We start from the raw sequence: 254,862 nt of genomic DNA, 5'->3' as shown, positions 1-254,862 counted from the left end.
GTTTTGCGTGCGCAAAAGGCACTTGACAGCTCCGTGTGTCATCAGTGTATGATGCGCGGCTGCGTGATTTTCGCGCAGCCACCATCATAGAGATGAGGCTAGGTGATGTCAGGAAATAGTCACTGTCCAGGGTGCTGAAAGAGTTAACTGATCGGCAGTAACTTTCAGCACCCTCGACAGTGAATTCCGATCACAATATACAGCAACCTGTGAATAAAAAAAAGACGTTCATACTTACAAAGAACTTCCTGCTTCCTCCAGTCCGGTCTCCCGGCCGTTGCCTTGGTGACGCGTCTCTCTCGACATCCGGCCCCACCTCCCTGGATGATGCGGCAGTCCATGTGACCGCTGCAGCCTGTGCTTGGCCTGTGATTGGCTGCAGCTGTCCCTTGGACTGAATTGTCATCCCGGGAGGTCAGACTGGAGGAAGAAGCAGGGAGTTCTTGGTAAGTAGGAACTTCTTTTTTTTTTTTTTTTTTTTTTAAACGCATTCATGTATATTGTGATCGGAAGTCACTGTCCAGGGTGCTGAACCAGTTTAACTCTTTCAGCACCCTGGACAGTGACTATCTCCTGACGTCGCGTACCGGAATTTTTTTTGCCGGGTTCGGTCAAAACGAGTTCGGCCGAACCCGGTGAAGTTCGGTTCGGTTGTCTGGGTTCACTCATCTCTAAGACACTCCGTTTGGATGTTTGTAAACAGAAAAGCACGTGGTGCTTTTCTGTTTAAATTCAGAGTTTGACAGCTCTTGCGCGAATCACGCAGTTCGCACGGAAGTGCTTCCGTGCAACCTGCGTGGTTGTCACGCACCCATTGACTTCAATGGGTGCGTGATTCGTGAAAAACGCAGAAATTTAGAACATGTTGTGAGTTTTTTTCCAGCGCACTCACGCTGAGCAAAAGTCACGGACTGTCTGCATGCCCCCATAGACTTGTATAGGTCCGTGCGACCCGCGTGAAAAGCACGTGCGTCGCACAGACGTATATCACGTTCGTGTAAATGAGGCCTAACTTGAACTAAGGCACCATTGTCTTAAGGCCAGGATCAGGTTTGTTTTTTTAGCCAGACATATATATATATATATATATATATATGTATATGTATATGTGTGTGTGTGTGTTGTATCACACTCACTACCCTCCTCTTGGATTTGCTTCTGCCTTTGGCTACAAAAACTGCCCAAATAACTGCATTAAAACTGTGTGTCATCCGCCACTAAAGCCTGCTCTCTGCTGAATGTCTTGGCTCTGATTTTGGCACTTCAGTAAGATACTGTTCAAGCTGGACCTGATACCCATATAATCTTCCTCTGCGCAGGGGTGTACATAGGTGTCCCATTATGGTGCCTATTTTTTCCACTTTGGACAGAAGGGTATTTATTCCTAAGCCCATTTTCATTGCTCTTGGGACAATTTCTCACCACCCTGTTTGTGTACAATTCAGTTCCCTCTGTAGAAGGGTCCTGCACAAGTCTCTCCACCCAATAGCAAAGGGTACTGGATCAGCCAGATTTGAGCGCCTCTCTTTTCAAGGATGCCATAGTAGCTGCATTGTCTGCATCCGGGTTAAGTATTGTTTTATTAATAAAGCTTTTGGCTGTCAGTGCCTGCTGGGCGTTGTAGTTTCACAACAGCTGGCGTGCTGAAGGCTGCTGACCCTTGGTACTCCAGTAACTAACATGAGAGCTATGAAACATGATTTTATTGAAGAGTTTTAAAGTCTGTAGTGACTAATATTTCATTTACTATTTGGGAAGAAGGCAGTGTCTTATAAATAGGATACGTTTCGGTCTTAAAATGTTGCTCTTCCAAAAGGTGTTGTCTCAAGCACTACATACATACATACATACATACCAAAGAGACAGCAGCACTCAGCAAAGTAGTCCAATAATAAAGGGTGCCACCTGATAGTCTTGATCCAAAGACCATGCAGATATCCCAGAAATAAATCTAGCAGCACTACGGTAATCAAGGTGAAAAAAAAATGTGGTTTATTGTGCCAACATGGCAAGTGCAACATTTCCGTCCCACATTGGGACCTTTTTTCACACACACCATATCACTATTTTTATATAAAAAATAAAGATCTTTTTTTGTATGTGTTTTTTTTTTAAATAAAGACTCAGACAACTTTTCTCCTCCATCCATCTCAGATGCAGCTATTTTGTGGTTCCTAGTTTGTTGATGCTCATAGGTGATTACTGAGCACAGGACCACATGTGGTTTAAACCACGCCCCTTTCTAGAAACTTTTTAAGTGTCTAGAGATGCACAAACATCATCTGTTCCTTTTGGCACATTTTCTTTATAAATAGGCCTAGAACTAGACGCAACATTATTCGCCAGAAATGCCACACTGCCTAGGCACAATCACATTTAGTACATTTTGTCCCACTGTCTAAGGGTGCAAAGGGTTGTGACTTGTTTACTAGCTTTCCTGGACTTCTGCATGGAAAACTTGCTTAGTGATGCCATAACTATGAAATAGAAAATGTGTATCCCTGCATAACTAGGGGTAGATTTGCCTTTCAGGAGCATAGGAAAGTTAGACTACAACCCCTGTGAAAACTATATGGTGGCTATATTTGTCAGACGGTTTTTAAATTCCCAAAGCAAATTCTAATCCCTTGTGAAACCAGAGCTAATACATTACACTCTGACATAAATGACTACTAGGAAGTCCATGTACAAAATGCTTCTATCAACTATACATAAAGGGGGTGACTCCTCATAATAGGGACTTATCAACCCATCAGATTACATCTTTTATTTCTCAGAATCCCTTTAAAAGTTAATGTAGCATTCAAACGTTTCCAGTTTTGAAACCAATCTCCCCCAATTCTTCTGGAGGTTCTCAGAACTGAATATATGTGAGATAAAGTAGTGATTATTTGGGGGGGGGGGGGCATTTACTAGAATCATGGTCACTATTCCAATTGAATGCTACAGTCCGCCTCACCCTAGCCTGATAACAGAGAAGAATAGATCGCATCCGACTGCGCAGCAAAGATAATGGACTTTAGGTATAGTGCGTACTGAATAGAAGTGTTTGTACGTTTTGGGTTTAACAGACTTTCTTTCCAGGGGTCAGCAGCCCACAGCACAGCTGCTATGACAGCTTTTGGCTGTCAGTGCCTGCTGGGCGTTGTAGTTTCACAACAGCTGGCGTGCTGAAGGCTGCTGACCCCTGGTATACACTCAGTGGAGTAATATTTGGAATTGGCCATGGAAACAGATTTGGTATAGTTTAGTTTGAGGGTCAGGCGAGTTCTTACTGGATTATTTATGGGCCATACTCCTATTTTTGACATTTGCTACAGATCCCATATTGGGTAAACACTTATTTTAACCTCCCCTATTGCACTGTGGTCCTGTTTGTTTTTATAGATTTTTTTGCTTCCGTTTGTAAGGGTATGTTCACACGGCAGCATCCGTAACGGCTGAAATTACGGGGCTGTTTTCAGGAGAAAACAGCTCCGTAATTTCAGCCGTAATGGCATGTTGTAGCGCTTTTTGCTGCGTCCATTACGGACGTTAAATGGAGCTGATTTTCCATGAAGTCCATGGAAAACGGCTCCATTTACGTCTCAAGAAGTGACAGGCACTTCTTTGACGCGGGTGTCTTTTTTACGCCCCACCTTTTGACAGCGGGGCGTAAAAAAAATGACCGTGTGCACAGAACATGGTAAGACCCATTGTAATGAATGGGCAGATGTTTGCCAACGCTATCGAGGTGCATTTTTGGATGTAAATCGAGGCGTAAAAAGCCTGAATTACGTCCGTAAATAGGCCGTGTGAACATACCCTAACTGGTAAGTCCATAACTGGTTGGCTGCTTTACAATGAATATATTATATTATTTGGATCTCTGAAAAGGGTTTTTCCCTTCTTTAGCAGTGATGGGGTATAGCTAATATATGCCATCACTCTCGCAAATTGGACCCCCACCAGTCAGGACTTGATAGCGTAGCAATTTTTCAGAATGAAGGGGACACAGCGCCAGTTAAGTGTTGCAGCACCTTCATCCCCTGCACACAGGATGGAAATGCTGTGGATTCTTCATGCAGAAAATCTAAAGAGAATTACAGTCCCAGCCAGGTGGAAGAGATTTGAACAAATGTCATCCACATGTCGCAACACCTTTTCAAATCCACAAGAGGCTCATTCTGTTGAGTACGGTAACAGCGGACCGTTTTTTGTGGAGGAAAAGTCTATTAAAAATGTGCCACGTGTGTGAGTACCCTCCGTTTTTCCTGCACTACTGCATACCCATTCACCAGCTGTACAGGGAACTGTAATACATTGAATGGAGCTGTACTGCCAGTTCCCGTATGCTGGGGGACAGAATAATAGCGGATAAGGAAAAAACTGAAGGAACCTTAGTACCTTTTATACTCAAACGATAGGGGGTCCATAGGCTGGACCACCACCAAATCTTAAAGATGTCGATATTACCATAACAATAACCAATAAACAACCATTTATTTTGTGTCAATGAATTTAAATATGCTTAAAGGAGATGTCCACGAATGGACAACTAATGACCTATCCACAAAATAGGTCCTCAGTATAACATCGGTGTGGGTTTGACACCCACACCCTTCACCGATCAGCTGCTCCGGCCACCTTAGGCACCGGATGTTGTGAAGGGTATTCAGTAGTCGGAACCCGGAGAAGATGGCTCCGACCACTGCATAGCGGCTGTGCTGCAGAACTGCAGCTTTGCATCTATTCGGTTGAATGGGAGCGGAGCCTCCGTACTGCAGCTCGGCCGCTATTCCGTGACGAGCCATCTGCTTCCGGCGTGGACATCCAGTGCCCGGAGGCAGCCGCAGCATCTGATCGGAGCGGGATCCAGGTGTTGCACACCCATGATCGTATACTGTGCATAGGTCATCAGTTGTCCATTCGTGGACAACCCCTTTAACACAGAATCAGTGATTACCATGTTCAGTGAACCTCAATAACATATTGAGACATACTTACACGGCAATTCAAAACTTTTATTGATAACTACTACAATAAGACCTTCATATCTGTAACGGTTTGATCGAGCTTTCAGTTATCACATGCCTGTTTCTGATTCTTTTTTTTTTTAATACACTGAATTTTCCTGCTGTTCATGACACAAATCCATAAAATACTGTGCACTAAGTGGAATGTACAGTGGCGCACACACGGAAAGGGCCCCCCAAGGGGTCCCTTCCACCGACCCATCCAAATATTTGAAAGAGTTTTTTTTATTATTACTATTATTATCTAGGCACCATGCAAACCAAATCCATGAGATTATGTGGGCATATCTGCGCCTTCGTTATGCTGTCTAATCAGAGTGCCGCCGCGCTGGTCCTGGTGCTCAAGCGTCAAGACCAGTGCGGCAGCACGATGAGAAAACCGGATCGCGGAGCGAGGTGTCCTGGGGATGTCTGCATTATACAATGGATTTGATTTGCACAATGCCTTGTTAAAAATATTAATAATAAAAAATCTTCAGGACTTCAAGACGGAGATGAAGAGTCTAAAGTAGTAGGTAAATGCCGCAGTCTGGTCTGGGGGTCTGACTTATTATTTTTTTTTGCTCTAGGGTCATTATTTTGTTTACGGATCCGGCCTGAGGTCTGAATACATTTTGGGGTCTAGTCTGATTTGAAGGAGTTGTTCCAGCAGTGAGGCCAGTGGTACAGCACATGAGCTCTGATGCCACTGATTGACTGCAGCGGTGACGTGCTGGTATGACACCTCATCGCTAGCAGCCTGTAAACAAAGAACGGTGGGAGACTGCCGGAGCATCTACACTGCAGGGGATTGAAGGGATGAGAACTGTGGTTTTTGTTATTTTATACACATTTGCACCTCCCTTTCTTTTTTTTATTTTTATTTTTTGAATTTTTTATTTTTTAAATCAAGCTACAGGACAACTTCTTTAACCCCTTAAGGACGCAGCCTAGTTTTGGCCTTAAGGCTCAGAGCCCATTTTTCAAATCTGACATATTTCACTATATATGGTAATAACGTCGGAATGCTTAAACCTACCCAAGCGGTTCTGAGATTGTTTTCTCGTGACACATTGGGCTTCATGTTCGTGGTAAAATTTTGTCGATATATTCAGTGTTTATTGGTGAAAAATTTTCAGAATTTAAATGCAACTGCTTGTAAAACAGACGGTTATACCACCCAAAATAGTTACTAGTTCACATTTCCCATATGTCTACTTTTAGATTGGCATCGTTTTTTGAACATTCTTTTATTTTTCTTGGACGTTACAAGGCTTAGAACATAAACAGCAATTTCTCATATTTTTAAGAAAATTTCAAAAGGCTATTTTTTAAGGTACCTCTTGAGTTCTGAAGTGGCTTTGTGGGGCCTATATATTAGAAACCCTGATGAAACACCCCATTTTAAAAACTAGACCCCTCAAAGTATTCAAAACAGCATTTAGAAAGTTTTTTAACCCTTCAGGCATTTCACAGGATTTAAAGCAAAGTGGAGGTGAAATTTGCAAATTTCATTTTTCTTGCTGAATTTCAATTTTATTAATTTTTTTTTATGTAACACAGAAGGTTTTACCAGAGAAACACTACTAAATATGTATTGTCCAGATTCTGCAGTTTTTAGAAATGTCCCACATGTGGCCCTACTGCGCTCGTGGACTAAAACACAAGCCCTAGAAGCAAAGAAGCACCTAGTGCATTTTGAGTCCTCTTTTATTATTAGAATATATTTTAGGCAGCATGCCAGGTTTGAAGAGGTGTTGAGGTGCCAGAACAGTAGGAATCTCCCAATAGTGACCCCATTTTGGAAACTACACCCCTCAAGGAATTCATTTATGGTTGTTGTTAGGATTTTGACCACACAGTTTTTTCACAGCACCTATTTCAATTGGGCTGTGACATTAAAAAAATTACATTTTTTCCAATAAGATGTAATTTTTTATCAAAATTTCTTATTTTCACAGGGAACAAAATACTAAATTTTGTTGCCCAATTTCTCCTGAGTGCAGCAATACCCCATTTGTGGCAATAAACTGCCGTTTGGGCCCATGGGAGGCCTCAGAAGGGAAGGAGCGCTGTGTGTTCTTTGGAGTACAGATTTTGCTGGTTTGGTTTTCGGGTGCCATGTCGCATTTGCAGAGCCCCAGAGGTATCAAAGCAATGGGGTCATTTCTGGTGGGTTTCCATTTTGGAAACTACACCCCTCAAGGAATTAATTTATGGGTAATGTGCCCATTTAGACCCCATAGTTTCTTCACAGAACTTAGTTGAATTGGACTGGGAATTTAAAAAATATATATTTTTTCCAATAATATGTCATTTTAGCTCAAAAATTCTTATTTTCACAAGAAATAATATACTCCATTTTGTTGCCCAATTTGTCCAGAGTGCGGCAATACCCCATTTGTGGTGATAAACTGCCGTTTGGGCCCATGGGAGGGCTCAGAAGGAAAGGAGCGCTGTTTGTTCTTTGGAGTCCAGATTTTGCTGGATTGGTTTTCGGGTGCCATGTCGCATTTTCAGAGCCCCAGAGGTATCAAAGCAATAGAAACCAGCCACAAATGACCCCATTTTGGAAACTACACCCCTCAAGGAATTCATTTATGGGTGTTGTGACCATTTTGACCCCATAGTTTTTTCACATAACTTATTTGAATTGGGCTGTGAATGAAAACAAAATTATTTTTTTCAAATAATATGTCGTTTTGGCTGAAAATTTCTTATTTTCACAAGAAATAAAATACCCCATTCTGTTGCGCAATTTGTTCTGAGTGCCGCAATACCCCATTTGTTGTGATAAACTGCCGTTTGGGCCCATGGGAGGGCTCAGAAGGAAAGGACCACCATTTGGCCTACTGGGGATTTTCTAGTGCGAAGTCATGTATGCAGAAGCACCTGAGGTACCAGTACAGTTGAAACCCGCAAGAAGTGACCCCGTTTTAAAAACTACACCCTTAAGGCATTCACCTAGAGGTGTAGTGAGCATTTTGACCGGAGACCTACACCCCATAAACTGTAATGTGGGTTCTCCCGGGTATGGCAATACCCTACATGTGGCTGTTATCAGCTGCCTGGGCACACAGCAGGGCTCAGAGGGGAAAGACGAGGGGGGATAAGCTGTGCGGAGTGCATCAGGGTAAGTAAAATTGGGGTAAATTATAAACCAAGGGATGTATGATAAATTTTAAAACACTCCTTCATACAGAGCTCTGGTTATTCGGGACACGTGTCACATTGATATATTGTGTCATCCCTTATCGCCCTCTTATAGCAGACTTTGCACCTCTTTTGACTTTTTCCCTTCTTGCCAGTTTGGAGAACTTCTCCTGGAAAGTGTTGCCCTGGTACGATGCGTGTGGCCCCGCTTCCAGAAGTACTGGGTGCCCCCCCTTCTTGGTCCCTAAAGATTAGGTTCTTGATAATCACCTCTTGAAATTCCAGGAAAGTTCCCGTCTGGCCTGCACATCGACGTAGCACGTACGCATTGTACAAAGCCATCTGTATGATGTGCACGGCCAGCTTCTTATACCACACCGCATGGCGCTGTAGGGCTTCAGGATTTGATCTTACAAGTCCATCCCTCCCATGTACCTATTGTAGTCCAGGATGCAGTCTGGTTTGGGGGTGGCCTTTCCTTCATATATCCTAAACCTGTAGGTATACCCTGATGCACTCTCGCAGCTTATACATCTTCACGCCATACCTTGCCCTCTTACCCGGCAGGTACTCGCGGAATCCATTGTAGTTTTCTTGGGGTGCATGCTGCTTTTTGATCAGTTTTTATTCTATTTTTAGGTGGCGTAGTGACTAAAAAACAGCAATTCTATTGTTTTTTTATTCTTTTTTTTTTTTTACTGCGTGCACCGTGCGCTATAAATGACATATTCACTTTATTCTGCGGGGCGATACGATTACGGCGATACCAGATGTTTGTAGTTTTTTTATGTCTTATGGCGTTTGCACAATAAAATAAGTTTTGTAAAAAATCATTCACTTTTTGTGTTACCTTATTCTAAGAGCCGTAACGTTTTTATTTTTCAATCAATAAAGCCGTGCGAGGACTTATTTTTTGCGTAACGAACTGTAGTTTCGATCAGTACCATTTTTAGGTACATGCAACTTTTTGATCTCTTTTTATTCCATTTTTTGGGAGGTGAAGTGACCAAAGAATTGTGATTGTGGTACGGTTTATTATTATTTTCTTTTACGGCGTTCACCGTGCGGGATAAATAACGAAATAATTTTGTAGTTCAGGCCGTTACGGACGCGGCGATACCAATTATGTATAGTTTATTTGTTTATATATTTTTATTAATAATAAATGAAAAAAGGGAAAAAGGGGGATTTTTACTTTTATTACTTTTAAAACTTTTATTTTCTTATTTTTACACATCTTTTTTTAACTTTTTTTTTACTTTATTACTTTGTCCCACTAGGGGACTTGAGGGCAGGAGGCCCTGATCGCAATTCTAATACACTGCACTACATGCGTAGTGCAGTGTATCAGAGCTGTCAGCTACTCACTGACAGCAAGCATAGTGGGTCCTGACGTTGTCAGGACCCACTAGGCTTCCGTCTATGACATAGCCGGACGCCATTGTTTGGTGTCCGGTTGCCATAGTCACCATCGCCGGCCGCTATCGCGTAGCAGGCCGGCGATGGCAGCTTAACCCCTAAAAAGCCGCGATCTCTATAGAACGCGGCTTTTAAGGGGTTAATCAGCGGGGACACAGCGATCAGTCCCCGCTGTAGGAGCTGTGACAGCTGCTGTACGAGACAGCAGCTGTCACAGCTCCTGTATGTGTCGGGAGGACAGCCGAAACGGCCGTTACTCCCGAGACATACTATTAGGTCATGGAGCGCGAACGATACAGCTGCCATGACCTAATAGTACGTCCAGGAGCGGGAAGGGGTTAATTTTGAGGTCTGGTCTTTGTGTTCGGCTGGATTCACATGAACGTGTGGGTTTGCGAGTGCAAAAAATGCAGCGTTTTGCGCGCATTGCATTTCCGTGTGTCATCAGTGAATGGTGCGTGGCTGTGTGATCTCTCACGCATATGCCATCCTTATGACACGCGGTTTTGATGTTTAGAAAAAGAAAGGAAGGAAGTGCTTTTATTTTTTCCTTCATTTCATTATCTACAGTTGCGCGAATCACGCGCGACACACAGAAGTGCTTCCGTGTGCTGCGCGTGATTTTCACGCACCCATTGACTTGGGTGCGTGATGCGTGAAAAACGGCCAAGTATAGGACACGTCGTGAGTTTTACGCAGCGGACACGCTGCGTGAAAATCACAGAAGGTCTTAACGGCCCCATTGACTAACATAGGTCCGTGCGACGCGTGTGATTTTCACGCGCTTATCACGGACGTTAAACACGTTCGTGTGAATAAGGCCTTCGTTTAAGGGTTTGGACTGAGGTCTGAATTTATTAAGGAGCATAGTTGGAGATCTGAATTAATTTTGGGGTCTGATCTAGGGTTTGATGCTTTCGTTGCCCCATCCTACATTTTCTACATGTGTGTGTATGTGTGCGGTACCATTGTTTTTATTTATTGCACCCCCTCCCAGATTTTATACCCGGGAACAGCACGTTACAGCAGGGAGCTAGCCAGTTAACACCGTTCAAAAAGTAGAACACTGTGGCGCAAACCACAGCAGAGCGAGAGAGAGATTCTGATAATGGTGAGTGGCCAGTTTTGGTGCTGTGCCCCTGCATTTTCCTATTCTGCCTCCGCTTATTCTTAGATAAGAGGAGGACGGACCATGGGCAACGGTGCTGGCCTCCAAGTTGGACAAAGAGGGACTGGAAATTTGCTGGGCATTAGATGCTTAAGCAGGCAGCTCAGAGACCCCTCATGGTTGTCCAGGATTAGAAAAACATGGCTGCTTTCTTCCAAAAACAGCGTGTGGTATTGCAGCTCAGTCCCATTCACTTTTAATGGAGCTGAGCTGCAATACCAGATACAACCCGTGGACCGGTGTGGCGCTATTTCTGGAAGACGACAGACATGTTTTTCTAATGCTGATCACCCCCTTTTAATTTTTGGGAAACTACCTCTGAAGCCAGATCTCCTGCAGCAGAAAGAATTTCTTCATACACATCTGCCCAAACTTTAGTTGACGGCTTGGAGACGTGGGGGTATACATTCTGTTTGCCTCCAGTGAACAATTCACAGATAAGATCTATAGCAGAGTTTGGTCTACTTTGTTTCATTTGTGCTCTGAAAAACAGATTCAAGATCCAGACCTAGCAGAGGTACTTTCCTTCCTACTGGAAGCGTTCCAGAAGATTTTAAGATGCAGCTCAATCGAGGTTAATTTCTTAGGGATCAATGCCTCCTTTAACGTTTTAACTTTGCAGTGGTAGCCTGTTCTTTCTTAGGCTTTAAGAAGACTTTGACAATCTGTAAAGGATCCCTGTCCAGCCAAGAATTTGCTTTTCGTATTGAAAAAATTTATGGAGGTTCTGTTTGAGTCTTTCCTGGTTGCCATTGCTTCAACAAGTAGAATCGGAGAGCTCCAGGTGTTGTCCTGCAAGGAAGCTTCACAGATGGCATAGGTATTAGTAGCAGGTCTACGTTTCTACCTAATGTTTCGAGATTGGAATATGTCTATAAGAAGATTCACATTTGTGTTTTTTTCAGATCCTATTGATGCTCAACAGGAACAATAACGCACCTTCGAGTCTTGCTATTGCTTTGTCCTGGGCAACCCTTTTCTCAGGGCTCAAGAGAACCCTGGTTGGGAAACACTTCATTAGACATTAACGGGGCAGTATCTGTTAATTTGGAGAGAACTTTGGAAAGTTGCCTGTAAGAATTTTTTTTTCTTCAATTTCAAGATCTTCGGAAAGGACAAAAGGTCAGCAAGGCCGCATTAACCTGCTGTAATTATTCACTCATTGTGTATTGTTAAATCCTGGAAGATCTATTACATCCCTTGTCTCTCAGGACATACTCTACTAGGTCAGTGCCTACTTCTTGAAGAGAGGCAGCTTGGTTTCCTCCAGAAGATCTAAAAAAGCAGCATCTTGGGCATCTCCCACAACTTTCATTAATGGGGTTGTTCCACAAAGGACATTTAGCATCTATCCACTGGATAGGTGCTAAATGTCTGATCGCTGTGGACCCTACTACTGGGATCTCCACTGATTAGTAGAACAACCGTGGCCTGTACTATGCGGTTTCCGTCAGTCCCATTGACCTTAATTGGAGCAGCAGGGCGTATGTGTGACACTGCTTCATTCAAACTCCTCCTCACTGTGGTCGTGGGAGGCTCGGAAACCCAATCTAATGATTGGTGGGGATCCCAGGGTTGAGGCCCCCCAGCAATAAGACATTTATCATCAGTGAATAAGTGATGAATATCTAATGTGCCACAACACCTCTGAATAGGTGATAATTGTCCTTTTGTGAGACAACCCCTTTAAACATTACAGATTATATACATCAAAGCAATTGGCTATTTATTTCACAAAGTAGGTTTCTTCTTTTGCTTCGTTATATACAATACCCTTAACATACAATGGTCATCCCAGAACCAATTAATATTGTAAGTTGAAACCATTGTATTTTGAAACTATAACCCCATGGAAAACTGGTAATTGGTTCCGAAGCCCTAACAATGTCTCCCTGAAACGATAAAACCGGTGAATTGAAGACAAATAAGCACAAGAATACAATTAAAGCATGTATTGAAAGTACAGTGGTCCTTCAAGTTACAATATTATTGGTTCCGGGGCGACGATTGTAAGTTGAAAACATTGCAACTTGAGACCATAACTCTATGGAATACTAGGAATTGGTTCCAATGTCAACCACAGATAGGACAAAAAAAAAAAAAGATGATTCAGCAGATAACTAATACAGAAAAGAAAAGTTCTCACATATAAAAGTAAGAAATATTGTAGCTGCTGGAGGTAAATCACTTTCTACAATGAGGACATGAGCTTCTTCAGAAGCCGGTACAGTACACAGTGTACCAGAAATATAACATGGAGCTGTTCTCACCTGGAGTCCTAAGGAGCAACTCATTCTGGCGCAAGTAAAGAGAAGTACAGGACATTTAGTATTGTATAGTAGAGAGGCGCTACTAGACAGCCAATCAGGGCATGCACTGCATTATAACAGGTGTTTTACCAGCAAAATGTGCATGCTGATTGGCTGGATCTTCCAGCCAATTACACGCGCCCGAGATCCAGACCTTTTGTGGCATTGTATGTTGAATGTGGTTTCAAGTTACAATGGCCCAGGAAAGACCATTGTATGTTGAAAATATTGTAACCTGAGGCCATTGCAACTTGAGGGACCACTGTATATGGAGCTGTTACCTCATTGGTTTCTAACTAATCTGTTATCTTTTTTTTATTGACTAGTAATAGTCCTGGGCATGGAAGAAACCTCATTTGTTTTGTGCTGCCTTCGAAAGTAAGAAAAACAAATTTACAGGTAAGATTTTTTTTTTTATACATTTCCTGACTATTATCTAGCGCCAACATGCTCCACAACACTGTACAGAGATTGCCATTCACATCAGTCCCTGTCCCTTTTGGGGCTCCCGATCTAATTTCCCTATTTCATTCACACACACAATTTCATAGGAAATTAATTTATTTATGAGTGTTTTTTGAGTGAAATTTGTGTTCATATTTATTGGCACCTTGACACAACGGTTTAACATAGGTAACTGTAAACATAAATACGCATCTGAACATTTTGTCCAGGCCAAGTCGAAAGTGTACGACTATAGCTAATTATACTGAGCCACAAACCTAAATAACACAGTACTGTTTACTGTATACTATTTGTTTTGAGCCATTTAAAGGCTTATCTTTATTAGTGTAAGCTTATTCATACTTGCAATATAATGAATTTGAACAGGTAGTAAAATTATGTGTAAAAAATAAAAAGAAAACTTTTTCTGACGTTCATTAAAAACCACACTACAGCTAGCCATAGACATTAAATAATGCCCCTCGATTATGATACACTTTTAGACAAAAATATCTGCTGCCAAAAAGTATCAATAATAGCCAATCTAATTTGCTGGAGAGTGGATGCCCAACAATGTCTGTCATCTCCTGTACACATTAAGGCCTCATTTACACGAGCGTGTGCGTTTTGCGCGCGCAAAAAACGCTGCGTTTTGCGCGCGTTTGTATGGCGTATGCACTGCGTATACGCAGCCTTGTTGCGTTTTAAACGCGCAAAAGGCATTTGACAGCTCCGTGTGTCATGATGCGCGGCTGCGTGATTTTCACGCAGCCGCCATCATAGAGATGAGGTAGTCGAGGCCCGTCACTGTCCAAGGTGCTGAAAGAGCTAACTGATCGGCAGTAACTCTTTCAGCACCCTCGACAGTGAATGCCGATCACAATATACACCAACCTGTGAATAAAAAAAGACTTTCATACTTACCAAGAACTTCCTGCTTCCCCCAGTCCGGGCTCCCGGCCGTTGCCTTGGTGACGCGTCCCTCTCTTGCCATCCGGCCCCACCTCCCAGGATGACGCCGCAGTCCATGAGACCGCTGCAGCCTGTGATTGGCTGCAGCCTGTGCTTGGCCTGTGATTGGCTGCAGCCTGTGCTTGGCCTGTGATTGGCTGCAGCCTGTGCTTGGCCTGTGATTGGCTGCAGCTGTCACTTGGACTTAACTGTCATCCCGGGAGGTCGGACCGGAGTTATCGGTAAGTCAGAACGTCTTTTTTTTTTTACAGGTTCATGGATTTTCGGAGCGGAAGGCACTGTCCATGGTGCTGAACCAGTTTAACGCTTTCAGCACCGTGGACAGTGACTGTCTCCTGACGTCGCGTACCCGAACATTTTTTACCGGTTTCGGTCAAAACGAGTTTGGCCGAACCCGGTGAAGTTCGGTGCGCTCATCTCGAATTTGACACTCCGTTTGGATGTTTGTAACCAGAAAAGCACGTGGTGCTTTTCTGTTTACATTCAGGAGTTTGACAGCTCTTGCGTGATTTTCGCGCATGCAACGCAGGACCGTCAGTGTGGCATGCGTTGTTTTCACGCACCCATTGAAGTCAATGGGTGCGTGTTGCGTGAAAAACTCAAGAATATAGAACATGTCGTGAGTTTTACGCAACGCACTCACGCAGCGCAAAAATCACGCATCGTCTAAACAGCCCCATAGACTATTATAGGTGCGTACGACACGCGTGAAAAGCACGCGCGTCGCACGCGCGTATAATACGCTCGTGTAAATGAGGCCTAAATCATATGTGCGTCATGCCAAAACCATCAGGAACCATCAATGGAAATCTAAGGTGTATGCAACTAGAAATGAATGAGGAAACAAAACAAAAAAACAGCACAAAATTGTCAGCATGGAGAACTTCCTACAAACTCATGGAACATTTGCTCTAAAACATACAGGCTACCTGGTCCCCTCAATCCGGAATTGGAGAGTAACCGGGGGACTTGCCTGGTCTCCTGTGCAGACAGAACTGTAGACCAAAGCTTTGCCCCATTTCCCAAGTATTTTGTGTCCCAAAACTATCATGGAAGTGAGGGGAGGGGACATTATGGATTTGCTGTAGATTCCTTCTGTGTCTTTTCTTACCTTCTGGGGGACACTTTGAGGAAAAAAGTGAGAAATATCAACATAAAACCATACATTAAGCCTAACATCGCACTGACTAATAGAGGTTCCTGAACACTGGTTCCCTTGGGCCCACCGTCTTTATTACCTCAACATGCCCTAATAGATTTAATGAGGGGCCCCCCTATGTTCTGAACATAAACATCGCTGTAATTTTGAATAGAAAAATAAAAAGGTCCACCCCCCAACCAAAAATATGTGTCTGGGGTGCCTGCCACAAATTTGCCCGAGAACTCAGCCCGCACTTACCTCCTGTGCAGTCTTTTTCAATGCATCTGACATGGGTCGAACGGTTGAGCTTCCTTGCATATACCGGACAGCCTCTTTAATATAGTATACTGGAAAGTTTGGCTCCTCCAATGTCATTCTCTCCTCCCCTCCCAACCTGGGAAGACCAATTTCCCCTATATACTCCTCCAACTGTTGAGGTGTGTGATCTGCTCTAGAGGCATATAAATCGGAATAAAACTGCTGAAAGACTTTCAATATCCATCCTGTATCGGTCTCTGGCTTACCCCCTCCCCCTAATGGTATGTATATAATTATTCTCCCTCTGAGCCTGTGCCATTCTGGCCAACAACCGTCTTGTGGTCTCCCCCTCCTCATAATATTAGCGTTTTAAAAACATCCGTTTGTTATCCGCCCTCTCTAACTGGTGCTGCTTTAACAACCTCTGTGCCTCTACCCAATGCTTCAAAGTGTCTGGTGTATTATCCGCAATATGTAACCGTTCTGTCTCCATCACCCTTTCCAACAGCGCTTCCCCTAACTGTCTAGACCTGGTTTTTACTGCCGAAATGTGCTGGATGAACACCCCTCTCAACCAAGCCTTCATCGCGTCCCACAGTATCTCTTGCGGTACTGTACCCGAGTTGAACTGAAAATATTCCTTTATGAGGTCTAAAATCTGTTTATTATCTATCAACTTTAGCCAAAAGGCTTTGAGCTTCCAGCACCCTTGACCCCGCCCTGTCCTCCCCTCCATCACTACCTTCATTAACAAAGGAGAATGATCCGATAAAGCTCTCTGTAGGTACTCTATCTGGGCTACAAAGTGCACCGCTGTAGGCGAGCACAAGACTAAGTCAATCCTGGAGAGAGAATGATACGTGGAAGACGCACAAGAGTACTGAAACCTACTTGGATGCTTATCCCTCCATATATCCCGCCAATCCATTTCAGCAATAAGATGACCAAACACTGTTATCCCTCCCCCTATCGTGCCAAATTTATCCATATCAGTATTCGTTACAGCATTAAAATCCCTCATCAAAAGTGAAGGCACCTCCGGGAGTCTAGCCAGTTCTTCCACTACTTTCTTAATACACCCACTTGAAAAGGGAGGAGGAACATACAGCACCACCAACACACATTCCCAATGATAGAGAGTACAGTGTACCCCAACATACCGCCCCTCCCCATCCTGGAAGGAGTCATGACATATAAATGGTACAGCCCTATGTATGAGAAGACTCACCCCCCTGGAATACAGTGAAGGAAATAAGTATTTGATCCCTTGCTGATTTTGTAAGTTTGCCCACTGTCAAAGACATGAACAGTCTCGAATTTTTAGGCTAGGTTAATTTTACCAGTGAGAGACAGATTAAACACATAGTCAAAATTATATATATTTATTTGCATTGTGCACAGAGAAATAAGTATTTGATCCCTTTGGCAAACAAGACTTAATACTTGGTGGCAAAACCCTTGTTGGCAAGCACAGCAGTCAGACGTTTTTTGTAGTTGATGATGAGGTTTGCACACATGTTAGATGGAATTTTGGCCCACTCCTCTTTGCAGATCATCTGTAAATCATTAAGATTTCGAGGCTGTCGCTTGGCAACTCGGATCTTCAGCTCCCTCCATAAGTTTTCGATGGGATTAAGGTCTGGAGACTGGCTAGGCCACTCCATGACCTTAATGTGCTTCTTTTTGAGCCACTCCTTTGTTGCCTTGGCTGTATGTTTCGGGTCATTGTCGTGCTGGAAGACCCAGCCACGAGCCATTTTTAATGTCCTGGTGGAGGGAAGGAGGTTGTCACTCAGGATTTGACGGTACATGGCTCCATCCATTCTCCCATTGATGCGGTGAAGTAGTCCTGTGCCCTTAGCAGAGAAACACCCCCAAATCATAATGTTTCCACCTCCATGATTGACAGTGGGGACGGTGTTCTTTGGGTCATAGGCAGCATTTTTCTTCCTCCAAACACGGCGAGTTGAGTTAATGCTAAAGAGCTCAATTTTAGTCTCATCTGACCATAGCACCTTCTCTCAATCACTCTCAGAATCATCCAGATGTTCATTTGCAAACTTCAGACGGGCCTGTACATGTGCCTTCTTGAGCAGGGGGACCTTGCGGGCACTGCAGGATTTTAATCCATTACGGCGTAATGTGTTACCAATGGTTTTCTTGGTGACTGTGGTCCCAGCTGCCTTGAGATCATTAACAAGTTCCCCCCGTGTAGTTTTCGGCTGAGCTCTCACCTTCCTCAGGATAAAGGATACCCCACGAGGTGAGATTTTGCATGGAGCCCCAGATCGATGTCGATTGACAGTCATTTTGTATGTCTTCCATTTTCTTACAATTGCACCAACAGTTGTCTCCTTCTCACCCAGCGTCTTACTTATGGTTTTGTAGCCCATTCCGGCCTTGTGCAGGTCTATGATCTTGTCCCTGACATCCTTAGAAAGCTCTTTGGTCTTGCCCATGTTGTAGAGGTTAGAGTCAGACTGATTAATTGAGTCTGTGGACAGGAGTCTTTTTGTACAAGTGACCATTTAAGACAGCTGTCTTTAATGCAGGCACCAAGTTGATTTGGAGCGTGTAACTGGTCTGGAGGAGGCTGAACTCTTAATGGTTGGTAGGGGATCAAATACTTATTTCTCTGTGCACAATTCAAATAAATATATATAATTTTGACTATGTGATTTTCTGTTTTTTTTTTAAATATAACCTATCTCTCACTGGTAAAATTAACCTAGCCTTAAAATTCTAGACTGTTCATGTCTTTGACAGTGGGCAAACTTACAAAATCAGCAAGGGATCAAATACTTATTTCCTTCACTGTAAGTAGTGTGGTAGGAATGAAAACTATGACCTATCCAAGCCCTATGTATCATGGAAACCGAATCCCTAGTCATATGCGTCTCCTGTAGTCCAACCACCCGTGCCTCCTGCTGCTTGATAAACTCAAATACTGCCTGCCTTTTTCTGGAGTCACGCAAGCCCCGAACATTCCAGGACAGACAATTAAGTGATTCCCATCATCCCTCAACATAACCCAATACATCCTTCCCTGTATCCATAGTTTAGAATATCCGACCGGCTGGGTCGACCACCCCCCCATCCTTTCCCCCCCCCCCCTGTAACAACCCCAGTAAACCTACCCCCGTGAAAGGGTCGGGGCAACAGATAGTATCTGTCATAACCCATAATGACAAGCATCGGTAGGTCAACACCGCCCACCGTACAATTCGCAATACCATAACTTGCAATTCACCCATCACGCTCAACTGACCATTACTCCCGCTGCCCTTTGCAAATAAACAACCATCCCTTCAACATATCAGTACCCCTCAATGTCCATAGACAAACCCCTCCACTCCCCGTCCTCAGTGTGCACCGCAGCCAGGCCCGCAAATGTCACCAGGAGTCCAATCAGGAAACCAAACAGAGCCAGGAGCCATCAGTGCCAGTTCTTGCAATGGTCTACGACACCTGGTTTAGTCCCGCATACCCGGCCTCCTCTTCCCAGCCGGTCCACTCCAGATCAGCGCCGTCTCTCTGCATCCTCCGGTCTCAGTTGACTTTCATGGCTGTCCAACCATCTAACCGCTTCTCTAGGTGTCTCGAAAAAGGAGGTCGTGCCCAGGGCCACCACTCTCAGGCGGGCAGGATACATCATAGAATATTGCACTTGTAACGCTCTTAGGCGCCTCTTTATATCCATAAACTGCGATCTTTTCCGTTGCACTTCCATAGAGAAATCCGGGAAGGACACCTTCACCCCATTGAAGGAGATATCTTGACGTTCTCTAGCTTTCCTCAGGATCTTATCTCTATCTTTGTAGTGTAGAATCTTTATGAGAACAGGTCTCGGCGGTCTCCACGGAGGACCGGGTCTGGTCGGCACTCTGTGCGCTCTCTCCACTGCGAATAGACGGGGCAAATCCTCTCTGCCAAATGTGTCTATCAGCCATTTTTCAAAGACATCATCCGGATTCGTGCCCTCCACTCTTTCCGGAACCCCCACGAGGCGAACGTTGTTCCGTCTCAGCCGGTTCTCCATATCATCCGTCTTTGCCAACAATGCAGCCACAGCCTGAGAGTGTGCTTGTACATACAGCCTTATGTTAGGAATAGCATCCTCCATTTCTGATACTTTCCCTTCCACAGCAGTGGTGCGTTCCGCTACTTTTTGCAAATAATTTCTGAGCAACAAAATGTCCTCCTTCAATCCACCCATCTGGCATGATAAGGCAGTAAGGACCATGGAATTCTGCTTCACTGCAGCAAAAATGTCCTTTAATAAGGTTTTCCCCTTCCTTGCTCTACTTTTCCCTCCAGCACCTGGCTGATCCCGCATGGCACCGCTCATCTCCTCCTCCTCCTCATCCTCACTTCTCATGTCCCCTGCCAAAGGAGAGTACCTGGATCCATAAGAGGAGCCTCCAGCTGTCTGGTCGCCAACCGACGTTCTCTGCGGTGCAGCTGCACCCCCTGCTCTTGGCGTGCGGGCGAACCTATCCAGCTTCTCTGCTGCTTCCTGCCTGAGGCCTCTAGTCCGGCCCTCCGTTTCACCAGCGCCATCTTGAGAGCGGGACCCGGGACTCACTGGCGGCGATTTTTGCTTCTTCGAGCGCGTCATTATGGCCGGGCACTCGTGCACCGCCACCTCCAAACTTAGGTAAGTCACAGGGGATACCGTTTCCCCCGAATTCTGCGGTATATATTGGGCTGACAGGATGAATACAGCAGGAGCTCCGGTCACACGCGTCCTCTCACATTCACCGCTAGGCCACGCCCCCCATACAGTTCTTTTCTAGCTCGTCCTTGTGCCTTTGAGTAATTCACTGACAAGTAATAGCAATGGCATTTATTAACAGTCTTTTACATGCAATCTAATAGATAATAGGAAGAATTGTTATTTTCTTTTTTAAATGTTGGTGGGCCCTTTTGCTTATATCCTGTTAGCACAAGCTGCACATATGGTATATGTGGCCAACCAACCAGCACCCTATACCTTTCTGTATAATCTACTTAATGGGGTGACCAACTACGAAATTTCCTTTTAATGTACCAATGGGAATCGGACTTGATTATCGAACGCTCTGTAGACCGCTCGCATAGGATAAGCATGGCTATTAGTAAAGGAGGTTGACAGATTATGCTTATGGAGACAAGCCTTAAAAATTCTTCACAGGGCCATCATAAGAACCGAAAGAAGTCTTAATTTGCAATTGGAAATCCTCGGTGCTTTATCTCCCAACAAAATCATGAAAGGGAAAAGTGCTATGAAGTATCAAAATGGGATCCAGACAGTATAATAACTTGGCAGAATCGTCAAACCTTGCAGCACTTCCACCTTATGCACAGATGGAAACCCCTATCCCGGCAATTCCTAAACCAGGAATCTTGTACGTCTGGCGTGTAGCCTAGTGGGAGCCACATTAATTCTTTGAAGAACTGTCACGAATGTCTACATAAGATTTTCCAATTGCAATGTCAGACTTCTAAAATTTCTTATGATGGCTGCCCACATTCACATCATCCTGGGGCAACTCTCCCTCTTAGTTGATTCGGCAAAGGCACGTATGAATAGGATTATCCTATACGAGACACTTAATGCTATACGAGCCAATACGGTATCGTTATTTAACAAGATCTGGCCTTCCCTGGCAACTGTTAATATGTCCATTAGAGGTCTACTAAGAGTTCCTGTCCTCTGGACTGCATGGGACTACTGTCTCGTTGATAATTTGTGCCTATACCTATTTAATAATAATATTCAGTAATTATGGTTTTGTGGGGATAACAATATATTTTCTATTAATATAATTATAATTTTTTTAGTTACATTTTTTTTTCTTTGATTTTTTTGGGTCTACATTATACGTTACTTTATTTATATGCAGTAAATGTACCAAGTATTCGCACCCTGTGTGGTGACTAAATACTCCATTCTATCTATGTTATGCCTATGCTACGATTCAATAGTTAAAACGAAATTACGTGCATGGTAATATTACAGTTTTTTTATTCTCTAGCTATTGAACTATTTCTCTCGCAGCTCTCTTTGAATTTCCTGCTATGTTTGGCTTGTGTCAACCTTTGCACTGTGGGCGAATCCTGAATTTCCTTACTGCATGTGTTAGTTGGAATATTCATTAATGCAATTTAAACGTTAACCGCTCAAACCAAATTGAATTTGCCGTGTGGAGATGAGCAGGTCTATGAGGGTAATGAAACGCCTCTCACAAAGCCGATTGCATTTGGTTCTAATGAATTGCCCCACTAGCTGCCTGCAGTCCCTGGCTGTCCTCCTTCAAACTCTGAAGGAACCCTGAGCCCTGCGGGCACACAGCTTTAATAATATTACACAAGATGACACAGACAGGAGCTCGGCAGCCAGATATACACAGGCCACAGAGTCGCACAGTTAAAACAAGCATCGCCATAAGGGATAAAATCGTATTGTTTGTTTTGACATCATGTAGGAAGCCAGCAGTATAAATATGATAAGGTTACCCATAGGGAGTTACAATATATAACCAAAAGGACTTCCGATCTATATATGCGTTATGTGAAATGGGCTTAGGGACCAAAACAGAGTTGGGGGAGCCCAAGAGGTCCAGCAGAATACAACCCTATATAAAACTCAAAAGGGAACTGGAAAACATGCTGATGGGGCTTAGGACTTTTTTTGGGTTCATTTACAAGTTATTAATAGTTCTTATTGCTGGCGTGACCTGTTTGTGCAATGATAACAGCATGATGCAAATAGAAATACACACGTTGTACAGATATACAATCTGCCGAGGTAACCGATTCCGACCACTGAAGCTGTAGACATTGTATTCTGTCAACGAAAGTATTCGATTTAACCACCTAAACCCTCCAAGTAATTTTTCGTGTCTTAGTTTTTCACTCCCTGCCTTCCAAAAGCCATAACTTTTTTTTTTTTTATATCAATGGAGCGGTATTAGGTTTCATTTTTTGCGGGACGAGCTGTAGTTATTATTGGGTACCATTTTTTTCGGGAAAAACTACTTTTTGATCACCTTTTTTATTACATTTTTTTTTTTGTGTGCACAGTGCGTGTTAAATGTTATATCGTAATAGACTTTTACAGACAGTGATACCAATTTTGTTCATTTTTTTAACATTACATTAAAGCAAAAATAGGAAAAGGTCTTTAGCTTTTAATATATAATTTTTTTTCTTTCACTACTGAAAACGTAATTTAACTTTTTTTTTTTTTTACACATTTTATTAGTCCTCCCCCAGGGAATTGGAACCAGCAGTCAGATCGCTGGTACAATACACTGGATGGAAGCACGGCTTAAAAGGAGAAGAAGAAAGGTAGACCATGTGATGGACTGCTGGAGGGGGCCACCCCTTCTTTCTAACGGCTTAGATCCCGCGGTTGCTATTGACCGCAGCATCTAAGTGGTTAAATGGCCAGGAACAGCGCGATCACTGTTCTTGGCAGTTGGAGCGAAGTGTCAGCGTGTAAGCCTGTTCCATACTTAAGCCCCGCAGCATGACTTGAAGTTACATCATGGTGCGTTAAGGGGTTAAAGAGGTTGTCTCATCATAAACGAACACTTTCATTCATCTGATTTTTTTCCCAGGGAAGCCACAGCCAGCTATGGCTGCAGGGGAATTTTAAAGTAGTATTAGTGCACCTTCACACGACACATGTTTGAAGCAAAAAAATACGAGGCTGATTTCAAGAGGAAACTGCCTCTGAATGCAGGCACTTCGGTGCTAATTTTCAAAGCGTTTTTGATTTTTGCAATGGAGAAGTCAATGGGAAAAATCCGTTTGTAAACTGCTTCTTTTTGATGAAGCATATTTTTGAGGCATTTTTTTAATTCTGCAGTGTAAAAATATGCCTTATTTGAACTAAACGTGTATCTACCATTGAAATCAATCGGAAGCAGTTTGCATACATCTTTCAAGTGTATTCCAAGCATAATACAAGTGTTTTATGCTCCGAAATACACCTGAATATAGGCTGTGTGAACATGGCCTAACCTAGCAGGCCATTTAGATGTATGGCTGTCCATGTAATACACAATTGCTGAAGTCCACCTGGGCAAGAACCACCGCAAATTAGCACCTCCCCATTCTGGCTCTTGAGCTGGTTGACCCCCCCCCCCCCCTATAATGTTAATATGCCCCAATAGGGCATATGGACCCTAATAGCACTGATAGGACAACCCCTTTAATAGAAAATAGTGGTGGACACTTAGGAGCTCCACTCATGCCTCTAATGAAGCAGGGCTGGGAATCCTTGGGCTCTGGACCTGTAACTTTAGTAAATTAGTAAAGCTCTCCTCCAGTCAGCATTTGTTCCTCATAGAAGGCCATACATACCCTCTACTACTGTGCACAGGGAGAAAAGTGTCAATCAGCGGCTGGAGGGTGGTGGGGGCAGCATAAATATATGAATGTACTGGGACTCAAGCTTGCATCGCTAGCCGCGCAAGTATAAGGCCCCATGCACACAACCGTAGATTTTGTCTGTAATTACGGACCCATTCATTTTTATGCCCCATGGACACCTTTCCGTATATTTACAGGAAGGTGTCCGTGCCGTTGAAACCTTCCGTAAAAAATAGGACATGTTCTATTTTTTTATTTTACGGACCATGCTCCCATACTTTATAATGGGAGCACAGCCTGCAAATGCAGACGGCTGTCCGTGGCCATCCCTGTAATCACCGGCCTAACTTCTAAATTCTCAGAGGCGTACCGCATATTACCTAATAAGTGACACGCTGATTTCAGCAGTGTCACTTCTTTATGCTTCAGAGAAGGCAGCATAAATATATGACCGATCAAATTTAAAATTTGGATTATGCTGAACATACACTAGATATTTTGGATGGCCAAAAATACTGATTTAGACCATCCTCTACTGACTATAGGCCCCGTAGCGCGACAGATGCCCACCTGAGACAGATATAAGATCACCAGTGTATGGCTAGATTAAAGTCCCTTTTACATGGGCCAATGATCAGGCAACGAGCCTTCATATGAACGCTCGTTCCCAATTATTGCCCTGTGTATCATTTCTATTGCACAAAATATTATCGCTGTTGGCAGCACATCTCCCTGTTTAAACACGGCGTTATGCTGCCGTCTTGAAAATGGAAATGCATGGGGATGAGCGATCTAAGGGGCGTGAAAGGAGTAAATTAGCGCTGATCAACAAGCTGTGCCGTTGATCGGCGCTTGTTTTTGCGACCCATATTGGCCGGTTTCAAAGGACCCTTAGGGCTTATTTAGACGAACGTGTAATACGTCCGTGCAACGCGCGTGATTTTCACGCGCCTCGCACGGACCTATGTTAGTCAATGGGGCCGTTCAGACAGTCCGTGATTTTCACGCAGCGTATGTCCGCTGTGTGAAACGCACGACATGTCCTATATTTGTGCGTTGTTCACGCATCACGCACCCATTGAAGTGAATGGGTGTGTGAAAATCACGCGCAGCACACGGAAGAACTTCCGTGTGGCACGCGTAATTCGCGCAACAGCAGTAAAAAGTATGATTAAAAACAAAAGCACCACAAGCTTTTCTGTTTACAAACATATAAACAGAGTGTCATAATGATGGCGGCTGCACGAAAATCACACAGCCACGCATCATATGGTGATGACACACGGAGCTGTTAAGTACCTTTTGCGCGCACAAACTCTGCGTTTTTTTGCGCGCGCAAAACGCACACGGTCGTGTGAATCCAGCCTTAGTAGCATCATTGGACAAGGGGGTCTAGGCAACTTGAGGAATGTGACAAGTTAATCAGTAATGCTGGGAAGAAGTAACAAAATTAAGATCTGTCTGGAATAGTACTGTGATGACATGACAATGTATCACACTATGTACATTTTGTGCCGTGGACGACTCTCTACAAGCACATATACAAACACATCCCTGCTGCCCCCTGACCTCCGAGTCCCAGCAGAGCTTTGGGAGAGAGGGGGCCACTCCAGTGCTTGGGGGGATAGGGCGTGTGAAATTAAACAGATGCCATACTGGTGGGGGAAAGGGACATCCTGTCCTGCTAGCCTTGTGCACCGTGTGAACAGGCAAAGAACAAAATCTATATCACTGCAGAATTCAGGGCCACTGACTTTTTATACAGTACTCAACAAATAAAATAAGTATAATTCACCTATTCTTCCAACATAATGCCTGTTTAGCATAAAAGTAGGAACATAGTATTCGAGCATTTCATCTGTTTATTTGTCTGACTAATTATGGCTTCACAATTACAATACAGACAAAGGACAGAGAGAACAATGTGCTGTGCAATAGGCACCGCCATAGAGACTGACAAACAGTCTGAATGGAAGCATAAAGCTCTACGAGTCTGCGGCGCCTACTGTCCGTCAGAGACCTGCTTCTCACCTGTCAATGTATTACACAGTCTAGGAGAGTGGGGAGCAGCCATACCAATTACCATGCTAAAAAGGGCACTAAACCTTCCGTCTATCTCATCTCTATTTGCTGTGTAGTTGAATAGTATCTATTGGTGCCTGGAATTTTCCCCAGAAATAGTGTTACTCTTGTCCATGGAAAGTGTCTGCTATTGCAGCTCGGAACCATTTACTTGAATAGGAGTGAGTTGCAATACCAAACACAGCCCATGGACAAGAGCAGAGTTTCTGGAAAAGAAGCAAAAACTTGTTTTTTTCCTAATCATGGACAACTGCTTTCAGAGAGGGTAATTCTAGTGTTGCTCAATACATAGTGTTCCATTTTTCCATTTTGGACATTTATAGCATAGCTACAGGATATACCATAAATGTCCGGTAGACCAGGTCGCACCTCTGGGACTCACACCTATCTCTTGAACAGGGCCTACATATGGTGACTGAGTTTTTACGGAGCGCATTTTGCTATGCTGTTTCCAGAACTCTCATAGAAGTGAATAGAAGTTACAAATGCAGCTGTTTCCAGAACTCAGGATCTCCTCTATTTGAGTTTCTGAAACCGCATAGCAAATTACGCTCGGCTGTTGCTGTAAAACTCGGCAACCTTGTAACTCAGTGGCTGGAGCCAAGCAAAAAAATGTAGAATGGGGGTCATGGGGTTCTGTACTAAAGAAAAATGCTGGTCTTATCCATCTTCATTTTTGAGATCCTCATATATACATATGAGTGCATGATCGCAACTAATACTGCCTCCATTACAGCTCCTAGATGGGTAGATACCCATCTTTCCCAAAGTTCTGTGGCGGTAAAGGCAAAAATATTGTGTGGGACACGGCACTCTTCTTTTTTTTGTTATACACAAGAGCCGGTATTAAATATTAACTATTGTATTTTCCATACTATTCATTTATAAAGGCTTACTCATGTTGTCACAGATCATCTTCAACATGTCATGAGCCTGTGCAAACTTGTTTCCATCAATTCTCTTCATTGATCCAATGTTCAAGCACTTTAATGCCTTGTTGACACCCAGACGATATGAGAACGTTGTTTATCCAGATGTGGTGTTTTTTTTTTATTCCTTTGGATAATAGATTAGCAGAAATTCAGTACAATCCAATGCCAGGATTCCAAGTAGATTTTTAAGTAAAAGGCCAGAGACGTAGCTATAAGGGGTGTAGTCGGTAGCTGTTGACCCGAGCCCTCATGCCTGAGGGAGCCTATAGTCCCCTTTGCCCCATAAGGAGACACCAGTATTATAAAATCCACATAGGGGGAATTTATCAAGACTGGCATCTCTTATGCCAGTTTTTTTATAGACTGAAAAGTTGGAGTAAAGTGACACATTTATTAACAGGCAAAAGCATCTTAATAAATGTTTTGCATCTCTGTCGGGCTGTGCGCCACAACGACCGTGGCCATGCTCCATACATTCCCCCTTTCCAGACATAAAAAAAACCTCAAAACTACATACTCACCTCAGCGCTCCTCTTCTCCCCTCCGGCTCCTTAATCATTCAAGTGTCGCTCATACAAGGACCTGACGTCGAGCAGCGTCAGGACCTGATATGCGAAGCAGCACTCAACGTCATCAGTGCTGCGTCGCATATTACGCTCTGACGCTGCCCGGTGTCATTAGGTTGTATGAGTTGCGCTGGAGTGATGAGGGAGCCTGAGGGGACAAGAGAAGCAGTGAGTATAATTTTTTTTTTTTATTTCGTTATTTATTTTACTGTCCACTTGAGGGGGAGGCGGGGAGTGGTAGTCTGGTCCGGGGGTGGCAAGGTAGGGGCCCAGCGCAGGCCTCTAACTTGCTAGGCACTGGCGTAGAGTTCTACTATGATTTACGCCAGTTTTCTGGTGTAAATTATAATAAATTTGTCAGTGGCTATACCTCCTTTTCCCGAGGTGATGCCCCCTTTCCACAAAAGTGGTGAGGGTGGCGCAAAAAGGCCAAAAGTTACAATTTGCACCGGATATTGTGACTTTTTGGCACTTTTGTGACTTTTCTACACCAGAAAACTGCCGTAGAAAGGTTGATAAATTACCCCCTTGGTCGTATAAGGTCTTATTAAAATGGGTATATAGCATCCATATTTACGCGTATTCTGGATATAACACCCTGACTACCCCTGTTCTACTGAAATAAAATGACCGCACCATAAGTATTCAATAGAACCAGGTGTGAGGGTGTCCAGGTGTTAAAACCAGAATACAGACTGTTAAATATGGATACAATTCGCCAGTATGAATGAGGCCTTAATTATATTAACATTAAACATAATGTCCAAAATAAGGATGAATATTTCTTACAGGACTGCACAATACAGCTACAGTTTATAAATGGGGTGCAGCAAAAAAAAAAAAAAAACATGTAGTCTCAACAAGTTGATGCCAGCACAGAGTGTTTCAGGAAATGAATGAATTGATTGTGTAGTAGATAGAAATCTACCTTACAGAAAAGGGGAAATGTGGAAGAAAAAGTGGGCTGGTAAAATATAACTTTTATTAATATTCAATAAAATGTACTAGGAATAGTGTGTGTACATTCATTACAGTCAGCTCCTCTGTCCTCGACAGTCTCACATTGAGGTTGCGCAGTATTTTTTTTTACCAGGCTAGAAGTGCTGCCATAAGAATGATCAACGTACACAAATTGTCTGTGTCTGTTCTCTTTATACTACAGCCGCCACAACCTTTTAATATCAGATTCTCCTATTGCAGGACATCTGGCTGTCTTGTTTCAACAAATCTATTGAAGGTTGATAGTGTTATAATAGCAGCAACAAAACTGTTACTATTTTTTTATACTGTTGCAGCGTCATTTGCAAATACAGTACAAACAGTAGTGTTCAAAAAAATAGCAGGGAGTTAAAAAAGCCAATAAAGCGCAAAATCATTATAGCATTTATTTGCCTATATATACTGGAAATACTGGAAATATTACACATTCAATTCCAAATCAAAACAATAACAACATTTATCCCGTTTGTGTTATTCCTTTACAGAAAGTAAAGATAAAGGAATATTAGGCTGTTCAAAAAAATAGCAGCCTTAGCATGTTTCAGATTTCACTTTACTAACTAGTTGTTACGTCCATGGCCGGGGATCGCCGTTCTAACTCTCCCCCTGACGATCCCGGCCATGGACACCTCTCTGCTCGGCGTCCTCCTCCCTCTGGCAGGCGCCGGCACTGTCTTCCGGGTCCTCACGCAGTTCCCCGAAGGGCGCGCGCCCGCGCGTGCACGGCCTTAAATGGCCAGTACGCGTCCAGCTGCCAGTAATCAGTTATTGGCCCAAATGGCTGCGGGACTATAAAAATGAGCTCTGACCACTGGTTCCTTGCCTGAGCGTTGTTGTATACCCTAGTCTGTCTTGCTAAAGGTCTCCCAGTGTTTTCCAGTTCCCAGTGTTGCCCGTTCCTGCTGCCTGTACCCTGTATCCCGTACTATCGTTACCTACTGTAAAAGCCAAGTCGTGTCTTCCGCCGCATCCGCGGCGTCACCTGCTGTGAAAGCCAAGTCGTGTCTTCCGCCGCATCCGCGGCGTCACCTGCTGTGAAAGCCAAGTCGTGTCTTCCGCCGCATCCGCGGCGTCACCTGCTGTGAAAGCCAAGTTGTGTCTTCCGCCGCATCCGCGGCGTCACCTGCTGTGAAAGCCAAGTCGTGTCTTCCGCCGCATCCGCGGCGTCACCTGCTGTGAAAGCCAAGTCGTGCCTTCCCGCTGAATCCGCGGCGTCACCTGCTGTGAAAGCCAAGTCGTGATCCTGCCACTGTCTACTATTGCGTCAGGTACCCGTTTTGAACTATAGACATTCTTTTGTACCTAGTTGGCCAGCTGCTACCCCGCTACGCGGTACGGCCCAGTGGGTCCACACCCCGCGCCGTGACACTAGTATTTAGTGTCATAACCGTTGTTTCTGAGAATTGCTTGACATCTGTGTTGCATGGAGTCGACCAACTTCTGGCCCCTCTGAACAGGTATTCCAGTCCAGGAGGATTGGACGACATTACACAGTTAGACTGCATGTATACCATAACCCTTAGATAACATAGCTAGGGATAGCCTAATAGTAAATTGACACAGGACAACATGAACATTCCTTTAACGTGGGTTGACTCGGGGTCGGCCACAACTTTTATTATAAATATAACAAATATAATTTAACATTTTTTAAGGTAAACACCGGTATGCCGGCCTACCGACATAGGTGGGCATGTAGGTAATTCACCTTACCAAACCGCCAGCTGCGACAAAACAAAATTTCACCCATGAACAGAACATAAATGAATAAACACAAGACAAGTGCAAAATACCACTCAATACAATTGTAGAAAACCCCCCGCTCTGAAGGCAGTGCCATCTGCCACTTTGAAGTATTGCTAACCGCAAGGCAAACCAGCTATCCTACACCTAGGAATGCCTGTGCTGGTACAAATTATTTATTTTTTTAAAATTAATTATTATTATTTTTTTTTTATATAACACAGAACATTAATTTTCAAAAAGGGCGGGAGGGAGGGAGATTGCAATGTAACGGCCAAAAGAGGCAGAGACCCGGAAGACAGCTCCTTAAATCCACTAGGAAGGAAAGAGAAGGACCATAACCCCTCCCCAAGAGCAGCAGCCAGAGGTAAGAAACTTCTTAACCCCTACACTTGCTGGGCATACAACAAATAGCTGAATCCCTAGCTGGTGCCCTATTAGTTTTTCACCCACGTTACCTGCAGTCAAAGACCCAGCGGTTAGACACCTATGGGTCTACTATTCTCAGGGCCAGACTTAGGGGTGTGCGACCGCACAGGGCGCTGCCCCCTCCAGGCACCACTGGGTTCTGCCTCTACTCTGTGCTCTGTTCAAAGTTACAGACATGGAGTAAATAACAGCCGAGGAGCAGAGGAGGACGCTCCGCCCACAGCCCGTCCTGCACGAAGTCTGTCAGCATGGTGTGTGTGTGTGTGCGTGTGTGCGTGCGTGCGAGAGAGGGGCTCACAGCACAGTGAATGCTGGAGTAAAGCTCCAGCATTCAACACCACTGAATCTGCGTCCTGCGGGCGCAGGCCCAGTTGGAAGCGGGACCAGCGCGGTCAGTTCTGTGTGGCAATGGGCTTAGGGGCCCGGTCGCAGTTGCTAGCTGACATCACTATCCACATATGGACAGCGATGTCAGGGGCTCTCCCAGAGACGGAGTCCCGGAGCAGAGCCGCTAGCGCTCTGCCTGGGACTCCTCTCCTTCTTACACTACCTTTCAAAAGTTTAGGGTCACTTAGAAATTTCCTTATTTTTGAAAGAAAAGCACAGTTTTTTTCAATGAAGATAACATAAAATTTTTCAGAAATACACTCTATACATTGTTAATGTGCTAAATGACTATTCTAGCTGCAAACGTCTGGTTTTTAATGCAATATCTACATAGGTGTATAGAGGCCCATTTCCAGCAACCATCACTCCAGTGTTCTAATGGTACATTGTGTTTGCTAACTGTGTTAGAAGGCTAATGGATGATTAGAAAACACTTGAAAACCCTTGTGCAATTATGTTAGCACCGCTGTAAACAGTTTTGCTGTTTAGAGGAGCTAAAAAACTGACCTTCCTTTGAGCCAGTTGAGAATCTGGAGCATTACATTTGTGGGTTCGATTAAACTCTCAAAATAGCTAGAAAAAGAGAGCTTTCATGTGAAACTCGACAGTCTATTCTTGTTCTTAGAAATGAAGGCTATTCCATGCGAGAAATTGCCAAGAAACTGAAGATTTCCTACAACGGTGTGTACTACTCCCTTCAGAGGACAGCACACACAGGCCCTAACCAGAGTAGAAAGAGAAGTGGGAGGCCCCGCCGCACAACTGAGCAACAAGACAAGTACATTAGAGTCTCTAGTTTGAGAAATAGACGCCTCACAGGTCCTCAACTGGCAGCTTCATTAAATAGTACCCGCAAAACGCCAGTGTCAACGTCTACAGTGAAGAGGCGACTCCGGGATGCTGGCCTTCAGGGCAGAGTGACAAAGAAAAAAGCCATATCTGAGACTGGCTAATAAAAGGAAAAGATTAATATGGGCAAAAGCACGCAGACATTGGACAGAGGAAGATTGGAAAAAAGTGTTATGGACAGACGAATCGAAGTTTGAGGTGTTTGGATCACACGGAAGAACATTGGTGAGACGCAGAACAACTGAAAAGATGCTGGAAGAGTGCCTGATGCCATCTGTCAAGCATGGTGGAGGTAATGTGATGGTCTGGGGTTGCTTTGGTGCTGGTAAAGTGGGAGATTTGTACAAGGTAAAAGGGATTTTGAATAAGGAAGGCTATCACTCTATTTTGGGACGCCATGCCATACCCTGTGGACAGCGCTCGATTGGAGCCAATTTCATCCTACAACAGGACAATGACCCAAAGCACACCTCCAAATTATGCAAGAACTATTTAGGGAAGAAGCAGGCAGCTGGTATTCTATCTGTAATGGAGTGGCCAGCGCAGTCACCAGATCTCAACCCCATAGAGCTGTTGTCGGAGCAGCTTGACCGTATGGTACGCAAGAAGTGCCCATCAAGCCAATCCAACTTGTGGGAGGGCCTTCTGGAAGCATGGGGTGACATTTCTCCCGATTACCTCAGCAAATTAACAGCTAGAATGCCAAAGGTCTGCAATGCTGTAATTGCTGCAAATGGAGCATTCTTTGACGAAAGCAAAGTTTGAAGGAGAAAATTATTATTTCAAATAAAAATCATTATTTCTAACCTTGTCAATGTCTTGACTATATTTTTTAGTCATTTTGCAACTCATTTGATAAATATAAGTGAGTTTTCATGGAAAACTCAAAATTGTCTGGGTGACCCCAAACATTTGAACGGTAGTGTACATCACTGTCCATATATGGACAGTGATACCTTAACGACGGCAACATCAGCACCCGGCGGCCGAGTGGGCCCCCGGCACTTGCTCGGGTTTGCGGGGTGCTGACGCTGGCCCTGTCCCTGACAACCCCTTTGACTTTTCCGAACGAATTCCTAATTATGACAAACCAAGGGATGAGATCAATATGTAATCAGAAGATGAGCCAGGTGTTAAAGCCAGGAGGTAGGGACTACAAGTACCAGATGACAAATCCAAAAGAGCAAGATTAAGGCAGAATTCAGAGGTAAGACTAAGGGAAAGATACAACAACAACAACAACAAGTAGTTCAATTAATTCAAAGTTGGGATGATGACCCAAAACCTCTTTAGCTACTTTTATCAGCAAAAGGTTCAGCAAAGCCTCGTTCACATCTGCATTGGAGGCTCCGTTAGGGGCCTCCGTCGCAGATCCGGCCGAGATTACTGGAGACAATAGAGCCGATCGCTGCACTATTGTCTCCGGTAAAATCACGGACACCCCAACGGAAAGCAGACCAAACCTATTAAAGTCAATGGGTTCCGAAGGACGGCTGCTGTGTCCATTGTGCATTCCGTTACTCCTTTGTTTTGCTCCTCTGACGGAGAAGAACAACGCCTGTGGGGTCAAAATGCTCACTACACCCCTAGATGAATTTCTCATGGGGTGTAGTTTCCTAAATGAAGTTACTTGTGGGGGTTTCCAATGTTTTGTCCCCTCAGGGGCTTTGCAAATGCTTCTGAGCCCTGCTGTGTGTCCAAACAGACAGCCATTTAGGACCACATGTGGGGTATTGTTTTACTCTGGAGAAATTGCTTTACAAATGTTGCAGTGCTTTTTCTCCTTTAGTCCATGTGGAAATGAGAAAAAACTTAGCTAAACCTACATTTTCTTTTGAAAGAATGTAGATTTTAATTTTCATGGCCTATTCCAATAGCTTCTGCAATAAACCTGTGGGGTCAAAATGCTCACTATACCCCTATATAATTTCCTTGAGGGGTGTAGTTTCCCAAATTGGGGGTGGATTTCCACTGTTTTGGCACCGCAAGAGCCCTTCAAACTTGACATGGTGCATAAAGTATTTTCTAATAAAAAGGAGGCCCAAAATTCACTACGCGCTCCTTTGCTTCTGAGGCCTGTGCTTTAGTCCATAAACACACTAGGGCCACATGTGGGATATTTCTAAAAACTGCAGAATCTGGGCAATAAATATTGAGGTGCGTTTCTCTGGTAAAACTTTCTGTGTTAGAAAAAAAATGGATTAAATATGAATTTCTGCAAAAAATATGAAATTTGTACATTTCACCTCTACTTTGCTTTAATTTCTGTGAAACGTCTAAAGGGTTAAGAAACGTTCTAAATTCTGTTTTGAATACTTTGGAGGGGTGAAGTTTTTAAAATGGGGTGACTTATTTGGGGTTTCTGATATATAAGGCCCTCAAAGCCACTTCACAACTGACCTGGCCCCTGTAAAAATAGCATTTGAAAATGTGAGAAATTGCTGCTAAAGTTCTAAGCCTTGTAACGTCCTAGAAAGATAAAAGGATGTTCAAAAAGCGATGCAAATATAAAGTAGACGTATGGGGATGTTAATTAGAAACAATTTTGAGTGGTATATCTGCCTAACTTACAAACAGATACATTTTAAATTGAGAAAAATGCTAATTTTGGTGTTCACTACTAAATTGTGAATGTATCGATCAAATTTTGCCAGTACCATAAAGTCCAATGTGTCACGAGAAAACTATTTCAGAATCGCTTGGATAGGTAAAAGCATTCCGAAGTTGTTACCACATTAAGTGCGGATTTACACGAGCGTGTGCGCTTTGCACGCGGAAACAACGCGGCATTTTGCGCGCGCAAAAGTCACTTAACAGCTCCGTATGTCATTACCATATGATGTGCGGCTGCATGATTTTCACGCAGCCGCCATCATTATGACACTCTGTATGTTTGTAAACAGAAAAGCACGTGGTGCTTTTCTGTTTTCAATCATACTTTTTACTGCTGTTGCGCGAATCACGCGCGTCCCACGGAAGTGCTTCCATGTGGGGCACGTGATTTTCACGCACCCATTGACTTCAATGGGTGCGTGATGCGCGAGAAACACAGAAATATAGGACATGTCGTGAGTTTTACGCAGCGGAAGCCCGCTGCGTAAAAATCACGGACTGTCTGCATGGCCCCATAGACTAATATAGGTCCGTGCGAGGCGCATTAAAAATCACGCGCGTTGCACGGACGTATATCACGTTCGTGTAAATCCGCCCTAAGTGAAACATGTAAGATTTGAAAAATTAGGCTCTGTCAGGAAGGTCAAAAGTGGCCAAAGAGGGAAGGACATGGATTGTTTTTATGCTCTCTCATGTGAGTGGAAACAATAATTTAGTAACATCACCTTGCTCCATGTGATGGAGACCTGATGTAAACCCGTTATGAGACTTTTTTTTTTTTGTTATATAAAGCCATGTGGCAGATTTATGGTCACCCAGGTTACAAAGGGTGATGAATGTGAAAATGACAAGATCAGAAATTGTTAGAATATCAAGATGGAAAGCCACAGACAGAGAGATAGACAGAGTAAGGCACAGGGTCCTCAAACATCTTGAAGCCTACCTACTCTGCAGTGACTGCATCCACCTAGTATTACACACCATGGCAGAATCTGTACTAAGTTTGCTCTTGTGGCTCCCTATTCTGCTTATGTATTACTTTTCTTCCTGACTAGATGACCACTATTTCATTTCATGCAGGCACATGTATTCAAGCAGTTTATCTGCTATATACTACACTGCCCTACCATGCTTCAATCTGTTCGTTCTGACTACATGAAGCACAAGAAACCACAAAGCTTCAGGATAAAATGAGCAAATCAAGGAGGAGAGGGGGGGGGGGGAGGTGACGGTGATACTGCAGCAGATTTATTAATGCTATCTAACATTTAGAGAGCGTAAATTAAGACCAGGCAGTCAGAAGATCCGGCAAATATCTCAAGGTGGCGCACACTGCATGATAAATTTGGCACATCTTGAGACATTTTAGACGTTTTGTTTTTTTTCCTTATTTCACCTCTTGGTTGGCTAAGTTTATGCCGTTTTGGCACAAACATCTGTTTTGCTCTTTTTGGCGCAAATCAAGAATAGATTTGTTTAAATTGATTTGCACCAACTTAGGACAGAATTCTGGTGGAACACCATTAGTAAATCTGCTCCATTGTGTAGAAAATGGGAATGGTGCATGTTCGGGTAAATACTAATTACAGCATTAGACCTCATGCGCACGACCATAAGGGTTTTTACTGTCTGCAAATACGGTTGCATATCCGTAGCCATCCGCAATAGGAATAGGGCATGTCCTATATTTTGTGGATCATTTCTATGGCCTGGACACACGTCCGTCTATATAAACGGAAAGGTGTCCGTGGCCTATAGAAATGAATGGGTCAGCAACGTGACCCGGAATTATGGATGAAAACTACGGTGGTAGTTAGGAGCTTTATTTTTTTATATTGTTAGATATGATTTTCTATGATTGCTGTCAGTAAATGGAAAAATTTATTGTTTACATTCAGGGGCTCTGTGCTGCTCACACAAGTGCACTGTTCATTATAGTGTTTCCAGCTTCTGAATATTAACAATTAAAGTTTTCCATCATCAAGCAGAGATAATGGCTTTGGTGACAGCGGGTCCTGTGTGTCTCTGTTCATAACTAAGATGTGATCGATAACCGGGGGATCCTGCGTGTCAGAGACACACAGGACCAGCTGTCACCGAAGCCGTCAGTCCCACTGACCTGACGGTTTCGGCTCTGAGCACAAGATACAACTTCTATGTATCCAGGATCTCCCTTAGAGGATGAGCGTGCGTGAGCCGCCTTCTCTCCTTGGTGGGCTTCCCAGTGGTCAGTTCCCCATTGATTAATTATTAATGGGAAATCGTATAACCCCTTCAACATTATTAATAACAACAACAACAACAACCATATTGTTTTCTATCTCTGATTCTATGTGAATCTTTAGGCTTCATAAAGAATATTTCCTGTCTTTTTAAGATAAAGTAAAGTTGTATGACTGATTTCTTTGATGTTTTATTGTTTATTCATGTGAAATAAAAGACTCATAGATAGAACATGTAAATTTCCCAGTCTGTGCTTTTGTAAATGGGAGAATGGGTGCAATTCCCTTTTAAAGTGTCACCAAAGCCTTTTTAGTAATTAGTAAAGAAGCTTAAAAAAACGGAATAAATAAGGTTTGGCGTTGGCACTGTCACGTTTACCGAGAGAACAATGTGTGTGCAAATGAGACAGCCACTCAGGAACATTTACTGACATAATGGCTTTCAAAAAGTGTTATTATATATTTTTTTTAGCTATAATAGAGAATTAGCTGGAAATGGTGATAATGGTACCACACCCCCACTACCTCCTGTATTGTCTCTCTTCTTCCTCCTCTGTCTTTATTTTCTCTTTAACAGCAGCATTTGCAATTTCTATATAACTTTCTATACTTACTCCGTGCATGTCTGGCTAATCTTCTGTTCCTGTCACATTTCTTTATAATAATTAAGGTTTTCCATTGGAAAAGAGTTTTCCACTAACTGATTCCTTCAGACTAAGGCTGGCCATACACATTAGAAGTTTGTCGGTCAAAACGCCCGATTTCGTCAGAACCATCCTGCCATCTAATGTGTATGGCGGCATCCCGACTCTCCCCCCGACGGCAGATGTCGGGGGAGAGGCGGGTTAGGCATGTTGAATTTCAACATACCCCTAAGAGCACTGTAAGGCCTTATTCACACGTTGCATATATGATGCAGTCTTTGAATGCATTTTTTAAGCCAAAACCAGAATTGGATCAAGAAGAGGAGACACTTTAAAGCACACGTCAAACATAAGCCCCATGGGCCGAATCCGATACGCCACCTCATTTTATGTGGCCTGCGAGGTCCGCTGCATGTAAAAACCTGAATCAGGTTTTTACATGCAGCGCCACAACAGTAGGACCTCTAAGTTTGGCTTCTAAGTCTGAGTAAGGTCGGTGCCGGGAGTGGACCACTCCAGTCACCTGACCTCACATCATTGACGTGAGGTCAGGTGACTGACTCTGGTCAGTGACTGGACTGGTTCATTCCCGGGCCGGCACCCACCTCACTCAGACTGCCGCCATGTGACCTGCTGCTAAATGTGAGTCACGTCAGGCAGAACGGAGAGTGGTAGCGGTAAGCTACTGCTCTCCACTCTGGGGCCTATGTGCGGGACTATCTACAAAGGGCGGACTTTGTGGCACTCTGTATAAAGGGGGGCTGTGTGGCACTATCTACAAGAGGGGATGTGTTGGGTTATCTACAGGGGGCTCTGTTTGTAGTGCTATCTACAGGGGCTCAACTGGGGCATTATTACTGCGTAGGGGCACTTTTATTGTGTCGAGCACTAGGGGATCATTATTACCATCTGGGGCACTGTGATTTTCTAGTTTGTTTAGACTGGGATCGGGTATAGGTGGGGAGGATGCTGGAATAGTGAGAAACCAACATGTCTGTGTGTCAAATTCTGCAGGGACGAGTCGTGGCTGGAATAAGTCGTCACAGTGGTCTGGGCCGGATGGAGAAAAAATGGGAAAGTGAACAACTCTAATTAGAGAAAACATCACCTAAGTTAGTGCGGGAAAGCTACAAGCGGGGCTGTGATCGGTGAGTGACTCTTAGCACACTGCACAGTGCAAAGGCAATGATTTTGTAATGTGTCCGTAAAAATTTGGGTCTGTCTGTGATTTTTAGCTCAGTCGTCCAGAAATTACTGAAGTGGAGGCTGGCAACCCTTGCATAAATCCTTAACAGTTAAGCGAGCTGTTACATTTATACAGTCTTACAATTACAATCGGCCCTTTGAAGCTCGACACCCCTTCTTTAAGGCCTTTCTTTATATATTTCTTCTATTTAGGTGCTGTTCCTGGTTTGGCTTAAAAAATGCATGCAAAATCTGCGCTGTGTGAAATGCTGCAGAATTGTTGTGTAAAAATTCTGAGGTGTATAAGGGCGGGTTCACACATGGCGGATTTTCACTTAAATTCCGCTGCGGACACTCCGCAGCGTTAATCCGCAGCGGAGCCGTTTCTCCATTGACTTTCACTTTAATTTAGCAGTGTTCGTTTACACGATGCGTACAATTCCGCTGCGGAGCATAGGCTGCGGAGCGGAATGTGGTGTCCGCAGCATGCTCTGTCTGTTGCGGAGCAGTGGCGGACTGGTTGCGGACTCATGGCGGAATTTCTCCATTGACTTCAATGGAGATTCTAAGTTCCGCAATGAAGTCCGCAGCTGTCATGCACATGTTATGTGTGGTGCGGAGCGTATTGGTTTTTTAACATGACATTTCTTCATTCTGGCTGGACCTATGTATTTCTAGGTCTACAGCCAGACTGAGGAAGTCAATGGGGCTCCCGTAATGACGGGAGCGTTGCTAGGAGACGTCAGTAAATAGTCACTGTCCAGGGTGCTGAAAGAGTTAAGCGATCGGCAGTAACTGTTTCTGCACCCGGGACAGTGACTACCGATCCCAATATACATGTATCTGTAAAAAAACATATAAGTTCATACTTACCGAGAACTCCCTGTTTCTGTCTCCAGTCCGGCCTCCCAGGATGACGTTTCAGTGTAAGTGACGGCTGCAGCCAATCACAGGCCAAGCACAGGCTGCAGCGGTCACATGGACTGGCGCGTCATCCAGGGAGGTCGGGCTGGATGCCGAAGGAGGGACGCGTCATCAAGACAACGGGCGGTAAGTATGAATTTCTTTTACTTTCACTAGGGAAAGTGCTGTCCCTTCTCTCTATCCTGCACTGATAGGGAGAAGGGAAGCACTTTTCCCGCAGTCCGCAGCAGCTAGTCCGCATCAATTTTCTGCACATTTTGTGCAGATCCGCAGCCGTAATCCGCAACCCGGATTAGGTGCGGCATTGATGCGGACAGTTGCGGAGGAATTCCGCCATGTGTGGTCATGCCCTTACAGTAGCAGCAAAGTGAGTGAAATCTTATCCACATGCTGATGAAAAAAATCTGCAGAAAACAAATGCGGAAATTGACCTGCGGTCTCAGTCTGCGGCATTTAAATTTATCCCGCATCAACGCTATGGAATTTACGCATGGAAATTTCGGATGAAATTTTGCAGCGTTTCCATCCCGTGTGCAGGAGGCCTTAACAAAACGATCACTGTCCCCGTATCGGTGAAGGGGTCCAAGATAGCTCAGAAACAGTCGATTGAAATATTTAAGAGTACTCAGGAACTTGTTTTTTCCAGTTTTTTTTTTTTATAAGTTTAGGCAGACATGGTTTTTAGAAGTAGGTGTGATCTACTGTATCAAATATAGCAGGTAACTCCATAACTGCACACTACAACGTATGACCTAGAATGGTTGTTAAAGTTTCATAGAGGCATTTAAGAATGTTTAAAAGAGATAAAATAATTTTTGTAACTTTATTATTATTATTTTTTTAGTCTTCGTTTTAAGAGTTTACAAACATTTTTTGAACTGACTTTTCTTAATTTTTAATATTTTTTTAATGGTACAGCTTTTATAGGGTACGTGCTGCCGACGAATATTTTCTGCTGCAAAAATGATACGATCAGCCGATGAACAAGTGTTTGCTCGTTCATCGGCTGATCGTTGCCCTGTTTACACAGGGCAATGATCGGGAACGAGCATATTGTGAACGCTCGTTTGCCTGATAATTGGCCGGTGTAAAAGGGCCTTCAGATGTGATCAATATTATTGTGATCATGTGTGTTAGAGATGCACAGGACAAGCTCTTAGCCGAGCCGCCAGTTCGGCTGAACCGAGGAAATCGACTGATCACAAATAAAACATCATATATGTATAGAGAATACATAGTTGTATCGTAATAATTATATATATATATATATATATATATATATATATATATATATACATACACACTACCGTTCAAAAGTTTGGGGTCACCCAGACAATTTTGTGTTTTCCATGAAAACTCACACTTATATTTATCAAATGAGTTGCAAAATGACTAGAAAATATAGTCAAGACATTGACAAGGTTAGAAATATTGATTTTTATTTTAAATAATAATTTTCTCCTTCAAATTTTGCTTTCGTCAAAGAATGCTCCATTTGCAGCAATTACAGCATTGCCGACCTTTGGCATTCTAGCTGTTAATTTGCTGAGGTAATCGTGAGAAATTTCACCCCATGCTTCCAGAAGCCCCTCCCACAAGTTGGATTGGCTTGATGGGCACTTCTTGCGTACCATATGGTCAAGCTGCTCCCACAACAGCTCTATGGGGTTGAGATCTGGTGACTGCGCTGGCCACTCCATTACAGATAGAATACCAGCTGCCTGCTTCTTCCCTAAATAGTTCTTGCATAATTTGGAGGTGTGCTTTGGGTCATTGTCCTGTTGTAGGATGAAATTGGCTCCAATCAAGGCTGTCCACAGGGTATGGCATGGCGTTGCAAAATGGAGTGATAGCCTTCCCTATTCAAAATCCCTTTTACCTTGTACAAATCTCCCACTTTACCAGCACCAAAGCAACACCAGACCATTATATTACCTCCACCATGCTTGACAGATGGCGTCAGGCACTCTTCCAGCATCTTTTCAGTTGTTCTGCGTCTCACAAATGTTCTTCTGTGTGATCCAAACACCTCAAACTTCGATTCGTCTGTCCATAACACTTTTTTCCAATCTTCCTCTGTCCAATGTCTGTGTGCTTTTGCCCATATTAATCTTTTCCTTTTATTAGCCAGTCTCAGATATGGCTTTTTCTTTGCCACTCTGCCCTGAAGGCCAGCATCCCGGAGTCGCCTCTTCACTGTAGACGTTGACACTGACGTTTTGCGGGTACTATTTAAGGAAGCTGCCAGTTGAGGACCTGTGAGGCGTCTATTTCTCAAACTAGAGACTCTAATGTACTTGTCTTGTTGCTCAGTTGTGCAGCGGGGCCTCCCACTTCTCTTTCTACTCAGGTTAGAGCCTGTTTGTGCTGTCCTCTGAAGGGAGTAGTACACACCGCTGTAGGAAATCTTCAGTTTCTTGGCAATTTCTCGCATGGAACAGCCTTCATTTCTAAGAACAAGAATAGACTGTCGAGTTTCACATGAAAGCTCTCTTTTTCTAGCCATTTTGAGAGTTTAATCGAACCCACAAATGTAATGCTCCAGATTCTCAACTAGCTCAAAGGAAATTCAGTCTTATAGCTCCTCTAAACAGCAAAACTGTTTACAGCGGTGCTAACATAATTGCACAAAGTTTTTCAAGTGTTTTCTAATCATCCATTAGCCTTCTAACACAGTTCGCAAACAGAATGTACCATTAGAACACTGGAGTGATGGTTGCTGGAAATGGGCCTCTATACACCCATGTAGATATTGCATTAAAAACCGGAAGTTTGCAGCTAGAATAGTCATTTAGCACATTAAAGGGGTTTTCCGGTAGTAAAAAATTACATTCATTTAAATTAAACAATGAAAAATATACAACTTTACAATGTACTTACGTTTCATCAGATGGCTGTAGCGTCGTATATCCTCTTCCGTCACCGCCCCCTGTGCAGACCCGCCCATTTGGTCTGCTACCTTACTTCCGGTTTCCGGCTTTCACACTGTACGGTTACGTCACAAATGACGTAACCGTACCACGTGCTTCTTTATCTGATTAGAGCATGCGTGGTTAACACACTCCACCGCGCATGCTCTGTGAAATTAGCAATGGAATATGAAGTTGCGGGAATAACGGCCGTTTCGGCCGTCTTCCCGACAGATGCAGGAGCTGTGACAGCTGCTGTCTCGTACAGCAGCTGCCGCAGCTCCTACAGCGGGGACCGATCGCTGTGTCCCCGCTGTTTAACCCCTTAAAAGCCGCGTTCAATAGAGATCGCGGCTTTTTAGGGGTTAAGTTACCATCGCCGGCCTGCTAGATAGCGGCCGGCGATGGTTACTATGGCAACCGGACACCAAACAATGGCGTCCGGCTATGCCATAGACGGACCCACTATGCTTGCTGTCAGTGAGTAGCTGACAGTTCTAATACACTGCACTACGCATGTAGTGCAGTGTATTAAAATAGCGATCAGGGCCTCCTGCCCTCAAGTCCCCTAGTGGGACAAAGTAATAAAGTAAAAAAAAAAGGTGTAAAAATAAGAAAATAAAAGTTTTAAAAGTGAAAAAATCCCCTTTTTTTTCCCTTATCAGTCATTTATTATTAATAAAAATATATAAATAAATAAACTATACATAATTGGTATCGCCGCGTCCGTAACGGCCTGAACTACAAAATTGTTTAGTTATTTATCCCGCGCGGTGAACGCCGTAAAAGAAAATAATAATAAACCGTACCAAAATCACAATTGTTTGGTCACTTCACCTCCCCAAAAATTTATTAAAAATAGATCAAAAAGTCGCATGTACCTAAAAATGGTAATGATGGAAACTACAGTTCGTTACGCAAAAAAGAAGTCCTCGCACGGCTTTATTGATGGAAAAATAATAATGTTCTGGCTCTTAGAATAAGGTAACACAAAAAGTAAATTATTTTTTCAAAACGTATTTTATTGTGCAAACGCCATAAGACATAAAAAAAACCTATAAACATCTGGTGTCACCGTAAGGCCGGGTTTACACGAGCGTGTGCGTTTTGCGCAAGCAAAAAACGCGGCGTTTTGCGTGCGCAAAAGGCACTTAACAGCTCCGTGTGTCAGCCCTTTATGATGCGCGGCTGCGTGGTTTTTGCGCAGCCGCCATCATTATGACACTCCGTTTGGATGTTTGTAAACAGAAAAGCACGTGGTGCTTTTCTGTTTTCATTCATCCTTTATAGTGCTGTTGCGCGAACCACGCTTGTCCCACGGAATTGCTTCCGTGCGACATGCGTGGTTTTCACACACCCATTGACTTCAAAGGGTGCGTGATGCGCGAACAGCGCACAAATATAGGACGTCGTGCGTTTCACGGAGCGGACATACGCTGAGTGAAAATCACGCACCTGTCTGCACGGCCCCATAGACTAACATAGGTCCCTGCGACGCGCGTTGCACGGACGTATAACACGCTCGTGTAAATGAGCCCTAATCGTATCGCCCCATATAATAAAGTGAATATGTCATTTATAGCGCACGGTGAATGCTGTAACAAAAATAGAATAAGAAAACAATAGTAGAATTGCTGTTTTTTAGTCACCACGCCACCTAAAAATAGAATAAAAACTGATCACAAAGCCGCATGCACCCCATGAAAACTACAATGAATTCCTCAAGGGGTCTAGTTTCCAAAATGGGGTCACATTTTGGGGGTTTCCACTGTTTTGGTACCACAAGACCTCTTCAAACCGATTAACCCCTTAATGACCGGGCCATTTTGCGCGTTAATGACCTTTGGATTATGTTTTGTTTTTTCACGGTCGCATTCCAAGAGTCGTAACTTTTTTTTCGTTCCGTCGACATAGCCGTATAAGGGCTTGTTTTTTGCGGGACGAGTTGTATTTTGTAATTGCACCATTTTTAGATGCTTATAACATATTGATTAACTTTTATTAACTTTATTTTAGGAGAGAATTGAAAATAAGCAGCTATTCCAGCATTGATTTTCACGTTATAAATTTACGTCGTTTACTATGCAGCGTAAATAACATGTTAACTTTATTCTATGGGTCAGCACGATTACGGGGATACCAAATATGTAAAGGTTTTATGTTTTCCTGTTTGCACAATAAAAAGCCTTTTAGAAAAAAATTACTTGTTTTTGCATCGCCGCATTCCAAGAGCCGTAACGTTTTTATTTTTTCGTCAATGTGGCCGTATGTGGGCTTGATTTTTGCGGGACAATGTGTAGTTGTCATTAGTACTATTTTGGGGTACATCGGACTTATAGATTAATTTTTATTTAATTTTTTATGGGGGGAATTTGAGAAAAGAGCGAATTTTGCCGTTGTTTTTTTTGCGTTTTCTTTGGACGCCGTTCATTCGGCGGTTTAATTAATGTGTTAATTTTATTGTTCAAGTTGTTACGATCGCGGAGATACCATGTATGTGTGATTTGTTTTGACACTTTTACTAAATAAAACCACTTTTTGGGCAAAAAAAGTAGTTTTATTTGATTTTCATTGTAATTTTTTTTAACGGATTGACATTTTTTTTTTTAGTCCCACCAGGGGACTTCACTATGCGATGTGCTGATCGCATATATAATGCTTTGGTATACTTAGTATACCGAAGCATTATTGCCTGTCAGTGTAAAACTGACAGGCAATCTGTTAGGTCATGCCGGAGGCATCGCCTAACAGGCAGATGCTGAAGACAGACCTGGGGGTCTTTGTTAGACCCCCGCTGCCATGGAAACCCGACGGTGACCCGCGATTTCTTTGCGGGGGCGCCGATGGGGTGACAGAGGGAGCTCCCTCCCTCTGTCAAACACATTAGATGCCGCTGTCACTATTGACAGCGGCATTTAATGGGTTAAACTGCCGGAATCGGAGCGCGCTTCGATTCCGGCAGTTGCAGCAGGAGCCAGGCTGTGTATAACAGCCGTGCTCCTGCCGCTGATCGCGTGGGTACAGTGACCGTACCCGCACGATTACAGGACGGATATATCCGTCCTCCTGCGCGAACTAGCAGCTGCAGAGGACGGATATATCCGCCCTTCGGCGTTAAGAGGTTAGAAACGCAGATATCCAGTGATTTCAGCTTGTGCTATCAGTAATAGAATGAGAGCACCAAAATGAAGACTGAGATTGCAGAAATTAGTAGAGCTGGGTGTAGTAGGCGGAGCAAGTGCAGGGAGGAGAAACACAGGAAGAGAAGAGGAATGAATTTACTGAGCAAAACAAACCTCTAAAGGTAAACAATAGGGATTAATGTTACTAAAACCATTTATTATCAAGAAAAAGATAGTCAGAGTGCACTAATATATTAATAGAGGAACATTGCATTGATTTAAAAAAAAAAGGATTGGAAAACCCCTTTAACAATGTATAGTGTATTTTTGATTAATTTAATGTTATCTTCATTGAAAAAAACTGTGCTTTTCTTTCAAAAATAAGGAAATTTCTAAGTGACCCTAAACTTTTGAATGGTAGTGTATATATATATTTATTATAATTGTTTTAATTTTTTTATAAAAGTCTTTGTAAGCACCTAAAACATACATTTAATTAAAAAAAATATATTCAAAGGTGTAAATAGCTTTTAAGGGCTAGATTGTAGACCTCAGAAAGATTTAGGAATATAAAAAGTGTCATAAAAAAATAGAGGGTGCTAAGCATTGCCATTATACAGCCCCAAAACTGCAAAAAGCTTTCCCATTCACTAACCTAGTGCAGAACAGTGCATCAGGACAGAATCGCTGTCTGTATTCCTGCTTTTGGCTAGACCGCAATATCAGAACCCCTAATTGGTCAACAACAGCTGAACAAGTCTAAGGTTATGCGGAAAAGTGTGCAATCCTTGAAAGGGCTGTATAGTGGGCATACTTAGCACCCACTACTTTAAAAGGTATCTTGAAAATATCCCTACTTTTAAGTTCATCTATAAAATGACGGACCAACTTTATGGAAAGTATTATTACACGCAGAAGTAAATACTTTGGTTGACTGGATAAAACACTACATTTATCACTATTGAGCTTGTAATGATCTGGTTCCTGTGATACCCATAGAAAGAACCAATCCAGGTGGCACAATCTTATAGGAACCCCCTTTTCCACGACTGCCGTTTGGATTTGAGGTACTCAGCTGGTGCCAGAACGTCAGTGCCCTAAACTAGTTTGGTGTTTTGTTTCCCTGGATAATGTCTAGAGTTGCACTATGGCCAGGTCCAGCGCCAGCAGTATACAAACATGGGCATATGCAAGGCACGCTAGACTTTGGAAGCCCATTACGATATTGGCAAGCATGCTTAAGGGTATGTGCACACAATAGCAGGCTTTTACGTCTGAAATGACAGACTGTTTTCAGGAGAAAACAGCTGCCTCGTTTCAGACGTAAATGCTCCTCCTCGCATTTTGCGAGCCTTCTCTGACAGCCGTAAATTTTGAGCTGTGCTTCATTGAGTTCAATGAAGAACGGCTCAAATTACGTCTGAAAGAAGTGTCCTGCACTTCTTTTGACGAGGCTGTATTTTTACGCGTCGTCGTTTGACAGCTGTCAAACGACGACGCGTAATTGACAGGTTGTCTGCACAGTACGTCGGCAAACGCATTCAAATGCATGGGCAGATGTTTGCCGACGTATTGTAGCCTTATTTTCAGACGTAAAACGAGGCATAATACGCCTCGTTTACGTCTGAAAATAGGTCGTGTGAACCCAGCCTTACACTTGTCAAGCTGAAGGTGGGTTAGACAGGGGACCCACTGTGAATCTGTTGCCCCATATTCATCTGGAGCTGGCCCTGGTCCAATTCATTGCCCTTTCCGGGAATTAGTAAGAATCTGAGCTCATAAATTCTGACCAATATAATGTCCTGACATGTCAAGCCTCCTGTAGCAATGCAACGTTACCACTGGTGGAAGCTTGAACTGTTGCTGCAGCAAGGGCATATGTAAAATGCACTTCTAGGTGATGTCATTAGGAGGTATTGGCAGCCATGGCACTGAGGCAGCAGGCCACCATCATGTAAAAATATTTATTTGCTTGGTCGTTGATTAGTATGATTGCACATGTCCTAATAATTTATTTACATAATTTAAGGTATTACACTTGGCAGCAACTGATGAGTAGAATAACATTTATAAACCTACCAAAAATTTTAATATTTATCTTTTTTTTTGTAAAGTTATTATATACTTTGCTTTATGGATATCGGCCTGGTTAGTGTGTTTTTGAGCAGTATTCAGAGCCACTGACCCGGAGATACAAACATCCTCCTGAATCGAGGCCGCGTACATAGAATTATAGATTATGTGATTTACGGAAGCCTCTGAGGTCTGCACAACTTAATGCTCCACTTATTAAACGTTTGCGCCTTCAAATTACTCTAATTAGCAGCTGCTCGTTTTCTGCCGTCAAAGCAGTAGAGCAGATTTACGACTGTTTGCCAGTGTCTGACTATGTTCATGATTAGGTGATAAAATCCAAGTTTAAAGAGGACCTGTCAGAAAGAGGGAATCTGTAATATTTCACAGCAACTTGAATGCTATGTAGAAAAAAAAATATCATCAAATATATTAGGATAAATTGTAGCTTTTGGGATTTTCTCATATAAGGGTTTGCTGTTTTCCCACATTGAAGTAAGGCCCAGTTCACACAGCGTTTCTTGGTGCGGATTTTGAAGCGGAAACTGCATCGGAAACAGCGCCAAAAAAACGGTCAATCGCCCCCCTCTGATTCCAATGGGAGGCAGAGGCGTCTTTTTATCTCACTCGCAGGAAAAAAAAAGCAACATGTCGACCTCTGATCTCCCATTGAAATCAAAGGGAGTCAGAAAAAAACAGAGGCACTCGTTTTCGAGCATTTTTCACTGCGTTTTTTCCCCCTCAGTATTTGCATTGGCTTCAATGGCCGTGCGCAAAAAACACAGTGAAAACCACGGCAAAAAAGTGCAGGCAAATTAAAATCTGCCTCAAAATTCCTGAAGGAATTTTGAGCCAGATTTTTTCTGCCTGAAAAAAAACTGTCTGAACAACGTCTAAGTTTTTTATAAATTCTTTTAAATACCTTTTCTGCTACATAAACAAACTTCCGTGACAAAAATTCTATTTAGCAGCAATGTGTAAATATGGTTCTAAATGACTCACAGAGTGCCGCAAATCAACAGATTTATTAAATGCAGTGTGACTTTACAATGCGGGCACTTTACGTAACTTTTTTCTCTTCAGTGCAGTCCTTCCAGGGGATTTAGCAAGGGTATGTTCACAGCAAGGGTATGTTCACACAGAGTTTTTTGGCGCGGTTTCCACGTAAAAAAACAGCGCAAAAAAATTCCTCTTATTGATTTCAATGGGAGGCAGACGTGTTTTTTTCACGTGAGTGGAAAAAAATATTCGGGGGAAAAAGATGCGTCATGCCCTTTCTTCAGGCGTTTCCATCTCTGACCTCCCATTGACATCAATGGGAGGCAGAGAAAGAGGTTTTCGCAGGATTTTTTACCCGCAGCGCTCAATGGCCATGTCTGAAAAACGCGGCAAGTGTTCTGCCGGCAGATCAAAATCTGCCTCAAAATTCCTGAAGGACCTAAGCCTGATGTCCCATCAAGTCGTGTTGCACCAAAATGGCTCTTAGCCCGTCCTGCCATACTGCTGTAGTGAGAGGTGACCCTTTTTCCTGTGCCTTCGTTACGCCACTACCTTTCACAGGATTCCGACTACCCACATTTCCTTGTGAAATACAGGAGAACGGTGGCGATCGCAGTCCAAGTCCTCACAGATTTTGGCACAGTCACTTTAAGTAACCGTTCTTGTCACAAACTCTGCTCCCATCCTAGCCTTATTACTCTGACTGCAGTACAGTTGCCAATGTGTCTCCTCCACTTCCCCCACTAAAGTCTAAGCATGGCCAAGATGATGTTTAAGCAGAGGTAGGTGACCGCCTATGGTGCTACCTCTGCTCAAACGAAGGGAGCGAGAAATCCGCGTCAGACAGGCCCACCTGAGAAATGAAGGATACTCTAGTGGGCCCAAGCGCTGAGCTGCAACTGTCCTGCTGCAGAGCAGAGAGCCGTTGGCTCCCTGCCCCGCTGCTTACTCTTGTAGGTCACAGGCTGTTTAAGGCCTGTGACTTACTAGAGGTCAGAAGGACATCAATGTCACGGCGCAGACAACACAATGACGTCACTGCACTGGTGACGCAATGACGTCACTGCTCCAGGCTACATACAGCAGGAGGCAGAGGACCTATCCGCTCATCGTTGGAGCGGGTTTAGGCAAGTTTTTATGTTGCCGAACATTAAGAACCTTAACTACTATATGGAGGGCACAAGGGGGCCTAACTACTATATGGAATGCACAACGGAGCCTAACTACTATATTGAGGGCATAACGGGGCCTAACTACTATATTGAGGGCATAAGGGGGCCTAACTACTTATATGGAGGGCACAAGGGGGCCTAACTACTATATTGAGGACATAAGGGGGCCTAACTACTTATATGGAGGGCACAAGGGGGCCTAACTACTATATTGAGGACATAAGGGGGCCTAACTACTTAGATTGAGGGCATAAGGGGGCCTAACTACTTATATGGGTGCCTAACTGCTATATGGATGGCAAAAGTGTAAGGCCTAACTACTGTATAGTGGCACAAGTTGGCATAACTACTACATATGTGCACAAAGAGGCCTTACTACTATATAGGGGCACAAAGTAGGCCCAACTACTACAGTATATAGGGGCACAGGGGGTGCCTAATTACTATATATGTACACAAAGACAGCCTAACTACTATATAAGGGCACAAGGGGTGCCTAACTACTATATATATGGGCACAAATGGGACCTAGCTACTATATGGGAGCCCAAAGTTGGACTTAACCACTATATGGGGACCCAACTACTATAGGGGGGGGGGCACAAAAGGGCCCTAAATACTATGAAGGAATTCCTGTGTTGGGAGGACACTATTACTGGGCGGGGGTACTATTGCAGTGTGGGGCACCAAGAGGGAGCATTATTTCCATGAGGCGAGTTTTTGTAGAGGGTGGGGAATAGGTGGGGAGGTACTGAAAAAGCAAGGAGCCAAATATGTTTGTGTTGCCAATACTACAGTGGCTGGATGAAGTAGAAAAGGGAACCTGAATGATTCCAATCTGGGAAAAACTTCAGCTGTGAGTCACTAAATTTCACTGTACTGTATTAAGTTATATGGTCTGAAGCGTATGTGTAGGACTAGTATCTACCTCTATATAGTCACCACACGGTGGTAATATTGGTCTTTGTTTTGCTACACACATTTTACTGCCAAATTAAGAGTGGTGGCATTATTTCTATATAGCTGAATGTCAGCCCCCAATAATTATTTCCTCTGGTCAGAGATGTGGGGAAAGGCCACCAGTTGCCTCGTCTGCCTAGGGCACCAAAATACATGGGCTGGCTCTGTTCCTAAGCACCTCCTTTTGTTGTCCTCTTAGAGTCACGCTACCCTATGATGTCTTGGCGCCCTTTGCAGCAGCGGGAGCCTTCAGATTCTGACTCGGTGCCTCCCCTTTTCCCTACTTTCTTAAACTCAGGAGAACAGACTAGGCGTCTCTCTGGAGTAGGCCCTCTTGACTGCAGGGGACACAGAAACACACACACAGGGACTGGCACGTAAGGAAGACACAAAAATGGACACACAGTGAGACACAAACAATGGGGGGGAAAATACAATTTAAAGGGGCAGCAGTACCACCCACTTTCAGTCTAAATATGATTTGAACTCCAATGATTACTTGAAAGAGATGCAAAATAGCTCTTTCTACTGCCACCCATAGGTGGCTAAACTGATAAACCAAAGGTCTAGAAAATTGACTTATAGAGTAGCCACCTATAGGTGACAATTTAAGAGAATTTCCCAAGGATAAATTTGCCGGATTTTCTGCTCAGGACAACACCTTTCCATGTGACATCATGCAGGGTGGTCCTCTATTCAGAACCTCTTCATCAGACAGAGGAGAAAGCCTCCGCAAAGAACATCTCTCCCATTGCCGGACTCACCCCGACCAGGTGTCACGACTGTGGGGTATGTGGAACCACTGGGCCGCTCCGCCGTAGCTGAGTAGCTGCTGGCCAAACAAAAGATAGTGTCTAGGACAAGAGTACCTGGATAGAAGACTTGGCAGACGCTTGACTTGACTGACTCTTGACACAGAAATAGTGTAGATGTCTGGGCCCACGGGCGGGCACGTTCACCGGGCACAGATGGTGAACTCTACTCTGACACTATACTTTGGACTGGAACTTAAACACAATTACTGGATACAAGATACAGGGTACAGGAAACGGAAAACAGGTTACAGCTAAGAAACCATTTGCAGAGCAAACATGGGAAGACACAACAATGCTCAGGCAAGGAAGAAGAGGGCAGAGACGTTTTTATAATCCAGGGTTCATTTGGGATTGGGTAGGGACAGTTTTACTGGGGTGCGCACTGACCCTTTAAGGCTGGGAACGAGCGTGTGCGCACCCTAGAGGAAGGAGTCGAGAGCTGCAGCCATATGTGTCGGCGTCTCTGGGGAGAAAGACACTGGCATACTCAGTGTCCTGCAGTTGCGGTTGAGTAGAAGATGCTGGCGGTCTGCGACCGCAGGCATAACAGTACCCTCCCCTTACGCCCCCTCTTCTTAGATCCAGAACGTAGAAGGAACTTCTTGATGAGAGTAGGGGAATTAACGTTTTCTTCAGGCTTCCAAGACTTCTCCTCAGGACCAAACCATTTCCAGTACACCAGATAGAAAGTCTTCCCTCCTACCCTCTTGATCCCCTTTACCTCAAAGACATCAGAGGAACCGCTGAGAACAATTGCAGAACCAGAAGACTTGGTGTAGTGTTTCAGGACCACATGCTTTAGGAGAGACACATTGAACGAGTTGGGAATTTTGAGGGTAGGAGGCAGCCAAAGCTTATTGTAACATCTGTGGTTGCTGACCACGAACTCCTTCCATCCAGTCGACGCCCTTCTCTCCAGAGATGTCTGCAGGAACGGCCATCCTGTTCCACTGTGACAACCGGGGTGCGCTCGCGAGCTCAGTCCAGACTTAAGAAGCCAAAGCACACGCAGGTGGGAGATTGAGATTAATGCTCCCAGAGCACCCTGGGCTATAAGAAGGGCCCGGTCCCTTCCTCTCATGCCTGAACGTCGTTGTCGTACACAAAGTTTGTCTATGCAAATGGTCTTCTAGTGTCTTCCATTTCCCAGTGTTTCCCGTACCTGTATCCCATGCTATCCTGGTCAAGTGCCGTGCTGTAGTCGGGCTGTGCTGCATACCACGCATGTCCTACTACACCATGCCTGATGTCTGCCTGCTGCCTAGTCCCAGCCGAGCCTGCCTTGCTACTGTCCGAGCTGCCAGAGGTACGCTATATGAACTATAGACTGTTACCTGCGCCCTGTGGGCCAGCTGCCATACAGCCAAGGCGGTACGGCCAAGAGGGTCCACGAACCCGTGACACTTATAGGACATGGGGTTCATTTTCTGTAAAACCTTGAAGGGATCGAGGAACCTGGGGGCGAATTTGTGGCAAAGGATCTTTAGACTAATGTTTTTAGAAGACACCCAGACCTTGACCCCAGGGGAAGACTGAGAGGAACTTTTCTTATCTGAATATCTTTTAATGCAAAAATCTGGCTTGATGGGGATTCAGTCGCTGTGCAGACTGCAAATATGTACGATTTTTGTGATCTGTGAAGAGGATTATGAAATGAGCAGCCCCCTCCAGCAAATGTCTCTACTCTTCCCAGGCCAACTTACAGCCAGTAATTCTTGGTTCCGCAATAGAATAGTTGAACTTAGCAGGATAGAAGAGTTTGGAGAAAAATCCACATGATATTGCCTTAGCCTTGGAATTTTTTTGAAACAGGAACGCTCCAGCACCAATGGAAGAGGCATCAACCTCCTAGGAAAACTGTAGTCATATCAGGATGATGCAGAACAGAGGCGGAAGCGAAGGCGCTCTTGAGGCTGGAGAATGCTGACTCTGCCTCAGGGGTCCAGTCCTTAGCATTCACTCCCTTCTTGGTAAGAGCAGAGATGGGAGCAATAATGGATGAGAAATTTGGAATGAACTGACGATAGAAATTAGGTAATCCAACAAATCTCTGTATAGATTGGAGACCTAGAAGACGTGGCCACTCTAAGACGAACTTCACTTTTTCCAGATCCATTTGAAAACCAATCCGAGATAATATAGCCCAGGAAGGTCAAGGATTTATTTTTAAATACGCACTTCTCAAGTTTAGCGTATAAGTTGATCCCCCTTAACCACAACAAGACTTGGTGTACATGCTTCCGATGCGTCGTCAGATGAGGCGAGTAGATTAAGATGTCAGCCAGATAAACCACCACACAGAAATATAGAAGATCATGGAAGATTTCATTCACAAATTCTTGAAACACTGCAGGAGCATTACACAGTCTAAAGGGCATCACGAGATAGTGACCGTCTCGGGTGTTAAATGCGGTTTTCCATACGTCACTCTTGCGGATACGGATCAGGTTATAGCCCCGCGAAGATCCAGCTTAGTGAAAACCTTGGCTCCACGAATCCTTTCGAAGTGCTCAGAGATAAGTGGCAAGGGGTACTTGTTTTTGACCGTGATTTGGTTTAACCCATGGTAATCAATGCAAGGTCAGTGTGATCCATCCTTTTTCTCCATGTAGAAGAATCCGGCTCCGGCTGGTGAAGTAAACTTCCTAATGAAGCCCCTAAAGGTTTTCCTTGACATACTCCGACATGGCCTTTGAAATTTGGGTGCCCGTCGATAAGACCTATTCTCCAGAGTGCGCTCTTGGATCCTCATATCGATCCGGATTGCCAGGGTATTAAGGCATCCAAGGTAGATGGAAGCTCTCGAGCTGCCAGTTCATCTTTTATATGAGAGGCGAGTCCCTGCCAGAAAGTTGCCAATAAGGCCTCGTTATTCCAAGCCAGCTCCTCTGCCGACATATGGAAGTGGATGGCGTAATCTCCTACAATTAATTCGCCTTGATTGAGAGTCAGCAGTGAGGAAGCTGCAGAACATGTTCAGCCCGGTTCTTCAAAACATAGTACGGAAACTCTCCAGAAATAGTGGCAAATGAGAGCATTTCGGATCCTCTCATTCCAAGATAAGGTTCACCCATGCCAGGGCTTTGCCAGAGGGGAGGCAGATAATAAAAGCGACCATGTCCTAATCAGAGGGGAAGAGATGAGCACGTAACTTGGAAGTGGATCGTACACTTATTGATGAAGCCTCTACAGGTCTTAGAATCCCCTTAGTGAGGAGATAGAGGCAATGAAATTACAGACCCAGGACAAGCAGAAGGAATACCAGGTGGTGGAGTAGCGGAAGCAGCCAGAGGAGGCACAGAAGGAAGATCCAGACGGGTAATAATTGAGTTTACGGACTGTAGGAGCTGATCCTGACGTGCCCGGAGGTCACAGGTCCGCTTGCATCAACTGGACCACTGTTTTGTGTTGACCAGCAGGATCCATGGCCTGAGCGTACTGTCACGACGGTGGGGTATGTGGACCCACTGGGCCACTTCGCCGTAGCTGGCCAAACAAAAGTCAAGATAGTCTTCAGGACAGGATACCTGGATTCTTCCGCCATATAGTAGAAATGTCTCCTACCTGTATAGAAGACTTGGCAGACGCTTGACTTGGCAGACGTTTCACACAGAAATAGCGTAGAAGTCTGGGCTCACTGGCTAGCATGTGCAGCAAGCACAGATGGTGAACTCGACTCCGACACTATACTTTGCACTGGAACTTATTAGTGGAACAATTACTGGATACAAGATACAGTAAAAGGAAAACAGGATACAGCTAAGGAACCATTTGGAGAACAAACATGGGAGGACACAACACTATGGCAAGAAGGAAGAGGGCAGAGAACTTTTTATAGTCAAGGGAGCGTTTGGGATTAGATAGGGACAGTTTTATGCACCCTAGAGGAAGGAGTGGGGAGGGAGACGCCGGCAAGCTCTGAGTGTCCTGCAGTAACGGCTGAGTAGGAGATGCTGGCAGTCGGCGACCACAGGCGTAACACCAGGCATCGGACAGTCACCCATTCTCTTGACTGGGTGTCAGTTAATACCACAGCTGCAGCTGATGGAGTTTGGCAGGTAGAGTGGCAATAGGGCTGCTCAATTTTAAAAAGGTGTTGTCATGCGCAGCAATGTAGTAAAAATGTAGTATTTGCACCCATTCCTGGTCTCATTGAGTCCACCACTCTGGCTCATAGAGGGACAGGTTGTTAATTTTGAGAAAACCCTGTTAAGGTCAATTAGAGCTTAATAAAGATTGGTCGCCTAGTTGAAGCAGGTGAGCTTTCTATAAGTATGTGTCTAGAAAAAAGGAGAACATGGGAAAATCTGACTCTGGCTATCAGGCAATGTAGCAAACAGTCAACGAGCTACTTGCTGGATGGCGCTACCCAAAGGAATGAGAGTTTGCTGCTAGTTTCTATACCAAAAACACTGAGTTAGGCCTCATTTACACAAGCGTGTGTGTTTTGCGCATGCAAAAAAACGCAGCGTTTTGCGTGCGCAAAAGGCACTTGACAGCTCCGTGTGTCATCCGTGTATGATGCGCGGCTGCGTGGTTTTCGCGCAGCCCCCATCATAGAGATGAGGCTAGTCGACGTCAGTCACTGTCCAGGGTGCTGAAAGAGTTAACTGATCGGCAGTAACTGTTTCAGCACCCTCGACAGTGAATTCCGATCACCATATCGAGTAACCTGTTTAAAAAAAAAGAGGTTCGTACTTACCGAGAACTTCCCGGCCATTGCCTTGGTGACGCGTCCTTGGTGACGCGCCTCTCTTGACATCTGGCCCCACCTCCCTGGATGACGCGGCAGTCCATGTGACCTCTGCAGCCTGTGCTTGGCTTGTGATTGGCTGCAGCTGTCACTTGGACTGAATTGTCATCCCGGGAGGTCAGACTGGAGGAAGAAGCCGGGAGTTATCGGTAAGTCAGAACTTTTTTTTTTTTTTTTTACACGTTCACGTATATTGGGATCGGAAGTCACTGTCTAGGGTGCTGAAACAGTTTAACTCTTTCAGCACCCTGGACAGTGACTGTCTCCTGCCGGGTTCGGTCAAAACGAGTTCAGCCGAACCCGGTGAAGTTCGGTTCGGTCATCTCTAAGACAATCCGTTCGGATGTTTGTAAACAGAAAAGCACGTGGTGCTTTTCTGTTTACATTCAGTTTGACAGCTCTTGTGCGAATCACGCAGTTCGCACGGAAGTGCTTCCGTGCGACCTTCGTGGTTTTCACGCACCCATTGACTTCAATGGGTGCGTGATGTGCGAAAAACGCCGATTTTTAGAACATGTCGTGAGTTTTTTTCAGCTCACTCACGCTGAGCAAAACTCACGGACTGTCTGCATGCCCCCATAGACTTGTATAGGTCCGTGCGACCCGCGTGAAAAGCACGCGAGTCTCACGGACGTATATCACGTTCGTGTAAATGAGGCCTTAGGTTAATTTGTTTGTCTGAGATAGGGAAATGAGACTGTGAACCACACAGGGCAGGGGCAGTCAGAAGTACAATCTCTGTACAGTGCCGCAGATCATACTGCACAATATAAATAATGAGTAATAATAATAATAAATTGCCTAATCTTTCCATGATCACCTTATCCTTATTGGTGTTGTATCGTGTCATAGACAGCATGTGTCACTGTTGCTGCTTTTTCATACAAAGCATTTGATTGATCTTAAGATCTGCCTGTTTGCAAAAACTGTTTCTGTAGATTAGACTATGGACTGGAGGTCATTTGCCAATACCATTGTATCTTCATCGCTTCAGCTGGCGCCAGGGGCGGACATACCGCATGTGCAGCCGGTGCAGCTGCACAAGGGCCCCGCGTGGGAAGGGGGCCCGTTCCTCTGCTGGCCGACTCAGTTCTCAGCTGCGCGATGCTGAGGACTGAGACAGAGGCCCGTGGACAGTAGCTGCGAGCCAGTGGCGTAACTACCACAGTAGCAGGGCCCGGGGCATGGGGGGGCCCGTGTCGCCCTGACAGTCAGGCACATTACATTATATGCCACTGCCAGGCCTGGAGGCACGGGCCCCCTCATGCCTAGTAGTAGCATCACGAGTCACGAGTCACTAACATTACACTAGGCATCCGGGGGGGGGGCCCGGTGACAGCCACGGGGGGGGGGGGGGGGGGGGTGTCCGGGGGCACGGTGATATTCACTGCACACTGTGCACTCCACTGATAGTCCTCCCACACACAGTGGAAGAGGACATGGTAGGAGGAGCGCTCAGGCAGGGGAGAGGACAGGGGGCGGAGCTAAACGACCGACGCGAGACTTAGGGCGGAGGACAGTACAGTCAGGAGCCAAGGACTGCCGGAGTAAAGTCAGGACTGCCGGAGTACTAGCATCCCATAGGACGGGCGGAGGACGTGCAGACTGCAGAGGACAGGTACATGATGTACATCAAATAAAAAAGTTCATTTGAGAAGGGAAAAGTTTTTAGGTAGAAAAATCTGCCTCATAATTCCTTCCGGAATTTTGAGGCATATTTTGAACACTTCCCGCGTTTTTGTTGCGTTTTTTGGTGACGTTTTTCGGCCTTCGGGCCGTGGGCAGAAAAACGCAGCAAAAAATGCATTTTCTGCCTGCCATTGTTGTCAATGGGAAGTTGGAGACAGAAACGTCCGAAGAAAGGGCATTAGGCTATGTTTACACTGAGTATTTTGACGAGTTTTTTGACGCGGAAACCGCGTCGCAAAACTCGTCAAAAACTGACAGAAAATGCCTCCCATTGATTTCAATGGGAGGCGTCGGCGTCTTTTTCCCGCGAGCAGTAAAACTGCCTCGCGGGAAAAAGAAGTGACATGCCCTATCTTCGGGTGTTTACACCTCTGACCTCCCATTGACTTCAATGGGAGGCAGAGAAAGCGTATTTCGCGGTGTTTTATGCCCGCAGCGGTCAATGGCCGCGGGCCAAAAACGCCGCAAGAATCGGCGTGCAGGCAGAGGAAAATCTGCCTCAAACTTCCAAACGGAACTTTGAGGCAGATATTCCTCCTGCAAAATACTCTGTGTGAACATAGCCTAACGCTTCTTTTTCCCGCAGGCGTTTTTTATGGTTTTCAATAGGAGGCACTTTCTGACGTTTTTTGCCATGGTTTTCGCGTAAAAAAACTCAGTGTGAACTCCCCCTAACATAGTGGCGTAACTACCGCTATAGCAGCCGTAGCGGCTGCTACGGGGCCCGCGGCATGAGGGGGCCCGTGTCGCCCGCCGGCACGGGCCCCCACCATGGCCGGAGGCTCCGCTAGCTGCCGCTATGGCTGCTACAGCGCAACACCACTGAACACTACGGCAGAGCAGGGAGGTATCTCCCCGCTCTGCCATTAAACATAAGACATGTATCCCCTCTCCACAGGATATACACAGGACAGGGGATACATGTGTGATCGCTGGCATTGATAGGGAGAACGGGGGACTGAAAGTCCCCTGAAGTTCTCCATCACAAACCTCGGACTTCCGGGGTCTGTGTCGGCAGCTCCGTAGAAATTAATGGAGCGCCGGTCGCGCTTGTGCGCATGCGTGACCAGCGCTCCTTTCATTTTTCTTGAGCTGCGCAGACCCCGGAAGTCAGAGGTTAGTCATGGAGAACTTCAGGGGACTTTCAGTCCCCCGTTCTCCCTATCGCTGCCAGCGATCACACATGTATCCCCTATCCTGTGGAGATCCTGTGGAGAGGGGATACATGTCTTTTGTCTTTTCACACTGTAGGTCGCATTTTTTGGGGGGGTTGGGGCTGTATGGCGTTCCCTACAGGGGGGGCTGTATAGCGTTCCCTACAGGGGGGCTGTATGGTGGTCCCTACAGGGGGGGCTGTATGGCGTTCCCTACAGGGGGGCTGTATGGCGGTCCCTACAGGGGGGGGGCTGTATGGAGTTCCCTACAGGGGGGCTGTATGGCGTTCCCTACAGACCCCCCCTGTAGGGAACCCCATACAGACCCCCTGTAGATAACGCCATACAGACCCCCCTGTAGGGAAAGCTATACAGACCCCCCCCCCTGTAGATAACACCATACAGTCCCCCCTGTAGATAACGCCATACAGCCCCCCTGTAGATAACGTCATACAGCCCCCCTGTAGATAACGCCATACAGCCCCCCTGTAGATAACGCCATACAACCCCCCCTGTAGATAACGCCATACAGTCCCCCCTGTAGATAACGCCATACAGTCCCCCCTGTAGATAACGCCATACAGTCCCCCCTGTAGATAACGCCATACAGTCCCCCCTGTAGATAACGCCATACAGACCCCCCTGTAGATAACGCCATACAGTCCCCCCTGTAGATAACGCCATACAGTCCCCCCTGTAGATAACGCCATACAGTCCCCCCTGTAGATAACGCCATACAGTCCCCCCTGTAGATAACGCCATACAGTCCCCCCTGTAGATAACGCCATACAGTCCCCCCCTGTGGATAACATCATACAGCCCCCCTGTAGATAACGCCATACAGTCCCCCCTGTAGATAACGCCATACAGTCCCCCCTGTAGATAACGCCATACAGACCCCCCTGTAGATAACGCCATACAGTCCCCCCTGTAGATAACGCCATACAGTCCCCCCTGTAGATAACGCCATACAGTCCCCCCCTGTGGATAACATCATGCAGCCCCCCTGTAGATAACGCCACACAGTCCCCCTGTAGATAACGCCATACAGTCCCCCCTGTAGATAACACCATACAGCCCCCCTGTAGATAACGCCATACAGCCCTCCCCCTGTAGATAACGCCATACAGTCCCCCCTGTAGATAACGCCATACAGCCCCCTCTGTAGATAACGCCATACAGCCCCCTCTGTAGATAACGCCATACAGCCCCCTCTGTAGATAACGCCATACAGTCCCCCCTGTAGATAACGCCATACAGCCCCCCCTGTAGATAACGCCATACAGCCCCCCCTGTAGATAACGCCATACAGCCCCCCCTGTAGATAACGCCATACAGCCCCCCCTGTAGATAGCGCCATACAGCCCCCCCTGTAGATAGCGCCATACAGTCCCCCCTGTAGATAACGCCATACAGCCCCCTTTGTAGATAGCGCCATACAGCCCCCTCTGTAGATATCCTCATTGGTGTGCTGCTGAGGACAGTAGTTCCACAGCAAATCGCTGTTGAGGGCATTGATTGGCTGCAGCGGTCATGTGCCATCGACCGCGCGTCACCACAGCAGCTTTGTAAACACAGAAAGGGATAGGGGCTGCGGAGGGGGAACGGAGGCGCCGGAGGAGGTGAGTATAGGTTTTTCATTTTCTTTGCCCACATTTAGGGACTTAGTTTAGATAAGAATTTAACCCGGAAAAAAATGTGTTACTTGTGTTCTAAACTGGTAATAAAATGTACAATATAAATCTTCCTTCATAATTTTTATTAGTAAGGTTTATTTTTATATGCATATATATGTTTAGGTAACTTTGTCGGTATTGGGGGGGGGGGCGGGGGGGCCCTGGCACATTATCTGCACAGGGGCCTTTTGCAGTCTGTGTCCGCCACTGGCTGGCGCCATATGGTAGAAATGTCTCCCAATGTGGTTGCTGAGGTCAATAATTTTCACCCGACCTACTGAACCCAAAGAGAAGTATTGATGGCTATATTGTGGTCACTCTTTCTACATGGGTCAATATTATTCTATGAATATGCATATTTTAACCACTATGGGCTATAGATTTCTGTGTCTATGTTGCTTCAAATATCTTTTATCTAAAAAAATAAAATAATCTTAAAGGCCACTAACCATAAGATATATTTGCACAGGGGAGTGTATGAGATAAAAGTTTCAGGTGTATGGGTCTACTGACTCTCTTTTTTGACATTATCAAGATTGTGACCCTCTGTTATCAGGTCTCCCATTGCTTTTCTCAGAACACCACATTTGCAGCTACTGTATTAAAGCGAGACACAAAAATAGTACATATGATAGCAGAGAGTTAGCACAGGGTAAGGCCCCATGCACACGAACGTGTTTTTGCGTCCGCAATTCCCCCGCAAATCCACGGGAGAATTGCGGACCCATTCATTTCTATGGGCCCATACACATTATCCGTGTTTTCACGGGTCTCCGCATGTCCGCAAATCCGTGCCGCAGAAACTCAGGACATGTCTTATTACGGCCCGCAAATTCGATGCGGACATGCCCATAGAAGTCAATGGGCCCGTGGAAAATGCGGGTACACCTCCGTGTGTCAACCGCAGTTTGCGGATTTGCGGAAGTGTTGCTAGGCGACGACCGGGAATGAGTTCTGTCGTCATTCTGTTTTACCTAGGCTTTTTTTTTTTTTTTTGCATTTTGCGGATTACATACGGATGAACTGCGGATTACATACGGATGAACTGCGGAGGACATTTCACGGAACACGGTCCTGGAATTTGCGGACCAGAAAAACACTACGGTCGTGTGCATGAGGCCTAAAGGGAATAGGAAAGAGAGCAGGGAAATTTCTGTGTATAAGTGTACATGATTGGGTGACTGGGTGACCAAAGACAGATTTCCCATAAGCTCCAAAACAATTTATCCTTGGATGAGCACCTCAGGGCAGAAACTGCTGCTCCAAAAAGTAAAAGGATGCACAACGAACAGAAACATTTATGGGCACAATTAAAGGGGTTTTCTGTTTTTTATAAGGTACTTGCGTAATTCCGCATGGCACATATGTCTGGATATGTGCGAAATCTCATACAGCCGCTAAACCCTCCGAGATGTGACCATGCGATTCAATTTTGACTGCTTGTACCATGCCTGTGTTTATAAATGACCGTGTGGGTATTCTGGAGTATAGGGTAAGGATTCATATTAGTAATTGCCTTAAATTGATCTACTAATGGGTTTATTGAAAGCCTCCCTTAATGGAGTTTTCCACAGGATATCCCATAAAAGTTCTAAAAGGTGGGGGCTCTAGCTCAGCTCCTCCCGTAACAGCCATAGACTTGAATCAGCGAGCCCCCCGACTGCCTCTCCTGGTGGACCAGTGGTCAGCAGACCCCAGCTCTCCCAACATCCCTAGAGGCAGGCCCTATAATATGTCTATAGGATATATATACAGTAACAATAAAATATAACAGCCTTTGAAATACACTGTGATCAATTGCTGTAATTTTAGTGAAACTGTGCATGACTGCTGAATCCTGATTTAAGATATGGGACATTTCATACTAGAAGTGTGTGTACGTGTGGTCTGGTCACAGTGTATGTTCTCTTGGAGGGAATGTTTATCTGGTTCTTAACCCAGCGGAATGAACCTTTACATTGATACCACAGCACAGCAATATGTAATACCATAAATAAAGTATATTTAGATTACACTGCGGTCTGTGTCCCATAACTAGAGAAATGACCTCTTTAAAGTCATGATCCTTATTATGTGTTAACACTTACAGTATCGTGCAGCTTTTGGCTAACTCTTTGGATGGATTTCCTTCCAGGAAAAATGTTCTGCAATGAAGAAATTCATAATCATATTGAACAAAAAGGTATTATCCTGGATGTGACAGACAATGCTGCAGTTTGACATTATAAAAAAGACATGTGACGTGAATAAGAATCCCGGTAGAAAAGCGGAAAAGGCTTATGTAACATGCATCTGTCATTTCCAAATGAAACTTTGTCTGAACTTATTCATTGACTGGCTTAATTGTTTGATGTAACTAGGGTTTAAAAAAAACCAAAAACAAACCTCAAGCCTAGGGAAGTTCCTGGACAGTAATGTGCTGGGATCCCTGGCCATCGTATTGGAGGCGCTGTGGCCATGGACTTTAGATCTCACCCGCACGGCCAGTAACATCCAGTGACGTAAGCTTTCCTGGGGATAGTGCCATCATGTGGAGAGGCAGCCTCTGCTGCATCGGGGAGCTCCAGCAACAACTGTCCATTTATGGGCAGTTAAATCACTGCAGCTTCCCAATGCACAAGTTTAACGGAGGCTTTTGACTGATGCCATACAGTGACATTCATCTCCCTCATGTTAAAAAAAACACATTGTGATGAAAAAGTCTAGTCTACTGCGAGATTTCATTCCACCAAAAAAAGTTATACTGACGTATACCAGTCAGGGGCCAAAAGACTCTTTTGGTCCCCATCTGGCTTATGGAGCCCTATAGATGCGCATAGTGGGTATGTCGGGAGCTCTCACCGCATACACGCAAAATGTTGGGCCAAATGCGATATGAACTAAATCTTACATCCATTAGTTATTGCATATTGAATTGAAAACAATGTAAAGAAGTAATATACTATGCTGTAGTATGAGGGTCTACAATCGAATGAACAATCTTTTCACTCTAGTTGAGCTTCGAGTTAAGTTCTGGAAAGTTCACAGCCATGCAAACTACACCCTCAAGCAATTTATCAAGGGGTATAGTGAGCATTTTGACCCCACAGGTATTTTGCTGAATTTAGTGTAATTAGGCTGTGAAAATGAAAATCTACGTTTTTTCTAATAAAATGTTGTTTTAGCTCAGATTTTTCCATTTTCACAATAGATAAAGGAGAAAAAGAACCCCAACATTTGTAAAGCAAACTCTTCTGAGTACGGCAATACCCCAAATGTGGTAATAAACTGCAGTTTGGACCCACGGTAGGGCTCAGAAGGGAAGGAGCGCCAATTGGCTTTTGGAGCTCAAATTTTGCTTGATTTGTTTTTCAGGTGCCATGTTTCATTTGCAAAGCCTCACCCCTCAAGGAATCTATCTAGGGGTATAGTGAACATTTAGACCCCATAGGTCTTTTGCAGAATTTATTGGAATTAGGCCGAGAAAATGAAAATCTACATTTTGTTCCACTAAATTGTAGAATGTCTTCATTTTCACAAGGGATACTGGAGAAAAAGCACCGCAACATTTGTAAAGCAATTTCTCCCGATTATGGCAATACCCCACATGTGGTCATAAACCGCTATTTGGACACACGGCAGGGCTCAGAATGGCAGCTATTTGGCATGCAGATTTTGCTGTATTGTTTTTTGGCCACCTTGTCGCATATGCAAAACCCCTGAGGTACCAGAGTACAGTGGAAGACCGAAGAAGTGACCCCATTTTAAAAACGGCACCCCTCAAGGCATTTATCATTTGCCTGGACAAGACAGAGCTCAGAAGTGAAGAGCACCATGCACATTTGAGGCCTATTTTGGTGATTTTCACAGCATTGGCCCACAATTGCAGGGCTCTGAGGTCAAATAGTAAAACAAATAGTGACCCCTATATTGGAAACTACACCCCTTAGAGCATTTTAAGGGGTGTAGTAAGCATTTTGACCCCACAGGTGATTCTATATTAGAAATTCGTGCCCAGTGGATGGTGCAAAGTGAAAATTGCAATTTTCCACTGATATGCCAATTTAGTGCACAATATGTTGTGCCCAGTTTGTGCCACTGAAGACAAATCTCTCAAACTGTTAAGCCAGTTCTCCCGCGTATGACAATGCTATATATGTGGATGTAAACTGGTGTTTGGGCAGGCTGTAGGGTTCAGAAAGGAGGAAGCGACATTTGGCTTTCGGAGTACAGCTTTTGCTTGGCGATTTTTCTGTTTGGGGTTTTACTGGTATTTTAGTTTATAATGTGGGGGCATATGTAATCTGTGCTGAGTATATCAGGGCATAATAGGAGAGTATAATAATGGGGTAAATAAATAATTCATAGATGTGTGGCCGGTGTCGCACTAATAAATGGTGTCCATCTTATCCGCTTTTGGAACGCTGCACATTTTTCGTCGCCATATTCTTTTTTTTATTTTTTCTCCACCGGAGCTGTGTGAGGGCTTATTTGTTGCGGGACAATCTGTAGTTTTCATTAGGACCATTTTGGAGTATATGCGATTTTTTTGATCACTTTTTATTCCATTTTTTTTTTGGGCAAGCAAGGTGAACAAAAACCAGCAATTCTGACCGTTTTTTTGGTGTCTTTTACAGTGTTCACCCTGGGGTAAAAAAATTAATTTTCCTTTATTCTGTGGGTCGATATGATTACGGCGATACCATATGTATATAGTTTTTATGTTGTGCAGCATTTGCAAACAAAAAAAAAAATCCCTTTTTTGAAAAATAATAAATTCTTTGTGTCACCATATTGAGAGCCATAACTTTTTATTTTTGCATGGACAAGGCTGTGTAATGGCTTGTTTATTGCAGGACGGGTTGTAATTTTTATTGGGACTATTTTGGGGTACGTGCTACTTTTTGATCACTTTTTATTCTATACTTTAGAATAAAAAAAATAGCGATTCTGGCATTGTTTATTTTATTTTTTTGGCGGTGTTCACCGTGCGGGAAAAATAACATTATAGTTTTATAGTTTTGGGTTGTTGCGGACGCAGTGATGCCAAACGTGTACTTTTTTAACGGTTTCATTTTTTTTCCTATAATAAAATACTTATTATAGGAAAAAAGGCAGTTTTACATTTTTTTACTTCGAACTTAAATTTTTACACTTTAGCTGAACTTTTTTATAACTTTTTTTTGTCCCACTAAGACCTACACCTCTCATCTTTATTCTAATACATTGCACTACCCACGTAATGCGATGCATTAGAGCTGTCAGCTATTCACTGACAGCAAGCCTATTAGGCTCAGCCTCTGGGCGTGGCCTAATAGGCTTCCGTACATGGCAGACCAAGAAGCCACTGTTGGCCTCCGGTTCCCATAGCAACGACCGGCATCCGTGCGACCACATCGCAGCATTGCTGGTCTCCTGGAAACCACCAAGATTCCGCGATCGCTTTTGATCCGTTCCCTGCCGTTACAGCAGAATGTCAGCTGTAACATACAGCTGACACCCTTCAGCTGATTTGGCAGGCTCAGCTTCTGCGCCCGTCGCCGTCTTTCATCTGCGGCCGGAAGCCTTTTAAGCCCTGCCTCTGGGCCGCCGTACTTAGCAGACAGGGGGCGATTGTTAGGCCTCCAGTTGCCAACAGCCGATCGGCTACCTCGCTCTTTTAGCCCGGTAACCGTGCTACAATACTGTGATTTGTCACCCCGCCGCGATTGTTCCCCCGACGAGTAACAGTGACTATCTGTTTTCTGTGACAGCCGATGTCACTGTTTTGTCACGTCTTTTGACACGGTGACAGAAAAGCACCATGACTTAACTGTACTTCATTGTGCCTTAATGCAGGGCAAAACCATGACGTACAGTTGCGTTAAGGGGTTAATAATGCGTCCGATTCGGCGATATCTCACACGCGCAACTCTGTGTTACTGGTCTGGAAATGACTGAACAACGTGTGTCAACGTGTGCCTATTCCTCAATATTTCGATGACATTTTAATTATACAGCGACGGGGCACCAACCATCATTTTAGACCATCGAGCGATTGCATTTACACATAGAGGTTACGGGTTGTTACTATCTACATTTTTAGCATACATTAAGATCTGCCGATAGCTGGTCATCTAAGCGTATTTACACGTTGAGACAGTTGGAGGCGACAACTGATATCAGTTGAATCTTATACTTTATCGAAACGTGTAAAGTATCGAACGTGTGCGTTTTCCGCGCGTTGCAGTTCCGTGTGTCATAAGTGTTTGACACGCGCTTTTGATGCTTAGAAACTGCAATGAATGTGTTGCTTTTTCCCCCCCCTTCATTTATTTAACAACTGTAGCGCAAATCACGCACGGCACACGGAAGTGCGTCCGTGTGCCGTGCGCGGTTTTCACACACCCATTGACTTTAATGGGTTCGTGATGCGAAAAACGCTCAAGTATAGGACATGTCGTGAAAATCACGGACTGTCTGAACGGCCCCATTGAGTTACATAGGTCCGTGTGATACGCGTGATTTGCACGCGCGTATCACGGACATGAAACACGTTCGTGTAAATAAGGCCTTAGGCTGGGTTCCCACATAGCGTAAACGCTGCAGAGTTTTCGCAATGGAATTATGTGTGTAAACTCCGCAGCATAATACAGTGGCAGCAAAGTGGATGAGATTTGAACAAATCTCATGCCGACGCTGCAGAAAAAATGTTTATAAATTCACCTGCGATGCGGAATTGAAATCCGCAGCATGTCAATTTATGCTGCAGATTCATTGCTCCTCTGTTGCGGGTTTTTCCCATTGAATTCAATGGCGAGGTAAAAACTGCAACAAATAGCAAGTGTTGCGACTTTTGTGGCAGAAACACTGCGATTCTGCCGCAAAAAATCGCACATGACAAAAAAAACTGCTTTTTTTAATGAATTTTAAAACAACAAAAAAAATGAATACCCCCGGCCGTTGTCATAGTGACGGCTTCTACTGCTCTGGGTGCAGCCCAGCCTCCTGAAATTAAGTTTAATCCCATATGACTGCTGTTGCCAATCACAGGCTGAGCGGCAGATGGGCTGCAACGTTATTCTTGGAGGCTGGGTTGCACTCAGAACAGAGGAACATGTCTTTATGACAACGCCCCGAGGGGAAATATGAGTTTTTTTGGTTTTTTTTTAACTTAAAGCACTAATTTCCGCAGTGGACATTCCACCCAAAAATCTGCACCACAATTTGTTGCGTTTTTTCATGTGGAATTTCCTGTAGGTTCTAGGTTGGATACGCTGCGTACCTTTTAAGCAGCGTATCAGACCAGTGGGAACCTAGTCTAAGGGCCCCCATACACGGCTATGCCCGTAATCACAGGCACGGCCGGCCGCAGACAGTCACCCGCAATTGCGGGCCATGTTGCCATTATAAAGTATGGGAACACAGTCCGTAAAATAAATAAGATAGGAAATATCCTATTTTTTGCGGGTCATTTTTACGGCCCAGACACCTTCCCGTAAATATACGGAAAGGTGTCCATGGGCAATAAAAATTAATGTGTCCGTACTTTGATCTGCAATTACGGTCCGTAATTGTGGATCAAAATTATGATTGTGTGCATTGGGCCTAAGAGGTGCTTTATTGCAGTGGTGTGGGTTGCCTGCACTGACTCCTGGAGACTCTGTGGATGAAGGGCCTCACCCCTGACCCATGTGATAGGTAGTGTCCCATGTTTACCAGCCTGGCCCATTTGTAAAATTACAGACCAATATTATATGTCAAGAAGAGGAGTGATGCGATCATATATCCATAACTCGGCCCAAGATGCTGTTTTATTGGATTTTACCATGCTGCTTTCTGCAAATCTCCCCACTTCTGTACATACAACATGAGAATCTGTGGGTGCTATTCCTTATTGTTAGTTGCTGCTGTCTGTTGCACCCTCTTCTGCTCTCGCAATGTCGAGGGGTCTACAGGACACAAGCCCACGATTGCTATTCCAGAGTGCCAACTGTTGCTTTCTGAAATAGTCTGCCCAGTTATCTCCATTCTTCTTCAGCTACAACATGCCAGTCTAGAATCGTCAATTCCATTTTTTACAGCCAGATCAAATGCCGAGTAGACCTTCTACCACTGCATGTGGGGGCCGGGGTCTAGTTTGAGAGGGGGATTCCCATTCGCCTCCAAAGCTTCGTATATCCCCATAAATATTGTAAATAAAGTTGAAATCTGCAAAACAGTCACATATACAGCCAGGCTAACTCTAGTGCAAAAATACCACATGTTTAGGACGTCTTTAACCATTCTCTTCATTAACTTGGCTAATTGGAACTAAATGACATAGTCATATAGAAGCAAAGTGTTGCTATGGATTACTACTCATAATATGGGCGAGGATGAGTCAGTGAATTACTGTAGGGGAATGAGCGCATGATTCATACAGTCAGTAGTACTGTAGAACAGTTGATTTTAGAAAAGGATTAGCAGTTAAGCCCAATGCCTCCCCATTGATATAATGTACGGCCAAACTATAGCCTCATATTTACAAAGATAAAGACGTGATTATTTACTGATCCAGAACTACATGTACAATATTTAAATGTCTCTATAGCACCGAGAACTCATATAATTTCTTATACCCCAGGAAACAAGCTAACAACCTACGCAGATACAGATGAAATGTTCAAGTGCTCAAAAATTCGCACTTCACTAAATGGCAACCCTCCTACCTCCAAAAGTGTGCCTTGAGTGTAACTCTTACCTTGCCAGCAAGCTGGTAGAATAATAGCAACTCAGTCTGATTAAATGATAAACAAGTTGCTCCTTTTTATGCTTTTATTTTTGAAGACCTATGTGGAATGGATTAATAAAAGTTTAGGCATGGTAGTAACAGAAACCACCTCTGATCTTACCTAGTGATATGCCACAACTTACTAGGGCGGGAAAACCCAATTAGACCAAGATCCCACATGCAGTAGATGCATCAGTCTTTACTTTATAAGGCCCCCTTTACATTGTGTTTGTGCCCTACGTTTATTGTGTACTTTGGGAAAAGCTGTTTATAGGACTCCATTAGCTAAATGGAGGACAAAAGAGTGTCATTATATTCTCCGTCGGGCTGGTATATGTTAGTATACATTTTCTTGGAAGGATGAAATAACATAGTAGACTACGCTATTCCATCCTAAGGGATCCCGCAAAAAAAACATAATACCGCGTGGTATACGTTTTTTTTTTAACATGGGAGCCAATGGGTGATGGTTGCCACTGAATGGCCTCCGTCACAGGTATAGTTTAAACGTATACATCGGGAAGCTCCCGACATTACGGTCTATCTATAAACAGTAAAGTCAGGCGCTTCTCAATGCCAGAGTCCTCGGATAGAGCATCGGAAGCGCTCAGACTTTGGCCCTGTGGAAGCTCCTGAAATCACTGTCTATATAGACAGTCTATATGTCAAGGGCTTCCCCAGGCACTGAATCCGCAGCCATAGCGTTGTTGACGCTCTGGAAAGGGACTCCAGCATCGCAAAGCTCCTGAGGTCACTGTCCTTAAATGGGCAGTAACTTCTAGGGCTTCTCCATTGACTGAATCCCCTGCCAGAGCATTGCCGATGCCATATATGGACAGTGACGTTAAGGACTTCCCCAGGGCCGGAGTCCCCAACCAGATCGTTTGAAATACTCTGGGTGGCAACTGCGGCATAGCAAATGTCTTGACATCACTGTCCATATAAGGACTGTGACATCAGGAGATTCCCCAGGCACATCACATCAGGTAGTATTCGGGTGAAGTATTCCACTATATGTTTAAAAAGTGTGCTAAGTTGTAGCCTTCCTGATATATACCTCCGACGAAAGGCAAAATGTGATGTAAACTTTTCCTCCTATTGGATCCAAATCTGGCTTTAGCTAAAACAAATTTAGCCAAAAACAGCATCAAAACTGCATGTGTGATCCTGGCCTGGCTGGAATCACACATGCAGTTATTTGAGCCATTGCGAGGAGTGTATTCAAAAGGAATGAAAAATATAAAGGAAGGACTTCTACTTCTCCTTCCTGCAAAATCCCCTCCTGGCTTTGGTTTAAAAAAACTGCACGTGTGATTCCAGCCTTGAAGGGGTTATTTGAAATAAAGGTCTGCTTATCTTTCCAGAAACAGCCCCACTCTTCTCCATGGGCTGTGCCAGGTATTGCAGCTCAAAGGGGACCTGTCAGGTCCTCTATAAATGGGACTGCATTAACAGACACAGCCCACGTACAGAAGCGGTGAATATTCGGGGGAAAAAAACTGACTCCCCCCCCCCCCCATTCTCAAACAACCACTATGGCACATAAGATTTAGTTTTTCTCACCCCCCACCTTGGAATTCCAGTGGTTATAATTTTTCTTAAGGTAATATAACTCTAGGAGTCTGTTTTTAAGGACAAGTTGGTGTTTTTAGGCACTATTTTATCGTACATACAGTATATGTTAGAATGTTATTAAAGGGGAAACACTGGAATTTGCCAGAAATAACAATTCCGCTATTTATATTGTTCACTGATTATCATAAATGACTTTAGATATTGTGCTGGTTGTTCTGGCTATATGAAATGTGTTTTCTACTTTCTGGTAGCTTTAACATTAACCTTCACTGGAAATAAGGTCAAGCTCAAACCCTAAATAACTATGCCAGACCATTATCCCTCCTCCACTAAACTTTACAATAGGCACTATACATTCTGGTAGGTAGCGTTCTCCTGGCATCCGCCGAACCCAGATTGGTCCATTAGACTGCCAGATAGTGAGACTACCCATCAACCAACCTTACCTGCCCAGGACCTTACACCATCACTTAATTTATAATAAAACGCAGACACCTTCTTTGTGGAAATGTGGAAGTGGCCAAAGCTTTAATAATTCTATACAAATCAGCATGAAGACATCATCATCTTTTTTCTCCTCTTCCTGTAATGCCGATGCTTGCTGTACTCCATCAGGCATGTAGGGTTCTAAATCCTCCTTCATAGCCGTAATTTCTGCCAAGGAGGGGAACTGAGAAACCTACTCAGTCTCCCGACCACCCCCACAAAGCAAAGCCAGTCCTCTCTTGGCCCCATCCAATAAGTCCAAAAGGAATATATCGAGCCCGATATCGTTCAAATGTACCTCATCCGGCGCAAGCAAATCTGCATTATCCCCTTCCAAGGACTGATGCCACAGTCCCACTCCACCTATGGAGCGAACATAGAGAGACACCCGCACATTCAGCAGCCTGCGCACTCTGTTCAATGCCGACAAGTTCCTGGCACCACACCAAACTGTACGTGCCACGATCTCGGACCATACCACTACACAACGTGAAAACAGCTGCAGGAAACGCGCTCAATCAGTCCGAATCAATGATAATAATTCAGCCATCTTAACCTGACATATGTGATTTCACCCCGCATGTATAATCAGGACAACAGGTCCATCAGTGTGCCTTGTAACCGCCACTACTTCTGGCAACAACTGCACCCACCGTAGTCCCCAGACACCTTTCCAGTGGACGTCGGCCAGGGAAAGGCCTAAATTCAGGCCAAGAGGCCTCCGTACAGCACGGACAGCCGCCCAATGCACGTAGGAGTGCCCCAAGATCCATATCTGAGGGCAGCAAGACCCTGATAAAAATGAAAATCGAACTCAATATATGAACAGACAGAAAGAAAGTGACACAGTTGGAGATAGAAATAAGCTGAAACAAAGCAAGAAGGGGGGGGGGTTAGAGAATGGAGGGGAAGATTGAAAAGGAATATACAAACCACCACTGAAATGTATCAATCGCAAACCAAATCTGGCCTAACATAAGACTTATAGCTGTTGGCGCTCCATCTACCCAACCGCATAATAGCCTCTGAATCTAAACCTAAGGCATCTGCTTCAGTAGCAGCACCAATCCGGAAGGAATGAGTACCAAATTCGCTAGGCAGCAGCCCCAGGTATCTTAAACTAGCCTTAAAAACTGCTTAAAATTGAAAACGCGACAAAGAAGAACCGTTTTGGTGTATCACAAACTGTGATCCGGCCGCCCGAACCAACAAACATTTTTTAACCATCGTCACAGGACAATATGGGCCCCCAACATTCCCTACAGATAACCAGGTACCCTTCCCAGATTGATCGGTCTTAGATCGCCTGACACAAACCCTAAGGGAATCACCCAAAACCACTACATCAGGCCCATAAAGCCCACCCCGTTTGTTTACGCTAGACGGAACTAACTCACTAACTCGCAACGCTGCAAAGAAAGCCAACGAGAACGTCGTGCCAAACAAAGAACACTTATACTCATCCCGGCAAATGTAACACAAATAAGATCAAATCCGGCCCAGCAGTGCAAAAGATACCGGCCAGCTCGTATCCTGCTCTGGTGGGCTTGCTAAACAAGTGGTTTGTATATCAAGTGGAGTTACAAAACCGGATTGACTTGCTGTGCTCGTATGTGACAAAGTGTGGGCTATTCTTACTTCCTGCTGAGCAGCTGACTAGGGGGAGGGGTTAATTGGTCCCAAGTGGTATAAATTAGCCCTCAGGACTCTGGAGAGCCTGCTCTGGTGGGCTTGCATAGCAAGTGGAGTTACAAAACCGGAGTTACAAAGAGGAGTTACAGCCCCTGTAAGTACTCTTCTTTTCTTTTACTTTAACAATTGTTCGCTGTTTTTTGTAACTGGGATAATGGACAGCAGGATTGGAGGTTGTCTTCAGTGCACAGTTTGCCATATGTATGCAGAACTGGAGCCTGAGTTCCAGGGTGAATACCTCTGTGGCAGATGTGAGCATGTTGGTCACCTGGAAGCTCGCATTAGAGATCTGGAGGAGCAGAATACAACACTGAGGGCGATAGACAATCTTGAGCGGAGCATGCTGCTGACGGAAAATGGAGTTGTTGGGGTAGAATTGGAGGGTGAAAACATGGGTCAGCAGGATCAGGCAGGTAGCGGGGTTAATGTAGTTAGGGGCAGTAGAAAGGGGTCCAAGAAAAGGAAGGCCAATCCTGTTTCTGATATTCCAAGCAAAATTGCCAAATTGGGTGATGATGCGAGGGTGTCTGTCTCAGAAATGGCAGCCCTAGTGGATACTGATCTCCCTAACAGCCGGAAGAACAGCCCAGCTTTTAAACGGCGGAATGGTGATGGAGGTAAGGCAAGACAATTGATAGTTGTAGGGGATTCTATAATCAGGAAGACGGATAGAATAATTTGTTGCCAAGACCGCCTCAACCGAATGGTTTGCTGTCTCCCTGGTGCCAGGGTTCGGCATGTGGTGGAATGGGTGGACAAATTGCTGAGAGGGTGATGATCCAGGTGCATGTAGGTACCAACGACAGAATAAATGGTAGGTTGAGGAGCCTTAAGAATAATTTTAAAGAACTAGGCTACAAGCTGAAGGAAAGGACCTCCAAGGTTGTATTTTCAGGAATACTGCCTGTGCCATGCGCATCACAGGAAAGACAGCGGGAGCTCAGGGAGTTAAATGCATGGCTTAAGTCTTGGTGTAGAGGAGAAGGCTTTGGGTTCCTAGAGCACTGGGCTGACTTTTCATTGGGGGTACAAACTGTATTCTGCAGATGATTTGCACCTAAATGGAAGGGGGTCCGCTGTGCTGGGGGAGAGAATTCTAGCTGGGGTGGTGGAGTATTTAAAATAGGGCTGAGGAGAGAGGTCAATGTAGAAAATAAAGGGGTAGTCAGGTTAGAGAGGGTTCAGACTATATTGGTGGGGGGAGAAACAGACTCTGGGGAGAGGACTAGACAACAGGATAAGGAGATCCTTTTGTTACAAAACAGCAGTGAAAATAAAAATGCCCAAATAATGTCAAATCACATTTCTGATAATAAAAGTGAAAAACTGAAAGGCAAGTTAAAGTGTATGTTCGCAAATGCCAGAAGTCTAGCAAGAAAAATGGGGGTGCTGGAGGCCTTGATACTGGAAGAAAATATAGATATAGTTGGTGTTGCTGAAACATGGCTAGGCTCCTCGCACGACTGGGCTGTAAATCTAAATCTACAGGGTTTTACACTTTTTCGGAAAGACAGAACAAATAGGAAAGGTGCTGGTGTATGTCTGTATGTGAGAAGTGATATGAAGGCGAATGTGAAAGAGACATTAGAGGGTGAAGATTGTGAGGAGATTGAAACCTTGTGGGTGGAGCTAGAAAGGGAGGTAAACACTGAAAAAATTACGTGTAATCTATAGACCTCCCCCCAATATATCTAAGGAGATGAAAGGTCAGCTATATAAACAGATGGAGCGGGCTGCACAGGCGGGTACATTCGTAATAATGGGAGATTTTAATTACTGGGATATTAATTGGTGTCATGGTTGGGCTTCAACTGCAAAGGGGAGACATTTCCTCAACCTGTTGCAGGAAAATTTTATGGGCCAGTTTGTGGAAGATCCAACTAGAGGTGAAGCTCTGTTGGATCTGGTCATTTCTAATAATGCAGAGTTTGTTGGGAATGTCAATGTTTGTGAAAACCTGGGTAACAGTGATCACAATATAGTTACATTTTACCTATACCGTAAAAAAACAAACACCGGCTGGGAGGGCAAAAACACTTAATTTTAAGAAAACCAATTTCCCCAGGATGAGGGCTGCAATTCAAGATATAGACTGGGAAGAACTAATGTTAAATAATGGGACAAATGATAAATGGGAGATTTTCAAATCTACTTTGGGTAATTATAGTGCAAAGTTTATTCCTATAGGTAACAAGCATAAATGACAAATTAAATCCCACATGGCTTACACCTTCTGTAAAAAGGACAATACATGACAAAAAAAGGGCATTTAAAAAATACAAATCTGAGGGTACAGCTGTAGCCTTTTTAAATTATAAAGAGCGTAATACAATATGTAAAAATGTAATAAAATTAGCAAAAATACAAAATGAAAGGCAGGTGGCCAAGGATAGTAAAACAAACCCCAAAAAATTCTTCAAGTATATAAATGCAAAAAAGCCAAGGTCTGAACATGTGGGACCCCTGGATGGTGGTGGTGGGGAGTTGGTCACAGGGGATCAAGAGAAGGCAGAGTTACTAAATGGGTTCTTTAGCTCTGTATATACAACAGAAGAAAGAGCAGCTGATGTAGCCGGTGCCAGTGCTGTTAATATATCAGTTGATCTACTGAATTGGATAAATGTAGATCTGGTCCAAGCTAAATGAAATAAAATAAATGTGCACAAGGCCCCGGGACCAGATGGGTTACACCCTAGAGTTCTTAAAGAGCTTAGTTAAGTAATTTCTGTCACCCTTTTCATAATATTCAGAGATTCTCTAGTGACTGATTTTGTAATGATGGGGGTAAGGAAACAGACAAGTGAGCCCTATTCTACCCGCCACTCAGTCCCTGCCTACTTGCAACGACCCGCCCTAGGCGACGGGGTACAACTGGGCGACGGTCCCTACGCTCAATAAGTGCCCGACAGACAAACAGACAAGGGTACACAGAAGCAAGGGAAAAGGGGCAGTTGCCCACGGCAACACCGTGAGCAACAAGAGTGGTAAACGAGCCGAGTCAAACCAGGAGTGTACGAGGTACCAAACGCAGAGCAAGAGAGTAGTCAGTAAGCCAGGGTCAATATGAAGCAGGGTCAAATGGTTCAAGAAGCTGCAGCAGGGCCAGGAAACAAAACAAGAATCACAAGCAAGGAGGAACAGGAAAGGCAGGTATAAATAGACAGAGGGCGGGAGCTAGCTCCGTCTGGCCAGGCTGTGATAGGTTCTCCCACTCCTAAGCCTGCCATCCTGAGTGGTGGAAGATGGAGTCAGTCTCACAGACATAGAAGCAGGTGCAGACTGATTACCTATGGGCATGGATACAGAAGCTGTGCCTGGCAGATCCTTAACAGGTATAGTGCCAAGGGACTGGCGCAGGGCAAATGTGGTGCCTATTTTCAAGGCTCTAGGTCTTCCCCGGGTAATTATAGACCAGTAAGCTTAACATCCATCGTGGGGAAAATGTTTGAGGGACTATATACAGGATTATGTGACAAAAAATAGCATTATAAGTGACAGCCAGCACGTTTTTACTAAGGACAGAAGCTGTCAAACTAACCTGATCTGTTTTTATGAAGAGGTGAGCAGAAGCCTAGAGAGAGGGGCCGCTGTGGGTGTAGTGTTTTTGGACTTTGCAAAGGCATTTGACACTGTCCCTCATAGACGTCTAATGGGTAAATTAAGGACTATAGGTTTAGAAAGTATAGTTTGTAATTGGATTGAGAATTGGCTCAAGGACCGTATCCAGAGAGTTGTGGTCAATGATTCCTACTCTGAATTGTCCCCGGTTATAAGTGGTGTACCCCAGGGTTCAGTGCTGGGACCACTATTATTCAACTTATTTATTAATGATCTAGAGCAGGGGTCTCAAACTCGGCAGGGTAAGTGGGCCGCATATAGAAAAAATGGGAAGTTGACGGGCCGCATTACTTTCAAATTTGATACAACACAAAATTATTGTTAATAAATTACTTATTTGAACTACTATAACACTATATTACTATAATAATAATAATACTACATTACTATAAAATGAATACTACATTACTATAATAATACCGCTAGGTTTAAAATTTGAGATATTTCTCCACGTGCTTATTTCAACAATCCAGTTTTCCAGTTTAAGTGTCGCTAAATGCAGTTCGGCGGCTCAGTTGGCAGCGTTTGGCAGACACACATGTCAAGATTGGGCAGCCCCTTTTTGGATAGTGCCACTGTGCCCTCCGTGGATGCTGCCGCAGTGCCCTCCGTGGATGCTGCCGCAGTGCCCTCTGCGGATGCTGCCACAGTGCCCTCCGCGGATGCTGCCACAGTGATGTCAGGGGCTTGCCCAGAGCTGGAGTCCCGGAGCAGAGCTCCTTCTAGCACTCTGCCTGGGATTCCAGCTCTGCTCCTGACATCACTGTCCATATATGGACAGAGATGTCAGGGGCAACTCCAGAGCTGGAGTCCCAGGCAGAGCGCTAGTAGGCTCTTCCTGGGACTCCAGCTGTGGTCCTGATATCACTGGGACTCCTGCTCTGGGGAATTCCACAGAGTCCCGGAGCAAAGCCTGTACTAGCGCACTGCTCGGGACTCCTCTCTGGGGAAGACCCTGACACACTTTCCATATATGGACAGCTATGTCAGGGAATTCCACAGTGTCCCGGAGCAGAGCCTGTACTAGCGCTCTGCCCGAGACTCCGCTCTGGGGAAGACCCTGACACACTGTCCATATATGGACAGCTATGTCAGGGAATTCCACAGTGTCCCGGAGCAAAGCCTGTACTAGCGCTCTTCCCGAGACTCCGCTCTGGGGAAGACCCTGACACACTGTCCATATATGGACAGCGATGTCAGGGAATTCCACAGAGTCCCGGAGCAGAGCCTGTACTAGTGCTCTGCTCGGGACTCCGCTCTGGGGAAGACCCTGACACACTGTCCATATATGGACAGCGATGTCAGGGAATTCCACAGAGTCCCGGAGCAGAGCCTGTACTAGTGCTCTGCTCGGGACTCCGCTCTGGGGAAGACCCTGACACACTGGCCATATATGGACAGCGATGTCAGGGAATTCCACAGAGTCCCGGAGCAGAGCCGATACTAGCGCTCCGCATGGGACTCCGCTCTGGGGAAGACCCTGACACACTTTCCATATATGGACAGCGATGTCAGGGAATTCCACAGAGTCCCGGAGCAGAGCCTGTACTAGCGCTCTCCTCAGGACTCCGCTCTGGGGAAGACCCTGACACACTGTCCATATATGGACAGCGATGTCAGGGAATTCCAGAGTCCCGGAGCAGAGCCGATACGAGCGCTCTGCACGGGACTCCGGCTGTGTCCCGCGGGCAGCAGATGACAGCCCCAGGGGCCACATGCGGCCCGCGTGCTTGAGACCCCTGATCTAGAGGATGGGATTAATAGCACTATTTCTATTTTGCAGATGACACCAAGCTATGTAATATAGTTGTCTATGGAAGATGGTCGTGAATTGCAAGCGGATTTAAACAAACTAAGTGTTTGGGCATCCAGTTGGCAAATGAAGTTTAATGTAGATAAATGTAAAGTTATGCATCTGGGTACCAACAACCTGCATGCATCATATGTCCTAGGGGGTGCTACACTGGGGGATTCACTTGTTGAGAAGGATCTGGGTGTGCTTGTAAATCATAAACTAAATAACAGCATGCAATGTCAATCAGCTGCTTCAAAGGCAAGCAAGATATTGTCGTGTATTAAAAGAGGCATGGACTCGCGGGACAGGGATGTAATATTACCACTTTACAAAGCATTAGTAAGGCCTCATCTAGAATATGTATTTCAGTTCTGGGCTCCAATTCATAGATCGCGCTCTGCAGAGTGATGCGCCTCCGGACGTCGTCTCCGTCTCTGCCTCCGTGACGATTGTCCCAAAGAACCCCAGTGCGACTCTGATGAGGAGGCTGATGATGAGTCGGAGAGCACATCTCTGGACGAAGAAGACCGCCGACCATGCCTCCTCTCTCTACTGGACCTGAGACGTCTGCACTGGCCATGGCGACGATGCTTTCTGGAACGTTTCCTCCCCCGTCAGGAACGCTCCCTAACCGGACCTGAGGAAGAAAAATGAGACACGGCAGGAGAAGGGCAAACAGTACGAGTACTCTCCCTGACACTACCATCCCTAGAACTGGCCCTACTTCGCGTCAACCCGTGTGAAGGAGCTGTTAAGACCTACCTGCAAAGTAGGATAAGCGACCGATGCAGCAGAAGCCCTGGCACCAAGGATGGGCTGAATACTCACCGCTCGCTTCTTTTTGTCAGAATCCTTCTGTCTTCTATGGGCGCCGCTATTTTGCTTCTTGGCTGACCTGCGCTGCACCGGAAGTCCGCCTCTGCCCTCTCTCCAACCACTTCCGGTTGAACAGAGGACAGAGCAGGGAACGATGACTTAATCGCCGGCTGCTCTCACGAGCAGGAAGCAAGTCCCAGCTCCCGCGCACATGCCACTTGGTAGACAACCATGGCGGACTAATTACCTGCACCTACCATACTCACCCCACTATCAGGAAAGCTGAGCGTCGCGTCCCGCAGCTGCCGATTGTGGTGGGTTGTACCAGGCAGAAGCCGTTTTAACAGCAGCCCTCCTAGAACTGTGGGGAGGGACGCCAGCGCGACGCAGGGGAGGGTGGCACTATATCCGCCGACGAACCGCCGGATGAAACAAACTTAGGGCCTGCGCTGATCCCAGCATGCGGAGGCGCAGCACCCGCTGTACTACCATGAGCCTCTACAGGACTTGGGCTCAAACGGGCAGGGGGGCGATTTACGCGCTGCTACCTACCTCGGGTAGCCGCTGCAGGCTGCTCCACGACCGGATTCACCATGTCCCTTCTTCCACTCGCCAGCAGGGATTCCAGCCAGGCACTCCCTTCCGATGCCACCCACTGTGCAACCTGACGCAAGAGATCCTCAGCCATTTGAATAAAAAGAACGTCCACTGAATCCAAGGAAAAAAGGAAAAGCTCAAGATCTTCCAGCTCCAACTGAAGGGTGTTCCTCACGCTGCAGCTTGAAGGTAAGAGGGCGTTCTGCCCCAAGACCCACACTTATATCACCTTTACCACGCCCCACTTACCCCTTGTACACCAATCCTGATCCTGGGCATTTTTTGAATACGTTCACTCCTATATTTAACCCTTGCAGTCCCTGACTAAGGGAAACTAAGCGGTTCAGTGTCTACAAAACGTGATTTACATAGGAATTCAATGGAATAGGTAACTACAGGTTCAGAATGTTAATATATATATAATATATAAGATTGATCCAGCACCTGCATTCAGGATAAAATGCAAGCCCTGCAGAAGGGAGAACTTGCTAAAAAAGAAAAAAAATGGAAGATACAAGTCATATAATGGTCAGAAATAGTGTTATTCCTCATGTAAACATACGACAGAAAAGTACCTGAAAAGTTAGGTACGTTTTTAGTGTATTATCCTGCACACGTGCAGAATCCAGCCCTCAACTCCTTACAGAGTGACAGAGCATTCGCCGGCTTGCGTGATTGGAGGTGACGGCATGTTACATTGTCACGCAAGCCTGACGCATGCGCTGTCACACAGTGAAGCCAGAGGGGTGAAAAGGGCTCGATGCTGGGGAATACGCTGAATGCGCAGGTGGGCGTATTTCGTCTGTATGTAGGCAGGTGGATCGGCTGTTAATCAAGCGAGAAGAGGTGCGGTTTACTGTGACAATCATGAGAAAGCTGGATGCGTCTCAAGCGAAAAACACCCTGCAGACTCATCTCTGCTGATTAATATATACGTACGAGAAAAGTTTAAGGACAGATTGCAACGGTACAAGGGCTCTTTTACACACTATTTGGTATCGAAGATACGTGATTTTTATTTTTACACTAGATTACATCAGGGGCGTAGCTAAAGGCTCATGGGCCCCGATGCAAGAATTCTTACTGGGCCCCGCCCCCCAGCAGACAGTATCACACATGATAGGATTAGATACAGTGGCTGAGCAGACAGTATCACACATGATAGGATTAGATACACAGCTCAGCAGACAGTATCACACATGATAGGATTAGATACAGTGGCTCAGCAGACAGTACCACACATGATAGGATTAGATACAGTGGCTCAGAAGGCAGTATCACACATGATAGGATTAGATACAGTGGCTCAGCAGACAGTATCACACATGATTGGATTAGATGCACAGCTCAGCAGACAGTATCACACAAGATACGATTAGATACAGGGCCCAGCAGACAGTATCACACATGATTGGATTAGATGCACAGGTCAGCAGACAGTATCACACATGATTGGATTAGATACACAGCTCAGCAGACAGTATCACACATGATTGGATTAGATACAGGGCCCAGCTCGCTGACATTGCGTCTCCAGCGCTGGACCCAGGAAAGGTAAGAATAATAATTTTGCTTCTTTATGTGTTACTGATTATTTTTGTGTGTTTGTGTTTTTTTACAGGTTCGGTTGTTGGACTTCGGATTCGAGGACTTCAATGACGGCGTTTTTTTTATTCTCAATAAAATGGTTAATGAGGGTTGTTTTTTTATTTCAATAAAATATTTTTTCTATGTGCTTGTATCTTTTTAAACTTTATTATCACCGCCTTAGTAATGGCCGCTGGCTGATTGACAACCTCCATTACTAAGGCGGGGCTTAGTGTTAGCCGGTGCAGAGGCTACACTAACCCCCATTATTACCCCGGTACCCACCGCCACCAGGAGTACTGGGAAGAGCCGGGTACGAACCAGTACCCGACCATCTGTAGTGACGGGCAGGCATCGGGGTGGCCGCAGGCTGGTATTAGGCTGGGGAAGGCCAAAAACAGTGGCCCTTCCCACCCTGGTAATGCTGCCTGCTGCTGCTGTGCTGCATCTGGCTGGTTATGAAAATTGGGCGGACCCCACATCGTTCTTTCCAATTATTATTATTTTTTTTTAAATGACGTGGGGTCCCCCCCATTTTTCATAACCAGCCAGATACAATAAAGCAGCAGCAGCCTAGCATCACCAGGGTAGGAAGGGCCACTGTCTTTGGCCTTTCCCCTCCTGATAATACCAGCCTGCGGCCACCCCAGTGGCCGACCATCACTACAGATGGTCAGGTACTGGATCGTACCCAGCTCTTCCCAGCACCCCTGGTGGTGGTGGGTACCGGGGTAATAAAGGGGGTTAGTGTTCGCCTCTGCACCGGCTAACACTAAGCCCCGCCTTAGCAATGGACGTCGTCAATCAGCCGGCTGCCATTACTAAGGTGGTAGTAATATAGTTTAAAAAAACAAAACACAAAGACATAGAAAAAATATTTTATTGAAATAAAAAAAAAAAACACACAGCCCTCATTAACCATTTTATTGATAATAAAAAAAAAGCTGTCATCGAAGTAGTCCTGGAATCCGACGTAGTCCAACGACCGAACCTGTAAGAAAACACACAAAAAATTATTAGTAACACATGTGTTAGGCTTAGATACAGGGCCCATGTGTGATACTGTCTGTGGGACCCTGTATCTAAGCCTACCACAACGTAGGCTTAGATACAGGGTCCAGCAGACAGTAATCTTATACAGTATAAGATTACTGTGTGCTGGGGCCCTGTATCTAAACCTACAGTGTGGTAGGCTTAGATACAGGGCCCAGCAGACAGGATCACACATGGGCCATGTATCTATGCCTATCATGTGATTGGCTTAGATACAGGGCCCAGCAGACAGGATCACGCATGGGCCATGTATCTAAGCCTACAGTGTGGTAGGCTTATATACAGGGCCCACCAGACAGGATCACACATGGGCCATGTATCTAAGCCTACCATGTGATTGGCTTAGATACAGGGCCCAGCAGACAGGATCACACATGGGCCATGTATCTAAGCCTACCATGTGATTGGCTTTGATACAGGGCCCAGCAGACAGGATCACACAATCTGTGATCCTGTCTCATGGGCCCCCTAAGCCTGATACATCGTAGGCTTAGGGGTTGTGCAGTCCCTAAACATTGATGGCCTATCCACAGGATAGGCCATCAATAGCTGATGTGTCGCCCGGGACCCGCAAATCAGCTGTTTTGAAGGGGCCGCAGCACTCGTACGAGAGCTGCTTCCCCTTCATTTCACTACTTGCTCACACTGTGAATCGCCGACACGGATTCACAGTGTGACCGGAATGAAGTGACAGGAATGAAGGGGAGCAGCTCTCGTACGAGTGCTGCGGCCCCTTCAAAACAGCTGATTGGCGGGTCCCGGGAGTCGGACCCCGCCAGTCAGGGCTAACCTTACCTTCCTCTTCGGCCGTGGCTGGAGTTCTGTCGTCTCGATGCTGTGCGCGGCGCATAGCGCTGTGACGTCATGCGCTGCGCACAGCGCCTGACGTCAGGACCTCCGCTGCCATCCGGAACCAGGAAGGTAAGTACTGTCTGTTACTATAGTAACAGGGGCCCGCGGCCCGAGTTACTATAGTAACTTTTTATTGATGTGGTGCGGGGGGCCGTGGGCCCCCCTGGCTTCGGGGGCCCGGTCGCAATTGCGACCGCTGCGACCCCTATAGCTACGCCAGTGGATTACATACTTTGCTTGGGGGGGTTACATGTTGGTGACAGGTTCTCTTTAAAATAGCATGTTAAAAATGGATTGTGTAAAGATGTTTATATTATAGACAATGTCAACCTGTATTTTACCTAATTAGTAATATAAAGAAGAAATGAACGCTTTGGTTTAACCCTGCGAATGACGTGGACACAGACCTCACAGAGGCTAATGAGTAATTAGGGAGCAGATCGATGCTTTGATGTGACAGCAGACCGAATAAACACATTACTGCTGCCAGGAAAGGGAACAGACACCGCTGGTTACATCATTGCGCTGCAGACCTGTCACCATTTTTAGGTTTTAAGGCAGTTCCACCAATTCTTAGTAACATTTACACTTTAGTACACTTCAGCTTGTCAACAAACGGATTGCAGGTTTATCCCATCCATATGTTGCATTCTCTAATGAAAACTTTCCTGCAAGATCTTTATCTGCGGCTGCAATGTTTACATGCGGGAGCGGGCAGAATTGAAGGAAGGTCCCACCAACAAACAGGTCAGAATTTATAATAACATTATATTGGTAAATTCTATTAAAAAAATATTTAATTACGGGACAACCCCTTGTCATAGACTTTATCCATTCTAGGGCCTATTTAGAAGACCGATGCTCACGTCACTGTGCTGTCTAAGTGTAGACTGGAAAGTACATGGACTAAACATTGATCCATTAACCCCTTCCCGCTTTGGCCACTTTTGACCTTCCTAACAGAGCCTCATTTTTAAAATCTGACGTTTCAGTTTATGTAGTAATAACTTCGGAATGCTTTTACCTATCCAAGCGATTCTGAGGTTGTTTTCTCGTGACACATTGAACTTTATGGTACTGGCAAAATTTTCTCAATACATTCAGTATTTCATTGTGAAAAACATAGCACTTTTCTAAATTTAAATGTATCTGCTTGTAAGACAGGCAGTTATAACACACAAAATAGTCACTAATTAACATCCCCTATATGTCTACTTTAGATTGGCATCATTTTTTGAACATCCCTTTATTTTTGTAGGGCGTTACAAGGCTTAGAACTTCAGCAGGAATTTCTCACATTTTCAAGAAAATTTCAAAAGGCTATTTTTACAGGGGCCAGTTCAGTTGTGAAGCGGCTTTGAGGGCCTTATATATTAGAAACCGCCAATAAGTCACACCATTTTAAAAACGTCACCCCTCAAAGTATTCAAAACAGCATTTAGAAAGTTTCTTAACCCTTTAGGCTTTTCACAAGAATTAAAGCAATGTAGAAGTATAATTTACAAATTTCATTTTTATTTTTTTTGCAGAAATTCATTATTAATCCATTTTTTTTGTAACACAAAGTTTTACCAGAGAAACGCAACTCCATATTTATTGCGCAGATTCTTCCGTTTTCAGAAATATCCCACATTTGGCCCTAGTGTGCTACTGGACTGAAGCACAGGCCTCAGAAGCAAAGGAGCACCAAGTGGATTTTAGACACCATGTCAGGTTTGAAGGGCTCTTGCAGTGCCAAAACAGTGGAAATCCGCCAAAAGTGATCCCATTTGGAGAACTAGACCCCTCAAGGAAATTACCTAGGGGGAATAGTGAGCATTTTTACCCCACCGGTTTATTGCAGAAATTATTGGAATTAGGCCGTGAAAATGAAAATCTACATTCTTTCAAAGGATATGTAGGTTTAGCTAATTTTCCCATTTCCGCAATGACTAAAGGAGAAAAAGTACCACAACATTTGTAAAGCAATTTCTCCCGAGTAAAACAATACCCCACATGAGGTCATAAACGGCTGTTTGGACACACGGCAGGGCTTAGAAGAAAAAAAACATTTCGCTTTTTGAGCTCAAATTTAGCAGGAATGGTATGCGGAGGTCATGTCGCATTTGCAAAACCCCTGAAGGGACAAAACAGTGGAAACCCTCCACAAGTAACCCAATTTTGGAAACGACACCCCTTGAGGAAATTATCTAGGGGTATATATAGTGAGCATTTTGACCCCACAGATTTTTTGCAGAAATTATTGGAAATGGGCCCTGAAAATGAAAATCTACATTCTTTCAAAGAAAATGTAGGTTTAGCTAATTTTCACAAAGACTAAAGGAGAAAAAGCACTGCAACATTTGTAAAGCAATTTCTTCGGAGTAAAACAATACCCCACATGTGGTCATAAACGGCTGTTTGGACATACAGCAGGGCTTAGAAGGGAAAGAGCGCCAGTTGGGTTTTGGAGCTAAAATTTAGCAGGAATGGTTTTGCGGAGGCCATGTCGCATTTGCAAAGCACCTGAGGGACCAAAACAGTAAAAATGCCCAAAAAGTGACTCCATTTAGGAAATTACACCCCTTGAGGAATTAATCTACGGGTGTAGTGACCATTTTGACCCCACAGGGGTTTCATAGATTTTATTGGAATTGGGCAGTGAAAATAAAAAAAATCCTTTTTTTTCAAGAAGACGTAGCTTTAGCTCAAAATTTTTCATTTTCTCAACATTTGTGTAAAGCAACTTCTCTGGAGTACGCCAATACCGCATATGTGGTCATAAACTACTGTTTGATCAGAAGAGAAGCGCCATTAGGCTTTTGATTAGATTTTGATGGATTGATTTCTTGGCACCATCTCGCGTTTGCAAGGCCCCTAAGGTACCAGTAGAGTGGAAACTCCCCAAAAGTGACTCCAGTCACAAAACTACACCCCTTGAAGAATTAATCTAGGGGTGTAGTGAGCATTTTGACCCCACAGGGGTTTCATAGATTTTATTAGAATTGGGAAGTGAAAATAAAAAAAAATCCTTTTGCTTCAATAAGACGTAGCTTTAGCTCGAAATTTTTCATTTTCTCAACAAATAAAGGAAAAAAAGAACCCCAACATTTGTAAAGCAATTTCTCCCGAATACGGCAATACCCCATATGTTGTCATAAACTGCTGTTTGGGCACACAGTAGGGCTCAGAAGGGAAGGAGTGGCATTTGGAGTGCACATTTTGGTGGATTGGTTTCTGGTTGCTATGTCGCATTTGCAAAGCCCCTGTGGGACCAAAACAGTAGAAACCCCCAGAAGTGAACAAATTTTGGAAACTATACCCCTCAAGGTATCCACCTAGGAGTGTAGTGAGAATGTTAACCCCGCAGGTGTTTTGCAGAAATTAGTGTGCACTTGATGTTGCAGAGTGAAAATGGGACTTTTTCCATAGATATGCCAATATGTGGTGCCCAGCTTGTGCCATCGTAACAAGACAGCTCTCTAATTATTATTCTGTGTTTCCCGGTTTTAGAAACACCCTACATGTGACCCTAATCTCTTGCCTGGACATCAGGAGTGAAAGAGTGAAAGAGTACCAATGCGAAGTTGAGGCCTAATTTGGCAACTTACTGTAAAGGATCTGCCAGACACAGCTTCTGTGTCGACGCCCGTGGTTAATCAGTCTGCACCTGCTCCTAGGTCTGATAGAGTGACTCGATCTGCTACCACTCAGGCTGGTAGGCTCAGGAGTGGGAGAACCTATCACAGCCTGGCCAGACGGTTCTAGCTCCCGCCCTCGGCCTATTTATACCTTCATTTCCTGCTTGTCTTTGCCTGTGATTCTTTCCTGTTTCCTGGCTCTGCTGCTCCTGCTATTATTATTGACCTTGCTTCATTTTGACCCTGGCTTTACTGACTACGCTCCTGCTCTGCGTTTGGTACCTCGTACACTCCTGGTTTGACTCGGCTCGTTCACTACTCCTGTTGCTCACGGTGTTGCTGTGGGCAACTGCCCCATTTCCCTTAGCTTCTGTGTACCCTTGTCTGTTGTACACATATTGAGCGTAGGGACCGTCGCCCAGTTGTACGCCGTCGCCTAGGACTGGCCATGCAAGTAGGCAGGGACTGAGTGGCGGGTAGATTAGGGCTCACCTGTCTGTCTCCCTGCCCCGTCATTGCACTTACACAATATTGGTTCACAATTGCAGAGGCTCTGATGTGAAAAAATAAAAGAAACCCCTGAGAAGTGACCCATTTTAGAAACTGCACCCCTCAAGGCATTTATTAAGGGGTGCAGTGAGGATTTTCACCCCACAGGTCTTTTGCATAAATGATTGCATGTATCATTTTTGGATACATGCGACTTTTTGATCACTTTTTTATTTACATTTTTGAAAGACAAAGTGACCAAAAAAACAGCAATTCTGGCAGTATTTTGTAGGTTTTTTTTACGGCGTTAACTGCGCGGGACAAATAACATAATATTTTTATAGTTCAAGTAGTTACGGATGCAGCGATACCAGATATGGTATGGTTTTATTTTTCAATAAATAACTTGGAGCCCACTAGGGGACTGGAAGGTCCAACTGTTTGATTAATGTTCTAATACATTGCACTACCTATGTAGTGCAATATTTTAGAACTGTCAGTTGTTCACTGACAGCAAGCCAGTCAGGCTCCGCCTCCAGTCAGAGCCCAATCGGCTTCCGTAATGGCAGACAGGAGGCTATTGTTAGGCCTCCTGTTGCCATAGTAGCAATCGGTAGCCTTGCCATTGCATGGCAGGGCTGCCGATTTGCTACAAACCACTAAGATGCAGCGATCACTGCATCTAAGGGGTTAATAGCAGGGATCGGAGCTATCTCCGGTTCCTGCCGTGACAGCAGGTTGTCCGCTATAGCCTACAGTGTACACCGACTGCTGATGATGCCGTCTCAGCTTCTGAGCCTGGCGCCATCTTACCAATGGTACCGGAAGCATTTTAGGCCCCACCTCCGAGCGGGGCATACGAGGTTTCCGTTGCTGGCAGACCGGGAGGCCAGTATTAGGCCTCCGGTTGCCATTGCAGCCACCGGAAACCCAGCAATCACGTTGCAGGGGTGCCGGTAGCTAAAAAACGCTCACATGCTGCGGTCTCTATTGAACGCAGTATCTAAGGGGTTAATCGGCTGGATCGAAGGCTAGCTCCGGTCCTGGCCGTTACATCAGGATGTAACATACCGCTGGCACCCGGCGGTGATGGTGCGGGCTCAACTCCTGGGCCTGCACTATAACCGCGACGTAATAGTACTGCGCTTTGTGGGAAGCCCTGCACGACAGTGGCGTATATATACGGCGGATGTCGGGAAGGGGTTAAAGGGGTTTTCCGGAACAAAAAAAACCATGTCTTTTAACTAAACAATGCAAAATAAATTATTTTGTAATATACTTACGTTGGATCCGATGTTTGTAGCGGCGTATCCCATCCTGTCACATGACCTCTTGCTGACTCGAAATTGCCACTTCCTACCCAGATCTGTCCATTATCTCCAAGTTCCTGTTTCCTGTCCTCCGAGTGTACGGTCACATCACAAGTGACGTGAATGTACCACGTGTTTATGTGTTGTACAATTTCCTCATCCGATTTAGAACATGGGTGGTTGATACACACTCAGCGCCCACCACGCATGCTCTGATATGGCTGCGGGTAGTACGGCGCATTGCATGCTGGGACAAACACGGTGCAGGCAGGGAGGACAAACACAGGAAGAGAAGGGGAAAGAATATAGTGAGGTAAACCACCTCCAAAAGGTAAACAATAGGGTGTAATCAAAGAGGAAAGCTTTTTAACCCCTTAAGGACACAGCCTGTTTTCACCTAATGGACCAGGCCATTTTTTTCAAATCCTACATGTCACTTTATATAACTTTGGAATGTTTTTGTTTTTTCAAGCGATTATGAGACTGTTTTCTCGTGACACATTGTACTTTAAAGAGGCTCTGTCACCAGATTTTGCAACCCCTATCTGCTATTGCAGCAGATAGGCGCTGCAATGTAGATTACAGTAACGTTTTTATTTTTAAAAAACGAGCATTTTTGGCCAAGTTATGACCATTTTTGTAATTATGCAAATGAGGCTTGCAAAAGTCCAAGTGGGTGTGTTTAAAAGTAAAAGTCCAAGTGGGCGTGTATTAGGTGCGTACATCGGGGCGTTTTTAATACTTTTACTAGCTGGGCGCTGTGAAGAGAAGTAACATCCTCTTCTCTTCAGAACGCCCAGCTTCTGACAGTGCAGACCTGTGACGTCACTCACAGGTCCTGCATCGTGACGGCCACATCGGCAGCAGAGGCTACAGTTGATTCTGCAGCAGCATCAGCGTTTGCAGGTAAGATCGACTTACCTGCAAACGCTGATGCTGCTGCAGAATCAGCTGTAGCCTCTGGTGCCGATGTGGCCGTCACGATGCAGGACCTGTGAGTGACGTCACAGATCTGCACTGTCACAAGCTGGGCGTTCTGAAGAGAAGAGGATGATACTTCTCATCAGAGCGCCCAGCTAGTGAAAGTATTAAAAACGCCCCGATGTACGCACATAATACACACCCACTTGGACTTGTACTTTTAAACACACCCACTTGGACTTTTGCAAGCCTCATTTGCATAACTACAAAAATGGTCATAACTTGGCCAAAAATGCTCGTTTTTTTAAAATAAAAACGTTACTGTAATCTACATTGCAGCGCCTATCTGCTGCAATAGCAGATAGGGGTTGCAAAATCTGGTGACAGAGCCTCTTTAAGTTAGTGGTAAAATTTGGTCGATACATTCAGTGATTATTTGTGAAAAATACCAAAAATTTAGAGAAAATTAGCAAAAATTAGCATTTTTCTAAATTTACATTTATCTCTTTTTGCAGGAGGAAAATTCTGCCTCAAAATTCCGTTTGGGATTTTGAGGCAGATTTTGACCTTCCTGCACGCAGTTTGCCGCGATTTTCGCTCGCACCCATTGAGTGCTACGGGCAATAAACTCTGCGAAATACGCTTTCTCTGCCTCCCATTGATGTCAATGGGAGGTCAGAGGCGTAGCCGCGCGAAGATAGGGAATGTCCCTACTTTCTCCCGCGAGGCGGTTTTACAGCTCGCAGGAGAAAACCCCCTCCGCCTCCCTTTGAAATCAATGGGAGGCATTTTCGGGCCGGTTTTTTATGAGTTTTGAGGGGCGCCAAAAAACTCATCAAAATACTCAGTGTGAACAGGGCCTTAGTAATAGCACACAAAATAGTTACTAGTTAACATTTCCCATATGTCTACTTTATGTTTGCATCGTTTTTTGAACGTGCTTTTATTTTTCCAGGACGTTATAAGGCTTAGAACTTTAGCTGCAATTTCTCACGTTTTCAAGAAAATTTCAAAAGGCTATTTTTTCAGGGACCAGTTCAGTTCTGAAGTGGCTTTGAGGGCCTTATATATTAGAAACCCCCTATAAAAAAAAAAACAGTTTTAAAAACTGCACCCCTCAAAGTGTTCGGAACAGCATTTAGAAAGTTTGTTAACCTTACTAATTTATTTATTTTTTTGCAGAAAATCTGTTTTAATTAATTTTTTTTTGTAACACAGAAAGTTTTTCCAGAGAAACGCAACTCCATATTTATTGCCCAGATTCTGCAGTTTTTAGAAATATCCCACATTTGGCCCTAGTGTGCAACTGGACTGAAGCACCGTCCTCAGAAGCAAAGGAGCACCTAGTGGATTTTGGGGCCTCCATTTTATTAGAATATATTTTAGGCACCATGTCAGGTTTGAAGAGGTCTTGTGGGCCCAAAACAGTGGAAAGCTCCCCAAAAGACACAATTTGGCAAGCTACACAACTCAAGGAATTTATCAAGGGGTATTATGAGCATTTTAACCCGGCAGGTGTTTTTGCTGAATTTAGTGTAATTCAGATGTAAAAATGAAAATCTAAATTTTTTCCAATAAAATGTAGAAATCTTCAATATTTTTAAGGCATAAAGGAGAAAAAGCACCCCAATATTTGAAAAGCAATTTCTCCCGATCACGGCAATACTCCATGTGTGGTTATAAACTGCTGTTTGGACCCACAGCAGGGCATAGAAGGGAAGGAGCAGCATTTGGCTTTTGGAGCTGAAATTTAGCAGGAATGGTTTTCGGGTGCCATGTCGCATTTGCAAAGCCCCTGAGGGGACAAAACAGTGGAAACCACCCCAAAGTGACCGCATTTGGGAAACTACATCCCTGAAGGAATTTATCGAGCGGTATAGTGAGCATTTTGACCCCACAGTTTTGTTGCCGAATTTAGTGGAATTACGCTGTGAAATGAAAAATTACTTTTCTTCTGATAAAACGTGGGAATTTTACATTTTTACAAGGAATAAAGGAGAAAAAGCACCCCAACATTTCAAAAGCAATTTCTCCCGATTACGGCAATACTCAATATGGGGTCATAAACTGCTGTTTGGACACATGGCAGGGCTCAGAAAGGCAGTAGCGCTATTTGGCATGCAGATTTTGGAGGCTTGGTTTTTGGGCGCCATGTTGCATTTTCAAAACCCTAAGGTACCAGAGAACAGTGGTAGACCCCAATAAGTGATCCAATTTTAGAAACTACACCCCTCAAGGCATTTATCATTTGACTGGACATACAACATGGCTTAGAATTGAAGAGCACCATGCGCATTTAAGGTCTATTTTGGTGATTTTCAGACCATTGACTCACAATTGCAGGGCTCTGAGGTCAAATAGTAAAACAAACCCCAAGTAGTGACCCCTATTTTGGAAACTACACCCCTTAAGGCATTTTAAGGGTATGTTCACACGGAGTGTTTTAAGGCATATTACGGGGCGTTTACACCTCGAAAAACGCCTGAAAAATCGGAAGCAGAACGCCTCCAAACATCTGCGCATTTATTTCATTGGGAAAAAGACACTGTCCCGACGGGGCATTTTTTACGCGGCCGCGTAAAAAAACGTCTGCGAAAAAGTACATGGTACTTCTTCAGCTGGTTTTGTAGCGTTTTTCATAGACGCTATAGAAAAACAGCTCCAAAAACGGCTGTTAAAAACGCTACGAAAAAAGCGACCTAGAATAAAAAACTTCTGAAAATCAGAAGCTGTTTTCCCTTGAAAACCGCTCCGTATTTTCAGACGTTTTTGATTTTGTGTGTGCACATACCCTAAGGGGTGTAGTGAGCATTTTGACCCCACAGGTGTTTTTTCATGAGAAATTAATGTGCAGCAGATCGTGCAAAGTGAAAATTGCAATTTTCCGCTATTATGCCATTTTAGTGCACAATATGTTGTGCCCAGTTTGTGCCACCGAAGACAAAATACATCATAAAATTTTAAGCGGGTTGTCCCGGGTATGGTGATATATATCTGGACGTAAACTGCTGTTTGGGGACGCTGTAGGGTTCAGAAGGGAGGGAGCGTCATTTAGCTTTCGGCGTGCAGATTTTGCTTTGTAGTTCTGTTTGGGGTATTGCTGATATTTCAGTTTATAATGTAGGGGCATATGTAAACTGTGAGGAGTACAATATATGAGGGTAAATAAATAATTCATAGATATGTGGCCGATGTCGCACTGATAAATGGTGCCCAATCTTATCCGTTTTTAGAACACTCTGCACCTTTTGTATCGCTATATTCGGAGAGCCAGAACTTTTTTATTTTTTCTCCACCGGAACCGTGTAAGGGCTTATTTGTTGCGGGACAAATCGGCAGATTTCATTGGTACGATTTTGGGGTACACGCGATTTTTTGATCACTTTTTATTCAATTTTTTGGCAAGCAAGGTGACCAAGAACCAGCAATTCTGACAATGTTTTTTATTTATTTTTTTACGGCATTCACCGTGGGCTATAAATGACAATTTTACTTTATTCTGCGGGTCGATACAATTACGGCAATACCAAATATATATAGTTTTTTTATGTTTTGCAGCGTTTGCGCAATAAAGTAAAAAAAGCTGTGGAAGGGCTTGTTTTTGCGGGACTGGTTGTAGTTTTTATTGGTACCGTTTTGGGGTACATGCGACTTTTTGATCAGTTTTTATTCCATGTTCTGGGAGGAGTGGTGATAAAAAAAAATTAGCGATTCCGGCATTGTTTCTTTTTTTTTTGCGGTGTTCACCGTGCGGGAAAAATAACATTACAGTTTTATAGTTTGGGTCGTTACGGACGCGGCGATACCAAATTTGTATACCTTTTTTAACGTGTTAATTTTTTTCCTATAATAAAAGTCATATTATAGGAAAAAAATGCGGTGTTTGGTTTTATTAACTTGAAACTTTTATTTCTACACTTTTATTCAACTTTTTTTTTTTGTCCCACTAGGGGACTTGAGGGCCTGCACCTCTGATCTGTACTCTACTAGCCACGTAGTGCAATGCATTAGAGCTGTCAATCATTCACTGACAGAAAGCCTATTAGGTCCCTTCTCTGGGCTAATATGCTATCCTACGTGGCAGAAAAGGAAGCCATTGTTAGGCCTCCGGTTCCCATAGTAACGATCGGCAGCTTGACGATCACATCGTGTCGATCGCTACAAACCACTAAGATGCCGCGATCGCTTTTGACCGCGGCATGTAAGGCTGGATTCACAGGAGCATGTTCGGTCCGTAAAGGACGGAACATATTTCGGCCGCAAGTCCAGGACCGAACACACTGCAGGGAGCCGGGCTCCTAGCATCATAGTTATGTACGACGCTAGGAGTCCCTGCCTCTCCGTAGAACTACTGTCCCGTACTGAAAACATGATTACAGTACGGGACAGTAGTTCCACGGAGAGGCAGGGACTCCTAGCGTCGTACATAACTATGATGCTCGGAGCCCGTCTCCTTGCACTGTGTTCGGTCCGGGACTTGCGGCCGAAATACTTTCCGTCCATTACGGACGTAACATGCTCCTGTAAATCCAGCCTAAGGAGTTAATGGCAAGGATCAGAGTTAATGGCAAGGATCGGAGCTAGCTCCGTTCCCTGCCGTTACAGCACGGTGTCAGCTGTAACATACAGCTGACACCGGCGGCTGATGTCGCAGGCTCAGCTTCTGAACCATCTTTCTTTAGCGACCGGAAGCCTTTTAGGCCCCGCCTCTGGGCGGGACCAGCAGGCTTCCGTACTTGGCAGACAGGAGGCCATTGTTAAGCCTCTGGTCTGCCAGAACAGCGATCGGAACCCCCGCGATTTGCATTGCAGGGTTCCTGCAACCCAGCGATTTGGATTGCAGGGTTCCGATCTGCAATGAAACAACGACGTACCCAGACGTTGGATGACGTTAAGGGGTTAAACAAGAAAATTTTATACACAGTGCAATAATATATTAATATAGAAGTATTGCAATGATTTAAAAAAAGAAAATACAATAAAATTAATTTTTTGGGCAAACCCCTTTAAAATCAAAGGGCCAATTCACATGACTGATTTTCTTCGTGGAGCAAAACGGCAGCATGCACAAATTTGGTCGGATTCTCGACACAACCATTCAAGTTAATGGTTCTATAAAAAAAACGGACAGCACACATGGACGGATTGCCAGGAGTCGCTGAAAAGGAAGCAGGAAGGTTACTTTTGTTGGACATGAAAAACTGATGACTGGCCACTGAAGCTGCACGGACGTGAAGAACGGCCGAACTGAATTCAACTCGGATGTAAAATCTTACGTTTTTCCCTGATGAAACCCAGACGCTCGTCTGAATGCAGTCGAATAAAACGTATTTATTGCATAATGAGACGTTCTGCAACTTTCTAATATATTTTATGGGGGGAGTTTATTAATACTGGCGTTTCATACACCAGTCTTAAAGTAAAGTACGTTGTTGTGAAATGCCCAAAATGTATTAAGCGGCGCACGGCACTTAACAAGTTTGCCACATTTCTGCCTGCCAGAGCGCTAGAAATTGAGCAGGCGTAGATTTGCACTTTAATTTACGCCAATTTCCGGTATAAATGATTGTAATTGTGTTGGACTGGCGAGGAGTCCACCCTTCCCACCTGTCGTGGTAGGTTTCAAAAGAAGTGAAAAGTCACAAATTTTAGCACAAATAAGGTGAGCCAAATTTGTGACTTCTACGTGTAACTAATTTAGTAAATTCCTGCTTTAAATTTCTCACTGCTTTTAAGATCTCTGCTTCCATTCAGTGAATAAAAATAGACTGGCCCACCAATTAATCCCCTGGTGGACCCAGGTTTTCAGACTGTAATGGGCCTCATCCGAGACAACCCCTTTCAGGAAGTAGCTACTGTCACGATCAGCTGGTCCTGCTCCCCACACACACCATGCAAAAAGCCGACCATGCCAGTGGATGTTGCGGCCAACCAGACATTTCCCCTGCAGTCGTCCGCTGAAGGAAAAAATTTACTATTATTAAATGGCAGCCATAATATCAGGGCCGGCCTTAGGGGTGTGCGACCTGTGCCATTGCACAGGCCGCATTACTCCAGAAGGCAGAAGGGGGCGCTGCGCTGGCTCCCTTGCCCTGCCTGTTTCAGAAGCGCCCGGCGACTCACCAGTCGCCTTTCCGCCCGGGCACTTCTTCCCTCAGTGGCATTGCTACAGCTGTAGCAGCCATAGCGGCTGCCAGCGGCGACACCGGGCATGAGGGCCCCCGCGCCGGGCCCCCCCATGGGCGGCTCCTACAGCGGTAGCGGCGCCACTATAGCAGAGCAGGGAGGTAGTGCCATTGTAGCTCCCTGAAGGAGCGGAATCCCTGCGTGGTCGGGGATTCCGCTCCTGGAGTGCTCCTCTTGATGTCTCTGTCCATATATGGACAGTGACATCCGGGGCAACTCCTGAAGCGTAATCCCCGTCCACAGCGATTCCACTCCAGGATAAGCCAGTGACGTCACTGTCCATAAACTGACACAGACAACAGGGGCTTTTCCTGGAGTGGAATCCCCGCTCACAGCGTCGGCAACGCTGTGGACGGGGATTCCACTTCAGGAGTTGCCCTGATGTCCTTGTCCATATATGGACAGAGACAACAAGTGGAGCGCTCCAGCAGCAGAATCACCAGCCACAGGGGGATTCCACTCCTTCAGGGAGCTACAGTGACGCTATCTACAGGAAGGAGGGTGTGCTATCCACCAGGGGGCTGTGTGGCACTACCTACCAGGGGGCTGTGTGGCACTACCTACCCGGGGGCTGTGTGGCACTACCTGCAGGGGGAATCTGTGAGTGGGGGGCTGATGGTCATCAAGTGGTTTCCACCTCTGACCTCCATTTGAAATTAATAGGTTGCAGAAAATACCTGCGGCGCTCGTTTGGTGCTTTTTTGCCTGCGTCTTTTGGATTAGCTTCAACGGCTTAAGAAAAAGAAAAAAAAAAAAAAAAGGTCACGCAACGCTGTCAATTCCTGAAGGAATTTTGAGGCAGAATTCTTTTGCTTTACAAAAAACGCTGTGTGAACATACCCTAAGAGTGTAGTGCTAGTTTTTAGCAATTTTCTGTCTTTCTCTAAACAATTTTTGGTAGGGTGCCCTAAGGAAATTGTATTTTTCCAGTGCTGCCTTGAGTCCGAAAAGGTTGGGAAACTCTGTACTAGGCTACAGGACCACGCCGGCCTACGCAAAGATCCCGTTGTGGAGCAACTCAGTTCGTCGTGGGAACGGGGCCTTGAGGAGTACAATTTTTTTTCTGGGGGGGCACTGTCTACAAGGGGGAGGTGGGGGCGGGTCTGTACAGCACGATCTACAAGGAGAAGGTGGGGGATTATGGCGCTGTCTCCAGCGAGGGTGTATGACACAACCTACAGGAGGGCACTATCTTCAAGGGGGGGCTTTGTGTGGTAGCCAGGGGAGCGCGGCATTATACGTTGTTGTGGCCACTAAGCGGACATTATACTGTGTAGGAGTACTACAGGGGGCATAATACTGTGGGCACAATTATAGGACAAAATACTCTGTCTTTGAAGGGGTTATAATATATTAAATATTATTATTATACTGTGTGGGGGCATTATACTGTGGGAGGCATTATACTTTAATGTCGGGCAATTTTTTTTATGATGGGGTTGGGCGCTGAAAGATAATTTTGAACGGGGCGCCATCTATCTGAAAACCGGCCCTGACGTGGACGGCTCGAGCTGTCATTTCTTGCACAAAGTGTAATGGGGGACCCCCAACTATGAGGTCTAAATGCCCTAACGAGGCATATTAACAGGGTTGTCATCATGAGGCAAACCCTTTCAAGCAGATTTGGATTCCATTTTAAACCTATGACCCGTACGCCACAATGGGGGCATATTTTAGGATGAGCCAGTTATGTATAGAGATTGCTATTATATACACAAAATTATTAGTTATTCTATCCTCTAAGGGCCAGTTCACACAGAAACCGCACCAAAAAACGGCCGAAAATGCCTCTCATTGACTTCAATGGGAGGCGGAGGAGTCTTTTTCCTGCGAGCGGAAAAACCTTCTCGCGGGAAAAGAAACGACATGCCCTATCTTTGGGCGTTTACGTCTCTGAGGCAAGGGAAGCGTATTTTGTGGCGCTTTTTGCCCGCGGCACTCAGTGGCCACTGGCAAAAACCGTGGCAAACAGTGTGCAGGCAGATCAAAATCTGCCTCAAAATTCCAGATGGAATTTTGAGGCAGAATTTTCTGCCTGCAAAAAACTCTGTTTGAACATACCCTTATCATTTGTGTTTTTAGGCGGTGACCCTATACTTGGAGTCTTGGGACTACTTGGGAAACGATTGGTTTTAGGCCCTGTTCACACTGAGGTTTTTTTGATGCGGGAAAACGAGCCAAAAAACGTCCGAAAACGCCTCCCATTGATTTTAATAGGAGGCGGAGGCGTTTTATTCCCACGAGCGCAAAAACCGTCTCGCTGTAAAAAGAAACGACATGCCCTATCTTCGGGCGTTTACGTCTCTGACCTCCCATTGACGTTGATGGGAGGAAGAGAAAGCGTTTTTTTGCTGTATTTTTGCCCGTGGCGCTCAATATCCACGGGGGAAAAAACACGGCAAACAGGCAGATCAAAATCTACCTCAAAATTGCAGACGGTATTTTGAGGCAGAAGTTTCTGCCTGCAAAAAAACTCATTGTAAACAGGGCCTAAGGCTTTATTCAGACGAACGGGAATTTCGTCCGTGCAACGCGCGTGATTTGCACGCGTGTTGCACGGACCTATATTAGTCTATGGGGCCGTGCAGACATGTCCGTGATTTTTACTCAGCGTGAGTCCGCTGAAAAAAAGTCACGACATGTCCGTTCTTTGGGCGAATCACGCACCCATTGAAGTCAATGGGTGCGTGAAAACCACGCATGTCGCACGGAAGCACTTCCGTGCGAACAGCGTGATTCGCGCAACAGCTGTCAAGAGGATGAATGAAAACAGAAAAGCACCACGTGCTTTTCTGTTTACAAACATCCGAATGGAGTGTCATAATGATGGCGGCTGCGCGAAAATCACGCAGCCGCACATCCTATGTGATGACACATGGAGCTGTTAAGTGGCTTTTGCGCACGCAAAACGCCTCGTTTTTGCGTGCGCACAAACTACGCTCGTGTGAATCCAGCCTAAGTGTGAGATACTATAGAGTGAACGTGGAGCAAACCTAGAACCCTGACAGGGATTCAACCGCCAACTACTATGAAACTACAAGTACCAACGTGCACTGACAGTACACACTTAGGCCTTATTCACATGGACGCACGCGCAAAAGCTCCGTGTGTCGTCAGCTTATGGTGCGGGGCTGTGTGATTTTCGCGCAGCCGGCATCATAATGACACACTGTTTTTATGTTTACAAACAGAAAAGCACGTGCTGCTTTTCTGTTTTCATTCATTGTTTTTACTACAGAAGTACTTCCGTGTGCCGTGCGCGATTTGCACACACCTATTGATTCAATGGGTGCGTGTTGCGCGAAACACGGGCAAGTATAGGACATGTCGTGATTTTCACACAGCGCACATACGCTGCGTGAAATTCACTGACAGTCTGAATGGCACCATTCACTAAGGGCGGATTTATACGAACGTGATTTGCGTCCGTGCATCCCGCGTGAATTTCACGCAGGTCGCACGGACTTATGCAAGTCTATGGGGCAGTGAAGACTGTCTGTGATTTTTGCGCAGCGTGAGTCCGCTGCGTAAAACTCACGACAGGTTCTATATTTTGGCTTTTTCGCGCATCACGCACCCATTGAAGTCAATGGGTGCGTGAAAATCACGCGCACCACACAGAAGCACTTCCGTGGGACACGCGTGATTTGCGCAACAGCTGTCAAACTATGAATGTAAACAGAAAAGCACCACGTGCTTTTCTGTTTACAAACATCGAAACGGAGGGTCATAATGATGGCGGCTGCGCGAAAATCACGCAGCCGAGCATCATACGGGGCTGACACACGGAGCTGTTAAGTGCCTTTTGCGCACGCAAAACGCCGCATTTTTTGCGTGTGCAAAATGCACACGCTCGTGTAAATCCGCCCTAACATAGGTCCGTGTGACGCGCGTAGCACGGACGTATAATACGTTTGTGTGAATAAGGCCTTAGGCACAACATTGTGCCACACCAGTAGTCTACTTACTGTGGCTCTCCAAGGCATGCTGGGAGATGTAGTTTCAACACAGGTGGAGAGCCACAAGTTGCAGACCACTGGACCTCTACACAACGGAATTCACGGTACAGACCACAATTATTAGCGGAAGATTGCAGACAGACACTCGGCAGCAGCCATCAACAATATATACAGCTAAAATACCAGCAAGTTTTGCGGGGACGCCATTAAGCTCCTCCTGGGAGCGGCCCAGTAGTCAGTGCGCATGCGCCCTTTATCTCACCGCCGAACGTCGGGACAAGTTCCGGTTTGCTGTGTGAGCGGTATGTACTGATTGGGACTTGGTTGTATGGCATGCTGAAACTTTTAGTTCATTCCGATATAAGGGGGGTTTGTCATTGCTGGTTGCGTGTGTTTGCGTCATTTGGTTAATAAACAAGCACGTTCACTGCTGTTTTTTTTTTGGGTGGTTCACACAGGACGTTTTTTTATGCCACAGTTGGGCACTTTTACCTCAGTGACCAGACATGCCGTGTTTATAATGAGGGAATTCAGATGTGGTGTTTTTGTTCTCCCATTCACTTCAATGTAAATACAAAGCACACAAGACTTTCTCACGCTGCCCTCCCTGTGTGGATTAGACCTAATTCACATCTGCGTTGAGGGGCCTCCGTCTCCGATTCTGCCGAAAATTACGGAAACAATAGCACGCTGCGCTATTCCGGTAAAACCACGGCGTACCTGACCGAAGACAGACAAATCCCTATCGAGTAAATGGGTTTCGTTGGGCGACAATTGTCTCCGTTTTTCAACGGGACCTGCACTACCGGCATTTTCGTTCTGCTCCTCTGATGGGGCAAACCAACGGAATGCCGAACGCAGATGTGAACAGAGCCTAAGACAAATATTTCTAGATTCACACGAGCGTTGCAAACCTCGGACGTGATAAACTGTATATTGTACAATGTAAACCTTTTAAGCACAGTTTTATTTTTCATAAAACAGCGTGTTTGTAACTCTTTGAGATCCAGCTTCTATTCATCCTGGACACATAGAAGCTGTATCTGGCGCGCAAACCCGAAACCATCAGGTCAGCGGGACTGACGGCTTCGGTGATAGCGGGTCCTGCATTATATGGTAACATTATATAGTACTTCAAGTAGTGGCAATAGAAACGACAACTTCTCCCGCAAAAACATCCTACACCACAACATTGACTGAGGAATAAAAAAAAGTTCTGGCTCTTGAAAGGCGGCGAGTGAAAAACGGGAAAAAATAAAATGGCTTCGTCCTGACCGGGTTTATACAAAAACATTTAAAGTAAAAAACCATTTTCCCCCACACTTTTGATGTTAAAGAGACATATCAAAAGTTTGGATCGGCAGGGGTCTGGGTGCTGAGACCAATGCTCCTCGTCTGCCTGAACACGACTCTCATAGAACGTCTGCCATCTTCAGCATGACAGGGAGCGCTGAACGCAGCCGAAGGCGCAAAGTGCTTAGCGCTTCTGCACCTTGGTTTTAGCAGCGGTGGGGGTCTCCGCACCCAGATCCCCACCCATCCAAACTTTTGATATGTCTCTATGACATATTAAAAGTTTGATAGAAGTGTAGTTAGTCTTTAAAGAGGCTCTGTCACCAGATTTTGCAACCCCTATCTGCTATTGCAGCAGATCGGCGCTGCAATGTAGATTACAGTAACGTTTTTATTTTTAAAAAACGAGCATTTTTGGCCAAGTTATGACCATTTTTGTATTTATGCAAATGAGGCTTGCAAAAGTCCAAGTGGGCGTGTTTAAAAGTAAAAGTAAAAGTCCAAGTGGGCGTGTATTATGTGCGTACATCGGGGCGTTTTTAATACTTTTACTAGCTGGGCGCTGTGAAGAGAAGTATCATCCACTTCTCTTCAGAACGCCCAGCTTCTGGCAGTGCAGACACAGCCGTGTTCTCGAGAGATCACGCTGTGACGTCACTCACTTCCTGCCCCAGGTCCTGCATCGTGTCAGACGAGCGAGGACACATCGGCACCAGAGGCTACAGTTGATTCTGCAGCAGCATCAGCGTTAGCAGGTAAGTCGATGTAGCTACTTACCTGCAAATGCTGATGCTGCTGCAGAATCATCTGTAGCCTCTGGTGCCGATGTGTCCTCGCTCGTCTGACACGATGCAGGACCTGTGAGTGACGACACAGCGTGATCTCTCGAGAACACGGCTGTGTCTGCACTGCCAGAAGCTGGGCGTTCTGAAGAGAAGTGGATGATACTTCTCATCAGAACGCCCAGCTAGTAAAAGTAGTAAAAACGCCCCGATGTACGCACATAATACACGCCCACTTTGACTTTTACTTTTAAACACACCCACTTGGACTTTTGCAAGCCTCATTTGCATAAATACAAAAATGGTCATAACTTGGCCAAAAATGCTCATTTTTTTAAAATAAAAACGTTACTGTAATCTACATTGCAGCGCCGATCTGCTGCAATAGCAGATAGGGGTTGCAAAATCTGGTGACAGAGCCTCTTTAAACAGAAAAAATATAAATTTGGTGCCGCCGTAATCGTATTGACCGACAGAATAAAGTTAACATGTAGTTTTTACTGCATGTGAACGCTGTAAAAACTGAACCTAAAAAAAATTATGGAATCGCTGTTTTTTTTCTCCATCCCACTCCATAGACTTTCGTTTTACATTTTTCCAGTACAATAAATGCTGCTCTGAAAAACTCGTCCCGCAATAAACAAGCCCTCATATGGCTATATCGACAAAAAAATATAGAAGTTATGGCTTTTAAAACGTGGGGAGGAAAAGACTAAAAATGGCTGTGGTGGCAAGGGGTTAAAATCTATTGCATGTTGATTATTGCGGCGGTTTTTGCGCTGATAAACCGCAGATCTGCTTTATTGAATTACAAACGGTGTTCGGTACCGCTGACAAATCTGCGGCAGACATCCGAGTTTCAGCAGCTGATTCGTACCGCAGATTTTCTAAAAACAATCCGTGTCGTGTGAACATGGCCTAAGGAAGGGGAAGCAGCAAGTGACAGCAGGAAGAAAAATGACAGCCCATTACTGTCATCTGTCCCCCCGTCCCCCCTGTACAACCTCCAGTGACCCCAGGAACTTTTCTTAATGTTATTACCCCCCCCCCCCCTTACCAATGAGAGAGTATATAGACTGTCTGTCACATCTAGAATGATTTTTTTTCTGCTAAAGGGCTGAGAAGTTGAGCACTTGCACATGTAATTACCCTTTACGCCTAATAACACTGGAAGTCGACCCCATGACATTAAATTCAATGGGTAAAACCCACAACGGAAAAACACAACATAAATTGACATGCAGTTCAAGTTATTAACTTTTATGCTGCGTTTTTTTTCCATAATGTGGGCTTGGGATTTACTGAATCTCATCCACTTTGCTGCTACTGAAAACACTGTGGAATGTCCGCACACTATTCCGTTGCGGAAATTCCGCAGGGTTTACGCTACGTGGGAACTCGGCCTGAATTTTCAAGCAGTTTTTGCAGGTTAAACTGCTTTCAACCTACAACAATGCTATTCACACGACAGGGTCCGGGTGTCGTCAGATAAAAACGGCTGTTTTGATCAATTTTTCTTGGCTGTTTTGCATACGTTCCGTTCCGGGCCGTGTTTCCATTTCTAACGACCGATTCTCGCCTGTTTTGCATCCGTTTTTCACTGTCCGTTTAAAAAAACGGATGTATTTCATTTGTCTTTTTTTCGTGTCCCAACCCACTAGAAACAACCACAGGAAGGTCACGTGAACGCCCAGTCGCCATTTTCTTTTGCTTTCAGAGTATAGAGAGCTTTGTCTGATCCCTCAGCTTCTTTGCATTGGTTTTTGGCTTTTTCTCTTCTGTTTTTTACTTGCTAGCATGTCCTTGCAAACACTGAACCGTGTACTGGAGCTTTGGCTGATTCCTCGGCAATTCGAACAGCAATTGCAGATGTTGATGCCCCCTTGTAGGCAGTGCCACACGGCGCCCACTTGTAGGTAGTGCCACACCCCCCCTGCCTGAACATAGCGCCATTGGTACTCCCTCTAGGAGGGAAATCCCCAGCCAATGTGTTGCCGATGCTCTGGCCGGGGATAGCTCTCCGGGTCTCCAGGAGGAGCCCCTGATGTCACTGTCCTTATATAGGGGCTTCTCCAGGAGTGGAATCCCAGGCCAGAGTGTCGGCAACGCTCTGGTCGGCGGTTCCGCTCCAGGAGGAGTCATTGTCGGTATATGGATAGTAACGTCAGAAACTTCTCATGGAGCAGAATCCCCAGCCAGAGCGTCGGCACCGCTCTAGGAGGATACCTGTGAGGAGGAGGAGAGAGTGACTTCAGAAAACACGATCGTCACTTGGATCACACAAGTGACGGCCATGGTTTACACGGCCCCATAGAGTTCTATGGGACCCGAGTGGCCGTGAGAATAGGGGGATGTTCCATTTTTTTTGGTCAAAAAATCAGCCGTGTCAAAGGCCTCATTGGGGTGAACCGTTTTTAATGCAGCCGTGTGACGGCCGTTAACTCCTTAACGCCGAAGGACGGATATATCCGTCCTCAGCAGCTGCTAGTTCGCGCAGGAGGACGGATATATCCGTCCTGTGATGGCGCGGGTATTGCCAGTGTACCCACGCGATCAGCGGCAGGAGCACGGCTGTTATACACAGCTTGGCTCCTGCTGCAACTGCCGGAATCGAAGCGCGCTCCGATTCCGGCAGTTTAACCCATTAAATGCCGCTGTCAATAGTGACAGCGGCATTTAATGTGTTTGACAGAGGGAGGGAGCTCCCTCTGTCACCCGATCGGCGCCCCCGCAAACAAATTGCGGGTCGCCGTCGGGTTTCCATGACAGCCGGGGGTCTAACAAAGACCCCCAGGTCTGCCTTCAGCATCTGCCTCTTAGGCGATGTCGGAGGCATGACCTAATAGGTTGCCTGTCAGTTTTACACTGACAGGCAATAATGCTTCGGTATACTAAGTATACCAAAGCATTATATATGCGATCAGGAGATCGCATGGTGAAGTGTCCTGATGGGACTTTAACCCCTTAAGAACGCAGCCTAGTTTGGGCCTTAAGGCTCAGAGCCCATTTTTCAAATCTGACATATTTCACTTTATGTGGTAATAACGTCGGAATGCTTAAACCTATCCAAGCGATTCTGAGATTGTTTTCTCGTGACACTTTGGGCTTCATGTTCGTGGTAAAATTTGGTCGATATATTCAGTCTTTATTTGTGAAAAATTGCAAAATTTAGAGAAAATTTACAAAAAATAGCATTTTTCAGAATTTAAATGCATCTGCTTGAAAAACAGACGGTTATACCACCCAAAATAGTTACTAGTTCACATTTCCCATATGTCTACTTAAGATTGGCATCGTTTTTTGAACATTATTTTATTTTTCTTGGACGTTGCAAGGCTTAGAACATAAACAGCAATTTCTCATATTCTTAAGAAAATTTCAAAAGCCTTTTTTTGAAGGTACCGGTTCAGTTCTGAAGTGGATTTGAGGGGCCTATGTATTAGAAACCCCCATAAAACACCCCATTTTAAAAACTAGACCCCTCAAAGTATTCAAAACAGCATATAGAAAGTTTTTTAACCCTTCAGGCATTTCACAGGAATTAAAGCAAAGTGGAAATGAAATTTGCAAATTTCATTTTTTCTGCTGAATTTCAAATTTATTAAATTTTTTTCTGTAACACAGAAGGTTTTACCAGAGAAATACTACTAAATATGTATTGTCCAAATTCTGCAGTTTTTATAAATGTCCCACATGTGGCCCTACTGCGCTCGTGGACTAAAACACAAGCCCTAGAAGCAAAGAAGCACCTAGTGCATTTTAAGGCCTCTTTTTTATTAGAATATATTTTAGGCAGCATGCCAGGTTTGAAGAGGTGTTGAGGTATCAAAACAATGGAAACCCACCAGAAGTGACCCCATTTTGGAAATTACACCCCTCAAGGAATTCATTTATGGTTTTTGTTATCATTTTGACCGCACAGTTGTTTCACAGCACCTATTTGAATTGGGCTGTGAAATGAAAAAAATGATATTTTTTCCAATAAGATGTAATTTTTGATCAAAATTTCTTATTTTCACAGGGAACAACATACCCCATTTTGTTGCCCAATTTGTCCTTAGTGCGGCAATACCCCATTTGTGGTGATAAACTGCCGTTTGGGCCCATGGGAGGGCTCAGAAGGAAAGGAGCGCTATGTGTTTGTTGGAGTCCAGATTTTGCTGGATTGGTTTTCGGGTGCCATGTCGCATTTACAGAGCCCCAGAGGTATCAAAGCAATGGAAACCCACCAGAAGTGACCCCATTTTGGAAACTACACCCCTCAAGGAATTCATTTATGGTTTTTGTTATCATTTTGACCGCACAGTTTTTTTACAGCACCTATTTGAATTGGGCTGTGAAATGAAAAAAATGATATTTTTTCCAATAAGATGTCATTTTTGATCAAAATTTCTTATTTTCACAAGGAACAACATACCCCATTTTGTTGCCCAATTTGTCCTTAGTGCGGCAATACCCCATTTGTGGTGATAAACTGCCGTTTGGGCCCATGGGAGGGCTCAGAAGGAAAGGACCACCATTTGGCCTACTGGAGCTTTTCTGGTGCTAAGTCATGTATGCAGAAGCCCCTGACGTACCAGTAGAGTTGAAACCCCCGAGAAGTGACCCCATTTTAAAAACTACACCTCTTAAGACATTCATCTAGAGGTGTAGTGAGCATTTTGACCCCACAGGTACTGTGTAAAAGATAATGCGCAGCAGATGGTGCAGAGTGAGATTTGCAATTTTATATATATATATATATATATATATATATATATATGGCATGTCAGTGTCCGATATAGTGTGCCCAGCATGCGCCACCGGAGATATACACCCCTTAAATTGTAATGTGGGTTCTCCTGGGTACGGCAATACAATACATGTGGCTGTTATCAGCTCCCTGGGCACACAGCAGGGCTCAGAAGGGAAAGATGAGGGGGGTAAGCTGTGCGGAGTGCATCAGGGTAAATTAAAAATCAAGGGATGTATGATACATTTTAAAACAATCTTTTATACAGAGCCCTGGTTTTTCAGGACACGTGTCACATTGGTATATAGTGTTCTTCCTTATCCCCCTCTTATAGCAGACTATGCACCTCTTTTGACTCTTTCCCTTTCCACCGGTTTGGGGAACTTCTCTTGGAAAGTGTTGCCCTGGTACGATGCGTGTGGCCTCGCTTCCAGAAGTACTGGGTGCCCCCCCTTCCTGGTCCCTAAAGATTAGATCTTGAAATTCCAGGAAAGTTCCCCTCTGGCCTGCACATCGACGTAGCACGTACGCATTGTACAAAGCCATCTGTATGATGTGCCCGGCCAGCTTCTTATACCACACCGCATGGCGCTGTAGGGCTTCAGGACTTGATTTGACAAGTCCTTCCCTCCCATGTACCTATTGTAGTCCAGGATGCAGTCTGGTTTGGGGGTGGCCTTTCCTTCATATATCCTAAACCTGTAGGTATACCCTGATGCACTCTCGCACAGCTTATACATCTTCACGCCATACCTTGCCCTCTTACCCGGCAGGTACTGGCGGAATTGAACCCTCGCTTTAAAATGTACCAGGGACTCATCAATAGAAATACACTTCTCGGGGGTGTATGCTTGGGAAAACCAGGCACTGGAACGGTCTAATAGGGGTCTCCGTTTATACAAACGGTCAAAATGGGGTCATCTCGGGATGGGCACGACTCATTATCAGTATAATGTGAGAAGCGAAGTATTGCGTCATTTATTTATTTTTTTAGGTTCCAGTTCAGTTCTGAAGTTGCTTTGAGGGGCCCATATATTAGAAACCCCTATCAAACACCCCATTTTAGAAACTAGACCCCTCAAAGTATTCACAACAGCATATAGAAAGTTTATGAACCCTTTAGGTGTTTCACAGAAATTTAGAGCAAAGTAAAGGTGACATTTACTTTTTTTTTTTTGTCAGAAAATCCTCTTTATACCATTTTTTTTATAACACAAAATGATTTATCAGAGAAACGCAACTTAATACGTATTGCCCAGATTCTGCAGTTTAGAGAAATATCCCACATGTGGCCCTAGTGCGGTAATGGGCTGAAGTGCCGGCCTCCGAAGCAAAGGAGCACCTAGTGGATTTTGAGCCCTCTTTTTTATTAGGCACCATGTCCGGTTTGAAGAGGTCTTGTGGTGCCAAAACAGTGGAAAACCCCCAAAAGTGACCCCAATTTGGAAACTAGACCCCTTGAGGAATCCATTGTAGTTTTCTTGGGGTGCATGCGGCTTTTTGATCAGTTTTTATTCTATTTTTAGGTGGCGTGGTGACTAAAAAACAGCAATTCTACTATTGTTTTTTTGTTCTATTTTTTTCACAGCGTTCACCGTGCGCTATAAATGACATATTCACTTTATTCTGCGGGGCGATACGATTACGGCGATACCAGATGTTTATAGTTTTTTTATGTCTTATGGCGTTTGCACAATAAAATACGTTTTGTAAACAATCATTCATTTTTTGTGTTACCTTATTCTAAGCGCCAGAACGTTTGTATTTTTCAATCAATAAAGCCGTGCGAAGACTTATTTTTTGCGTAACGAACTGTAGTTTCCATCAGTACCATTTTTCGGTACATGCGACTTTTTGATCTCTTTTTATTCCATTTTTTGGGAGGTGAAGTGACCAAACAATTGTGATTGTGGTGCGGTTTATTATTTATTTTTTTTACGGCGTTCACCGCGCGGGATAAATAACGAAATAATTTTGTAGTTCAGGCCGTTACGGACGCGGCGATACCAATTATGTATAGTTTATTTGTTTATTTATTTATTTATTTATTTTAATAATAAAGACTGACAAGGGAAAAAGGGGGATTTTTACTTTTATTACTTTTAAAACTTTTATTTTCTTATTTTTACACAACTTTTTTTAACTTTTTTTTTACTTTTTTACTTTGTCCCATTAGGGGACTTGAGGGCAGGAGACCCTGATCGCTATTCTAATACACTGCACTACATGCGTAGTGCAGTGTATTAGAACTGTCAGCTACTCACTGACAGCAAGCATAGTGGGTCCTGACTCTGTCAGGACCCACTAGGCTTCCGTCTATGGCATAGCCGGACGCCATTTTTTGGTGTCCGGTTGCCATAGTCACCATCGCCGGCCGCTATCGTGTAGCAGGCCGGCGATGGCGGATTAACCCCTAAGAAGCCGCGATCGCTATTGAACGCGGCTTCTGAGGGGTTAAATCTGCGGGGACCACCGCGATCGGTCCCGGCACATTGAGCAGTGATAGTCTGCTGTCGGAAACAGCAGCTATCACAGCTCATGCACGCGCCCCGCGCGAACGGCGCCGTGTTTACTCCATGACATACTATTATGTCATGGAGCGCGAACGATGCACTTACCATGACATAATAGTATGTCCTGGAGCGTTAAGGGGTTAAAAAAAAATGACAATCAGTTAAGTAAAGTTTGTGAAGAAAAAAAAAATAAAAATTACAATCAAAGTCAAATAAAACTACTTTTTTGGCCCAAAAAGTGGTTTTATTTAGTAAAACTGTCAAAACAAATCACACATACACATATATGGTATCCCAGCGATCGTAACAACTTGACCAATAAAATGAACGCATTAATTAAACCGCCGGATGAACGGCGTCCAAAGAAAACGCAAAAAACAACGGCAAAATTCTCTCTTTTCTCCCATTCCCCCCATAAAAAATAAAATAAAAGTTAATCTATAAGTCCTATGTACCCCAAAATAGTACTAATGAAAACTACGCATTGGCCCGCAAAAATAAAGCCCACATATGGCCACATCAACGGAAAAATAAAAACGTTACGGCTCTTGGAATGCGGCGATGCAAAAACAAGTAATTTTTTTCTAAAAGGCTTTTTATTGTGCAAACGCAGGAAAACATATAAAACCCTTACATATTTGGTATCCCCGTAATCGTGCCGACCCATAGAATAAAGTTAACATGTTATTTACACTGCATAGTAAACGGTGTAAATTTCTAATGTGAAAATGAAGCTGGAATAGCTGCTTATTTTCAATTCTCTCCTAAAATAAAGTTAATAAAAGTTAATCAATATATTATAAGCATCTAAAAATGGTACAATTACAAAATACAACTCGTCCCGCAAAAAACAAGCCCTTATACGGCTATGTCGACGGAAAAAAAAAAAAGTTACGACTCTTGGAATGCGACCGTGAAAAAACAAAACATAATCCTTGGTCATTAACGTGCAAAATGGCCTGGTCATTAAGGGGTTAAAGAGGCTCTGTCACCACATTATAAGTGCCCTATCTTGTACATAATATGATTGGCGCTGTAATGTAGATTACAGCAGTGTTTTATTTAGAAAAAGACATTCAGCTGCCCGATTGCGCGGGCAGCAAGTTAAAACCCGAGCCGTAAAAAGTCTATGGCTCGGGTTTTAAGGACCCTGACCGCTGGCTGTAAAAATACAGCCAGCGGTCGGGAACCAGTTAAGAGGCTCTGTCACCAGATTTTGCAGCCCCTATCTCCTATTGCAGCAGATAGGCGCTGCAATGTAGATTACAGTAACGTTTTTATTTTTAAAAAACAAGCATTTTTGGCCAAGTTATGACCATTTTTGTATTTATGCAAATGAGGCTTGCAAAAGTACAACTGGGCGTGTTTAAACGAAAAGTCCAAGTGGGCGTGTATTAGGTGCGTACATCGGGGCGTTTTTACTTCTTTTACTAGCTGGGCGTTAGGAATGGGAGTGTATGATGCTGACGAATCAGCATCATCCACTTCTGTTCGTTAACACCCAGCTTCTGGCAGTGCAGACACACAGCGTGTTCTCGAGAGATCACGCTGTGACGTCACTCACTTCCTGACCCAGGTCCTGCATCGTGTCGGACGAGCGAGGACACATCGGCACCAGAGGCTACAGTTGATTCTGCAGCAGCATCGGCGTTTGCAGGTAAGTAGCTACATCGACTTACCTGCAAACGCCGATGCTGCTGCAGAATCATCTGTAGCCTCTGGTGCCGATGTGTCCTCGCTCGTCTGACACGATGCAGGACCTGTGAGTGACGACACAGTGTGATCTCTCGAGAACACGCTGTGTCTGCACTTCCAGAAGCTGGGCGTTCTGAAGAGAAGTGGATGATACTTCTCGTCAGAACGCCCAGCTAATAAAAGTAGTAAAAACGCCCCGATGTACGCACATAATACACGCCCACTTGGACTTTTGCAAGCCTCATTTGCATAAATACAAAAATGGTCATAACTTGGCCAAAAATGCTCGTTTTTTAAAAATAAAAACGTTACTGTAATCTACATTGCAGCGCCGATCTGTTGCAATAGCAGATAGGGGCTGCAAAATCTGGTGACAGAGCCTCTTTAAGTAACATTCATCATACTGCACCGATTTGCGGTAAAACTTTGTACCTTCTTGGTTTTCAGTCGCACAGCGGGTTCTAAGAGTGTCCTTACCCTGACTCAAATGTTTACAGGCATTTGAAGAGCGGAGATTTTTGGCTTTGATGATTTTGTGAAGATCTGGGCATGTAGACAAGTGGCATGTATGAATTCTGCACAACTTTTCTATGTTTAGGAGGTGTTGTGCGCAGGCTCTGCTCGGTTTAGACTTTTAGCCGCAAGCTTTTTAAACATTTTTTTTTTTACCTAACTATATACTTTCACACAAAATTGCATGAATTAAGCCAATACAAATATTTTAAATGTACAACAATACTTTATTATTCCATAAATAAACACATCTTACAATGTTAATTAAAGTCTATGTAAAACAAGGAGCCCACTTCAATAAAGAGGTCCTGGTGCAGTACAAGTTCATTATAAAGCCTTATAAAACAGACCAATAATTTAATGAGTATAATAATATTAGCATAAAAATCAAGTAATAGAGAAAATGACATCTATAATCTATGAATAGAAAACTTGCTTTAAAAATGTTATTTTTTTAATATAAAAAGTTCTATTAGTGTGTATCCTGTATACAAAGCAGCTGTATAAAGCACTGATGTGTTCATTGACAGCAGGTCTTGCGTGTCTTTAACAGCTCGATCCTGCGTGTCGCATAAATGTGATCGATAACATGTGGATTCTGCATGTTGGAGATACGCAGGACCTGCAGTTCCACTGACTTGACAGATTCAGGTCTCCGTGCATGATACAGCTGCTCTGTATACAGGATACAAAACAGCTTTATCTCAAAAAGTAAAAATACTTTTTATTAAAAATGAATTAGAAAGTTGCACCAAACACAAAAAAAAAAAAAAGTTTACAAAGGTGTGAGCTATGAAGGTGTCGATGTGGTATATGGCACCAAGACGTTAGCAGCAGGTCCTATAAGACCTTTAGGCCTCATCCACACGACCGTAGCCGTGTGCACGGCCGTGATTTTCGGGTCGGCCGGCTGCGGACTGTCAGCGGACTGTCAGCCGCAGGCCGCCCGCAAGTCGCGGGACATGCACATGGCCGCGGCCATTGTTTTCAATGAGCCCGGACCGCAGAACCGGGCCGTAATAAGACATGCCCGTTCTTTCTGCGGTCCGGGCTCCCGGGCCGTGCACGGACCGCAAAAACTACGGTCGTGTGCACGGCCCCATAGAAAAGAATGGGGCCGCAATTCTCCCGTGGATTTTCGGGAGAATTGCGGCCGCAAAAACACGGTCGTGTGCATGAGGCCTAAGTTTGCAAGGTGGGGCCTCCATGGATCGGACTTGTTTTTCCACCACATCCCACAGATGCTCGATAAGATTGAGATCTGGGGAATTTGGAGGTCAAGTTAACAATGTTTTCAGTGTGGCAGGACGCATTATCCAGCTGAAAGAGGCCACTGTCATTAGGGAATACCGTTGCCATGAAGGCTAGTACTTGGTCTGCAACAATGTTTAAGTGTCGGTGGTATCTGTCAAAGTAACATCCACCCAAGGTTTTCCAGCAGAACATTGCACAGTGCATCACACTGCCTCCGCCAGCTTTCCTTCTTCCGATCGTGCATCCTGGTGCCATCTCTTCCCCAGGTAAGCGACGCGCACACACACCCGGCCGTGCACAATACGTTGAATAAGAACGTAATTCATCAGACCATGCCACCTTCTATTTCTCCATAGTCCAGTTATGATGCTCATGTGCCCATTGTATGTGCTTTCGGAGGTGGCCAGGGATCAGCATGGGCACATTGACCTGTCTGCGGCTATTCTGCCCCAAACGCAGGAAGCTGTCATGCATTGTGTGTTCTGACTCCTTCCTATCATAGGCAGCATTAACTTTTTAAGCAATTTCTGTGGGATTGGACCAGACGGGCTAGTCTTCGCTCCCCACATGCATCAATGAACTTTAGGCGCCCATGAATCTGTTGCCAGTTCATTAGTTGTTCTTCCTTGGATCATGAAGGTATAGCCCACAAGACCTGCTGCTTTGAAAGTGCTCTGACCCAGTCGTCCAGACATCGTAATTTGGCCCTTGTCAAAGTCGCTCGGATCCTTACACTTGCCTATTTTCCCTGCTTTCAACACATCAAGAACTGACTGATCAATTGCTGTTTCATTTATTCCATCTCTTGAGCGGCACCATTGAAACAAGATAATCTTTTATTCCCTTCACCTGTCAGTGGTTTTAATGTAATGACTGATTGGTGTATAGCGGGCACTGAAACCATATTTATGCAGGGTTCACAAGTCTCAGTCAAATGCAAAATGGTGCGGTTTTGTCACAGTGGCGGCAAAAAAATGCATTTTGACCACTACATGTGAACCCAGCCTTACCAACTCTCCTAGAATGTCTGGGAGACTCCTGGAAAAGAGGGAGACCTCCCAGACACCTGCAGGCAAATCTCTAAGGTGCCCCATGTCATATTTAAAATATACTTTCCTCTCCCCGTTCCTACAATCCTCACCACAACCATCAGGACATTATCTGTGGCAGATTTTAGAAGTGAAGATGACTAAAGGAACCACGAGAGGTGGGGGTCTATATTTATTTAGAGGGTCTGGTTTGGGTCTGTGTTTGTTTCAGGGTCTGGTCTGGTAATGAAATTGTGGCTCAATGCCATGTATCCAAATGCTGCACTGTGTAATGGAGGGAACATTACTACACAGGACTTTGTTAGGACGTGTTCTGTAACCTTTTTGGCAAGAAGTGAGGAATCCTTAGGCCCTATTCACACGACAGGGTTTCCCGGCCGTGTGACAGCCGTTCAAAAAACGTCCGTCACACGGCCGCAATAGGAACAATAGACTCCGAATGTTGCTATTCACATGACCAATTTTTTGACCGGGCCGTCAAAAAATGGGACATGCCTTATTTTCGGCCGTTCTCTTGGCAGCCTGGCTCCCATAAAAGTCTATGAGGCCGGGTAATGCACGGCCATCACTTGAATGTGTTCCGGGTGACGGCCGTGTCTTTCGTTGCTTGCGCTCTCTCCTTCTCCTCACGGTGCGAAGTGCATGTGAGGAGGAGGTGGAGGGTATTTTTTTGCTCACTGTGGCTGGGGATTGGGGATTCCGCTCCAGGAGAAGTCCCTGACTTCACTGTTCATCTATGGACTCAGTGACGTCCGGGACCTCTGAAGTGTAATCCCCGGAACTGTGGCCGGTGTTTCCGCTCCAGGAGTAGTCCCTGACTTCAATGTCCATATATGGACATTGAAGTCAGGAACTTCTGCTGGAACGGTGGTGCCATCTATAGAAAGGTAGGGGGGGGTGCCATCTATGGGGGGGGCGGTGTTATGTAAAAGGGTCCTGTGTAGAACTACCCACAGGGGGCTGTGTGGCATTACCTACGGGGGGCTGTGTGGCATTACCTACGGGGGGCTGTGTGGCATTACCTACGGGGGGCTGTGTGGCATTACCTACGGGGGGCTGTGTGGCATTACCTATGGGGGGCTGTGTGGCACTACCTAGAGGGGGCTGTGTGGCACTACCTAGTGGGGGCTGTGTGGCACTACCTAGTGGGGGCTGTGTGGCACTACCTACAGGGGGCTGTGTGGCATTACCTACAGGGGGATGTTTTTCACTACTTACAAGGGGGCTGTGTGGCACTACCTACAAGGGGGGGCTGTGTGGCACTACCTACAGGGGGGCTGTGGTATTATCTACAGAGGGCAGTGTGTGGCATTATCTAAAGAAGGAAGTGTGTGGCAAAAAATGTATAAATAAAATTCATCCGTTTTTAAAACGGACTGGGAAAAAAACCGCATGCAAAACGGGTCAAAATCGGCCATTAAAAATGGAAACGAAACGGAAAGGATGCAAAACGGCTGTTTTTATAGGCCGACACTCGGACCCTGTCATGTGAACAGAGCCTTACCCTTCACGTTTTGTGTTGCAATATACTTTTATACAGTTTAACTGTTGCTTCAATACATCATGGACACATTAATTTCACATGTAGCAGACTTTTTCCGCTGTGGTTTTTGCCACGAATTTGCAGTGAATTTTCCTCAAAAGCCTCGTGTTACATGCGGATTTGCATTGCAAAGAGTGAAATTTGTGGTGACAATACACTGTATTTCCACAAAAGAATAGTCATGCTGTGGATTTTTTCTGATGACTGATAGTACAGATAAAAATAGTTACGATTAATGAGCCATTTCTCATGAAATGTTAGTGTGAACATTTTGTTAAAGGGTAACTAAACTTTCAGAAAAGTTCTGATGCGTCCTAGTGAAATGCCAGAAGTTTTGATCGGAGGCAGCAGAAGCGGTCGGGGGACCCTGTGCCGCTTTGTTTCTGATTGGTATCCCTCGGAGGGGTGTACGTGTTCAATAGAAAGTCTACGGGCCCGTACACCAATTGTTCGGCTTTCCGAGAAAAGCCGATCAGAAACTAAGCGGCTCATCGCATCTGCTGCTTCGTTTTTGTGATCGGAGGGGGTCTCAGTGCTCAGACCCCACCGATCCTAGACTTCTGACAGATCAGACGTTTTCTGAAAGTTTAGTTTCCCATTTAACATTCTTGTGCATTACACTGCTTTTAGTTCTGGTTTGAACTGACTTCTTGAGTGTATACTTTGTTATACTTAAAAACAAGACAACTGCTAATACACATACAGGTAAAATGTGAGCCCTATTAGTCCCTTTTAAGCCAAGCCTGCCCAGCACTTTGGCCACGGACATTCAACCCGTGATGACTCCCCTGTTTTTCGGTAGTTGAAGTTCATGATGTTATTTGCCCTAAAATATTTAGTATTTAATTTAAATGTACATTTATTGAAAAAGTATATAACTAATATCCTCTGTATTTGTCTTTTTTTTGCCACAGCATTGCTGACTTGGGACATTTTAAAGAGAGCGTGCTAACAAATAATCGTAAGATGATTTCAGATGAATCAACACAGCCTGCTAATGGAAAGTCCATTGTGAGTGTTTTGTTCAAAATGTGCTCCTTAGACATTGTTACAGGTCGCTATATGTATCAGCAATCACAATATACAGTTAAGCCCAACTAGTGGCCAGGCCCGTATGTGTGATGTGCGGCCCCAGACAAGGCATCTATTTTGGATAGTTTTTTCTATTTTTCTTCCATAGAGTTGAAATTTTTGTATGAAGAAAATTCCGGCCAAAACTTCAAGTCAAACGTCCATATGGCTGCATTGTCAGATGAAGGCCAAAAGAAAGTTCTTTTTGCCTCCGTCTGGCTGGTATATGTTAGTATACCGCAAAAAAGGTATAAAATAGCGTAATAGACCACACAATTCCATCCCGCAGAGTTCAGGAAAAACATGTTTTAAATGTATATATTTTCTTGTTTGTTACATCTCGCCCGACACAGTTCGTGGGTATATGCTGTTAACACTAGGTGGCTTAACACGAAGAATTAAAGTGACTCCTCCTACAGGATAATACCCAAACTACAGACACTGAGCTAATTATGTCTTCTCTTAGTGTCTGTAGGAGGTACACTACTGCAGCAGAGTCTTTACCATTCATTTTATGTTAGTGTATCTTTTCATTTTTTTCCCCAACTTTATCTGGCAAACAGGGTTGACTAAAGTCTCCCTGTTGTCCCCTCTAAGGCGGGCGCACAGTGTTATCCCTTTCTCCCTTTCTCTCTCTCCACTTCGTAAACAACTTGAACTAATTCAGGGCTCTTTATTAAAATGTCTTACTTTGAAGACTGCATTCCTTCTAGCAATAACGTCGCCTTCTTCTAGAGTATGTGAGATACAATCCTTCTCATCCAGTCCTCCTAATCTGAACATTCTTGAGGGCAGAGTTTTTCTAAAACCTCTACAATTTTTTTCTTCCAAAAGTAGTATGTAGATTTCATTTAATACGATCATTCTGTCTCCATAAGTATGCATCATTGTCAGCAGCACATCCCCTGTTTATGTGGGGAAATATACTGCCGACAATGATGTTTCTACAGGCTGCATAAAAGATGTGATCAGCCGACGAAAAAGCATTTTCTCGTTTGGCTGCCCTGTTAACACGGGCCAATAATCGGGAACGAGTATTCATAAGAACGATCGTTCAGCTGACTATTGGCCCATGTAATGGGCTTTTAGATGTCGAGCAGTTATTGATCCAGTTTCTTGGCAAGATCAAGGGACATAAAGCAAGCAAAATTTCCATCTCAAGATGGATTAAAGAGAACCTTTCACTTCCCCATACATGTGCAGCATGTATTGTGGAGGGCTGCACAAACCCTGGGGCACTTTACCTTTTTTTTCTACCTCCCTCCATTATTTAGATATCGGTGCCGTTTAAAAAAATTAAACCCCACATGGTTTACACCTTCTGTAAAAAGGGCAATACGTGACAAAAAAAGGGCATTTAAAAAATACAAATCTGAGGGTACATCTGTAGCCTTTGTAAAATATAAAGAGCTTAATAAAATCTGTAAAAAGATAATAAAATCAGCAAAAATACAAAATGAAAGGCAGGTGGCCAAGGATAGTAAAACAAATCCTAAAAGATTCTTCAAGTATATAAATGCAAAAAAGCCAAGGTCTGAACATGTAGGACCCCTAGATAGTGGTAATGGGGAGTTGATCACAGGGGATCAAGAGAAGGCAGAGTTACTAAATGGGTTCTTTAGCTCTGTATATACAACAGAAGAAGGAGCAGCTGATGTAGCCGGTGCCAGTGCTGTTAATATATCAGTTGATACACTGAATTGGATGAATGTAGATATGGTCCAAGCTAAATTAAATAAAATAAATGTGCACAAGGCCCCGGGACCAGATGGGTTACACCCTAGAATTCTTAAAGAGCTTAGTTCCGTTATTTCTGTCCCCCTTTTCATAATATTCAGAGAATCTCTAGTGACTGGTATAGTGCCAAGGGACTGGCGCAGGGCAAATGTGGTGCCTATTTTCAAAAAGGGCTCTAGGTCTTCGCCGGGTAATTATAGACCAGTAAGCTTAACATCAATTGTGGGGAAAATGTTTGAGGGGCTATTGAGGGACTATATACAGGATTATGTGACAATAAATAGTATTATAAGTGACAGCCAGCACGGTTTTACTAAGGACAGAAGTTGTCAAACCAACCTGATTTGTTTATATGAAGAGGTGAGCAGAAGCCTAGACAGAGGGGCCGCTGTGGATTTAGTGTTTTTGGACTTTGCAAAGGCATTTGACACTGTCCCTCATAGACGTCTAATGGGTGAATTAAGGACTATAGGTTTAGAAAGTATAGTGTGTAATTGGATTGAGAATTGGTTCAAGGACCGTATCCAGAGAGTTGTGGTCAATGATTCCTACTCTGAATGGTCCCCGGTTATAAGTGGTGTACCCCAGGGTTCAGTGCTGGGACCACCATTATTCAACTTATTTATTAATGATATAGAGGATGGGATTAATAGCACTATTTCTATTTTTGCAGATGACACCAAGCTATGTAATATAGTTCAGACTATGGAAGATGTTCATGAATTACAGGCAGATTTAAACAAACTAAGTGTTTGGGCGTCCACTTGGCAGATGAAGTTTAATGTAGATAAATGTAAAGTTATGCATCTGGGTACCAACAACCTGCATGCATCATATGTCCTAGGGGGAGCTACACTGGGGGAGTCACTTGTTGAGAAGGATCTGGGTGTACTTGTAAATCATAAACTAAATAACAGCATGCAGTGTCAATCAGCTGCTTCAAAGGCCAGCAGGATATTGTCGTGTATCAAAAGAGGCATGGACTCGCGGGACAGGGATGTAATATTACCACTTTACAAAGCATTAGTGAGGCCTCATCTAGAATATGCAGTTCAGTTCTGGGCTCCAGTACATAGAAAGGATGCCCTGGAGTTGGAAAAAATACAAAGAAGAGCAACGAAGCTAATTAGGGGCATGGAGAATCTAAGTTATGAGGAAAGATTAAAAGAACTAAACCTATTTAGCCTTGAGAAAAGATGACTAAGGGGGGACATGATTAACTTATATAAATATATTAATGGCACATACAAAAAATATGGTGAAATCCTGTTCCATGTAAAACCCCCTCAAAAAACAAGGGGGCACTCCCTCCGTCTGGAAAAAAAAAGGTTCAACCTGCAGAGGCGACAAGCCTTCTTTACTGTAAGAACTGTGAATCTATGGAATAGCCTACCGCAGGAGCTGGTCACAGCAGGGACAGTAGATGGCTTTAAAAAAGGCTTAGATAATTTCCTAGAACAAAAAAATATTAGCTCCCATGTGTAGAAATTTTTTACTTCCCCTTTCCCATCCCTTGGTTGAACTTGATGGACATGTGTCTTTTTTCAACCGTACAAACTATGTAACCCCTTGAACAGTCAACGGGGCGTGTACTGCCAAGGGGGCGTGTTACTATGGCTGTGACACTGTCCAATCAGATATGGACAGTGTTACAGCAAGAGCAAGCAGAGAAAGTGCACGCTCTCTCTCTTCAGCTTTGGAGATCAGTCTTTTCACCCGAACAGGCAAGGGGGCGTGTTACTGCTACGGACAGTGTAAGAACTGGGGAGAGGAGTGCGGTCATCTGTTCAGCTCTTGCGAGAAATCAGTCTTGTATTGTCTGCTGAACTGGCAAGGGGGCGTGTCTCTGCTACGGACAGTGTAAGCTCTCCCCAGTTCTTCCACTGTCCGTAGCAGCGACTCGCCCCCTTGTCAGTTCGAGTGAAAAGACTGATCTTCAAAGCTGAAGAGAGAGAGCGTGCACTTTCTCTGCTCGCTCTGCTGTGGCACTGTCCATATCTGATTGGACAGTGTCACAGTCGTAGTAACACGCCCCCTTGTCAGTACACACCCCGTTGACTGTTCAGGGAGTTATTTAAATATCGGGCGCCAAATATATCGGCACCAATATCTAAATAACGGAGGGAGGTAGAAAAAAAATGTAAAGTGCCCCAGGGTTTGTGCAGCCCTCCCTAATACATGGTGCACTCAGCTGCACATGTATGGGGAAGTGAAAGGTCCTCTTTAAGGAAGCGATTTCCTTTTTTTAAAACTGATTAAGAAGCCTCTTTCCTTGCTTAAAGCTCGAACAGAGCAGTTTCTACCTCCTGAGCTGAAAGTGATTCTGCCTCAAATGAGCAATTCTGTAAAGCTGCGACGTGGTTAAGTTCAAACACTTTTTTTTCGGACACATGGCTGTAATGTTGCACCAAGATCTGAGTTTTGGGTGTAAAGTCTAACAGCCCCCCCCCCCCCCCTAGACAATTCTGTGTTTATCCTCCGGTGGGTACTGTGCTTGACCTGTAGGGGAAAAATGATGATTGCTTACCGGTAATTTGATTTTCCTATAACCTCCATGAGAACACTGGATTTTTTCCACCCTGTACTGTAAATTGTTGAAAAGAATATTAAAAATGTAATGGCATGCATATTATCTAGAATGAACTAGAAAGGGTAATGAGGAGGGAGATTTTAAATAAATTAGCAGTAAGTAATCGTCATTGTTATCATAACCTGGTAGCTTTTTAAGTAGATTCTTAAAAAACATCTCTTTACCGTGACTCCCAAGGTGGAGATGCACAGATTGCTTTGGAAACCATTGCTTTCCTGCCTCAAGAAACGTAACTTCTTTTGCAAATCCTTTTAGAGTCGGCTCTACCCCTTTGGATTGGGTCTGAAGATAGAAACAATACATCCTTTCCAAGGGCAATTTCGCCCTTTTGTGGGGCAACCCTGCCAGTCCTGCAATCCTAAAAGTTTGGTAAGTGATGAATCATGAGTTCAGAATTTCCACAGTGTGCTGTTCGCTATTTTTTTGTCGTAGTTTACGTTAACTTAAATTTTGTTTACAGGAGACCTTCTTCTATAAGAGACACACAAAGATGGGGTTTCGTAATGCCATCTGTATAACAGAAGAGGACAGCAGGTGCAGTATATGATAATATTTATTCTGTGGAAAGTTTGGATATATTGAAATCATACAGAAGAGGTTAAAGGGTTTTTCAGGTTTTAACAATGATAGCATATGCTGAATAGGTAGGTCATCCATATATGAATGTTGGGTTAACAGGAAAATGACGAGGCTCCAGTGCTTACTGGAGCACCGCGACCCCTTTACTGCAGTACCAATCCCCGTTCAGCTCTTTAAGGGCCGAGCTGTAGTACCCGGACATACCCTACCTGGGGCTGAACTGCAATACCAGCCCATGGTGGTTCTGTTTCTGGGGAAAAAAAGCAGATCCTAATCTCATACAAACACTTAAAATAACTGCACTGTCATCAAACTTTTGATATGTCATAGAGGCATATCAAAAGTTTGCATTGGTGGGGTCTGGATTCTGGGACTCCCCCCTTCCCCGACCCCCCCCCCCCACCCCACCGCTGAAAGTAAAGTGATGGAGTGGCCTGCATCTTTGGCGGTGATACTCCAGCTACTCTTTAAAGATTTACAGGGGTTGTCTAGGATTAGAAAAAAAATAAAAATCTGCTCTTTTACTAAAAAAAATAAATACATTTAAATTTCTGTCCATGGCCTATTTGTGGAACTGAAATTCAGCCCCATTTACTTAAATGGGGATGAGCTGCAATACTAGCCACAGCCCATAGACAGAAACGGTGCTATTTCTGGGTGAAAAAAAAAAAAAGAACCTGTTTTTTTGTAATTCTTGAAAACCCTTTTAAAATTCCTTTCCGCCAAATATCCTGGATCTTATGTACTCCTGGCACATTTTATGTTGCCTGGAGTTTCTCCTACAAAGGGCAACTATTCCTTTGAGTAACTATTTAAGTAGCAGTCAACTTTTATGTATGGAATGTCTAAATGCCAGACTTCTAGTTCTAAGTCCAGCAAAGTCCAAAAGAAGAGCCAATTGCATGTGTGTTTTCTGTAATCGTTCCGTGACCTTTCTTGGGGTATAGATATGTTTGTTCTTGCCCTTACGTTTTAGAGGCTATGTAAGTGGTAAATCAACATGTGTTAAAGATGCTGCATGTATGTCTTCTAACCGTACTCGTTTCCATCGTTCTCCATTTCTTTCCTAATGTGAAGGTATCGTGGCTGGTTAGTCAGAAGATTATGCCATGTCCTCTTTATGTGGGAAAGGCCAACAGATCAAGACTTCTCTTTAGAATGGTCAGAGAAGATCTGTAAACACCCCAGGTAGTCTCATTATCATTTCTTTACATGTTATTTCTGAACAATAAAAAATATGGGTAAAACTGCCATTAATTGTGCTTTATTTTCACAATTAACGCTTATGACCTGAGCTGAGGACCCCAAGAGCAGATCTTGACCATCACATATTGTCTGCTTTGTGATATTTGCTAACTACGTGTGCTTGGTTTATGTTAATCCTGCTTGCCAAATAATAACTAGTTAATTTCGAAATGTATGGAATTTGTTTAATGCATTTGTGGATTTGTCCTTTTTTTATGAGTTCGCTTATTCAGATGTCTGATATTCTCCATTATGTCTTTCATATCATAGAATCCAATTGGCTAGCAAGAAAGAAAAAGAAGATAATGATAAACCTATTGAATCTTCTAGTTCTCCAAGCAGTGAAGGTCACAAGGAGGTGCTGAGGATTTTGGGACGCATTCAGAAGTCTCTGTCTCCGAGTCTGATACGGTAGTTATCAAATTATTAACAAATCGCAGAATTAAAAAGTGTTCGCTCCTCCTACCAGCGATATCCCTCCTGCAGACACTGAGCTGAACCAATTTTTCGCATAGTATCTGTAGGAAGCCGATCTACCTGCACTGCAGTTACATCTTTTTTTTATTCTTACTTTCTCCCTTTGCCCATTGGCGTTTTTTCTTTTCCCCTGTATGCCTTCCTACAGCCTCTTGGCCTCCATATTTAATTGCTAAGCAGTAGTTCCCCAGCCCCCTCTGCTCTCTACATCCAAAAACTTAGCTGCGTGTGTGATCACCATGTCTGAACCCACAGCGGAAGCCCTTAGCCAGGGAACAGTTAAAATGACCTATTTCCATTGTAATACAAAATTTCAGTGCGGTCAATCTGAACCCCTCTGCTCCAACTGCTTGAGACCTAAACAGCTTGTCAATTAACCAAATAAACACCTATCAATGTATACCACAATCCAAAAAGTAGTCCAACGCAAATTAATGCAATATATCTTTATTGAATCAAAATAGAAAATACGAACAACAAGTGTCTCAATAAAATAAATGAATTTAAAATACATACGAACCAAACTGAGGTGCTGGTCAAAGATCTAGATGTAAATGGTCATAGGTTTCACAGGTCTAAAAACATACATGTGCTAAAAAGTATAAAGTACTACAACAATTACAGCCCAAAAAACTTTTATAGGTAAATATATATATACAGGCTCCGCGAGGCACAGGAAACCCGGGTTCAGGTGCAGATAAGCATGTAAACACTACATCGGGTAACAATACCACTAATAAAGCATATATGACCTAAAGAATGCCTAAATAGTCACATCGTGTTGTCAATACAAATACCCATAATAGGACACCTTCCAAAAAACACCACTGGAGACCACCACCTCAGGACCCCAACGCATGTTTCGCCCTCCGCTTTCACAATGGGTACTGAGGTGGAAAGGGAAGTGGGGTCATTTTATAGTAGCCAACTATGGGAGGGTCAAAAATTTGGCCAATACGAATCCAGAAAAGGTCCCATCTATTGAATATGGATATAGAGCCAGCTGGATATGTATTTATGATTAATAAAAATGAATATTCATGTTACTTACATGGCGCATGAGGAGTCCATAACATCGTGATGCCGTGCGCCACAACCAGCGTCCGGAAGACCCGGAGTGCACATGTCATGCGCCGTCTGCGTCATCACGTTCGCCGTGGCATGGTGCAGGGCATCATGGATATACCCGTTCCAATACACTGAGCACCAGGGGCAACATTAGAAAAGGGCAAATAGCCCATAATATGCTTGACAAGTTCTAAAAATTAACATACAGAGACCCACAGTGCACCCCACACAGCCCCTATTGGATCCCGAACCCGAGTGGGCGCGCTCACTGTCAATGGCAGTACCAGACCTATCCAACACATTATAGATATGCTTTGCCAGCTGGCAGGCAATACAACCTCAGGCTGGTCCCTTAAATGGTGAGTATTTCTCCTCTGCAGACTCACCATGCAGCAGACCCCACAAACGGGCACGATCTGCCCGATACAGTCAGCATTCAGTCTCCTGAACCTCGTTCACCCCCCCCCCCCCGCACTGCAATGGTTGGGCTTTGACTTTTCCTCCAAAGAAGAGGGTCGATCTGAGGGCGAGATCTCTGAATTAGTTTTGGCACTGGATGAGAAGCAGTCATTGAAATGCTCCTTTTTTTTTCTGGCTGTCCACTTCCTTCTCTCCCAGGGGTAGACAGCATTATTACGCCTGTCAAGGAGACTACACTTTCAGGATCGAGAATCTCTCACCTCTTAGCAAGGTTTTTTTCATTCTGGAGACCATGATATCTCTGGACACATTTACTGGCGGGTCATTCCGTACCTTCGTAGCTAGGGCTGGATATGGGCATGGCCCGAATCTCCTTTAAGGGTCACGTCTTTTCCCTTTCAGTTCTTTATAAAAATGCTACCCAGCACTTTACGCTCATGGGCGCCTTCATGCAATTTTGCATTAAAGTGTAGCTAAACGTTCGACAAACTTCTGACATGTCATAGTGACATGTCAGAAGTTTGGATTGGTGGGGGTCCGAGCACGGAGACACCCACCAATCGTTAGAACGAAGCAGCTGAAGCCTCGTGTGAGCGCTCAGCTGCTTCATGTCTGTTCGGTTATTTCCGGAAATAAATGTATTGGTGTACGGACTCAATAGAAAGTCTATGAGCCCGTGCTCCGATACATCAGCTTTCCGGTAAAAGCCGAACAGACACGAAGCAGCTGAGCGCTCACACCAGCACTTCATCTGCTTCGTTCTAGCGATTGGTGGGGGTCTCAGTGCTCGGACCCCCACCAATCCAAACTTCTGACATGTCTCTATGACATGTCAGAAGTTTGTCGAACGTTTAGCTACACTTTAAAGCATAAGGGTATGTAAAAAACATGCATTGAAAGTCTTGTTTGTAGGTAAAAGTCTGACCCAAGCAGAGCCGGAGACGCACACACAGCACCTCCTAGAGTTCATACATGTCACTTATATCTATGTTTTCATGCACATATCTTCACCAGATGCTGGTAAACATTTAAGTCACGGAGTCGACAAATCGTCTTATTAGGCGCAGGGGGTGATTCGATATATAACTGCTCATATTCTCACCCCTGTTGTAGAGAAAAAAAATAAAGATTCCCCCCCACGCCCATAAATCTGCATATCTGCTCTGATTAGTAGAGGGTGGGTGATGACCTAAAGAAAGGTTCCTGTATCCCCCTTGGGGGTCACTGGAGGCTGTGCAGGGGAGATGACTGTAAGGCTGGGTTCACACAGTTTTTTGCAGGCAGAAAATCTGCCTCAAAATTCCGTTTGGAATTTTGAGGCAGATTTTGCTATGCCTGCACGCCGATTTTCGTGGCGAAATACACTTTCTCTGCCTCCCATTGATGTCAATGGGAGGTCAGAGATTTAAACGCCCGAAGATAGGGCATGTCCCTTTTTCCCACGAGCCGTTTTTTCCGCTCGTGGGAAAAAAACGCCTCCGTCTCCCATTGAAATCAATGGGAGGCTTTTACGGCCGTTTTTTAGCACGTTCTCCGAATCGGTTTCCACGTCCAAAAACTTGTCGAAAAACTCTGTGTGAACTGACCCTAACAGGCTGTGATATTTCTTCCTGCACTCAGAGACACAAAACACAAAGTAAAACTTTTCATCCTGCTCCCTAACTTCAAACGAGTGCTGCGCCACGAGTATTGCACCTAGAGCGTTAATCCTGGTATCATTTGAATGCTAATATTTTTAATATAATACCCAAGATACCAACTAAATTAAAGCCAATGCCAAACTCTAATCCCTATGTTCTAGTCGTGGCAAGCGGTTAAAGTCATGACGTATTGCATATGTCCTTGGCAGTGATCAGGTTAAAATAAGGTGTATCATTTGTCAAAATTATTTGTGATGTTTACTTCAATATCTTGGCACAAAGAGTGGAACTTGTTTCTTTTCTACATGGCTAATTTTAGGGACATGAATGCGTTGGCATCTTGTATTGGAGATTCATCTTTGTCTAGCTGTCACTGATGAACATATCCGTGTGGCATCTGTCACTGTCACTGCAGCAAAACTTCATTTTGATTTTATGGCAGTGATCCTAATGCTTTGACTCTGCAAACCATTTAGGTTGTTAAAATTATTCTCTCTGCATTACAATGAAAAAAATATTCTAGAAATTCTTGTCCCCTGTAAAGCTTATTATACCTCCATCTCTCACTTCCGTTTCTCCTAGAATAACGCGCTGGATACTCGTGAAGTTACTAAATCGATTGTATTTGAATCTTCAGCTCCAATCTGGACAGGTGGCCACGCTTCACGAAGTATCTGCTGCGGTGAGACTCCTCTTACTGTATGTTACTGAGCACTTCATTGTCATGATGTTTTTATATGTTTTTGTAGCACCTTCAGGATTTAGATAAAAAAAAAAAAAAAAAGAGTAGAGCGAAACTATTACAGTGGTTCTGTCATGTCATTCCCTGTAATGTGGGTTCATATTTTTATTGATGTGCTAATACAAAGGCTGCAGAAGAGTAGAGAATGCCAGAGAAGCGCTTGGACTCATGATTTTATTAGAAGTATTCAGGTTTTGAACCCATAGATAAGCTTTTTGCCTATTCTAAGTTGATCAGCGCCCACAAATCATTCCTGCCACTTAATTATTTTCCACAAGTTGGTCATACAAGAGTCCCCGAAAATCCTGGCTCCATTTGACATATACATGTTATTTTGTTTTTTTTAGCCAATCATAAAGCAACTTTTATTTGTCATCTGATTTGTCCAAAAACACAGGTCTTTTAATTTCCATTAGTGACTGAAGAAGGTTTCTGAGCACCTTTTATGGACCTACTTGAAAAATAGATAAATGTAACGATTGATATTGTTTGGCGGACCTGCATGCTCTTCTATGTTTACTTCATTAGGGAAAAGAACACCCATTGTAATATGACCCACTTGTTTCCACATTATTCTTAATGAGCTCAAATTGCCACATGGGTTCAAGCTCCTCACATTACAAATCCTTTTCCTCACAAGTGAAGAATGCCAGTCACAACCTATAGATGATAAGGAGTTAGTAGATAGAAGTTTAAAGTGACCCTCCGTGAAAAAGCTGACAAAAGTTTTTCCCTGTTGGAAGATGCCTACTTCACCCCCAATGTTACTTGGTCCCTGCCATTCTGGTGATCCATGGGGGTCCTCACACAAGAGTCTTCATCAAAGTGAGTGTCTGCCTGGCAGGTCCCATGCAGTGGTTGTCATGAGCTGCCCAGAAACCTGTGCAGGAAATAACTCTTCTTTAAGGCTCAGATTTTGCTGGGAATTTGCTATGAATTTCACTGTATATTGCAATGGGCGAAATCCACAGGGAAGATCAGCTGAAAATCGGTATGATTATAGGCATGCCGCGATTTAAAAATCACATTGTATTAAACTGTAATTTGTTGTGATTTTTCGGTACAAATATCTGCAACAAATAGTAATTTCAGAAAGTGACCTCAGAGTACAAAAAATTCATAATTACTTTCTTTTTTTTATAGTGTCCAAAAACACCGCTTGTCTTTCTTTCTACTCATCCATCATGGCTGGATTTCTTTCTTTTACCTTTTATTTTATTCTCCCAAAATCTTCGAGTGCCCCGTGTTGCCTGGGACAGGACAGACTGTTCACCATTAATCAGGTAAAGATTTAATACCGAACACCTGCGTTCTGCTGATGAATTCACAGTGCAACAGCAGAGAGTATGAATTTCTGGCAGCCCCACATCCGTGTTAACCATCCTCCCATAACTATGAGCAGTTTTAGGCCTCATTTACACGAGCGTGTGCGTTTTGCGCGCGCCAAAAAACGCAGCGTTTGGTGTGCGCAAAAGGCACTTGACAGCTCCGTGTGTCATCAGTGTATGATGCGCGGCTGCGTGATTTTCGCGCAGCCGCCATCATAGAGATGAGGCTAGTCGACGTCAGTCACTGTCCAGGGTGCTGAAAGAGTTAACTGATCGGCAGTAACTCTTTCAGCACCCTCGACAGTGAATTCAGATCACAATATACAGCAACCTGTGAATAAAAACAAGACGTTCATACTTACCAAGAACTTCCTGCTTCCTCCAGTCCGGTCTCCCGGACGTTGCCTTGGTGACGCGTCCCTCTCTTGTCATCCGGCCCCACCTCCCTGGATGACGCGGCAGTCCATGTGACCGCTGCAGCCTGTGGTTGGCTGCAGCCTGTGCTTGGCCTGTGATTGGCTGCAGCTGTCACTTGGACTGAATTGTCATCCCGGGAGGTCAGACTGGAGGAAGAAGCCGGGAGTTATCGGTAAGTCAGAACTTCATTTTTTTTTTTTTTACACGTTTGTGTATATTGTGATCGGAAGTCACTGTCCAGGGTGCTGAACCAGTTTAACTCTTTTAGCACCGTGGACAGTGACTGTCTCCTGACGTCGCGTACCGGAAAAATTTTTGCCGGGTTCGGTCAAAACTAGTTCGGCCGAACCCGGTGAAGTTCGGTGCGCTCATCTCTAATTTGACACTCCGTTTGGATGTTTGTAAACAGAAAAGCACGTGGTGCTTTTCTGTTTACATTCATCCTTTTGACAGCTCTTGCGCGAATCACGCAGTTCGCACGGAACATGTCGTGAGTTTTACGCAACGCACTCGCGCTGCGCAAAAATCTCGCATTGTCTGCACTGCCCCATAGAGTAATATAGGTGCGTACGACACGCGTGAAAAGCACGCGCGTCGCACGCTCGTATATTACGCTCGTGTAAATGAGGCCTTAGACTAAGACCATGTTGGGAATTTGCTATATATCCATTTCCTTAATATATAGGTTTGGTCAAAGTACACATTAACCCACTTAAATAAATTAATCATCAAAGTCATCAGCTTATTTTAGATTTGTAACTATTCCTCTTTAAACTGTAAGGTATTTTATTGTACATGCTTCAGATACATACATATATAGTTTTATACTGATGTAAAAACAGTTATTGCTCTCTAGTCCCTCAAGATGGAGGTTGGTTAGAGAATTTTAGGGGTTTTGTTATAATAATCATATGTTATGGCTCATTAAAGAGCTGGAAACTATACTTCCTGCAGGTGTCAGAGGATTACGAGAGCGAATAGTATGGAAAGTGAATAGTATCCCAAATTATATACATTAAAAAAAAAAGCACCGAAGGTTTCCATAGTCTTTAACCCCTTCCCGCCCAATCACGTACAGTTACGTGATTAAAACTGGTGTCTTACCGCCTTTTCACGTAACTGTACGTGATGGAGATGAAGCTGGCTCAGGAGCTGAGCCAGTGACATCACTGCCGGGTGACAGCTGTATGTTACAGCTGTCACCCTGAGGTATCGGCCAGGACCGGAGCGAGCATCCGATCCGGCCGATTAACCCCTCACATGCTGCGTTCAATAGAGATCGCAGCATGTGAGGAGTTTATAGCCATCGGCACCCCAGCAACGTGATCGCTGGGTTGCCGGTGGCTGCAAAGGTGATCGGAGGGCTAATACTTACCTCCCGTTCCGCCAGTAACGGAATCCTCCTATGCCCCGTTGTCAGCGGGGCCCAGGAGGCTTCCGGTACCATCGGCAAGATGGCGCCGGCTCAGCTTCCGGCTCAGAAGCTGAGCCGTCGTCATCAGCAGTGGGTGTCCGCTGTATGTTACAGCGGACACCCCGATCTATCGCCAGGAACCGGAGCTAGCTCCGATTCCTGCCATTAACCCCTTCGATGCAGCGATCCATTGTTATCGCTGCATCCTAGAGGTTTGTAGCAAATCGGCAGCCTTGCCACGCGATGGCAAGGCTGGCGACTGCTACCATGGCAACAGGAGCCCTAACAATGGACTCCTGTCTCTGCCATTACGTAAGCTGATTAGGCCCCGCCCAGAGGCGGAGCCTGATCGGCTTGCTGTCTGAACAACTGACCGTTCCAATACATTGCACTACATAGGTAGTGCAATGTATTAGAACATCAAACAAACAGTTGGACATTCAAGTCCCCTAGTGGGACTAAAGAAAAGTGTAAAAAAAAAAAGTTAAAATAAAAGTTGTAAAAAATACAATAAAAGTTTCAAGTAATAACACAAAACACAATCGCCCTTTTTCCCTTATCAAGTCATTTATTATTGAAAAAAATAATAAAGCCATACATATTTGGTATCGCTGCGACTGTAACGACCTAAACTATAAAAATAAAATGTTATTTATCCAGCGCAGTGAACGCCATAAAAAAAAACCCCTCAAAAACACTGCCATAATTACTGTTTTTTTGGTCACTGTCTTCCAAAAATGTAAATAAAAAGTGATCAAAAAGTCGCACGTATCCAAAAATGGTACCTATAAAATCTATACCTCGTCTCGCAAAAAACAAACCCTCACACCGCTCCATCGACGAAAAAATTAAAGTTATGGTTCTCACAACATGGCGACAGAAAAAATACATTCTCTTTCCAAAAGTAATTTTATTGTGCAAAAAGTTATAAAAAAAATTCTATAAATTAGGTATCGCCGGAATCGTACTGACCCGCAGAATAAAGTTAACATGTAATTTATAACGCATGGTGAACGCTGTATATTAAAAACTAAAAAAACTATGGCAGAATTGCTGTTTTTTTGTCACCTTGCCTCCCAAAAAAGGATAACAAGTGATCAAAAAGTTGCATGTACCCCAATATGGTACCAATAAAAGCTACAGCTCGTCCCGTAAAAAAAGAGCCCTCATACCACAACGTCTATGAAAAAATAAAATTAGTCAAGGCACCAATAAGCCAGGAAATAAAAAATATGCAGTTGTGCCGGCCCGAGGGGAACGTTTCTTCTGTTTCAAAAGGCGATGTATCAAGGCACTAAAATTAGGGAACCAGGAAGGGGAGGGCGCCCGTATTTTACCAGGACAACACTTTCCCGGCAAAATTCCCCAAACTGCAAAGGTGCGGAGTGTGGACCAAAAGGGGGATAAGGAAGGACATTTATCAGTGCGACACCGGCCTGTGCAGAAAGGATCGATCACAGCGTAACACACATCTATGGATTATTTTATTTATTTTTTTACCTTATTATTATACCACCTAACTATGCCCCTGATGTACTCTGCTCAGCTTACATATGCCCCACATTATAAATGGAAACAACAGTGATACTCCAAAAAAAAAATTTCCAAGCAAATTCCACGCTCCAAAAGCCAAATGGCGCTCCCACCCATCTGAGCCCTACAGCATGCCCAAACAGCTGTTTACGTCCACATATATGGCATCGCCATACCCGGGAGAACCCTTTTAACAATTTTTGAGGTGTGTGTCCCCAGTGGCATAAGCTGGGCACGACATATTTGACAATGAATTGCCATATCTAGGGAAAAATTTTAATTTGTACCTTCCGCAGCGCAATCATTTATGGAAAAGACACGGGTGAAAATGCTCACTACACCCCTTAATAAATGCCTTGAGGGGTGCAGTTTCCAAAATGGGGTTACTTCTCAGGGGTTTCTTGTATTTCACATCAAAGCCTCTGCAATTGTGAACCAATACTTTATATGTCGCCAAATTAGGCCTCAATTTTACATGGTACTCTTTCACTCCTGAGCCCTGTCGAATGTCCAGGCAAAAGATTAGGGCCACACGTAGGGTGTTTCTAAAACCGGGAAACACCGCATAATAATTGAGAGCTGTCTTGTTATGGTGGCACAAGCCGGGCACCACATATTGGCATATCTATGGAAAAAATCCCATTTTCACTCTCCCACATCGTGTGCACACGAATTGCTGCAAAACACCTGTGGGGTTAACATGCTCACTACACCCCTAGGTGAATATCTTGAGGGTGTTGTTTCCAAAATGGGGTCACTTCTGGGGGGGATCCACTGTTTTGGTTCCACAGGGACTTTGCAAATGCGACATAGCGACCAGAAACCAAATGCAGCAAAATCTGTACACCAAAAGCAAATGGCACTCCTTCCCTTCTGAGCCTTGCCGTGTGCCCAAACAGCAGTTTATGCCCACGTGTGGGGTATTCCCGTACTCCAGAGAAGTTGCTTTACAAATGTTGGGGTTCTTTTTTTCCTTTATTTGTTGAGAAAATTAAAAACTTGGAGCTAAAGCTACGTCTTATTGAAGAAAAAGGATTTTTTTTTATTTTCACTGCCCAATTCTAATAAAATCTATGAAACACCTGTGTGGTCAAAATGCTCACTACACCCCTAGATGGATTCCTCAAGGGGTGTAGTTTTCTCAATGGAGTCACTTTTTTTTGTGTTTTCACTGTTTTGTCCCCTCTGGGGCTTTGTAAATGTGACATGGCCTCCGTAAACCATTCCTGCTAAATTTGAGCTCCAAAAGCCAAATGGCGCTCTTTTCCTTTTAAGCCCTGCCGTGTGTCCAAACAGCCATTTATTACCACATGTGGGGTATTTCTAAAAACTGCGAAATCTGGGCAATAGATATTGAGTTGCGTTTCTCTGGTAAAAACTTCTGTGTTACAGAAAAAATAGATTAAAAATGAATTTCTGCAACAAAAAAAAATGAAATTTGAACATTTCACCTCTACGTTGATTTAATTCCTGTGAAACGTCTAAAGGGTTAAGAAACTTTCTAAATGCTGTTTTGAATACTTTGAGGGGTGAAGATTTTAAAATGGGGTGACTTTTTGGCGGTTTCTAATATATAAGGCCCTCAAAACCGCTTCACAACTGAACTGGCCCCTGTAAAAATAGCCTTTTTGACATTTTCTTGAAAATGTGAGAAATTGCTGCTAAAGTTCTAAGCCTTGTAACGTCCTAGAAAAATAAAAAGACGTTCAAAAAACGATGCCAATCTAAAGTAGACATGTGGGGGATGTTAATTAGCAACAATTTTGTGTGGTATAACATACATTTTTGTGTGGTATAAGATACATTTACATTTAGAAAAATGCTAATTTTTACAATTTTTCACAAAATTTTGGTGTTTTTCACTGATAAATATTGAATTTATCGACCAAATTTTTACACTATCATAAAGTTCAATGTGTCACGAGAAAACAATCTCAGAATCGCTTTGATAGGTAAAAGCATTCCGGAGTTATTACCACATAAAGTGAAATATGTCAGATTTGAAAAAATGGGTCTGGTCCTGAAAGGGTTAAAGGTGGTGTCCAGTACTCTGTTAATAAAGTTTATGTGCTCACAGTTTAATAAACTAGCATGCAAAAATTGCATTTTTGCACTCGCTGTAAAATACCACTGTCTAGTATTTGCACATAAAGTGCACTAAGTAACATATGCAAAGCAAAAAAAGAAAAGCTCTCCTCCTTTTAAAGAACCCAAAAAACTACCATGGATCAAGAACACATTTAATGTGGTACCTTGACCAGAGACTAAATGTCCTGTACTAGGCAGATCTAGCACACATTTTGAAAGCCGTGTTTGTTGTCATAACCATGTTCGTGTAGGTAGCTTTCAGGGCAAGCTGCATACTGTATTCTCTATAACCGCAGTTCTTTAAGAAATAAAATAACTTTCTCGTTAAATTTATTGGGGAACACAGAACCACGCATATAGGTCCTTGAGGCTGGCACTAAGAAGTAAAAGTCTTGGCTCCGCCCAGGCAGGCCATACCCTACCCACCGAAACTAGCTTAATAAGTTTGTACTCAAGCAGTATGAAATACAAAAATAACATGTCCCTTAAGAAAAAAACACAACAACCAGAACCAAGGTCCCAGGCCTGGATACAAGAGGACGGGATCTGTGTCACCCAATGAAATAAATGAGAAAGGGAATTTCCGTGAAGTAAAAAAAAATTAAAATGTTTCGTTAAAGGGGTATTCCCATCTCAATGATCATAGCTTAAGTTGTTGCATTTGAAAATATATGCATATTTGTAAATACCTTCTTTTTTAAATTTTGTGGCATTCAGAAGATAATCCATCTGGTCCACCCCATGTCTTTTGGTTTGTTAGGAAATGGTTTACAATGGTTACGGCCACCGCTAGGATCCTGCAGCGGTGGCTGCGCTTGCACAGTTTCTACTGTGGATATCCTCTAACACGCTGGCCGGGTCCTCTGGTGTAAGCATTGAGCATGCGCAGTAGCTCTCAGTCCCTCCACCTCACTCCTGCTCTAATGAAAATTAATAGGACGGCTCCCAGGCATGCGCAGTAGCCCTGGAGCCGTCTACGTTTTCTAAACTCACGCAGCAGTAGAGCCCTTATCAGGGCTGTTTTTTTTGTTCTTTCTTCAAAGCACTGTTATCCCTATATGTACATATAGAGATAACAGTATTTCGTTTAGAACAAGCACTTTGTGTTTGAGATCGCTTCTGCAGCACGTGTCTCACAGCGTACCGCCCACAAATCTTCACAAGCAGAGGAACGAGCAGCAGGGAAAAGAGGAAGATTGAGGATCAAATCCTGGTAGGAAATCTGAATGGATAAGTTCAATAGGGTTATTTTTGATCATACATGTGTCCTGGGCAAAAAAAATAAATGTGGCAAGATAGGATTAACCCTTTAATATCGTTGTGGCACACATCATGGGACGTCCTAAAGCAGTCCCAGAGGGTGGGCAAAAGAAAATAAAATCATCCGTTCGACCCGCCTAGCGTCCTAAAGCAGTCCCAGAGGGTGGGCAAAAGAAAATAAAATCATCCATTCGACACGCCTAGTGCACAGCCTCCTGAAACACCTTCCCGAGCCAGAGTGGTATCAGAGGAAGCCAAAGAATGAATCTGGTAGAATTTTGTGAAGGTGTTCACCAGAGCCCAGGTAGCAGCCTTGCAAGTCTGGGCGACTGAAGCTTGGACCGCCCAGGAAACACTAACAGCCCACGTGGAGTTGGCAGTTACCTGAAGGAGAGGAATGTTGCCCTTGGATAGATAGGTTTCAAAAGTCGCAGTCCGGATCCAATTAGCAATGGTGGACTTGGACACCTTTAGCCCCTTGGGTGGCCTTTCAGGAAGAACAAAAAGAGAATTGGAGGGTCTAAACAACTTAGTCGCAGTTAGATAGATGCGGACTGCTCTTACCACATCGAAACCGTGCAGAGCCCAGTCCCTCGCATTAAATGGACAGAGGCCGAAAGAAGCAAGGACATTCTCCTCATTGATATGAATGCAGAGACCACTTTCGCAAGAAGGAACGGGATAAAACACTACTTTATCCCAATGGATGACCAGAAAAGACTATTTTCAGGACAGAGCAGTCCGTTCCAAAACTAGTCTAATGGATGTAATGGCCACAAGGAAAGCAACCTACCAGGAGAGAGGTGATTTTCTGCCCAGTGGACGATCCGAGAAAACTCACACATAATTTCGATGCTGTGCGGGGGCAAACTGTTCAATACCGTCAATTTATGTACTTCGATACTAAGCTGTGTGGCCGCTAGAAAACATGGCACGCTCTGGGCTGCGCTCCGAAGCCGGTCCAAATTCTGGTATCGTGAAAACCCTACTCCCACATTGCTTCGCGCCTCCTGGTGCCACCTTGGCGGTTTAGATAGGCGAGAGCCATGCAGTTGTCAGTCTGGTCTCTGACTGGGTGACCCTGGAGAAGTGGAATCCAATGGGAGAGGGCCATGAGGATGACTCTCAATTCCAGAATGTTTATCTGTAAAATTGCCTCCCTTGTAAAGGCCAAAAACGGCTCCCCACCTGGATAGGCTGGCAACCGTTGAGATGACAAGCCGCTGGAAGGAAAGAAAGGACTGGCCTTGAAGAATGGTTAGCGAGCTTTTCCATCAGAGCAACTTTTGATGAACCTGAGAGGGCAGGAGAATCAACCTGTTCAGTGTGCCCTGGAACTTGTCCCAGAGCACGAAAATCATCCTCTGATGGAACCTTCTGTGGAATTGCACATCGGGAACGGCCTCGAAGTTTGATACCATCTTGCCTAGCACCGGCATGCAGAATCTAATGGAAGAGGGAGTGCTCTGGGGAAGGAGAGCCAACCTGGATTGGATGGATCTATTGATGATCCATCTGAATCTCTTTAACGTATCCAGCATTATGTTGAGACTGCAAAGGTTGTCCTCCCCGGAGGGGGCTTTCAGCGGTTCCCCTGGTGCGGATGAGCACCATGCGTCGCCAGGACCTTGGTGGAGACCCTTGGAGTCGTTGTAAGCCCAATGGGGAGTGCGGCAAACTGGAAATGCTGAGAACTGACATTGAAACAAAGGAAACGTTACGATAGGTATGTGGAGGTTTGCATTGCGAATGTCGATGGAGGAAAGGTGTTCTCCCTGCTCCAACAGTACAACCAGTTACCACAGGGATTCCATGCGAAATCCCTGAACCTAAACAAAGCAATTCAGTTTCTTTAGATCAAGGATGGGCCTGGCTGATCCATCCTCTTTAGGGACTGAGACATTCAGGTAGAATCCTTGAAACCTTTACAACTGAGGAACTGGGACGATAACTTCCTGAAAGAGAAGAGAACGCACAGCCTGGAAAAAAGCAGAAGTTCAATTCCGGCCCCGAGGCAGAGTCGATCGAAGGAACTGACCTGGGTGAGGAGTTGAGAATTCTATTGTGTACCCTGTCGACAACACCTCTTGAACCCAGGCGTCATCTACTTGAGCAAGCCATATTTCCTGAAAGGAAAGAAGTGGTCCCCCAACTCGGATAGTAGACTGGAGTGGGGAGACCCCTTCAGGCTGAAGATGTCTTGGACGAGACGGGCTATTGAGGCCCGGGACGCAGTTGTCAAGTGGGCTTAAGCTTGCAAGATGGACGTCTGGACCTCTTGTCTGACCTCTGGGAGGAGAATGACCTTTGTAGGAAAGGACCAAAACTTTTCAGAACAGAAGCCTGAATAATCTGAGAAGCGAGATTAGCTAGATCCTCCTGCGTTGCTCCTTCTGAGATTCCATGGTGAAGTTGTTTAGCCCATATTGAGCAGACCAGGCTAACCCAGGAAGAGGGGAATGCTGGGCACAAGGCAGAGCCTTCTGCGACGAAGGCTGACTTGGCCTGAGAGTCCATCTTCTTGTCGAGTAAATAGCTAAGTGATGCTGTATCTGACCGTGTGATGGTATTGCTTTTAGACTGCTGTGAAATAGGCAGATCCACTGAAGGATAAACATCCTATTTGTAAACGAAATCCTCTTAGAAAGGAAATAGTGTAGCCAAGCGCTCGTCAGGATGTTTATATTCCATAGACAGAATTTCCTCACACTTACTGTGGGTTGGGAAAAATGGTCACTGGCGCCATTGATTGCGTAAAGGAGCTTCATCATTAGACAGGGTGGTGGAATCCTCCCTAATATGCAAGGTGTTCCTGACCGCACATATAAATGTGTCAGTCAGAGGATCCTTCAGAGGATAGAGAGTGATCCTGTCAGGAAGCAATTAGTAGTGGGGCTTTTCCCTGATGCTTCTGAGCCTTTTATGTCACCTACCATGAGAAGCAAGTTGCGTGGCATCTAGGAAAGAGGCTAGAGGGGCATTAATCTGGGAAAAGCACTCCATAGACTCAACTATAGTGTGGGAGAGTCTGTAAAAGGCCTGGGAAAAATACCACACCTTTCAGGGAGTGCCACATCCTGGCAGGTACTGGATTGCACACACCGTGGGCAAAACGGGTTAGGCTGGCTGCAAGTGGACTTATTACATCTGGCACATGCATAAAATGTTGCTATGCACACCTGAGCTGGCTGCCTGATGGGGGTTCTCCCTAGACACAAAAGCATATACTGGAAAAATAGTAAAACACAAAAAAGTATAAATTTGGTATCACCGTAATCGTAACGACCCACAGAATAAAGTTATCTTATTTATAGCACAAGGTAAACGGTGTAAATGTACACTAACAATTTCTAACAATTTATGCAAAGCTAATAGTATACCGTATACAGATGAACTTCGGAATTTACTGACTGTCAAACGGATTTTTCTTTTTTTTTTTATACGTGCAAATTCTGCATAAAGTTACTTGCACTAGGTGTCTCCCTTACTGTAATCTGCTTTCCAACCCTGTTGTCACAGTCCGTACCTAGTTACAGAGCAGAATTAACGGACGGCTGAAGCTGGGGTTGTGTCTCTTCACTGCTTTCCAAGCTAAAAATAAAGTTTGTTTAAAAAAATCACAAGTGTGATGTGACCAGAGTTCTCCATTCAGAAGGCCTATCAAGGCTATTTTCGGGATAAACGGCAAAGGGGATGGTAGCATTGGTGAAATAGTGTCATATACTTGTTTCCAAAAACCTGAGACAAATGGACATTCCCAAATGAGGTGCCAGAAGTCCGTCTCAAGTCATTTACTTCATCAGGGGAAAGATCTGGTATTTGTGCTTTCCACTTATCAAGTACTGGGAGTGGAGTGGAAGTTATCCTGGCTGAGAGCAAATTAGGCTGAGATGAGACCTCTGAGGCCCTGAGACTTCAATATGCCAATAATGGGGAAGTTATATCTAACTGCTGTACTAGGTGGAAATTGTACCTGTAGGGTGTGACGAAGTTGTAAGTATCTGTACCATTATATCCTGAGATATGGTAAGTATCTTGCAGCTGTGTGAACGTAAGGAATTAACCGTTGTTATAAATATCACAAGTCGAACAATTTCCAGGTCTTGCCAGACCTGAGAATCTGCCAGCATTTTAATGGAGGGTAAGGTAGGATTATGCCACAAAGGTAGTTCAGGAATAGTGTTCTTATAGGTAAGTATTTTTTTCGATGTACGCCAAATTGCTAATGCTACAGCGTGTAAAGGAAGTAAGGTAGTTCTCTTAGTGAATCCTGGATATGCTAAGAAGCTAATGAAGTTATGACCTGCTACTAGAGATGCCAAATAATAGTAATCCGCATCAGAAACAGGAGTATCGCGTACCCAATCTCGTATATTGCGGAGTTGACCAGCCAAGCAATATAAATGAATGTCAGACAAAGCCTTAACTCCATCAGTTTTAGGGCGTTGTAAGGTATTTAGTTTAAGTTTTGATCTGGACGAACCCCATATGAATTTAATAGCTAAGGGATCAGAAGAAGGACATAGGCACTGTGAGAGGCATATGTTGCAATACATAAGTACATTTAGGTTGTGCTACCATTTTAACTAAATTTATGCGGCCTGCTACGGATAGGGGATAAATTTAGGTCATGGTCCAAATTACCACTATCTCTCCTAGTAATGAAGTCGTACGATCTTGTTTATGATCAAGCACCATATGAATTCCAAGATCTATAAACTGGGAAGCTGTTTCAAGACATTGCAATAGTAATGGGTCAGGAGTTGGATTTCTGGCCATGTACAGTATGCCCGATTTCTGCCAATTTACCCGTAGTCCTGAGTATTGTGAGAAAGTATTAAAGGGGTTGTCCGAGATAAAATAAGTATGTGTTAATACTTGTAATATGTTAATATAAATACATTTGTAATAAACTTACATTTTCCAAAGTTGCCCAGTTCCCAGATCCTGCCGTGAGGTACTTGACGGGTGACGTCACTCACCAGCTGCTGTGTTGATCGTTAATTATTTTCAGGGTATACGACACATCACTTGTGACGTGCCATGTATGGTCTGGTCTGCTGTACAGCCCGTAACGCGCATGCGCGGTCCCTGCTGTTCTTGAGATAACAGCAGGGACTGCGCATGCGCGTTACAACAGACCAGCCCATACATGGCACGTCACAAGTGGTAATTTTAGATTCTTCTTTGTCTAAAACACAAGTTAATAATCTATTATCTAATACTATTACATATCGCAAATTAGTGTCTGATCCAATCACAGCAGGCTCATTGTCTTTGAACAAGCTACTTGAAGAGGGTTTGGGTTTGGGAGTTAAATTAAAAAAAAGGTTAAAAACATCACAATCCAGATTTTCCTATTATGCCCATTTTTCATGGTTTTCCCAAAGACATCTTTCCATATCCTTTACGTCCGATCATATCAGGTATAGGATCTCTTAATAAAAAATTAAGTCTTGGATAGACAATTTGTTACAACCTCTAGTCCAACGAAGGCCAGGCTATCTCAAAGATTGCAAAGAGGTACTCAAATCCTTCCAAAACTTTACTTGGTCAAACACCTTTTCCTGGCTCATGTGCGATGTCGTGGGGCTGTATTTCTGTATCCCCTACGATCTCGCACGTCATGTTGTTCAATTTCATCTAAATAAATATAGTACCTATGCCCCAGAATTACAGGAGTTCATTTTGATGTCCATAGAATACCTGTTGAGTCACAATTTTTTCAGCTTTGACAATGAGTTTTTCATTCAAATCGAAGATGCCCCTATGGGCTCTACATTTTCCCCTTCCCTAGCCAATCTTTTTATGTCCTGGTTGGAGGAAAAATATATTTTCTCTGTAATGAACCCATACAGCAAAGCAATCATGTGGTATGTGCGCTATATTGACTACCTGCTTCTGGTCTGGGCTGGAGACACAATTATAATACCACATTTCATTAATGATAACAATTTGAATTTAAAATTTGACTTTCAATACCTCTAGTTCTCAAACTCCAGTCTTGGACTTACTTTTAAGTGGGGATAAACAAAACAAATGTGTTTCTACCTCTTTATATCGTAAACCCTTAGCAGGAAATACCATTTTGCATGCATCTAGCTGTCACCCTAGTCACACTGTGAAAGCGATACCGCAAGGTGAACTAATCAGAACTAGAGGAGCGTGTTCAGACAATCAGTCTTTTTCTATACAATGTAATCTAGAGCAGAGACTCTCACACAGAGGCTACAAAAAGTGGATGTGGAGAAAGGGGTGGAATTTTGTTAAAAATAAATCACAACAATCCCTGTTGGATAACAATAGGAAAATAGATTCCTCACCAATATCTCCTATGGTTTTCTCTACTGCACACAGCTCGAACTATACCCAGATCACGAATATCATTAAAAAGTATATTCCTATGCTAAATCAAGGTAATATATTGTCTGAAATCTTGAACCAGGGCTGCAAATATGTGGCTAAAAAAGGCAAAAGTTTGGGTGACATACTTTCACCAAGCGTTTTTACATCTAATAATACTACCAATCCAATAAGATATGGCTATCTCTAAAAGTTTTTTTCAAAGGTGGTGGTAACAGATGTAATGTATGCAAATATAGCACAAAAACGAAAGAATTTAAATGACCCAATAATAAAAATCCAGCAGATAAACTCTTTTATAAACGGTGACACACCATGTAATTGACATCATTTCATGCGTCTCGTGCAACCTCAAATATATAGGCTGTACTACTAGAAAATTAAAAACACGCATTTCAGAACTTCCTGTCAAAACATCTGGAGCAGCCAAACACTTTATCGATGCACACAGTAGTTCTTTGGAATGCTTTAGATTTTATGGTATAGAACAAATGAAAAAGCCAGTCAGATGAGGTGATTGGAAAAATAATCTCCATAACAGGGAAGCCTTTTGGATTCTCCAATTGGAAACTCATTATCCAAAAGGATCTTCTATGTTTATATTGAGCTATTCTGTTCTTTTGCTAGATTTTTCTTCTAGTTTTTCCAGTTCGTCCGTTTGGTTCAAGATGTGTAGATAGTCCCTAAATATATTCTGAGCAAATGTACCTACACATCCTGTGCACATAATTTTCGCTTTAAGTCATGTAAAGAAAATAATATAATTGCATTTGTTCAACTGTACTAATTTGTATACATGTTTGTTTGTAGCGTTCCTGTACGCACAATGCGCTGTCAAATGTCAGAAAATTTCTAGGCTGTTTAAATCTAAAATCTTTTTTCAATTTCTAAGTAATTCTACTACAGCAACTAACTTCCTCGTTCTCATTCAATACAATTTTTTTGTATACGAAAAATAAGGTGGAAGGAGTAAAATTAAAGCATTGAATGGTAGAAACTTCGTATCCCTGCATGCGTTTTTTTACTACATTTCTATCCATGCCGTATATATATTTTTGTCATTTTTTCATTATGTTTGATATCTCCTATTTCATCTAATCAATCTGTGCTATGGGTTTCTTCCCATAAACTTGTACAATACCACATATCTTTTCATCTAAACTATTGTGTACTAGCCTCTATGTATAGTTGTGGCTTCTGCAAACCTACAGATTTAACTAATTTGTTTCTCAAAAGGGTGGTACTTCCTCTCTGACATAAAATGTTACAGGATTGGTCGATGTTGATTTTAAAACACATGTCCTAAGTGTGTTACGTTATGCTATAAGTAAGAACACTCTGTTCGAAACGCGTGAGCGGTAACACGTCCCACCTGTGTCTTATGGACTTTTATACTATGTTGAAATAAAGCTCTTTTATATTTTTCTAAATGTGGATGTGCTGAGGATTTTTCTTCCACAATTCTTCACTACCTTGTGTAGTAGTAGTATGGGTCAGTCGGCGTAAGCAGGGGAATGGCTTGAGCTGATCGTCTACAGGCGTATGTTGCTTCGGCACCTGCACGCTACAAAAGGCGAAGCAGTGGGGTCGCTCAGGAGATCTATATCAGGCCACCGGATGACGTGTCCCGTGCGGCAGTTGCCAAGTTTGTAACTTCCAGTCAGGAGAGAGGTCCCAAAACGGGTCAGGAGTGTTGCCAGGTGTAAGGTGGTCCGGTATTAACCTATAGGTATCGCATAGGAATGCTGTCAGGATTTCTAACGATCCCCTGGAGCGCGGCTTAAGCACGTCCGCCCATCTTTGCGGCTGGCCACGCCCCCTTCTCTTTTTGTGCTGTGTATATAACACATGATAGCAGTTAGGTTATGCCCACTAGCTCTGAGACAACTGAAAATTAGAGAGAGAACCTGCAGAGGGGAAAACTGCAAAATAATGCAGACTACAAGTCAAATAGAGGCCAGATAGTGTTCGTCCTCGTGTACACACGTATGACAGCCTATTCTGAAAAGTTAGGTACGTTTTAAGATGCCAAAAAGAATTGGTGAAATTTCAGTTTTTTTTTATAATACCCCCCAAATAACCCAGAATAAATGTTAATAAATTTATACGTACCTCAAAATGATGCCATTAAAAAATACGACTTGTACTGCTAAAAACAAGCCCTCACACAGCTATGTTTATAGAAAAATAAAAACGTTAGCGTCTGAAATGCAAAATAGGCTGGTCACTAAAGGGATAAGTTCGCGTCGGAGGGAGTATGTTCTGCCTGAACAGAGTCGACTTTTCCTAACTAGTGTCAGCCTCCTAGTGACGAGGCCCTGTACCCATAATACTGTGTCCCCCAATTAATTCATGGAGAAATGTATTTTCTTTCTCATAGAACTGCGGTTATAATAGTGTGCAGCTTGCCCTGAGAGTTACCTACAAGAACATGGTTATGACAACAAACACGACCTGTGCTCGATCTGTCCACTAGAGAACTTCTTGTCTCGGGTCAAGGTACCACATTACATGTGTTCTTGAGCCATGGTCGCTTTTTAGGGTCCCTGTGAAGGAGTAAAGCTTTTTTTGTCTTTGTTTTGCATATATTACTTAGTGCGCTATATAAATTCTGCTTCAATACTCTAGTTCGGAAAAAAATTACCATAGATTATCATTAGTTATACTTTATTCTTTCAGCTCTATGTGGTTTTCTTAACATTTCAGATGCGAGTAGTTTTAGAGAAATGCTGTCATCTCCAGTCTCTGTAAGCTATAATGTAGATGAATATATCAATGTTACCCTAGTTACAACTTAGATTATCAGAAGGAATTTAAGGGGTTTTCTAGGGACACAAAATTTTAGTACTAATACTCTATGTAAATACTGAATAAAGTTTCTAATATACATTCTGTATTAAATTTGAACACTTTCTTTCCTATTCACCCTACCTCTGCCCGGCCGGAAGTTCTGCTTTTCATCCGTGTCTTTTTTTTTTTTTCTTTTCTTTTTTTCTCGACACAGGCTCGTGCACGATAGTTAGGCTCTGTTCACACACAGTTTTTTTCCGCGCCGGAAAACGCGCCAAAAAATGTCCGAAAATGCCTCCCATTGATTTCAATGGGAGGCGGAGGCATTTTTTTTCCCGCGAGCGGTAAAAAACGCTTGCGGTTAAAAAGAAGCTACATGCCCTATCTTCGGGTGTTTATGCCTCTGACCTACCATTGACATCAATGGGAGGCAGAGAAAGCGTATTTTGCTGCGTTTTTGCCCAAGGCGCTCAATGGACGAGAGCGGAAAATGCAGCGGAAAACGGCGTGCAGGCAGATCAAAATCTGCCTCAAAATTCCAAACGGTATTTTAGGCAGAATTTTCTGCCTGCAAAAAACTCAGTGTGAACAGGGCCTTAGTATACACACAGCCCTGGGTCGATACCTCACTGCCCTACGTAACGACACAGGGCTGTTCTTTTACTAATTATTTCGCCCCCTCTATATGTCTATTGGCCCTCCTCACTAATTCTCCCTTCCCCTTTAGTTTATCCTGCCCATCTGCTTTATCTGAGGTGCGGTCACAGAATCACGTGACCGCACCTCAGATATCTAATGTGATCCCCATCATCCCTGTATATATATGATCCCCATCATCCCTGTATATATATATATATATAATCCGCATCATCCCTAAATATATGTAATCCTCATTATCACTGTAGATACCATTAGTGCAGGCAGCTTGTGGGCACAGATGAAAATGGTTCCGCTATTGAAGCAAAAACAAAGAATGAACGGAGCGGACATTGAGGAGGCTGTGGACCAATAGGATGCCTCAAACCAGGGAATATATCAGAAGTCACGGGTTTGAGGGATCCTATTGGTCCATAGCCTACTCTATGTCCGCTCCGCTCATTCTTTGCATCTACTTCAATAGCAGCACAATTTTCTTTGTGTGCATGCTATGCCCCAATTTTCGGGGCGGGCAGCGCACGAGCACTGAGGAATAGCATGCACGCAAAGAAAATTGAGCTGCTATTGATTTAGAAGCAAAGAATGAGCAGAGTGGACATTAAGGAGGCTGTGGACCAATAGGATGCCTCAAACCCGGGACTTCTGACGTATACCCGGGTTTGAGGCACCCTATTGGTCCACAGTCTCCTCAATGCCCGCCCCGTTGAATTCTTTGCTTACACCTCAATGCCCGTCTCATTTTCTTCTCATTAATTAAACTCTTCAGTGCTTGTGCGCTGCCTGTCTGGAAAAAATTAGTGTCCCTGGAAACCCCTTTAATGTAAATTGTTACTTTACATTTCCCATGATGTATTTTATCATTTCCTTTCTTGTTTACTTAAGATTTATGTCTCTTTACATGTTTCCCAGTAGCTTGGAGCCTGAGTTCTAGGACCAGATTGTACTGGTTTGCTGTTTCCACAACATGAGCCTTTACAGCCTTTTTTACTGCTTTTCCCTAGAAAGAATGATTCTTCTGCAAATTAAACCGCTAGGAACACATTTTTGATATCGATAACATCGTGATTTTTCTATTCCTATGTACTATATACACACAGAAAAATCTGTACCTTAAGGCTGGATTCACACAAGCGTTGCGCATCTCGGAAGTGAAAAACACATTCGAGGTGCATCCGTGCTCTGTGCTGCGGGACACGATATCAAGCATCCCCCATAGATGAGTCTATGGAGGGATGCGTGAAGCGTTAAAAAATAGGAGATGTCCTATTTTCTCACGGACCGTTGAAACAACGGCCGTGCGAATGGCCACATTGAATTACATAGGTCCGTGTGATAGCTGTTGTTTTGACGGCCGTCACACGGATGTATAACACGATACGCCATATTCACATGAGCGTATTTCACGTCCGTGTTACGCGCGTTAAAACAACGGACGACACAGGGACCTATATGATGACACAGAGTTTTTTTTGCATCGTAGAACAGGACACAGAGTTTTTTTGCAGCGTAGAATACACTACCGTTCAAAAGTTTAGGGTCACTTAGAAATGTCCTTATTTTTGAAAGAAAAGCACAGTTTTTTTTTTCGTTTTTTTTCTATATCAAAGATTTTTATTTTGAAAATATACAAAACATAACAGCATACACATGGTTTCATAAATTTGCAAAATTCACACGCAATATAACCACTTCAATATCGCATAAAATACACAAAGACATCACAGTTTTTTTTTCAATGAAGATAACATTAAATTAATCAGAAATACACTCTATACATTGTTAATGTGCTAAATGACTATTCTAGCTGCAAACGTCTGGTTTTTAATGCAATATCTACATAGGTGTATAGAGGCCCATTTCCAGCAACCATCACTCCAATGTTCTAATGGTACATTGTGTTTGCTAACTGTGTTAGAAGGCTAATGGATGATTAGAAAACACTTGAAAACCCTTGTGCAATTATGTTAGCACCGCTGTAAACACTTTTGCTGTTTAGAGGAGCTATAAAACTGACCTTCGTTTGAGCTAGTTGAGAATCTGGAGCATTACATTTTTGGGTTCGATTAAACTCTCAAAATGGCTAGAAAAAGAGAGCTTTCATGTGAAACTCGACAGTCTATTCTTGTTCTTAGAAATGAAGGCTATTCCATGCGAGAAATTGCCAAGAAACTGAAGATTTCCTACAACGGTGTGTACTACTCCCTTCAGAGGACAGCACACACAGGCTCTAACCAGAGTAGAAAGAGAAGTGGGAGGCCTCGCTGCATAACTGAGCAACAAGACAAGTACATTAGAGTCTCTAGTTTGAGAAATAGACGCCTCACAGGTCCTCAACTGGCAGCTTCATTAAATAGTACCCGCAAAACGCCAGTGTCAACGTCTACAGTGAAGAGGCGACTCCGGGATGCTGGCCTTCAGGGCAGAGTGGCAAAGAAAAAGCCATATCTGAGACTGGCTAATAAAAGGAAAAGATTAATATGGGCAAAAGCACACAGACATTGGACAGAGGAAGATTGGAAAAAAGTGTTATGCACAGACGAATTGAAGTTTGAGATGTTTGGATCACACAGAAGAACATTGGTGAGACGCAGAACAACTGAAAAGATGCTGGAAGAGTGCCTGACGCCATCTGTCAAGCATGGTGGAGGTAATGTGATGGTCTGGGGTTGCTTTGGTGCTGGTAAAGTGGGAGATTTGTACAATGTAAAAGGGATTTTGAATAAGGAAGGCTATCACTCCATTTTGCAACGCCATGCCATACCCTGTGGACAGCGCTTGATTGGAGCCAATTTCATCCTACAACAGGACAATGACACAAAGCACACCTCCAAATTATGCAAGAACTATTTAGGGAAGAAGCAGGCAGCTGGTATTCTATCTGTAATGGAGTGGCCAGCGCAGACATCAGATCTCAACCCCATAGAGCTGTTGTGGGAGCAGCTTGACCGTATGGTACGCAAGATGTGCCCATCAAGCCAATCCAACTTGTGGGAGGGGCTTCTGGAAGCATGGGGTGAAATTTCTCCCGATTACCTCAGCAAATTAACAGCTAGAATGCCAAAGATCTGCAATGCTGTAATTGCTGCAAATGGAGCATTCTTTGACGAAAGCAAAAGTTTGAAGGAGAAAATTATTATTTCAAATAAAATTCATTATTTCTAACCTTGTCAATGTCTTGACTATATTTTCTAGTCACTTTGCAACTCATTTGATAAATATAATTGTGAGTTTTCATGGAAAACATCAAATTGTCTGGGTGACCCCAAACTTTTGAACGGTAGTGTACATCGGTAAAAAATGGCTGAAATTGCCTCCCATTGATTTCAATGTGAGGTGGAGGAAAAGGAAGCGACATGCCCTTTCTTGAGGCGTTTTCCGCCTTAAAAACCCCATTGAAATCAATAGGAGTCGGAAAAAAACGCTGCGAACAGCCACGGTGGTTTTTGACACTTTTATTTGACACGTTTCATGGCAAAAACAGCTGCCTATGGAAGAAAGGTAAAAAACGCGGCAAAAAACGCCTGTGGTGCAAAACCGGAGCTGATTTTTCCAGGCAAAAATTTCTGCCTGCAAAAAACTCAGTGTGAACAGGGCCTAATAAACTGTAGATTTTCTGCCCGCAAATCTGCCGTGATTCCGCTCTGTGTGAACATAACCTTGGAGGATTCTGTTTTTGTCTAAATCACCTTGCCGAACTGTTGTACTGATGAGGGAATTATGGGGAGAGTGAAGTGATCATGGATTGCAGAATGGGGAATTCCGCCTGCCAGCATAAAAGAAACCCCTTTATAAAATTGGCATCGAAAACAAGCATTCTTTTATAATGTGATTTCTTAACACGGTCAGAAGTGTCAGTGATTCTAAGGGTATGTTCACACAACTTATTTTCGGCCGTTTTTCAGACTGTAAACTGCCGAAAAATCGCCTCCAAACATCTGCCCATTGATTTCAATGGGAAAAACGGTTTTCTGTTCCGATGGGGTGTTTTTTTACGCGGCGGTTTTGAAAAACGGCCGCGTGAAAAAACGCCCATGAAAAAGAAGTACATGTCTCTTCTTGAGCTGTTACTGGAGCCGTTTGTCATTGACTCTATAGAAAAACGGCCGTAAAAAAAACGCAGCGAAAAATGCTAGTTAATTAAAAAACTTCTCAAAATCAGGAGCCGTTTTCCCTTGAAAACCACTCCGTATTTTCATATGTTTTTTGCTAAGCGTGTGAACATACCCTCACAGTGAAACATTGCCATGCCACTGGAACTGAGCTTGCTGCTCTGGCACTGGAAACCCAGCAGCGTGGTGATTCTTCTTTTCTCTTTAAAAAAAGGGAACGTTTGTTTTCGCTAAAATGTGCAATTTTGTAGATCTACTACGATGATCTTAATAACCTCCCATCTACGATTCCTGATTATTTGACCAATCATGAAATTGGGCAAAAATATCGGCCCCATGTGTGGCCAATTTAAATTAAAAAAAAGGGGGTTATAAAAAATGTTTGTCTTTCTTAGTTAATGATCTTATACTGATCTAATAAAATGACAAATATAATAACAAACAGACGTTAGACAATGTTTTATTTAACCCGTTAGTGACCGCCCCATAGTGTTTTTACGGTGGCCACTAACCGGCTTTATTCCGATACAATAGCCTTTTTACGGCGCTACATCTGCATAAGTAAACAGAGCAGGGAGCCGTTAAATCTCCCTGCTCTCAGCTACCAGAGGTAGCTGAGGGCTGGGGGCATCCCTGCTTGAACGGGTGAGATCGATATCAGTATCGATCTCACCCTTTTATCCCCTCAGATGCAGCGCTGATTAGCGAGTGCCGCATCGGAGTGGTTTTGGAGAGAGAGACACCGACACCCGGCAAAAAGATCGCTGAGTGTCTGTGTCTCCGATGGCAGCCGGGGGCCTAAAAGGCCCCCAGGTTTGCCTGTAGCCTCTGGCATGACCTAGCAGATGCCTGTCCGTTTTACACAGACAGGCATAAAACACTGCAATACTGAAGTATTGCAGTGTATTATAAATGGCGAAATTGCATTTTTTTTCTATTTCCCCCCCCCCCCCCCAAAAAAAAGTTAAGAAAAGTTAATCAATAAATTCTACGTACCCCAAAATGGTGCAATTAAAAATTACAACTTGTCCCGCAAAAAACAAGACCTTCTACAGCTATGTCAACTCAAAAATAAAAAAGTTATAGCTCTTTGAATGAGACGATGGAAAAATGTAAAAGTTGGCTTGTCATTAAGGTTTAAAACAGGCTGGTCATTAGGAGTTAAAGCCGAAGCAAATGGGGAAAAAGGACCTTAAAGAACTGCGCTTCAAGCCAAGTAATATCGGAAATCAAAATGGTTGTTTCGGGATCATCTTTATTTAAAGATCTCTCATGTAATGCTTTTCGTGGTGTTCCTCTCCTTCCTCAGACAATCGCGAGATCTGCCAAAACACGTAATTTGAGTGGTGTTGAAGAAAAAGATGATCCTATATCAAGCATTTTGGTTTCTGATATTATAGTTTCAGTAAATTCCTTTTTTTATTTTATTTTTTATTACTTTCTTCTGCTGGCAGGTATCATCGCAGCACCTATTGTACACCACTAACATAAGCTTTGCACAACTGAACAAGTTGAGCAGTAAAGTTATTGATTTCTGTTATGAATTTTTTTTTTTTGCTTACTTTTGGTCCTATGTAGCGCTCTGCTGGCCTTTCTGCAGCTTCGGTTGTGTATTATGTAAATAATTTCTTAACCCCTTAATGACTACGGATAAACCTTTTAACGGCAGTCCATAAGGGGCCTTATCACAGCGGCCTAATCAAAGCCTTGCATGGGTGATGACAGCCAGGCTCTTGCTAAAACGGTAGCGCTCAAAGTTTTCTTCAATCACGACCGTTAAACCCTTCAGATGCCGCGGTCATTAGTGACCACTGCATTTGAGTAGTTTACAGAGGGAGGGGGCTCTACAAATGCGATCGCGGGCTGCCGATGCGTTGCCATGGCAGCCGGGGTCCTAACAAAGGCCCCCAGGTCTGCTATATTCCTATTAGGCCGTGGCAGAGGCATGGCCTAATAGATTGCCTGTCCGTTTTATACTGACAGGCAATAATGCTTTAATATACTAAGTTTACCAAAGTATTCTATAAGCAATCAAAAGAACTCACAGTGCCTAGTGGGACTGAAAAAAATATTATTTTTCATAAAGTTTGTTTTATTTAGTAAAAGATTAAAAAATAAATAAAAACTACACATATATGGTATTGCCGCATTCGTGATGAACCTAAAAACTTACAGTTAGCATATTATTTGAACCGCAAGGTGAATGGCGTAAAAAAAAAAAAACGACAACCTTTTTATTTTTGTCCATTTCCCCCCCAAAAATAATTATAAAGGTTAATCCATAAGTCCTATATACCCCAAAATGGTAGCAATAAAGTCCCGCAAAAAACAAGCCCTCATATGGGGACATCGACGAAAAAAGTAATGGCTCTTGGAAAGCGGCGATTCAAAATAAAATGATTTTAGTTCAAAAGTGTTTTTAGTCTGTAAAAGTAGTAAAACTTAAAAAAAAGATACATATTTGGTATGGTCTTAATCGTATGACCCATAGAATACAGGTAGCATGATATCTACGCCGCACGGTGAACGGCGTAAATTTAATATGCATAAAACAATGGTAAATTGCTGCCGTCGCCCCCCCCCCAAAAAAAAAGTTAATCAAATAGCTCTATATACCTCAAAACAGTGTCATTGAAAAATACAACTCATCCCGCAAAAAACAAGTCCTCATACAGCCATGTCCACGGGAAGATAAAATAGTTACAGCAATTTGAATATGACCATGGAAAAACTAAAATATAGCTTGGTCATTAAGGTCCAGAATACATGCAGGGGGAAGGGGTTAATATTTCAGGTGCGTGTTTTGTTTTTTTACATCTGTGCTTTAAAAATGGTTGATTTATGTTTTATATTTAATTTTAAAATCAATCTACATACCAATACATTAAAAGGAAACTATGAAAAAGGTCCTTTACATCGACCATGTACCTTAGTTATGGCCCTCCCACCTCCCAGGAATCATACTTACAGCAGTCAGCCAGTGGCACGCTGCCCGGGAACCTGCCATTATTGTCAAATGTCAATAGTTCCAAGTGTAGGCTTTGTTCTCATTATTATTGATTCCTGTCCATAAAAGCTGCCTTTGCTATGTGTAGTGTACTTGAGAATAAAGCTAAATTAATCTACCATAGTAAAAGACTTTATGGTCTTGTTTGCTCCCATTTTGGGAAATGTTGATGCAGATGGAGTTCCCAGGTATCATCGATCTCTGTGAAGAAAGAGTTTACATAGCGTTATTGGGTTATTTCATGTTTTTTCATAGATTCTTACATTTATTGTGATAGTCTATTGGACAATTGCATGTAAAATCTAGTTAGAGAATTTTCTCCGTTAAAGAAAAATATCAGTAAATATATAACGCTGTACTTGCTGTAAGTGCTAGATTTGTCTACAGAATACCTGCTAGAAGGACAATCTCTATATGAATATTCACATGTAAATAATAAAGTGTATTAATAAGTTAATTAGGCGTGAGAGGAGTGAATAGTTAGAGCCATGATTCTTGTGATGAGGTCTCATTCACTCTGTTTTTTAAACCTTTCGTCGGAGGTATACGTCAGGAGGAGTCCCGATGTATACCTTCGGAAGGTAGCGTCGTATCCCACTGTATAGGCATACAGTGGAATACGTCACCCGAAGTCCCCGTCGCAGCGCTACTTGAAGCAGTGTGCCGGGGGGAAGCCCCCGACGTCACTGTCCATACATGGACAATGATGTCAGGGACTTTCAACTACAGAGTCCCCAGCCAGAGCATTGCAAGCACTCTGGCCGGGGGCTCCCGTGTTGGGAAAGCCCTTGATGTCGCTGTCTATATATGGACCAGAATTCCGCACCCGGAGGAGCCCCTTACGTCACTGTCCGTATATGGACAATGATGTTAAGGGCTTTATAATGCCAGAGCGTTGGCATTATTCCACTTCTTGAGGGAGCCCCTGACGTCGCTGTCCATATATGGACAGTGACGTCCGAGGCGTCTCCAGTCCTAGGCCAGAGAGCTATCGATGCTCTCTACCTGAGGACTCTGACCCTGGGGAAGATCCCCAAGGTATACACTTAACATAGTTTTATGACGGATGCCATACAGTGGCATCCAGAATAGAGAAATACCACAGCACTGGACCACAGATAGGTGCACGCCTCAATAGGACCTGATCCACGGTCCCCGATACCAGATAGACAAGAACAGACGAGGAGACAGCACTTCCAACATATGTCAGCTTTATAATCACCCGTGCGACGTTTCAGTCCGACAGGACCTATCTCAAGCATGGGAGAGAAAGGTCCTGTCGGACTGAAACGTCGCACGGGTGATTAAAAAGCTGACATATGTTGGAAGTGCTGTCTCCTTGTCTGTTCTTGTCTATACAGTGGCATCCGTCACACTCAGGCTCCCATGTTAAAAAAAACTTATACCGCACAGTCTTTTCTTTTTATCGGGATCTCCAGGCTGGAATAGTGTAGTATACTACGTTATTCCACCCTGCAAAAAAAAAAAACGTATACCAGCCTGATGGAGGCTAAAAGGAGACTCTTTTGGCCTCCGTCGGGCTAATGGAGCTCTACGGACATGTTTATTGCGTATGCCAGGAGCTTTTCTGATGTACACGATAAACCTAGTGCACAAACATGTTATGAATCAGGCCTAACTTGTCAAAGCCTGTGAGGCTCTTACTCTGAGGCCTTGAGAATATTGTGTCCAACTACACTGAAACCAGAATGTTCATCTTTTGGGTGTTAGTCTTTCATCTAGTTTGCTTCCATTGCTGACCTAAAGACTTCTTTGGTTATTAGGTGGTTCCTGCAGAAATTGGGAGTCGTCTTTATTCCACCAGACGGATTATCCAAGTCTCTCAGTGAAGCTGTTTTTTCTGCGGTGAGGGAAGAAGCTTTACAAAAATTTTTTTTTCCTTGTCTTGCTTGTCCTGATGTTTACCTCTTGCTTTGCATAAATATTTCATACACTATGTTGTATGTTTTCAGTCATTGATTGATATACAGTTTCAGGCTTTGGCTGAGTTCACATCACTGTCTGTGTTCCGTTAAGGGGTTCCGTCTGAGGTTTCCGTTGGGTTAACCCCTCAGCGGAAAGCAAATGGAAACTTCCGTTTCCCTCACCATTGAACTCAATGGTGATGGAAACCTGGCTAATGGTTTTCGTCTGTCACCGTTGTGACAGGGTTCCGTCGATTTGACGGAATCAATAGCGCAGTCGACTGCTATTGGTTCCGTCAAGAACAACGGAACCCTGTCACAACGGTAACAGACTGAAACCATTAGCTAGGTTTCCGTCACCAATTATATCAATGGTGAGGGAAATGGAAGCTTAGGTTTTTGTTTGCCTTTCCGTTGAGGGGTTAACCCGACGGAAACCTCCGACGCAACCCTTCAACGGAAGGCCAACGGTGATGTGAACATGCCCTTTTATTACTTTTTAAAAAAAAATACATTTTCCACTATTTTACTTTCTGACACTGTAATTTGTTTATACCTTTAACTTTTGACAGTATATTGAGACACAGCTGACAGAAGGGCAGCATCTCCTGGTGTTCTTGGAGTCCACCTCCTCAACAAGTTGTCGCAAAGCATTTCCTGCAGTTCATAAATGGGTCCGGCAGATGATGACAGCTGTGCAGTCTGGGGTAGTTTCAGACATCCTCATTGTGCCTGTGGGAATTTCCTACGAAACTTGTGCAGAAACTGTCGGCAGTGGCAGAGAGGTTAGTCTGTACCAATGCCTGGTATATTCCTGGTGGTTTACCCTTCTCTTTAATATCTGTCTCGTTTTTGTCAGCTGGCATCTTTTCTTGGATTGTGCCGATTCCTCACGTTTGCCTTTTGTCCCTGGTCAAGCTCTCTGGGTTGTGCACGTGTTGACTTTGCTCAGCCCTTTTCGCTACAGGTTGGTCTTTTAATTTATATGTATACATTATTCAATTTTTACATGATGAGCTGTATCTTGTTACTCTGTGAGATAAAACTCTTGAATTATGAACTGTTTCTGAGAATGGAGTGAACATATATTGTACACATGTAAATTGCCAGTAAGTTCATTTTATCTCTGTTTTATCTTTTAGGATTCTAGGTGTTTGTCTGTCAGCCACAGTTTTTTCACTTGTTAATACGTTACTGTACAGTTTAATGGATATTTCACAGGGACTTCTTATAAAGATGTACCTTAGCTTGTCCGAGCAGTAATGTTTACTTCAATAGGAACGGGAATAAGCTGCTGCCAGACACTGCATGGTCAGATACGCAGCATAGAAGCCACGCATAAATGCTCTCTGGAGACCTCACATCTACAGACTTTAACCCACCTCAGAACAGAATTAAAGAACCTTCTAAACATTTCTTCTGCCAAGGCCTATCTGTCCTGTCAAAAGAAATATTTTGCACATGGTGACAAAGCCTCTAAATTCATGATGTCCCTCCTTAAACAACGAAGAAAATCCTCATACATTTACACACTTCAATCCAAAACTAATGTGGAATTAACCACAGAGATAGCACATGCTTTTAAGGAATACTTCGGCACACTATATCGCCTCGATGAGCAGATGAGTCCAGAAACATCTAAAGGCTGGGCAGTATCTATCGACCCTCAATCTACCACACTTAGATCAGGAACGGCCCTCCAAATTGATCCTACCGTTCTCCATAAAAGAACCTCAGGACGCTTTAGGTAGCTCCCCGAAAGGTAAATTTCCAGGTCCAGACGGACTTTCCATCTTTTACTCTAACACATTCAAGAACATACTCCTTCCCCCAAATGCTAAACTTCTTCAACTCCATATAAAAAGGAGAAACTTCCCTAAAAAATCACTAATGGCCAGAATTTCGCTCATACATAAAAAAAAGATAATGATCTGCAACTGCAGACCAATCTCCTTACAAAATAATGACTTGAATTTTTTTGCAAAACTTTTTGCCTTACGGGTAAAACAAATTCTATCGGGCCCGATACACCCAGACCAGGTGGGATTTGTTCCCAAGCGGGAACGGAAGGACAACGTTCATAGAGAGATCTACTTGGTCTCTAGGTGAAGGTAGAACTCCTCGACTTTGGTGTTTTTAAGTACAGGTGCCGAGAAGGCCTTTTATAGGATAGATTGGCACTACATGGAGCTAACTTTGCAGAAATTTGGTTTCCCCCAGAAGTTTATCTGCGATTTTCTCTCTGTATTCCAATCCATCTGCAAGCAGTCTGGTCAATGGTACCCACTCCCCAGATTTTTTCATAAAAAATGGTTCAAGACAGGGATGTTCCCTATCCCCCATCTTATTTGGATTAACCATGGAAACATTGCTTCAAGCGATTAGACAGAATGTATATATTAAAGCTGTCCTAATAGGCCAAGTAGAGCACAAGGCAGCTGCTATCGCAGATGACATTCTCCTCCTCATATCTAATCCTGCTGAAGCTTTCCCTGCCCAGGAGACCTTACTAAATTAATTTGGACATATATTGAACTTCAAAATTAACCCACATAAATACCAAGCTTTGAACATATCTCTCCCGCAAGAAGTTTTACTACCCATTAAAACTAATAGCTCCTATATATGGAGTGATTCCCGCTTAAAATATTTAGGTATCAGCATAGCTCTGATTGGGCTTTCTGGATTAAGTGGCTTGTGTAACAAGTTGAGTTATTAAACAGGAGTTAAAGCCCCTGTAAGTACTCTTCTTCTTTACTTTTACTTTTTGAATTGTTCACAGTTTTTTTGTAACTGGAATAATGGATAGCAAGATTGGAGGTTTTCTTCAGTGCACAGTTTGCCATATGTATGCACGACTGGAGCAGGAGTCCCAGGGTGAATAGCTCTGTGGCAGATGTGAGCATGTTGTTCACCTGGAAGCTCGCATTAGAGATCTGGAGGAGCAAAATGCAACACTGAGGGCAGTAGACCATCTCGAGCGGAGCATGCTGCTCACTGAGCAAGCAGTTAGTGAAGTAGACCTGGAGGGTGAAGACATGGGTCAGCTGGACCGGGCAAGAAGCAGGGTTAATGTAGAAAGGGGTCCAAGAAAAGGAAGGTCAATCCTGTTTCTGTTATTCCAAGCAAAATTGCCAAGTTGGGTGATGATGCGAGGGTGACATTCTCAGAAATGGCAGCCCTAGTGGATACTGATCCCCCTAACAGCCAGGAGAACAGCCCAGCTAGTAGTCTGCGGGATGGTAATGCAGGTAAGGCAAGACAGTAGTTCTAAGGGATTCTATAATCGGGAAGACGGATAGAATAATTTGTCGCAAAGACCGCCTCAACAGAATGGTTTGCTGTCTCCCTGGTGTCAGGGTTTGGCATGTGGTGGAACGTGTGGATAAATTACTGGGAGGGGCTGGTGATGATCCAGCTGTTGTGGTCCATGTGGGTACGAACGACAGAATACATGGTAGGTGCAGCAGCCTTAAGAATAATTTTAAAGAACTAGGCTACAAGCTGAAGGGAAGGACCTCCAAGGTAGTATTCTCAGGAATACTGCCTGTGCCATGTGCATCACAGGAAAGACAGCGGGAGCTTAGGGAGTTAAATGCATGGCTTAAGTCTTGGTGTGAGGAGAAGGCTTTGGGTTCCTAGAGCACTGGGCTGACATTTCATTGGGGTACAAACTGTATTCTGCAGATGATTGCACCTAAATGGAAAGGGGTCTGCTGTGCTGGGGGAGAGAATTCTAGCCGGGGTGACGGAGTATTTAAACTAGGAAAATGTAATCCCATTCCCCTCCCCTTCTGGAAATTAGAGATACATGTGACCCAAGAGACAAAACTGCCTGATCTACGATCCCACTCTCTCTGAAACATTGTCAGATAAACCTAGTAGAGGTAAAACCCCAGGGTTGCTACCCTACCATGGATCATTTACGAAGCAAAACGGGTTGACCAGATTTCCCCCTTGATTTTTTTCTACATATATTGGCCTTCCTACGACAATGTGTTATGAACACAGATTTAAACAGACAATTGACTACATTTGAAGCACTGCTCTCGCAACAAACCCCACCTGTGAAAACTGTCTCTACATTATACAACCTACTTATCGAAAAATCCCCACTCCCCAATACCCATCTACATTAAAAAAAATGGGAAAAAGACCTAAACAAATCTTTCACATTGCTAGAACATAACCACCTGTTGGCAATACTATCTAGGATTTTTAGGTGCGTTAGACTCCAGGAAAATGTATTCAAAATCTTCATTAGATGGTATAGCACACCAGACAAACATGCACGCTTTAGAGGAAATCTTTCCACCTCGTGCTGGAGGTGTAAGAATGCACATGGCACTTTTTCACATCTGGTGGACATGCCCAAACCTACACCCCCTTTGGTCCACCCTAGTGGAACAGATTAATAAAATCTGTAAAATGCATCTTCCACTGGATCCCACTATTGCACTCCTCTCACTTATATAACCACCCGTCAATCAATACACAAGTTATTTGATAAGTTGTCTTTTTTCACAGCCGAAAGGCTGCTAATAACTGCAAAGTGGAAATCGCCCATATCCACAGGATATGCCATAAATGTCAGATAGATGCGGGTCCCACCTCTGGTATCTAGAACGGGGTCCCCTAAACCCCTTTCTACCTTTCTCGGTTCCCGCTGCCTCCAGGACAACTGCGTAATTTCTGACCCTGTAATCAGGAAAACATGGTAGCTCGCTGAGCTCCGCTGTTTCCGTAACTCTCATAGAGGAGAATGGCAGTTATGGAAGTAGCGTAGCACGGAAAAAGATGGACCTCAGAGACTTCCATCTACCCCTTCCTATTTTTTCTACTTGCGCAGTATGGTCACCATAGCTAAACTGGCTGCATCAACAACACGTGGCCTGAGCATTAACCCCTTCCCCCTGCTGGCATTCTGGGCCCTAATGTCCAAGCCATTTTTTAGATTTTTCCATTGTCACATTCGAAGAGCTGTAACTTTTTTATTTTTGCGTCGGCATAGCTGTATAAGGTCTTGTTTTTTGCGGGACGACTTGCAGTTTTTATTGGTACCATTTGAGAGTAGATGCGACTTTTTGATCACTTTCTATCACATTTTTTTAAAGTCAGGATTAACAGAAAACAGCAATTTTTCCATTGTTTTTTATTTTATTTTTTACGGCGTTCACAGTGCGGGTTAAATAATGTAACAGCTTTATAGTCGGGGTCGTTACGGACGTGGCGATACCAAATATGTGTAACTTTTTTGCTTTATTGTAGTTTTTTTTAATAGTAAAGCATTTTGTAAGGGGAAAAGCTGGGTTTTTCATTTATTTTTTTTCACTTTTTTTTTAAATTAACTTTATTAAACTTTTTTTACTTTTTTACTAGTCCCACTAGGGGACTTCACTATCCTCCGATCGCTATTATAATACACTGCAATACTTTTGTATTGCAGTGTATTACTGCCTGTCCGTTTAAAACGGACAGGCATCTGCTAGGTCATGCCTGCGGCATGATCTAGCAGGCATTCGCTGCAGGCAGACCTGGGGGTCTTTATTAGACCCCCGGCTGCCATAGAAGACACAGACACTCGGCGATTTTATCGCCGGGTGTCAGTGAGATGAGAGGGAGCTCCCTCCCTCTCTCCAAAACCATTCAGATGCGGTGCTCGCTATTGTGCACCGCATCTGAAGGGTTAAACAGGTGAGATCGATACTAATATCGATCTCACCCGGCAGAGCAGGGACGCCCCCAGCCCTCAGCTGCTTCTGGCAGCTGAGAGCAGGGAGATTTCACGGCTCCCTGCTCTGTTTACTTTATTCTAATGCAGCGACGTAGTTTGGCGGCGCTCTAGAATAAAGCCCACTAATGACCGCCGTAAAAAGACGTATCGGCGGTCATTAAGGGGTTAAGGTGTCTCTTCCATCCAGTGATAAAAAAAACTAACATATTGACATGAAATCTATATGAATAAACCAGGGAACCTCTTTTTCAGACTTTCCCGCATGTATTGCTATTCTTTGACTAAAAAAATCTGGAGCATATGTTGAACTTTGATAATTTGATCAGCAGATGTAAATATGTAAGAGCATTTGATGTTATGAGTTTTACAACACTTATTAATATAGACAGTCGTCTGTTTTCTGTTACAGGAGTACATAAACAACTATGCTTGTAAACATTCATCTGTCCCTTGCTTACGTGGGGCTCTTTTGCCCCGAATTCTTGGTACAAGGTAATAAAAATGACTGTACATTCGGTAGAAGCATTGGAAGAAGTCTGGGCATCTGAATGTATGGGCTAGAAATGTAGCAACTACCTTTGCTGCACAGTTCCAGAAAATTAAACTTGTGTAAGCATTTCTTTAACCTATTATTTGTTCTAAAACAGTTGCAAAAATAGTTGTCACTTTTACATTTCTCGCTTGTGTCATTGGGGCACACAGAAGACCACAGGTATATGCTGCTGCCACTAGGAGGCGGATAATAAGTCAAAAGTTTTTACTCCACCCCCCCTACACAGACTTTAGCTTTGCTGCAGATACTGAGCTAATTAATTTTAGTTAAGAGTCTAAAGGAGACAGACCTCCCTGCTTTTGCAGGTTTACACTTATGTTTATTTTTTTTATTTTTAGGATCGGAAATAGGGACAACAAAGTCTTCTTGCCCTTCTGCGAGAAGGGCGAACAGTGTCAATTTTATTACACTGTTGCCCCCCTCCTACATGAGACAGCTTGACTCCTCTGTTGCCTGCTAACTATAGGATCACCCAGGGTCCTGCCGGCTCCCCCTGCCCAGCGGTCTCACACGACAGGGTGAGATTCTGAAGGAGAGGTTCTCCAGGGGAGCTGAAGTGAAGAGGAAAAACTCAAGTCTAGTATAGCAAGCAGGGTGAAAATTCTTCCTCGCTCTTTTCCTCCTTTTCCACATGGGTCTATATTTACTTTGTGCCCTCCCTGGCCTAATCTTAGCTGACTTGCATCTTTCTAACCCGCCACTTTAGGCCCCAGCCTACTGTTTAGGCTCCTCCCCAACCAGGCTCCCCTACTCCATATCGGCGTGGTACTTCCCTATTTGCCTTCCCTTGTATGACTCTGCTTACCTCCTTATTGGTTGGTCACGGTGTGCGACCTTTCTGTTCGGCCACAGCATCTACTCCAGTCCAAAACTTAACTTCGGTCTTACTCCTCTGAAGAGGTGAGCGAGGCTTCAATCACGGACTTGCTCTGTCCCTCCAACAGAACTTTCTGACTTCTCTTTACCAGAATAAAGTCCTCCTACCCTTTCCAACCTCCATAGCGGTACACGTCTGGACAAGCCTGCCACGCATCATCTTGGCTCCGTTCCCTGCTCTGTGGTCCAGGGACCCTGCCTGAAGTCCTCTACCCAGATTCCTGGTAGGACCAGCCTGGTGTTGAATTTTTTTCCCCCTACACCCTTCCCTACAGTTTTGAGCTTAGTTGTACTCTGCAGCAGTAGTTACTGAGGGACTCAAACACATTACACATGTCAAAACCTAGAGGCTAAACGGCACGCCTATGTTGTCAGTAACCACTTTTTTGCTTGCACTAGACGCAGCACCAAGTTACAGTGCAGTCAGTCTATTCCCCCTGTTCTGCCAGCCTGGCTTCGAGACACAACCACCGTCCCATCCTTCGGCATGGTCGACACACACTCTGAATTTTGTCACCACACGCTCTGTCTCTAGCTGTAAATGACCTTACCAAGGTCTTCTGGTCCATGATGGGCATCCTGGGCCTTCTGGCTGACCAGACTCCTCCCACTAGATTGTCTTCCGAACCACAAGTTGAGTGCCTCGCTCGAAGCAGAACTCGTAAAAGTACTAGTTTCTTTTATCTCGCCTCCCCTGTCTGAGGCTCGCTCTGATGCTTCTCAACAGGATGGGTATTTGTCAGATGGTGAACTCAGACTCTTGCTCAGATTTGATTGCTCAACAGAGCTCCAAAAGAGCCTCCATGGTGGACAGCCTTAATACTGCAGTCTGGGAGATTCTCCAGACCCTCCTATGATCAAAGGGGTTTTTACTTTCATCCAACCGAGCACTTCCCTAAGTTTTTTCTCATAAGTCCAATTGTGACTAAGTGCTCTCTTCAGTGGACCCTCCCGTTTTCGACTGGGCATGGCTGCCACACATGCCATGGCTGAAGCCAGTTCCTTTCGTGACCCATTGGTTCGCCACTTGAATATTTTTCCAAGTCGTCCTTTGAGGCAGATGGTTCAGTACTTTGACCCGTTTTTGCATCTGCCTAGGTCAGCAAGGCTATTATGGAATGGGCCCTTCGTCTTTTCTTGGCTTTTCATGTCTGGGGATGAACTGGCGCATCTGGGTCACCAGCTTTCTTTTGCCAGAAAGTATCTTTGTAAGGCTTTACTAGATGCAGGTAAACTGTTGGTGCTTTCCATGGCTGTTACGGTGTCTTATTTGCCACGCCCTTTGGCTAAATACGTGGGCAGCGTTTCCGGATTCCAAGTACTCTTATGAGCCTCACCTTTGACATCTCCCACCTTTTTAGGCCTTGTTTAGAAGAACAACAGCTCGAACGTTACTAGCAGCAAAAGTTCTCATTTGCCTCATAATATACCTCAACAATCAAAGCCAACTAAGTTCGGTTCTTGTTTTCAGTCCTTTTTGATGCATTACCGGGCCCAGTTCCACGAGGAAGCCGACTCAAAGACACCAAGGGGAAACCAGGTTTCAAGCCCTATCCTTCTCGGCTTCGACATGGCCACCTCTGCCTGAAGGTCTGCCCCCACTCAAACCAACTTTTTTATGGGTTTTAAGATCAAGCACAACCCCAACCACTGGATCTACCAGGTAGTCTCTACAAGTTGAAAAATAGATTTCCTTTCCATGCCCCTAGGCCGTTTCTCTCATTCCATTTCTCCCCGTCACCCCTCCAATAGCACCACCTTCTTTCACACGGAGGACTCTCTTCTCTAAGGTGGTATCTTTCGTGTTACTAAAGAGGAGAGGTTCCACGACTTCTACTCCAATGTTTAAATAGTCCTAAAAAGTATGGGAAGGTTTACCCCACTCTGGACCTGAAGAGCCTCGACCACCATGTCAAGGTGAGACATTTTTGGACGCAGTCATTGAGAACGGTAATCTCCTCCATAGAATGGGGAGAATACCTCTCCTTGGTGGATATCAAAGATGCCTACCTCCCACATTCCAATATGTCTAGCCCAACAGCGCTTCCAAAGGTCTTCAGTACATTCCCACCACTATCCGTTTGTGGCTCTTCCCTCCGGCCTGGCGACCACCCCTCATGTTTTAACAAAGGTTCTCGGCACAATCAGCGCATTTTTCTGATCCATGGAGATCTCGGTGATCTACCTGGACGTCATCCTAGTTAAAGCCACGGCGAAAACTTGGAAAGCCTCCAAATCGCCCTGGACACGCTGGCTCGTATTGGCTGGCTGACAAATTACCAGTAGTTATAAATAATGCTTCAGCGCAGGTATTTTCCTCTGGAACAGGCTGCCCTTCCTGCAGCAGAACATTTGAGTTCTTCAGAAGAAGACTCCCTTTCTCTTTGTCTTTTTGGGGACACAGACTATGGGTATATGCTGTTGCCACTAGGAGGTGTGACACTAAGAATAAAAAAAAGTGCTGACCCCTCCTACAGTATATACCCCTCCTACAGGCACTGAGCTAGTCTATCTTAGCTTGGTCTCCGTAGGAGGCAGACACCCCTGCTGGTACAGCAAGGCTGTCTTTGCTCTTTTTATGTTAGTTTATTTTATTTTTTTCTCGTCCAGCGGAGTAACAAGACGGCACTGTCCCCCTACTTTCCCCAACATCTGGCAGGTGCCCTGTGTTCCTTTTGCTCCATCAGTATCCCACCTCATAGAAGCTGACACACAAAGGGGACTTCACTTCTGGTCTCCCCATTTTAGATTTCGTAGTGACTTCAGGATAGGTGAGCATGAATACCCCTATCTCCATGTTGTAGGCTTTTTGGCGCAGTTCGGGCACAATTTTAGAGCAGGAACGCCGGGCAACCTCACTATAGCACTGTTGCAGACGCCTCTCCACAGGGACACCTTAGTAGGGACTTGGTCCCCTCCCCCTGGAACATCCATTTGCCGCCATTTTCTTCACTTTGTGGGCCACCATCTTCAGGCTCCTTACAGGGCACGGAACTCGCACCCTTACTTCCAGATAGCGATTGGTGGGCGATAGTCCGGTCAAGAGGGGGCGGATCTTCAACCTCCCTCTCCATAGTGCACACAGAGAATGGCGACGTGGCCTAACAGGACCTTTACAGACCTCCTGCTGCTGTTGGCACCTGGAACGCGTGTTTCACCTGCTACAAATAAGTAGGATCAGCCATTGGACAGGCACTCTAGTGGAACAAGGTCAGGACAGTAGAGGAGCAGATACCTTAATCACTAGGTACCCTCAGGCAGCCATTGCACATGACATGTCAGAAGTTTGGACTGGTGGGGGTCCGAGCACTGAGACCCCCACCAATTGCTAGAACAAAGCAGCTAAATCGCTAGTGTGAGCGCTCAGCCACTTCGGGTCTGTTCGGCTTTTTCCGGAAATAAATGTATCGTGTACGGACTCAATAGAAAGTCTATGAGCCCGTACTCCGATACATCGGCTTTACCGGAAAAAGCCGAACAGACACGAAGTGGCTGAGCGCTCACACAAGCGTTTCAGCTGCTTCGTTCTAGCGATTTGGTGGGGGTCTTCGTGCTCGGATCCCCACCAATCCAAACTTCTAGCTACACTTTAAGGGAGTTACAGCCTTGCCTCTTGCAGTATTGTGTGGACCTATAATCACTAGCTCTCTCAGGGTAACTGTGGAACTTGGTGACTCCCAGGCTCCCGGCAGCTACCTTATGTAACTCATTTAGCCTGTTGCACATGTGGCAAAAAATTCTCATGTCGTCAACCTACTCCTCTGTGCGATGCATACCAGCCTCCGGGCCCAGCATCTGTGACTGCAACTTCTGTGGCCCAATCTCCGCTGCCCCAGCAATGCCCATGCCTGGTTCTGAAGCCAAATCAAAATGGGCTAACTCACTCTCCAGGTAATCCGTGACCTCTCCTCCAATTTCACCCAGTCCATGATGGGCGTCCTAGTTTGCCTTGCCAACCAACCATCTGGGGACTCTGGGTCTTCATCCTTTTCCCGTGGCAGGTCCCATAAACAGGTCAGGTCTGTGTGGTCTCCTCTGGCCTCTGTTTCTTCTTCCCCTTTCAGGAATCCCTTGTCCGAGAATTGACTCTCAGATTCCAATTCAAAACAGATGAGCAATCCTTCATTCTCTCCTCTATGGTGGACAGTCTCATTGTCATCAGACTGTCACCTTTCATTGCACCAGGCGAGCTCACAAACCCTTCCCCTTCTATTGGAGCAGGAAGAGAGAGTCTCCAAGGAATGGAAACATACTGTTGAGAAAATCACCTGCGCCCCCGAAGGACTGCGGGCAAAAAAAACGCTCGGAAACTAGCGCCGCATGTTTTTTTTTGCATGCCACTGATTTCAATGGGAGGTGAGAGGCGGTAAACGTGTCAAGAAAGGACATCACGATTTATTTTTTATTTTTTTTCCCCGCAAGCCGCTAGAATGCCCGGGTAAACAAACGCCTCTGACACCCATTGAAATCAAGGCGGGTGATTTTGGCAGTTTCTCTGTCACTGATTCCAACGCGGTTTCCGCTTCAAAATCTGCGCCCAAAACTCTGTGTGAACCAGGCCTAATAACTTTTTATCTCCTGTGGAATCTTTCTCTTCTTTTTTTTTTTTTTTTTTTTTTACAGTTTTTTAGAAATAAATTCCACCAGCATGTTTTCTTAATAGATTTTTTAAAAGGGAATATGTCGGATGGGTTTTAATATCATTATTATTAATATTTATTATTAATGTTTGCTTTTTTTTTTCTGCCAGTAATATTAAATGTAAATTGTTATAATGTATAGTTTCAATGTTACCATATTGTGTATAATCCAAGTGCAGAGTCCATAGCCAAGGATTATTTACTGGATTTAGCCCAGATATCTTATTAACCTTCTCGCATGTACACTACCGTTCAAAAGTTTGGGGTCACCCAGACAATTTTGTGTTTTCCATGAAAACTCACACTTATATTTATCAAATGAGTGGCAAAATGACTAGAAAATATAGTCAAGACATTGACAAGGTTAGAAATAATGAATTTTATTTGAAATAATAATTTTCTCCTTCAAACTTTGCTTTCGTCAAAGAATGCTCCATTTGCAGCAATTACAGCATTGCAGACCTTTGGCATTCTAGCTGTTAATTTGCTGAGGTAATCGGGAGAAATTTCACCCCATGCTTCCAGAAGCCCCTCCCACAAGTTGGATTGGCTTGATGGGCACTTCTTGCGTACCATACAGTCAAGCTGCTCCCACAACAGCTCTATGGGGTTGAGATCTGGTGACTGCGCTGGCCACTCCATTACAGATAAAATACCAGCTGCCTGCTTCTTCCCTAAATAGTTCTTGCATAATTTGGAGGTGTGCTTTGGGTCATTGTCCTGTTGTAGGATGAAATTGGCTCCAATCAAGCGCTGTCCACAGGGTATGGCATGGCGTTGCAAAATGGAGTGATAGCCTTCCTTATTCAAAATCCCTTTTACCTTGTACAAATCTCCCACTTTATCAGCACCAAAGCAACCCCAGACCATCACATTACCTCCACCATGCTTGACAGATGGCGTCAGGCACTCTTCCAGCATCTTTTCAGTTGTTCTGCGTCTCACAAATGTTCTTCTGTGTGATCCAAACACCTCAAACTTCGATTCGTCTGTCCATAACACTTTTTTCCAATCTTCCTCTGTCCAATGTCTGTGTGCTTTTGCCCATATTAATCTTCTCCTTTTATTAGCTGGTCTCAGATATGTCTATTTCTTTGCCACTCTGCCCTGAAGGCCAGCATCCCGGAGTCGCCTCTTCACTGTAGACGTTGACACTGGCGTTTTGCGGGTACTATTTAATGAAGCTGCCAGTTGAGGACCTGTGAGGCGTCTATTTCTCAAACTAGAGACTCTAATGTACTTGTCTTGTTGCTCAGTTGTGCAGCGGGGCCTCCCACTTCTCTTTCTACTCTGGTTAGAGCCTGTGTGTGCTGTCCTCTGAAGGGAGTAGTACACACCGTTGTAGGAAATCTTCAGTTTCTTGGCAATTTCTCGCATGGAATAGCCTTCATTTCTAAGAACAAGAATAGACTGTCGAGTTTCACATGAAAGCTCTCTTTTTCTAGCCATTTTGAGAGTTTAATCGAACCCACAAATGTAATGCTCCAGATTCTCAACTAGCTCAAAGGAAGGTCAGTTTTATAGCTCCTCTAAACAGCAAAACTGTTTACAGTGGTGCTAATATAATTGCACAAGGGTTTTCAAGTGTTTTCTAATCATCCATTAGCCTTCTAACACAGTTGGCAAACACAATGTACCATTAGAACACTGGAGTGATGGTTGCTGGAAATGGGCCTCTATACACCTATGTAGATATTGCATTAAAAACCAGACGTTTGCAGCTAGAATAGTCATTTAGCACATTAACAATGTATAGAGTGTATTTCTGATTAATTTAATGTTATCTTCATTGAAAAACTCTGTGCTTTTCTTTCAAAAATAAGGAAATTTCTAAGTGACCCTAAACTTTTGAACGGTAGTGTATCTAGCCAAAAATTGCCAATTCCTGGACATTTCCATATGCAGTGGTAATAATCGGCCTTCTATAGATTGCATTTTAGGCAATTCAATGTGAAATCCTTTATAGAAATTTGTAATGGTATATTAAGAGCATAAGGGGTCTGATGCATTGTTTTCAATGCATGCTTCCTCCTTTTTTCAGACCATTACATTCCTAATTTTTTTTATATCCCTTAAGAATATTTTCATAAATACCATCTATTGGTACTATTCTCATACTCCTTGACAATTTTCTGGAAATGGAGTCTCCTATATTGTTATTAAACAATCCTTCAATTTTATTTTTATTCCTCCTGTTATCAACAGATCTTTGAATTTCGTCCCTGTCTTGATTCTATCTTCAGATTGTGCCGTTTTTATTTAGAAGATTACAAACCCTTATATATTGTAGATAATGAGCTGTGGGTAGATTACATTTTTCTGTGCCTCTTCAAAGGACATGAATTTTCCTGCACTATTCATAAGATGTCTGGAGATCTCCATTCCTCTGTTTAGCCACAGTTTGCGTAAATTTATTGATTATCAGATTGACACTTGGATAATCACCTATGTTGATTTCTGAATCAAATCATGCATCTTTCGTATTCGGCCCCATGCACACGAACGTGCTTTTGCGGCCTCAATTCCCCAGAAAGTCCACGGGAGAATTGCGGCCTCATTCATTCCTATGGGGCCATGCACACAACTGTAGTTTTCGGTGCATGGCCTGTGATTTGCGGGCGGCTTGCGGCTGACAGTCCGCTGCCGGCCGACCCAAAAATCACGGCCGTGCACATTTTTCAAGTAGCAATTAATTGTCTCCTTTTAAGGAGCGCCTACTGATGATCTGATAAATCTCTCTCAACAGCTGTCAGATGCGACTCCGTAACTCTGCAAAGCTTTCCTGGATGCGGCCCGCATTGTAGCTCACGCATACTCTTCCCTGGTCACGAACGGCGTGGCGTGCTGGTCCACCGGGACTGTTTCACAGCCCTTCCCTTCGGACTCCGGTCTCTTTGGAGCCTGCCTGCATGAGATGATCCTGGAGGCAACAGACGGAAGAACACTCGCCTGCCTCCAACTAAGGCTCGTCGTGCTCCTAACCCCAGGAAATCAGGCCTTCGTTTTCATTCTTTTCAGATTCCTCGGGCATCTGGTCAGCAGTCCCATCAGGACTCCAAGAACAGGCCCTCCTTCAAGCCCTGGTCCTCTTGGTACCCCTTCTGCAGGCCTCTAAGCCTGCAGCGGGCAGGACAACTTCTGTGTTTCAAGGACGTCTGGCGCTCTCTCGTCTCGGAAACCTGAGTGCGAGACGTAGTCTCCTCCCGGGTACAAGATCGAATTTATACACCTTTCATCCGACAGGTTTTTACAGTCCTCTCCTCTGTCGCCTTCCAGGACAGCCACCTTTTTTCGACAATAGACTCACTCCTGAGTTATGGCGTTATTGACCAAGTTCCTCCAGAATTTCACAGATTATTATTTCACTCTCTCTTTCACTCCCAAAAAGGATGAATCAATCGGCCCTATCCTGGACGTCAAATGGTTGAATGCCTTCGTCAAAGTCTATCATTTCTGCATGGTCTCTCAGGTTAGTGATTGCCTCCTTGGAACAGGAGTCCCTCAGTGGACATCAAGGACTAGTACCTACATGTCCCCATTTGTCCGTCCAACACTTACTGCGCTTTGCAGTTCTCCCTCATCACTACCAATTTGCGGCACTCCCATTCGGCCTGTTAACAGCCCCGTGGCTTTCCACCAAGATTTTCTCTTCCGTTCAGGGGAATCTCAACTGTCCTGAGAGGACAATTTAACCAGTCTACAGATCACTCTGGATACCTGTACTCGCTTCAGGTGGATTGTAAGCCAGTTCAAGTCCTGTCTGACTCCTTGTCAGAGACTAGTCTTTCTGGGGATGGTTTTCAACACGGTCTTGGCTGGGGTGGTGTCCTTCCCCTTGGAGAAACTGTCCACCCTGAACCAGGGAGTCAGTGCCCTACGACGGAGCACTCCCACCTCTCTCCGCTTCTGCATAGAAGTGCTAGACACCATGGTGGTTTCCATCAAAGCCATTCCTTTTGGCCATTTTCACTCACGTCCACTTCAGACGGCAATTCTCAAACTGAACAGCTTACCAGATTCTCTGGAACCATGGTCTCTTCTCTGATGGCTCTACTCTCCTGTGGCGATTTCTCAGGGTCGCTCCTTCCTACCGCTCTGCTGGTAAGTCCTCTTCCCAACCAATCAGTCTTCAGGTGTCGGGGAGGGGCCTTCTAGAATCTCACTGCCCAGGCCCTATGGCCCATACAGGAAGCCTGTCGTCCCATCAACCTTCTGAAACTACGACCGATTTACCTTTGCTTTAGTCACCGGACAACTTTCCTGGCTGGCAATCCATTCCGAGTCCAGACAATGCTATGGCATTCGCCTACCTCCAACACCAAGGCAGCGCACGAAATGCAGCGGCATTGGCGGAAGCATCCATGATTCTGGCCTGGGCGGAACTTTATGTTCCTTCTCTTTCGGCGGTTTTCGAACAAATCTGTTCCAGGTGGGGATCCCGAAGCGTACACAGTCGACGCTCTCTTCAGCCTGATTTGTGTTTTCCCCATTGCCTATTCTACACGAGCTCTTCCAGGAGGATCAGGGTCTAGGATTCTAACACTCAAGATTTGGCCTCGTGACGTTCCCTGCATCGATCTGCTTTCTCAAGGTCCTATCTTCCACCTAAGTTTAAAATCGCTACATTTAGTGCTAAAAGTTTGAGGCTTATCACATCGAGTGATCCAAATCATGTTGAAGGTCTGGAGGCCTTCTCCAGTAGTGTGGGGATCGACATCTTCCTTGCCCCGGCTCTTGACGTTCCTTTAGCAGGGGTTGGAGTTCTCTTAAGAGGCAGATGTCAGCATTGTCTATTTTTTCGTCAACAGGCCTCTGGCGTTCAAGTCCAATGTCAGAAACTTTTTACACATGAGGTGTCCCCTATCAGCCTCTAAATCCATTTTGGGATCGTTCTTTCTGCAATGCAGTCAGTTTCGTTCGAGCCTCTTCGGGGACTCTTCGGGACCTCTCGTTGCATCTGCTTACCCAGAAGATGGTTTTCCTGTGTTGGTGTAATGATGGGGGTAGGGAAACAGACAAGTGAGCCCTAATCTACCCGCCACTCAGTCCCTGCCTACTTGCAACGACCCGCCCTAGGCGACGGGGTACAACTGGGCGACGGTCCCTACGCTCAGTAAGTGCACGACAGAAAAACAGACAAGGGTACACAGAAGCTAAGGGAAATGGGGCAGTTGCCCACGGCAACACCGTGAGCAACAAGAGTGGTGAACGAGCCGAGTCAAACCAGGAGTGTACGAGGTACCAAACGCAGAGCAGGAGAGTAGTCCGTAAGCCAGGGTCAGTATGAAGCAGGGTCAAATAGTTCAGAAGCTGCAGCAGGGCCAGGAAACCAAACGAGAAGAATCACAAGCAAGGAGGAACAGGAAAGGCAGGTATAAATAGACAGAGGGCGGGAGCTAGCTCCGTCTGGCCAGGCTGTGATAGGCTCTCCCACTCCTAAGCCTGCCATCCTGAGTGGTGGAAGATGGAGTCAGTCTCACAGACATAGAAGCAGGTGCGGACTGATTACCTATGGGCATTGACACAGAAGCTGTGCCTGGCAGATCCTTTACAGTACCCCCCCTTTTATGAGGGGCCACCGGACCCTTTCTAGGTGGACCTGGTTTATTGGGGAAACGAAGGTGGAACCTCCTGACCAATACCCCAGCATGAACATCCCGGGCGGGTACCCAAGTCCTCTCCTCAGGCCCGTATCCTCTCCAATGGACCAGGTACTGGAGGGAGCCTTGGACCATCTTGCTGTCCACAATCTTGGCCACTTCGAATTCCACCCCCTCAGGGGTGAGAACGGGGACAGGAGGTTTCCTCGAGGGAGCCAAGGACGGGGAGCAGCGTTTAAGGAGGGAGGCATGAAACACGTTGTGTACTCGAAAAGATGGGGGCAACTCCAGTCGGAAGGAGACCGGATTGAGGACTTCAATGACCTTGTACGGCCCTATAAACCGGGGAGCAAACTACTTGGACGGGACCTTAAGGCGCAAGTTCTTAGACGATAGCCACACCAGATCCCCGACCATAAACAAGGGGTTAGCAGAACGTCTTCTATCTGGCTGAGTTTTTTGTATGCTCTGGGACGCCTCTAGGTTCTTCTGAACCTGGGCCCAGACTGTGCACAGTTCCCGATGAACGACCTCTACCTCGAGATTGTTGGAACTACGAGGTGAAACGGAGGAGAACCGTGGATTAAACCCAAAATTACAGAAAAAGGGGGAGACCCCTGACGAGTTACTGACCCGGTTATTAAGGGAAAATTCGGCGAGGGGAATGAATGAGACCCAATCATATTGACAGTCAGAGATGAAACACCTTAAATATTGTTCTAGAGACTGATTAGTCCTCTCAGTTTGGCCATTAGTTTCAGGATGGAAGGCAGAGGAGAAGGACAGATCAATCTCCAACTTTTTACAGAAGGCTCTCCAAAACAATTAAACAAATTGTACCCCTCTGTCCGAAACAATATTGACAGGGACCCCATGGAGACGCAGGATGTGTTTGACAAACAAGGTAGCTAACGTCTTAGCATTGGGTAGTTTCTTGAGGGGCACAAAGTGGCACATCTTACTGAAGCGGTTTACTACAACCCACACCACCGACTTGCCTTGAGATGGAGGCAAATCGGTGATAAAATCCATGGAGATATGGGTCCAAGGTCTCTGGGGAATGGGCAAAGAACGTAGTAAGCCCGCTGGTCGGGACCTGGGAGTCTTGGACCTAGCACAAACCTCACAAGCGGCGACGTAGGCCTTAACGTCTTTAGGCAACCCAGGCCACCAATAGTTTCTGGCAATGAGGTGCTTGGTACCCAGGATGCCTGGATGACCAGATAGTGCGGAGTCATGATTTTCCCTAAGTACCCTTAGCCGGAATTGCAGGGGAACAAACCGCTTGTTCTCAGGAAGGTTCCCGGGAGCTGAACCTTGATCAGCCGCAATTTCAGAGACGAAGTCAGAATCAATAGAGGAAATTATTATACCTGGAGGCAAAATACAAGCAGGATCTTCCTCCGAAGGAGGGCTGGCCATGAAGCTACGCGACAGTGCATCAGCCTTAATATTTTTAGACCCAGCCCTATAGGTAACCAAAAAGTTGAATCTGGTAAAAAATAACGCCCATCGAGCTTGTCTCGGGTTTATCCTCCGGGCAGATTCTAGGAAAACCAGATTCTTGTGGTCGGTAAGGACCGTTACCTGGTGCCTAGCCCCCTCCAGGAAGTGGCGCGACTCTTCAAATGCCCATTTAATGGCGAAGAGTTCGCGGTTGCCAATATCATAGTTACTCTCAGTGGGCGAAAACTTCCTGGAGAAGTAGGCACAGGGACGGAGATGGGTGAGGGACCTGGTACCCTGGGACAAGACAGCCCCCACTCCCACCTCGGATGCATCAACCTCCACGATAAATGGCTCCATTTGGTTGGGCTGAACCAGCACCGGGGCCGAGATAAAGCACTTCTTAAGGACCTCAAAAGCCTGGACAGCCTCTGGAGGCCAATGGAGGAGATCAGCACCTTTGCGAGTGAGGTCCGTAAGAGGCTTAGCGATGACCGAGAAGTTGGCAATAAATCTCCTGTAATAATTAGCGAACCCCAAGAAGCACTGTAACGCCTTCAGGGAGGCAGGTTGGACCCATTCCGCCACAGCCTGGACCTTGGCGGGGTCCATGCGGAATTCATGAGGAGTGAGGATTTGACCCAATAATGGTATCTCCTGCACCCCAAACACACATTTTTCGGTCTTCGCAAACAGTTTGTTTTCCCGAAGGACCTGGAGCACCTTCCTGACATGCTCAATGTGGGAGGACCAGTCCTTGGAAAACACAAGTATGTCATCAAGGTACACTACAAGAAATACCCCCAGGTAATCTCTTAAAATCTCATTTATGAAATACTGGAAGACCGCGGGAGCATAACACAACCCAAAGGGCATGACGAGGTATTCGAAATGACCTTCGGGCGTGTTAAACGCAGTCTTCCGCTCATCCCCCTCTTTGATGCGGATAAGGTTATACGCCCCCCGTAGATCAAACTTAGAGAACCATTGGGCCCGCTGATCCTGATTAAAGAGATCAGGAATCAAAGGAAGGGGATACTGGTTCCTTACAGTGACCTTATTCAAGTTACGGTAGTCAATTCATGGCCTAAGGCCACCATCCTTCTTCCCTACGAAGAAGAAGCCAGCACCTACCGGAGAAGTAGAGGGGCGAATGTAACCCTTGGCCAGGCATTCCTGGATATACTCTCTCATGGCTTCACGTTCGGGACAAGAGAGATTAAATATCCTACCCTCAGGGAGCTTAGCTCCTGGTACCAAATCGATAGCGCAATCGTATTCTCTATGAGGAGGTAACACTTCGGAGGCCTCCTTAGAGAAAACATCAGCGAAGTCCTGAACAAACTCAGGTAGTGTGTTCACCTCCTTAGGGGGAGAAATAGAATTAACAGAAAAACATGACGTCAAGCATTCATTACCCCATTTGGTAAGCTCCCCAGTATTCCAGTCAAACGTGGGATTATGCAACTGCAACCAGGGAAGGCCTAAAACCAAATCGGACGATAATCCCTGCATCAACAGTACAGAGCACTGATCCAAATGCATGGAGCCAACAAGGAGTTCAAAAACAGGGGTATGCTGAGTAAAATAACCATTAGCAAGAGGAGTGGAGTCGATACCCACTACCGGAACAGGTTTAGGCAAATCAATCAAAGGCATAGCTAGAGACATAGCAAATTCCACAGACATGATATTAGCAGAAGACCCTGAATCCACGAAGGCACTGCCGGTAGCAGACCTACCACCAAAAGAGACCTGAAAGGGAAGCAAGATTTTATTACGTTTCATATTTGCGGCAAATACCTGTGCGCCCAAGTGACCTCCCCGATGATCACTTAGGCGCGGAAGTTTTCCGACTGCTTATTCTTACACCTAGGACAGGTGTTCACTTGATGCTTGTCATCCCCACAATAGAAGCAGAGACCATTCTTCCTGCGGAACTCTCTACGTTGTCGGGGGGACACGGAGGCCCCGAGTTGCATAGGTACCTCCGAGTCTTCCGTGGAAGAGCGAAGCAACGGGACCTCGGGAGGCATCATGGGGGAGTCAGAGGAGAAAACACAAAGACGTTCAAGTTGTCGTTCCCTGAGACGTCGGTCAAGTCGTACGGCTAAAGCCATAACCTGGTCTAGGGAGTCAGAAGAGGGATAGCTAACTAGCAGGTCTTTCAGGGCGTTCAACAGACCCAACCTAAACTGGCACCTTAAGGCAGGGTCATTCCACCGAGAAGCTACGCACCACTTCCTAAAGTCAGAACAATACTCCTCAACAGGTCTCTTACCCTGACGTAAGGTCACCAGCTGACTCGACAAAGGCAGTCCTGTCAGTCTCGTCATAAATGAGTCCGAGAGCAGAAAAGAAAAGATCAACGGAGGAAAGTTCAGGGGCGTCGGGAGCCAAGGAGAAGGCCCATTCTTGGGGCCCTTCCTGGAGCCGGGACATAATTATACCCACCCGCTGGCTCTCAGAACCTGAGGAGTGAGGCTTTAAGCGAAAATAGAGCCTACAACTGTCCCGAAAGGAGAGAAAAGTCTTCCGGTCCCCTGAGAACCGGTCAGGCAACTTGAGGTGGGGTTCAAGAGGTGAGGTGAGGGGCACTACCATTGTAGCGTCAGGCTGGTTGACCCTCTGAGCCAGAGCCTGGACTTGCATTTGCTGAGCCAGGGTCTCAAGGGGGTCCATAGTAGTGTGAGGGACCAGGGTAGACTAGGTATATGGGCTTGTGATTATGTAATGATAGGGGTAGGGAAACAGACAAGTGAGCCCTAATCTACCCGCCACTCAGTCCCTGCATACTTGCAACGACTCGCCCTAGGCGACGGGGTACAACTGGGCGACGGTCCCTACGCTCAATAAAGGCACAACAGACAAGGGTACACAGAATCTAAGGGAAATGGGGCAGTTGCCCACGGCAACACCGTGAGCAACAAGAGTGGTGAACGAGCCGACTCAAACCAGGAGTGTACGAGGTACCAAATGCAGAGCAGGAGAGTAGTGAACAAGTCGAGTCAAACCAGGAGTGTACGAGGTACCAAACGCAGAGCAGGAGAGTAGTCAGTAAGCCAGGGTCAGTATGAAGCAGGGTCAAATAGTTCAGAAGCTGCAGCAGGGCCAGGAAACCAAACGAGAAGAATCACAAGCAAGGAGGAACAGGAAAGGCAGGTATAAATAGACAGAGGGCGGGAGCTAGCTCCGTCTGGCCAGGCTGTGATAGGCTCTCCCACTCCTAAGCCTGCCATCCTGAGTGGTGGAAGATGGAGTCGGTCTCACAGACATAGAAGCAGGTGCAGACTGATTACCTATGGGCGTTGACACAGAAGCTGTGCCTGGCAGATCCTTTACAGTTGGTGTCTTTCATTTGGAGGGTTTAACAAGGTAACTGCTGTCTTTCGTGCTACATATCTGTCTCTCCATCAAGATAAGGTGGTGCTCCGCATTGTACCATCTTTTTCATCCCAATGTGGTCTCCTCATTCCGCCTTAATAGTTTTGCCATTATTCTGCCCGTCTCCTGTGTGTTTTTATGGAAAACTCTCTTAACAATGTGGTCCGTGCCTCGCAGGTCTGTCTCTCGGTCACTTCCTCCTTTCGTCACTTTGAGTGAGTCCTTATTCATGGTTGCAAAAGGTCCCACGAAGGGCTTGCTGGCCTCTAAGGCTACAATCACCGGATGGCTGTGGTTGACTTCGCAAAATCTACCGGCGCAATAGGAAGGAACCCCCTTCTGGGTGACGGACCATTCTACTAGGGCGCTTGATGCTTTCTGGGCTGTGCGCCTACAGGTTTCAGCTTTTCAGTTTTGCAAGGTGGGTACCTGGTTTTCTTTGCGCACTTTCACAAAATTCTACAGGGTGTATACCTCTGCATCCGCAGATACTTTACTTGGTTGCAAGGTGTTTAACGTATCTGTGGAGTAGCTCCCACCCTTTTTTTTGTAATGACGTTGATAAGGTTGTTCATCAGACATTGCATTCTGCTTCTCCTACTGCTTCTGTATAGACTAACTAGCTCAGTTCCTGTAAGAGGGGTCAACACTTATTTTTTTCATTAGGGCCACGCTTCCTAGTGTATACACATGGTCTGTACCCCCCCCCCCCAAATGGACTGAACGAGAAAAGGATTGTACGGTGAGTATTACAAAAATCCTGTTTTCCTCTCTGCTTCTGCATGCGAGTTCTAAACTCCTGGCTTTGTCAATCGCGGCCATTCCTTACGCTCAGTTCCACACCTGTCCGCTTTAAAGAGGAATTCTCAACCGCTGGAATCCAGTTGTGGTTTCTTCCCCGACCATGCCTCAAGGTCGTTCCTTCCTCCCGCTTTGCTGGTCAGTCCTAACATTAGACGCCAGTCTTTAGTTTTGGGTGGGGAGACTTCCAGCACATGACAGTGCAAGGTGTATGGTTGCCAGAAGAAAAGGGACTTCCAATTAAACAATACGTGTGTCTAATCCACTGGACCGCCCAGTTGGAGGGTTGTCGCATCCAGATCCAGTTGGATAATGAAAAGGCAGTTACCTACCTGCCAAGCTGCGGGCCCTGCCCTGAAGGTTGTCAGCCGGAATCCTGTCGTGGGCAGAGAGTCACGCCCCTGCTGTATAACGGACTTCCTCAACCGTGAGCGTCTAGATTCAGGAGAATGGTCTCTACATCAGGACATCTTCGAACACCTATGCGCCCGCTGGGAAACTCCAGACTTGGACCTACTGGCATACATGTTCAATTACAAACTTCCTCAGTTTGTAGTTTGGACGCAATACCCGCTGCCTTGCCCAGACAATCCCCGGTACCAGTCTTCTGTATGTCCTTCTTATCCTGTCGCCTCTTCCCAGGATTTTCAGGCGAGTCAAAGCGGAGGTCATCCTGACCATTCTGGTGGCTCTGGACTAGCCTCACCGGGCGTGATCTCCCCCTGGATGTCCCATGGTCTGTGTCCCCCAATGACACAAGCTAGAAAAGGGGATTTTATTTTTTTACTTCTTAATTTTATTCTCAAGATGGGTGTCTAGTGGAGCTGGTGGATGGGTTCTTCTTACTTTTTTGTTTTGACCCACCTAGGGTTGTTTTGCTGTTTTTATTTCCAGGTTTACTGTAACACTTGTTGTTGGCTTCTATTAGTTGCTTCTACTGCTTGTGTACAAACTGGTTAGCTCATTATCTGCAACACGGTTATAGTATGTGTACGAGGCACAAATGCTTTTAGCTTAGTGTCCGCCTCCTAGTGTTAGCAGCATATACTGTGTCCCCCAATAAACTCGTCAAGAAAGGTATTATTTACAGTCAGTAATAAAAAAAATCCCCTTTTTCAAGTCTGCGTTAGGAAACAATTGCCGCTCATCCTGCTTATAATTTTTTTAATACCCTACATATTTTATGAAAGGAGTGGAAATGACAATAAAAGCATCAGTAAAATAAGAAGAAATACTATATCTGCAGTCAGGATGAGAACATTTTATTCTATCCCTTCCAGGAGTATTTATATCACTACTTGGGATTACACTTCAGAGATACTGTCTTAAATAATAAACAATATTATTTCTTGGATAAATAGGAGAAGAACAATTGTGTGGGTTCTGGTCTGTATGTCTTAAATAATTTACAGCTCTTAGAGCAAAATATTTTATTGATTCAAAGCCACCCAGTAGCTGAGCAGTAGACAAAAGTAGATTTTATTGAAAAATACCTGAACACGTTTAACGCACACCTGTGCCAACTGATATTTCATGCTAGGGAGGCACTAGTTTTTGCAATTCCAGTCTCAACCACAGAAGGCTGAAATAAAGTCAGGGTAGTGTTAAAACAGCGATTGTATGTAGGAGGAATAGATATAGGGTGTGCAATTTATAAATTTAACATACGTCAATTCCCCTGAGAGGAGAAAAAAAAATTAGAGGAGTTGCTGATAGGAAAAAAAAACACTTTTTTTTTAATTTAGACTTTCTTTTTAAATGGACACTAACTTTTCAAACAACTTATGCTAATCAAATAGTATACCTGATATAGATATACTATATTTACTTACTGTTAACGTTTAGTTGTTTTATCAATGCAAATTCTGTGTCAAGTTACTGCTACTAGGTGTACCCTTCTTGTAATCTTCTGTCCAACTCCTATTGTCAAGTAAATCCATCCCTAGCTACAGAGCAGAGCATACAGACTACAGAAAGTGGTTGTGTGTCTCTTCACAGCCTGCCAATAGAAGTCTATAGAGAGGGGAGGAGGGAGCTAGGAGAGAGACACACACAGACTAGGGATGCACGGTGCATCGAAACTTCGATACTGTTTCGATACTGTGCATCCCTAAACGGTTCAATACCGCTATTTCCTGTATTTCGATACTGAGCTGCGCAGCCGCACAGCTCAGTATAGTAATACATGAATGTATGGGAGCGCGGCTGCGGCTGTGTAATTCAGCCACAGCCCCGCTCCTGAGTAATGATAAGTTTGCGGGGTCAGGGTGATGCGATGCGGCCAGCGCTGCACTAATGAGCGGCGGCACTGGAGACAGAACATGGCGGGCGCTCTACAAAACACCCCCATGTTCTGTCCTCAGTGCTTGAACTGCCGCTCATTAGTGCAGCGCCGGCCGCATCACCTCATGCTGACCGCGCGCGCACTTCCTGTCAGGAGCGGGGCAATGGCTGTATTACACAGCCGCAGCCCCGCTCTATAACGGCGGAGATCAGAGAAACCTCTCATCTCCGCCGTTATTCCCTTGAATGCTGCGATCACAGTTGACTGCAGCATTCAGGAGAAAATGAGCAGGGGGGATGCCCCTGGATCGCGTCACAGGGAATTCCTGTGACGCGATCGAGGGCCATACCATATATGGGCAGACAGCCCAGGGTCTATTGACGGACCCCAGGGCTGTCTTACCATATTTCATGTTGTTAGGACATACCCAAGTATGTCCTAACAACTGCCTGTGTGCTATCTGTCCACAGGCTAATATACTGGCACATATCTGATATATGTCAGTACATTAAAGTTTAAAATTAAAGTAAAAACAAAGTATTGTTAAAATTTTTAAAAAATACACATTCACCTTTTTTACAATAAACATTAAAATAAGTCTCAATACATAAAATATTCACACATTCAGTAATGGCGCGAACAACTATTTTTTTGCATCATTTATGATGTGTACGCTGTAAAAAAATGAAATAAACACTGCTTTCTATCACTTCTTATTGTGGGGCGCGAGGTGCGATGAATTTAACCTCCATGTTCCTCACATTAATAGTAATTAACCCCATCATGTACCTCGCACATTAACCCATTATGACTGAGAAACATGATGGGATTAATTACTATTAATGTGAGGCGCGTTCAAAATTCATCACACGTCGCGCCTCACATCAGAAAACGGAAGAATTTTTTTTTATTATTACTCTTGGCAAAAGTATCGAAATTGGTATCGAAATCGCAATACTAAACGAAGTATCGGTATCGAAGTCCAAATTCTGGTATCGTGACATCCCTAACACAGACAAAGCCATACAAGTCTTTGGAGAGCGGAGGAGGGAGCAGGAGCAGACTGAGAAAGATATACACAGACGTGGTGCAGCTTTCTGATTCTCCGCTACACTGCTAAATTACTGCTAAATGATCTCGTCCAAGACGGTTCAGTATAGATAATAGCTGTAAGGCTCCGCCCACTAGATCAATGACAACTGTGAATTAGAGCCTGCAGAGGGAAAAACTGCTACATGCAGATTACACGTCATATAATGGCCAGAAATAGTTTTATTCCTCATGTACACACATATGACATCATATTCTGAAAAGTCACCTAAAAAGTAAACTCTTCCTCAATGTGTCTGAATTGTGTTTCCTGACCAACGATTATTTCACTAGTAAAACTTTTTTGAGGAGAGATAATGACTTAGCGCAAAACATCACGTAACAGAAGCTGAGCCCCACGTTACAGCTGACACCCTACTGTAACAGCAGGAACCGGAGCTAGCTCCGATCCTCTCCAGTAACCCATTAGATGCCACGGTGAAAAGCGACCGCGGCATCTAGGTGACTTGGAGGCATCGGCACCCCTGCGATGCTATCGCGGGGGTGCAGATGCCTTCATATCACCTAGATGCCTAACAATGGCCTAAAATGCCTTACAATGGTCTCCTGGTCTGCTAAGAACAGAACAAAACCAAAAACTCTATTGAAACCTAATCAGAATTCCAAAATAATATTTGCAAATAATCTTTATTCGTCCCCAATCAAGGACAAATTACCCCGCTACCATTATTACCAGGCATAGTACAAAACAGTATAAAAAACATATATATTAAAAACCGTCTCAGGTGAAAAGAGCCGCAATAGTCCAATATGAATTATATTTATCTCAATGGATATTCACCAGGGGACGAGTACCTAGGATCAAGCCCCACTGGGAGAAACACCGGTCCAGTCTAACAAAAGTGAAGAAGTGCAAGAAAATACAACAATTAGGGCATTGTCAAAAACCTCCGATTATCATGATGGCAGATAGAGAAATAACACCTGAGGAGACACCTCGACGCGCGTTTTGCACCCTTCGTCAGGAGTTCGTCCTAATGAAGGGTGCGAAACGCGTTGAGGTGTCAAGTGTAGGTTCTCCATCTGCCATCATGTCCATCGCAGGTATTTTGTGTGGCATTGATATCTGTGTTACAAGCAGATACATTTGAATTTAGAAAAATCATTTTTTTTTTAAATGTTCTCCAAATTTTGGTCTTTTTCACAAATAAACACTGAATGTATCGATCAAATCTTAGCACTAAGGCGTCGGGCCCACTTCAGTTTTGTTCATCAGGGTGCTATCCGTTTTTTTTTTAACTGATAGCACCCTGACACATTCATTTCAATGGGGCCATGCACACTTCCGTTGTTTTGACGAAACCGTGCAGCAATTCTGTCAAAAATAGGACAGGTCCTACTCCTGTCCGTTTTTGACGGAACAGTCTCAGCATTTTCATTGATTTGGTCTGTGAAACAACGGGCTTCACACGGAAGCCACCCGTGTGCGGTCCGTGTTTCACGGATACGTCATTAGCGTCCGTACAACGGCCGACGGAAGTGTGCATGCAGCCCAACAGTGCAATTTGTCGCTTGAAAACAATCTCAGAATCGCGTGAATAAAGCATTCCAAAGTTATTACCACATAAAGTAACACGTCAGATTTGTCTGTGTCCACAAGGCCAAAAAAGGCTGTGTCATAAATGGGTTAAATTATTATTTCACGTGTAGTTGGATCCCCTCTCTTGAGCAGATCTTGTGCAGATTCTGAAGGATGACCGATGTTCATTGAATAAAATGTCTTGATTTCTGTAGACGTCCGTTAAATAGGTTATCCAATCAGGACGACCCCTATTCCCTACTTAAGGCGCAACTGGACATCAAAGAGCAGTGGACTACATAGCCGCATGTAATACTACATTTTCCCTGTAGTGGCTGCTGCAGGGGAAATGAGAAGCCCACAGGCACTCTCAGGTGCTGGACCCGGCTCTCATATTCACTATAGGGAAAGAAGTATATATATATATTGGGGTTCCCTGGAGACCACGCTCATCACACTAGATTTCTTTGTGTTTTACTGTGCAGGAAAAGCATGTTTGATGAGACGGCACTGGACAGGGATCTGGAGACGCTTGATGAACCAGAAAAGGCCTTAGTTGATGGATTCCTGCTGCACTCCTTGAGAGGTAGCATGATTTTAAATTTTTTATAGCTGTATAATCACCTATAGCTAGTTAATTTATTTATACTGTACAATCCACAACCATGTGATGATTTAGATCATGTAGGATCAGTAATACAACCAGTGGTATATGCGACGTCTGAAGGTGGGACTTGTACTGTCCTTATGTTGTGCTTTAAATATACAGAGCGGTGTATGAGAAAAGCCACGGAGTACTTTGATGTAATTTATTTGAGTTTGAGGGTACTTGGCTTAGAAACACTGGTATAAGCTACCTATGGGTAATGACTAGGGAAGGGATGAACACAAGTTAAATGGTTGGCACTTCTTTTTCTTACGTAGTAGTAAAGTAGTATAAGCGGCACCCATTGTATAAGCGGCACCCCACTATATGGACCATGAGAGGGCTTTAGGGTTTAATATATATAGTCTTTAGGTGGAAATGTTTTTTCAGTGCATTCATAATCATCCCAAAAAAAGCCTCTTTAATTTATATCATTTAAAATATATAAAGAACGTGTTGGTTTTGAGAGCGAGCATTCAGTAGTTTATTGTTCAAAGATACCAGCATGATTTCCGGACCGAGGCCTTAGACAGGTCTGATACATTGTTAGGAGACCTGTATCCGTGTGTCTATATTCACTTGATAAGCGTTAAACACACCTAAAAGCATTGAAATATTTATTCTGTATACGCCATTGTATGTGGCACTTTCATGATCGCTGCCTCCTTGTCCGGTGACACTCTTATTTTTTTTTTGCTTTATTAATGTCTGACTGAGGAGATTAACTGCACTCAGAACCTGAACGTTTTTATATGTATGCAGATTACTCCAAACTCTTGCTGCCTTCCAACCCTGAAGGAAAACTGACTAACCCCATTTTAAGCCAATGGGCCTTTCTCGGACCCCTTTTTATGCATACGGTGCAGTGTATTTTTCCATCAGTTTATGCATTCTTCCCAGATTCTGCCTTTTCTTTATGTTTTTGTTCAGATTTCTTTCCTGACCATGTTTTGTGGTTCACTGGCATCTTCTCTACGTTATTTCGTTCCTTTTCTATAAACTCTTCCATTAACATTGATTTTAACCCCTTAACGACAACCAACGTATGGGTATGTCGTTGTTGTTAGGTACTTAACGCAATCCAACATATGGGTACGTTGGAGCGTTAAGTGGTCACTGTGTCTAAAGACACGGTGACAGAGTAAAGATGGTGACAGCAGGCCACCTTTACACATGGCACAGGGTGGTGGCACCCCCCCCCCCCCGGATCTGCGATCGCCGCGATTGGTCGGTCAGACCGGCTAAACACGGCTTTTTGCGGCTATAACCTATCACTGTGCTACAGGGCACAGTGATACGGTGGGGATTGGTGCTGTCTAGGACGGCACCAATCCCTGCCATGTACTTGTAAGGCAGAAGTGATGGTGCCACCCCTCCGATCGCTACCATTGGTTGGTCTGCATAGACCGACCATTTGTAGACATGGCTGGCATTTCAAACACCCTGTACCAGCTCTGCCCACGACATTCCGGTTAGGAACGGTGAGCAGAGCAGGTGTGATAGTCTGTGAACCGAATACTTACCCTTGCTGAGGCCTTCTGTGCTGCAATCGTCCTCTTCTGCATCTTGCTGTGTGATCACTGACTGATCATCATCATCAACTGTGCTGCTACTGATTTTTTTTTATCAGCAGCACTAGTGATTCCTGAATTTCTCTTTCCCAGTCCCTCTTCCAACCCCCCCCCCCCCCCCCCAACCATCACTGATCAGCAATTTTTGGCACAGGACATTTTTTTATTGACCGTTTTGCACCATCTCCGTGTGTGCGCCCTGCGGCCACGGAGTGCTGATCAGTGACCGACATAACTGATCAGTATCTGTGGTAATTTTTTATTTTTTTTTACACCGGTTTTGTTTTTTTATTTTTCTGCCAGCACCATCTCTGTGTGTTTGCATGCAGCCTCTGAGCGCTGATCAGTGACCGCCATCACTGATCGGCATTTGTGCTCATTTTTTGGCACAGTTTTTAGATTTTGGGCCTGTTTTTACTGCACCATTTTCTTGTGTGCGCCCTGCGGCCACTGATTGCGGAGTCCATAATCGGCCTCAGTGGTAGTTTATTGACGCAGGTTTTTTTTGGCCCTTTTTTTTTTTTTTCCCATTTTTCCGCCAGCACTGTATCCGTGTGTATGCCCTGCAGCCCTTGAGCGCTGATCAGTGACCACCATTACTGATCGACATCTGTGCGCATTTTTTGGCGCATGTTTAATTTTTGGCCTATTTTTACTGCACCATCTTTTTGTGTGCACCCTGCGGCCACTGAGCGCGGAGTCTATAATTAGCCTCAGTGGTAATTTGTTGACGCAGGTTTTTTTGGCCCTTTCTTTTGTATATAAAACTGTAAAAAAGTTAAATAAAATATAGTTAGGTGTAGCTAGTACCTGCATAGGTAGGACGTTAGGGTAGCGGTAGTTTAGGTGTAGCTAGTACCTGCATAGGTAGGACGTTAGGGTAGCGGTAGCTTAGGGGCAGCTAAGCTAGTACCTGCATAGGTAGGGCGTTAGGGTAACGGATGTATAGGTTAGCGTTCGTTTTATAATAAAAAAAATTACATAGCATTTTAGGTAGATTTAGCTATACAATTTTTCTAAACTTCGTGTCAATTTACTGTAGTATATTTCTTATACTACAGTTTTTTTTCTAAAGTATAGTGCTACATTTAGTGTCAGTGGTTATAGTTTGTCTAATTTGACTGCAGTATAATTTTTATACTACAGTTTGTTTTTTTTAGCACTAATATATGGCGTTACAGATTTAGCGTCAGTTAGTGGTTAGTCAGTCAGTTAGTCAGTTAGTTTTTTTTTACTGAAGTTCGTTCACTAAATTTTACATAGCTTAGTTTTATAGTTTTAGTCTAAATTTATTGCAGTAGTTTTTATACTACATTTTTTTTTTTTTTTTAGCAAATTCAACGTCACTAAATTTTAGTTAGTGTCAGGTAGTCAGGAAATTCTTTACAGTTTTATATTGCAATAATTTTTTGTTACTGAAGCTTGTTCAGTAAAAAGAATGTATACTTTTTTTTAATTCAGCAATTTTGAAATGTAAAAGCACAACACACACAACGCCCTTTGTAAAAATAAAGTCAGGGTTACACGTGTTGAAGCACTACACACCACCCTAATAAAAATTTCCCAATCATCCCAAGGGGTCTATTCAGCAGAGGAGGCATGCGTCATCCTGGCCTCTGACACTAATTCCGCCAGCGAGGGAGAGGAGGAATTCGGCCCATACATCTTGTCCTCCTCATCATCCGGTGTTCAGGAACCCCCGCAAAGGTGACCCAGGACATCAGCTGAGGCAACCCCCCAGATACGTTACCCCATGTGGAACCCCCCTCCCCCCGAGAATTATGGGCCTCAGATCCCTGAATTCATAGGCAGCTCAGAAACTCATTTTGAGACTGAAGGCCTCACAGAAATAGATTTTTTTAATGTTTTCTTCAGTGAGGAATTAGTGAATTTAATGGTGGCCCAGACCAATTTATATGCGCAGCAATTTATTGCCCAGAACCCCACGTCATCATATGCTAGACCCTTCAAGTGGACTCCTGTAGATGCAGCGGAGATGCTCAAATTTTGGGGCCTTGTGCTGCATATGGGGCTAGTAAAGAAGCCACAGATCAGGCAATACTGGAGTACAGATGTTTTGTACAACACCCCAATTAACCGCATGGCAATGCCCCGGACACGCCTTGAAGCTATTCTTAAATGACCGCCTATTCAAAATCAGGCCAGTTGTTAATCATTTCTTCACTAAATTCAAGAAGCGTATACCCCCCAAAAGAACATTGTAATAGACGTGTCCCTTGTGCATTTTTAGGGTAGGCTAAAATTCCGCCAATACCTGCCCAGTAAGAGGGCAAGATATGGGATAAAAATGTACAAACTGTGCGAGAGTAGCTCAGGTTACACCTACAGGTTTATGAAGGGAAGGACTCCAGGATTGAACCCCAGTCGTCGTCCCCGCCCCCCCCCCCCCCCATCCTGGGAGTTAGTGGGAAAATAGTGTGGGATTTGGTGCACCTATCACTATTATGTGGATAACTTCTACACCAGCATCCCATTGTTTAAATGCCCCTCCACCAGAAATACTGCAGCATGCGGCACAGTGCGCAAAAACCAGAGAGGCCTCCCTAAAGCACTGCTTGGCCAACGTGTCAGAAGGGGTAAGAGCAGGGCATTATGCAGCGAGAACGTGTTGTTCGTCAAGTATAAGGACAAGAGGGATGTCCTTCTCTTGACCACAATACATGGGAACGGCAGCGCCCCTGTCCCTGTACGGAGGTACCACCACAGTGACCCACAAACCAGATTGCATCGTGGGCTATAACAAGTACATGGGAGGAGTTGATCTCTCAGATCAAGTGATGAAGCCCTATAGTGCCATGAGAAAAACAAGGGTGTGGTACAAAAAGGTGGCCGTGCACATGGTACAGATGGCATTGTATAACGCTTACATGCTATCCAAATGTGCAGGCCGGACAGGGTCATTCCTTAATTTTCAAGAGGAGATTATCAAGGTGCTTGTGTTTGAAAACCAGGCAGGGGAGGGCCCAAGCTCATCTTCTGAAAGCGAGGGCGCCCGTATTGTACCAGGGCAACACTTTACCGGCATCGTTCCCCAAACTGGAAAGAAGAGAACATCCCAAAAAAGGAGCAGAGTGTGTAGCAAAAGGAGCATAAGAAAGGACACCACTTATCAATGCGACCCCTGCTCCGAAAAACCTGGCCTGTGCATAAAGGATTGCTTCAAGGCTGAATTATTAATTGTATTATTTATATACCCTTTTATTATACTCTGATTTGCTGTACACAACTTACACATGCCCCCACATTATATATTGAAATACCAGTACATACGGCCAAATTCAAATAAATGCAGACAAAAAAACCTGTGGGGTCAAAATGCTAATTATACCCTTAGATAAGTACCTTGAGGGGTATAGTTTTCTAAACGGGGACACTTTTGGGGTGTTTGCACTGTTTTGGTCCCTCAGGGGCTTTGCGATGGCGCCGCAAACCAATCCAGCAAAATCTGAATCCCAAATAGCACTCCTTCCCTTCTAAGCCCTGCCGTGTGTCTAAATAGCAGTTTATAACCACATGTGGGGTATTGCTGTGCTCAGGAGAATTTTCTTTATAAATGTTGGAGTGCCTTTTCTCCATTAGTTCTTGAAATGAAAAAAATGTAGGTTTAGCTTAATTTTATTGGAAAAAATTTAGATTTTCATTTTCACGGCCTACTTCCAATGATTTCTGCAAAAAAACCTGTGGGGTCAAAATGCTAACTATACCTTTAGATAAGTTCCTTGAGGGGTGTAGTTTACTAAATCGGGTCACTTTTGGGGGGTTTCCACTTTTTTGTCCCCTCATGGGTTTTGAATATGTGAAATGGCCTCCGCAAACCATTCCAGCTAAACTTGAGCTCCAAAAGTCAAATGGCACTCTTTCCCTTCTGAGCCCTGCCGTGTCTCCAAACAGCCGTTTATGACCTCATGTGGGGTATTGTTTTACTCAAGAAAAACTGCTCTGCAAATGTTGCAGTGCTTTTTCTGCTTTAGTTCTTGTGGAAATGAAAAACAATTACTAAACCTACATTTTATTGAAAAAAATGGAGATTTTCATTTTCTCTGCCTACTTCCAATAATTTCTGCAAAAAACCTGTGGGGTCAAAATGCTCACTATACCCCTAGATAAATTCCCTGAGGATGTAGTTTCCTAAATGGGGCCACTTTTGTTTTGTTTTTTTGCTGCTTTGGCACACAACGCCTCTTCAAACCTGACATGGTGCCTTAAATATATTGTAATAAAAAGGAGGCCCCAAAATCCACTAAGTGCTCCTTTGCTTCTGAGGCCGGTGCTTCAGTCCATTAACACCCTAGGGCCACATGTGGGATATTTCTAAAAACGGCAGAATCTGGGCAATAAATATTGATTTGTGTTTCTCTGGTAAAACCTTCTGTGTTACAGAAAAAATGAATTCAAACTGATTTTCTGCAAAAAAAATTAAAAATTTGTAAATTTCACCTCCACATTGCTGTAATTCCTGTGAAGCACCTAAAGGGTTAAGAAACGTTCTAAATTCTGTTTTTAATACTTTGACGGGTGCAGTTATTAAAATGGGGTGATTTATGGGGGGTTTCTAATATATAGTGCCCTCAAAGTCACTTTAGAACTGAACTGGTCCCTAAAAAAAAATAAGGGATTTTTATGATGAAAAAATGCCAACAGTTGGACTGAGCTAGCCCTTGTTGTATCAGAAAACAGGCATTTTAATAGGCAGAATAGCGTAGCTTATACCCTTTTTTTTTTAATAATGGGTTATTTACCATTAAAGTCAACGAAACCATGTATAGAAATTATTATCCATTATGCTTTCCATTTTGTCAAATGTTAGTGTGACCTGAGCCTCATTTGTGGTCCACACCAATGTCTGACAAAGCTCGCGCTCACCTACCTACCTGCTTTCTGATACCAGATTTGTCATGTCAAGTTCATATTTCACGTGGTCGACCCTTTTTTATATACAGTCCATTTTCTTCCATGTCTTTCCCGCCGTTCATGGGAGTGGTAAGTTTGTTGTGTTGTTCCATCTCATCAGAACTTAAGACTATTTTGATTTTGTCTTATTCATTCACCTTTTCTTACTTTGCAGTTCCCGATCCTTCAGTTTTCATGTGTAATACTCATTCACACTTTCTTTTCTTAGACCCAGCGCTCTCCTCTTGTATTCTATATGATTTTAGGATCTTTACAACTCTTGCGCTACGGACTGATAGGGGATAGATGGCTGAGTGATGGAGTTAAAGAGGCTCTGTCACCAGATTTTGCAACCCCTATCTGCTATTGCAGCAGATCGGCGCTGCAATGTAGATTACAGTAACGTTTTTATTTTTAAAAAACGAGCATTTTTGGCCAAGTTATGACCATTTTCGTATTTATGCAAATGAGGCTTGCAAAAGTACAACTGGGCGTGTTGAAAAGTAAAAGTACAACTGGGCGTGTATTATGTGTGTACATCGGGGCGTGTTTACTACTTTTACTAGCTGGGCGTTCTGATGAGAAGTATCATCCACTTCTCTTCAGAACGCCCAGCTTCTGGCAGTGCAGATCTGTGACGTCACTCACAGGTCCTGCATCGTGTCGGCACCAGAGGCTACAGTTGATTCTGCAGCAGCATCAGCATTTGCAGGTAAGTAGCTACATCGACTTACCTGCAAACGTCGATGCTGCTGCAGAATCATCTGTAGCCTCTGGTGCCGATGTGTCCTCGCTCGTCTGACACGATGCAGGACCTGTGAGTGACGTCACAGCGTGATCTCTGGAGAACACGGCTGTGTCTGCACTGCCAGAAGCTGGGTGTTGTGAAGAGAAGTGGATGATACTTCTATGCACAACGCCCAGCTAGTAAAAGTAGTAAACACGCCCCGATGTACGCACATAATACACGCCCAGTTGTACTTTTACTTTTCAACACGCCCAGTTGTACTTTTGCAAGCCTCATTTGCATAAATACGAAAATGGTCATAACTTGGCCAAAAATGCTCGTTTTTTAAAAATAAAAACGTTACTGTTATCTACATTGCAGCGCCTATCTGCTGCAATAGCAGATAGGGGCTGCAAAATCTGGTGACAGAGCCTCTTTAAGCTTGTTTAATGTCACGGTGCTGCAACCTCTTACCCCCTCTCTACCATTCGCTCCTCGACACATCATGTCGTAGGCGAGCAGCAGATGGATTTCTTATTTCTTTCCTCTTCATTCATGTAAATTGCTCCATCTCCCTCGATCCTTTTGTCTGGGAGCCTTTTGAACACTTTGAAATATTGGTGATTTGCGTATACACCTGAAGTGATCCTTTGTCAGATGACAGCCGCTCAGAACAATATAGAGGGGGCTGAAACAGTATTATAAAGGATGGCGCTTTTCACAAGGATATAGGTGACCTTATGCCAATGATATTGCCTATCTTGTCTCACATTACAACAGAGAGATACTATAGGCTTTTTGTAATATACTATTAAACATACAGTCATAATATAAAATCTTTATTGAGATACGTCCGGGGATCTGTGTCTGTTCGTCTTTTGGGCTTTTGTTCTCTTCTGTAGGTCCGTGAACAGCTTGTATTTTCTTTTGACATGACTAGAATGCTGGTTTAGTTTGTCCACTATTTTACCATTGCATAATACATGCTTCGGTATGTCACACATCAATGTGGCTCTTGGTCTGGCAAACTCATGACGTCTATGTGTTACATAAATTAACGTCCATCTGACTAGTGGGCATTTCCCCTGAAACAGATCTGAGGGAAACTTTTTCGGCAAAATTGTCTGTTTGCTTTGGGTTCTCAGGTGTTGGACCAGCAGTAATCAGTTATCACGGTGGCAGCTCTCATATTAACCCCTTAGTGACCAACAATACGCCTTTTCACGTTGGTCACTAAGGGGCCTTAGGCTAGGCTGACACCTTTTCACGTTGGCCCAGTCTAAGTCCTGCATGGGTCTCCCGTGCAGGCAGGAGCCGGGGCTCTGCTGTCTGATGACAGCTGGGCTCCTGCTCCAACACCCGGGATCTAAGTTTACTTCGATCGCGGCCGTTTAACCCGTTAAATGCCGCCGTCAATAGCGACCGCGGCATTTAACTTGTTTACAAGTGGGGTCCCTCTGTCACCCATCGGCGGCCCGCAAATGCAATCGCGGGTTCTCTGATGGGGTGTCATGGCAGCTGGGGGCTTGATAAAAGCCCCCAGGTCTGCCCTGGACATATGCCTGTTAGGACGTGCCTCCGGCGCATCCTAACAGATTGCCTGTCAGATTTACACTGACAGGCAATAATGCTCTGGTATACGAAATATACCAAAGCATTATAGCAGCGATCTGAAGATTGCACAGTAAAGTCCCCTAGTGGGACTAATAAAATAAATAATAAATGTGAAATAAAGATTATTAATAAAAATTACAGTAAAAAAATGAATCCATTTTTTTCCATAAAAAGTGGTTTTATTTAGTAAAAGTGTAAAAAATAAATAAAAGTACACATATATGGTATCGCCGAGACCGTAATGACTCCATTAATAAAGTTAATATGTCATTTAAACCGCAAGGTGAACACCGTAAAAAAAAACCGCAAAAAACAATGGCGAAATTGCAATTTTTTCCCATTGCCCCCCAAAAAAGTCATAATAAAAATGAATCAATAAGTCCCATGCACCCCAAAACAGTCAAAACTACGTCTCGTCCCGCAGAAAACAAGCCCAAAAAATCACTACATTGATGGAAAAATAAAAAATTTACGGCTCTTGGAAAGCGACGATGCAAAAACAAATAATTTTAGTTCAAAAGTGTTTTTATTGTGCAAAAGTCGTAAAACATAAAACCTCTACATATGTGGTATCGCCGTAATCGTACCGACCCATAGAATAAAGGTAACATGTTATTTACGTCGCACAGTGAACGGCGTCAATTTAAAAACGCATAGAACAATGGCGGAATTTCAGTTTTTTTTTATAATCCCCCCCAAAAAAAAGTTAATAAAAAAATGATATGTACCCTAAAATGGTGCTATTAAAAAGTACAACTAATCCCACAAAAAACAAGTGCTCATACAGCTATGTAGACGAAAAAATAAAAAAGTTATAGCTCTTTGAATGCGACTATAGAAAAACGAATAAAATAGCTTGGTCATTAGGGCCTAAAATGGACTGGTCACTAAGGGGTTAACCCTTTAATGACAGGCCTTTATTTTCTCCCGTTTTGTTGATTTACATTTTTCCCCTTTCTCCTTCCATGAGCCATAACTTTTTTTTTTCATTTACATAGCCGTATGATAGTTTTTTTTTCTGCGGGACGAGTTGTTGTTTTTTTAATGGCACTATTTAATGTATCATATAACGTACTGGGAAACTTACAAAAATTATTTTGTAGGGTGGAGTGGAAGCAAGAAAAGCAATGTCCCCATCGTTTTTTTTTTGTTTAACGATGTTCACCCGGCGTTAAACTTTTATTCTGAGGGTCAATACGATTACAGCATTACCTAATTTTATATGGTTATTTATGTTTTACTGCTTTTACAACATAAGTACATTTTGCTAACCATGTCATTTTTGTCACAATATTCTGAGACCCAGGACTGTTTTATTTTTCTGTTGATGGAGCGGTGTAGGGATGTGTCTGTTTGGGGCCAGCTGTAGTTTTTATTGGTACCATTTTGGGGAAAATAAAAAATTTTGGTCACTTTATTCAATATTTTTTTTGTGTGAGACAAGGTGACCAAAAAACGCTCCCTCCTTCTAAGGATGCCATTGTCGCTATTGACCGCGGCATCTAAGTGGTTAAACGGCAGCGATCTGAGTTCTCTCCAATCCCGGCTGTAGCGCATGGTGTCAGGTGTAATATACAGCTGAGTTGACAATCACAGCGTATGCAGCGAGCTCAGCACCTGAGCCCGCCTCCCACAACCCCCCTCCTCTGATGACATATGTGTACCATGCTTGGTCGTAAGAGGGTTAAAGAGGTTGTGTGTGATGAGACCACCCCTTTTAAAAACACTAAACACAACAGAGCTATAAAAAATAAGGGATGGTCTTTGTCCAATATATGACACTGATAATTTGCTTGTCTCCAGTATATGGTTGGGGATTTGTGCCTTTTAGGACTGCAAACTAATTTTTCATTAATACAACCGGTGTGTCCAGAATAAATGTGAACATTGTTCTTGTTTTGATATGTTGGCCTCGGTTATTGATACAGAGTAAGTACAAGTGTGGGTAGTTCATAAGTAACAATGATGTTACTCCTCCATGTTGGCAGCCTCTATGAAGTACAGGGTGGGCCATTTATATGGATACACCTAAATAAAATGGGAATGGCTGGTGATATTAACTTCCTGTTTGTGGCACATTAGTATATGGGAGGGGGGAAACTTTTCAAGCTGGGTGTTGACCATGGTGGCCATTTTGAAGTCGGCCATTTTGTATCCAACTTTAGTTTTTTCAATGGGAAGAGGGTCATGTGACACATCAAACTTATCGAGAATTTCACATGAAAAACAATGGTGTGCTTGGTTTTAACGTTACTTTATTCTTTCATGAGTTATTTACAAGTTTCTGACCACTTATAAAATGTGTTCAAAGTGCTGCCCATTGTGTTGGATTGTCAATGCCACCCTCTTCACACACTGGTAGCAACACCGCAGAAGAAATGCTAGCACAGGCTTCCAGTATCCGTAGTTTCAGTTGCTGCACATCTCGTATCTTCACAGCATAGACAATTGCCTTCAGATGACCCCAAAGATAAGAGTCTAAGGGGGTCAGATCGGGAGACCTAGGGGGCCATTCAACTGGCCCACGACGACCAATCCACTTTCCAGGAAACTGTTCATCTAGGAATGCTCGGACCTGACACCCATAATGTGGTGGTGCACCATCTTGCTGGAAAAACTCAGGGAACGTGCCAGCTTCAGTGCATAAAGAGGGAAACACATCATCATGTAGCAATTTCAGATATCCCGTGGCCTTGAGGTTTCCATTGATGAAGAATGGCCCCACTATCTTTATCAGAAACGTGTAAATAACTCATGAAAGAATAAAGTAACGTTAAAACCAAGCATACCATTGTTTTCTTGTGAAATTCTCGATAAGTTTGATGTCACATGACCCTCTTCCCATTGAAAAAACTAAAGTTGGATACAAAATGGCCGCCATGGTCCACACCCAGCTTGAAAAGTTTCCCCCCTCCCATATACTAATGTGCCACAAACAGGAAGTTAATATCACCAACCATTCCCATTTTATTTAGGTGTATCCATATAAATGGCCCACCCTGTAGATGCTGCAGTATCCAGGTGATATGCCTTAGGACCTGTTCACATCACCATCTGGTTCCGTTTGGAGTGTCCGTTAGAGGAACCGATGAACGGAAAGCCGAACAGAAAATGTCGCTTCTATTTGCATTACCATTGATTTCAATGGTCATGCTTTCTTTGCAGTTGGTTTCCGTTCGTTTCCGTTCCGTAAAGTTTCTGGTTTTTTTTTCACGGAAACAATAGCATAGTAGAGTCACGTTTTTTTGACTTTCCCTTTGCACCAGTTTTGATACATTTCCCACATAGTATAAGAGTGACAAGTTGTTATTGTTTATGGGTCCAACTTGGGATCACAATTTTATATAAGGCTGGCTTTGCACATCGTGCGTTTCTTTGCCTCAAAATGTGTAAAAAAAAAAATGCATTCTGACCGCGACGTGCGAATCCACCCTAAAGGGGCTTTTACACTTGACTATCAGGCACACAAGCGTTCATACAACACTCGTTGCCGATAATTTCCCTGTGTAAACAGGGCAGGGTTCAGCAGATGAACGAGAGAACACTTGATCATCTGCTGATCGTATCGTTTTAAAAAAGTTAAATATTATCGTTGTCGGCAGCACATCTCCCTGTGTAAACTGAGACGCGCTGCCGACATGAAAATGACGTATGGGGACGAGCGATCGGAGTAACAACCGCTCGTTCCCATACATAGCTCCGTGTGACCGGTACAAACGAGCGACGATCAACGATGTCTTGTTGATCGGCGCTCGCTGCCCTGGCTGATTATCGGCCGGTGTAATAGGGGCTTTACCTCACCCTAGGCAATTAACTGAAGGAAGCACGTGCCATTTAACCCTCTGTTGCCTACGCCTTTCTGTCTTTCAGCTACCGTGTCCTGTACAGCAATCATGTCGTCCCACATTATTGCAGCACTTCTTCTCCATAAATACAGATTTGTGAGTACTCACTTGATCCCCTGGAAAATGAGGAATTTTGTATAGAATTTAGGCCAGGAGTTGCAACACTGTAATATCCCAAAAGTTCTTGACCGGAAATACAAAAGTTATCAAGAAAATAAAAAAAAAGAGCACGTTAACAAGTAGCGCACGCCAATACAATAAGTAGAACACATATGAACCAATCTTTATTATATTCCATACACAACAAATGTAAAACCTACAAAGACCAAATGGCTGTAATATAATACAGGACAAACCACAGCGAAAAATATCTCTAAGACGATCTAGCATGAAACTAGGATCTGTAAATCGTACACTCGGAACCACCACTGTGGTACTCAATACTCACTATGTATGTTCTATAAATCAGGACTGTAAGACTCGTGCTTTACACACAATACTTATTGATAGATATTTCATGCATTTGTGTTGTGACTATTTGTGCTTTTACTGGATCCCTCGTATAACGGATATCAACAGTGTCTGATGGACTCCAGTGACTTACAATGGGTTCCGCTAGGGTTCTGTTGGTGTCCTTCGCTTTGACGGGAAGAATAGCATGAGCTAGAATAGCGCTGCATGAAGCGTTATGTCAAATCTGCTGTGAAATAGCTTCACAAACCAATATGGCGTACTTTGTGTGTAGTTCTTGTTTTCTTGCACAATAAAAGACTTTGTTCTCATCAGCATTATGATTTCCATTTATAACAGAAGCCACAACGCTGTGATAGACCCACCTTATTGACTTATATTGGCGATTGTCGGGTTCCGCCGAAGTGTCTTGTCGTTTTGATGCGAAAAATAGTGCTGCATACATCACTTTTTGCCTTAGAAAATGACAGAATATGTTGCGGAGCCTCTGATACAGATGTGAACAGAGCCTAAGGCACAGTAGAGCCGGGTTCCTGGAATGTCTGAACACATAATCCAGTGCAATTACATGCAAATTATTCACTAGTACATTTATAACACACCGCATACAAAAGCTAGCTGCGCATGTTTTAATTCCTATGTACAAGTCGAGCTCCAGATGCTGTAAGTCATGGGTATTGAATATACAATAGTTTCTCAAAACAAAGATCGGAGGGTGGATGCAGAATATCCAAGTCCAATGCAAAGAATGGAGCACGTTCTGTGCATGTTTCTGAAACAATGAGAGGTACTAAGATAGATATTTGTAAATGCAAAAAACACTTTGCATTAAAGATCTCCTGCTTACGCAGATGTAGCAGAGCTGAATGTAACTGTTTCTTTTGTGCATCATAATAGCTTTCTGAGTTGGTTTATCTTCAGACCAAAGGAAAACTACAGCTAACACTTTATCTAAACAATAAGTTGTACTAGATGACCGACTTTGCTCAGGTACATGTGTATAGTATAGTATCTATTTAATTTCAGATTAAACCCCTCATTTATAATTTGAATATTGTAATCACTGTTGCTGTAATTAATGCTCCACCCTATTCCCTTTGATATTTATTTTTCATTTCAGGGTGTCTCCCTGTCAAGACTCCTTTCTGAACTCCCTGTGATGATAGAAGATATTCTTCTTCACGGGTTTGATGTTGGATTTTCCGGTCAGCGATGGGATGTTCTCCGTCACAGCCTGTACATCGTCCGCCGCTGCATTGTGCTGTACTCTGTTCCTTCAAATGACGTATATGTGCTTTGCAGAGAATCACTTGACAGTATAAGAGAACTAGCCCAAAAGAGTTCTTCCCTATTGCCCGTCTTCTTGTATGAAGCTATAGGAGGTAAATGTATATTTCTAAAAGTTGTCCGCTTTATAGTAAATACATACATTCCCATAAAACAACAATTGTGGATCTTCAATGCTGGAATTCTTCATTGTGCCGTTCCTCTATTATTCCTCCTGGAAATTTATGAATCAGTTGACAACTTGGTGTTACCATTCACCTTGTCAGTAGACTGAGTCCCTACACAGTCTGACTGTTAACAGTGATTGTACAGTGGACTGTGTAGGGACATGCAACATTGACAAGGTGGATGGTATCCAATGGACGGCTAATTTATCGGACTAATCCAGGGTGAGGTTCTTGATGTAGCACAGAAGACATAAAGGGCGCCTCAGTGAGAACTGTGTTATGAGTTATTGATCATTTTTCCCCTCCCACGGCATCTGAAGGTGGAGTGCCAGTAACCCCACTATATGTGCAAGGTGACCCTGCACACACCTGGAGACTCCGGAGGGTCAGTATCAAAACCCCCCATTATGAAAGAGAAACCTAATTTTATTTTTAAACAGCGCACACCTCAGGCCGGAGCAGGTAAAGACCGATAAAGTCTAAAGTACCTATAAAACAATATACACAATGTGTACTTTACCGCTCTAACAACCTGTATTGGCAAGGATCAGTCCAAGCTCCTCCGATTTTAAGTTGTAATCCAGACTCCACCATCAACGAGTAGACGTATAGCTACATGCGTATCTCTGTCTGTAATTCTCCTGGGACTTGTTATTCTCTTCGGATATTCCCTCCAGATACGACAATAAACACGCCAAACAATGGAGTGTCATACATCTTAAGACAGCAAGAGTACATATAGTAGAACTGCAAGATGGTTTTCCAATACACATGTATTGAGGATCGACTTACCTGCAAACGCTGATGCTGCTGCAGAATCAACTGTAGCCTCTGGTGCCGATGTGGCCGTCACGATGCAGGACCTGTGAGTGACGTCACAGATCTGCACTGCCAGAAGCTGGGCGTTCTGAAGAGAAGAGGATGTTACTTCTCTTCAGAGCGCCCAGCTAGTGAAAGTATTAAAAACGCCCCGATGTACGCACCTAATACACGCCCACTTGGACTTTTACTTTTAAACACACCCACTTGGACTTTTGCAAGCCTCATTTGCATAACTACAAAAATGGTCATAACTTGGCCAAAAATGCTCGTTTTTTAAAAATAAAAACGTTACTGTAATCTACATTGCAGCGCTGATCTGCAGCAATAGCAGATAGGGGTTGCAAAATCTGGTGACAGAGCCTCTTTAAGTGATCCAATATGAAATGAGAGGACATTTTAAGCAATTTGCGTTGCCTTGAAATTCTTGAAATAATGGATGCTGAATGTGGCCACCAAACATGCTTTAGTGATGCAGGCATAGAATAATAGTGCCTCTTGCATATCATTCTTCCTGACGTGACTATTTTGCTACCTACAAATGCTCAATAGTGTATGTGGATATCCAGAATTATGCCCTAATAAATGTAATCCGTGTATTACACGTTGCCGTCCAGGAATGAAAAATGTTCAGGATATATTCATCACACATTAGGGGTATAAAATGTATACAAGTTTATCAGTTTAATCTATAAAACCAATATATCTCAGACATTTGACCTTTTATATCTAAATCCAAAAACGAACATGGTTACACTAAAGACCATGTAATTTCCCGGGCCAGGGTACCTCATAGGGTATAGCAAAGAGAACAATAATAAACCACAAACAATGGCTGTAGCTATTTCACTATGTGGATATTAATGTGATGTGATTTTCCTAGGATAACCACTTATGTCCCGAAACTAGACCTACTGGGCATTTAAGCGGGACTTTCTCCTGTAGGATTTTATTTATATACACCGTGTTCCAAATTATTATGCACATTGGACTTAAGTGTCATAAACATTTAATTATTAGTTTTTCAATTAAACTCATGGATGGTATTGTGTCTTAGGGCTCTTTGGATCATTGTAATCAATCTCAGACACCTGTGATAATTAGTTTGCCAGGTGTGCCCAATCAAAGGAAAACTACTTAAGAAGGACGTTCCACATTATTAAGCAGGCCACAGGTTTCAAGCAATATGGGAAAGAAAAAGGATCTCTCTGCTGCCGAAAAGCGTGAAATAGTGCAATACCTTGGACAAGGTATGAAAACATTGGATATTTCAAGAAAACTTAAGCGTGATCATCGTATTGTGAAAAGATTTGTGGCTGATTCAGAGCACAGACTGGTTCGTTCAGATAAAGGCATAATGAGGAAGGTTTCTGCCAGACAAATTAATAGGATTAGGAGAGCAGCTGCTAAAATGCCATTGCAAAGCAGCAAACAGGTATTTGAAGCCGCTGGTGCCTCTGGAGTCCCGCGAACCTCAAGGTGTAGGATCCTCCAGAGGTTTGCAAGTGTGCATAAAGCTATTATTCGGCCACCCCTAAACAATGCTCACAAGCAGAAACGGTTGCAGTGGGCTCAGAAATACATGAAGACTAATTTTCAAACCGTGTTGTTTACTGATGAGTGCCGTGCAACCCTGGATGGTCCAGATGGATGGAGTAGTGGATGGTTGGTGAATGGCAACCATGTCCCAACAAGGCTGCGACGTCAGCAAGGAGGTGGCGGAGTCATGTTTTGGGCTGGAATCATGGGGAGAGAGCTGGTAGGCCCCTTTAGGGTCCCTGACGGTGTGAAAATGACCTCTGCAAAGTACATAGAGTTTATGACTGACCACTTTCTTCCGTGGTACAAAAAGAAGAACCGCGCCTTCCATAGCAAAATTATCTTCATGCATGACAATGCACCATCTCATACTGCAAAGAATACCTCTGTGTCATTGGCTGCTATGGGCATAAAAGGAGAGAAACTCATGGTGTGGCCCCCATGTTCCCCTGACCTCAACCCTATTGAGAACCTTTGGAGCATCCTCAAAGAAAAATATCTATGAGGGTGGGAGGCAGTTCACATCAAAACAGAAGCTCTGGGAGGTTATTCTGACCTCCTGCAAAGATATTCAAGTAGAAACTGTCCAAATACTCACAAATTCAATGGATGCAAGAATTGTGAAGGTGATATCAAAGAAGGGGTCCTATGTTAACATGTAACTTGGCCTGCTAAGCTTTTTTTGATTGAAAGAGCTTTTGATTTCTGTAAATATGACCTCCTGATGCTGCAAATTCAACAAATTACCATTTTAGTTCTCTTTACGACCTTTAAAATGTTTTGATCTCTGTTGTGCATAATAATTTGAAACCGTGCATTTTGAGTTTTTTACTTCTAAAAAAAAACTGTTATCATTAGGAGATTTGTTCAATAAAATTTACATTATACTCCAATGGTTGATGGCTTGAAGATTATACTGACTGTCATTTGCATCGACTATTTAGGAAAATCAGCCAAAAATAACATTTGCATAATCATTTGGAACGCGGTCTAAGATTATTGCATCTAAGTAGCCATAGCGCAGTTCTTTGCATCTTATGAATTGGTGATGTACATCTGTGTCTGTGCTCAGAGTTGTCAAGATCAGGGGATTGCTTTTGTTATACTCTGTGGTGTCCTGGCCAGGGAAATTAGATGTGTTTTTTTATGTAATCATGTACTATTTTTGTATTTTGATACAAGAGGGCAGTTGCCCAGGATATAATGGTTTTATAGATTAAACTAATATATTTATGCGGATTTCTACCCCATATGTGTGCTGAATACATTCTTGACATTTTTTTCTATTTTTGTGTTCGCATATGTGGATATGCTCAATGAAGTCCATCCTTTAAAGGCCTAATTCACATAAGCGTATTTCACGTCCGTGCTACGCGCGTGAAAATAGATCACGTCACACGGACCTATGCAAGTCAATGCAGACATTCAGTGTTTTTCACGCAGCGTGTGTCCTCTGCGTGAAACTTACTGCATGTCCTATACTTGTGCGTTTAATGCGCATCACGCACCCATTGAAGTCAACGGGTGCGTGAAAATCACGGACCGCACACAGACGCACATCTGTGTGCTGTCTGTGATTCATGCAACAGCTGCATAAGAAATTATTTTGAAAAAGAAAAACCTCCTTCAGTTTATTTTCCTGCCGTTAAACGCATGACATACGGATGACATACACGCGTAAAAAATGCAGACACGCACGGAACTGCAACGCAGCAAAAACGCTGCGTTTTTTACGCGCGCAAAACGAACACGTTCGTGTGAATAAGACCTTAGGCTATAGTCTCTGCTAGATTTTGACGATGCACAAAATGTGGGGAAGCTGACGAATTGTGATTATGAGGGACACTTCAAGTAAAGGGCCCATTCAGATCAGCGTTCATCTGCTCCGTTCAACCTTTCCCTGATAAACGGAAAGCCAAACTATTGCTTCCGTTTGCATTACCATTGATTTCAATGGTATATCTTTTTTTTTCAGTTGGCTTCAGTTTGTCTCCGTTCCGCTAGGTTTCCATTTTCTCACGAAAACAATAGCATAGACGACACACCTGACACCCGCAGTTTACAGAGCAAGCTTAGCCCTTGATCCCAATCCATACTTCAAAATGCGCACCATGACGTACAGTGTCGTCATTGTGCGTCAAGGAGTTAATGGCCTTTTAAAAATAAATAATAAATCAATGTAAGAAGGTTAGTCTTTGCAGCCACTTACATAGAGGTGCCTGCGGTCTGTATTGGTGTTCCTTCCTGTCACGCACATTGTTTAACCTCAAGAGGTTGTCCCACCACTAAATATTATATTCATTGTATAGATTATAAAAATTTAATATTTACATGTTTTTTAAATGACCCAGTGAAAAGTTATGACATTTATTTACATAGTATTGTTCTACCTGGTGTTCGAACTGTATAGTAATGTGCACATCCACTTAATGGGTCAAATGCTGGTGGACAGGCATACTCATTTACTCCCCCTACAGCCAGTTCTCTGCATCGTGCAGAGCAGCAAATAGAAATCGCTTTCTGCCCTGCTTGTCAGGGAAGGAGCAGAGCCTCAGTAGAAGGATGACGCCTCAGCTTGTTAGGACTGTAAAACTCTGCATCCTGACAGTAGATCGGAGCCCAGCACATGCCCACTCAGTCTTTTAGTGTTTCATTTCATTATATTTTCTCGGTTTCCAAGGGAGTGCATACTGTGGATGTCACACCGTATATATCTTTACTACTCGAGATACCATTTTACCGCTCTATAGGGGAAAGTAATCGGGGTCTATATTGTTAGCTGTCAGAGGGGGAAGGAGACTGATTCTGCTCAGAATCTTTACCCAGCAGTACAGATTAGCAGCAGCACCAAGGGGGACACATAGAAGAAAGCTTTTTTTTTTTTTTAAAACACAAAACAAAAACGGCTTTTAACAGCATTTCCTGTCTTTTGGTATGAAAATGATTAGCGGGATAACACGCACTAGTCAGGACACACTGAGCGATAATGTTTTTATATCATATATACCTTTACCATGTCTTACACCACTCATTTCCACTAATTCTCTTTCCTGTTTCTTGCAGCTTGTGCCATTCACGCACTCCTGGCCCAACTACCCAGTCTGAGTTTGGTAGAGATTTTGTTCACCAAGGATGAGTTGATTGAAATGATGATGTGTCTCTGCTCCTTAGTGCACAAAAATATTTTGCTTCAACCGGTACAAATACTGCAATTTTTTTCTTTTGCCATGCGTGAAGATTTATTCTGCATCCATTCACCCGTCACTTTTTTTTTACCGATTTTGTTCCCTTTCTTTTCCAGCCATGCCAGAATATGTATCTTCTGTGCCAGGATATCCTGGACAAGCTAGTTCATTGTGGTCTTCTCTCTATGTATGAGGTGAGTTTGTCGTAGAGAACGAGCAATTGGTGAAATAGAAGATCAATAAATACAGTCTCCTTACTTTTCTCAGGATCCAAGTGCACCTCCAGCCTGTGACACAGGGACACAGGGTTTTGTATCCTGGAGACACTTAGATGACATGTCAGATAGTGACAGTGACATCATAGGAGAAAACATCAAACGTCACTATAAGGTAGGAAGAAGCTTACTGATGATTATGGACATTTTTATTTATTTATCAGATCTATTTTTTTTGTGATGTCCTTTACGGAACAACCTTAGGGAAAGTATTGCAACAAAGTGTTCTGGTTTTTTTTAATCGAAATAAATGCAAAACTCTGTAATGATTAATATTACATATTTTTAGGAGTGAGAGCTTTCAATGGCCACATGTAATACTACGTTTCCCCCTGAAGTGGGGTAAAATAAGCTGTAATAGTAATAAAGTAATGCATGTATAACAGGGCACAAAAAGATTCAATGTATCTTTCGAGCACGTCATAGAATTGCTTATAGTCTGAGGAACTCCAAATCCAAAAAGACGGCAAGCATTGGCATGGAAGCGGGTGCCAGGGTTTACATCAATGCAAATAAAGTCATTACAGATTTAAAAGAAAAAACTAAATCTATAATGAGAAAAATGTTCATTTACGTTTGTGTTTTCTCTTGCTTGCAATAGTTGGGCCGCTCCAGCCATCATGCAGACTTCTTTGTTTTCCTTTGTCACCTCATGAATCCAGTGCTTAAGACCTATGAGAGAGCAGCAATGTTCCTGCAGGAACGTGGGACATGTGGACATGGTATGAAGTGTGAGGCATCCAAGTAATAGAAGTCCAGAGGTCTTGGTGAACTCTATATCCCAAATAAAAGGGCAAAATGGCACTGCGTGCAGTGATCAGATCTACGCCACAATAGTACCCATCACTGTCATGTTAGCTCTGTTTCATTATTCAGTCAAGTGGCTATATTGGATTTCATTGATTTAAGTGCAGGAGAAATACAGATTTAGGCCTCATTTACACGAGCGTAATATACGCGCGTGCTTTTCACGCGTGTCGTACGCACCTATATTACTCTATGGGGCAGTGCAGACAATGCGTGAATTTTGCGCAGCGCGAGTGCGTTGCGTAAACTCACGACATGTTCTATAATCGTGCGTTTTTCGCGCATTACGCACCCATTAAAGTCAATGGGTGCGTGAAAACCACGAAGGTCGCACGGAAGCACTTCCGTGCGAACTGCGTGATTTGCGCAAGAGCTGTCAAACTGAATGTAAACAGAAAAGCACCACGTGCTTTTCTGTTTACAAACATCCGAACGGAGTGTCTTAGAGATGAGCGAACCGAACTTCACCGGGTTCGGCCGAACTCGTTTTGACCGAACCCGGCAGGAGACAGTCACTGTCCAGGGTGCTGAAAGAGTTAAACTGGTTCAGCACCCTGGACAGTGACTTCCGATCCCAATATACGTGAACGTGTAAAAAAAAAAAAAGTTCTGACTTGCCGATAACTCCCGGCTTCTTCCTCCAGTCTGACCTCCCGGGATGACAATTCAGTCCAAGTAACAGCTGCAGCCAATCACAAGCCAAGCACAGGCTGCAGCGGTCACATGGACTGCCGCGTCATCCAGGGAGGTGGGGCCAGATGTCAAGAGGCGCGTCACCAAGGACGCGTCACCAAGGCAACGGCCGGGAAGTTCTCGGTAAGTACGAACCTCTTTTTTTTTTTTTAAACAGGTTACTCGATATGGTGATCAGAATTCACTGTCGAGGGTGCTGAAAGAGTTACTGCCGATCAGTTAACTCTTTCAGCACCCTGGACAGTGACTGACTTTGACTAGCCTCATCTCTATGATGGCGGCTTCGCGAAAATCACGCAGCCGCGCATCATACACTGATGACACACGGAGCTGTCAAGTGCCTTTTGCGCACGCAAAACGCTGCGTTTTTTTGCGTGCGCAAAACGCACACGCTCGTGTAAATGAGGCCTTATTGTATGCAAAACCATGACTGGACAAGACCAACATTTCTAGGTAGGCAAGGGTGCATTGTTAACTCTTGGGTGCCTGGTCACTTACTATGCCCATTGTAGATAGCAGATGTTTTGCTGATGTGGTTCAGAAGTTTCATACACCAGGCCCATTCCTTAGCATAACCAACTATTTGCTCATTTGCCATCATAGATACTTTATAAATACACCCATTTTAAAATACTTGTTACTTTGGCTCATTGTGTGGCCTTCGTTGCAAAGGACTTTCATGGCTCTAGATGTTAAAGTACAGCTGGTAGGTATCTGAATGAGCACAGCTATTGCCATCGAAAGAAGACCAGTTGAACATATGTGACATTGTTTACCTTGGTAAGGCCCCATGCACACGAACGTAAAAACGCCCGTAATTACGGGCCCATAGATTTCTATTGGCCACGGGTACCTCCCCATATGCTTACGGGAAGGTGCCCGTGCCGTTGAAAAATATAGAACATGTCCTATTTCAGGTCGTAATTACGGCACGGGCGGACCCATAGAAGTCTATGGGGCTCCCGTAATTACGGGTGACTACGTGTGTGCACCCGTAATTACGGGAGCGTTGCTAGGCGACGTCAGTAAATAGTCACTGTCCAGGGTGCTGAAAGAGTTAAACAATCGGCAGTAACTGTTTCAGAACCCTGGACAGAAACTACCGATCACAATATACATCAACCTGTAAAAAAAAAAAAAGACGTTCATACTTACCCAGAACTCCCTGCTTCTGACTCCAGTCCGGCCTCCTGGGATGACGTTACAGCCCATGTGACCGCTGCAGCCAATCACAGGCTGCAGCGGTCACATGGACTGCCGCGTCATCCAGGGATGTCGGGCTGGATGTGAAGAGAGGGACGCGTCACCAAGACAACGGCCGGGTAAGTTTTGAATTTCTTTTACTTTTATTACGGAAAGGGCTGTCCCGTCTCTCTATCCTGCACTGATAGAGAGAAGGGCTGCCGATTACTGCAGTGTAATTTTGCAGCGAAAACGTGCCCGTAAATACGGGTGGAATACGAATGACACTGGACCCATATTTACGGGCACGGGTCCGTAAATACTGGTGCAATACGGGTCCAATACGTGTGACCAAGGACCCGTATTTTCGCCAGTATTTACGGACAGTAAAAAATATGTTTGTGTGCATGAGGCCTAAGAGGTATTGCAGGAGAATTTCTAATCTTCCTTTATCCCCAGAGACGGAGTCAGACTTTGTGACCCGGCTGCACCAGTACCTGCTGAAGAAGGCTAGTGAGGACGGCTCTTATGGTGAGTTGATAAAACTGGACGTATAAATCCTCTGTACTAAACTTGTGTGTTCAGTGAAGCCTCTATATCTCTAGAAACCAACAAGGATGATCTTCTACATAAATGCTAAAGTCATATTTTTGTCATGTGAAAGGATTTAATCCCTACATTAATGGATTCAGTATACATTGTAGAATAGATCTACAGAATAGCAGACAAAATGAATGTGGCCGGCAGTTACAAAACCACACAGTGAGGCTGCTTCCTGCATACGGCTGCACTATTTCTTTGTGGGCATGGGGCTGTGATCCTTCTGGTGGGCATGTTAGGTTTTGGTATACTTGTGCTTCTATAAAGCAGCCAATCTAAATCCTGGATTTTAAAAAGAATGGTCTATCCTTCGGAAATGCCATCAATATTAGATCAGTGTGGGTCTGACTGTTTGAAGGGGCCACTGCACTCATTTATTTGAATGGGACAATGCTGCGATAACTCGCACTGCCGCTACGCAAGCAACGGCGTGTGAAAGCACGAACAAAAATGAAACCTATGTAAACAATGAAGAGGCTACAGCACTCGTAAAACAGCTGACTGGAGGGGGTGCTCAGTTGGCCCCCACTGATGTAATATTAATGGCCTAGCCTAAGGATAGGCCATTAATTGTGAAATCCTGGATAACCTCTTTAACCCCTTCCTGACATTCGCCGTGTATATGCGGTGGAGGTCAAGTGGGGGCATATAGAGTAGGCCCACGGGCTAAGCACAATCCATAGAACGAGCGGGTCAGCAGGAATGTAACAGCCGATACTCCAGTGTAAGGAGTGGGATCCTGCTCGTTTAACCCCATAGATGCCGCGGACAAAAGGACTAAGCCACAACGTTGCATCGCCGAACCGTAATCGCACCAGCCTTCATGTAGCCAGCCTCGGCACCATTTCATAAAGCTGATGACGCTGGGAAGCATCTGCTGGAAGAGCAGGCATTGACTCGGGCCCCTTGTTGTTCCAATGATGGTTCATTACACATTAATGCCTGCTTTATCCAACCAAAACTGCAGAAGTCACTAAATATTCTTACAAGTGCACAGGAGTCTCGGTAATTGTGTGCTGTTCTCGTGTGCTGTTGACCTAGCGCTGCTGATTATACTCCTACAGGAACTGAAAATAGAACGGTGTGTTCCCAGCAAAACAGAAAATACGCCTTGTCATGTGTTGTTTCTTCTTTGTAATTGTGCAAGCTGTTTAAAATGAATGGTGTTTGTTTGGTCCGTTTCTTATTCAGAGAGTTGTCGGCTGTATTAATTAGAAAATGACACGCCAAGATCATGCTTTACCTACATGTAAGAAATACACATCTATGTGCCATTTGTAGACCCACTGTTTATGTCAATGCCATTTACCTTTACTGGATTGCTAATGAGTGGACTTAATAGAAGAAAATCCCCAAATAAACGACTCGCGTGTCCTGTTTTAATCGTTTCACTGCCAAGGACCTATGTGATACATCATCCTTTAAACCCTTGACGAGACTCGAGTAGAAAAGCCAGAGCTTAGATTTAAGTATCATATTAAAGCGACCCTCATGTCTCAGGACCAAATTATAGATGCGATGGGGTATATGGAGTACGATTACCTGGTGTCCTCCAGTTTTACCCTTCTGCCATGGATCCGCCATTTTAGGGTCCCCTCTGTGTTGTCTCAAAATGGCTGCAGTGCTTCTGAGACTGAGTCTAAGACACTCCCTCTGTTCACGGATTGGAGGGAACTGCTCACGTGAGCAGTTCTCTGGCCAATCCGAGAACAGTGGGAGTGTCTCGGACTCGTAGTCTAAGAAGTGCTGTGGCCATTTTCGGACATCACAGAGGGGACCCTAAAACGGCAGACCCACGGCAGAGGGGCGCAACTTGAGGGCATCTGATATTATTAGTCCATATACACTTACATTTAAAATGTTGTCGCTTTAAAGCCCAGAATCTTAGCTTTCAAGGTAGGTACCATGATACCCCCCCATAACAAATCTCTAGGTGCAACATCTGGGGAACAGCACTCGTTTGAAGTTGGGGAGCAGCATGACTTTTTACAGCTTGTGTGTAAAAAGCTGGATGGCAAATGTGACAGGTGTATAGTTTCTAAAAATATGTGGGGTATAATATATTTTTTTTAAATAGTATAATTAGAGGGGTTACATGGGGACTGGACAGTATTAGCAGTGTACTCACTGCAGTATGTCCGTACACTCGCTAATATACATTCCTGTCCCCCGTTGCGCTGATTGAGATTTTAATAGATATTTATAGCGCTGGCGGGGGACCAGATGTCTAGTGGCACAATCTTCCTTCATGACGACACGACTCTTCGTCTTGCGACCGGCCCTGCTGTACTACTGCTTGTACATAGTGTACAGCTGGGCCGGTCACATGATGAAGTGTCGTGTCGTCATGAAAGAGTATTTCTGAGCCACCACCAGCGATATAAAAATCTATTAAAATCTCATAATCTGCGAGACGGGGGACCTGAATGTATTAGCAGTGTACTGACATGCTGCAGGGAGTACACTGCTAATCATTTTCGGTCCCCACATAACCTCTTTAGTTGTAAAAATGTTAAAAGTATGAAAATGATCTTGGAAGCGAAATGGTTAACCCCTTCCCGCCGGATCACGTGTATATATACGTCATTAAAATCGGTGGCTTACCGCCTTTTCACGTAAATGTACGTCATGGAGATGAAGCTGGCTCAGGAGCTGAGCCAGCGACATCACCGCCGGGTGACAGCTGTATGTTACAGCTGGCACCCTAAGGTATCGGCCAGGACCGGAGCTAGCCTCCGATCCGACCGATTAACCCCTCACATGCTGCGTTCAATAGAGATCGCAGCATGTGAGGAGTTTATAGCCACCGGCACCCATGCAACGTGATCGCTGGGTTGCCGGTGGCTGCAAAGGCGATCGGAGGGCTAATGCTTACCTCCCGATCAGCCTGTAACGGAATCCTCCTATGCCCCGTCGTCGGCGGGGCCCAGGAGGCTTCCGGTAACATCGGCAAGATGGCGCCGGCTCAGCTTCCGGCTCAAAAGCTGAGCCGGCGTCATCAGCAGTGGGTGTCCGCTGTATGTAACAGCGGACACCCCGATCTATCGCCAGGAACCGGAGCTAGCTCCGATTCCTGGCATTAACCCCTTCGATGCAGCGATCCATTGTGATCGCTGCATCCTAGAGGTTTGTAGAAAATCGGCAGCCTTGCCATGCGATGGCAAGGCTGGCGACTGCTACCATGGCAACAGGAGCCCTAACAATGGACTCCTGTCTGCCATTACGTAAGCTGATTAGGCCCCGCCCAGAGGCGGAGCCTGATCGGCTTGCTGTCAGTGAACAACTGACAGTTCCAATACATGGCACTACATAGGTAGTGCCATGTATTGGAACATCAAACAAACAGTTGGACATTCAAGTCCCCTAGTGGGACTAAAGAAAAGTGTAAAAAAAGTAAAAATAAAAGTTGGAAAACATACAATAAAAGTTTCAAATAATAACACAAAACACAATCGCCCTTTTTCCCTTATCAAGTCATTTATTATTGAAAAAAATAATAAAGCCATACATATTTGGTATCGCAGCGACCGTAACGACCTGAACTATAAAAATATTATGTTATTTATCCAGCGCAGTGAACGCCGTAAAAAAACAACTCAAAAACACTGCCATAATTACTGTTTTTTTTGGTCACTGTCTTCCAAAAATTGAAATAAAAAGTGATCAAAAAAGTCGCATGTATCCAAAAATACCGAGTAAAAGTACCGATAAAATCTATACCTCGTCTCGCAAAAAACAAACCCTCATACAGCTCCATCGATGAAAAAATGTAAAAGTTATGGCTCTCGCAACATTGCGACAGAAGAAATACATTCTCTTTCCAAAAGTAATTTTATTGTGCAAAAAGTTATAAAAAAGTTCTATAAATTTGGTATCGCCGGAATCGTACTGACCCGCAGAATAAAGGTAACATGTAGTTTATAACGTACGGTGAACGGTGTATATAAAAAAAAAAGTGGCACAAGCTGGGCACGACATATTTGACACTGAATTGGCATATCTAGGGAACATTTTAATTTGTACCTTCCGCAGCGCAATCATTTATGGAAAAGACACGTGGGGTGAAAATGCTCACTACACCTCTTAATAAATGCCTTGAGGGGTGCAGTTTCCAAAATGGGGTCACTTCTCAGGGGTTTCTTTTATTATTTCACATCAAAGCCTCTGCAATTGTGAACCAATACTTTATAAGTCGCCAAATTAGGCCTCAATTTTACATGGTACTCTTTCACTCCTGAGCCTTGTCGAATGTCCAGGCAAAAGATTAGGGCCACATGTAGGGTGATTCTAAAACAGGGAAACACCGCATAATAATTGAGAGCTGTCTTGTTATGGTGGCACAAGCCGGGCACCACATATTGGCGTATCTAAGGAAAAATTCCCATTTTCATTCTCCCACATCATGTGCACACGAATTTCTGCAAAACACCTGTGGGGTTAACATGCTCACTACACCCCTAGGTGAATACCTTGAGGGTGTTGTTTCCAAAATGGGGTCACTTCTGGGGGGGATCCACTGTTTTGGTCCCACAGGGACTTTGCAAATGCAACATAGCGACCAGAAACCAAATGCAGCAAAATCTGTACACCAAAAGCAAATGGCGCTCCTTCCCTTCTGAGCCCTGCCGTGTGCCCAAACAGCATTTTACGACCACGTGTGGGGTATTGCCGTACTCCAGAGAAGTTGCTTTACAAGCGTTGGGGTTCTTTTTTTCCTTTATTTGTTGAGAAAATTAAAAATTTGGAGCTAAAGCTACGTCTTATTGAAGAAAAAGGATTTTTTTTATTTTCACTGCCCAATTCTAATAAAATCTATGAAACACCTGTGGGGGCAAAATGCTCACTACACCCCTAGATGGATTCCTCAAGGGGTGTAGTTTTCTCAATGGAGTCACTTTTTTGGCCTTTTCACTGTTTTGGTACCTCAGGGGCTTTGCAAATGCGACATGGCCTGCGCAAACCATTCCAGCTAAATTTGAGCTCCAAAAGCCAAATGGCGCTCTTTCCCTTCTAAGCTCCGCCGTGTGTCCAAACATCCGTTTATAACCACATTTGGGGTATTGTTTTACTCGGGAGAAATTGCTTTACAAATGTTGTGGTGCTTTTTCTCCTTTAGTCCTCGTGGAAATTAGAAAAAATTAGCTAAACCTACATAATCTTTGAAAGAATGACGATTTTTATTTTCACGGCCTACTTCCAATAATTTCTGCAAAAAACCTGCGGGGTAAAAATGCTCACTATACCCCTAGATAATTTCCTCAAGGGGTGTAGTTTCCCAAATGGGGTCACTTTTGGTGGATTTCCACTGTTTTGGCACCGAAAGAACCCTTCAAACCTGACATGGTGCCTAAAATATTTTCTAATAAAAAGGAGGCCCAATATCCACTGGGTGCTCCTTTGCTTCTGAGGCCGGTGCTTCAGTCCATTACCACACTAGGGCCACATGTGGGATATTTCTAAAAACTGCAGAATCTGGGCAATAAATATTGAGTTGCGTTTCTCTGGTAAAAACTTCTGTGTTACAAAAAAAATAGAATAAAAATGAATTTCTGCAAAAAAAAATGAAATTTGAAAATTTCACCTCTACGTTGCTTTAATTCCTGTGAAACGTTTAAAGGGTTAAGAAACTTTCTAAATGCTGTTTTGAATACTTTGAGGGGTGAAGATTTTAAAATGGGGTGACTTTTTGGCGGTTTCTAACATATAAGGCCCTAAAAGCCGCTTCACAACTGAACTGGCCCCTGTAAAAATAGCCTTTTGAAATTTTCTTGAAAATGTGAGAAATTGCTGCTAAAGTTCAAAGCCTTGTAACGTCCTAGAAAAATAAAAGGATGTTCAAAAAATGATGCCAATCTAAAGTAGACATATGGGGGATGTTAATTAGCAACAATTTTGAGTGGTATAACTGCCTGTCTTACAAGCAGATACATTTACATTTAGAAAAATGCTAATTTTTGCAATTTTTCACCAAATTTTGGTGTTTTTCACTGGTAAATATTGAATTTATCGACCACATTTTTCCACTATCATAAAGTCCAATGTGTCACGAGAAAACAATCTCAGAATCGCTTTGATAGGTAAAAGCGTTCCGGAGTTATTACCACAAAGTGAAATATGTCAGATTTGAAAAAATGGGTCTGGTCCTGAAGGCCAAAATGAGCTTGGTCCTGAAGGGGTTAAACAAAAAACTAAATAAATAAATCCCTACTCGAAGGCCCCATGCACACGACCGTATAAATACGGGTCCGTTGTCATCCGTATTCCACCGAATTTACGGACCCGTAAAAAAAGGGGTCTAGAAATGTCACATGATCACTCAGACGCCATTTTTTCTGCTTCTCTTTATTCAAAAATGTAACTCCCGCCTAGCTATGCTCCCGTAATTATGGGAGCCCCAGACTTCTTACGGCCTGAAATAGGACATGTTCTATATTTTTCAACGGCCCCTGCACCTTCCCGTACGCAAACGGGAAGGTACCCGTGGCCTATAGAAGTCTATGGGCCCGTAATTATTGGCGTTTTTACGGTCGTGTGCATGGGGCCTAACACTGGAAAACAACAAGTTGCTGGGAGAAGAAAGGCCACCCCCTCCCCTCCAGCAAGCGTAGTGATAAAGATTCTGGAGATTTAACAGTGTAGCTGCAGGCGCAAGGCTCGGTTACAATGATTTATACAGAAATAGCAATAACTACCTAAAAAGTGTGAGGAGCAGGGAGCTCGTGAGCAACTGATGGAGATGGACGCACAACTCTTGGGCAGAAATATAAAAGACGAACCATTACAAAGCTTTTTTTTTTTACCCTTGAACTTGTCACTACCCGGTTTCTCACCTCTCTAATTGCAATTAGGAAGAAATGTGATCTATTCAATCACGATGCTAAACCAGGCCTCCCGTGCAAGAGTCCGCGTAACCCTCCATGTCTGGCTCTGAGCAGCTCAGTAACTATGGCCTCTTGCAGAATTTGATTCCATCAGGTCCGGTTACAATGAGACGCCACATTACTTTTTCCTCTATCTTTTCTTGATCTTTCCCCCTTAGGACTTCTCTACTACTTTAGCTGATACTGCGCAATGCACATGGTTTCAACTCTCCCAATAAAAATCTAAGGTGCTTCACTATGAGGGTATGTTCACACGCAGTGTTTTCAGGCGTATTTCGGGGCTTTTACGCCTCGAAAAACGCCTGAAAAAAACGGAAGTTGAACACCTACAAACATTGCCCTTTGAAATCAATGGAAAAACAGCATTTAGCTCATACGGGGCGTCTTTTTACGCCGCTGTTTTAAAAAACGGAGCGTAAAAAGAAGTTCATGTCACTTTTTGAGGCGTTTTTTAAGCTGATTTTCCATTGAACACGATGAAAAACGTCTCAAAAGAAACTCCAAATTAAAAGAAGCTTCATTTTCAGCTTCAAAAACGCCTGAAAATCAGAGGCGGTTTTCTCAGAAATCCGCTCCGTATTTTCAGCCGTTTTTTGTTAAGCGTGTGAACATACCCTGAGGGTTTGCTTACACAGGTATATTCTCCATACCTCTGCATACACCAACCATAGGCTCCCACGTTGAAGAAATGTATACCAAGTGGTATACGCATCATTGTGGGACGACTCTACTTCTAATCGCAGTTGACTATGATTTTCAATGTAGCTAAAAAAAAAGGGTATGCCGGCACATAACCGCTAGATGAATGCCAGAAGGACACTATTTTGGGTCAATGGGAGACTATGACCACTGTGGGTGTTTTACACTTTTAAATAATGTTTCATCCCATGGAGTGTGCTGTGCATTTTGTGCTGTTTTTATCTCTGGCATTTATGCCCTGATTTTTCTCATTGTCCTCAGTGTTGGGGGAGGGGGGGGGGTGTGTGTCTAATATTTTCAGTAGGAAACACTTCTGCAAACACTTTGTTTTAAGCTTCTTTAGAGCATGTATGAAAACCAACAACCGCATCAAATGCCGCAGTATCTTCTATGTGGTAGTTGATGCATTTATCACCCATATTGGGTGTCCCTGTGTGAACTCTGCCTTAGTGCTCCACTTGTCACAAACACAATCGCATGCATTGACAATATCACACTTCTGCTTCAGAAAGCATGAAGAGAACTGGCGAGGATTCCCAGAACAGAAATTAGGATGACTGTTGATGAGTAACGCTGCATACATTAAGTGGCGAGTACTTAACGCTGTCTGTTTTCTCTCAGAATGTGCAGAGCATTCCCTGGCTGCCTGCGCTGTCAGAACATTCATAGATCTCGGGGTAAGTATCCATGGAACTTGCTGTTTATCACCTCCTCCTTCATCTAGACTATTTCTGATCACAAGACGCACTGAACATTATTACCAGTACTCGGTGGTCCCTCCAGATTGATGTGGTTTTCCATTCGTTTACCTACAGTTCCTAGTGTTTCTTTCTGCTGTTTGCTATCTAGGTCTTCTGACACTTCTCTAATAATTAAAGGGAACCTGTATTTGACATTATGCTGCCCTTATGGTAGAGCAGCATAATGTAATGACAGACATGCTGATTTCCGCGGTCTGTCACTCATTTGTTTAAACGGGTTCTCTGGGAAATAAAGAAAATGAAATAATACATTGCTAGAAGTAAATTCCTAAATACCTTTGATTATTTATGAGCACTTGTCTAGGGGGGGGTAATTATTAGGTTAATGTCCACTGTCACATTAGCAAACACAAAACTTTTGCTAAATTGGGAAACCCACGCAGCAGGATAGGTTGTGTCAGTATATAGTGCTCGAGACTGGCGTAAGACCTCCTTCCTACTCTGGCTGTCAGTCATCAGGGATGTAAACACGCTGTCAGACAAGAGAATGACCTATTGTATATACACCTATAACAGCCGACACTCATCTCAGTTGTCTCTGCCTCAGAGTCTATCCAGGCCTGGAGCGCCCAAAAACACTGAAGTAAGGCAGAGGGGCTGAGCAGTGTGAGGAAGCGGTTACTGGGCGCGCTCCGTTCCTGGATAGGTTCTGAGGCACAAAGAGACAACTGAGATGAGTGTCGGCTGTTATAGGTGTATATCCAATAGGTTGTTCTCTACACTGACTGCGTGTTCACGTCCCTGGTTACGGACAGCCCGAGCAGGAAGGAGGGCTAATGCTGGTCTCGATTTCTATGTCCTCATGTAACCTGTCCTGCTGCTGGTCTTCCCCAATGTAGAACGGCCGCCAATTTTAATTACCTTAAAGCGGTTGTGCCACAAAACACATGTATCCCCTATACACAGGATAGGAGATACATGTGTGATCGGTAGGGGTTCGATCGATGGGACCCCCAGCGATAAGGAGAATGGGGGTACTGAAAGTCCCACATGAGAAGCTTGGGACTTGTCTAGCTTGTGTGTCCTGCAGCTCCATAGAAATGAATGGAACACTGGTCACGTGACTGGCACTCCATTTATTTCTATGGAGATGCCGAACACAGAACCCGGAAGTCTCAAGCTTCTCATGGAGCACTTCAGGGGACTTTCGGTTCCCCGTTCTTCGTATCGCTGGGGGTCCAAGTGGTCGGACCCCCAGCGATCACACATGTATCCCCTATCCTGTGGATAGGGGATACATGTGTTTTGTGGGACAAACCCTTTAACGATTAGCCTCTAGACGAGATAAGCGTTCAGAAACAATTGAAGGTATTCATGAGTTTACCTTTAGTAAGGTATTTTTTAATTATCTTTATTTCCCGGAGAACCCCTTTCTGAGAACTTACCTGCAGAGCCCGGGCAACCCTGCCAGAGATGAGTCCGGCATATTCATGAGCTGCCACAAGCACTGCTGTAATCAGCAGTGAAGCTATGAATCCAGCACTGGGCTGAGAACACTTACTAGAAGCTGCAGCAGCGTCTGTGTCTTTCTCTGCCTCTTTCTCACTCTGCTCCCTCTTTCCGTCTTCTCTTGAGGAGATGGATTTAGCAGTAAATTCAGAGTGAGTGAGGCGGAAGGAGCCTGATAAGTAGAGAAAATGCCTCTTTCTCTACTTTAGATATATTACAAAGTTTATTATATTCGCTTATACAATTGATTTATGCAAAGTTTGTTGAAAAATTAGTGGTCCTGCTTCGTGTACACTATTGTGTGCATTTGGGGCCATAATAGAGAACCATGTTATTTGGATTTTAAAGGTTTATTTCATCACCGACCACCCTTTTATAATGGGAGCTGCAGCAGCAATCAACATATCGCTGTAGGTTTTACTCCAGAAAACAGATGATCTTGCAAGAGAAAGCCATAACCAGTCAGATACTTTGGCTGCAGAGTAAATGTAGTATTACATGATGGCCATTCAGATGGACGGTTCAAGTCCACCAGAGCGAGAGCCGATGCTTGTTAGCAGCTCTCTGCTCTGGTTCATAGAGACGGGTCCAGAGAAAGGGACCCCCCCCCTCCCCCCCAATAAGGCATATGAGTACGGGTTGTCATATCCGGGTTATGTAGGTGTGAGGTCTTAAGGTAGATGAGCTGCGGAATTGTTTACAATGCCCTAAAGATGTTTTGGCTATTAAGAGGTTGAACTTGATGGTCATTCCTCTAATGTAGAGTCATTTTCTGTATGTAAATGATGTGGTGACCACGTTTGGCACCCATTCTCTGCTGACTAGATAACGGCACAATGTACACAATGTTCTCTGGGTTTGCAGGTGTTGGAGTGTTCACCGAGCGGTCATGGATCAATTCTTCACCTCTCAAAGACCTTTCTAATGGAGGAAAACTGCAAGAAACTGGCGTCATTCATCCAACAGTTTATATACAGACGATAAACAGTAGAGACTTATTCATGAACACTGAAGAGACGTCTGAACAAACCACAGGGTTGGAAAGTGAATATTTATGTAAAACATGCTTGGCAGTTATTACATACATCATTTTGAAAGTCACCGTGTATTTAGGTTGGTTAGTTTCCTTCTTGGATTTTTCGCACTTGATTTAAAAACTTAACTTAGGGAAAACTAGAATTTGTGTAAGAGATTTGCTTTGTTGGCTGGACAGACTTTGAGTTCAGGGTCGCAGCAGGAATGTCTCTTCTACTATAGAACATGTGATTTACTTATTATTAAACCTGAGTGCTGAACGCTGCAGTATCCATCCCTCTGTTGTCATGTCCAGATCTTCACACCACAGGATTACTAATCACTCCCAGCTCATCAATTTCACATTCAACCACATCGCCTGCCTGAAAAATAACAGCAAAGCAACAGCTGGTTAAGAAGACACATTCAGTCCATTTCTAAGCGTGTGCGATGATGATAAGAAGGCTGTAGGCTACATCATATAGAAGCAATCTGGCCCAGTCCATATCTGTATTTTTCAAATTGTTGGACCCATAGATCCTTTATCGGTTAATATTCTATTTGCAGGTTGTGAGCATCATGTCATTTAATAGCAGACTAAGGCCTCATGCACATGACCGTATTTTTGTCCACCCGTAAATACTGGCGTAAATACGGGTCCGGTGTCACCCGTATTCCACCCGTATTTACGGGCACGTTTTTGGCTGCAAAATTGCACTGCACTAATCGGCAGCCCCTTCTCTCTATCAGTGCAGGATAGAGAGAAGGGATAGCCCTTTCCGTAATAAAAGTAAAAGAAATTCATACTTACCCGGCCGTTGTCTTGGTGACGCGTCCCTCTCTTGACATTCAGCCCGACCTCCCTGGATGACGCGGCAGTCCATGTGACCGCTGCAGCCTGTGATTGGCTGCAGCGGTCACATGGGCTGTAACGTCATCCCAGGAGGCCGGACTGGAGGAAGAATAAGGGAGTTCTAGGTAAGTATGAACGTCTTTTTTTTCCTTTTACAGCTTTATCTATATTGTGATCGGTAGCCACTGTCCAGGGTGCTGAAACAGTTACTGCCGATCGTTTAACTCTTTCAGCACCCTGGACAGTGACTATTTACTGACGTCGCCTAGCAACGCTCCCGTAATTACGGGTGCACACACGTAGTCACCCGTAATTACGGGAGCCCCATAGACTTCTATGGGCCTGCCCGTGCCATAATTACGGCCTGAAATAGGACATGTTCTATCTTTTTCAACGGCACGGGCACCTTCCTGTAAGCATACGGGGAGGTACCCGTGGCCAATAGAAGTCTATGGGCACGTAATTACGGGAGTTTTTACGGTCGTGTGCATGGGGCCTAACTTGGAAGAAAGCAATGCTGTTAAGTCTCCTGACTACTCAGATTAAGAAATGATCTGGTTAACACTCACACCCAAAACATACAATTGGCCATTAGTAACTTTAAAAGGTAGAGCAATAATCAGTTTTAGTAATTATTTCCTTAAATCAACTTCTCTGTAAGTAAAGCGTGACAACCAATAGGGCTGCACTTCCTGTTGACCCTCTTGCAAAAATGTCCACCACAAAAAAACTGAAAAATGGTAATCACTCTATAAATAAAATATAATTATCAACCTGGCCACCGCTTCTAATTAACCTTTCTGATTTAAAGAGGCTCGGTCACCAGATTATAAATGCCCTATCTCCTGCTTAGTCTGATCGGCGCTGGAATGTAGATAACAGTGTTTTTTATTTTGAAAAACGATCATTTTTTAGGAAGTTATGAGCAATTTTAGATTTATGCGAATTAGTTTCTTAAAGACCAACTGGGCGTGTTTTTACTTTTGACCAACTGGGTGTTGTACAGAGGAGTGTATGACGCTGACCAATCAGTGACCAATCAGCTTCATACACTTCTCCTTGTTCCAGCTCAGCTTCTGTCACTGCACAATCACACTGTAAAAATGAGAAGTGTATGACACTGATTAGTCACTGATTAGTCAGCGTCATACACTTCTTTACAACACACACTTGGTCAAAAGTAAAAACACGCCCAGTTGGTCTTTAAGAAACTAATTCGCATAAATCTAAAATTGCTCATAACTTCCTCAAAAATGATTGTTTTTCAAAATAAAAAGCACTGTTATCTACATTACAGCGCTGATCAGACTATGTAGGAGATAGGGCACTTATAATCTGGTGACAGAGCCTCTTTAAAGTGAAATGGTCAGCAACTTTATGCTGCCTTCACTGAGGGCAGCATAAAGTAGTGACTCACACATTGATTTCAGCGGCCTCTCACTTACAATATGTGGGAATGTTACGTGATTGTGGTGAACGTTGCATTTTAAACGTTGCAGTGCGATGCGAGCGCTGTGAGGAAGGAGTCCAGCGCTCCCCCACCTAGCCACCGCTGACTGACTGCTTTTCCCTATTGCTCTGTATAGGAGAAAGCTAGCATCAGCGGCAGGCGTGGCTGCTCATAAGTATGCTGGACTCCTTTCTCACAGCGCTCGCATCGCGCTGAAACATTTTAAAATACAAGTTCACCACAATTACGCAACACTCCCACATGAAAGACAGACCGCTGAATTCAACGTGTCAGTCACTACTGCTGATAGTTTTAGCGGGTACACGTAAGGCTAAAATTACATGTAATTTGGGCACATATAACATTCTCAAAGACTTGTTTTAGCCAGATGTACGGCAAAAGAATGTACTTTTGGCATATGTTTGACCAGTATACATTTGTTTAAAGGGGTATTCCGGTTCCATAACATATTTGCGAAGTAATCGCTCGATGTGTTGGGTAATAAACTGTATCAAGTTTTTCACTCTCCTTTTCGTGTCCTTTATCACTCCCGTAATCTCCCATATGCTGTTCCAGACTGGCTATGTGCGTTCACCATGAACTTTGTTTACATATTGGTTCCGAGCAGAGCGTCGTGACTCACAAATCTGCAGGATCACCGCTTGTCAAGATGGTAAGATCGTTTTGAAAGCGTAACACAGGACAACTACGGGTTGGTTAGAGTTGGCTAAATGCGCATGCACAGATTAGATAAGAACAGTGACCTAATGAACATGGGCAACCTGGGAGAGCAAAGCTAGTACAGGGCCTTACATGGGGAAATGGAAAGTAAAGACGCATGGGGGGGCTGGTAAGCTGCTTATTTTGGTAGATAAGCGCAGATAAAAGTTACTTACACACTCCTCAACATTGAAATTGCAACACCAAAAAGTGCAAGCCGTAAGAATATGCAAATCGAGAAAGCAGGTGTTGCTAAGATCTGCAAATGATCAAACTTTCAAGCACCTAGCACCAATCTGGCATGTGGTAGGGGCATGAAAACCAGATTGAGAGAAAAGTTTTTTAGACACACAAAACCTCAACCGGATCAAGTGGTGTGGGATGATTGTGCGATGCCTCCTGATAGTCGACGTGCCGGTTATGGGCACTTACCGCAAACTGGGAGGGACAGAATCCTTGAACTGAGAGACCTTGGTTTATCACTTTGGCAGATAGCTATGCACCTAGGCCGAGGTGTCACCACTGTTCAACGTTGCATGTCCTGGAGGTTGGGAGAACAACAACTAACGGGAATGACCATAAGAGGTGCCCGGAGCCAAACCTCTGCACTGATGGATTGTCTGATTGGAAGAATGGCGCGTAGTGATCCATTCTGTACTGTAAGTGAAATTGGACTTTATATGCCAAGCCTAGGCAACCAGTGTCGACACATATCATCAGAAGGCCTTTGTATGACATTGCGCTACGAGCCAGGCGTCCAGCTACAGGTGTTCCATTGACCGCACACCACCGCTCTAAAAGGCTATCATGGTGCACAGCAAGACGGGAATGGAGGTCTATCCTATTCAGTGATGAGTCAAGCTTTTGTCTCTGAAGCATGATAGCCGGAGATTGGTTTGGAGACCACGTGGGCAACGCCATGAAAAGGCCTTCACAAGGGAACGTCACACTGGTCCTACTTCCAAGATTATGGCGTGAGGTGTCATAATGTATGTTAGCCGAACCCCTCTATTCATTTTAGGTACACTAAAAGCGCGACGTTACATTTATTTGGTCGTGGAACCCGTGGTACAGCCATTTCTCCAAAGTGTCACAGAAGCCATTTCTCAACAGGACAACGCCAAGCCGCATGTTGCTCGTGCAACTGTGAGGAGCCTGCGTGGCCTAAACTTTCTACCATGACCTGCAGCGCCTCCAGACTTGTATCCCATCGAGCAGGTCTAGAACGTCATTGGTTGGAAATTGCGAACGGAGCTGCCAGCAGCCAATCTTCGAGATTTGCGTGCTGAAGTGAATTCAGCGTGGCATAATATTCCTCAGACAACCATTAATAACCTCATTGATAGCATGCCAATCCATGTAAGTGCGTGTATTTCTGCGTGTGCCGCTCATACTCGATACAGAATAAATCAAGATATTTGGAATATTTTGTTTCCATTTTTTTATTATTTGCATATTATTAACATGTCTATCGATCCTGTGATTTCCACAATCCCAAAACTTTTCCTTCTTGGTGTTGCAATTTCAATGTTGAGGTGTGTATTTAGTAATTTTCTTACAATTGCTGTAGAGACCATTTAAAACCAACTTGCTGTCACTGGAATACCTCTTTAAATTGTATAAAAAGTGAAGTTGACTGCACTTTCCCATACAACTGTATACAAAAAATAATGCTCTGTATAAGTTTTTTTAAAATGGGAATCAATGGAAAACAAATGTGAACCCAGACTAAACAGCACACATTCGCATCCTAATTTGAAGCGCAAGAATGTCAGGCAAAGCACAGAGTCCTATTTCTAAAGTTATGTGCACCACACCCTAGAACTAGGGCTTTAGAGAATGCTTCATATTAGGAAAGGCTAGGGATTAGGTTTAGGGATTAGGTTTAGAATAACCTCTATGTATCTCACCTTAAGGTATACTGGTGGGTTCCTGAATACGCCTACTCCAGGGGGTGTCCCAGTGAGAAATACATCTCCTGGATTTAATGTGACAAATCTGAAAAATAAATATAGCATAGTCAGAAGATATAGGGTGAGATTTATAAAAACTGGTGCAAAGAAAAAATGGAACAGATGCCCGCAGCAAACCAATGAGTTTGCAGCTTTCATTTAAAAAATGGGCTTTGAGAGGTGGAAGATGATTGGTTGCTTTCGGCAACTGCTCTACTTTTCCTTTGCATTAGTTTTGATAAATGTCCCCTATAGTGTTTGTACATTAAACGGGTATTTCAGCCTAAAGAATGTATTACCTATCAACTGGATATGTGATAAATCCTAGATCGGTGGGGCCAGCCTGCTGGGACCCCCAACAATCGCCAGAACGTGGTACCCTGTTCCCTCCAGCTGCAAGACGGCGGCTAGGAGTTTGAATGGAGCGGTGCTGATCTATTCAAAGTCTACAGCACTGACGGATACAGATGTCAGTCTGAATTAGGTTGCATTTATATGAGTCGTTTCTGGCAAGTGGCTATCCCGCTACGGCGGTATGGCCCAGTGGGTCCACATACCCACAGATCGTGACAGCACATTTACGCAAAAAAGGATATCAATCACTGATTAGGCCCGCCCACTGGACTCCTAAGCCCAGAATGAGTAAGGAATTTAAGTGAAGAAATTATAAGTTAAACTGAATCTTTTCCCACATATATATCAATCTGCTCAGCTACTCCTGCTCTAGAATATGCTGCTCACAGATCTGACAGCATGTTCAACATGACAGGTTCCCCTTAAATCTTCCCACATCATCAGTATACAACATGTCCTTGCAGTATAATACAATTATTTCAATTAATATTTAGTCATAGCTATTCCCACTGAAAACACAAAAGTAAGGAGAATCCCTGCATGCCATCATACATCATGAGCTGGAACATGAAAAATGCCACGTCTGCTTTTGTGTCCGTTATGTTTCTGTACAGACACAGGGCAGAGGTGAAGAGGCATTAACTTCCATGTAGATATTTTGACCTTCACATTGTAGTGTTTGGAGCAGAGATTTTTCTACATTTTGCTAATGGCTTATGAGTAAATCCTCACTTGGAGACCCAGGCAATGAGAGCTTCCGTCTTGAAAACCATCTGGTTTGTGTTACTATCCTGGACGAGTTTCCCATTCACACGACAACGGATTCCAAGGCTATGGGGGTCTGGGAAAGAAGGAGAATGTAGTTAATCATATAGTACGATTTATGAAGGAAGAAGGCAGAACTGCTGCACTGTTATGTCAAGTGCCAGGACTTCCGGGGAGACACAGGGAAACTTCAAAGACAGTTACCGGACCCTCAGGCCTTGAGCTAAGCATAACACAGTGCTCAGTTTTGCCCAGGGCCTGAGTTCGGGCCGAGAAAACCGGTTCGTGTGTCAGACAGTTTTCCCGGCCCGACCGCGGTACAGGTGAATTGGACTCCTGGCATCATAGAAATTTATGATGCTCGGAGTCTCTCCCTCCTCACACAACTGCGGTTTCGTAATGAACAAAATGATACAGCTATCTCTATAAGTATTAATTAATTTTTTTCCTGAGTTGCGATTTTTGCAGCGTAATTGCTGCGATTCGGCTGCAAATGTCACAACACTTTGCTTTCTGTTGCGGGATTTGCATCCCCATTAAATTCAATGCGGAAAAGCACCGAAAATGCAGCATAAATGGACATGCCGCGGATTTAAATTCCACACCCCAGGTCAATTTATTAACGTTTATGCTGCGGTTTTCTTTACGCAGCGTGGGCATGAGATTTACTAATTCTCATTCACTTTGCTGCAAATTCTGATGCGTTTAAGCTACGTGGGAACGCGGCCTAAAGCTGCGTTCACACGTCGTAGTTTTTGCCTCAGGATGTATTCACATGCAGTTTTGTTTTTGTGCAAACTATTTTAAGTATACTGAATATGGTCTGCAGGTGAGATAGCAGAATATTAAAGCACAGAGATGGGAACACACCTTGGGCTGACTTTCCACAGGGTGTTTTTGCTGCGTTTTGGTTCTTCTTACCGGCGGTTTTTTTATTTACATGGAAACACAGCCAAACAATGGCTAATGTTGGTCTGTTATTTTTTAAGTGTTATTTTCTTTGGCCATTTTTACAGGCTATCAGGCAATCGGTACTTTAACCCCTTATGACCAGCCTATTTTAGGCCTTAGTGACCAAGCTATTTTTTAAGTTTTTCCATTGTCTAATTGAAAGAGCTATACATTTTTTCTTTTTGTATCGACATAGCTCTATAAGATCATGTTTTTTGCGGAACATGTTGTATTTTTTTAACAGCACCATTTTGGGGTACATAGAATTTATTGATTAACTTTTATAAAAAAAAATTGGGGGGGGGGGGGGAATAGAAAAAATTAGCAATTTCGCCACACTGTTTTTGCGTCCTAAATTTACGCCATTTACTGTGTGGTATAAATAACACAACTTTATTCAGCGGGTTGTTACGATTGCAACGATACCAAATTTAGATCGTTTTCTTATCTTTCGCTACTTTTGCACAGTAAAAACACTTTTTTAAATTATTTTTTTTGGTGTCTCCATATTTGAAGAGCCATAACTCTTTTTTTTTTTTCGCCGATGCAGTTGTATGAGGGCTTATTTTGCGGGACGACTTGTAGTTTTTAGTGGTACCATTTTGGAGTAGATGCGACTTTTTGATCACTTTTTTAACGCAGGATTCACAGAAAACAGCAATTTATGCATGGTTTTTTATTTTTTATTTTTTTATCAAATCTTTGTTTTACTGAAAATATACGACAAGATAAACAGAAAGAAAAGCATCCGTACACAGATCACGGGCATATAAATCTTACGGCACGCAGGCCGAAGTTCTGTTCAATAATGACCATGCAGGATGAGAAACAGTAAACATTAAAGTAGAACAATAAACTGGGTACCCATGTCAGAACGTGAGAAAAAATGAGAGAAGATAGAGATACAGAGAGAGAAAACCGATGTCATGCAAGGTTTAAGGGGTAAGGGGAAGCTGGTTTGGGAGGGGATGAGAGGCACGAAAAGTCAGCCACGGAGTCCACACCTTCAAATTGTCCTCATGCTTTCTGAGTTCCCAGCTCAAGAGCTCCTCCATCCTGCCAATAGAGTCCATCTTGTCTAACCACTCACGGAAAGTCGGGGTGCGGACGATTTCCAGTGGAGTGGGATCAGTAATTTAGCCACTGTAATCATTTGAGTTATCAGATCATTACGCTTTGGGCGGAAATTTTGAGATGGAGCCCATAGGAGAACTAGAGGAGCCCCGAGGGGGAGCGTTTGTTTTGTAACTTTCTGAATTGTGTCAGACACTTTGTCCCAGAAGGGCTTGATCGAGGGGCAGCCCCACCAGATATGCGATATGCTACCCACGCCAGCATTACATCTCCAACACTGGTTGGATGGAATCAGACTGATTTTGTACAAAAAATCTGGAGTTCTGTACCACCTGGTTGTGGTTTTAAAGGAGTTCTCCTGAATTTTAACGCATCTAGAGAAGCCAAATACGTGCTTTAGAATAAAAGACGTATCTTCCCTACTGAAGGTAACTTCCAGTTCCTTCTCCCAGGCCAGAAGAAAACTAGGTTTGGCAGGAGAGCCATCTAAAACCAGGCCAGAGTATATTTTAGAGACAAGGCCCTTAGGAAGAGCAGGTAGTAGCAAATATGTCTCCAACCAGGAGGGTTCTGAGATATCCGGAAACATCTTCAGGAAGAGGTTGCTTGTTTCTTTGAAACCTAAGGAGCGTAAGAAAGGGATGGGCAGGTGTGTATCTGCAGGCAAAAGGGATTGCAAGGTGGGGACTTGCCCATCTCCAAAAGTATCAACTACAGTATTGTATTGTAAAGAAGACCAGAAGGTATCCGGGTCAGCTGTGCAATTAGTGAGTACTGGGAGAAGGTGTAGGGGTGTAAGCGCTAGTGTTTTTTTCCTCGAAGTGCAGTCGCAGAAGAATTTCTGAGATACTAAAACAGTGCCTTTAATTGTAGGGCTTATGGAGTTTGTAAGTTCCGTTTTTAAAAAAGGGCACCATAGTCGAGCTTGTAAACCTGGAGGAAGCAGAGCTCTTTCCGCAACTAGGGTTGGAGACATGTCTCTGGTCCTGTTCAAGGAAACCCACCTACCAAGGTGTATGGCTTTATAATAGGTTAGAATGTCCGGAAGGCCCATACCCCCGGAGCTGGGTTTGAGAATCAGGTGTCTATGTGCTAGTCGCGGCTTTTTAGAGTTCCAGAGAAATTTGGAGAATAGAGATTTGATGGAGTTAAAGAAAGTATTAGGTAGGTAAATGGGCATGGTTTGAAGCACGTATAGGATTTGAGGGAGAATGTAAGTCTTCAGGTAGTTTTTCCTGCCCACCCAGGATAGGAAGGGGATCCGCAGGGAATGTAACTGGGTTTTAATCTTGTTTAGTAAGGGGACGAAATTGGCAGCATAGAGTTGGGAGGATTTTTTAGTAAGCTGGACGCCCAGATATTTGATGCTATGTTGCGGCCATTGGAACGGGGCCAGTTGTTGTACGTCGCATATATCCGCCAGCGGCGCTGAAATATTAAGGACTTCTGACTTGGAGTAATTAATTTTGAAGTTTGACACATAGCCGAAGGAGTTAAAAGCTTGCAGTATAAAGGGGAAGGCTTGCTTAGGGTTAGTGACCAGCAGCAGGAGGTCATCTGCAAAAGCAGCTGTCTTGTGGATGTGGTTTCCCAGTTGTATGCCTGAGATATCAGTAGTCTGTATGAGTTTCTGAATGAGTGTTTCTAAGGTGAGGATGAATAAGGCTGGGGAGAGGGGGCAGCCCTGCCTTGTTCCGTTATTTATGCTAAAGGAGGGTGAGATTGTGCCGTTCAAACGTAGATTAGCCTTGGGTGTAGTGTATAGAGAGAAAACTGCAGATATAAACTTGTCAGGAAAACCGAATTTATGTAGAGTGGCAAGCATAAAGGACCACCTGACCCTATCAAAAGCCTTCTCGGCATCGGTCCCTAGTAAGACTAAAGGGATCCCCTTCTGTGTGGCATGGTGAATTATGTTAAGAAGTCTGGTGGTGTTATGCTTGCCTTCCCTCTCGGGCACAAACCCTACTTGTTCGGGGTTGATCAGTCGGGTGAGGAGAGGATTGAGTCTGTTGGCCAGAAGTTTTGCCCACCATTTGAGATCCGTGTTAAGGAGGGAGATGGGCCGATAGCTTCCACATTCTGCACTATCTTTACCCTCTTTGTGCAACAGGGTAATGTGTGCTTCCAGAGCCTGCGGAGGTAGAGTAGAGCCCTCCAAAAGACTATTGCATACATTAAGAAATTTGGGTAACAATACTCGTTTAAACTTTTTATAGTAGCTAATGGGGAAGCCATCAGGTCCAGGACTTTTACCATTGGGTATGGATGAGAGAACTTTGGACAGTTCGTCTAATGTAAAGGGCTGAGTGAGAGCGTCTCTATCTACGTCCGTGAGGGAGGGGAGATTTATATGTTGGAGAAATTGTTCAGTGAGAGTGTGCGAGTCCGAAGGTTCGGGCAAGTTGTATAGGGATGTATAGTATTGCAAGAACTCCCTTGTTATATCTCCAATATCAGAAGATAGAGAACCTGAGGGGGTCTTGATCTCCTTGATAAAGGATTGTTCTGTATGTTTTTTGAGAAGTTTGGTTATGACTTTGGAGCCTCTATCCCCGTGCGCATAAAATTTGAAAGAGCTACGCTGATAAATTTTAGCTGACTTAATATTAAGTAAATCCTTCAACTTCTTCCGTAAGTCACTCAACTTCCCCTGTATCTCAAGCGCTTGTGAGCGTTTACCCACTCTCTCAAGAGCAGAAATCTGTGAGAGTATGGAGTTGAGCTCCTTCTCTCTTTGTTTTTTTAAATAAGCACCAAGAGCAATGAGCTCTCCTCTGATGAAGGCTTTGTGCGTTTCCCACACAATTGGCGTTGAGATATCAGGAGCTTCGTTTCTCTGAAAGAAGTCGACAAGATGGGCAGACAGGGAGGTTACATTGCGGGGATCATCCAAAAGGGTTTCATTCAAGGACCAAGTCCACGCCCTGGGGGGCAGGTTTTCCATGTTGAGGTTAAGAGAGATGGGGGCGTGGTCAGATAGGGTTATCGAGCCTATGCGAGGGACAGTCGCCACAGGTAGGTGTCTACTAGAAATAAAGAGATAATCGATCCTATGGTGAGTCCCATGGGTATGAGAATAAAAGGAATAATCTTTAGTAGTAGGGAAATGAAGTCGCCAGACATCTATCAGATTCAGGTGTTGGAGGCAGCTTCTAATTCTTTTGAGGGAGGAGTGCGCAATGGGTGGCCTGGCGGAGGACGTATCTAGCAGGGGATCTAGTGAAACATTAAAATCTCCCCCCACCACCAAAAGTCCTTCTGCAAATTCCTTAAATAACTTTAATGTTTTAATTAACCATTGAGGCTGTCCCTGATTAGGAGCATATAAATTAGCAAAGGAGATGGGCGAGCCAGCAAGAGTTCCCTTAATGAAAAGGAATCTGCCTTCTGGGTCAGATTTAGACACTAAGTGGATGTAGGGTACATTCTTCTTAAAAGCTATGCTAACCCCTTTGGAGGAGGAGGAAGGATGAGTGCTATGGAACCATGTTGTGTAATGGTAGTGTGAGAGAGTGGGTAGCTTTTGGGGTTTAAAGTGGGTTTCCTGTAAAAGAATGACATCAGCCCTCTCCTTTTTCAGGAGCGCTAAAATTTGACTCCTTTTCCAGGGGTCATTCAGGCCTTTGGTGTTGAGGGAGGTTACACAGATATCTGAACTAGTCATAGATAAACATAGGTGGTGGAGACAGGGGGGTAGACCCACCAGGTGACCAAGTGACATAGCAGTGAGAAAGAGACAGTTGGAGGACAGCGAATAGAGGCATCACATTCTTATATGGAAGTTTCAGTATCTCAGCGGGTACAAAAAACATCTCGAAAATTTGAGAGAGACATGGTTAAAACTGGTATCACAAAACAAAATGATGTAACAAAACAAAACAAAAGCCTGGAGATAGGCAAAGTATGTACCATAATAACAGTACATTTCAGATCGACAAACCAAAATAGGAGGTTTGAGATAGTGCTATGCAATGATAACATTCAAGATAACATTAAAGTTAAGTATGTAGTGGTCTAACATTATAAAGCAATCTGGAGAGGGCGTGAACCCGCAGGTTGCATATAACGAGGTTACAAAAAAGTGGCGGTGCGTAACTGGGTATATAAGGAAACAAGAGCTTTAATATGAAAAAGGATATGTGGAGCCGCTGGTGCTCCCGAAGATCCAGGGATTCAAGTAGTGTCCACGGAGACTCTGCCAGGCGCCGATTTCCCAGATCTTTTACGATTCCTGGTCATCTTATGCGGATTGGCGGTTTCCCAGGGCGTGTGAGGGGGCAATGGCGGCAGATCGGACAGGTACTGAACCGCAGCCCAGTCCGGAACGTCCAGGTCAGGAATTCTCAAGGCCACCAGTGCGGCCTCCTGGTCCGCATGCTTACAAACCATGAATCTTTTACCTTCGATCATGAAGGAGATGCCGAAGGGGAAAAGCCATCTGTATGCAATATTGTTGCGCCGGAGGGACTCCGTGAAGGGTTTCAGAATCTGGCGTTTGGATAACGTGGCTCTTGACAGATCTTGGTAGACAGAAACCCTCGAACCCTCCCACAAGAGGGAATCACAAAGTCTCGAATGCTTCAAGATGTCATCTCGGACCTTTGAGCTAAAAAGGCGTCAAATAACGTCGCGTGGAGGCTCTTGGGGCTTAGGTTTGGCTCTCAAAGCCCTGTGAACCCTTTCCATGCTGATTTCGTCTCGGTAGTTATCGCCAAGTATTTGGACGAAAATTTGTTTGATCGAGGTATACAAGGATTCGTCCGGAATTGATTCAGATACGCCCTTCAAGCGCAAGTTATTACGGCGCCCTCTGTTATCTTGGTCTTCCAGCCAGTCCATGACCGAGTTCAGGTGGGTCTGACAGGCGATAAAAGAGGACGTGGAAGCTTCAGCGTGATGGATTAGGTAGGCTTGTGTAGACTCCAGCTGCTCAACTCTGTTGCCAATCTGACGGACTTCTTGTTTGATGTCACCTAGCTCTTTGACGACCGGTTCTAGTGCCTTGTTCAGGACCCTGCTAATAAAGGATCTGGATACGGGCAAGTCCCTGGTAGGCAAGGTATCCTCCATGTCGCTGTCAGCATCTGCTACGGGCGCAGCCTGGGCCTTAACAGACATGTCTTTCTCGTGTCTAGTGGTAGTGGAGAGGTGATCCCTGACGTTTGGGGGCTGAGGCTTTTTAACGAAGTTATCCAGACTGGTGGCTTTAGACTGTACAGTAGCGTCTCTTGCTTTTTGTTGCCCAATCTTGACCATCATACAAGCAGCTAGGTCTGCGGGTAAGTAGAATCAGGTAGTTAGACCATGTGTAAGGTTATGAAGGTTTCATTGCTGACGGTAAAGCTTTTGGATGTCGATCCGAGAAGAGTGGCCAAATTAATGCAACATAGATACGGAAGTTTGTCCCCCACTCAAGAGGTGCAAATCTGTGGGCAAGAGGTCTTCCTCAGAAATTAGAGCCAGGCTCGTCCATATAGTAGTATAGTGACAATAGCAATATGGTTCAAGATGGCAATGTGCTGGGGAACTGCAAGGATATTCCAGTGTAATATAGGTGGAGTAGGATGCAGGTGCGTGAGATGCCCCTTGTGCTTGCCGTTCTGGCCCAGGGATGATAGTTAAGGGCCTGATCTGTGTGGGTACGTTGGCAGCAGCAGCTATCCCCCCCAGCCAGGTGCAGGGTGTAAGGTGTAAGTAGGCCGGAAGGATGGTGTTTGGAGTGATTCTGGCCCCCTCTCCCTCTCACCTCCAGGTCAGTTCAGTTCAGCCACCGGTGCTCAGGCTTCCCCCTTCAGCGAGGTGACCGGTATCTGGGGGCTGGGGCTTCTCCTCCCGCTGTAGGCCGCAAGTCCCGAGGCGGGACACGGCTAGGACAAGGGCTGTAGAGCAGCCTTCTCTGCTTGCCCCACACCAGGACGAGGGTGGAGGGATGACAGGCGGACCAAGGGGAGCTCCGGGGAGTGCGTCGGGCGAGAGTCTCAGATGTGCGGCCGCCGCGCCTCTAGTACTCGAGGCCGAGGCTTCACTCGTGCCGCTAGGCCGCAAGATGTCCGGCGGCCTAGCGAGGCCGGTAAGGTCTCAAATTGAGCGTGGCCGTGCGGGGGGAGAGATGTTCCTACCGGAGAGTAGCTGGCAGCGAGCAGTGGAGCGGGATCCCCGGTCTGCACTCGGCGGAATCAGGAGCTCTGCTGGGATGTGTCCGCTCTGGTCCACGGCAAGCCACGCCCCTTTATTTTATTTTTTTACGGCGTTCACCGTGCGGATTAAATAATGTAGTAACTTTATAGTTTGTGTGATTACGGATGCGGCGATACCAAATATGTGTAACTTTATTTATTTATTTTGTTTTTTTAATAATTTATTTTGTAAGGGGAAAAAAGTGTTTTTTTACTAGTCCCACTAGGGGCCTTTACTATGTGATCCTCCGATCGCTTTTATAATACACTGCGATACTTCTGTATTGCAGTGTATTACTGCCTGTCCGTGTAAAACGGACAGGCATCTGCTAGGCCATGACACTTCTGAATCTTTTCTGTGAGATTTCTAGCAAGGGAAACGAAATCTCGTTTACCTTGTAATCTTGCGAGATTTCGTATCCGTTGCTGTAATCTCACAGAAAAAGATTCAGAAGTGTCAGGATTCTGAATACACATGACGTCCAGGCTGGATGTCATGTGTATTCATTATCAGGACACTTGTTTATGTGGCTGCACATCGTTCTAGTAAGAACACTATGTGCTGTGTAAATGAATGGAGAGGAGTGCATGATGCTGATTGGTCACTGATTCGTCAGCATCATACACTTCTATTCACAACGCCCAGTTAGTAAAACACAATACACGCCCAGTTAAAAACACAATACACGCCCAGTTGGACATACGAAAAAAAACACGCCCAGTTGTCCATTTCAAAGCTCATTTGCATATATATAAAATAGCTCATAACTTGGCCAAAAATGAACGTTTTAAAAAAAAACAAAAAAAAAACTTTACTGTTCTCTACATTGCAGCGCCGATCGCATGCAATAGGAGATAGGGATTTGAGAATCTGGTGACAGAGCCTCTTTAAGCCCTGCCTCCAGACTTAATAGGTGCATGTTAGAAATACGATATAAGGCAATACATTAGTATTGCAGTATATAGTGTTAGCGATCCAAAGATCACTGGTTCAAGTACCTTAAGAGGACTAAAAAAAAAAAGTCAAAATCAGTTAAATAAAGTTCTTCTTTATGTAAAAAAAAATGAAAAGCTCAAACACACCCCTATTTCCATTTCCCCCTAAAGCATTGTATAAAAAATATATATATACACATAATTGGTATTTCCGCGTCCGAAAAAGTCTGAACTATTACAATATAACATTTCAAATGCAAGTGCACGCCGTAAAAAAAAATTTAAAAAAAGCGCCATAATCGCTGTTTTTTGGTCACCTCATCTCCCACAAACGAAATAATAAAAGGATCAAAAACTTGCATGGACCCCACAAGCTACAGCTCGTCCCGCAAAAAATATGCTCTCTTACCACTCAATCGATGGAAAAATAAAAAAAGTTGGGGCTCAGAATTTGGCGACACAAATAAATATTATTTTTTACAGTTTCGTTTTTTCCTTGTAAAAATAGTAAAATATAATTATTTTAATTTGATCTCACCGTAATCGTATTGACTTGCAGAATAAAGTTAACATGTCGTTTTAATATCATGGTGTACGCCATAAAAACATAGTGCAAAAAACAATGTAAAAATCGCAGTTTTTTTAATTTTTCACCTCACAACGATTTTTTTTTCCGTTTCCTAGCACATTATATGGTGCAATAAATGGTGCCATGAAAAACTACAACTCGTCCCGCAAAAATCAAGCCATCACGTGGCTGTATCGACGGAAAAATGTAAAAGTTATGGCTTTTGGAAGGCGGGGAGGAAAAAACTTAAATGAAAATCTGAAAAATGGCTGCGGCGGGAAGGGGTTAACAAATACTAAGAACATATCACCATAAACACCTCATAGCAATGGTCATGCATAGTGGTGGAACGGTGATCGTTTGGGCTTGTTTTGCAGCCACAGAAGAAAAAAAATAAAGATGTTGGAATGGCCAAGTCAAAGTCTCGACCTCAAACCCATTGAGATGCTGGGGCAGGATCTTAAAGGGGTATTCCCACAATAAAGATCATGTTCTAATATCTAGAACTTAAAAAAAAATAAAAAAATAATAATAATAATAAATCTATATATAATTGTACATCTTTTATCAAAAGATACAATTCCCCCCAAGAATCCCAAATCCTACCATATTTTGAGGAGAGTTGCCAATGGTTACTTCCTGCTGTAGTTCTGATTCTTAGAGGATGATAATGTGCTGCAGAATTTCTGTGTATGTTAAGAAGCTGATCGGCGCTGCTGGCAGGCATTGTCCTCCCTCCACAGCCTCCTCACCTCCATGCAGCAACACCGAGCCTGTGCATTGCTTTACCCCCTGTGCACATTGAGGCTCAAGAGCACAGTGATCGTCGTATAGAGGGGATATGTGGATCTAAACCCTGAAGCCACCGCTGCATATCAAAGCTGGAGATTATTTGGGTTCACCATTGCACAGCACTTCTTTACATAGGACTGCACCTAGATCCTGCTAAAACTAGGTTACGGTATGTTCAGATGTAGCGGTCATGTAGCGTTTTTTTGCGGTGGCGATATCACCATGATTTGGTGGTAAATTTGTAACAAGACTGCTACCTTCGTATACTGTACCCTTCGTTTACTTTTGTGATGGTAAGACCGGGCATCATATGCAGGATTGTCTGGCTCCATGCGGACATGTTCAACCTTGTCCTTCATGCCAGGGATTGTTTTCATGCAAATACAGAGCATGTTTTTTAGCCACGTGAACGGACTTGATATTATACTAAAAACAAGTCCGTGGCATACTGTATGTCGGCACTGCGCAAGGAGGGCCTGGAACTATAGTTTCTAATAGAAAAATGGGCAGTCACATGGCGAGCTGTGTTGGACCACCCATTTCCCGCTCTGCCTGAACGGAGCCGCCGGGATTAAGATTAAAAGAACTAAAAAACATAGGAGGGGTGTGAACACAAAGTTGGCTTAGCTAGAAGTACAGAGGATAGGGGGAAGCAATGTCATTAAGTAGAGGGGGCAAAATGTCTCCAAAACCATGTGAGGGACTGATAAACTCCTACAGAAGGCATGGCGGTTCTTCACGTTACTGAATTATAGGGTGTACTTCTTTATTTCTCACCTGGTTTCTGAATGTTGGTTTCCTTTTTTGAGGAAAAAAATACTACAACAAAAAATTGGACCGCACAATTGTAACTTAGGCCCTGATAAATGAAACCAGAAGTGAACAGAGGTGTACTTTCTTTGTGTGTGTAATCTATATACTGTAAATATCCCAAGTATTAATTGGATGATCAATACATTTTCTCATAAAAGAATGTAAATGATCAATTACCTGAAATAGAATCTTTAGTAACAAGCGCTGGGCCTATTGGACAGAAAGTGTCAAATGTTTTACCCAGCAGCCACTGCTTGCCATTCTTTTTCATCTGCCAGTCACGAGCGCTAACGTCATGAGCCACAGTAAATCCAGCCACGTGCTCCAGGGCGTCCTGCTCCTGTGTACATAATAGAAATGTGTCTGTATAGGGTTTTAACGCCTCTTCAAACGTAAACTCTATGGACAGGATAGTGGGAGCCTTCTCCTCCGAACACTGCAGGCAGACCTTCTCCTTACAGAGGCCTCACTTTCAACATCACTAAGTAAGAAGCTGCAGCAGCATCCCCCTCCTCCCTGTCTTCTTTTTGCTTTTATACTAGAAGATTTTTCGGTCACTGAGGAGGTTTCTGATCTGGTGTCTGACGTCCTGCTGTACAAGATTAAGTCTCCTCCATATTCCCTTAAAAAGTAGCATTCTTAAACATTGGCTATGGGCGTATGGAAAGGCTGAAAATCTGAGCATGTATATAGAGTCTGATCATGGCAAATGTGCATAAAAAATTATCACGCATGAAATTTTCCTTTTTACCTTTATATTTTTCCCCTTCTTTCCTATAACAAAAGCAAGTTCAACTTCCCAATCCACTTCCTGCAAACAGAAACGTATGCGAAGATTAACATTGAATAAAAAGAGACGAATAAATAAAACGATGTATAAAGTAAGAGCGCCATCTAGTGGATAATACTAGTAGCAGTAGCATATTTCATGCACCTGGCCCCTCAAGCCATTATACGTTTTCACTATATTGTATAAGGTAAATTCTGAGTTTATACAGGCTGGTCTCCCACTCCTCTATTAGCCAGACTGCATAACCCTCAAAGTGAGTCTCTCTCTCTCTCTCTAACCATGTATTAGATGGACAATCCATTGATTTCAATGGGAACTGTGTAATGCTACATTTCCCCTGTGGTGGCGCTGCATGGGATTTGAATACTCATTGCCAAATTCCCACATAGATTGGAGTTGATCGCTGGGGGTCCCAGCAGTAGAATACTCTGTGATCAGCTTATTGTCTGAGGAGCCTTTTAACAAAAAAAAAATTGTCCAAAATGGACACCTATTTTACTCTCTAACCGTATTTTCTGCATTGCCTGAAAATTATTTACTTAATTTCAGGAAAATCATTACTCATCTATCAGGTCTTGGCCTGTCTATAAGCCTGCAGTGAGCGGTCCCTTTTGAGGACTGAAGAGAGCAGCAATCTGCTTCAAAATCCCGGCCTCGCTGTGCTGTCATAATAGCGGTCATGATAGCGCTGGGGACACTGAGGCTTGCTAGGGGCAGCAATATGGAATCAATGAACTATAATCACTATTGATTCCCATTCCTTACCAGTCAGAAAAGCGTAAAGGGGAGGAAGCCTCCAGCTCACCGTTCCAGCACCCGACACCTTCGCCTCGCCCGGATCTCCGCGACGGTCCGCGGCAAACAATAGTGGATTAGGAAAGAATATGATCCAGCGCTGCAGGTATGTGATTTAAAAAGGATCTCGATCCCACTTTTATTTGTATCAAAAATTTAAAATTCGATATCAGGTGCATTCAGGCATCAAGGCAGTATTTTGTAGGTGTTCAGCGCCTACGCGTTTCAAGCACGACTAGTGCTCTTAATCATGGCATCCATTCACACACTGGGGCCCATGGATATGAACTTATATACTGTGTTTTACTAGGTGGAGCTAGGAGGCCAGCTGAATTAAATGATTGCGAACAGCTTGTGTGTTTCTAAAACACAGGAAAATTTGTCTTATCTTTTAAATCATTATATATGTCAGTTTGTATACAAAGTACAGAAATCTGACTTATTATTCCATTGTTATTGCAAAAAAGAATTGTTATGCGAGCAACATTGGCTCAGTTGCTATATTTTCCCTTTGCTGTATTATCTTACTATTTAAAAGAGCCCCGATGTAAGAAAGGGGAAAATATACTGGCTTACTTCAGAACCGCATGAGAAACCGTGGTTCAAGCTTTCCACAATAAATAGAAATAGGGCTTAGTATCTGTGTGTGAATGGGTGCTGAATTAATACCGATGTTACATCTTGTTTCGAAATTAGACAATTATGTGTAAAAACAAACCGTTCTAAATAGAAAAGTCAAAACATAAGACAGAAAGAAAACATATAAAATTAGACTTTACGAATACCAACAAATAGTGTGCTGGAATCTGAAGATAATTAACATAATAAAATAAATGAGTATATCATGGATATTACATCTAAGAATATAAAATATTTTGATATTTTTTATTTCTGTAGTACCTCGCCGTGGTATTCATTGTAAGATAGTGGAAAAAACTCTATATATGCATATAAATTAATTTCTATACAGAACATTACTGTGTCATATTTACTCAGCTATATAAGATAGAATTCATTGCTAAGCGCAATTATATATAGCTATGTTGCAATGCATATCTTTACTATAATCGATGTGCTGCCTGAATATTTTCTGTGCATATATATTTATTTTTTATATAGTTTATCATTTAATGTTAACATAGTTCGATCAATATGAAATAATTATTGATGAGTAGCTGTTATTTTTAATTGAACATATTGTATATGTGTAGATTTTCAAGTTTATAGTATGTTTATCATACGGTATGAAGTTATATAAACTGGATCTATGTTAGATAAAGAGATATGGGAATTGACAATCCTGCTATTGAAAACATGAATTTGAGAATTAACTTGTATCTCATATGCTACAACATATATTGACTACATTGCCAACTTATTTTAACTGTAACCTCTAGATTTTGTATGACAGATTACATTCATATTTATTCTTTTTTCCAATGGAACATCTACAATCGAGCAGGATGGAAAGGCTTCCTATTGTGTACACACTCTCCCGCAAAACACTCCCACTCCGATTGTAAACCAATGACACTCAAATTGCGTCTGGCTATGGGTTATGAGGTATGTATTATTTCAATTTGGTTTTTCCAATTTATTTTTCCCATAGGCAATTTATTTATCCATTTTTTATTTTTGGTTAATATAGGAACATTAGCTCTCTTTTTAAATTAAGTCCGTGCGGAAACCTTGTTTGTAAATTAAATATCCAAAAGGCTTCTCGTGTTAGGAGTGATTTTTTAAGATTTCCCCCACGAGCCGTGTGTTTAATTTTTTCGATGGCATATGTTTTTAGATATGTGGTATTTCTGTCATGACACGTAATAAAATGTCGTGCGGCATTCGATATGTTGACAATTGCCGGGTTCCTAATGTAACCAAGATGTTCTAAGATTCTTGTTTTGTATTTCCTGGTGGTACTTCCTACATATTTCAGGTTACAGCTGGTACATTCTATTATATATATTACAAAATCGCTGTTGCAATTAATGTATGATTTAATGGGATGACTCTGTTGTCCACTAGAGTTTTCAAATTTTTGGACTATTCTCGTGTAATTGCATATTTTACAAGGGTGGGATCCACACTTGTAGAAACCCAATTGCTCCAACCATGTGGCTTTAGTAGTGTTTGATGGTAGTAGTGAGGGGGACAATGTGTTCCCTATTGTTAGACCTCTTCGTGCTACAATTCTGCATCCTTGTTTTAATATATCTACTAGTTTGTCATCATCATATAATAGTGGAATGTACTTTTGTACCATACTTCTGATAGTGGAGAATTGATTGCTGTATTGCAAACTTAATGTAGGAATTGCTTTGTACTACAGAAATAAAAAATATCAAAATATTTTATATTCTTAGATGTAATATCCATGATATACTCATTTATTTTATTATGTTAATTATCTTCAGATTCCAGCACACTATTTGTTGGTATTCGTAAAGTCTAATTTTATATGTTTTCTTTCTGTCTTATGTTTTGACTTTTCTATTTAGAACGGTTTGTTTTTACACATAATTGTCTAATTTCGAAACAAGATGTAACATCGGTATTAATTCAGCACCCATTCACACACAGATACTAAGCCCTATTTCTATTTATTGTGGAAAGCTTGAACCACGGTTTCTCATGCGGTTCTGAAGTAAGCCAGTATATTTTCCCCTTTCTTACATCGGGGCTCTTTTAAATAGTAAGATAATACAGCAAAGGGAAAATATAGCAACTGAGCCAATGTTGCTCGCATAACAATTCTTTTTTGCAATAACAATGGAATAATAAGTCAGATTTCTGTACTTTGTATACAAACTGACATATATAATGATTTAAAAGATAAGACAAATTTTCCTGTGTTTTAGAAACACACAAGCTGTTCGCAATCATTTAATTCAGCTGGCCTCCTAGCTCCACCTAGTAAAACACAGTATATAAGTTCAAATCCATGGGCCCCAGTGTGTGAATGGATGCCATGATTAAGAGCACTAGTCGTGCTTGAAACGCGTAGGCGCTGAACACCTACAAAATACTGCCTTGATGCCTGAATGCACCTGATATCGAATTTTAAATTTTTGATACAAATAAAAGTGGGATCGAGATCCTTTTTAAATCACATACCTGCAGCGCTGGATCATATTCTTTCCTAATCCAGTCAGAAAAGCCTTTCCCAACCCTCTAGGACCTAATCCGATCACCTGAACGGATCTGTAATCTGGCAATTTGCATGAGCCCTGTAACTTTTGGGATCGCTGCGCAAGGGCTGAACATTGACGCCGGGTGATTTATCTCTTCTCCACAGCAATGGCGGAGGTAAGTGTGATATATCTGTGCGGGCAGTACGGAGTGAGAATCACTAAACATGTAATGCCAGGTTCACACAACAATTGGCAATTCTATTCGGCTGGACTGTTTGAAACTGTATGCCCATAAAGTTGCATATATTTGCCATTGACTTTCATTAAAAATATATACTTTGTGGTAAAAAAAATTTGCATACATTTGTATTGATAAACGTACCAGACTAGTCTTTTTTAATATGGTTGAGGCAACTGTATCCTGACAAATACCTGCCAAACGTACAGCACACAGATGGAAAAAGGGCCCAACAATACAAAGAGCAGACATTGCAAGATTTTTCTCGGGGACTACGTATTGATGCGATTTAGTTATATATTTTTCTTATAGGGGGTTTTCTATCATGCTGTATATGACATGACATTTGTTCATTGACAGTTGGGGTCTGGGTGCCAGCTGCTATGGTTGGTATTGGCTTAAGCGGCCTTTTAAGCATAATTTTTTCTATTGGTATCTTGGGATACCTGCTGAATATGGGTCATCAGGTATTAGTCCTAGACTCGCTATAACTGGTATTGCCTGGGTCATTACCCTGTTCATATATATATTTGGTTAGTTCCCTGTCTGTTCTCTGTATTTTTGGGCTCTTTTCTGGGGTTATTCCTGCTCCCTTTTTGGTGAGTTATTGTATAGGTTATGTGAATTCTGACTTATGGCGGTATAATATAGGTTGTGTAAACGTATAGCATACGTCTGGGGAATTAGAGTTTAGGGCCTGTTTTTCACGAAATGCAACAAACTTCCATTTTAAAAATCCATTATTAGTAGCAGTTTCAAAAAGACCGCACCAAAAGGGTTTTTTTTATGTTTGATTTCAGCAAAAAATCCAAACATCTCCTGGAGCGGCCATCTTTACCAACTAGATATGATATGTCCTGTGTCACAGTCTCTTATGTCAGAGAGGCAGAGTAACATCCCCTTTAGGCCTGGTTTACACGAGCGTGTGCGTTTTGCGCACGCAAATAACGCAGCGTTTTGCGTGCGCAAAAGGCACTTAACAACTCCGTGAGTCATCAGCGTATGATGCGCAGCCGCCATCATTAACCCGTTAGTGACCGGCCCATCGTGTTTCTACGTCGGTCACTAACGGGCCTTATTCCGATGCCATAGACTTTTTACGTCGCGGCATCGGAATAAGTAAACAGAGCAGGGAGCTGTCAGATCTCCCTGCTCTCAGCTGCCAGATGCAGCTGAGGGCTGGGAGCGTCCCTGCTCTGCCGAGTGAGATCGATATCAGTATCGATCTCACCCGTTTAACCCCTCAGATGCGGTGCTCAATAGCGAGCACCGCATCTGAGTGGTTTTGGAGAGAGGGAGGGAGCTCCAACTCATCCCACTGACACCCGGCGATACGATCGCCGAGTGTCTGTGTCTCCCACGGCAGCCGAGGACCCAATAAAGGCCCCCAGGTCTGCCAGTAATGAATGCCTGCTAGATCATGCCGTGGGCATGACCTAGCAGATGCCTGTTTGTTTTAAACGGACAGGCATAATACACTGCAATACAGAAGTATTGCAGTGTATTATAAATGCGATCGGACCATCGCATATTAAAGTCCCCTAGTAGGACTAGTAAAAAAGTGAAAAAAAAAAAGTTTAATAAAGTTAATGAAAAAAAAATGAAAAACCCACTTTTTCCCCTTACACAATGCTTTACTATTAAAAAAACAAAATAAAGTTAAAAAGTTACACATATTTGGTATCGCCGCGTCCGTAACGACCCCGACTACAAATCTATTACATTACTTAACCCGCACGGTGAACGTCGTAAAAAATGAAATAAAAAACGACGGAAAAATTGCTGTTTTCTGTTAATCCTGACTTTAAAAAAATGTGATTAAAAAGAGATCAAAAAGTCGCATCTACTCCAAAATGGTACCAAAAAAACTACAAGTCTTCCCGCAAAAAAAAAGCCCTCACACAACCGCATCGGCGAAAAAATAAAAACGTTACGGCTCTTCAAATATGGAGACACAAAAACAAATAATTTTGAAAAAAAAGCGTTTTTACTGTGTAAAAGTAGTAAAACATACAAAATTTATACAAATTTGGTATCGTTACAATCGTAACAACCCGCTGAATAAAGTTATTGTGTTATTTATACTACACGGTAAACGGCGTAGATTTAGGACGCAAAAAAGAGTGGCGAAATTTCAGATTTTTTTCTATTCCCCCCCAAAAATAGCTTGGTCATTAAGGTCTAAAATAGGCTGGTCATTAAGGGGTTAAGACACTCCGTTTGGATGTTTGTAAACAGAAAAGCACGTGTTGCTTTTCTGTTTACATTCAGAGTTTGACAGCTGTTGCGCGAATCACGCTGTTCGCACGGAAGTGCTTCCGTGTGACCTGTGTGATTTTCATGCACCCATTGACTTCAATGGGTGCGTGATGCGCGAACAGCGCACAAATATATGACGTGTCGTGAGTTTTTTTCAGTGGACTGCATGCCCCCATAGACTTACATAGGTCCGTACGACACGCGTGAAAAGCACGCGCGTCGCACGGACGTATATCACGCTCGTGTAAACGAGGCCTTCGAGTCACTAAAATAAGCTGCATTTGAGTGAAGGCCCTATTACACCAGCCAGTGTTGGCCAGTGCAACAAGCGCTGATAAAAGAGACAGCTCGTTGATCGGCGCTCGTTTGCCCCGGTCACCTGGAGCTATGAATGGGGTCGTTACTCCGATCACTCGTCCCCATTCATTATTATCATGTCGGCAGCGCGTCTCCATTTACACAGGGAGATGTGATGCCGACAACGATAATATTTCAGTTTTTTAAAACGATACAACCAGCAGATGAACGTGCGTTTGCTGGTTCATCTGCTGCCTTGTTTACACAGGGAAATTATCGGCAACGAGTGTTCCTTAGGAGTCGCACTAGGGCTCCCGCCTTTTCACTGTTCTCTGCTTATACTATGTCCCCCATTTTTCTCAAATCTGTCTCTTTTTTAACTATCTGGTTGTAACAAGTTTACAGGCACCTGACTTTCTGCAGGAAGGATAATGGAGTCATATGGACCGACGATGGAGCTGGGGAACTTGCTGAAGATGATGGGTTCTTTCGGAACAGGGACATGTTGCTCCAGGCAGTGGTCCACATAGTTCATCCCAACACAAATAACCTTTTCAGGGTTGGTGATGGGAGCCAAGATTGAGAGTTGGGAGCGGCTCAGGATATGCTGACCAGAGTCTAGAGCCCTGAAAGGCAATGAATGATGTCAATAAGAAGACCATGTATTACTGAGAACAACACAGATCCCTATAGTCATGTGTAAGGAGTGGTATACGTTGGGTAAAATGTCTTAGAAAAGGGACAATAAGTTCCCCCTTCTATAAAGCATACCAGTCTTACAAAATATCATCCCAATCCCGCCTTAGGTAGCGAAGGAGGGATATTAGATGAAGTGCAGCCAGAAATTGAGAGTCTACCATGAATACTGTTTTATCATTGAGTTCAACATCTAGGCACTATACAATAAACGCCTAATCTCCCCCTAGTGGCGACTGCACAATTTAATCATTTAAAAGGGGTTATCCAAAGATCAACATTTAGGTGATAAATAACTAATTGCATGGAACCGCACCGATCACTAGAACGAGGGTCTCAAACTCTCCATTCCAACTCATGATAGACATCGGAAGTCCCAGCGCTGGGACCCCTATCGATCAGACATTTATCACCGATCCTGTGGATACCCCTTTAACTCTGACTATGCATTGGATTTAGAGCTCTGTATCAGAAGGGAGCTCCAAACTTTATGAAGATTATTTATCAGCACAGAACGATGGACCTAAAAATGACATGGTGTTAAAAGATGATTCTCTTTAAGGAAGAGAAATCCATACCCGCTATATATGGTTGAAATAGGTTTGTACCTTTTAGCTATCTGCAACGTTGTATCACCACCTTCTAAAAATTCTTTCATCCCACATGGAAGTGATGGATCAAAGGCGTTTAGGTCAATGACTTTTCCTCCATCCAGCTCTAATCCAATCCTCCGACCGGCAGAAGTTGGGTTTTTAAACTGAATTAGTCTCATTCTCAGTGGCGGAAAATGGGAAATGCCTCTCTGGGGCAAGAAGCGGACAGAGTTATGTGGGGCGGCTCGCAGGATACCTTGGACAGACCCCAACATCAACCTTTTAAGAAAGAGAGATTTGTTATTTTAAGGTAAGAAGCTGCATCTTTACAGTAAGAAAACACATTGAAGGGTCCATATTCATCAATATAGTCCAGTTAGTATTATAAAAAACATTCACTTTTGCTGTGTAAATACAATTTTGATTGGAAGTCGCTCACATTGTGAATCAACTGCATACTTATTGTGAAAACCTGTGTAAAGGGGGAGGATGGGGAGCCAAGAGGGAATTTTCTCAGATTGGGGCCTTAGAGGTACATAGATTTAGTTACATGAGGCTAGTTTGCTAAACATAAGTTAAAGGGGAGGGTGTCAAATAAGAAACTAACAGGTACTCTCTCTTTCAAACACCCCCCACTTGAGTTCTGACACCCCGATTTCTGCAGATCCGTGTTCACTGCTCATGTGCCACTGCAACCAACCGTTGGCCTCAGCAGTGATAATCTCATGAACGGCCAGCGATTGGCGATGCAGGATCTTCCGGCGACCGAAGGAAACGGCGAACAGGGTGTCAGCACTGAAGCTGAGGGAGTTTTAATGGGTAAGTAAATGTTAATTTATTATTTTATATCCTCCTCGGCCCTTCTGCAAAGTTTAAAAACAGCTTATTGGCGGGGTGACGGGAGAGGCCATCAATTTTCTCTCTCTTTGAAAAACCCTTTAATGCTAAAACCACACGGGACGGAAATGCTGCAGATTACAGACCCAGCTATGTGGACGAGATTTGAACAAATGTCATCCACTTGCTGCTGAACATTTTCAGGACGGAAATCAGTTTATACTGCGGATTGCTGTTCCGGATATTCACTGCAGATTTCAGCCTTTTCAATGCAGAAGGTCCAATCCGCCGCAAAATGCGCGCATAAAAGTCTGTATTTTGCTGAAGAAATGCCGCCTAAGGCCCCATGCACACGACCGTAAAAAACTCCGTTTTTGCAGAGCCATTCACTTTCATTGAACGCTGACACCTTTCAGTAGCACTATGGAAGGGTGTCCGTGCCGTGGAAATGTTCCAGGAATTATGAAACATGTCCGTTCTTTCGCATTTTGCGGGCCGTGCTCCCATACTTTGTATGGGAGCATGGCCCGAAAATGCGGCTGTCAGTCAGCGGCCGGCCGTGCACGCAATCGCGGGCCGTGATTGCGGGCACGGTCGTGTGCATGGGGCCTAACTCAGTGTAAGTCATTGAGCTTTTCCAGGCCCCATAACAGCATATCTGACTAATTGTATAGCTGAAAATTCTCTCTATTTTACAGTAATATCGTTCTGTCTGGTCTGGGAAAGCTATAGGTGTTAAGGAGGTCATATTGGTTGTCACCAAACCTTCCTGAAAACAGATATAAAAGGTCTGACATTTTTTTTTAACAAATTTGTGTTTTTCTTTCGTTTAGCCTGAAATACTATTTAGCCTTATAGTACAGCAGGGCAGGACAAAAACAAGTCTCCACTACTAAAATATCAGCTCTGATGACAAAGTCTTCATCCCTGCCCTACATGCGTTCGGTAGCCGGTTACCTCACTTACAGCATCGAGCTCCTTCTTTGCAGCAGCGGCGGTGTGTAGCATGATGACAGTGCTGTATGCGCCTCCTGCATCAATCCTAGATAACTGCTACTACTAAGGAAATGGGGCACTGCTTTGACTACTAGGGGAGAAGGAATAGGGCCCCACTGTAACTACTTGGGGAAGATTCTTGCTGTGACTTCTGATGAAAAGAGGGACCCTGCTGTGGCTAATGTGGGAAAGAGAGAAGCACTGCTGTGACTGCTTAAAGGAAAGGGGAGGCCGGACTGTAGCAGGTAAGGCTATGTTTACATCATATTTTTTGGCCTACGTTAACATTAGGCAAAGTTCCCAACGTATCAGTTTATTGGATATGACATAAAGAAAAAGCTTTTTAAAAGCTTGTGACGTATACATTTAACGGATGCCATACAGTGGCATCTGTCATCCATAGGCTACCATGTTATAAAAAGAATAGGTTTCTTACTGGACTCTGTGGGATGGAATAGCTTTGTCTAAGTGTAATGGGCCACTTTTGACGCCCATTTGACAATGGAGCCCTATAGACACATTTAGCGTATACCCTGGGAGCATTCCTAATGTAAATGCTAAATGTAAACAAAAAAAGTGATGTGAATCCACCTCAAATGTTCCCCCACCGGTTGTGTGAACCCGGCCCTACCCGGGCCCCTGTCCACGCCTGCAGTAAAGTGCTTTTATGCATTCAACTTTCCTGCTGACACTGGAGAATGACATTACACATCAGCAAACTCCTATAGAGACGCTGTAGTAACTTAATAACAAGAGTAGTCACCAGTGTTTGTATACTCTGTCGCAACAAAAGACACGTCATTTCAGCTTTCTGCCGCACCATTGCCGCCTGCTGTGCACGCACCCGAAGGAGTTTAAGGGGAATCTGTCATGATCGTAGACGACTTTAATGGGGTTCTCTGGAACTTTTATATTAATGGCCTATATTTAGAATAGGTAATCAATATCAGATCGGTGAGGTTCAGACTCCCGACACCCCCACCAATCAGCTGACTAAAGGGGACGCGATGCCGAACGACGGGGCCTCTTCATGGTTTATCAGGCACAGCTCCGTACACTTCGACTACCGTTCTCTGCAGCCCGATCCCATACACTTGAATGGGACTGGAACTTCAATCACAGGCACAGCCGCTACAGAAGTGAGAGGCACTGCAAACGCAGCCCCTTCAGTCAGCTGATCGTGGAGATGCCATCGTTCAGACCCCCTACAGATCTGATATTGATAACCTATACGAAGGATAGGCCATAAGTAAAAATGTCCTAGAGACCCCCTTTAACTTCTGCATTGGTAAGATTTTACTGCACCCATTAAATATCACCAGACTTCTTTTGCAATGTAGATGCCATTGAAACGGTTATGAAGAGGGACATTGTGCCGCAAAGAAGGGAGTTTGGAGGTACATCTGCGGAGGAGAGTAGTCCTTATGCAGGGGATGTTACAGGGACATGGTGTCACAAAGACAGATATGTAGAGGCGAATCGACATAACACACCGATGACGGGGGGCTCAGGTAAGGGAATAAATGGATATGCTATAACTGGTTATTAGGAAAACCTTTTTAAGTACATTATCACTGTAGATCTCCCTCTCCAAGGTGGCCTACCCGACTAAGAATATCTTACAGATGCTATTCGTTAAAGGGGCTGCCCCTCCAAAACAACCCCTACCCATAAGCCTTATTAGGGCCTTAGAGCGAAATACAGGGGGTAACATACTTAGGACCCTCTTCTACTAGACACAGCAGAGGAACGGCTCACCCTCTGGTGGACCATGCCCAGCCGTGTATTACATGGTAGCTATTCATTAACGTAACCCTACATTTTCCCAACAATCGCCGCCTTGTGGGATCCATGTGGCTGGTCCTTGACCCATCAAGAATGCTCCCCCTAAACACCCTTTTCAGCTGGATGCCGAGTGCAGTATCCAGCTCCCTGAAGTCCAGATTGAGGAGCTGTGTGGTGGGCGCCCTCTAGTTTAAGGGTATGTGCACACGATAGCAGGTTTTTACGTCTGAAAAGACAGACTGTTTTCAGGAGAAAACAGCTGCCTCGTTTCAGCCGTAATTGCTCCTCCTCGCATTTTGCGAGGCTTCTCTGACAGCCGTAAATTTTGAGCTGTGCTTCATTGAGTTCAATGAAGAACGGCTCAAATTACGTTGCAAAGAAGAAGTGTCCTGCACTTCTTTTGACGAGGCTGTATTTTTACGCGTCGTTGTAAACGACGACGCGTAAATGACAGGTCGTCTGCACAGTACGTCGGCAAACCCATTCAAATGAATGGGCAGATGTTTGCCGACGTATTGGAGCCGTATTTTCAGACGTAAAACGAGGCATAATACGCCTCGTTTACGTCTGAAAATAGGTCGTGTGAACCCAGCCTAAAGGGGCCTTACACGATAAAGAAATGGTAGCCAGAGGATGGAATGAGGACAGAGAAAACCGTCTAACACCCCTTTGTGCAGCGTTATCTTCTGTGTATAAAACTAGGAGAACACTTCCTGGCAGAGACAACCAAGACCTATTTTCAAACACCTAACCCTTCCCGCCCTATACAAGACCATTTTGTTATACTGTTGGATGTTTCCGGACATTATATAGCATGCAGTGTCTACTGTATATTATATAAAAGTCTAATCAATGGGGGGCAGCCGTGGGGACTCGCTCTGGTCCACAGAATGAGAGGCTAGTTCCCGTTTTCGGTGGAGAGTTCGCTGCAAATGAAAGGTCATTGTCATTCTTCATTACAATCTATGATGTGGAAGCAGAGAACACTTTTCTGTATCGCCCATTGACTTTATTTTGCAGCCAGTTAGCCAACGGGGCTACTTGAGTATTTGTTTTATTATTTATAGGTGGCACTATGGGGGCATTATACTGTGTTTGGAGGACACTATGGGGGCATACTGTGTGTGGATGGCAATATGGGGCATTATGCTGCGTAGAGAGGCACTATGGGGAAATTATACTGTGTATGGGGGCATGATACTGTGTGGGGGGGGAACTATGGGGGCATGATATTGTGCGTGGGCACTATGAAAGTTGTATACTGTTTGGGGGCACTCCAGGGGCATGACACTGTATGGGGGCACGATATTTTGTTGGGCCCAAAGGGAACAGGGGGTGTACGGACAAGGATCGGGCAGGGTAAGAGAAGTGGCTAAATCTTCCTCCACACACTCTTTAAAAGTTGGGATATACGGCCAACTCTGAACTGCAAAAAAGGACCAAGCACCCCCTCTCTAGGGTCACTGCACCTCGCAAATGTACCAATGCACCAATTGTGCAACACAAACCTTTACATTCCCACGACTATTACGTTGCACAGATGTAGTCCCCATGTGGCTCTAGATTAAGTGAAATTACTCAGTAAATGCAAGGTAGAATATTTTAGAAAGTGGTTTATTATTATTATTAGGACTTTTCTCCTCCCTGTAGAGATCCTCATACATATGTGTATACACTGGGGAAGCCCGTTACATAGGGAAGACGGCAGCATCGCCTCTCCGTACAGGTTTATAAGTCACCGGCAGGAGAGCGAGATATTACAACTAGCGATATGACATATATAACAGAAACCTGTTCCCAGGACGACAGCCCGAAATGTACCCCGGCGTCTTCCGGTATGAGCAAACAGCGCTCAATCTCATGACACCTTGCGTGATTGTGGAAAACTACATATTCCGGCGTGCACTGCGTGCCAGCGACGCTTTGAACAAAAAGCTTTATTTAAAATAAACAAAAGTCATTGCAGCTTCTTGGTCTGTTTAGAAGTCGGGTAAATAGGTTACTAGGATGTACAAAGTGAACAATAGCGGCTCAATGATAATTCACTCCTGTTTATATACTAAACATTGTTTTTTTTTTAATCAGAGCAATGTAGCTCGGGGAACTTTGGTTGTTTATGGGGGTACTGTGACAGTAAATATTATGGGGGCACTGTGCCGGTCACTGTTGTGACTTTAGATGGCAGTGTAGCTGGAGGAAATGTTTAATTGTGGGGGCACTGTGACTAAGTGTTATGGAGGCAGTGTAAGTGATATGGCCACTGTCACTAATTTGATACACTATGACTAGTTCTGCTACTGGTGACACTGTTATGGGAGCACTATAGTTGGCACTGTTAAAAAGTCACTAGCTATTGCGGTTGGCAGCATGTGGGAAATGTAGGTTTAGGGCAATTTGAGTGGCTCTGTTATAGGGGTACGTTGGCATCTGAAAACATTGCATGCCCCTCTTTCCCAATAAGTTGGTGTTATGACGTACTTGACCACTATTATTGTCTTAGTATCCTAAAAAAAAAAAAAAGAGATCTCTATGCTGGGCAGGCCAGGGGACTGGCATTAGCGGGCAATCACTAATTGACTTCTCTTATTGGACAAAAAACACTTTTGTGGTGCTGATCTCTGATGATGGAGATCAGAAGCGGGAAAGAAGTGACTTGTGAACGGTCACTTGTTGTCACATTCTTGCAGTGAACAGACAGCGGAGCGAGGAGGGGGTTTGTGTTTTTTAATTTAAACACTGACACACTATTCATGGGGGCACTCATTGGCTGGCACTGTTAGCGTGCAGTCGCACGTGGCGTACTTGTCTTGTATTTCCAAATCTATAATGTGAGCCTATGGGAAAAATATTTTGCTATGCAAGAATTTGAGAAATCTATCGGGACTTGCGGCATATTTTTCCCGTTGGTCATTGTACATTTCTCCGCAGCATATTTTTATTTTTTCACATTTTGTTATGTTGAGGCCTTGTGCCAAAATAAAAAAAAAGGATTTTCCCCATCATTCTGCACTCAATACCCCATAATGACAAAGTGAAAACAGAATATTAGTAATCTTTGCTAATTTATTAAAGAAGAAAAACTAAAGTCTTGCATTGACATAAGTATTCAGACCCTTTACTCAGTACTTAGATGAAGCACCGTTGCCAGCGATAACAGCCTCCAGTCTTCTTGGGTATGATGCCACAAGGTTTGCACACCTGAATTTGGGGATTTTCAGCCATTCATCTCTGCAGATCCTCTCAAGCTCTGTCAGATTGGATGGGGACCGCCGGTGGAGAGACATTTTCAGGTCTCTCCAGAGATGGTCGTTTGGGTTCAAGTCAGGGCTATGGCTGGGCCACGCAAGGACATTTACAAAGTTGTCCCTAAGCCACTCCTGTGTTGTCTTGGCTGTGTGCTTAGGGTCATTGTCTTGTTGGAAGGTGAACATTTGGGCCAGTCTGAGGTCCAGAGCACTCTGGATCAGGTTTTCGTTAAGAATATCTCGGTACTTTGCTCTATTCATCTTTCCCTCAACCCTGACCAGTCTCCCTATCCCAACTGCTGAAAAACACCCCCACAGCATGATGCTGCCACCACCACGCTTCATTGTAGGGATGGTATTGGGCAGATGATGAGCAGTGCTTGGTTTCCTCCAGACATGACGCTTAGAATTGAGGCCAAAAAGTTTCATCTTGGTTTCATCAGACCACAGAATCTTGTTTCTCACGGTCTGAGACTCCTTTAGGTGCTTTTTTTTGCAAACTCCAGGCAGATTTAATGTGTCTTTTACCGAGGAGAGGCTTCTTTCTGTCCGCTTTGAGATAAAGCTGAGATTGGTTGAGGGCTGCAGTGATGGTTGACCTTCTGAAAGTTTCTCTAATCCGTACACAGGATCTTTGTCAGCCAGAGTGACCATTGGGTTCTTGGTCACCTCTCTTACCAAGGCCCTTCTCCCCTGATTACTTAGTTTGGGAGGGCGGCCAGCTCTAGGAAGAGTCCTAGTTGTTCCAAACTTCTTCCATTTAAGAATTATGGAGGCCGCTGCGCTCTTGGGAACTTTCAGTGTAGCAGAATTTTATTGTACGCTTCTCCATATCTGTTCCTCCACACAATCCTGTCTCTGAGATCTACTGGGAATTCTTGCCTCCTCATGGCTTGGTTTTTGCTCTGATATGCATATCTTTCCAAATCATGTCCATTTACCACCATTGGACTCCATTCAAGGTGTAGAAATATTTCAAAGATAATCTAGAGAAAAGGGAGGCACCCCACTGCTAAATTTCCAATTTCATAGCAAAGTGTCTGAATACTTATGTCCATGTGAAATTAGAGTTTTTCATTTTTAATAGTTTGCAAACATTTCTAAAATTTGGTTTTCACTTTGTCATTATGGAGTATTGAGTGCAGAATGATGGGGAAACACTTAAAGGGTAACTAAACTTCCAAAAGCCTTCTGACATGTCCGAACACTGAGACTCCCACCGATCGATAAAACGAAGCGGCAGAAGCGCTCGGCTGAGCGCTGAACTGCTTAGTTTCTGATCAGCTTTTCTCGGAAAGCCGATGTAACAGTGTATGGGCCCATAGATTTTCTAATGAGTCTATACACCGTTGCATCGGCTTTGCGAGAAAAGCCTATCAGAAACCAAGCAGCTCAGCGATCACCCGAGCGCTTCTGCCGCTTTGTTTTAGTGATCGGTGGGAGTCTAGTGCTCGGACCCCACCGATCAACATGACATGTCAGAAGTTTTCTGAAAGTTTAGTTACCCTTTGAATTTTTTTTAATGTTAGCACAAGGCCCCAACATAACAAAGTATAAAAAAGTGAAAGCATCTGAAGACTTTCCGAATGCACTGTATGCCACATGACGGCACTCTTAAAGTGGTTGTCATTTTAAGGCAACACTTTTCTTTTTGCCCTATTAGCCCTCTATGAGCTAGAATGGAGAACTTCTCTGGTGGCCGCCTTGTAATATTCCATTTTTCCTGCAGTCACCGCGTTTTCTCCGCGCGTGAAAAAAACGTAAGGAGGTGTTAAGTTGACGCCAGCCTACAAAAAGCCCAACAATGCCACACCCCTGCTTGCTGTGCGCACCTGTGATGCACCTGTGATGCTGCATTTTGGACCTTTAAGCAAAAGATTGATTGTAAAACCCCTATTTTTGGACATTTTGCAGTCTCAACTGCATTGATGCAGTCTAGGTCGCTGGCCCGTGTTCTGCTAGCGTGGATGGTTTCCCGTAGATTTGGGGAACGCCGTCCCATGCTACAGGCACACCGGCGTAGAAGAGGTAGGATTTGGGTTCATCCAATTGTGGCCCAACGCACCTCAAAAGGCCACTTTCATACCCTGTATAATGACCTCCGTCGTCACCCTGAAAAATTTCGCTCCTTTTGCCGCCTGTCTGTCGGCGCCTTTGATATGCTGCTTGAGCTGGTTCGGCCAGGAATCACCTACCAGGACACAAACATGTGGCGCTGCATTTCCCCAGAGGAGCGGCTCCTTGTGACCTTGCGGTATGTGATGTTTGAAAATACACCTTACACGATGGTTTATGTGCTTCATGTCCTACATAACATGTCTGCTTTGTTGTTTGTGTTTCTCACTTCATGTAGATTTCTGGCCACAGGCAATAGTTACCATTCGCTCCATTTCAAATTCATTCTTGGGGTGTCCACAATTTCCGGCATTGTCACATCAACCTGTGTCGTCCTGTGGCTGCGATTAAAGAGCACGGTGATGCCTCAGCCAACGACACAACACTGGCTTAGAATATCCAAACAGTTTCTTACCGACATCCAATTTCCACAATGTATTGGTGCACTAGATGGGAAGCACATTCGTGTGAAGAAACCCCCCCACTCTGGCTCCAGATACTTCAACTACAAGCAGTATTTTTCGATAGTCTTGTTGGCCTTGGCGGACAGTAATTTATGCTTTACCATAGTAGACATTGGGTCGTATGGAAGCTCTGCTGATGCACGCATATTTCGCTCATCCAGAATGGCGCACCGGCTTATGGCTAACCAACTTGCTGTTCCCGAACCTACCATCCTCCCTGGCTCCAGCGGACCACCGATCCCATATGTCATCGTTGCAGATGAGGGTTTTGCCCTGACAAGACAAGTAATGCGTCCATTTGCGAGGAGGGGCTTGGATGAGCGTAGGCGCATCTTCAATTCCCGCCTAAGCAGAGCACGAAGATGTGTCGAATGCGCCTTTGGCATCATGTCAAACAAGTGGAGGGTCTTCATGACAACAATGGAATTGTCCCCGCCCAATGTGACACGTGTTATCCAAGCGTGTGTTGTTCTGCAAAACTTTACACGCATACATGATGCCACTTATGATTGCGAATATATGGTAACAAATGCACCCACCACCAACATTGTGCAGCCTATTCTAGTAGGGCGGCCACAAACATCTGGTGTCCGAGTGCGTCAACAATTTGCAGAGTATTTTGACAGCCCTGCAGAAGCTGTACCCTGGCAGCACGATGGCATTTAAAGTGTGGCGTAGTTATTAGTATTGTAGAGAAAGGTCGTTTCTCACCCTTGTAATTGTTTTTTTTTGGGGGGGGTAGTTGTGTTAGGGACTCGCAATACTTGAGGACCCTTGACGTGGGTTGCGAGCTTAAATCTTTAGGGGTTTGGAGTTCGCATTTTTAGGCCCAACAAGTCATTGGCACAAAATAACCTTGGCTAGAGCAATGAATTTGTATCCTATGCCAGCTGCCCTTTGTGCGATAACTATGATTGTTGCTGCCGACCATATAGTAACACCTTGCTACGACTAATTCTAAACCCCTACAGAGAAACTAATACCTCAATTATAGGGTAGATATATGTTGTACCCTGTAAAAGCGTAAAGAAATGTGTCAACATACCGTGAGAAACGAAAACATTTTGACAAATATGCTAAAGAAGGATTGTCCACACTCAATCAAAAATATAACTTCAGAGTTTATGTTGTGGTCACACAAACCCAAACAATTTGAACAACATAGTTGTATATAAAACACACTTTTCTGCATGATGCCAAACGGAAAACAAAACACAACCCAGATGGGTTTACACAAATTTCAAAAAACGGCCTTCACCACGCACGCCTACAAATCGTGGTACGAATGTGGCGGAGAGGTGTAGCCGGACATGTCGGCACCACTATGCTGTTCACGGTCCTGCTGAGGATGTTCCTGAACAGCATAGTGGTGCTGGGGCTGGTAGCCGTGAGGCTGTATGGGAGCCTGATAAGTTTGGGCGGGTCGGGGGTATGGTGCAAAATGTCTCTCCCGGCCAGCCATCGGACCAGGGGAGAAGTGGCTAGGCCCTGGCCGATGTTGCGGCAGACGCGCGATGGGGGTGGCCGGTTGGGAGGGCCCAGGGATATTGTACCCCACCGAGGGAAGTGGGACTGTACGCCACTGCTGAATTACATCAAAGCACCGCCCTGGACTATGCGGTGGGGTAGCACTGTCTATCAACGACAGCATGGCCGACTGGAGGCACGCCAGCCTATGCTCCGGTACCCTGCGCATTAATGGGGCCATGCTGCGGCAGAAGAAGTCGCAATTGTCCTCATCGGCGGCGAGGCGCAGGTAGTCCAGGACCCGAGCGTCCACCTGTGCACCTGCGGACGGGTTGATTGGCCGCCTGCGTCGGGGTGCTGCAGCCTGTGTTGCCAATTCCTCGTGTGGGACTGGTTCTGGCGCTGGTTCCTCTGCTGTAG

The 254,862-nt window shown here is 43.9% G+C and overlaps 2 protein-coding genes across 5 annotated transcripts; one reads left to right on the top strand and one right to left on the bottom strand.

The window, feature by feature from the left end:
* Positions 1-57,965: 57,965 nt before the first annotated feature.
* On the top strand, positions 57,966-219,029 carry LOC142749936 (glycerol-3-phosphate acyltransferase 2, mitochondrial-like). 3 transcript variants are annotated; one of them, XM_075858551.1, is made up of 22 exons: positions 57,966-58,215; positions 116,692-116,788; positions 121,431-121,544; positions 121,636-121,709; positions 122,832-122,942; positions 123,270-123,410; positions 127,187-127,286; positions 128,490-128,629; positions 154,097-154,178; positions 154,810-155,022; positions 155,097-155,204; positions 160,381-160,463; positions 182,670-182,770; positions 195,524-195,594; positions 197,090-197,351; positions 202,845-202,978; positions 203,083-203,160; positions 203,234-203,356; positions 203,843-203,963; positions 206,383-206,454; positions 214,725-214,780; positions 217,178-219,029. In XM_075858551.1, the coding sequence occupies exons 2-22, from the start codon at positions 116,744-116,746 to the stop codon at positions 217,295-217,297; spliced, it is 2,349 nt and encodes a 782-aa protein (XP_075714666.1). In that variant the 5' UTR covers positions 57,966-58,215; positions 116,692-116,743; the 3' UTR covers positions 217,298-219,029. The 3 variants fall into 3 exon arrangements, 2 of the variants coding, with proteins under 2 accessions (XP_075714666.1, XP_075714668.1); XM_075858553.1 differs by lacking the exon at positions 57,966-58,215 and adding an exon at positions 100,559-100,705; XR_012882510.1 differs by lacking the exons at positions 203,843-203,963; positions 217,178-219,029.
* Positions 217,351-249,035, bottom strand: LOC142749937 (oxaloacetate tautomerase fahd2, mitochondrial-like). 2 transcript variants are annotated; one of them, XM_075858554.1, is made up of 8 exons: positions 248,943-249,035; positions 243,549-243,812; positions 242,654-242,870; positions 235,486-235,545; positions 234,912-235,074; positions 223,389-223,497; positions 222,261-222,348; positions 217,351-217,710 (listed from the first exon to the last, which is right to left on the bottom strand). In XM_075858554.1, exons 1-8 carry the CDS (start codon positions 249,011-249,013, stop codon positions 217,648-217,650), a joined length of 1,035 nt encoding a protein of 344 aa, XP_075714669.1. In that variant the 5' UTR covers positions 249,014-249,035; the 3' UTR covers positions 217,351-217,647. The 2 variants fall into 2 exon arrangements, with proteins under 2 accessions (XP_075714669.1, XP_075714670.1); XM_075858555.1 differs by having other exon boundaries at positions 248,973-249,019.
* Positions 249,036-254,862: the final 5,827 nt, after the last annotated feature.

This window comes from Rhinoderma darwinii, chromosome 3, assembly GCF_050947455.1.
Source record: "Rhinoderma darwinii isolate aRhiDar2 chromosome 3, aRhiDar2.hap1, whole genome shotgun sequence".
In the NCBI taxonomy this organism is placed as follows: domain Eukaryota; kingdom Metazoa; phylum Chordata; class Amphibia; order Anura; family Rhinodermatidae; genus Rhinoderma; species Rhinoderma darwinii.
This window is presented reverse-complemented; position numbering and strand designations above follow the sequence as displayed.

What these genes read in the sequence shown, in the direction of transcription:
- LOC142749936 (XM_075858551.1), top strand. Translation starts at nt 116,744, where the DNA reads ATGATTTCAGATGAATCAACACAGCCTGCTAATGGAAAGTCCATT. An exon ending in ATAACAGAAGAGGACAGCAG is followed by an intron (nt 121,710 to 122,831) that starts GTGCAGTATATG and finishes CCTAATGTGAAG; the next exon opens with GTATCGTGGCTGGTTAGTCA. An exon ending in TAGTGAGGACGGCTCTTATG is followed by an intron (nt 206,455 to 214,724) that starts GTGAGTTGATAA and finishes GTTTTCTCTCAG; the next exon opens with AATGTGCAGAGCATTCCCTG.
- LOC142749937 (XM_075858554.1), bottom strand. Translation starts at nt 249,013, where the DNA reads ATGAGATTGAGCGCTGTTTGCTCATACCGGAAGACGCCGGGGTACATT. An exon ending in TCCTTCCTGCAGAAAGTCAG is followed by an intron (nt 235,546 to 242,653) that starts GTGCCTGTAAAC and finishes TTCTGTTTGCAG; the next exon opens with GAAGTGGATTGGGAAGTTGA. An exon ending in ACCCACCAGTATACCTTAAG is followed by an intron (nt 217,711 to 222,260) that starts GTGAGATACATA and finishes GTTATTTTTCAG; the next exon opens with GCAGGCGATGTGGTTGAATG.